At 44.7% G+C, this 288,358-nt stretch overlaps 2 protein-coding genes and 1 long non-coding RNA gene across 5 annotated transcripts; 2 read left to right on the top strand and 1 right to left on the bottom strand.

Moving 5' to 3' along the window:
• Window positions 1-121,157: 121,157 nt before the first annotated feature.
• On the top strand, window positions 121,158-132,630 carry ECRG4 (ECRG4 augurin precursor). The gene is made up of 4 exons (XM_027069390.2): window positions 121,158-121,584; window positions 126,141-126,188; window positions 128,198-128,355; window positions 132,247-132,630. The coding sequence occupies exons 1-4, from the start codon at window positions 121,506-121,508 to the stop codon at window positions 132,394-132,396; spliced, it is 435 nt and encodes a 144-aa protein (XP_026925191.2). The 5' UTR covers window positions 121,158-121,505; the 3' UTR covers window positions 132,397-132,630.
• Window positions 132,631-149,499: 16,869 nt separating this feature from the next.
• Window positions 149,500-245,296, bottom strand: UXS1 (UDP-glucuronate decarboxylase 1). 3 transcript variants are annotated; one of them, XM_027069391.2, is made up of 15 exons: window positions 245,087-245,296; window positions 215,716-215,743; window positions 214,380-214,443; window positions 213,259-213,302; window positions 208,175-208,235; window positions 197,262-197,442; window positions 183,434-183,538; window positions 180,341-180,400; window positions 177,416-177,537; window positions 166,933-167,052; window positions 159,512-159,555; window positions 155,898-155,958; window positions 152,689-152,746; window positions 150,677-150,780; window positions 149,500-150,319 (listed from the first exon to the last, which is right to left on the bottom strand). In XM_027069391.2, the coding sequence occupies exons 1-15, from the start codon at window positions 245,178-245,180 to the stop codon at window positions 150,188-150,190; spliced, it is 1,278 nt and encodes a 425-aa protein (XP_026925192.1). In that variant the 5' UTR covers window positions 245,181-245,296; the 3' UTR covers window positions 149,500-150,187. The 3 variants fall into 3 exon arrangements, with proteins under 3 accessions (XP_026925192.1, XP_026925193.1, XP_053056337.1); XM_027069392.2 differs by having other exon boundaries at window positions 214,380-214,428; XM_053200362.1 differs by lacking the exons at window positions 215,716-215,743; window positions 245,087-245,296 and adding an exon at window positions 214,074-214,169 and having other exon boundaries at window positions 214,380-214,428.
• On the top strand, window positions 171,110-174,372 carry LOC128311173 (uncharacterized). Its single transcript, XR_008289237.1, has 3 exons — window positions 171,110-171,752; window positions 172,683-172,796; window positions 172,910-174,372. It is a non-coding gene; the product is annotated as an uncharacterized LOC128311173 (long non-coding RNA).
• Window positions 245,297-288,358: the final 43,062 nt, after the last annotated feature.

Below are 288,358 nucleotides of genomic sequence, written 5' to 3'. Positions count from 1 at the left end.
AGCTTTAATGCACACACTTTGAGAATGGAGGTACTGATCATAGACTCTGCTGGAGTGTGGAGTTTTGATTAGGGTCTTTCAAATGCATCTATTCTATTCTATTCTATTCTTCTATTCCATTCCATTCCATTCCATCTATTCCATTCCATTCCATTCCATTCTTATTTATTTATTTATTTATTTTTATTTGTTTTGAAAGAGAGAGACAGAGAATGAGTGGGGGAGGGGTGGAGGGAGAGAGAATCTTAAGCAGGCTCTATGCCCAGTGCAGAGTCAGACAAGGGGCTCGATCTCACAGCTGTGAGATTATCACCTGGGCCGAAATCAAGAGTCAGACGCTCAACAGACTGAGCCACAAGGCGCCCCTCAAATGCATTTTAAATATTAATCAGGAGTAGGTTAAAACTATCATAGTGGAATATTCCAAAGTAAATGGTAAAGCAACACGGAAGTCCTTTCATATTCTGCTTGTAACCCTCACAACAATCCCATGAGATGGGCATCATTACCTCCATTCACAGGCTCTTGAGTTGAAGCAACTCACCCCAAGATAAGAGAGCTGGCAATTGATAGAGCAGAAGTGAAAAGACAGCTCTGCCTGACTCCAGGGCTCCTGTTCTTTTTATCACATCACACAGCTTCTCGGTGCCTGAATGTGCTGGCACAGAGAGACTGAACATCAGTGACCTCTAGGGACACGTGGCCTGTTGGACCGTACCTTGAAAACATGTCCCGAATCCAGCCGCTCCCCTCAAAGTCTTGGCCACCAGAGCCATCTGTCTCCTGTGCTCACACTGGAGCCTCCTACCTAATCTCTCCATCCCCCTACGATGTGTTTTCCCCCAGGAAATCAGGGGGATCTTTTAGAAGTGCAAACTAAATAAGGTGACTGCCCTCCCCCAAATCCTCTCATAGCTTCTCATCAAACTTAAAATATAATCCCAAATTCTCCCTGGGCTCCGAAGGTCACTGTGACCTGGTCCTTGGCCACTTCTTCCAACCTTATCACTATAGTTCCTCCCTCTTTGTTGTGCTTACCATAGCATCTGACTTGATGTTGTTCCTTCCTTCCTTCCTTCCTTCCTTCCTTCCTTCCTTCCTTCCTTCCTCCCTCTTTCTTTCTTTCTTTCTTTCTTTCTTTCTTTCTTTCTTTGAATTACAGTTGATCCACAATGTCACCTTAGATTCCACAAGTCTATACCACCTTATGCTATGCTCACAAGTAAAGCTGTCATCTGTCACCATACAATGCTGTTACAGTACCATTGACTATACTCCCTAGGCTGTGCCTTTCATCCCCGTGACTTATTGATTCCATAACTGGAAGCCTGTATCTCCTGCTCCCTTTCGTTCATTTTGCCCATCCCCTGCCCCTGACGTGCCGTTCTTGAACGCATTCCCTCTACTCCCACATCTGGCAGTATGTGGGCTTTCCTCCATATTCGCACTCTCCCACCATGACTGGCCTCTCTGCACTGTTCTCGTTTTAAAGATCCACTCCCGAGAGAAGCCTGTGCTGAAGTGGTACCCAACTTCATACCTTTGTAGATGTGTCTTTGCTTTACTTTGAATCACAGCACCTGTCACTGCCCGACACAGTACTGTATACTCGTTTATGGCAGAGAGTCGCTGTGGTCACTGTCTCCTCCCCGGGAAGGTAAGCATTTGTCTTTTTTGTCTGCTGCTTTGTCTCCAGTGCTTGGAGCACATGTCTGGTAAGTAGTAAAGTCCAGGAAAATTTTTTCCAACAAGTAACTACAAGAATGTGCGGCATCCCAGAAACGGTTACATCTGACAAACCTTGGTGTACAAATTGCAAATGATTGCAGGCCTTATTGTACGAACCTCTAACATTCAGTGGTGGGTATTTTTCATCCCCACCCACCTGTGGTTCTCCTCTCATTCCAGCCACCAGGAAGATTAAATGACTAGTTGGAACCAGCGATGAGTTTTGGCCAAGGAACTGAGAGCAGAAGTGACTTAAGTTACTTCCAGCCAAAGATTTTGATTCTCATTCAAAAACCTCCAGAGCTCTCTTTGCCATAGAGACCAAGCTTCCAGATGATGCAGGATTAAGATAGTGGGGCCTCTGTCAACCTAGGTCCCTGAATGACTGCTGGGCCAAGTCTCCCCATCAGCCCACTTCCGATGTGCACCACAGTGAAAAGCAAACTTTTTAAATGCTAAACCACTCAGATTTGGGGCTCAATTTTTTTTTACCACATTATCCCCTAAACCAACTTAACATATAATCCACACACATAAGACAGATGAAAAGAACAGTAACTGATAAAGTTCACAGTTTTCGCTTGGGGTCATCTGCTATAGCAATAAACTCCGGAGGGTATGGTGAGGTGATACATCCAGAATTGCCTTTCTTTCTTTTTTTTTTTTTAATTAATTTATTTTGAGAGAGAGAGAAAGAGAGAGAACGTGCAAGCAGAGGAGGAGCAGAGAGAGAGAAAGAGAGAGAGAGAGAAAGACTGCAAGCAGGCTGTCAGTGCAGAGCCCAACATGGGGCTGGATCTCACAAACTATGAGATCATGACCTGAGCCGAAACCAAGAGTCAGACATTTAACCAACTGAGCCACCTAGATGCCCCCAGAACTGCTTTTCTATTGAGAATACCAAGTTTGGGAGCATGGACCAGGGAGTCAAGTAAAATCTTCAAGTAAAATTACCCAGAAGACTAGCTTATGGAGGTGTATAACCTGGCTATCTGAGTCCAGGTCAAGAACAATAAACAATAAACCAGCTGGCATTCTCCATTGCACTGGCTAGTGTGATGTTACATCCAATGCAACCAACGTGAGATGGCTACTTCAGAGGCTGACCCTGTAGCCAGGTGGGACAGGAGGTATCAGGAGTCATTGAAGTGTCTTCCTGCATTTACAATAGCAGTAGGGACACTGGGCCTCATTGCTTATGGAAGCTACTGGACTTTAAGAAGGTCCTCTGCATAACAACTGGAAAGGAATATCATCAATCATAAAGGCCTCCTACTGTTCAGCTGTCCTTAGTTGTTTTTGTCCCTCCCCAGCCCCAACCCTGCCTGAAGATACCCATAAACTTGGGAGAACTTGATAGAATTAGGGATCATGGCCCTGAGTTGAGGCCAGTTCAGAAGAGATGCGTTATCCTACGTGAAATAATGGATCTAGCCAACAATCCCCAGTAGATGCTAGAACACTTAGATGAAGGATGAATGAGTAACTTCTTATTAGGTGAGGCAGGCTGACAGCCCATTGGTCAACACTGACATGACCAGTAGTGTAGTAACCTCTTCATAAGATGCGATGTGAAATACACAGCACCATCCACGAAGAATTCTGACGAAGAATTGAGTCAGAATCTAATCAGGCCCATTGCTCTACCCATTACTAGAAATGCAGGAGAAAGGGGGACACATGAAAAGATACCAGGAAGATGCAGTTAGCAAGATCTTGAATGTAAGAAATTCTGCATAACTAAGACGATTCATGCAAGTTCTTCATGAACCCAAGAACACCTGTGCCAGTCAAGGTGACCTGCTATGGCCGCCACTTCCATGCCTAAACTTGAGAGAGATGAGGTGTCTAAATCTCTCCCTCAAAGGGAACTCTAATCCCTGCACACCATATTCTCTCCTTCGCAGTGTCACCAGGCTTCATTCAATCCAGGACATCTATTGAACACCCACCATATGCCTGACTCATTTGTCAGTATTTATCAGTCTTCAGTAACACAGCTTTGAAGAATGGAAAAGTCTCTCTATAATCTGCACCACAGGGGACTGGCAATGTGAGTACATTTAGCAAGTACATTTTCTTTCTAACCATTTCTAGACCAATCCACAGGTCCCTCTGCCTGTTTTTTTCCCCGATGTCCATTTTGACCATGTCACTACCAACCTCAATCATCTCTTCTTTCACATAAACTCTGCTTCCTGGAGGAGCCCAGCTTCCATGAGTCAGCTCCACAAAAGAAATCACTTTATGAAAGAGAAGGAACTCTGCGGAGGGCTTTCATGATGAGAAAAATACCCACAACTGAGTCATTCAGAAACAGGCCAGCTATGCAGGAGAGCCCTTGGTTTCTCCTGTCTTCTCTGTCCCTGACACTTCCTGTTGTTACTGGAACCGGACATCAGGTAGAATTGGGCCAACCCAGTCCCCCCATGGCAAGCCTGCCTGTTGTGGACCTCAACGTGGTCCGAAATGTTCATGAGAACTTGGGACGTCTGAAAGGAGCACAGCCTCACCGCTGAGACTTTGTTCCAGTGTGTCAAGTTTTTAATGGTAACTGCCTTGCCTCAGTTAGAGGAGCCTAGAGAAATGTTACTCTGATTACCTGGCATCAGACCTGATTTCCGGGGCCAGCAGCTAGAAGGGACCTTGCTGTTTGCTTTTGAGCTGATCTCACATGTTCACTGCCAGCTGCTGGGGGAGCAACGGTATCAAAATGGCATCTGACACTAATTATCCTTGCACGCAGGGGATCACAGGCAAGGCATTCCTTTTTTTTTTTTTTTTTTTTTTTCTCATAGGAAAGAGCAAGGTTTACTTTAGCAATAGTCAGAGAACTGTTTTGGAAAGAATCTGACGCAGAGTGACGATTGCTGCCTGAGAGGGCAGGAGCCTCATTTTCTCAGCTGCTGCCATGAGGCCTGGCATGTTAATAACTCAAAGGAGGAAGTAGTGTAGTTCTTACTTTTCTGTTCTGCCAGCAGATTCTAGCCGAGTCCTGCTTGAGCTTTCACTGTAGGTGCTTTATGATTTTATCTGAATGCTGAAATGCTAGGTTGTTGGCACGTCGTTTGCCTCTTTTGGAGAGGCTGAATTGTTCTTGACTGTCTTTCCATAGCCGGGTTAGGAAGGTTGCATTAGTGGCTCTCATTCTTCAACCCTTTCTGCACCCAGATCTTTGACATGTGACTTTATAGTTTTCCCCCTAAAATGTAGAACATATTCCCCTCCCTTAACTTTGGCCATGGGACTTGCTTTAGCTGGTAGATTGAAACAGGGATAACAATGTGCCAATTCTGAACCTAGGCTTTAGGAGGCCTTGCTGTTTCCACTTGCTATCTTGTGCCTCTGCCTGGCCATGAGAAGCACTGTTTCTTTTGCCATCATCTCAGAATGAACATGCATGGAGCAGATCTGAGCCCAAACCTCAATGAGAAGCCATGTCGTGTTGGACTCATGGCTGGAAGCAGACTGGCCCAGCCAAACCCAGCCTAGATCAGCCAAGCCCCGGCCATCCTTAAGGTTCATGAGCTAATTAAATGCTGACTTCTGTATGCTGCGTGATGTGTGCTCGTTTGTTACGCAGCATTATTATAATCATAGTCTGCTGATCCATCCATGTTTGACAGTCTTCTGGAGAGTTGCAAACTTGAGGTGTAGTTAAGAGATCAGAGTTTATATTCTTAAACAACTCCGATACAGCTAACAAGGTATCTAAGTTATTGGGGCAAAAAAATAGGTGCTTTGAGAGCCAAACACCATTCGGAGTGGGAGATATCTCTATTCTCAAGGAGTTGTCTTTACCTATTTAGTCACAAACTAACAGCTCTGGAAGGATTTCTTCTTGATCCCATCTAGTGATGATTATGACAGAAAATGATCTCTATAGCTGGATATACATTGTAGGAAAGTTTGCTTAAAAATTAATGTGTTAAGGGGCGCCTCGGTGGCTCAGTCAGTTAAGTATCTGACGTTGGCTCAGGTCATGATCTCACAGTTTGTGAGTTCAAGTCTCACGTCAGGCTCTGTGCTGACAGCTCAGAGCCTGGAACCTGCTTTGGATTCTGTATCTCCCTCTCTCAGCCCCTCCCCTGCTCATGCTCTCTCTCTCTCTCTCAAAAATAAAATTAAAAAAATAAAAAAAAAATTAATGTGTTAAAAATGAGTAGATCAATACAATAAATTGTTGAAAAATATGTAACTCCTTCATTCATCCATCTAACAAGTATGAATTGAGAGGCTCTTCTGTTAGGCAGTAGAAATACAGCAAGGAACGAAGCAAGTCCTATTCTGGGGAAGACATTCTAGGAGAGTTGTACCACTTCTCAGCCAGCGCCCACTTTATCTTTATGCACACTGGCTAACCAGATTAAAAAAAAGAAACAAACAAAGAGCCATAGCCTGTGTTTGTAAATATACGCAAGCAGCCAAAATATAATAGGAACAGACCGTAAAATTGTGAGAGCCTGGTTCAAATGAAGGAAGCTTCATCAGTAGCAAATGTAAGTTTGTTTTTCTAAAACTAAGTTTTAATTATTACAAATCATATTTAAACTCCTGGACATATTTGTACCCTCTTTTTCACAGCAACATTATTCTTAAGAGCCAGAAGGTGGAAGTCACCCAAGTCTCCACGCATGGATGAATGGACAAGCAAAATGGGAGACAGACACACAAGGGAATATATTCAGCCTTACAAAGGAGTGGAATGCCGACACGAGCTACAACATGGATGAACCTTCAAAACATTACACTGAGCGAGGGGCATCTGGGTGACTTAGTCAGTTGGACGTCCAACTTCGCCCCAGGTCATGATCTCGCGGACTGTGAATTCAGACCCTGCGATGGGCTCTGTGCTGACAGCTCAGAGTCTGGAGCCTGCTTCAGATTCTGTGTCTCCCTCTCTCTCTGCCCCTGCCCTGTTCATGCTCTGGCTCTCTTTCTGTCAAAAATAAACATTTAAAAAAAATTTAAAAAATATAAAACATTACGCTGAGTGAAATCAGCTAGATACAGAGAACAAAATATCGTAGGGTTCCATTTAAATGAGGGACTCAGGGTAGTCAAGTTTCTAGAGGCAGAAAGTAAAACATGGTCACCAGGGGAGGGAGGAGGAGGAATGAGAGTTTTTAATGGCATAGAGTTTGAGTTTGGGAAGGTGAAAAAGCTCTGGAGAACATTACCTGTGTGGCAGCGATGGCTGTACGACCATGTGAATGTACTAGATACCCTGAGCTGTACACATAAAATCAATGAAGTGGTAAATTTCATGTTGTACATCTTATTGCAATTTAAAAAATAATATATTTACAATTTTAAAGGTAAATCACTAGGAAATTTTTTAAATGCTTTGAAATTAAATTGAAATCTTTTGAAATAACCCATCGATGAAAAGTTACCTGGGTAGTGGGAGAAAACCTTGATGTTCACCCGATAATTTTTTCAAACAATTCCATTAGCTCTGAAACCAAAAATTTTGAATTTCAGAAAAACATTGCCAGATAAGCAATGTAGGCCTAATTGGCTAAGAATAATTGTGGAGGAGGGGGAAAAGCAAAAACGGAAGCCTGGATTGCAAAGTCTCTGTGATGTTGAGGGGGCGGGGGGGGGGGGGGGGAAGAGGGGGCGCTAGACCTCTGGTTCTCAGTAGCATCATCTGTAAAGGGAGCAGCCAGTCCGAAGACTAAGGATTCTGCTTCTTTTTGGCAGAGGAAGGACCACCTCTGCTGACACTTGTAAAGCCATGTTTTGCTTCCAAGGTCAACGCCTGTCCTGGATCCTGTGGGCAGCAGGTCTTGCCTTCCCACAGTGTAAAAGCACTTTGCAGGTGTAGACGGTCACGACTCATTTCCTTTTGGTCTCGTGCCATCACTTTGGGCTTCACAGTTAACCTGCTGGTCTCTAAAGGGCCTGCCCCTCCATCAATAAATGATGAGTTTCAGGAAAAGGAAAGGCAACACTATAGCCATGCTTATTAGTACTTGCTTCATGGAGACAATAGTTCATCTATTTTCCAGAAAAAAAAGGAAAAACTATCTGTCAGGTATGGTGCCAAGGGTGTCAAGTCTTAAAGCTTTCTTTTTTTTGTCAGGGTAGAGGGGGGGAACAAGACGTTGTTGGCTTCTCTGTGCCGGAGGCAGCAACTTCTGTGTGCTTCTGGAAGGACGATACGTGGTCCGTGGAAAAGGAGATCGATGGCGTGGAGGGATCCCCGAGTTTCCAGATGGACAGCTTAATAATAGGTAGCTGGAAAGGTTTGTGCTGTGTCATGCTCCAGGCGTGTTGTGTGAAATGCTGGAACAAGGCAAGTCTTGGCCCGTCAGAAAACTGAACGCTTCCAAAGGTCAAAGAAAGATTTTCGAGGGGAAGCAAAAGCCTTGTTTGCCGAAAGGATGTGTGAAGGGCAACCTGAAAACACATTCAAGATAGATAGGTAGAGAGCGCAAGTGCCTCTGCTGAAGAGAGACTTTGCATGACCCACTTTTGTTTTGGAGTAAGCTTTCAAGAGATATTTCTCCATCCATGTTGCCTCGGTGTCTGCTGAGCAGTGCTCAAATTTCTAGAGAATGTTTAGTGCGTGTGCAAGTACGAGTAAGGGGTGTCAGACTAGCAGTTAACAATACAATGGTCTGTCATTACAAGTGTCCCAGCGCGGGTTCCCTGGGAGGCCCGCTCGGAGGTAGCGAATGGAACGCAGGACACTCTTGAGGGCATGTACGAGGATCAACAACTGTTGAAGGGAGGGGACAAAGGTCGAACTGCCACCCACCAGGAGCTTCTAGCAAGATGGCCCTTCACTGGGGGGGGATGGAGCTGGGCCAGACTATAGTATCTTCACATGAATCACTCACTGGGTGTGGGCCGCCTCTGAGAAGGAGGTGTGACCTTGGGCAAAGAGGCTGTCTCCAGGGAAAATGGGCCCCAAAGAGGGCTGACAGCCACGGGCAGTCTTCTGGCACCTGGGAGAATATGACCTTTCTTCCCGAAAGGGAATCTGAGCTTCATAGCACTGTGACTGAGAGGTGGGAGGGAGGGAGGGAAGGTTATGATAAGAAAGGGACGGAGAAAGGAAGGAGATGGTTGTATTAGGATGCATTATAGTGGTAGGAATAACCAGGTCATTTTATTTTTACTTCTTCATTTGCAAAGATTGTCTTTATTTTACAGAGCCATTGTGAGGATCAAATATATATGGAAGCCCTCAATAAATTGCACAAAGCTGGGCAGAGAAGTGTGTGATACTATCACGTAATGCACCAACAGTCAGGAAGCCACACTGGAAGTATTTGAAGAATTCAGCCTTTCAGTTCCCATGCCAGTGATTGCCAAACTCTCTCGAGCACCACAATCACCTGAGGAATGATTAAAACTCACATTTCCAGGGGGCACCTGGGCGGTTCATTCGGTTGAGGGTCCGCCTTCGGCTCGGGTTATGGTTTCACGATCGTAGGTTTGAGCCCCCTGCTCGCTGCTGTCAGCGCAGACCCCACTTTGGATCCTCTGTCCCCCTCTCTGTGACCCTGCCCTGCTTGCACTCTCTCTCTCTCTCAAAAAATCGACATTAAAACCAAAAACACAAACCCCCCCACACACAAATTTCCAGGCCTCCTCCAGAGCATCTGATGCAGCAAGTCTGGAGTGGAGCCTGAGAATTCATTCACATTTATAGATAGATGGATACTTTATTAGTATATATGCTACTGGTTCTGTCTCTCCGGAAAACCTCGACTAATATACTAATACACATCTCCATATGCCAATTCCCCTGGATGAACCAAAAGTCAGGCTGAAATGCCTCAGAGATGCATTTGTTCCTGGTTACGTTTTAGACAGTATAGAAACAAGTGTGCAGCCGTCATTAGAAACACAGGGACAGTCGTCGGAAGGACACGAGAGCCAGAATGGTTCTGATCTGAAGAGACAGCACAGAACAGTGATACTGTTGTGATTCTGATCCTCCTGGTATTCTGAGCTTTATCAAGGAAGAAATGATCTCAGGCCGGCTATGTGGCTATGCGGCGGGCTCCCAGCCCCAGGGACTAACAGCGTCAGAGAAGCACAGCCTTGGCCTCTATCAGTCCCTCCTCTGATGTCTGATCTTGCTTTCAAACCAACTTTCCTCCCTCTGACCTCCTCTCCTGAAGTCAACCCCTCTCCTTTTTATTGCCTTGCCTTTTCTCTACAATTAGCCTCATTTTGAGTCTTCAAACGGCGAAATGCCTCTTTGACCCCACTCGTGGTTCCTTGGCTGTATTGTTCTTTGACAAAAGCCTGAAACACCTGCCCTGGTGTCAATTACAGCCAAAGTCCCCTTGCCTCCAGCAGCGCCTGCTAATCCTATAATCCAGTGCCGATTTCTACAAGACTATACCCAGTTTTCACTGCTCCCAATTCCAAGTAGGTCAGGCAGCTGATGGTAGCTGATTAGAGGCTCCCAGGGACCCTACAGATCTGGAGGCCACAGGGCCTCTTGGAACTTCAGAGGCAACATCAGAATCAACATAGACTCCCGAAGATTGCTAATCTTGGTGGCGCTCGAAGCAATTTGAAGATAATGAGCCTCTGTCAATTTGAGAGGAAGACGACGTTTATATCGTAACACCCTCTGCTGAGCCATTTTGGGATACAGTAGGGCTTTCAGTCTTTCTATAAAAAGAAAGTTTAACAAAAATGCATTTCCAAATGGGAAAGTGCAGCCATTTGTTCCATGGGAGAGTAGAGTTTGTTTAGTGAAAGCCTTCTGGCCCAAACGAGAAGTGAGTTAACTAATGGAGTCTGACAGCCCACGTCTCAGTTCTTGGCGGGATGGAGGCAGCATCATGCCAGGAGTTCACGTGTGTGTAACACAGGGAGCTGGGGATTGGGATTGGAGTTCCAGTTCTTGTTGCCATGACTGTGACCTTGGCTTCTGGATATACCTGGTTAGGCAAGAAGACTTGTGTCTATGACACAAAAGGGATAATCTTTCCTCCTTCCTTCCAGCTCAGACGACGTGAGAGTGGATGAACTTCTAATGGCCCTTAGGGCTCACGGTTTAAGGTAGCCCAAGGTCATTGTCACCAAGCACAATGCTCACCCAGGGCCATGTCACTCTCCTCCTTAGTGGTCCCTGCTCCCTAGCAGTTGCGGGTGGCCTCTTGACTGGAGTCTGGTCAGGAGGGGGAGCCACAGCTGGTAGGAGCCTGGGTTTCTGTTTCTGCAGGGGTGCATGGAGCAGAGGACTGCCCTACCTTGATCCCCATTACCACCGCCCTGCATCCGACTGTGACTCATGTGAGAAAGAAAACTTGATTGTAATTAGGCCACTGCCCTGTGGAGGCCATGTGTTTCAGAAATTGCCTCCATGTACTAAATATTGAGATGATGGTGGGGCCTTGAGAATCAGGCAGATTTCACAGAGCAGGAGTTCTCAGCACCCGCCCAACCCTGTGGGGATGTACGGGGTAGGGTGGGGGGCAGGCTCAACAGATCTGCCTAGGGGAAGCCCAGATTCTTGACATTTGTTACTGCTTTCCAAACAAAACAAGCCTTAGAATGAAGAGCAATCTGGTTGAAAAGAAAAGTCACTTTAGGGCTATCTGGTTTCTTTAAGAGTTGATATCATTTTAAGAATATCCAAGTTTCTTTATCTTGGTTTGATCTCCTCCCAGAATCCAGTGATGGATACCCATTATCCTGATCAGCACCTCACCCACGGAAATTAATAATTCAAGTGGAATTCTGGCTTATCAGTTGGGCTCATTCTAGCTTCGTCTGCAGGAGGTGGCTTCCCCAGGGCCTCATCACATGACAGAACTCAGTGTGACAGGCTCAGCAAGGAGCCATGGCTCCCAACTTCTCCCCCAAAACTTCCCAACAGCTATTTGCCAGATGCCTTGTCCTTTTGAACACAGTACCCCACAGAGAGTAGACAGCTAAGAAGTATTTGTAAAAAAAAAAGAGAAGAAAGGGGCGCCTGGGTGGCTCAGTCGGTTAAGCGTTCGACTTCAGCTCAGGTCATGATCTCGCCGTTCCCAAGTTCGAGCCCCATGTTGGTTGGCCTCTGTGCTGACAGCTCAGAGTCTGGAGCCCGCTTTGGCTTCTGTGTCTCCCTCTCTTGCTCTCTGCCCTCCCCCATTCACGCTCTGTCTCTATCTCTCAAAAAGAAACATTAAACAAATTTTTTTTAAAAAGTAAGAGACGAAAGAAATAGAACAGAAGAAGAGAGGCGATGACAAAAGGGCAGAAGGAAAAGGAAGGGATGGAGACACAAACAATGGACAGACAGACAGAAGCTCAGAAGCTAAGACACCAGGACAGAACCCGCATTTCTGGATCTCCGCAGTGAAGATCTGCTGGGACCGGAGGCACAGATGGAGAATTCAGACAGGCCTCTGAGGCCTTGCTTTCATTTACAACGATAAAAAGGAGGATGCTGTTGGTGCTTTCGTACAAGTGCCCACTAAATATCGCTTCCTCTGAGGGAGCAGAGATGAGAAAACCCCTTTTCCTGCTTGAACGAAGCACGAGCTTCTTCCCGGTTCACAAGCATGGCATCCTGTCAGTCCTGTGCCTCCCAGCCCCGGGGAGCCCCCCCCCCCCCATGCCCAGCTCCCTCCTCCCACCCTGGCTCACCCACTTGGGGCAGCAGAGGAAAAGAGCAGAAGATTTGGATTCTGGCAGCTGAGCCCCGACCAGGCATAGCAAGAGATCCCTCCTAGATATTAACGATTATAACCGTTTGTCAAAATTCAACTCATAATTCGCCTCTAGAAGGTGGCCCTACTCGATCCCCGGCTTTGATTCACGCGATAGTTTATGTGAAAAGACCAAAATAATGGAAATATGAATATTCTCTGCCTTCTTTTTCCCCTTGCAGGCTTGCAGAAGGAAGCTGGCTTTCCCTGAGAGGAGTTTCCCACGGGGCCTGGGATATCTGGGCTTCGTTCTGTCCCAGACGGACCTGAGCACAAGTGTACTTCACGTATGATGACAGAGGGAAAGGAAAAGAGAGAAGGGAGGGCCGCCAGGAAAGGACTGTGAAGTCAGTTGCTGCTCTGCGGACCTGGAGTGTGATCCTTCTGGGAATTCTGGAAGAATATCCTATGTGGGGGGAGGATGCAGGGTCCTGACTGGGGTCTGCTGGCGAATTAATGGAGCCATCCGACATCCATAGTGGGGACCCCTCCCACTTCCTGCCTCTGCTTTGAAGGTAGGGCCCCCCCCCCCCCCCCCCCCCTGCGTGCACTGACACCTGTAAGGATGATGGACAGGGGCAGAGCCCGATGGCTTTGGCTACCGGAGGTTTTAAAGAAGGGAAGCGGTGGTCTCTCTGTCCTCCTCACGGAGGGTGACACACCCAAGTAACAGACATCAATTCTTCTGAAATAGCCTCTTGGCTCTAGCGCGTCCTTCTCCGCGTGATGTGCTGGAAGCCTGGACCCCGCGGGTAACTGCTTTCTAAGGGTTTCACCCCTCACGTCCTCGCCACACTGGAAGCGTGTATGCGGGGTGCTCTGAGCACACTGCTGTCTGCAGGTGCTTGTTGCCTGAGCCTGGTAGTCCCCACGGCCGGACTGCCAGCTTCTCAGAGACACAGCTACCATGCCACTTGCTCCTCCTGTGTCTCCCGACACTGCCTGGGACCGCTTATGTCTGCGTCCAGGAGAAGGAGAGGAGGTGAGCCATGAAAGAGGCCCCTGAAGTCAGGGAAAGGGCCTTCGGAGACCAGGCTCATGAAGAGCTTCTCACAGTCACTCATCGGCTGCATTGAATAAAGCTCTTCCTGCTTGCTGCTGGGGATGCAAATCAAGAGCACGTTTGGGGCTTCTGACCAGAATCCACTTCCCTTCCTGAGCAGAACTCCTTCTGAAACACCCCTCGGAGGCCTGGGACCGCAACGGCGCGTCCCGAGTGTCACCAGGAGGGTGCACACTGAGCTTGTCCCCTCCTGTTATGGAGTGTTTACTGGGCACCGCCGCTGAATAATCTCGGGCCTCTGTGCCGCGCTCAGGGACCCGACTTTTGATCAGATAGATAATGAGCCTGGCTGGATTGTGAGGCGGAAAGGCGTCACCCGCGTTGGGGCGCCGCATTGCCCTGGCGGGGCTGGCAGGGACCTCTGAGCAAGCTCCTTTTTGCGGGGGGAGGGCTCCGGTCGCCCCTGTGCCCTGGGAGAGTGATTTCCGCTCCCTTAATGGAAGGATCAGGCCAGTGTCTTTAGACAGCTTGGCTGCCTGGGGATAGAGATGTCGGCCGCATTACACCAGCTGCGTAAGCGCCACATAAATACCGACGCTATTCTAGATTGCCTATTAGAGGGAATGGCCAAGACCATGAAACCATTTGAAGTAAACGCAGATCGCCTGACACCCTGGCCTCTCTCCCCATCCTCTGATACCCCAGAGCTTTGTCCCTTAAAATGAACCCTGGCCCACAGCACAACAGGTAATCTGCCCTGAAAAGGAGCATATGCCCCCTGCCCAGTCTCTTTGCTGTGCCAATGCCTCCCGCCTACCTCCCCTAACCCTTTCCCTTCTATAGGACCAGAAGGGTGAGGGTAAGGAGAAGGGGAGCCTCTGGGACTTAAAACAGTGAAGGAAAACAAAAGTGAAGTGACGAAATAAGAGGGATACAGTGCGGTGTCCCCAAAGGACAGGGCTGTCACAGCTCGCCACTTCTCCTGACTGTGCAGGCTCTTCCAAAGCATCCCCGGGGTTTTGTAAAGATTTCCCCAAGTTTCTGGCTCTAATTCCATCTTCTGTTTTGATTTCCTACTGTACTTTCTCTACCCTCTCCCTGTGGACGGGCTTGGAGGGCAGGAGTCGTCATTTCTATTCCTGTATACCTTTCATAGCACAGAGAACAACTCTCAAATAGTCAAAAATATGATGCCATCCCAGTCTATTAAATCATTTATAAGGGAAAGATCTGCTAAATCATTAATAAGGGAGGACATATAATAACAATGCTGGTTCAGAAAGTAATTTAAGGAGTTGGGTGGGTACTTGCAGAAATTTTGAAAACCAGAATGCCGGCGTCAGATTGTTAGTTTAGATAGATCACTGGTTAATGTACTACAGGACAATTGAACAGTGGACAGACATCGACAAGTAATTTCATAGTGCCTGAGCTCTACTGGGTGCGTAGCCACAGCAAAAACAGGTTTGTGATCCTGGAGGCTCAGATACTCCTTGGGTAGGCCTGTTAATTGCCCCAGAGTGACGTTAAAAGAACACGGTGTCCCCATTCCTTAGTTCCATGTTTTAGATAATTTTTCTCGAGATCCGTGCTCACGAAGTACTTACAAATGGCCACACGAATGACACATAAATCTAATGTCATGTCTTGTAAGTCAACAAATCTTTTTCTATTTTCAATCCCCATGATCTGTTCAGGGTAGCTCTTAGACCCTTTGCCGGACTGTGGAAATTTGAACGAAGCCGTCCCATTGACAGGAGAGTGGATTTCCTATTGTGCAGTTAATGTATCTTAATAAAGTCCTGGGTCATATGTGTTGTCTGAAAACACACAGTGCTCATTGGTGTTATCCATGCTATGTGGATATCATGTCAGTAAAAGTTAAAGCGTGTTTAACGTCATCTCATGCAGGCCCAGGCTTTCCTCCCCTCCAGAACTCCTGGCTATTGAAAATTTTCCATATAACCGAAATATGAAATAGTGCTCGAACTATTAGCTTTTATTCAACTGTAAATTCACCCCGAGTCATTTCACATGGTTAACAGCTTATAAAAAGCAGTACACTTAAATCTAGGTCCCACGTATATAGTAAGGGCCAGCTCGATGACAACAAATGAGGAGGGTTTTTAATGTGACCATTGTTTAAAACATTTTGCTAAGTTGGGGTACCTGGGTGGCTCAGTCAGTGAAGCGTCCCACTCTTGATTTCAGCTGAGGTCAAGATCTCATGGTCCATGAGTTCAAGCCCCCTCGCAGAGCCTACTTGGGATTCTCTCTCCCCCTCCCTCTCTCTCTCTCTATTCCTCCCCTTCTCTATCTCTAAATAAATAAATAAATAAATACACACATAAAAAAAAAAAACCATTTGGCTAAGTTATTTTACTCCTCCCCCTTCCCCCTCCCTCAGCTCTATGCTAAGAGGCCTGAGGTTATCTCTGCTAAGGGCAGAATGAAGACCCCCCAAAACCACCCTCATTCAACCCTGCAGAATTCTGTGCATCTGTCCTTGGTGGTACCCTGTGCTGGTGGCGGCAGCATGGCTGAGCCCGTGGCTGCATAGCACTGTACCTGGAACCTCACTCCCGATGGCTTTCCCTTCCACTGAGCAAGGCGGCCAGGACCTGCTTGCTGCCTGGCCTCTGCACCCAATACCAAGGTGTCGTTTTCTTTCCCCCCACCTAGCCATTCTCTGTGACAACAGCTGGGCATCTTACAATTTAACCCGATTCTGACACTATCTATCTGGAGACAGCATCAGATCCCACAGGTTAAGGCCTCAGACCCACACGACTGCTCCCCACGTTCTTCAGATGCCAATGGCAAGTCTGGGGGTAGATCAGAGGCTATAGATCAGAGGCTGCGGTGACCCCCTCCTCAGGTTCAACAAACTCGATAGAGCAGCTCACAGAACTCAGAGAAACATCTTATTTACTAGATCACTGGCTTATCATAAAAGGATATAACTCTGGAACAGCCAGATGGAAGAGAAGCGTGGGGCAAGGTATTTGGGGAGTGGCATGGTGCTCTCTTGTTCTCCAAGCATACCACTCTGAATCTCCACCCAGAAGCTTTCCTGACTCCGCCCTTTTTGGGTTTTCTTACAGGGGCTTCATCACATAGGCACAACTGATTAAATCATGGGCTGCCGGTGATGAAATTTAATCTCCAGCCCCTCTCTGCTCCCTGAATGCTGCGTATGGAAGGGCAGGGTGGGGGCTAAACGTTCCAATCCTCTGATCGTGTGGTTGGCTCCCCTGACAACCTCCCCCCGCCCAACCCTAGGGGCGTTCCAAAGGTCGTTTCATTAACATATCAAAAGATTTTTCTGGCTTTCAGCGCAGGAGATCCTAAGGGATTTAGAAGTTGTGTGCCAGGACTGTGGACCGAGACCAAATATAGATTTCTTATTATAAATCACAATATCAACAGGGGCATAGACTTCTTTGAATATCTGTTGAACGTGAAGTCTGTGTTCCCTCCTTTAAACGCAGGCACACATACACCTGCCTACCCTTATCAATATAACTTGAAGAACTGACATCATGAAATCCTGTGAGAGACATTTGGAACCCAGTAAAAGCCCCTGCACTAAGAGTGACGGTTCCTTTTATGTGTTTGCAAACACATGAGACTTCCATGGTCAAAGAAATGCATCTACGAAGAATTTGGGACGCACATAAAGGCTGGAGACCTTCTCTGAGGGTAATTAGAAGACCTGTTACCTTGCTGGTGTGTGAGGCCATCTCTGGGAACCACTCTTCCCCATGATGGGGCAAGCTCTCGAGAACCTCTCTCGCTGGGGGAGCTATTGCACCAGCTAATGAGCCCTGTTTGTCCACCTGCTGTGTTTCCAGTCCACTGGTCTTCATCCCATCTCTAATCTGTGCACAGTGGACTCCCCTTCTGGCAGAGCCATTTACATTTGGGTGTGCGCATGCACGTGTGTGTGTGTGTGTGTGTGCGCACAAGCTTCCCTCCTGGGGATTGCTCTTTCTTTGCCAATGCATTGAACACAGTGGCTTCACCCAGTCCCTAGTGTGTGGGGACAACGTAAGCAGAGTCTCAGAACTAAGGGAATACTAGCTTAGCAGGAGTTTGAGCTGCTCCCATGTGCTGTGGAGAAAAGTCTGGATTGCTAGGTTAAGGCACTGCTGTGGAAGGCCTCCGATGCTGAACCATGTTCCTTAAGCCATGGAGGTAAAACCAAATATCATGTGTAAAGTGCATTACCATCCTCTCATCTATCCTGTATATTCGATTTTTATAGATTAGCCTTTGTGGCAGACAAAAATAGCCATTCTTCCCTTCGCTCAAAATAAAAAAATCCACATGATAGCCCAAACAGAAGACAATCCCAGCCTCCCTTGCCTTACACAAGGCCACATATGGATGTTTTAGCTAATCAGATGCAATCAGATGTGGGAATTACTTTAAGGTGGGGCCGCCATGTCACTCTTTCTTCCTAGACCTTGGCCAAAGTGGCTGGAGCTTAAGGATCAGGAGGACAGGGACAGGCCTGGGCATGACAGACAGATCCCTGACTAATATACAGAGCCACCAAACAGCTCCACTCCACCATGACCTCTCTTATGTGGAGGGGAAATCAACGTCTGGCACACGTAGGCCACACTTGCTCAGGATTCTTCATGACACGTGGCTCAAAGAAACCCTGTGTATGTAATTTCTCAGCCTCTCACCTGCTAAAACAATTTATTAGGTTTTAGATTCCTCAAGACATCTTTAAACATTTTGGGCTTCCTTTATTCTCTTTTTATTTTCTTGTCCACACGCACATTGAGGGTCAAGAAAGACCAACCCCGACCAAACGAGTGAACCCACAACTGTCCTTTGGTGCGTGATCACACTTCCCCTTATTAAGAAACATAGGAAAAAAAAAAAAAAAAAAGAAACGTAGAGTCTCCAAATGTGGCCCGCCAGATTGGAAGACACTTTCAAGTTCACGGACTTCCCTCTCTGCCCCCTTGTGCAAACATTTCCGGTCACATTACAGCTCTGCCCTTTCTTCCCTGTTTTCACTCCAGCCCCAATAAATACTTCTTTCACATCACCTGGAAAAATTTTGCTGCAAACAACTTAAGTCGTGTCCCTCCCTCCCTTCAGTCCCACCCAAAGGGTTGCCGGCTTCCAGAAAAATTTTCCTTTGGCAATGAAACAGAGAAAGGTCAACATTCAGTACACATCCCACATCCTGTATTTACAGTGTCCCAGCAAGGGACATGCTCTCTGAATGTGAGCAGTGGGCACTTGTGAGCCTTGTCCCAGCAAGGGACAGGCTCTCTGAATGTGAGCAGTGGGCTGGGAGGCCTTGGCACTTCAGAGCATCGTAGGCTAGAGCCCAGGGGTGTATGACTAGGCCCTTGAGCTGCTAGCATGGCTGGTGGGTGGATGGGGTGGAAAAACAGAGGGAAACAGTGGGGGGCAGCCGAGGCAAGGGGCCCCAGCCTCCTGGAGGGGTCAGGAACCCTGACAGGCAGGGGTCTTCACCAAGCAAAACTGAAACCAGGCCTCCTTAGCAGCTGCAAGCGCAGTTCAGGCGGACCACGTTATAGCTTTACTCTCCTACCTCAAGAATCCAAATAATTTCAGTTCAGCAGTGGACAGTCAGTGATGAGGGAGCAGAAGGTAAGCTGACAGTCCGAAAACATCCCCACCCCACCCTCTTCCCAGGTGGGGGTATGTGTGATATTCCCCGGGATACCCCAGGCTTCCCAAGAACAAAGGAAAGGGGAAAAACCAATGGCTAACTGATAGAGATCACAGACTTGCAGGACCTAAGTCTCCGTCACCCCTCCAAAGTGATGTGGGGAACAAAGGCAGAAGGAAATGGCAGATAGAACGAATTTCTTTCTAACCTGCAGCCCAGTGACAAATACTTGAGGCTGACAGAGTGAAACTTTTCTCCATGAACTCCCTACTGTCTTCATGCTAATGATTTGCTAGAGGGAAAACCACCTTAGCTTGACAATAGCTAGGCCTTCAGTATCCTGGGAGTCTTCTTTAACATATAAATATTTCACTGGAAACTTCCCCTGGACCTTACCTCTCCCAACTCCACTGTATCTAACCAGTCTCTCCTTGTGGTTCCGGGGTAGTTCTTCCTGCCCAGGGTCCCGTCCCCATGCTTCAATAAAACTACCTTTTTGCACCAAAGATGTCTTCCAAGAATTCTTTCTTGGCCACCAGCTTTGGACCCCATATACTTCCCTGTCACCCCCAAAACCTCATCAGTCAGCATCCTGCTTCACCCCCAACACGTTATCAACTTCAGCCGATACAACCACAGCCACTGCCCTCTGCAAGGCTCATGACAAGTTCACCACCAGCCGCCAAGCTACTGCATCAGGACGCTGCTGGCCTCTCCTCTGACCCTCGGCTTCCTCCTGTATGCTGACCATTCCACTTTGGGCTCCGGAGACAGCACAGAGCCTGGGTTTCCTCCTTCATGGGCACCCTTTTTTAGTCTTCGGTGCTGGCTCCCCCTTGGCTTTACTCCAAATGGGGAGAGCCTCCGGGCTGAAAGCAGCCCTATCATTTCCCTCTATCAGCTCTCTCTAAAAGAGTTCATTCAGCATCACAGGCTTTACAGGCCATGTATGCTAACGATCCCCTGGTTTCTATCGCCAAGCCAGACCCTCTCCCCTGAGCTCCAAGCCTGGATCCCTAAGTCGGGGTTCGATGTCTGCGCCTGTGCCCTCCATCATCCCAAACCTGCCGACGTTCCCTATTTCAGACCCTGATTCTCCCGTCCACCTGCTCGCCGTCCCCATGACTTAGGTGCCTCTGTCCTGTTAGTGCCGCTGTCCAAATCTCTTTCATCTGCTCACATCTCTTCCTTCGTCTCCTTCACTGCCAACCTCCTTAGTCGCCATCAAGTCCACTGGGCCTGTTACAATGACCTCATTAGTTTCCCTCCCATTTGCCATTCAGTCTCTTCTCCACGCGGTCTCCACTGCCATCTTTCTAAAATGTAATAGGCCCCACTGAAAGCCATTGGCAACTTCCCTTTGCTCTTGCTCTAAAATCAAACTCCTTACGACAGCTTCCAAAGCCCCCATCTTCCCCGTCACTTGGCTCCTGCCTTACCCTATGACCCCCTCCTCTGTCTGCCCTTCCTACCCTTTAGCCACTCTGACCTCCTTCCTGTCCCCCCACAATGCCAAGTGCTTTTCTATTTCTGGACATTACCCATGTATTCTCTCTGCAGCCCTCAACTCTCCATTCTCCATGTGACTAGTGTGCCCTTGGTCTTAGAGTCACATCCACCACTTAGAGAGCACCCCTTCCCCCCTACTTAAATGGACTAAAGCATCACCATTTTCTCTATCTTGTCACCGGATTTATTTCCTTCGCAGCCACTCACCACATCCTAGAAGTGTATTGTTTATGTATGTGGGTGTTTATTGTCTGCCTGTCCCCCATTTCTGCTCCCAGGAAGATGAAGGCTCCAGGAGGCAGGATGTGGCCCATGTCATCCAGCCCTGTGTTCCCAGCAAGCCCAGTGCCCAGCAGGGTGCCTGGCTCACGTGTATTTGCCGAATGAATGAAAGCCCAGGAGAGATACTTCTAAGGATAATTGATGAATTGGTCATTATGTGCCAACCTGTGCCCTCTAAATGGACCTCTTCCATGTACATTAGTTGCTCTCATCACCCCAAGGTCGGGTTTCCGATACCTATTTTAGAGTTTTGGAAACAGGCTCAGAGGTAAGCGACTTGCCTCGGGTCACTAGCTGTTTCTGGGCAGAGCCAGGGCTCTATCCCAGGTCTGTCAGGCTCTGCTGTCCCCACCGTCACCAGTGAGAATTTTAATGGAAACGCTACAACTGTTTTCAGTCTTGCTCATTGTTTAAAAACAGCTGGAGATTTAAGGCAAGGCCCTCACTCTGAGAAGTTCTTTCATTGCCTCTCTCCCAGAGAGGTAATTTCAGATTACTTCGACTGGTTCCAAAATCCTGAGCGGCCCTCAAGAAATATAAGAACAAATCTTTTCCTGAGCAGCATGCCGTCCGTCTCCAGTGGGCAAATGCTAATGGAGGACAGGTGGAGCGTCTGGGGGTCTGGAAACAACTTGAAAGCCAGTGCCAGGTTTCCTTCCTTCAGTGACACTAATCAGAGCTCACATGGGCCTAATGCTGACCAGATGGGGAAGCAGGAGGCTGGCGGACATGGCCAGCCCCGCCTGCCCGGCCCTGCCCGGTGAGGCTTACATGTTTGAGGTCCGAAAGAACAGGAATGGAAGGAGAATGATCTTCTCCCCTACAAACTTTGCAGAACTGAGCAAACGGGCAGATTCCTTGTCTCCTGTGCACAGACGGGCTTGGGACGACAACAGGTGGGGTCTCAGCAGAAGACCTCGCATTGTTTTTCTGAGGTCAGGCAGGGCCAAGCAGTGCCCTCTGTTACCCCAGGAGGAGGGGGAGAGGAGCAGCTCTCAGCCCCCATCGGCAGCGAGGACCAAGCAGCCTAATGACCAGCGGTCTAAGAGGGGAAATAACTGGTCTTCCAACCTGCAGATTCAAGAAAAGGGCTGCTTTGAGACCACAAGGCCCTCTTGGGTTCCCAGGGAGTAATCTGGTGGCTCCGTTTCCATGAGGTCAAAGGGCTTTGCCTGGCGAAGGTAAGCGGGAGCTACAAAAGCAGAGGAAACCCACCACCCATACATTCTCAGTGCTGGCAACAGGCTTTTAAGAACTCTTTGGTTAGGGGCGCCTGGGTGGTTCAGTCAGTTGAGTGTCTGACTTCAGCTTAGGTCATGATCTCATGGTTCTTGAGTTTGAGCCCCACATGGGCTCATTCCTGTCAGTGCAGAGCCTGCTCAGATCCTCTTTCCCCCTCTCTCTGCCCCTCCATCTCTCATACTCTCTCTCTCTCAAAAGTAAATAAAATATTTAAAAAATAAATGAAAAATAAAAATCCTTGGTGAAATAGAATATACAGAAATATGCACTTACGGTAAGTGTACACAGCTCAAAGGATTTCCAAAACATACCAGGGTTCATTCAGATCAAGAAACAAAATGTGCCAGCCTGCATGTAAGGAGAGCTGCCATTTTGCCAAAGAGAAAATCCCACAGGAAGGTAGATGGCTAATTTGAATATGTGAATTTCTAGCAACATGGTTGATGTAACCAGGAGTCTCACCATACATTGCCAATTAACTTAATAAGGAGAAATATTGAAACATCACATTTTAATTAAGCAATGTTTCCCCCTTTTGGGCTCTTCCATATCATGAAACAATAAAACTCAAATTCTTTGCTCAACTGTCTTTGGTCTCAAAGTCTTCGGTCAACTGATTATCAAAGGTTGAGGGTACCAAGAATACACACTGGGGAAAAGGTAGTCTCCTCAATTAGTGGTGTTTGGAAAATTGATACCCACATACAAAAGAATGAAATTACAGCCGTATCTTATACTTTATTTTATACACAAAAATGAACTCAAAATGGATTAAGGACTTACATGTAAGACCTGAAACTATAAAACTCTAACAAGGAAACATTAGGAAAGATCTCCTTGACATTAGGCTTGGTGGTGATTTCTTAGATATGACACCAAAACACAGGCAACAGTAGCAAAAATAGACAAGTGGAAGCACATCAAACTAAAAAGGTTCTGCACAGGAAAAAAAATCAACAAAACCAAACACAACCTATAGAATGGAAGAAAATATTTGCAAGCCATCTCACAAAGGGTTAATATCCAACATATACAGAGAACTCCCACAACTCAATAGCAAAAACAAAACAAAACAAAACAAAAACCAAAAACCAAAAAACAAAACAAACCCACCCAAAACAAAAACCAAATAAACAACAACAAAAAACCCTAAACAAAAACCAAAAGCCCTCAAATAACCAGATTGTAAAAATGGGCAAAGAAACTTAACAGATATTTCTCCAACAAGACCTACAAATGCCCAACATGTATATGAAAAGATGCTCAACATCACTAATCATCAAGGAAATACAAATCTAAACCACATTGTGATATTGCCTCACACCAGTTCGGATGGCAATTATTTAAGAAACAAACAAACAAGCAAAAGATGAGTGTTGGTGAGGATGTAGAGAAAAGGAACCCTTATACATTGTTAGTGGGAATGTAAACTGATGCAGACATTGAAGAAAACAGTATGAAGTTTCCTCAAACCATTAAGAATAGAGACCCCACATGATCAGCAATCCCACTTCTGAGTATATATTCAAAGGAATTGAAATCAGGATCTCAAAGAGATATTTGCACCCCTATGTTCACTGAAGCAGTATTCACAAGAGCCAAGACATGGAAGCAACCCAAATGTCCGTTGATGGATGAATGGACAAAGAAAAGGTGATGATATATTACACTGAATGTTATTCAGCCTTAAAAAACAAGAAGGAAATCCAGCCTTTTGCCTCAACATGGATGAACCTGGAGGACATTATGCTAAGTGAAATAAATCAGACACAGAAGGACAAATACTGTACGATCCTGAAATCTAAAAAAGTCAAAGGTAGAATGGTAGTGGCCAGGGGCTGGGTGTAGGGGAGAGGTGTGGGGAGGTGTCGGTCAAAGTGTACAAAGTTTCAGGTATACGAAATGAATAAGTTATAGACATCTACTGTACGGCAGAGTGCCATAGATAATAGTACTGTTTTGAATACTTAAACATTTACTGAGCAGGTAGATCTTATGTTAAGTATTCTTATCACATACGTGGACACACACACAATAAACAAAGAGGACAGGAAAAATCTTTTGGACGTGATGGGTATGTTTATGGCATGGACTGCAGTGGTGATGGTCTCGCAGATATATACAGTAAAACCTTGGTTTGTGAGCATAATTTGTTCTGGACACACGCTTGTCACCCAAAGCACTTGTATATCAAAGCAAATTTCCCCATAAGAAATAACGACACTCAGATGATTCGTTCCGCAACCCAAAAATATCCATATGAAAATGATTACAATACTGTAATATAATAAGGCAAATACAAAACATAAAGAAAAATAAACAAATTAACCTGTACTTATCTTTGAAAACCTTCGTGGCTGATGGGAGGGAGAAAAGAGAGAGAAGGGTTATTGTGTAGGATGACTTTCCCTATCATTGACAGAATCACTGCTATCTGTTAGCTCAGTGGAATCTTTTTATGGTGCAGTATTAACAGACTCTTGCCATATACTGTATTTAATGTAACTGGCAATAAGGCATCAGAAGAAAGGGTCTGTATCTGCAGGCAGCCTGATTCAGAATGAAGCAAAGCATTCGGAATCTTACTCGTGTATGGAAAAGCAAAGGACTGTCCATAGGTGCTTTGAAGTGACAAAAAATACACTAGTGCCCGTTGTGGGCACCTTCCAATGTTCTGAAAAACTCACTGATTCCTCCCAAACCCCGCAGCCTGAGATGGAGCATCCGGCATGGGAGACGATCACCCCAAATCCCGCAGCGAGAGAGAGAGAGAGAGAAAGAGAGAGAGAGAGAGAGACAGAGACAGAGAGAGACAGAGGGGAACCATTGGCTCAGTGGTGATCACGTGACGTTTGGTGTCACATACTACTCATATTGCAAGACATCACTCGTTTATCAACTTAAAATTTATTAGAAATGTTTGCTCGTCTTGTGGAACACTCGTAGAACACATTACTTGCAATTCAAGGTTTTTACTGTACTTATCTCCAAAATCATGGGGTTGTATACATTAAATACGGACAGTTTTTGTATGTCAATCATACCTAAATAAAGTGATTAAAAAGCAAAGTCTGTTTCCCACAGCCAAAAAAAAAAAAAAACCCCAAAAACAAAATGTTACCAGTACTTCCAGAATCCTGCCTATGTCCCTTCTGGTCACCAGGGCCCCTGGGGTAACCTCTCTCGTGACCTCTACACCACACCGTCATTTTACCTGTTTTTTGCAATTTACATAAATGCGACCACGCAGTGTGTATGCTTTTGTGCCTAGCTTTTTTCACATAATATTTTGTTTACGAATGCATTAGCTCATCTCGTTGCCCACAGATCTAGAACATTTGTTCTCATTAGACTACAGTATTCTACTGTGTGCACCTACCAGAGTGTGCTTATTGGAGATTTGGTTTTAATACACTTCTGATTAGTGTCACCTTCCAGGCTGAATGAAAATGAAATTTAGGTGACAGCAGCAACCTCTCTAAAGATGGGAGCGCTCTGGGATGCCTGGGTGGCTCAGGCAGTTAAGTTCCGACTCTTGATTTCATCTCAGGTCGTGATCGCACTGTTTATAAGTTTGAGCCCCGTGTAGGGCTCTGCGCTGACAGTACGGAGGCTGCTTGGGATTCTCTCTCTCCCTCTGTCTCTGTTCTTCCTGTCCTTGCTCTTTCTCTCTCTCAAAAAATAGATAAACTAAAACAAATAAACAAAAACAAAAACAAAATATATGGAGCTTTCCATATTAGAAATACTCGGTTTCATACAATGAATATTTAGGAATAATTTGTCCCCTCTCCTCCGTTAATCTATTTTATCCATATGTATTTGCAGAGCAATTTAGGTGACGATTGGCCTTCACCATGGAGTGTCCCCAAGAGGTGCTGGGTCAAGCCCGAGAAGGAGGAGTTTCTGCAACTGACAAGAACCATCATGGAATGTTATCATAGGTGAGCCAATTCCAATGACCTGGAATTAATAATATCTGCCCTTCCTCCTCCCAAGGCCACACTGAGGAAGACAAAGCAGATGTTACAAAGCTTATAACATGGTATGATAACAGTTTAACAAAAAAAGAGACCTGTGTATTATATACAGGCAAAAATAAAATAGAAGATACCATTATAGGTAGTGAGCTCATGAAGGAATTCATTTTCTTATTTTTACATCTTGAAAAGTCCATGTATTCAACATAAAACATGCCGGAGTTTTAATAAGAAATAACGTTATAAAGGTCAAATAATATTTACCGAGGAGCACCGCGATCTATAAATGGCAAAATAAATAAAGGACTTTATATACTGCCTCATTGACTCACAAGAAAGACTTTGTGGTGTTTTAAAAATAGAACTTTTTGTGCTGTAATCTAATTTGGCAACGCTTAGAGCAGAAACAGCCCCTGCTGAAAGATTAAATGAAAAATAAAGTGCTTCGCAGTTGAGGCTGCCAAGAGATAAAGGGAGTCCACGTTCCTCACATGACTTTTCTTAAACAAGCAGGTGGTTGCTGAGCACGAGGGTTACGTGGGTGAGGAGGGCCTGCCAAACTGTGCTTTTCCACCTCTCGCGGGGTTTTAGGTAAATACCTGTTTGTAGACACCATGGTAATTAGGGGGCAAAATGTCTCCCAAGCAAAGCAAGGAGTCAACAAGACTCAAGCCTTGGATGGAAGGCAAGACACCTAACAACCCTCCAAAAACAAATTCAGAACAAAGGAATAATCTCACTATCTAGGGCTGGGCAAGGCTAAGTCTCCATTGTCTGTTACTTGGAAAAATCAAGTAGAATCTGTAAAGAGAGGGGATTTTATTGGATTTGGGAGGGTATGATTTGGCATTTGAGACCAGTTTTTTTTTTTAAATATATATTTATTTTTGAGAGAGAGAGAGGCTCACACAAGCAGGGTAGGGGCAGAAAGAGAGAGGGAGACAAAATTCGAAGCAGGCTCCAGGCTCTGATCAGTCAAGAGAGCCTGAACCTTGAGATCATGACTTGAGTCGAAGCAGATACCCAACCCTCAACCAACCGAGCCACCCAGGTGCCCCTGAGGCCAGTTTTAAATGTAAGAGACACCTAATTATTTCTAAAGGTCGTTTGCTAATAACCCATTGTTTATATATTGTGGCCTGGAGCACAGCAGCATCTAAACCATGTGGGAGCTTGCTAGGAATAAAAATCTTGGGCCCCTACTTGCTACTCGGGACCCTACTGACTGAATCAGAATCTGTATTTCAATATGATCATAAGGAGATGCACTTTAAAATTTGAGACATCCTCAATAAAGAAATTTGGGGAAATAAGGAAAAACAAAGAGACAGTTTGGGTAGGTTTGCCTCCTGTTACCCCACCACCTCCCACACGCGCTGATCTCCTTACGTAGTCACATCCCACACTTGCACAATTTGATAGCTTGGTTTTCACTTCGTCATAAACACCTTTGAAAGGGCGGGCCTACGCCAGCCGACTCCATCTTGTTCTGTGTCCTTCACCTTGACCACACCTCCTCCCCTTGAGTAACCCCCCCCTCACCTGCCTAACAGGACTCGACCCTTCCCCAGGACCCTTCCCCAGCCAATCGGCTGAGGCCATAGCCATTACCTCACCAACTGCCCCCAGGCCCCAATAAAACCTTTGTCCTTTTGAAACTCGCTCTCTTTTCCCTGGTATCTCACCGCTATGTCGGTGCAGGTAGGGGACTGAGCTCGAGCTAGCTCGAATAAAGGCTCTTTGCTTTTGCATCGGACTCGGCTCCCTAGTGGTCTTTGGGGATCACGAATTCTGGGCATAACACTTCCTGTCTTATCACAACCTTTTTTTCCATAAACAGTTGCTAGATCTGCACAATAGTCCACCAGCAAATGTACTCTAGCTAATTCACTTCCATTTTTTTCTACTCACACTTGAGGGGCTTAAGTTTGTTTATAAGTAATTTCACAATCAATAAATTTGTGCCTAGCAATTTACCAATTTAGGGCTTTTGTTCCCCCCTGGGAGAGATTCCCAGAAAAGAATTTAGTAGTAAAGCTTTCCTCTTTATAATAAGACAGGTACTTTCTTATTATAAAAAGTTTTCCAAAATATGAAAACACAAATCTATGTATGTGATAAGTTTGCACAGAGCACTCCCCCCCACCACAGACACACACACACTTGTATGTAAAAACTAAAATCTGGGGGCACCTGGGTGGCTCAGTGGGTTGAACATCTGACTCTCGATTTTGGCTCAGATCATGGTCTCACGGTTAGTGACATCAAGCCCCGCATGGGGTTCTGTGCCAACAGGATGGATCCTGCTTGGGATTTTCTCTCTCCCTCTCTCTCTGCCCTTATCCTGCTCGTGCACACACTTTCTCTCTCTCTCTTTCTCTCTCTCAAAATAAATAAAAACCTGAGCTCTGAATAACGTTTGTCATCAAGTTAATCATATTGTATTGAGGTCAGTTTTCTGGTTTTGATGATCGTATTATAGTTACGTAAGATGTAACCACTGGGGGAATCTGGGGGAAGGACACACAGGATCTTTCTGCACTGTGTTTCCAACTTGCTGCGAGTCTGCAATTAATTCAAAATAAAACGTTAAAAAAAATATATGAGAGAGAGAGAAGAAAAAGAAGACCATGAAAGAATCACTCAAGCACAAACCCTGTTAATGTTTTGATATATTTCCTTTCAATCTTCTGTGCCAGAGCACAGTCTAGTAATTTTGTATAGTAATACAAAATACAAACTGGTTTCGAAGCCCTTGATCTATGCTGTGCTTGGTTAGGCATAGCTTTGGTGAGATCCATAATAACCGGCAAACAAGAACGGGTTCTGAGAGCTCCATATATGCTATGGTGCTTACAATGGATCACCTTCAGGAAAACATAAACTGTTCATCAACGTTGAAACTTTGTCTCTCACAACGTTTTTCTTCCCCGTCTTGGGCACCATTTCTATCTCTGCCTTATCTATGCACCTACTCTGTTTCTTAATTTGATTGCTATGAGGAGCCTGTGAAAATGTAGGTTTTGGGGGCCATCATTGTAATTTGGTTTCAGGAGGTGCACGCAGAAGGGAAAAACAATTTCTCTAGCCAAGTGCTCAGCTCTGGCTCTGGCTGCATTTGCAGAAAAGACACCAAAAAAAAAAAAAAAAATGACTGAGGTTGCAGTTAATTAATGCCCTGATTCCTAATGGGAAACACTTAAGTAAATAGCACTGGAGAACCCTTGAACTCCCCTTCAATTCCACACTCTGTGCACTCTCAGGGACCAGCCCCATCTCCATGACAACCAAGGAACTTTCTTTGAAACTCAGCTCAAATGGCGTCTATTGTGAGACACTAGCTCCAGTAAGCCTGGGGGCACAGGGATGCGCCCTATACTCCGTGCTCCCCTGTATCTGACCTGCTGCTCATGTTCTGTAATTTACCTGTGTGCATGTCTTTCTCCCCACTGGGCTGTGAATCCGAGATGTTGGGTATGGGCCCATTCTTCTTTGTTAAACACATTCTGTAGTACCGCACACGTTTGAGAGTATGTTCGCAACAAGTGTTTGTTGATGGAAGGAAGGAAGGAAGGAAGGAACAAATGGAGGGAAGGAGGGGTGGAGGAAGGTGGGTAAGAAGGAAGGAGGAAAGGATGGAAGGAAGGAGGGAAGAAAGGAAGGAAAGGAGGAATGGAGGGAAGGCAAACAGCTTCAAGGATATCATTGAACATGAAAGCAGCTCAAGTCACTGCCCCATCTCTCAGAATGCCTGCAACTTCCATGTGGATGTTAAGCACTTCGGCTCAGGTCATGATCTCACGGTTTGTGGGTTTGAGGCCCGCCTCGGGCACTGTGCTGACAGCTCAGAGCCCGCAGCCTGCTTCGGATTCTGTGTCTCCCTCTCTCTCTGCCCCTCCCCTGCTGGCACTCTGTCTCTGTCTCTCTCTCAAAAATAAACAAACATTAAAAAAAAAAAAGTCTTGGGGCGCCTGGGTGGCTCAGTCGGTTAAGCGTCCGACTTCAGCTCAGGTCACGATCTCGCGGTCGGTGAGTTCGAGCCCCGCGTCGGGCTCTGGGCTGATGGCTCGGAGCCTGGAGCCTGCTTCCTATTCTGTGTCTCCCTCTCTCTCTCTGCCCCTCCCCCGTTCATGCTCTGTCTCTCTCTGTCTCAAAAATAAATAAACGTTAAAAAAAAAAAAATTAAAAAAAAAAAAGTCTTTCCTGATTCTGCCCTTTGGGGCCTGTGAGTTCCTTCTTGATGGGTTGCAACATATAGTGAAATGTGGAGACAAGACTCAGGGCACATTCTGGCTTCAGCCATCTCCATGATCTTGGGCCAGGTACTTCAGCAATAGGACTGTCTTGCATCTAGAAAGGAGATGGGTGTACAGATCTTCCTGTTTCTTCAGCTCTAAGATTCATGGGTATCTTATCAGGCAGGTAGGGGTCAGAATCACAGAGGCATGATGATAAAGAAATTAGGGATGCTTTGTCCTGCTGTAAATTCAGGGTGTGGAGGGAGGCTGGGCTGTTTCAGGCTCACTTTGACTGACCTTGGTCCATTAGGATGAGAGGAAAGTAACCTCTTTAGTCAATTTTGCACGAGCCCTGCCATGCTGAAGACATGCTTAGATGTCTTCAGTCCATCCTAACACCAAGTAAAATTCTGAACAAACTGAAAAATCAACATCTCTTCTTAAATTCGTCACAAAAGCGAGATTTACCAGCAAACCAATGCCCCTGCCATTCCTTCTTGGATGGTTGGAAGCAGGTGCCCACCATGGCTTTTCATTGGAATGGCCTGAGGACCTTTTGAAAACACTGAGGTCTCCCTTTCACCCGAGAAATTCTGATTTAGCCTTCTTGGCAACGATGGCTCACCCACTAGGCACAGCACTTGGGGCGAACAAAATGTTTTCATTTTGTTTAAAATCAGAAGAAAACAATAAGCTTTTAGGTCAAAGAAAAGGTTTTAATACATAATGTTAACACATTTGTCTTTGTACCAATGCAGTAGTAAAATATAATTTTCAACATATTTTTAGAGGAAGGGGCCCACGAAAATCATATTATGGCCCTGGGCAGGGGTGCCCATGTGGCATCAGGAATTTTTAAACCTAGAATTAGGTGATTCTAATGTGCAGCCAGGGTTGAAAACCAATGGCTTAAAGGGTACTTGAGTGGCTTTCTACCCTTAAATATCTCCACCTGGCCTCCCAACCGCTTGCCAGAAATTTCAGTGTTAGAAAAATTGAAATTAATTTAGATTTATGGGTTTTCAATTAAACTGAAACTCTGTTTCTAGGAGTCCTCACTCAAATGGCTTTTTGAACGTGGCAATTACCAGCTTCGAGTAGACCATGAAAAGGCACATTTTGGTGCATGGATACAGGAAGGAGAGATTCTCCCGCTGAAACCACAGGCATGAAGTATCTCTGGGCGCCTGGGGGTGACTGGGGTCTGGAGGGGCTGGGAGGTGGGTGCTGACGGAGATGAGTCCGAACAGCTACCTGGACGGCAGGTGGGCCTTCCCGCATGTGTGGGGCCCAGGGATTTCCAAGTTCTTCCTGCTTCATACCTGATTTCATCTGACTTCACAATGACCCGAGGCAGAGCTGTCCTCATTACCCCGTTTACAAGATTGGTGCTGGCCATACATCACAATGGGTGTGTGCTCCAAACTGCTACGAGGCGGGGACCGCCCCCCATGGCATACAGGGTCCGGTCACCACTGTGATTTTGCTGACTCCAATCCTGAATCCTAGCGCTGGTGTTTGGGAGGAAACATTTTCTTAACCTGCGTCAGCTTTTTCAGGCCTGCCATTGAAAACTGCCATTACTTCCGTAACTGTGCAATGATGCCAGAGCGTCCGTATCTGAAATGCTCAGGGACAAGAGGCAACAGGTGACTTTTTGTCCTCCCTTTGGGAACAAGTTCTCCGGCTGTGTCTTGGGCCCCACTCCGGAGTACAGGACCACATTACTACCTGTTGGCTTCCTGAGAGGCCCAGAGAGTGTAGGCACTGACCACTGTCCACTCCTTCCCACTGCCCCCATAAAAGAGAAAAAAATAAGACAAAGGAAAGCATTTCTGTAGTCTCAAGATCTTGGTCCTCTCTCCTGGCAAGACTAAATTGGCTTGACTCCATTTGCCAGCATGGAAACTTTTACAGTGGATAGAACACGAAGAGAAAAACATACCTTTTTTTTTTTTTTAACTTAAGAAATGAGAAATAAACATTAAGAAATCAGTGCAAAGTATAAGGTTATTCAAATATCTTAGGGCCTCATTAAAGCAACACAAAACAAAATAAAATATATATATTTGGGTAAATCCCTGTCAAGAAGAGGGGGGGGAATGGTGGCATTATTTTAGAAGGAACCAAATGTAGTATTTTAGCCAGTAGAGATGTTATCTCATCAGTCTCTAACACAGTGGTCCCCACTTTATTTTGAACACAATTCCTATCATTCAAAATGTCTGAGCATGTAGCTCCATTATTTATTTAGGAAGTATACATAAATATTTCCACACAAATCTCTTATGCACACTATAAAACCCACAAAAACAGAAATAAAAAGGTGAGCTTAAAAATAAATATAACTAGGTGTTCTGATGTTCTTTCTCATGCCCTAGTGGAGAGTCTGGCACTTTCCCCAGGGTGCATGCTCCTCGCTTGGAAACCACAGCTCCAGACATAGAGACACAGAATGGTCTCGATGGGTCTACTGAGGACGGCCGCAACAGCTCTCTCACATCTTTGCTAGCAAGGTGGGAGATGTGGACGAACATTTAGCAGGAAGATATTGCTAGAAAAAGACAATTTCCAGTCCAGCAGGGAAGGAGCTTAGATGTCTTCACTCCATCCTAACACCAAGTAAAATTCTGAACAAACTGAAAAATCAACATCTCTTCTTAAATTCGTCACAAAAGCGAGATTGCCCAGCAAACCAATGCCCCAAAATTGGAGAGACAGACAGCCAGCTGCAGAGAATCACAGCTTATCAGAGCAAACATCCACAAGCAGAAACCTCCATGGGAACCAGCAATGCGGGAGAAAAACCTGTACTTTCACTGGGGAATGTCTGGAAACTCAGCGTGGCAGAGCCTGAGAGATCAAAAGTCCAAGGGGGGAGCCTGGGTGGCTCAATTGGTTAAGTGTCCAACTCTTGGTTTTGGCTCAGGTCATGATCTCATGGTTCTTGAGTTCGAGCCGCCCCCTCCCCCCCAACCCATTGGGCTCTGTGCTGACAGCACAGAGCCTGCTTGGGATTCTCTCTCTCCCTCTCTTTGCCCCTCCCCTGCTCACACTTGCTTTCACAAAATAAATAAATAAAATTTTTATTTTATTTAAATGTTTATTTATTTTTGAGAGATAGAGTGCAAGCCGAAGAAGAGGGAGCGCAAGCAGAGAGAGAGGGAGACACAGAATCTGATGCAGGCTCCAGGCTCTGAGCTGTCAGCACAGAGCCCGATGAGGGACTCAGACCCATGAACTGAGAGATCATGACCTGAGCCGAAGTCGGTCATGTAACCCCAGGCACCCCAATAGATAAACTTAAAAAACAAGTCCAAGGGGATCCAGAATAAGGGAGTCCCACACTTTGGTGAGTTTTACCTCCTGGAGCTCTACCAGATTGTCACAGTAAAGATCCAAGAAGCTTCCCCTCCTGCTTCTAGCAGGGGAAAAGGAACCATTTTGAAATCTAGAGCATTCTGTTCTTCCCAAAAGTCCTGGCCTCAAGAGAAACTAGTTAAAGAGAGCCTAACCTGCTGGGGTTTTATCAGAGCCTAACTGAGCTGGGAGACGGGAAATATCCAACTCCAGCCCCTGCCAGCCATCTTAGCCCACTTAAGAGGAGGCAGGGGACTAAGAAGCATTAATGAAGTTCACAGTTGAGGGGTACAGGCTCATCAAAAGACTGACACCTCATTGTAGAACTATAGAACATTTCCCCTTCCCCACACCCACCATGTTACTCAAGGTCTCTTTCCAGCAGGCCCTTACACCCAGTCCATCACACCTGCCTACCAACACAAAATTACAAGGCACACTTAAAGGCAATAAACTACCCCCCCAAAAACAAAAACAAAAAACAAAAAACAAAAACAAAACAAGCAAGCAAGCAAACAAACAAACAAACAACAGTTTGAAGAGACTGAAAAAGCATCAGAACCAGAGTCAGACACAACAGGGATGTTGGAATTATCAGACCAGGAATTTTTCAAAACTATCGTTAATATGCTAAGAGCTTTAATGGGAAAAATAGACAACGTGCAAGAACAGATAGAGAATGTAAGCAGAGAGATGGAAACTCTTAAGAGAGGCTCAAAAAGAAATAAATGCCAGAGATCAAAAATGCTGTAACAGAAATGAATGCTTTTGATGGGCTCATTTGTAGAGTGGACACAGCTCAGGAAAGAATTTCTAAACTTCAGGATATGACAATAGAAATTTCTAGACTGAAAAGCAAAGAGAAAAGGGACTGAAAAACACAGAAGACACTCTCCAAGGACTGTGGGATGACACAACAAGTATAACACACACACCATAATACCAGAAAGAGAAGAAATAGAAAAAATATTTGAAACAATTATGACTGAGAATTTCTCCAAATTAGTGTCAGGAGACAAACCACCAGCACTCAGAGAACAACAGGCAGGATAAAAGTCAAAAACAAAACAAAATAAAAACCATATAACCAGGCAAATCATCCTCAAACTTCAGAAAACCAAAGGTAAGGAGGGAAAAAAAAAATCTTAAAGAAAGCCAAAGGAAAAACCAAAGGTAAGAATTGTACCTGACTTCTCAGAAATCATGCAAGCAGGAAGAAAATGGAATGAAGTGTTTTAAGTTTTGAAAGAAAAAAAACCACCAACCTAAATTCTGTCTCCTGTGAAATTACCCTTCAAAAATGAAAGAGAAATAAAGACTTTCTCAGACAAAAATTGAGGGAATTTGTTGCCCGTAAGGCTTCCTTATTAAGGTGTTTGAGGGATGGAATATTCTGAAGCAGTTCCAACTACGTCTCTCTAATTTTACATTGCCCTAACTGGTTATAGTTTTTTGAAACCAATTCTTTTTGATAGCATGAAAATCAGTGGCTGATCAAAGGTGGAAGTGAACTAGCTGGATGTGCTTCCTGTTTGCTTATACCCAGAATTAAAGATGACAGAAAACTAACATTGATTTTTTGGGGGGAGGCACCATAGGCCTCCTCTGTCTGTGTCTTAGCTGGTTGAACAATGCACAGTAGGAGCGGCTATTTTCCCCGTGTTACAGACAAGGAAATGGAGGCGTCTTAGCAGGTGGTAGAGTCAGGATTTGAACCCGGAGGCAGACACTGCTATCTACCAAGAAGCAATTCAGCTGCAGCCCTTTCCAAGGAAATGCCATCCAGGTGGAGTTCTGACTCTCTTGCATTTTAGAGCAAGAGCAGAAAGAATGAAATAACCCCTTGGAGTCTGTGGGAAATAAAAATCCTCCTTGCTCACTGCTGTGGTCTGAATGTTTGTGTCCCCGGCAAATTCATAAGTTGAAGCCTAACCCCCAATGGGGCCTTTGAGAAGTGATGAGAGTGGGGGCCCCCATGAGTGGAATTAGTGCTCTTGTAAAAGAGATCCCATAGAGCTCCCTCACCCCTCCCACCGTGTGAAGAAACAGTGGGAAGATGGCCATCTGTCTTGGTCCATTTGTGCTGCTCTAACAAAATACTGCAGACTGGGTGGCTTATAAACCATAAGAATTGATCTCTCACAGTTCTGGAGGCTGGAAGTCTGAGACTGGGGTGACAGCATGGTCAGGTGAGGGCCCTCTTCGAGGGTGCAGACTTCTTGTTGTATCCAACAAGAATTGGGCATTGGGCATTGGGATTCTAACGCATGATTTTGGAGGAGGTGGGGGGACACAAATATTCAGACCATACCACCTCCATGAACCAGAAAGTGGGTTCTCACCAGGCACTGACTCTGCTGGCACCTTGATCTTGGACTTCTTGCCTCCAGAACTGTAAGAAAAAAATATTGTTTTACAAGCCACCCAGTCTAGGTATTTTTGGCATAGTAGCCTGAATGCACTAGGACATTCACCTTGTCACACCCTGGCTCAGGGGAGAGGCTGCTATGCAGGAGGCAGCAAAATAAATTGCCCATCCTCTCCCCCAGCCTGACCCCATCATCCAAGGCACAAGGCCATCCACCCTCCCTCCCCTGCCAAAGCCCAGGATGGGGGGCTATGGTGGGCAAGGAGGGACCAGGGTGTGTCCTTGGCTCATTCTGAGAACAGGGTGTTTTTGTTTTATTTTTAGGAGGAAAATGAAACTGAGGAAAGTTAGAACTTATGAGGCTTTAACATGGTTTGCATTAGGACTGATATTAGTACCCCCATGTTCAAATAAATGTCTTCTCTCCAGCGTCATGTCTGGTGACTTGTTCTATGCCAGACTTAAAAGCAGAAATCTTTCCCTAGTTTATTTGGCAGCAAAACCTGAGCTGAAATGATGTAAGGCTGTTTCTGGTTTCCATTGGCCCCATCGACTGTGAATATGCATACCTCTCACTGCAGCAATATTCATGGATGTGAAGACAGGCACTGCCCCTGCCCTGCCCCTGCCCCTGCCCCTGCCCCAGCAGGAGCCAGGGATGTTTTGTAATAGGCTAGAAGTGGCGACTATTCTTCTAAAAGCCACAACAGTTTAGATTCCATAAATATCAAGACTTTGGATAGGGACTGTGGACCTGGGTTAGGATGGGAAGGGAAGTGAAGGTTCATCAGAACCTGATATGCACAGAGCCGGCAATGGGCACATCCCCCATGTTCCCTATCTTCAGGTACCTCAAATCCTCATTTCACTCATAAGAAAACAAGTTCCAGGAGCTAATCACTGAGGAAAATTGAGGCCCCTGGGTAGGAAATGGGGTCTAGTTGACTCTTAAGTCCATTTCTGCCCCTCTAAATGGTGCTGCCTCCTCTCCACAGCAGTTTTTTAGTTGAGAAGATTGGGCTCTGAGAAGAACAGGGAATCTGCCCATGGAGTCTGCAGCAGAACCAGCTGGGAAGCTGGGTCCTAATGTGAAGTCCCCACTCCCTTCACTGAGCGGCATGTTCCCCCTGTTGGAGGTCTTCTCCCAAGATGTTGGCATGTCCTCTTTTCGATAAACCCTTGGATTCCTGGACATCCCAGATGTCCAGCAGGTAAAGTTACAAGATGACCTACGGTTTGAGTCCCCTAGGTTGTTATCCAGCCTTCATCCTGCACAGACCACCATGCCCTGACCAGACGAACATCAGCCTCTCTACTGACCACTGGGAAGAAATCAGAGCAGTGTGGAGTGAATGCCACACCGAAGAAAGGGAGTACCCAGATCGCAGAGTGTCTATATCAAGGCAAAGGGCCGTAGACAGGCTGCTCTTTCTCATCCTGGCATTGCACGGACAGCTGGAGATCCTGAGGCCCAGACTGGAACCCAGGGTTGCCTGCCACCTCCCTGCTTCCCATACACTTGGCCTCAATGGACAGCATTATAATTAACAAAGATGGTAATTGCAGGATTGTTTGTAATGACAACACACATACACAAAACACCTGAAACGATCCTTAGTGACCTTCAAAAGGTGACTGGGTAAATAAATCATGAGATATTCCTGCCTCTTTCTTCCCTTCTTTGCTTCCCTCTGTTCCAGCATCCAGGAACCCTAGTGTCAATCATTATCCCTTTCTTTGCACATACCTCCATCCCTTCGTCCCTCTCTCAGTTTGTCACACTCATCTGGAAAAATCCCAACCCTGGTTAAGTGTGACCCCTCACCTCCTCTGTATGACCCACATGGTTAGGTTCACCAGGCCCTGCTTCTGCCTTGCCCGCTATGGTCTTCTCACACAGCAGAACAGTGCCCTTTGAAGCATCACACCATGGGGTTCCTCTGCTCGCTATCTCCCAATGGCCCTCCATCTCTCCCAGAGTTAAGACCAGATATTCCCTTCCATTCCCACCACCCACCACCAGTCTGACCCTCTCTAGATTACCTTCCCTTCAGATATGTTCCTGTAACGGGAGCTTTGCACCTGCTGTTCCTGCTGCCGGGGACATTCACACGCTCTGCCCTCTCACTTCTGCCAGGTCTTTGCTCAAATGTCACTGTCTTGAGTGAGGCCCATCTCAATCATTCTATTTAAAACTGCAATCCTGGAGTGCCTGAGTGGCTCAGTCGGTTGAGCGTCCGACTTCAGCTCGGGTCATAATCTCACGGTTTGTGAGTTTGAGCCCCACGTCGGGCTCTGTGCTGGCAGCTCAGAGCCTGGAGTCTGCTTCAGACTCTGTCTCCCTCTCTCTGCTTCTCCCCTGCTCATGCTGTCTCTCTGTCTCTCTCAAGGAATTAATAAACATTAAAAAACCTTTTTTTTAACTTCAATCCTCTCCCACAATGACTCCCCTCATCCTCCTTCTGCTTTAATTTTTCCAGAACGCTTAACTCCTTCTAATATAGTATATAATTAGTCATGTATCTGGCTTGTTGTTTTCTCCCCATATAAGAATGTACGATCCATGATGTTCTCCCCACCCCCCATTATTATACCCCAGTATGCAGGGTAAATAAATATCTGCTAAATGAATATCTTTTTTTAAAATTACAGAAAAAAGGCTAGAATATTATACTCTTACTCCTGGTAAGAATGTGTACTTTATATATAAACTCACACTTTATATGTATACATGCATATGTATATACACATACATACATACTTACAGTAAGTTATATGCTGTGTGTGAGTAAAATTTAAATTCTTTTATAAACATGTAATACTTCTACTTCTATGACTTAAGAAATCTGAATAATAACAGAAATATTTTTAAAGGCTACCCTAGCTCCTTCATTCCCCACAGCGTTCTTGGGGACTCAGACAAAGAATCTATACTCCCTTTAAAAAAAAATTTTTTTTAATGTTTGTTTATTTTTGACAGAGAGAGAGACAGAGCATGAGCGGGGGAGGGGCTGAGAGAGAGGGAGCTTCACAGAATCGGAAGCAGGCTCTAGGCTCTGAGCTATCAGCACAGAGCCTGACGCGGGGCTCGAACTCACAGACCGCGAGATCATGACCTGAGCCGAAGTCAGACGCTCAACCGATGGAGCTCCCCATATACTCCTTGTATACGGGCTCCCTATATACTCCCCATATACTCCTTGTATATGGGCTCTCTTAATGGAGGCCCAGCCCCCATACAGGGCGTGACCTCCTACCTGCCCTGAGGCCAGAGAAGCTTGGGCTCCTTGACTGAAGGGTTTCACTTAGAAAGGGAGGTGACAGATGAAGTCTCCCGGCATGGCTAAGTCCCAGAAAGAAACCCTATGTTCTGTGGAGGACTGAACCAAGAACAGAACTTCTTCCCTCCTTGTGCTCTGGTAGACATCATGTGGTACATAATCCCGTGCACCTTGCATACAGGACTTTCATATTCACAAATTGAAAGTGCAAACTGTGCTATAACTATTGCTGTGTTACCTCCCAACAGCAAGCCAACACCAAATTAAATTCAAAAGCACAAGTCAGACCACAGGGTTGGAGTGTGCTTCTGTTTTGGGAGAAACACGGGGATTGATCTAATCTTCTTCTGTGAATTCCTCAGAGAGCATTGTTTGCCTCCACTAAGGTGGAGGACACAGATTATGGCTTTGTTTAACTGCTGAATTGTCACATTAAAATCATGTATACAGTGTTCACAGGAGGAAGTGGCCCAACGCCTTGATGGTAATAGTCTGAAACAAGCTTTGAACAGATTGAGAAAATGCTAGAGTCTGCCACAGTGGATTGCTGGGAAGAGTAGGTGTCAACAATTAGGATTGTCACCTGGCCCCCTATGATTCCTGCCTCTGGTAGTATCCTTGTGTGACTGCCTCCCACATTATACCAGGGCCGGTCCGTGTGACCACTAGAATATAGCGGAAGTGATGGCGTGTCACTACTAAGATGAGGTTGTAGAGGACAGTGAAGCTTCTGTCTTGGTCACACTGTCTCTCGAATTGCTGTCTCTCTGTTGGAAGCCAACTGCCAAGTCATGAGCAGCCCCTATGGTGAGGAACCGAAGCCTCCCATCAATTAGGACAGGATCCTGCAGCCCCACTCAAGCATTCAGACGACTGCAGTCCCAGCTGATGGCTTGCCTGTAACCCGATGAGAGATCCTCGGCCAGAACCACCCAGCTGAGCCACTTCCAGATTCCTCACCCCCCAGCAACCTTGTAGCATAATAAACATTTGTTATCTTCAGCTTCCATGTTTTGATAGTTAGACAACTAATTCAGACAATAGACAACGAATTCAGATTTTGGTGACTGGCAGAGCATTTCCATAACAAATACCTAAATCATGAAATGCAGTGGTGGTGGGCAGTGGTTGGGGGACTTTACAGAAAGCATTAATTAAAGACTAACTTGCTTTGAACAGAATGTTACTAGAATGTGAGTTTGAGGAGGCTGCTGGTGAGGGTTAGAAAAAAGTGAGGAAAATCGGATCAAATGTTGGAAGTTACGGGGATCTTTGTTATGCAGCAGCAGTATAACAGCAACACTATCGCTTGCAATGTGTAGGAGTTAGGAAATGTATTTAATATGCTGGGTGGTGGAACTAAGGAGAATGGAAGCTGCCACTTGCTTTCTTTGTGCTGCTTAGAGTAAAACATGAAAGAAGAGAAGATACATTGAGGGAAAAGGAGCCAAGGTTTGCTGTTTTTGAAGATTCCTAGACTCTCCAGATGGCAACTGATGCTGAAATTAAGACATGGCTTCTGAACAAAGATCAAATACAGGGCACTCTCATAAAAGCATATTCCAGAAATGAAAACAGTGTGTGACTCTAAAATCCTTTGTGAAGACTTCCGAAATATCAAAGGTGGTACCTTAGGGTACCATTCAATCAGGAAAAAGGCCCTCTAAAAATGTTAAGGATATGGTTCATGAACTCTCTCAGTCATACAATAGAGTTTTTAAGAAGCTTGAAAGGACTACTCCTCAGCAGAAATCCCAGGTAGAGAAGGGCTTACATTGAAGAGAATTATGGGTATGGTTTTCATGTAATGTAGCAAACCCCAATAAGATCCACATGAGACCCACAATGTTATAAGGTGAATTACACCCTTGGAAACATTCCAGCTTGGACTCACACAGTTCAAAATGAAAGAAGGTTCAAAATAAAAAGAAACCTCTGAACCCCCTAACTTCTAGAAGCAGAAGACGTTGAGAAAACTATTCATATTAAGTGTCATGCATTACCTGTTATGAAAAAGAAAAATAACTCAGAGGTTTAAACCAAGATGCCAGAAAGCAGAACCAAGAGCCCATGGAGCTATTTCTGGGTAGACATAGGACTAAGTCCTAATCCAGGAACCGCCAACATCTGCTTAATGGGATTTCAGAATTACTAGGACCAGTGGTTCCTTGGGACTCCCAGTTTTCCTCTTTGACCCAGAATGTCTAAAAAGCTTGCCTCTGCCTGTGCCCACAAATTTTGGGTGTGTAAGGGAAAGACAACTTGTATTTCTATGCCATGGGGTTCTTCTGCACTTGAACCTGATTTTGATGATGAGATTCTGGACTTTGAGCTGATGCTATAATGGGGTAAGATTTGGCAGAGGTGAGGTGGGGAAGAGGGATCTTTGGAGGAGGTGAGTGTATTTAACATGTGAGAGGGACACGAATCATTGGTGGCCAAGAGGGAGTCTGTGGTACCCAATCTCTAAGATGCCCCAGTGATCTCTGCCTCCTAGCAGTCTCCTCTCACACTGTGCCAGCGTCAGTCTGTATAACCAGGAAAATACAGCCAGAAATGCTGGCATGTTACTTCTGAGACCAGGTAATAAAAGATATTGAAGCTTCTGACTTGATTGTACCCATCCTCTGTCTCATCGTTCACTCACTGGGGGAAGCCAGTTGACATACCTATTGTGAGAAGCCATCTGGAGAGGTCCACGTGGTGAGGAACGGAGGCATTTGACCCTCAGTTACCTGAGTGAGTTTATAAGCGAACCATCTGGTCGCAGTCAAGCCTTCAGATGACTGTAGCCCCAGTCCAGAACTTTACTGTGACTCCACGAGAGGTCCAAAAACAGAACTTCCCAAGTATGGCACTCCCGAATTACTGACCCTCTCAAACTGCATGAGATAATAAGCGTCTTTAGCTACTCAGTTTTGGGGGGCAATCTGATATGTAGCAGTAATAACTAATGCTGTGGGCTGGTTATTAAGGCTCCTGCCTGGGAAAATGGAGGCACAGAGAAAAGAAACCTGGGTCTTTTCTCCCAAATGGAAAAAAAAGAAAACAGGGAAAGGAATACTCACAGTTCTGACTGAGAAAGAACACAGTTGTGAGAGGGAGGTGGTATCACTTTTCCACTAAGGGGAGCCAACTGTTGCTCAGAATTCAACAGAAATCTCTTTTCTTAGAAGAGCTGGTATCCTTTTAATTCTCCAAACATCCAGAAGCCAAACATCAGGAGAAATGCGAGCCTGGGGGACAACAATAAGTGAGAGGGATGTTAGTTATGACATGCTAGAAGGAGAGGTGGTGGGCTTTGGGGTCAGGAAGCCTCCTTCAGTCCCAGCTTCTCACTCACCGGCTCTGTCACACTCAATAGTCACATGGGCGCTCAGCCGCTTTGCTTGCCACTCTCATCAATTAGAACATCTATCCTGTGGATTGGCCTGAAGATAGATACCCAGGGGCACCTGGGTGGCTCAGTCGGTTGAGCGGCCAACTTCGGCTCAGGTCACGATCTCACGGTTCATGAGTTCGAGTCCCGTGTCAGGCTCTGTGCTGTCAGCTCGGAGCCTGGAGCCTGTTTCAGATTCTGTGTCTCCCTCTCTCTCTGCCCCTCCCCTGCTCTGTTGGGCTCTGTCTCTCTCTCCAAAATAAATAAACATTAAAAAAAAAAAAAGATAGACACCCAACTGCAGTCCCTCCTTCCCTGGCTGATGCACAGATTGAGGACATTTGATGTTAGCCACCCTATCACCACTCCCCCACCCCTGCCCCCTGCCCCTAACTAGCTTCCAATATTTCAGGAATATTTTTTTTCCCAGGTTTAGAAGTATTCATTTCTGGGGAGCACCTACCCACCAACCTGTAAACTCAATTGCAGGTCACACTCGGTGGCAGTTTAAATCATGCCTGGCACTTAGGAAGTTTTTATGTATTTGCTGAATGAATAAGTGGCTAAATATATGAATTGTTTAAACAAATGACTGACAATGTGCTTCAAGTACTGTGACTGGTTGTTTACTATGCCACCTAATTTAGATCCAGAGGGAATTGTCCATCAGATAAATTTCAGTTTTTATTCAGATTTAGCTGCTGGTGAGTATGGAAGTAGGGCTCAGAAGTCAGTTCTTTTGCTGTCTAAGGCAGTTCTCTTCATTGTGTAATAAGGAATTTGTCTGGTCTTTGTTCCTAGGAGGAAGCTTCTAGGCCCTTGGAATTTTCCAAGCCCTAACAGTAGTTTTGTTGTTCAGAGTGAGCTCCAGGGACCATGCCTGAGGTTCTGCTGAGATGACTCAGAACGGAAGGCTGGTCATGCCTGAAACAGCAACCAAGTGATTAGAGGGTTAGGGCTCTGAATGGGGTAATATCAGCCCAACCTCCAGGGAGGGGAGAGGGGCTGGAGACTGAGTTCAACCATGTGATCAATGATTTACTCAGTTGTGTCTCCTTAATGAAACCAGAATAAAAACTCTGGACACCGAAGCTCCATTAAGCTTCCTGGTTGGTAACCACACATGGATGTGCTGGGAGAGTCGTCCACCTTGATTCGATGAGGAGGGAACATGGAGGTTCCATATTTGGTATCCTTCCAGACCTCACCTCCAGGTGTCTTCTTTTGGCTGACCTTGACTTATATTTTTCATAATGAACTGAATTGTAAATATAGTGCTTCCCTGAGTTCTGTGAGTTGTTCTAGTGAATTATCAAGCCTGAGAGGGTCACAAGAACCCTCTGAATTTGTGGCCAGTTGGTCAGAAGCGTGAGTGACCCGAGAACTCCTTAACTTATGGCTGGTGCCTGAAGTAAAGGAGGTCTTCCTGGGGGCTGTGCTCTTCAACCTCTGCAGTCTGTGCTAACTTTGGTTGGTTAGTGTCAGAATTGTATTGCAGTATTGCATGCCTACTGTTTAGTAGGCATTTGGCTGCTCCATCATACTTTGCTTTGGAATGTATATATGAGCTATTAAAAAAAATAACTTTGTATAAACTATTTAAATAAGCTTGGATAGGTAGGCATGTATAAGCAATTTTGTGTATATATATATATATATATATATATGTATATTAGCTGCAATATTTGAAAGAAAAAGATGCTAATAGTGAATTTATCAGCAAATCCAAGGTTTCCAAAATGAAGGGTTATAGAAATTCAGCCAGTATAGCATTATAGATAAAGATGTGGACAAACTATTATCAACAATACATGATTATAAATGCATATTGGGATGTTAAAAATGCTAATTTAGAATTCTAGTAAGCTGATTTGCGCTTAATTAAATTTTACATTACTGGAATCCCTAAGCCGAAATTATTTTTCTCCAGCTTATGTGCTTATTATTTATTTGCTGTTATATTATTTCAACCCATTCAAAAAAATATTCACGAGGTTATCAAAGTTATGTAAGGTTTAAAATCACACACACACAAAAGTACAAATTAGTCATGATCCGTGGTAGGATGTTAACTTGGAGATTTGGAAATCCTTTATTCTATTCATTCTATCTAATATTCTCAGATGTGACAGGGCAGAGGACCCCTACAGAAAAGACTGGACTAAAACACAGGTACCTACTCTGTAGCCAAGGAGAACCTGGGCCCAGCAGCGGTTTAGCCTTCTCAAGGGTCCATGGCCCCAAGTTGGGTGACCCTGCCTTCCTTCACAGGGGAGATATAGGAACTCAGCCTTAGGTCTCTCAGTTCTTTGTGATTTATGGTGTCACCAGACAACGTCCCAACACCATAATTCATCTGTACCTGCTAGTCAAGAACACTGTCACATGGAAAGGGCTCAGATGACAGAATTAGCAAACATTATCTGACCCACATAGTATATTGCAGAGTTACTTCTGCAATTTGAATTTGCTTTTGCTCTTTAGTCACATGGCAAAGAACAAAAGGAATCTCTTCAAAGGGCCAGCAAGAAGTCTTTTTAGCTTCGTAAATAATTTGTCAATGAAACTACAGGTGGGAAAGATATATTTTGCCTCACTTGAGTGCCTTGGAAATTGAGAACTCGTGTGTATAGAGGCTTTGAACTCTCCAGGAGAGTGGGGGTGGGGGGAGTGAGAATGTCTCATTTCCAAGGCCCATTAGAGCAGAAAATGCAATCCCTCCTGGGCCCTCCATCTGTCAGGTAGGCTGGCTTTCACCCCTCTCGTTTCCTGCCTTCCTGCTGCCCTTGGCTCAGCATTCTCAAGTCCTTGCCCTCACCCTCTGTGCCCACCCTGCCAACTCCCCATCACCAGAGGATGACAATAAGTGAGCATGCCAGGTTCCTGGCCATGGCTGGGTTAGTGGTAGGTTCTCAGCAAGCTGTGCGGTCTTGCCCTAGGCTCAGGCTTTCTTGTGGAGAACTTCCTTCACCCTTCTCCCAGGTCACTCACTATGGTCACTTCAGGCACACTGAACACATTCATTGTCCTGTTTTCCCCCAGTTGCTCTGTACGTTCCTAGATTTAAGCTAGCCATACATTCCCACTGACTCTGAAACACACTTCCATTCTTCTTCTTGGTCTGATCACGTATTCCTAAGGGCAATGGGGTATTTTATGCGAGTGTGAGACACCCCTGATTGTTCATCAGTAGCTCTGATCAGTAGCACCAGAGGAGCCCATTTGTGGCAAGCCCTTGGAAAATAATACCCTTTTCTCCAAATTCCATGGTTTATTTTCTCAGAGAAATAAAGACTGATTCATCGTTGTACTTTTGTAAACAAAATAGTGTAAGCTGTTCGATTCATTTGCTCCAAAAATATTTTTGTGCCTTTTTTTTAGGGTCTCCTCCATGCTCAGCACCAGGAATGTGAAGATGAATAACTTCACTCTGTTCTCCAGGCCCTGGTGTGTCTCATGTGGAGGGAGAGGGGTCACTCGTGAAGCGCAAGGCGGCCAGGGTGGCCAAGGTTCAGGGAGCCTGACACCAGGGTGCTATGGGCACAAGGGTCACTTGTCAGTCTGAGGCAGGAGTCAGGAGTGAATTTCTGAAGGGTAAGAGGGAACTAGCTAAGAGAGAGGGCTGGAGGTATGGGGGACACATCAGGCAGAGTTCAAGGAAGTTCCAGTGGTGTGGGGAAGCAATGGTGTAGAGTGATAGGGGACTGTGGTGAGCTAGGACCAGACACCTAGGCAATAGCATGGCTGCTATGTGAGACAGGTTTGAATTGGAGTATTCTGGTGGAGCACTTGTGTTCCAGCAGGCCTGGGTGTCTCTACGTGTATCCTGGGGTAGGTGAACCTCCTCCTTCCTGTTCAACATTTCTTTGTCCCTTTGATCTCTTGCTTTTGCCCTCTCTTCTGAGAGGCATCTCCTATCCTCAGACCAGTGACTGGCTCCTCTGGTCCAACCTGCATGGCGACTCTGTACCAACACAGTCACTGTGCTGCCTGCCCTGCCCACCAGCCTCCTCTTAATAAACTTGTGAGCCCATGTTTTGGTGTCTCTTTCAAGATCCTCCTCAGTCGTGAGCCAACACATGAGAGAGCCAATCAATTAATTCACACTACTATACTGAAAACATATGTGACTTGAATGTATTGCATATCTTTCGAGAATTTTCATTTTCACAGTAGGACAAGGGTTGAACTAAAAAATGAATCTCCAGAGGTACAATTTCAGGAGAATATGGGCAAGCATTCACTCTCGTCCAAATTAAAACATAAAGGTGAAGACCACTTCTGTCTTTAACACTGTTCTGGACACATCCTAGGAGGGTTATACAACATTTTTTTTTAATTCATGGCACAATCCTTTTGGTTATTACATCTATTTTTTTTCTACCAGAAGGAGATGGCAGGAAAAATCTGTTTTGTTTTGTTTTGTTTTTGAGATTCCCAGCTAGTCTCTGGCTAATTAAGTGGTAACTGTACCAACAGTTATATTGTCCATACCCATTCTATAGAAAGTGCTCTGTGAGTCTCAGTATGGGACATGGGAAGAAGGCTAAAGAGAGATCCGCTTTCCTAAAGAAGGGTGCAAGAATTTTTGTTGAACACTTACCTGGGGTTCCTAGAAATGAGAAGGGGGAGGGGAGGTAAAGAAGGAACAGATCAGAGGGAGTCATCTCCCAAATTAACATGGAAGGAGCAACAGATGGAGACAAGGTCAAAGGTTCAGGCCCAGCTGTGGCCACAGGCACTAGGTGCTCTGGTAGGTCTGGGAGCAGCTGTGCCTGCAGTATGGCCTGGTGAGTTGAACAGGATGGCACATTTATGAGATATGTCAAGGGTGGCACCAGCTTCAGTAATATGTGAGTGATTTTCAGAGAAGAATGGGAACCTGCTAAAAGAGGATGGAAATTTATGGTCAATGCAATCTGGAAAATATATAAATCAACGCAGCATCATGAAGCCAAAATACTCCCTGGGGGCTTGGAACTAATCCTCTACACCTGGACACAAAGGTCTAGCCTATTACAGGTTATCCCTAGTATGTGGCATTCTAGCACCTGGAAGCCTTTATACAGTTCACACAGTTAACCGTAAACATCAGAAAGATTCTGAAATGTCTTCCAAATCAGTGGACAGCGAGAGACAGATTAAAGCACCAGGAAAACATGGACTTGTTCTGTGTTTTAAATTCTCTACTTTGAGACTTGTCAATGTTGAACTAACATTTGACTGCCTGATGTATCCTGAGCATTGCCCTGGGCTCTGTAAGGGCTGAGCTTGTCTTGTTATCCCCACCGCCTAGCACAGAGTGTGGACACTGTGTGTGCTCAATATTTAGACCCTTGACACCAACTAGAATGTGAAACATGTACTACATCCATACCTGTATGCCTTCCCTTTTCTAACAATCCGGTGGTCTTGGTATAGTCAGAGTTATGAAACTATCACTTTTAGACTATTTTCATCATCCCCAAAAGTAACTGTGTACCCATTAGGAGTCAATCCCCATTTCTCCCCAGTTTTCCCCCACCCAGCTGTAGGCAATGACTAACCTGCTTTGTGTCTCTATGGACTTGCCTATTCTGGAAATTTCATATAAATTTAATAATAGTGAGGGGCCAACATGGTGGAGAAGCAGGAGGATCCAAAGTTCCCTCGTCTCACAAAGCAGTGTTGAAACTATAGGCCTTTGAACTCTGAGAGTCCAGGAAGAAAAGAGACAGTTATTCTTCCAGGGACCCACAGGGACAACCTGACGGGCCATAGGGCTACTTCAATGAACAAATCAAAGCACATCTAGTGGAGGGTTCAAAACATCACTATGAGTAGGGAGATAAAGTAACCAAACTCACAACAAGAGAGAGCAAGTAACACTCTCCAAAAAACACCTCCTGAAGGGCCAGGCCCTGGACAGTGTATGACCCCTCTTTAATACAGTAGTGCTCACGGGTGCAGGACACATAACAAGCTTTTAAAACACATAAGGGACAGAAAACTAGCCAAAATGATGAAATGGAAGAATTCCCCTCAAAAGAAATTCCAGGAAGAAATGACAGCTAAAGAATTGTTCAAAAAAGATATAAACAATGTAACTGAACAAGAATTTAGAAAGTAGTCATAACATTAATTGTTGGACTTGGAAAAAGCATACAAGACAGCAGAGAATCTATTGCTGCAGAGATCAAGGAACTAAAAAATAGTCAAGATAAATTAAAAAATGCTGTAAATGAGGTGCAAAATATACTAGAGGCCGTGACAGCCAGAATTGAAGAGGCAGAGGGGAGAATAGGTGAAATAGAAGATAAAATTATGGAAAAAGATGAAGGTGAGAAAAAGAGAGATAAAAAAAATTCTGGATCACAAGGGAGACTTAGAGAACCAAGTGACTCAATGAAACTGAACAATATCCATATCATAGGATTTTCAGAAGAAAAAGAGACAGAAAAAGGGGCTGAAGGTGTACTTGGACAAATCATAGCTGAAAACTTCCCCAAACTGGGGAAGGAAACAGACATTGAAATACAGGAAGCACAGAGAACTCCCTTCAGATGTAACTTGAATTCACCTTCTGTATGACATAGTGAAACTGGCAAAACTGGATAAAGAGAGAATTCTGAAAGCAGCCAGGGATAAATGAGCATTAACCTACAAGGTTAGACACATAGGGTAGTAGCAGACCTATTTACTGAAACTTGGCAGGCCAGAAAGGAGTGGCAGGAAATTTTCAACGTGATAAATAGGAAAAATATGCAGCTAAGAATCCTTTATCCAGCAAGCCTGTCATTCAAAATAGAAGGAGAGATAAAGGTTTTCCCAAACAAATAAAGACTGAAGGAATGCATCACCACTAAACCAGCTCTACAAGAGATCCTAAGGGGGACTCTGTGAATATTGCAAAGACCACAAAGGACCAGAGAAATCACTACAAGCATGAAACCTACAGATAACATGACTCTAAACCCATATCTTTCTATGATAACACTGAATGTAAATGGACTAAATGCTCCAACCAAAAGACACAGGGTATCAGAATGGATAGAAAAACAAGACCCATCTATTTGATGTCTACAAGACACCCATTTTACATCTGAGGATACCTTCAGATTGGAAGTGAGAAGATGGAGAACCATCTATCATGCTACTGGAAGTCAAAAGACAGCTGGAGTAGCCATACTTATAACAGACAAACTAGATTTTAAACTAAAGACTCTAACAAGAGATGCAGAAAGGCATTATATAATAATTACGGGGTCTATCCATCAAAAGAGCTAACAATTATAAATGTTTATGCACCGAATTCAAAAGCACCCAAATATATAAAACAATTAATCACAAACTTAAGCAATCTTATTGATAAGAATGTGGTAATTGCAGGGGACTTTAATACTCCACTTACAACAATGGACAGATCATCTAGACAGAAAATCAATAAAGAAACAAGGGCCCTTAATGATACATTGGATTAGATGGACTTGACAGATATATTTAGAACTCTGCATCCCAAAACAACGGAATATACTTTCTTCTCGAGTGCACATGGAACATTCTCCAAGATAGATCACATACTGGTTCACAAAACAGCCCTCAATAAATACAAAAGAAGTGAGATAATACCATGCACACTTTCAGATCACAATGCTATGAAGTGTGAAATCAACCACAGGAAAAAGTTTGGAAAACCTCCAAATGCATGGAGGCTAAAGATCATCCTACTAATGAACAACTGGGTTAACCAGGCAATTAAAGAAGAAATTTAAACATGTATGGAAACAAATGAAAATGAAAACACAACAATCCAAACCCTTTGGGATGCAGCAAAGGTAGTCCTAGGAGGAAAATACGTTGCAATCCAGGCCTATTTCAAGAAACAAGAAAAACCCCCAATACAAAATCTAACAGCACACCTAAAGGAACTAGAAGCAGAACAACAAAGAAACCCCAAACCCAGCAGAAGAGGAGAAATAATAAAGATCAGAGCAGAAACAAACAATATAGAATCCAGAAAAACAGTAGAACAGATCAATGAAACTAAGAGTTGGTTTTTTGAAAAAAGAAACAAAATTGATTAACCCTAGCCAGACTTCTCAAAAAGAAAAGAGAGGAGACCCAAATAGATAAAATCACTACGAAAATGGATTTATCACAACAATCCCTCAGAAATACAAGCAATTATCAGAGAATACTATGAAAAATTATATGCCAACAAACTGGACATCCTAGAAGAAATGGACAAATTCCTAGACACCCACACACTACCAAAACTCAAACGGGAAGAAGTAGAAAAACTGAACTGACCCATAACTAATGAAGAAATTGAACAAGTTATCAAAAATCTCCCAACAAATAAGAGTCCTGGACCAGATGGCTTCCCTGGGGAATTCTGCCAGACATTTAGAGCAGAGTTAATACCTATCTTTCTCAAGCTGTTCCAAAAATTAGAAATGGAAGGAAAACTTCCATACTCATTCTATGAAGCCAGCATCACCTTGATTCCTAAACCAGAGAGAGATACCACAAAAAAGGAGAACTACAGGCCAATATCCCTGATGAACATAGATGCAAAAATTCTCAACAAGATACTAGCAAATTGAATTCAACAACATATAAAAAGAATTGTTCACCATGATCAAGTGGGATTCATTTCTGTGCTGCAGGGCTTGTTCAATACTCACAAATCAATCAATGTGACACATCACATTAATAGAAGAAAGGATAAGAACCATATGATCCCGTCAATAGATGCAGAAAAAGCATTTGACAAAATACAACATCCTCCTTAAATAAAAACCCTCAAGAAAGTTGGGATAGAAGGAACATACCTAAACATCATAAAAGTCATATGTGAAAAGCCCACATCTAATATCATTCTCAATGGGGAAAAACTGAGAGCTTTCCCCCTAAGATCAGGAACATGACAGAGATGTCCACTCTCACCACTGTTGTTTAACATAGTGTTGGAAGTCCTAGTGTCACCAATCAGATGACAAAATGAAATAAAAGGCATCAAAATTGGCAAAGAAAAAGTCAAACTTTCACTTTTCGCATACTCTACATGGAAAACCCAAAAGACTCTACCAAAAGACTCCTAGAACTGAGACATGAATTCAGTAAAGTTGCAGGGTACAAAATCAATGTACAGAAATCAGTTGTATTTTTATACACCAATAATAAACCAACAGAAAGAGAAATCAAGAAATCAATCCCAGGGGCGTCTGGGTGGCTTGGTTGGTTAAGTGTCCGACTTTGGCTCAGGTCACGATCTCATGGTCCGTGAATGTGAGCCCCGCGTCGGGCTCTGTGCTGACAGCTCAGAGCCTGGAGCCTGTTTCAGATTCTGTGTCTCCCTCTCTCTCTGCCCCTCCCCTGTTCATGCTCTGTCTCTCTCTGTCTCAAAAATAAATAAACATTAAAAAAAAAAAAAGAAATCAATCCCATTTACAATTGCACCAAGAACCGTAAAACACCTAGGAATAAACCTAACCAAAGATGTAAAAGACCTATATGCTGAAAACCACAGAAAGCTTATGAAGGAAATCGACAAAGACACAAAGAAATGGAAAAACATTCCATGCTCATGGATTGGAGGAATAAATATTGTTAAAACGTCAATACTACCCAAAGCAATCTACACATTCAATGCAATCCCAATCAAAATTGCACTGGCATTCTTCTTAAAGCTAGAACAAACAATCCTAAAATTTGGATGGGACCACAAAAGACCCCGAATAGCCAAAGTAATATTGAAGAAGAAAACCAAAGTGGAAGGCATCACAATCCCAGACTTTAGCCTCTACTACAAAGCTGTAATCATCAAGACAGTATGGTATTGGCACAAAAACTGACACATAGACCAATGGAATAGAATAGAGAATCCAGAATTGGACCCACAAATGTATGGCCAACTAATCTTTGACAAAGCAGGAAAGAGCATCCAAGGGAAAAAAGACAGTCTAACAAATGGTGCTGGGAGAACTGGACAGCAACATGCAGAAGAATGAAACTAGACTGCCTTCTTACACCATACACAAAAATAAACTCAAGATGCATGAAAGACCTAAATGTAAGACCGGATACCTTCAACACCCTAGAGGAGAAAGCAGGCGACAATCTCTTTGACCTCAGCCGCAGCAACTTCTTACTCGACACATCTCCAAAGGCAAGGGAACTAAAAGCAAAAATGAACAATTGGGACCTCATCAAGATAAAAAGCTTCTGAACTGCAAAGGAAACAATCAACAAAACTAAAAGGCAACCAATGGAATGGGAAAAGATATTTGCAAATGACATATCAGATAAAGGGCTAGCATCTAAAATCTATAAAGAACTTACCAAACCCAACACCCAAAAAACAAATAATCCAGTGAAGAAATGGGCACAAGACATGAATAGACACTTTTCCAAAGAAGACATCCCGATGGCCAACAGACACATGAAAAGATGCTTAATGTCACTCATCATCAGGGAAATACAAATCAAAGCCACACTGAGATACCACGTCACACTAGTCAGAGCAGCTAAAATGAACAAATCAGGAAACTACTGATGCTGGCAAGGATGTGGAGAGATGGAAACCCTCTTGCACTGTTGGTGGGAATGCAAACTGGTGCAGCCGCTCTGGAAAACAGTGCATTCTTCAAAAAATTAAAAATAGATCTACCTTATGACCCAGCAATAGCACTACTAGGAATTTATCCAAGGGATACAGGAGTGCTGATGCATAGGGGCACGTGTATCCCAATGTTTATAGCAGTGCTTTCAACAATAGCCAAATTATGGAAAGAGCCTAAATGTCCATCAACTGATGAATGGATAAAGAAGAGGTGTTTTATACATTTAATGGAATACTACTTGGCAATGAGAAAGAATGAAATCGTGCCATTTGCAGCAACATGGATGGAACTGGAAGGTAATATGCTGAGTGAAATAAGTCAGTCAGAGAAGTACAGATATCATATGTTTTCACTCATGTAGATCTTGAGAAACTTAATGGAAGGCCATGGGGAAAGGGAAGGGGAAAAAATAGATACAAACAGGCAAACCACAAGAGACTATTAAATACAGAAAACAAACTAAGGGTGAATGGGGGGGTGGGACAGAGGGAAAATGGGTAATGGGCATTGAGGAGGGTACTTGTTGTGATGAGCATTGGGTGTTGTATGTAAGCCAATGTGACAATAAATTATATAAACAAACAAACAATCATTTTAAAAACAAAAAAAAATAAATACAATAATAGCATATGTGGTCTCTTGTGACTGGCCTTTCACTTAGTATAATGTTGAATACATGAAATTTGAAAATTTCATTCATGTTGTAGCATGTATGGATCCTTCACTTCCTTTTACTGCTGAATAATATTTCACTGTGTGGATATACCACAGTTAGACCATTCATTGGTTTTGTTTGTTTTCAGTTTGTTATGATTCGTGCTGCTGTGAATGTTCATGTACAAGATTTTGTGTGAATACATGTTTTCATTCCCTTTGGGTATATTTGGGGATGGGAACAATTTGGGGAGTACAATTCCTGGATCATGGTGACTGTAGGTTTGACCTTTTCAGGAACAACCAGACTGTTTTCCAAAACGGCTGTAGCATTTCACAGCCTCGTTGGCAGTGTCTGAGGGCTCCAGTCTCCACACCCTTGCCAACACTTGTTGTCTGCCTTTTTGTTGATAGCCATCCAAGCAGGTGTGAAGTAGAATCTCTATGTGGTTTGGATTTGTATTTCTCTGATGGCTTATGATGTTGAGCATCTTTTCTTGGGCTTATTGGCTATTTCTGTATCTTCTGTATCTATTGTATAGATCTTCTGTATCTATTCATATCCTTTGCTCATTTTAAAAGTTGGGTTCTTTTTTTCTTTTTCTTTTTCTATTGTTTCTATCGTATTTTCTATTATTCTCCTTATCTGTGTTTTGTTGTTTCACTTATATGATGATACTCATTGAGCACAGAAGTTTTAAATTTTGAGAAACTCTAATGTATCTATTTTTTTTCTTTTGTAAATCATCCTTTTGGTGTCATATTGAGGAACATTATGCCTAACATGAGATCATGGAGATTTACTCCTATATTTTCTTCTGAAAGATTTATAGTTTTAGCTTTTACATTTAGGTTAATGATCCATTTTGATAATAATGACCCAATTTTTGTGTGTGAAATGAAAAAGTGTCCCAACAACATTTGTTTATATGTGGATATCCAGTTGTCCCTGTACCATTTGTTGAAAAGACTATGCTGTCCTTCTTGGATTGCTTTTGAATACTTCTTAAACATCAATAGATCATAAATATGCAAGTTCATTTCTGGACTCCTAACTCTATTCCTTGCTCAATACATCTGCCAATACCATTCAGTATTGATTATCATAGTTTGGTAGTAGGTTTTATAATCATTATGAGTCCTGTAATTCTTTTTTCAAGATTGCTTTGGCTATATAGGGTCCTTTGAATTTCTATATGAATTTTAGGTTTGGCTTGCCAATTTCTGCAAATAAGACAGCTAGGATTTTGATAGACAGTGCATTGAATCTGTACATCAATACAGGAATACTGCTATTTTAACAATATTAAATCCTCCAATCTATGAACATGGGATGTCCTTCTTGTATTTAAACTTTATTTTTTAACAATGTTTTGTCGTTTGCAGTATACAAATTTTGCTCATTTTTATTTAAATTTATTCCTAACTATTTTATTCTTTTTGATGCTATTATAGCTTGAATTGTTTTCATAATTTTATTTTTGGACTGGTAATTGCTAATACATAGAAATACAGTTAATTTTTGTGTACTCTCTACCTTGATGAACTCATTAGTTCTAACAGTTTATTACTCATGTCTTTTACAACTTCTACATAGAAGACTATTTCATCTGAAAATAAGGATAGTTTTACTTCTTCCTTCCCAATATAGATATGTCCATTTCCTTTTCTTGCTTATTTGCTGGGGCTTGAAATCCTAGTACAATACTGATTAGAAGTGGTGAGGGTGAACATCCCTTGCCTTATTCTCAACCTTAGGAAAGAGGTGTGGCTTTATTAAGTATGATGTTAGCTGTGGCTTTTGGAGATGCTCTGTATTAGGTTCAAGAGTTTCCCTTCAATTGCTGGCTTACTGAGAGTTTTTGTCATGAATGAGTATTGGATTTTGTCAGATATTTTTTTTGCATTTTTTAAAATTTTATTTTTTATTTTTTAAAATTTACATCCAAATTGGTTAGCATATAGTGAAACAATGATTTCAGGAGTCAACTCCTTAATGCCCCTTACCCATTTAGCCCATCCGCCCTCCCACAACCCCTCCAGCAACCCTCAGTTTGTTCTCCATATTTATGAGTCTCTTCTGTTTTGTCCCCCTCCCTGTTTTTTTTTATTATTTTTGTTTCCCTTCCTTATGTTCATCTGTTTGTCTCTTAAATTCCTCATATGAGTGAAGTCATATGATTTTTGTCTTTCTCTGACTAATTTCACTTAGGAGTAGCATAGAGTTCACATTAGGGTAGCATAATACCCTCTAGTTCCATCCACGTAGTTGCAAGAGGCAAGATTTCATTCTTTTTGATTGCCGAGTAATACTCCATCATATACATATATACCACATTTTCTTTATCCATTCATCCATCGAGGGACATTTGGGCTCTTTCCATACTTTAGCTATTGTTGATAGTGCTGCTATAAACATGGGGGTGCATGTGTCCCTTCAAAACAGCACACCTGTATTCCATGGATAAATGCCTAGTAGTGCAATTGCTGGGTCAAAGGGTAGTTCTTTTTTTAGTTTTTTGAGGAACCTCCACACCGTTTTCCAGAGTGGCTGCACCAGCTTGCATTGCCATCAACAATGCAAGAGAGATCCTCTTTCTCCGCATCCTCACCAACATCTGTTGTTGCCTGGGTTGTCAATGTTAGCCATTCTGACAGAGGTAAGGTGGTATCTCATTGTGGTTTTGATTTGTATTTCCTGGATGATGAGTGATGTTGAGCATTTTTTCATGTGTTGGTTGGCCACCTGGATGTCTTCCTTAGAGAAGTGTCTATTCATGTCTTTTGCCCATTTCTTCACTGGAGTATTTTTTTTTTTTTTTTTTGGATGTTGAGTTTGATAAGTTCTTTATAGATTTTGCATACTAATCCTTTATCTGATATGTCATTTGCAAATATCTTCTCCCATTCTGTCGGCTGCCTTTTAGTTTTGCTGATTGTTTCCTTTGCTGTGCAGAATCTTTTTATTTTGATGAGGTCTCAGTAGTTCATTTTTGCTTTTGTTTCCCTTGCCTCCAGAGACGTGTTGAGCAAGAAGTTGCTGTGGCCAAGATCAAAGAAATTTTTGCCTGCTTTGTCCTAGAGAATTTTGATGGCTAAGGAAATAAGTTCTTAATTAGGTACTGTCTGCATGTTTTGCATTTGTTTTGAATTATCATGCTTGTTCTTTAGCCTATTAATATGGTGTGTTACATTAATTAATTTTCAAATGTTAAACCAATTTTGCATTCCTGAGATGAACTCCACTTGATCATAGTGTATAACTTTTTGCATATGATGCTGAATTCAGCAACATATGAAGAAATTTTGAAAGAATCTTTCAACTTTATCCACAGGGAATAGGGTCTGTGGTTTGTCATGTCATTGTCTGTCTCTGATACCAAGTAATGCTGGTATTATAAAATGAGTTGGGAAATGTTCCCTCCTTCTGTATTTTTGAAAGAATTTGTGTAGGATTGGTATTATTTCTTTCTTAAATATTTGCTACAATTTATCAGTGAAGTCACTTGGATCTGGGCTTTCTTTGTGGGAAGATTTTTTTTTTAATTTTTTTTTTTAACCTTTATTTATTTTTGAGACAGAGAGAGACAGAGCATGACCAGGGGAGGGGCAGAGAGAGAGGGAGACACAGAATCTGAAACAGGCTCCAGGCTCTGAGCTGTCAGCCCAGAGCCCGACGCAGGGCTCGAACTCACGGACCACGAGATCGTGACCTGAGCTGAAGTCGGACGCACAACCGACTGAGCCACCCAGGTGCCCCTGTGGGAAGATTTTTAATTACTAATTCAACTCATTTCTTAATAGAAATCTATTCATTAAAAAATTTTGGTTTTAGTCACTTCTTTTATTTTGTGTCATTCTAGGAATTTTTCCTTTTTCATCAAAGTTGTCTAATATGTTAGCATCAAACTGTTCTTAATAATCTCTTATAATTCTTATAATTATTGTAGGGTCCGTAGTGCTGTCTCCTCTATCATGCTTGATTTTTGTCATTTGTGTCTCCTCTCTTTTTTCCTACTCAGTTGAACTCAGGGATTAGCAAACTATGCCACATGGTCCAAATCTGGCCTGTAACCTGTTTTGTGTTGCTCAGGAATTAAGAATGGTTTTTCCATTTTTAAAGAGTTGTAAAACAACAACAAAGAACATGCAACAGAGACCATACATGGTCTTCAAACCTTACAATATTTACTATCTGGCCCTTTAGTGAAAAAGTCTTCTAACTTCAGGCTGGTCAAATATGTCAATCTTTTCAAAGAACTGACTTTTAGTATCATTGATTTTTTTTCTATTCTTTTTCTGCTTTCTATTTCATTGATCTCTGTTTTGGTATTTATTTTCCCCATTATACTGATTTTAAAATTGATTTTCTCTTTTTTCCTATCTTCTTGAGTTCAAAGATCAGCTTATTGATTTTAGGTATTACTTCTTTCTGGATATAAGCATACAAGTCTAACGCTTCATTCAATAAAAGTTGATATGTTGTGTTTTCATTTTCATTCAATTCAGGGAATTTTCTAATATCCCTAGTAATTTACTTCTGGCCCATGCATTACTTTACAGTATATTGTTTTATTTCCAAATATTTGGGGATTAGGTTAAGGAGTGTCCCTTCTATTGCTGGTTTGGTGAGAGTCCTGTTTGTTATTGATTTCTAATTTAATATTCTTTTAATTGGAGAACACATTTTATATGATTTCAGTCCTTTTACGTTCCTTGAGACCACTTTATGGTTTAACATATCGTCTATCCTATGAAATGTTCCACATGCATTTAAGAGGAATATGTACATTTCTGTTGTTCAGTGGAACTATATACATGCTAGTTAGATCATTTTGGTTTACAGTCTTCTATACCCTTACTGATTTTTATGTTTAACTGTTGGATCAATTACTGAGAGGGGAGTAATGGAATCTCCAACCATAAATGTTGAATTGGTCTCTTATTTCAATTCATTTAGATTTTGTTTTATATAATTTCAGCCTCTGTTGTTAGATGCACATATATTTGTCATTATTTCTTCTTGATGTCTTGACTCTTTTATCACTAGGAAAATGTTCCTCTTTGTCTCTGGTAATTTACTTTTCTTAAGTTGAATTTTGTCAGATATTAAATAGCCTCTCCAGTTCTCTATGGTTATTTTTTCCATGGTACACTTTTTCTATCTTTTTATTTCAATCTATTTGTGTGTGTAAATATAAAACATGTCTCTTGAAGACAGCATATAACTGAAACTTCCTTTTTCTATCCATTCTGATAATCTGTCTTTTGGTGAGAGTATTTGGTCTATGCGTTTAATGTTTTAATGATGAAGTTGGATTTATACCTACCATACTGTCATTTATTTACTCTCTCTATAGCTTATATTAGTTATGCTCCTCTGCTTAATCAATCAAATAAAATTTTGTTAAAATAATATTAGATTTATAGCAAAGTTGCAAAGATAGTACCAAGCATCTGTTATCTTTTACAAATATTTGTAGGTGTACCATTTTAATTATTTTATTTTTACCTATATTTTTTGTTATTATTTATTTATTTATTTATTTTTAGTGGTTGTTCTTGGAATTGCAATAGGCATCTTCGATGTATCACAATCTCTTTTGGATTATACTAATTAATTTCAGTAATATATTGCAAGTTGGCTCCAGTATAACTCCATTTCTCCCCCCCCCTTTTTGCTATTATTATAATATAGATTGCATTTATGTATGTTATAAACTCAATAATACAGTGTTACAATTATTGCTTTGAGAAACCAAAAGAAATTAAGAAATTAAGTCTTACATTTGCCCACATATTTACCATTTCTGGTGTTCTCTAGGCATTCCTATGGATCCATTTCCTTTCATCATGAAGGATTTTCTTTTTTATTTCTTGTAGATCAGGTCTCAGTTTTTGCTTATTTGAGAATGTCTTTATTTTGCCCCATTTTTGAAGAAGAATTGCACTGCATATAGAATTCTTCACTGGTAGATGACTCTTAGCACTTTGGACATACACTTCTAAGGCTTCTGACCTGAACTGTTTCTACTGAGCAGACATTAATCTTTTCAAGGGTCCACTACGTGAGAGTTGTTTTCTTGTGCTGCTTTCAAAATTGATCAGTTTTCTCTTGCTTACAACTGAACGACTGAGTCTAGGTGGAAATTTCTTTGTGCTTTTCCTTTCTGTGGGTCTTTTTAGCACCTTGAATCTCCAGATTAATATAGTTATGTTTTCCTTTTTTTTTTTTTTTTTTTGAGAGAGAGAATGCACAAGCAGGGGAGAGGTGCAGAGGGAGAGAGAGAGAATCCCAAGCAGGCTCCATATTCAGCACAGAGCCCAATGCAGGGCTAGAACCCATCCATGACTTGAACTTGATCCATGACTTGATCATGACTTGAGCCAAAACCAAGAGTTGGATGCTCAACCAACAGATGCTTTGTACTCCAGATTAATGTTTTTAATTAATTTAATTTGTGAAGATCTCGGCAATTATTTTTTCTAAATTTTTTCTCTCTCCTCTCCTAGTATGCTTGCTTTTGACTTACAGATTGCTGAGGTTCACTTTTATTCAAACTTTTTTCTTCCTTTTTTTCACATTTCATACTTTCCATTGATCAGTCTCTGAATTCACTCACCTTTCTGCCATCTGAAATCTGCTATTGAGCCCACCTAGTGAGTTTTTCCATTTTGTTTTTCTCAACTTCAGAATTAACTTTTAATTCTTTTTTAAAAAATTTCTATTTCACTACTGTGATTCTCTATTGAGTCATTGTTGTATTTTCCTTTAAATTCTTTAAATATATTTATAATAGCTGCTTTGAAATCTTTGCTAAATCCAAAACCTGGGCCCCTTTGGAGTCACTTCATACTGCCCTTTTGTCTGAGTATGAGTCATACTTTCCTATTTTCTTTCCAGTCTGGTAAAGTTTCAAACTGAAACTGAATATATTAGGATACTATAGTGTAACAGTTCTAGATTCTCCTCTATTTTTCTTGGGGTTGTTATTGTTGTTCATCATTGCCTGGACTTAAACCCTGGAATCTGTCTCCCATGTGATACACAGTAGATGTCTCTACTGAGGTTTTTTTGTTTTTTTCTCATATTTTTTGCCTGTCTTTGCTAAGGGCTTCCCCTGTGTCTGCATAGCTCTCTGATTAACCAATGCTTTAGGCAGTGCTCAAACACCTCAAGTCCATAAGGCTTACATCCTCTGTCAGGGGACCTGTGTGTGGGTTGGAAAACGCACGATAAGAAGTAACTATATCGTGGGTCTCCCTGGACTTTCATTTTTTGTCAGGTCCTTGGGTCTTCCCCAAGGTGAATACTTTTCTAGTCACCCAGAGATATGTAAAGGGCTTATTTTAGCCCGCTTATGGCTCTCTCATTTCTAGAATTATCTTGTTAGACTTCTAGTTGGCCCACTGCTTGATCTAACAGCATCCTCAGTCTCGGGCTATCGACGCTGCAGGTTTTTTGTTGTTAAAGAGACCAGACCTGGACAGTAGTCAAAGTGGTACAACTAGACTGTATTCAGGAACAATTGCAATAGGGGAAATGGAACCTCAGTACAAAACTGGATTCAATTTCAAATACAGCAAGGACAAATGGAGATTTATAACAAAGGAGCAGGTGATGGGGATCAGTGAATGGAAAACTACTGAGGAGATATCAGTGGTAGGAGGAGTTCTTGCTTAACTGACCTAACAGAGTTCTTTCTGAAGGCAGGCCAGAGTGATCACACATCACTTGGGGGATGGTAGGGGATGGGGAATTTGACCAGATATTGAGAGTGAGGGAGTCTCACTAAACTGACTTAGCAGGACTTTTGTTAACATTGGGCTATGCAGGCTTGAGGACAAGACCCAATGGTGAAGCCTAGTTGAGAAAAGACCTTAGAGGAGCTTGACTAATATTGGTCAAGGACAGTCTTTGTCACCTTCTTCACTCCCATTTGAGTTCACCACTGTTTTGCCAACAAAATCCTGGGGGATTTTTACCCCAGCCCTTCACCCCCCAGGGTGTACAGCCTGACCCCAAAACTGCTATTTTTGCAGCCAGTCCTACACTGATCAACCTGCTATCCTTGCCAACCGAGCTGTGGGTGACAGACTATAGCAACTGCCCCAGTCAACAAAGCCACAGACTTTTGCTCAATACTCTAGCATTTTTTCAAGAATGTTTCTGAATTTGTTGTCTGCCTTTGTTTGAATTTCAGTACCCCCAGATTGTTATTTGGGACAATTCTGTCTAGCTTTTTTTTTTTTTAATATGAAATTTATTGTCAAATTGGTTTCCATACAACACCCAGTGCTCAATTCTGTCTAGTTTTATATGAGTTTTTCCAGAGAGGAATTGCCAACAGCTTCATGCCACCATAACTGGAGGTCCCTCAAAGGCTCTTGGTCAGCGTCTCTTACATATCAAAGTGCTTTGTGAATAACCAGGTAGACAATGCAGAAATCAGTGTTTTCAAACCTCTTTGGCAGGGGAACCTCCTCTTTTGTTTCAGGGGCACTCTGAAATATGTATGTGTGTAGTATTTTTTAAAGTGTAACATGCAGGGATGCCTGGGTGGCTCAGTCGGTTAAGCGTCCGACTTTGGCTCAGGTCATGATCTCACGTTTTGTGAGTTCAAGCCCCATATCCCTCTCTGCACTGACAGCTCAGAGCCTGGAGCCTGCTTCAGATTCCGCATCTCCGTCTCTCTCTGACCCTCCCCTATTGGCACTTTGTCTCTGTCTCTCTGTCTCTCTGTCTCTCTCTCACACACAAAATTGAATAAACATTTAAAAAACAAATTTAAAGTGTAATATGCGGAGGACTTACCCTCAGAGGCTGTTAAAACACAGATTCCTGGGCTCCTGCCTCAGAGATTCTGGTTTTGTAGATCTGGGAAGTGCATGTAAGGTTGTCTGAAGACACACACCTTGACCTTGGTTCTGCAGATTGCTCCAGTTCTCAAGGTCCCAGATCCTGTCCACAAAAGGCATTTACTTCCCACAGGATTTAAAGAGACTGATATGGAAGAGATGGTGTTATGTGTTCACCACATCTGTCTTCATATCCTTCCTTGATGGGAACACATAAAACTTGTAGTTGGGAGGGGCCATGTGTCTAGATCCGGTCAAAGGTTCATGCACAAAAGTGGTGAGTACATGCGTTCCCACCCATGGCAGTGAAACGTCTGCATGCTATCCTTTCATCTCCTACCTCTCCTTTGGTGGTGAGGGTGGGCTTTGGTGAAGATTGCAGAGCTACAACTTTAACAGTCTTGATACCTAAATTTCAGAGACAACAGCTGCGCTTGGACAATAAAGGACTTTTTAAGTGCTAAGCCATTGAGATTTGGAGTTGTTTGTTACCACGTCATGGCCCTAGCCTGGTCTGATTTAGGGTTATAGGAAGGGCAACGGTGAAATTACCTGCTGAAACAGTTCAAAGGATTGAGGGGGAAAAATTGCCATTAACGGGAAACCTACACTCTCAAAAATGAATGACTGGCAAACCCCAGTGTCATTTGATCAGGCTCCTTCCACATGAGGTAATATTCACAATCCACATGCCTTTCCTGGCAGTTGTTAAGGTCTGACCTTTTAAGTGGAAAACAATGTCTTAGACCTAATCTAAAGGACAGATATAATAAAATGTCAGTTAGCTAGAGCTCATCTATCCAGAAACTTCACTAGTAAAAATACTCTCAACAATCACAGTGAAAACAAGAATCTTTCTATTTTAATCTTCAGTTAACCAGCATATTTTGTTAACTAGAATCCACAGCCTAACCCCTGAGCCTTCTCAGTATTTGAGGTTATATATACAATGATTTCAACACTATGCAAACGCTAAGGAGGAAGAAAATTGATGGTGTACTTCGTAAGAGAAAAAGAATAAACAAAATTAGTAAAATTGCTTTCAGCAGGAAAATATTTAAAGTTCTCTATCTAGGAAAAACACCAGCTGAATTAAATGTAGCTGGATGTATTTTATCTTTAAACACTTCAGGAGTCATGGCTTTCTCATGTGTGCTCCCCACCACCTGCCTACCTCCACCCCGATTCAGCACCAGCCTGTTCTTCACCAACCCTCACCCCCACTCTCCTCCATCAGAGAAGAAACTATGGTAGCATGTGTGTCCTATCACTGAATTAATCATTGGAGAGCATGTTGATTTTAGCTTGGGGGAAATCAAAAGCCAGCTTACAGCTCATAGAAAATACTGTGAACCCATTTCATGAGGATAACAGATACACTGGGAAAGTGAAATTGTCAACCTTTCCTGTTTTGCCTTTATTAACTTTGACATTTGCATGAAAATTGAATCCCGGTTTCCTGGGGGCTCATCTGCTCCTGCAGCTTCCTCCTTACCTGAAGGCTTAATCCTCTGTTGGTGACATGATAATCGGGTCTCCAGCAAGCAATTATGATGTCACAAAGAGGCAATTATCACTTCAGGTGAGAAAATAAACAGCCCACGCAGATGATCCCTTGAAATCTTCTTGATTATCTTAATGCAATTTTTCCTTGTAAAGACTTAACTTCGTAGGAGAAAATGACTATACGCCCAGAAAAAGAACCAACAAGGCAATGGTAAATGTTAGTCCAGGTTCCCTAAATCCTTACTGGTTCTCAGAGTATCTTCTCCCTCCGTCTGATGTCCACTATGAAGTTTACTGACTGCCCACAGAGATCCATCTGTTGGAGCTAAAAGCTCCTCCTCTTTCAAAGCCAAATTGAACAAAAGTTGGAATGTCATAGAATAATACCATTAGTCAGGAAAACTTTAATTGTACAAAAATTAGACAATGTATATAAACAAAAAGAAGGCAATAAAAATTATCTAGAATCTTACCATCTGGAAAAAAACCACATTATTTTGATTCATCTCTTTTTTCTTCAGGGTGTTGGGGTGTATGTGTGTGCATGTGTGTGTGTGTGTGTGTGTGTGCGTGTGCATGGTTTGTTTTATAAGAATTAAATCAGAAAGTTGCTATCAGCTCTTTCATTTGACTATATTATCATGAATGCTTTTGTATTGCAGCATTATATATATATATAATATATATATATATATATATATATATATATATATATATATATAAAATGAGCAGCAGGCAAAAGTTTATTAGAGTATAAGATCAGAAAGTAAGAATAGTATGAAATCTCTCTTTACAGAGAAGAGGCATTTGAAAGTGATTGCCCTGTTGTATTATATTTTAAGTAAAGGAAACCAATAGTCTTAGTATAAGAAGCAATCTAGACAGACCATTTTTCTTTCTTTTTAAAATTTTTTTTTTATATTTACTTTTGAGAGAAAGAGAGAGAGACAGAGGCATGAGCAGGGGAGGGGCAGAGAGAGAGGGAGACACAGAATCTGAAGCAGGCTCCAGGCTCTGAACTGTCAGCACAGAGCCCGACATGGGGCTTGAACTCACAGACTGCAAGATCATGACCTGAGCTGAAGTTGGATGCTTAACTGACTGAGCCACCCAGGCGCCCCTAGATAGGCCATTTTTCAATGTGACTAAAGAGATGATGTTTGATTCTGGCCAACCAGAGCATTAAATTCACTTGGCGATCACTTGGTTGATGACTGGGCAATCAGGTAGACAGGTAGGCCAAGGCCATCTGCAAAGTACTTGTGGCTTAGGCCATTGAGGTCCCAACAGTACGCTCTGTTCACCAAATTGCTATGAGCCCCTGTCTTCCTTAAGTGTTCTCTTTTTCCAGTATGCAATAACACAATTGAATTGTCACCTGAAAAGGCTTCCATACATGATGACTTCCCTTTAGAATGCAAACATCATAAAGAAGGAAATCTCCGGGGCGCCTGGATGGCGCAGTCGGTTAAGCGTCCGACTTCAGCCAGGTCACGATCTCTCAGTCCGTGAGTTCGAGCCCCGCGTCAGGCTCTGGGCTGATGGCTCAGAGCCTGGAGCCTGTTTCCGATTCTGTGTCTCCCTCTCTCTCTGCCCCTCCCCCGTTCATGCTCTGTCTCTCTCTGTCCCAAAAATAAATAAAAATGTTGAAAAAAAAAAAAAAAGAAGGGAATCTCCTCTACAAAACTATCTATAGATACTCAAGAGCTAGTGCTAAAAAAATAGAGAATTTTGCCTTCAGGAAATCACCCCAGGACTCTTTCAGATCTCTTTGCCATCCTGAAGCTGCCTGACCCAGTAGGACTCTGACAGAGGGACAGTCAGTACTTGCCACGGTCAGATGACATGGAAAAGAACGGGGAGGAGAGAGGAGGCCACTCGGGTATGGTTTCCGAGAGAGTGAGGGGTAGAAAATTGGAGTGAAAAGCTGAACGAATAAGAGGCACTGGAATGGCTGCAGTAGGTGGAAGAACTGTAGGAGAAAGGAACTTTATAAAATTGCTGCAAAATAAATGGAATCCCTTTTGATATTCTTTGAAGGAAACGAGGAAAACCTGAAATTGGTTTTAATATAGTTCAATATAATATACTGGACTCAAAGTATTTCTTTGAATAATAATGCTGAGATGAGACTGGGCCACGTGGAGCCTTGGTGTCTATCTAGGTGTGTTGAGTGGAGAACTTAGCACATGCCTGTAATGGGTGTAATGGCTCGCATACAGCCTATTTCAACTCCTCTGGTTATTATTTGCTCACAATTCGATGATCTCTACTGGCCCCTGTCCTAGAACAAGGTCTTTTCGTTATTAATGAAACTCTTCCACAGGCATGGGTATTAATTAGGGTAGTCCAGGGGGTTATATCCCCAAACATAGTGATATAGTGTCTTAACGAAGTTTAAAGTTTATTTCTCTTTCACATATTTGTCAGGAGGGAGCTGGTCCAGAGATGCCTTGGAGGGGGAGGGGGGCAGTGCTCTGTTATCTTCAAAGTACAGATCTTATCTCTGGATCCAAGGCGGTTTCTTCAGCCCTTCCCATCACATGCACCTCTGAGCCAGCCGTAAGGAGAAAAGAGGAAGGGAAGAGAATACAGTACTTCTCTTATTTTAAAGGCACATCCTCTCTGCTTACTTCCTCGTTTCCAGAACTAGTCACATGGCCACACTGAGATGCAAGGCAGGCTGGGAAATGTTACCTTTAGTGTGTGACCAACTGGCCAGCTAGAACTTAATTGTTCTGGAAGAAGGGGCAGATAGCAGAGAGGTGACTATGCATCTTCTAGAGTCCTTTTCTTTTCTTTCTTTTTTTTAATTCTTTTTTAAATAAAATTTTTAATGTTTATTTATTTTTGAGAGAGAGAGAATAAAAGAGCATGAGTGGGGGGATGGGCAGGGAGAGAGGGAGACACAGAATCCGAAGCTGGGTCCAGGCTCTGAGCTCTCAGTGCAGAGCCTGACATGGGGTCCAAACTCACAAACTGTGAGATCATGACCTGAGCTAAAGCCTGACACTTAACTGACTGAGCCACCCAGGCACCCCTTCAGAATCCATTTCAAGTTCAACTTCTTCACAATGCCCTCCCCAACTATATCCCCACTGATCTCTCTCTGCTCTGAGTTCTTATTCATTCCACCCCCGACCCCCACCCCCAGCATATGTTCCTTCACTCTGGGTAACTCTCCCCTATTTCACATAGAGGGGTTTCATCCCTTAACCTCTGTCTTGTCAACTCTACCATAACTTGCATTAAAGGTTCTAAATGTAATTTATTGAATAATTGTCTCTTTCGGCTACCCCTCAGTACTTCGCACAGCACTTCGCACCAAAAGGCACTTGAAAGATACTTGTTGACTCAGACATTGAGGATATTAACAGAACCTCTACCAGAGTGTGAAGCGTTTTAAGGAAACTGAGTCGAAATCCATACGTAAATTTATGTAAGTGTGTTTTCCTTCTCTGACGTGACAACTTTTTGGATCCGTGAAGACAAGTTCTTTGGTTTTAGGGCATTCATTCCATGGCTCTGACTGTAATCGTTTTAGCACTGGGAATTATTTCTGGTGGCCAGACATTAAGAGACTAATCCAATTATGTTTCCAGATGTGACGATATGTACCCGCCCGTATCACGTTTGCCTTAGGTATTAGCCATTGATTTTTTTCGAATGAATTAACTCAGGCAGACATTTCTAACCTCAAGTTTTGTATTGTGGAGCCACAAGGGAATTATTTTTTACGTTCCTTTTATCCTTTAAAAGCAGAAGAAATATTTCGCTTTGATTTTTCAAATCTCCAGTGAAAGCCTGTTCTATATTTTGGAGGAGTTTCTGATTAATATATGTTATCTCTTTCTCTGTAATCCATTTGGGGTCATGGTGGTTTTGAGTTGGAGAATAATTGCCTCAAAAAAGGACCATTGGAGGTGAAATCCGTCCTGCATGCCAGGTCTAGTGTGCCAGCCAAGGCCTCATCTTGAGCAGACACAGGGGAGTGGAATCAACATTGGATACCCAAAACAACAGTTTAGTAATTTTAGTTACACCTTTACTGGGATGGGAAGCTTGGGAAAGTAACCTAATCTCCCTGAGCCTCAGTTTCCTCTCCTGTAAAATTCTGGTGGCAATATCTACCTTATTTCATGGGTTAAAATAAAGTAAAGTATGTGTAACCGGGTTGCCTGTTGGTTAAGCATCCGACCTCAGTTCAGGTCATGATCTTGTGGTTCGTGGATTCGAGCCCCATGTTGGGCTCTGTGTGGACAGTTCAGAGCCTGGATCCTGCTTCAGATTCCGTGTCTCCCTCTCTCTCTGCCCCTCCCCTGCTCGCACTCTGCCTCGCTCTCTCTCTCAAAAATAAATAAACATTAAAAAAAAAAAATTTAAAAAGTATGTGTAACCAGAACATAAACATAAAATGGTCCTGAATTTTCCAATCGCTACCCCTGAATTATGTGATATTGAATCCCTTTCTGCAACTAGGTCATACTCCTATTAATGACACCTTGAGAAGATTCTGTCATTTGAGGCTTACTTGCCATTATACAAATTTAGTTCAGTTTCAGGGTAACAGTTCCATCTTATATCTGATTCAAAACACTCTTCCTCTGGCACAAACATGACCTGTTTCTCCAGGACTAAGTGCAGGGTGGGGGTTGGGCTTTGTTCTTTCACTTCCTGGAAGGGGAGGGGAGAGGGCAGCCTGGCATGGCTCTGACATGGTCTGGAACTGTTTGCTGCTCCATATGGATGGTGTGTGTTTTCCTTGGAGGTGCTCCCCAGCTTCACTTGGTGCTCCCAGGACTCCCACAGGACTCCCTTGGCACCTGCCCTGGCTCACCTCCAATTCCCACTTCCGGTTGGACATCCCATCCTTGGCCACACCTGTGAGCTCACTCCATCTCCTGGCCCTCAGCCCTCTCTCCTTCTGAGTCTCTGGCCCTGGTGCCTCTTGTGTTTTACATCTCCTTCCCTTCGCAGTTAATTTGTCCTGTATAACCTGGGAGAGGAGAAATCTTTCTTACGGTACTTTAATAACCAGCAACTTATATAGCAAAAGTGGGATGTATTTAATGAGATAATTTTTTTTTTTTTAAGAAGAAACATCTTTCCGTGACCAGGAACACGGCAGGCAAATCCAAAAGAGAAATGACACGTGGAGGAAATACCGGCAATCTCAGACGAAGGGTTGTCTCTAATACGTAAGGGGGCTTCTAAACATGGAGGAGAAAAGACCTCCGGGTTTTTTGATCTCTAGAAAAGTAGGTCAGAGAAGGGAAACACAAATAAGCCTATAGAGTCACCATGCCTCCCTTACCATATTAACCAGATCCCAAAGCTGAGGACTATACTCTGAGAGCAGGGCTGTGGAAACACATGCTTATGGAAATGAAAGCTGACTGTAGCAATATCTAGTAAAATTCCCTACACGTTTGCCTTTTGTCCTGGAAACGCTACTTCCAGGGACCTATTCCAAAGATACACTGGCAACAATACACAAAAACACATATGCACAGGAATCTCACAGCAACATTCTCTGTGGCGGTCCCCTTTGGGGACTGTGGAGTACCATACAGCATTCGGAAGGACAAGGAAGATCTCGAGATGCTGCCATGCTATGACTTCCAGGAGATATATATATATATACATATATATATTTAAAGGCTTATTTCTTTACTTTGAGAGAGAGAGAGGGAAAGAGAGAGAGTGCGCCAGTGGGGAAGAGGCAGAGAGGGAGAAGAGGAGAATCCCAAGCAGGTTCTGCCTGTGAGCACAGAGCCTAACTTGGGACTCCATCCAGCGAACCCCGAGATCCTGACCTAAGTGGAAATCAAGAGTCATATCCTCAACCAACTGAGCCACCCAGGTGCCCCAGGACATATGATTAAATGAACAAAGCAAGTAGAGGAAAACAAATATAATATGCTGCCATTTACCTAAGAAAGGGGGGGGTATAAATATATTCTGATAACATGGGAGGGTAGATCGTATAATGCATAAACTGACTTGCCTTTAGCAGGACAGAGAGAAAAAAGAAGAAAAGGAGAGCACAAAGAAACTTGACTTATCTCAAAATATTTATATTTGATGAAAGAGACACAAATTAAAAAATCCAAGAAGTAAAAACTCAGTGATACTAATTTTGTATTTTTTCTTTAAAAAAAAAAGAGAGGAGAAACTTATTTCCCACGTCCTTCTAAAATCTGACTTTAACGAGGACACGGTAATTTATTACAGAGACAGCCACCATTGATTTACTAAGCCAAGCTTTGTTTCAGAAGGATCTCGCATGATGGGAGAACATTCAACATGGAGTCAGAAATCCTAGGTTCTGGGCCAGCTTCCAGCTTCCAGGAGGTGGAACCGTGTGATATTGCTGATGTTGGAGCCTTTGATCTGCCAACACGGCCGAGGATATGGCCCGATCTCATAGTTATTACTCTTGTGACCCTGGCTGAGCTGTGACCTCTGTCACCTCTCCCGAAAAACCCTGGGGAGTCCTGCCTGGCTCAAGCTGGTTGTAAGATCAAAGACAAGCCAGGCAACAGGAGTTTGGTGAGCTATTGTTATGGCCTACAAGGGAGGCTGTGGGGGTGCAATGAGAAGGTGTGAGTGCAGATCCTTTTATAGCTCCCTGCAGACAGTTCCAAAAATAAGGCTGAGCTCCATTCCCCAACGGTGCCAGGGCTGGAGGCATGTTCTAAATTAGACCAGTTGTGCAGACAGACCTCTTTGCACTGCTAATGTGCAATTAAAGGACATTCGCATGCAATGAAATTCTCGTTTTTTATTCAGTGCTGTTCAAGGAGGATCCTTTGTGTTGTATCGCCGATTGTAATACTTTTCTCCTCTTTAGAATGGCCCGTGCACTTCTCACGTTTGGGAAGCGCCAGCTGGACGATTTAGAGACTTCCTGACAGGCCACAACTTCAGCAGAGGTCGCTCTGGGCCCCCACATGGATGGGAAATTGCCTTTTGGGACCCTTGCCAGGCCCTCTGGGGAAACGGGAACAGCCCTTCTCAAGTGTAGGTTTGGCGGTTCAGTGGGCCAGGGGACCCAAAAGAAGCAAAGAGAAAGTCAGTCGCCTCACTTCACTTCCAAGTAAGGCCACGTTGTTTGTATTCGACTCGGTAAATTCGGAGCTACTGGTGAGATGCTTTTTGGAAGTGAGTGAGCCGTTTCAATTGGGCCATTTAGGACCCTGAATTACAGCTGACTGGAAATTAAAGCTTGTAAGTGCTGCCTGGAACCACAGGGAGCGGGGCGGGGGCCTAGTGGCCGCCTAGCACAGCTCCCAAATGTTTACAGTACTTGATAACGCTTGCTAGCATCAAGACAAGGGCAATAAAATGTGAATTAGATGGAGATGAATGTGCCACAGAGGCAGGAAGAAATCCTCAAGCAGATGTGTGTGGAAATTAATGGTGTGCTGATAACAAATCTTGATGCCCTGCACAGCAACCGTTCTGAGAAAAGGGCCCCTGACGACTGTTTGCTTTACTGATGGGGGGAGCCTCCTGGGCACGGCAGGAAAAAGCGGAGTGAGAACTTTTGGATTCAGTGCATGTGGTGCATATGAAGGAGCTCTTCCAGCTTGATGCAGGAGTACAATTTAATTGGTGCCATTAACAGCTCTTCTCTAGAAGATTCAATATTCGTTAAAAAAAAAAGTGTATTTTCTACTCCTCCTTCTGCTTCTGCTTCTTTGCTACCTGGCTCTTCCCTCATTTACTCCTTCCTCAGGAAAAGAACAAGGGTAACTTCAGTGGAGGAAGAATCATCGCATTCAGCCATAAGCACATGCTGCATAAGGACACAGTTCCCGAAGTCAGCTCCTGACCCTTAATCTGGGTCTGGACATTCAGAGCAATGTTTTAAAGGGCAGTTTTGCAGGCTTCACAACATGAAAGCATCCAGACCCTAAGGCTGGGTGCTCTGGAAGGCTCGTGATTGACTTTTAAAAAGCCTTATTTCGATGAAAGGTGAAGAAAATAAGATAAGAAAGATACCGCTTTGGTGATTGTGACCAAACTGGAAAGCTCAAAAGTGACACCAAAAGAGCAATTCTGTAAAGTTGAGTGCAGACTTCATGGTGGAAAATGCAGTGCAGTCAACCGCAAAGTATGGCTGAATTTGGCATCTGGAGAGCAGAGTTCAGTTTCTAGCTGGACCGCTCAGTAGCCGAGAAAATTTTGCAGGCCACCATTGGTGTGTGAGCGCTGTGAGGCTCACCTCATATTGTTCCTACTGTTGACCCAAGCAGCCATTTTACCAAGGAATCCTTGTTTTAATGCGGAATGATACTTAGAGACTGCGATATGGGATACCGACGGTGCTCACTGCTACTGGGGAATCATTGCTTCTAAACTCTTTTGATGGAAAAAGATAAGTAATATATTTTTTAAAATCATGAATGCATATTAATAGCTTCAATTCAAATAAACTCAACACCACAGAGTTCTTCCGCATTAATCTTCCATTCCACAGTTGGGCCTCCTTTCTTCCACGTGAAGATTCTGGAACATCACTATATTTACCCTATATTTGCTCTATTCTATGATTATACTCAAAATAATTCAGAATTGTTACATCAACACCACAAACTACAGAACTGCTAGGTCAAGATTTCCTTATAGATCTTTTGCCCGGAAAATAAGTCCCACAAAGAATGTTTGCTTAGAGTACTACATTCAGGTTATGTAAGCTGATTCTTTTTTCTGTGTGCTTATGTTACCGATTTGATATATATTATAATCATTTGTGTTTATCCAGCTTTAGAGCCCTTTAGAAAAATGTTGACTTAATATTATTTTTGAGTATGTAGACCATTTGTACAATTCAGAAGTCAAAACTGTGCAAAAAATAATACTCATTTCCATCCTTATTCATTACACTCTGATCTTATTTAATACCAAGTTTTATTGGTTTGTTTTAAACTTCCTGTGATCCTTTAAAAAAAACAACACAAGTAGAGACATGACTATTTGCTTACCTCTCCTTTTATACACAAATGACAGTATGTTATTTATATATTCTATCTTGCTTTTTTCACTTAATATATTTTAAAAATCATTTCCCATTGATTCAAACATGAAATGTGAGTCTCTAGCTTTCACTTTTTGCAGCTGGGTACATTCCCTTAATGCATCTCTACCTTAGCTTCTTCAACCAGTTCTTGAAGGGGGGACATTTAGGTCATTGCCAACATTTTGCTCTTATAAATAATCACATAATAAATAATCATCTAAATATGTTGTTTTGTGTTGGTAGAGGTGTATTCTCAGCATAGGTTTCTAGAGGTGGGGTTGCTTCAGTCAAAACGCAAATGCATATGGAGCTCTGTTAGACATTGCCAAATTTCCCTCCCTAGTGACTATCCTCTGTCCAGAATACATTAAAGTTGTGCCCTCACGGCCTCCCTAACAGAGTGTGTTGTACTTTTGCCTGTTTGTTGATCTGTCAGGTGAAAATGGTAACTCGGGATGGATTAACTTGCATATCTCTTATTGTGAGTGAAATTGATCTTCTTTCCTATGTTTAGAGGTCATTTATATGCATTTTTCATTTCAATTTTAGTGGATGTGCTGCCGAAGGGAGCGCTATGCTTTTTCTATGATTGTTCCTGTCTTTTGCTAAATTTCTATAGGATATTTGCTCTTGTTTTTCTTCCCTGTTTCTGAGAGCTCTTTATTTATTATGGAGATTAGTTTTCTATTTGTGATGGGTGTGACAAATAGTCTTCCCCCATTTCTTATCTGTCTTTTGACTTTGCTTACATTTTTTTTTATGTAGTCCGATTTATCACCAGGTTATAAAAGAATTTCTCTTTCACTTTTTAAATATTTAGATCTTTGATTTATTTGGGTTTTATCCTGTTGCTGAGTATGAAATAAGGATCAAACACTTTTTCCAGTGGTGCCTGGGTGATTCAGTCAGTTAAGCATCCATCTCTTGGTTTCAGCTCAGGCCATGATCTCACAGTTCATGGGTTTGAGCCCCACATCGGCTTCCACACTGACAGTGTGGAAACTGCTTGGATTCTCTCTCTCCCTCATTCTCTCTGCCTCTCCCCTGCTCACTCTCTCTGTCTCTCTCAAAGCAAATAAGCTTAAAAAATTAAAAAAAAAATTTCCAAACTGCTATCCAGTCATCCTAACAGAATATATTAAGAAGATCTAACTTGTGTAGAACTACCATATGATAGAGCAATTTTGCTTTTGTGTGTGTATACAAAGAAAACAAAATCATTATCTCGAAGAGACATCAGCACCTCTGTTCATTGCTGTATTATTTGCAATAGCCAAGCCATGCAAACAAACTGAGTGTTCATCAAAAGATAAGTGGATAAAGAAAATATCACACACACACACACACACACACACACACACACACAAGAATATTATGCAGCCTTAAAGAAAAGAAAGAAATCCTGCCATTGGTGATAACATAGATGGAACTTGAGGGCATTATGCTAAGTAAGTCAGGCAGAGAAAGACAAATACTATATTATCTCACTTACCTGTGGAATCTAAAAACAAACAACCAACGAAACAAAAAACAGGAGTGCCTGTGTGGCTCAGTTGGCTAAGCATCTGATGTAGGCTTGGGTAATGATATCACTGTTCATGAATTCGAGCCCAGCATCAGGCTCTATGCTGATACCTCAGAGCCTGGAGCCTGCTTGGGATTCTCTGTCTGCTTCTCTCTCTGCCCCTCACCCACTTACACTGTCTCAGTCTGTCTCGAAAATAAAGAAAGAAATAAAAACACTTACTAAAAATAAATAAATAAATAAACTTGTAGAAACAGATTAGTGGTTGCCAGAGGTGAGGGTGAGGGGTGGAGGGAATGGGTAAAGGTGATCAAAAGGTACAAACTCCCACTCATATGATAAATAAGTCCTGAGGATGTAATATACAGTATGGTGACCCTGTTAACAATACTGTATTGCATATTTAAAACTTACTAAGAGAATAGATCTGAAAAGCTTTCATCACAAGAAAAAATTTTAACTATCCGAGGTGATAGATGCTAACTAAATTTATTGTGGTAGTCATTTCTCAATATATACATATACCAAATTATTATGTCATATACCTGAAACATATACAATGTATATGTTAATTACATCTCAATAACACTGGGAAAAAGTTTTTTAAAAAATGGTGTCTCTTTTTTCCAGTGATTGCAGATGCCACATTTATCACATGGTGAATTTCCAAGTATACTTTAGTCTATTTCTGGACTTTGTGTTCTGTTCCCTTGCTCTATCTATTCATGTAGAGCATTCTGTTTTTATTTTAGAGACTTTATATAATGCTTAGATATCTGATAAGGCTAGTCCCTTGTAGGGAAGTTTTTATGGTGGCTGAAGAATTCCACTGGCATTTAGCAGGTAGGGGCCTGGAATGCTACATATTTTGCAAAGCACCGACTGTCCTGTGCAGTGACAAAGCACCTGGCATCTTGCACAACCTTCAGACAGTCACTGGATTTCATGTAGATGAAGATCTATTTCTAGTGATCTAAGCTTGGAAACTAGCTTTGATTCACATATAAACACAAGGTTTTTGCATGGTTTTAATGCACACTTTATTCCAGATTTTATAATTTTATTTTATTATGCATCATTAGGATTTCAGGAAAGTTATGTCACTGCTGGTGCTCACAAGTGTCTGAGTCACTAACATAACACTCCTGAATCACTTTGTACCAGTGGCTGCCATCTTTGGGGGAGTCTTTATTTAGATGCAGGTATCTGACTATTTCATCATATCTTTTAGTGGTGTTAATGCACAAACATTTACTATGAAAATACGTGTTTTTTTAAATCATAAATTATTTCCTTTTATTTCTTCCTTTTATGAATTTTTTGAATTATGTTGATTTTTAATAATTACATATATAGTAGCATATAAACTATGAATTTCATTTCAGGATACTTTATAAAGTATTTGTTATATATACAGAGGGTTTGGAGTCTTATCATGTTAGGAATCAAGCCTAGACCTGACTCCATCCCTGTTAGGCTGTTTGCCCGGGCATTCCTGCATACTGTGATTACTGCACGGGCCTTGGGAGAGGCTGGGGGGATGTTCGCAAACCCATAAGTAGTGCTGGAAGAAGAGCTCAGCATTTTCCTCTGATGTTGACACAATGGTTTCCTTTTTGGTAGCAGGAACAATGTATTATTCAGACCATGGTAGAAGACAGTAGAGATGAGAACAAAATTCATACCCCAATTGCATTTCCCTCCCCAAGGAAAGCACTGCTTTCAGTTTGGTGGGTGTTCTCCCAGACTTTTAATCTTTTAATATTTTCCATGCATGTCTTTGCAAATGTGTGTATTTGTGTAGGGGGTGTATGTTTGCAGAGAGGATGCTGTCTAGAATATGGCTCAAACGATATTCACTGAGCACCTTTATCTAGACACTAGATACTGAAAATACAAGCAGAGCATGGACCCTGACCTCAAGGAGCTTATAAGTGGGGCAAACCACCAACACCAGGTAGAAAGTGATGCATCAGAAGATACCAAGATACCAAATGCAAAGGGGAGTAGGAAAGAGAGATTAGAAGGCAGAAAGATAGTCCTTTTTTTTTTAATTTTTTTTTTAATGTTTATTTATTTTTGAGACAGAGAGGCAGAGCATGAATGGGGGAGGGTCAGAGAGAGAGGGAGACACAGAATTGGAAGCAGGCTCCAGGCTCTGAGCTGTCAGCACAGAGCCCGACGTGGGGCTCGAACTCACGGACTGTGAGATCATGACCTGAGCCGAAGTCGGCCGCTCAACCTACTGAGCCACCCAGGCACCCCAGAAAGATAGTCCTTTAAATGGTGACGCCTTACAAAGATATATCCACATTTTAATTCCTGGAACCTAATTCAGTGTGGCCCTATTTGGAAAAAAAAATATCTTAAAGATGTAATTAAGTTCAAGGGCATCTGGGTGGCTCAGTCGGTTAAGCATCCAACTCTTGATTTCAGCTCTGGTCATGATCTCATTATTCGTGAATTTGAGCCCCGCAGTCAGGTTCTGAGCTGATAGCACAGAGCCTGCTTGGGATTCTCTCTCTCTCTCTCTCTCTCTCTCTCTCTCTCTGTGCCCCTCCCCCACTGACTCTCAAAAATAAACAAACATTAAAAAAAAAAGATGTAATGAAGTTCAGGATCCTAAGGTAAAGAGATCATCCCAGATTATCTGGATGGGCCCTAAATCCAATGGCAAATGCTCTCATAAGAAACAGACAAGGAGAAGACAGACACAGAGAAGGCCATGTGAAGACAGAGGCAGAGATTGGAAAGGATGCAGACATTAACCAAGGAACTGCCAAAGACTGTCAGCAGCCCCCCAAACAAGGACAGACTTCCCCCAGAGAGCCTCCAGGGCTCCCCCAGAGCCCTATTGACACACTGATTTCAGGTGCTGGTCTCCAGGACTGTGAGAGAAAAGTTTTTGGTTGTTTTAAGCCACCTAGTGTGGGAATTTTTATAGCAGCCACAGGAAACTAAAATGACCAAATTGGTGTTTGTTTTGTTTTGCTTTTTAAATTTCTAAAACATACCTATCTAGAAAAGTGGCTGAAACATAAATGTACAGTTTAATAAAAAAAATTGTAATGTAAACACCATGCAACCATCACGAAAATCATAATGTAGAACAGTGCCAGGCCCCAAAGCCCCCACACAGCCCTGTCTTTTCCTTTCAATTCCCCTTGCCCCCTCCCATCTTTGGGGATAATCGTTCCCCCATGATCACATCAAATTTCATCACTATGTGTTTATTTCCAAGCAATATAATCTTGTTTTCACCTGCTTTGGAATTTACAGAGGAACACACAGCACTTCTTGTCTTTGTTTATTTCACACTAAGTTTGTGCAATTCATTGTGTTGGCCAGTGCAGTCATTTTCATAGTGGCATGAAATACCACCATGTGGATAAGCTGTGATTCATGATCCAGTCTACTTTTTCTGGATGTTGGGTTGCTTTCACGTTGGGGCAATTACACTCTTACACGAGTACCTGGGTGTTCATGTGCTTGAGTTTCCCTGAGGTATATACCCGAGTACAGTTTCTACGTTTGCCCGCGTTCGAGGACTATGAACCATGTTCATGACATTAGTTTGGTCAAACTGTTTTCTGAAGTGAAAGTGCCCATTTACCCACACTTTTGCCCCCCTTTTCATTAATCGCTGGTATTGCCAGACTTTAAAATTTTGGCCAATCTAGCAAGTGTCTAGTGGTATCTCACTGTGGTTTAAGTGTGAATTTCCCTTGTTACTAAGGGGTTTGATCCTTTTTTCATGTTTGTTGACTATTTGGATATTCTCTTTAATGGAATGCCTAATTACCCATTTTAATTGGATTATTTGCATTTCCTTATTCACTTGTGGGGGTTCTTTATATAATTTGAGTATGGTCTTTTTGGAGGTTGTGTTTCCTAGGAAATAGACCCTGAGAGAGAAGTGTGCTTGCAGGATATTTATTGGTGAGTGCTCTTAGTATTAACCCCTGTAGGAGATGAAGGAAGTAGAACCAGGCAAAAAGAAAAGTTGGGTTGTGGTGTGGTCACAACAACGGTTTCACCAGCCCCATGGAAGCACTGAAATCAGATGGCCTTGAAGAGTTGATAGAAGTTGGGGCAAGGTGGTGGCTGAGTTTTCACACCCATGCAGGGACCAATCATTGGATGAAGCTACCACTGGGAGAGTACCACTAGGTAAAGTTATGCTCTTCAGTTGAGGATGAGTCCTGAGGGTCTCAGCTGGGAGCTGTTGGCTGTAGATATTCCCAGCAGCCAGAAGAATGAGTTCTTCTGGCCTGAGACTGGGATGGGGTTGGGGAATGCAGGTGGCATACCACAGCATCAGACTATTACAGAGCCCTTCATCCTCTATATATGTTGAAACTTTGGTTTCCTATTCTGTATCTTACCTTCTCAGTCTCTAATGGCGGTACTATGGGCTGAATTGTGTTTATATTTTTCTCTTGGAAAAACTCTTCTTCTGCACGTGGCAAGCAATAGTGGAACCGGTCCTTGGATTCCAGGTATCTCGCTCCTTCTATTCTCTGTGTCTGGCTGAAGTCTGACATGAACGTCCATATTAAAATTTGTTAAATGGTTTCTTGGATCTGTCTTTGTATTGTGCTATGGGATGCATAATAACCCCCGAAATTTTATATTTTGAATTCCTAACCCTCGGCACCTCAGAACGTGACTATATTTGGAGATAGTGTCTTTAAAGAGGTGATTAGGTTAAAATCAGGTCAGAAGCTAATGCAATATGACTGGCGTCATATTGGGATGCATGGGTGGCTCAGTCAGTTACGTGTCTGACTTTTGAGTGCAGCTCAGGTCTTAATCTCAGGGTCGTGAATTCAAGCCCCGTGTTAGGCTCCCTGCTGGGTGTGGAGCCTACTTAAAAAAAAAAAAAAGAAGAGATTGAACAACCTGAGTGTCCATCAATAGATGAATGGATAAAGAAGCTGTGGTATACATACACACAATGGAATATTACTCAGCCATGAAAAAGAATGAAATCTTGTCATTTGTGACAACATGGATGGAGCTAGGGGGTATCACAAGTAAAATAAGTCAGACAGAGAAAGACAATAATTGTGTGATTTCACTTACATATGAAATCTAAAAAAAACAAAGCAAACAAACAAATGAAACAAAACAGAAACAGATGCACAGATACAGAAAACAATTTGGTGGTTGCCAGAGATGGGTTGGGGAAGGGTGACATAAGGGAAGAAGATTAAAAAGTACAAACTTCCAGTTATAAAACAAATGGGACCCAGGGATACAATGTACAGCATAGGGAATATAGTTAATAATATGTAATAACTTCATATGGCAGCAGAGGCTAGCCAGCTTTATTGTGATGATCACCTTGTAATGTATATAAGTGTCAAATCACTATGTTGTACATCCAAAACTAATATAATGCTGTGTGTCAACTGCTCTTCCATAAGAAAAAAATCTGAAGGAAAAAGGAGAGATTAGGATACAGGCATGCTCAGAAAAACAAAAAACAAAAAACAAAAAACAACAACTTGAAAACACAGGGAGAAGAGAGCTATTAACAAGCCAAAGAGAGAAATCTCAGAGGAAATCAACTTGGCTGACACCTTGACCTTGGACTTCTAGCCTGCAGAATTGTAAGAAAGTAAATTCCTGTGTAAGATGCCCTGTCTGTAGTACTTTGTTGGGGTAGCCTGAGCAAACTATATAGGCACTGTTTAAAAAAATAAACAAAAGTTTGTAATTTAATGTAATTGAAGTAATTGGACATATCAATTTGCTCCTTTATGCTTCCTATATTTTATTTAAAACACTGGTCCCTCCTCTAGGTTTAAGACACTAGCTTATGTTGTTTTCTAAAAGCTTTGGTTTTTTAGGAAGAGGAGGGAATTCATGGATCAGGTTGGAGGGACAATAAAAGAAGAGTATTCCAGGGAATGGAGTAGAAGCAGAAAAAAGAACAGGCAAAATTTCCCGTATGAGTTTACTGCTGCTACTGTAACAAATTATCACCAACTTCGTAGCTTAAACCAACACACATTTATTTTCCTAGGGATCTGGAGGTCAGATGTCTCAAATGGAGCTCAGTGAGCCAAAATCCAGGTGCTGGCAATGTTGTGTTCCTTCCAGAGGAGAATCTGTTTCCTTTCTTTAGAAACTTCTAGAAGCCACCTGCATTCCTTAGCTTGTGGGCCCTTCCTCCATCTTCAGGGCAGCAGAGTCAGACTGAGTCCTCTTCATACTGTCTCTTTCTGGTTCTTTCTCTTCTGACTCCCACTTTCATTTGTGAGGACACTTGTGATTATGTGGGGGTCACCCACATATCCGGGATAATGTCTCCAGTTCAAGGGCAGCTATTAGCAACCTGAATTTCTTCTGCAACCGTAATGCCACTTTGGCATGTAACCTAATATTTTCACAGGTTCTGGGGTTAGGATGTGGACATCTTTGGTGGCCATTATTCTGCCTACCTACCTTTGGCTTCCTACATTATATTGGCTAACAACTCTTGCTTCTTTTCTTGTGACCACCTCAGAGGAGCCAGGACACTTGTCCAGATGAAGTTTGGGTGTTCTCTGTGGGTCTGAGACAGTTTTCTGCTCATTATCAGCATTCTTGATGGGGCCTGAGAGCCCACAGTACTTAACAACTGGTGTTGGAAGAAAAATGGCTCCATCATCAAGGCTTTGAGACTATGTTTTAAAAAAAATTTTTATGTTTATTTATTTGTGTGTGAAAGAGACAGAGTGTGAGCGGGGGAGGGGCAGAGAGAATGGGAGACACAGAATCTGAAGCAGGCTCCAGGCTCCCAGCTGTCAGCACAGAGCCCGACGTGGGGCTCGGGACCACAGACCATGAGATGGTGACCTGAGCCGAAGTCAGACGCTTAACTGACTGAGCCACCCAGGTGCCCCAAGCTCCGAGACTATTTTTTGCCTCAACCACTATCTAGCAGCAAGCATGATACAGAAGCAGAGAGCTATTGTGTCCTCACCTGCATGTTAGGTTATTCTTTAAGTCAACTCAAGTCATTTGAGTTATAAATCTGTGAGTGCACATTTGGGATCGAACACGCTACAAGCAGCAAAATTAGCCAAAAATTGGAGAGTAGGTGGGAAACGGAGAAAAATAATTATAATTTTAAATGAAGAGGGGGCTGCTCTTTTCTTTCTGCAATTGAAACGTGGCTCTTTTCCTGACTCAGAATAAATAAGGCTTTCTATATTCTTCTACAAGGTAAAAGGCATATTTTAAAAATATATGAAGAGATATATGTTCCCTCCTGCCCTTCATCAACATAAGCAGCATGGAAGATGCCCCTCTGGTGCCATTTGTCCCGTTCCCCATGCTAGGCTGTTCTGTCACTACATGGCAGGTGTTTGCCTGAGGCCCCGGTTGCTCTGGCAGTGCCTTGGGGCCTGTGAAGCTTGGGGCTCCCAGGAGCACATAGCATATGGCCTCACTGAACATGTGGGGTGGAAAGAGAGCCCCATGATGAAGGTTGATTCATGGAGCCCAAATGGTGTTCGTAATGGTACTCCATTAAGCTCTTCTTACCCGGGGCTGTATTTCCAGGTGTATAGTTTCCTTTCTTTATTGTCTTTCTTTTCGAGGTGTGGGTTTGGGGGTGGAGAACACTCTGGGCGGGGAAGATCTTTCTCACTTGTTCAACCGTATTCTCTCCCTCTCTTTCTCCACCACCTCTGGCTATACAATAGATCTAAATCTGGCCTTTAACTTTGTGATAAACCACCAGTCACTGCTTTGAATCTTCTGAAATTGGAAATACTGAGCATATGTCTCCTTAGGTACCAGGGGAAAAGTATTTTCTTGTTCACAGAGATGTCACCTCTTTTTCTCTGTAAAATTCTGCCCTGAAGCAGACCTCATCTCTGGGCTTGAATAGAAATGTGACTCGAACGTAATAATGTGGTAGACATTTTTTTTTTTAAGCCAGTGAATATTGTCTCCTCCAGAATGGTCGGTCACTCTGAAGGGCTAAGCATGTATTCCAATGATCTCCTTTTGGGAAATTGGCTTTAGACCCTGCCTCACATTTTGGTGTGGGGTAATTCCCAGTATTAATGAATGTTCATCCTTGAGGAGTGTTGTAGTTTTGGAACAAACTGCAGGTTCTTCAGAGCCCTGTGACAAAGAGGTGAACAAGTATGATAGCACCATATTTATGATTAAAAATGAAGATATTACTCCAGTGACTTTCAAAGGAGGCTACACCCTGTGGGGGCAGATCTGAATCTTGGGCGGTGGGGGGGAGGATGCATATGCATTTACATACAGTGTTATCATTTTGTATCTGAAAAATGGAAAAACACCTATTTAAAACCTGAAATAATATTAAAGAAAGACATGAGATCTTTTAGATTTTTACAAAAGGGAATAATGTTTTAAATTTTTAAGAACTTGCTCTTAAATAATAGAGGAAATGTCCTTGTGTGTCTAGGAAGTGAGCTGTGAGCATGAGTTCCCTCAATGTCTCAAGGTCACGGTAGTGGTAGCTTAGTGGTGTAGCTGTCCTTACCTTGAAGGCCCATCTCAGAAGTATAAGTGCAGGTGCACAGTAAGTGCCAGAACGGCCCCCCATCCCATCACACTCAGGGCTGATCAGGACGCCCAGAAGCAGCAGGCTTAGTTCTATAGGGAATTTTAATGGGGTTCTTTCACCAACCTGAGAGCCTCTGGAGAAAGTCCATCTGTAATGGATAGGAATCTGGAAACCATTTAATCTGTGGAAAAACTGAAGGAATTGACATTCTGTATAGTCTGGAGAGGAGGCCAATGGGATACATGACAGCTGCCTTCACCTATTTGACAGGCTTAACATGAAGAAAAGCCTTTTGACTTATTCTATCTTCAGTGGGGCATTTTCTTTTCTTTTTTTTCTTTTCTTTTCTCTACTTCTTTCCTTTTCTTTCTTCCTTTCATCCTCTTTTCCTTCCTTCCTTCCTTCCTTCTTCCCTTTAACTTGATTTATTTAAAAAAAAGATTTAAGGCAACTTGTAATGATTCATATGATAAAACAAGAAAAAATAAATTTTCAGCATCTAGGTGATAAAATTAAGATACAGAGGGAATAAAGTTTGGGAACATATATAAAATAAAACTGTGATTAGTACACAAAGTGTGTTGAGAAGTAAGCTACAAACTCAGCTCTAATATTTTAAGACAGAGTTAGGTCAATGAAGTGAAGAGAGCTAGGCTTGTGAGTAAAACAAGCAGATATTTCCAAATGATCATTGTCCAGCAATGGGATGGGTTACCTTGGGTGTGCTGAAAGATGACAGAACCAGGCCTTGACTCCCCATTGTCACCCACATTGTGGAAGGGAATCCCATACTGGAAGGGAAGAGAAGCTGGATTCAATTAACTCAAATTCCACAAAAGTTGTTTATGACTTGATCTCATATTCTATACTTGCAGTCATAGCCAAGGCCAAGTGACCACATGTAGGTTACCTTAGTGGTCTCTGAAATAGGAAAGATTATTGTAGCTCTCCAAGCACTTTCCCAATTCCTTCCTGATGCCTGCAACCCCAAAGCCAAGTACTAGTTCCCTAATGAGACAGAAGGCTGAGAACACAAGACCTGGGGGTTTGCAACACACTTTGAAAAATTATGTCAAGTTTTAAATGATACAGAGCCTTTCCAAAGCGCAGAAGCCATGGAAATGGAAAAGGCAATAGAAGGAGCAACTTTCAGGGCTGATCCACTTTGAATTCCCAAGCCATCGGGAGATCTCTCACACCTGGTCATGAGGACCACGTTTTTACATGAGAAAATATGTGTTCAGTGTTTTGAGAGACCAAGGTATAACCTCCATGACATTTCTCTGGTTAGCGTACTATCTAGGGAGGCTAACTTGGTCATAAACAACTTCTAAATCTCTGTAGCTTAATACATATATTTTTGCTCATGTCCCAGCCAAAGAAGCAGACACAGCTCTCCTTATAGGAGTAACATGAACCTTGGTGCTTTCTATCTTCTTGAGCTGCCATTTTCCTTTTGCCTCCGAGTTTGCTACACAAGAGGAAAGAACGTATTGAGGATTGTGTGTGGCCTCACCTCTGTTCACACCTCTGTCACCCATTTCCTACCGTAAAAGAATTATTATCTCACCAGGTGGGTCCAGATTTCTTAGAAAAGCAGCTTTCCTGATTCACCACCAGGAGAAGGTATGACATGGAGGACAAGGTTGTGGGCAGGAGACTGTTAGCTTGGGTTCTCCGCCTGAAGCAGTGAGAGAAATGTAGCTTTGCTTCTGAAAAGGAAGACCTGTTGAAAGGAGCTAGTCAGATTTGGTGAGCCTGGGGCTTCATCAGGGCTGGGTGAAGGTAAATGACTGGTGAGGAGTGCTCAGTGGAGCTTCCTAAAGAATTTGAGAACATGAACGTCTCATGTTCACTTGAAGTTTGCTTGTCTAAACTGATGCAATGTAAGCAATCTCTCAAATCTTCAAATCTTTCAAATCTTCAAATCTTCAGCAGGGTTTATACACACAAAATTACCAGCATCCAACGGGGTTCCAAGATGTAAGCAACAGAAACACCTTCTGGCTAGGTGAGAAACAAGTGAATTCAGGATATGATATTAACTTTCTCAGAGAATCCCCAAGAGCCAGAGAACCAGATGGAGGCCATATAGTCAAGGGTTATGCCCCATATCACTCCCTGGGATGGTCTCCATGGAAACCACCCTGCAGGCATCTATGGGCACAGACACAAACACTTCTGAGGTGGGCCACAGGACACTGCCCTGGAACCCCATTACCACTCTCCCTGAAGTCTGTGGGTAGCTGCCACCACCTTAGACAGCATCTCTAGCTTCATATTCAGGGTTTTGCATGAGTTCATCTGGGATACTTGCCTTGGCCCAGCTGCAGAGAGGCTGGCAAAACAAATGAGCTTCAAAAGGTGTGAGAGGTCTCAAATCTAGGAAGGCTGAATCAAAATGAATGACAGGTGTCCACTTGGTGACTCTATTTGGAAAGTGAAGAAGACATTATATACATTTTTTGACTGGATCAATGGAGAACAGAGATGTGGGACCTTACAGTGTATGAACTGAGGAAGGAGGAGTAAATCCCCACATTGCCTCATCACCTGTTTTTCTTGCAGAAATCATGGGGAGGTTGTGGACATCCACAGATTGTAGAGTAAGGGGTTCATTCAACATACTCTAGCTTAGATCTCAAGGGGTAGATGGGCCCCAGATATTGTTATATGATCAGGCTCTTTCAGTAACAGAATGCCTTAAATCTTCCCTTTGAAAATAAAAACTACTTATTAAGGGAAAATTATTCCAAGCCATAGTCAGATAGGTAGCATATTCTGTGATCTTTGTATCAGAGTGTAGCATAACTGGCTGTGTCTCTATAGATAGGCAAGCCACTTAACCTTTCTGGGTTTCTGTTAAATGAAGGTACTTAAAGAGTACACACTTACTTGTCACACTGCTGGAGACTGGGAAGTCCAAGATCAAGGCACTACCAGATTTGCTGTCTGGTGAGAGCCAGTTCTTGGTTCATAGACAAGCTTCTTATTGTCTTCCCATGGCAGAGAGTAGAGAGCAGGAAGCAAGCTCTAGTGTCTCTTCTTATAAGGGCACTAATCCCTTTCGTGAGGGCCCCACTCTCATAATCTCATCATGGCCAGACTCTCTTATACCATTGCATTGGGAGTTAGGATTTTACCTTATGCATTTTGGAGGGACACTGACCTTCAGTCCTTACAATGACTTTTACATATATAAATACACACACATGCACACACACACACACACACACACACACACATTACCCTGATCAAGAGATATGGAATATTTTCTACATCCAGGGAATGTCTGTTGCCCTTTCCAGTCAATGTCTCCCCAAACTTAGCTACTACTATTCTGACTTACATCACCATAATTTAGGTTTGCCTGTTCTTGAACATATAAAATAGAATCATACCATGTAGGTTTTTGTATCTGGCTTCTTTCATACAACATGATACCCGGAGTCATCTTGGGTAAATTTTAAAAGCTGGAATTGATCATTTTGGAACAGAAAAAATTTCACTGGCTTTTCAAACAGATACATGGTACCACAATACCATAGTACCATGGTCCCCCTGGTACCAGAGAATGGGGAGATTTTTCTAGGTTGGCAAAGAGGACAATGACATCTCCTCAGAGATCTGTGATCTTGGTGTAGCTGCAGACTGTGATTCCAGTGCTGATTCCAGACTTCCAAAGATTTTATTAAGAAAAACAGTAAGGCGGGGCGCCTGGGTGGCTCAGTCGGTTGAGCGGCCGACTTTGGCTCAGGTCATGATCTCACGGTCCGTGAGTTCGAGCCCCGCGTCAGGCTCTGTGCTGACAGCTCGGAGCCTGGAGCCTGTTTCAGATTCTGTGTCTCCCTCTCTCTGACCCTCCCCCGTTCATGCTCTGTCTCTCTCTGTCTCAAAAATAAATAAAGGTTAAAAAAAAATTAAAAAAAAAAAGAAAAACAGTAAGGCAAGAAAGGAAGAAGAAGAGATAAGGGGTGGAGCAGACAAGAGAAAAGATAGGGGCTGCTGACTAGCTGCAGGAGTTTACTCTTCCTCTTCATTTTCTGGCATATAATGTTCCCTCAGAGATGAAGCACAGTTGTGTAAACAGATCTGTGCCTGTAATGTGAGGAAGAAGGGAGGAGAGCCAAGCAAAGCAGAGATTTCTGGAAAACAGGAAGAACTTGCCTGAAATAGAATAGCTCATGCCTTCATGATGGAGCTTCTTGAGAACTCATCAGGCGTTAAGTAAAAATCAGACGCAGTGCAAACAAAGCATGACTGGCACCATGCCATTTGCCCACGTGTGATGTCACTGTCCCTTGTCCTGGCCCCACATGCTCGGCAACTGTGCAGCAATGGGCTGAAGGAAGAACTGGACAGGCTGAGGACCTGATGCGTCACTGGATCATTAGCCAGCGAGGGGAGAGTGGTTGGCATCAGCATGAGCTGTATCTCCCAGTCCCCAACTGACCAGCTGTTCTCAGCAGAAAGGCATTTGTAACTTTCGGTAAACTACAGAGAGCATTGTAACTGTGAAGTATTTCGTGAGAGATGGGGGATGGGCTTTTTAACTCTTGGGTCTTTGTTCATGAACAAGCAGTCCCGTACACGGTGAAAATTCCACCCTTAAGCATTATCTCCTTGTGTAGCATAACAGATTTTTGCCTTTTTACCTGTATTTTTCTTAACTGTAAATTTTTAAGGGAGGGATTTAAAACTTTTTTTTTTGCTCTGACCAGAAGTGGTCCTGTGTTCCAGTCCATTCTCTGGTCACTTTATTTTCCTCTGATCAATATTCAGACACCCCTCAAACAAGCCAATGTTTCTGTCTACGTACCAACAAAGTCTCTTGAACTTGAATTCCTTTGAACAAATTTCCTGAACAGGGGCAGCTGAGGAATTGAGGACTGCTACTCTCCATCCATCCTTTTGGCCTTGCTGAAATCATATCTTTAAAAGCAATGTAAAATCCAGGGACACTGAAAATTATTCCATGCTCCAAATCAGTCATGTTCCAGCCTGAATTGACAAAAATGGAATATACAATGAGACACCAGTCCACACTTTTAGAATGGCCCAAATCCAAAAAAAAATCTGCCAATAATAATTTCTGGTAAGGATGTAGAGCAACAGGAATTCTCATTTACAGCTGGTGGAAATGCAAAATGGTAAAGTAACTTCGGAAGACAGTCGGACAGTTTGTACAAAGCTAGACATACTCTCACTGTAAGATCCGGAAGTTGCACCCCTGGGTATTTACCTTACTGATTTGAAAACTTACATGTACTCAAAACTCTGTACACAAATGTTTAGAGCAGGTTTATTCATAATTGTCAAAACCTGGAAGCACGCAAGATGTCCGTCAGTAAGTGAATGGATAAACAGATGGCAGCAAACCCAGACAATGGAATATTATTTAGAGATTAAAAGGGAATGGGCTGTCAATCCACACAACATGATGAATCTTAAATGCATTATGTTAAGTGAAAGACTAATCTGAAACGACTCTATACATCGTGGGTCCGTTTATATAACATCCCACCTTATCGAGGTGGGAAACAGATCAGTGATTGCCAGGAGCTTAGGAAGAGCTGAATAAGAAGGCTGAATAGGAAAAGTACTCAGGAGAAGCACATTTTAAGGCTGTGAAAATATTTTTGCATGACGCTGTACTGGTAGAGACAGGCCACAATGCATTTATCAAAATCCATAGGATCTTGCAGCAAAGAAAGTAAAATGACATGTATGTAAATTATAAAAAAAATCAGTGAGGAGGTCAGAGGATTGCAGGATACATTGCAGACTGAGAAAAGAATTTAACTGTGTTACAAATGTGTGACACAATCCTGCTGAAGAAAGTGGGGGAGGAGGTGTTGTCTTGGGTAACTTTGGGAATGAGTGGAGTCCACAAGACCAAAGACAGGAGAAACTGTATATCTGTACTGATTTCTAGTTGATGAAGTTGTTTCTTGCAACTTCTGATAGTTAACAATTCTGATAGTGCTGTGTAAGTGTACTTGGATTACAAGAATTAATGAAAGATGGTGGAAGATGGGAGCCGGGCTTCTCTGTGTTGGAGTGGGAGTTTACAGCTAAGAAAGGGGAAGCCTCAAATGAACTATGCAGTATTCCATGTGAGTTAGTACAGACATCTGTATGGACTCATGTTGAGCTTACTCTATATCGTTCCAATTTTAGTATATGTGCTGCCGAAGTGAGCACGAGCTTACTCTAGATACAGATGGATAAATGTAGAAACAATCCTGGATATGTGCACACACAGGCAAATGCACACTCACATATCTCCACACTCTGTCTGCTGAGAGGGTCTGGAAGCAATGACACTCCAGCATCAATGAGCACACCTTGTGCTCAGACCTTGGTTTCTAATACCGTGCTTCAATAAGAGGAACCAGGATCCTCTGAGAAGTGGCTGGAGACGAACCTTCAATGTCTTGTAGTGCCAGAAAATAAAGAAGAGTTTAAAAAACAAAATGATGGGGCTATGTCAAGAAAACACAGGAACCAACTGAAGGAATGATCAGGGCCAGAACAATTTTAGCAGCAAAATTACATCAGATTATAATCCAAAGCATAAAATAATATCCATGTGTCCACACTTACATAAACAAATGATTGTATAAATAAATAAGTGGGGGTGGGTAGACAGGTCTCCTGTGCAGAATTCCACATAATTTATGTAGAGACTCACCCTCTCAAGGAGGTGGAGCATAATTCCTGCTCTTAAGTGTGGGCTGTTCTTAGTGACTTCCTTCCAGAGGGCAGGCAGTAGGGAAGAGGTGGGGTGAAGTGGGAAGAACAACCTTACAGTGGCGAAGCCTGACAAACGCTACCTCAGCCAGGTAGTCAAGATCAGCACCGTTAGTGATGAGTCATGTTGATAGCTTGTACGCTTGACATGTTGTGACAAGAAAGATACGTCAGCTCTGTGGTTTTTCATCCCCACATCCCATGAACCCTCTCTAAGCATGAGAAAAACATCTCAGTTGTGAAACCTTCTACAAAATACCTGGTCCTTTCTCAAAACTGCAAAGGTCAAATACAAAGAAAGTCTGAGAATCTGTCACATTCTAGAGGAGCCTAAGGAGACTTGACAATTCACTGTGATGTGGCGTTCTCAGTGGGATCCTGGGATAGAAAAGGGACATTAGGTAAAAACTGAGGACATACGAATAAAGCATGGACTTAATAATAATAATGCATCACCGTTGGTTCATTAATCGTGACCAATCTACCACAGTAGGGTAAGATGTTAACAGGGAAGCTAGGTGTGAGGTATATGGCAACTGTCTATATTAGCTTTGCAACCAAACTCTAAAACCATTCTAAAATATAAAGTCTATTGAAAATAGAATGGATAGGGGCGCCTGGGTGGCTTGGTTGGTTAAGCATCCGACTTCGGCTCAGGTCATGATCTCACGGTCCGTGAGTTCGAGCCCTGCGTTGGGCTCTGTGCTGACAGCTCAGAGCCTCGAGCCTGTTTCAGATTCTGTGTCTCCCTCTCTCTCTGCCCCTCCCCTGTTCATGCTCTGTCTCTCTCTGTCTCAAAAATCAATAAACGTTAAAAAAATTAAAAAAAAAAAGAAAATAGAATGGATAAACATAGCTAATATTTATACTGAGGGGGCACCTGGGTGGCTCAGCTGATTAGGCATCCAACTCTTAATTTTGGCTCAGGTCATGATCTCCCAGTCATGAGATCAAGCCCCACATATGGCTCTGAGCTGAGCATGGAGCCTGCTCAAGATTCTCTCTCTTCCTCTGCCCCTTCCCAACCCATGCATATGCATGATCTCTCTCTCTCTTTCAAAAATTAAATAAAGAGATAAATGGATAAATAATTAAAATATCCTGAAGTAAAGAAAATTGTTGTTCACGAGAACTCTTCTAATTTTCATCAGAAATCTAACAACCTGTTTGAAATTGATGCTTTGATGATGCTTTTGCTGCTTTCAAACCAAGGGTGAGCTCCACGCTGCAAAGAAGCACAGGTGAACCCCCATACCTAGGTGTGAGGTAAGGGGAGGATGTGCTCCACACAAGGACATACTCTGTCCATGAGAGGGATCGAAGTAAGCAGGGGGAGAAAGGATTGTGGTCAGATGGACGGCAACAAGAAAATTGTGCTGAGGCATGAGAAAGCTTCCTTGGGCCCTAGGCCTTAAGTAAATTTTTTATTTTTTAATAGAAAATTGGTAGAACATCTGACTTTCATGTTGGGGTGAAGAGGAATGAGGGAAGTCCAAGCTTTTAAGCCATTTTAAGGTTCTCCGTGCAGATGAAGAATCTTTAGGAGGGCACTGGGTTAATTAGCTAGGCCTGGGATGGAGGGTTTCACGATGAGGGGCCCTAGACATCAAGGGGGCAGATGGGACTCCCCAGATGAATATCTGGATAGATATTGTTTTACATTGTTGACCCAAACTCAAAACTATCCCTTAATAATTAGACGATGTTGAATGTCTCTGAACACTGGAGGATTATTCACTAAGTTAAGAGCATCACTCTGAATCTCTCTCTCTCTCTCTCTCTCTCTCTCTCTCTCACACACACACACACACACACACACACACACACACACCATGGTCAGGCATTGGTAAATTTGTGAGAAAGTTAGTGTCATTTTTGGTTCTCCTTCCCCATCCTACCTGTTTTAATGTCATTCTCCCTTTACTGCCCCCTTAAACTCAATTTCTACAATATTTCTTACATCTTTAAATCATGAGCATCATACAGTCAATAGTTAAGTTCCAATGGCATCTGTCCTAAAAAAAAACAAAAAACAAAAAACAAAACCAGAAACAAAAAAAACAAGGAAAAGAATCAAATAAATTAATTTCTAATGCTTTTAGACTCTGTGGTTCTTAACTTGGATTGGGAAACATATTTTGGGTGAGCTTTTGGCATTAAAATTATACATTAGTGCAGTGATTCTCCGAGTGGGGTCCCTGGACCACTAGCACTGGCATCACCAGGGAACTTACTAGAAATGTTCGCTTTCAGGCCCCACTCCAGACCTGCTGAGTCAGCAGCTCAGCAATGGGCCCAGGGATCTGTGTCTTAACAAGGCCTCCAGGTGATTCTGATGTCAGCTGAAGTTTGAGAACCAGTGGTTTAGGGCCTCCCAATTCTTACCCACAAGGCCAAGTGGTAGAATGGCGGTCATGCACCATGAGCATCTCCATAATTTGACTGCGCAGATTAAAACACAAAATTCAACCGAGTAAAGCTGGGCTTGAGCTGGGCTTGAGCTGGGCCAAGAGAAACCTTCCTTCCTCCTGCCGGGGTGGTAATGGGATGCCTTCCTATTAAAGGTGCCAGGTAGTATCTTCCTGTTTAGGTAACTGATGATAAGCAGTGGGACATGAGAGCTCCCTCCACAGGACTTCCAGACTCCAGTTGAGGTTTTCAACATTAATTTTGACACACATTCGAATCACCTGGAAACTTTAAAAGACTACCCCAGAGGTTCTGAGCCATACATTATTCTTTAAAAAGCTCCCCAAGTGATTTTGACGTGCAGCAGAGCTGAGAACCACTGCCTTGGGATCCGAACTCAGGCCACATCCTACCCTTTCCCACCTTTCCGTCTGAGGACCCTGGCTTGGCCTTGAGATAACAGGAGCAAGCATCAGAATCCTCTGGAGGACTTATTAAACCACCCCACAGTTTCTGATTCAGGAGGTCTGGGATGGGATCTGAAATTTTGCATTTCTCAAACTGGGGCAGCCACTGTGGAAAACGGTATGGCGGTTCCTCAAAAAGTTAAAAATAGAACTACCTTATGATCCAGCAATCACACTACTGGGTATTTAAATGCAAGAACACTAATTCAAAGGCTACATGCACCCCGATATGTATATCAGCGTTATCTACCATAACCAAATTACAGAAAGAGCTCAAATGTCTCTCGACTGATGGATGAAGAACATGTGGCATATATACACAATGGAATATTACTCAGCCACAAAAAAGAATGAAATCTTGCCATTTGCAATGACATGGATGGAGCTAGAGTATATTATGCTAAGAGGAATAAGTCAGTCAGAGAAAGACAAATACCATGTGATGTCACTCATGTGTGTAATTTAAGAAACAAAACAAAGGAGCAAGGAAAAAAAAGGCATACCAGGAAACAAACTGATGGCTACTGAGGGGATGTGGGGGGTGTGTGAAACAGGTGATGGGAGTTAGGAGAGCACTTCTAGTGAGCACTGGGCGTTGTTCAGAAGTGTTTAATCACTGTATTGTATGCCCAAAACTAATATAGCACTGTATGTTTACTATACTGGAATTAAAATAAAAGAAAATAATAACCAGAAAAACCCAAAGTTTGCATTTCTAACAAGTTCCGAAGGGATGCTGATGCAGCTGGTCCTGGAACCACACTTGGAGAACCACTGGTCTAAGGTTCAGGCCTGAGTGCGTGACTGTCACCCCACTGCCAGCCTGCCCACCCTCCACATACACACAGAGCAACCAAGGTGGACCATCGGGTTGGATTGGCTTGAAATATGGCCTGTCCCTTCTCGCATCTCCACACGGGTTCCTCCCTCATCTCCTGCCTCCCACAGTGCACGTGCAGAATCACGGTCCCCCAAAATGTTTACATCCTGATGTCTGGATCCTGTGAATGTTCTCTTATTTGGCAAAAGAGACTTTGCAGAAGCGATTAAGTGAGGAATCTGGAGATGGGAGATCATTCTGAATCTACGCTGGGTCTATGTCCATCTATACTGGGTGGGCTCCAGTGTAATTGCACGGGTCCCTGGGGGAGGTTTGACCCAGAAGAGGATCAGGAGATGTGACAACAGAGGCAAGATGCTGTGGTGCTGGATTAGAAGACAGAGAATTGAACCATGAGCCAGGGAATTCATGGAATGCAGCTCCAGAAGCTATACAAGGCAAGGAAATGGATTCTCCCCTAGAGCCAATGGAGGGATCCTGGCCCTGCCGACATTGTGATTTTGAACCAGTAAAACTAATTTCAGGCTTCTGGCCTCCAGAACTGTAAGAAAATAAATGTGTGTTGAATTAAGTCACCGAGTTTGTGGTACTGTTACAGCAGCCATAGGAAATAATCTCTCTGCCTCTCTTTCTCTTGCTCTCTCTCTCTCTCTCTTACACACACACACACACACACACACACACACACACACACTGCACCAGGAGCAAGAAGCCACAGGAGGAATCAGAAATCACATATGGATGTGTTTTTGTAACACACTCTCTCTCCCCGCAACCCTGTGAGTAAGTAAGCAGGGAAGATATTAGCAGTGGGCCCATTTTACAGATGAGGAAGCAGCTGGGGCCACTGCCCCATTACTTGTGGGTAGGAGATCCAGGACTCATGCCTCGATGTTCGGACGCGAGTCCAGGGCTCTATCTCCTGATTTCTCAAGCTCTCCCCTCTGCTGGCTTAGCACATCCCAAAGTTAATCTCCTTCGCTGAGAACAACCTTTCCCTTCTGCTTGTCACCTGCCAGGAATTCCTCCCCGTGACCCGTTCACCTAGGCCATCGTGCATCACTCCATCAGTTGGCAAGACTCTGAAATGAGTGTTACGAAAACTCAGAAAGTGCTAGGACATCTGTTTGCAATCACTAGTTCCCAGGGAACCAGGCTGTCTGACACTGTGGCCACCCCTCTCTCAGCCAGGGCCTGAGGCATGATCTGAAGACATTTAGGAAAGGATTTGGGATGGAAGCAGAATACTGAACGAACATGGCCTTTCAGAAGACTTCACCGTTCAAGCGCAAGGGTTTTAAACACTTTCCCCCACCAGCCAGTCAATGTGTGCCCCATTCTCTCTAATTCAAGGGGCACCTCAAGAAGGGACAGCTTGTCATGGAGCAAGCAAGGTCATTTCCACAGGCCAGACACTCAGGCAGCACTAGCCTCAAATATTTGAAATAGGTTGTGTCATGGACGGGAAGGACGGGCGCTCCTCTATTGGGTGGGAGGGAGGAGGCAAACAGTGTGAGAGTAGAGGGTGTGTGTGATATTCTGGCTCCAGGGACGGGACTCACACAGACCCGCTGCATCCTGGAGGTGGGATCCTAGCAGTGCTTTGATCATGGCAGGCTCTGATGACAGGATAATTCTCACTAACAGCAGACCCGTCTGTGCCCTAGACTTCACATCTCTCCCTTCATGTGATCCCTTCATGTGATCCTCCAACAAACAAGTCTCATTTTGCAGATGAGGAAAAGGAGGCACGGAGTCGTTAAAAAACTTGGCAGAGCAGGGATTTGAAACCCACATGTCTGGGTGGCAGTCTGATATACACCAACACGTTCCTTTCTAGTGACATGCGGAGCCTTTTTTTCTCATCCGATCTTTTTCCTGTCTTCCCCTGAGAGCTGAGTTAGGAAATCTACAATCCCTGCCCTCACCCCACCTCCCCATGTCCCCACTTTTTTTTCTACAGGAAGCCAGTTAGTTGCCTCAGAGAAAAGAGCTGAGGCGTGGAGAGATGAAAGAACTCGCCAAAGACACACAACCATGTGAATTCTGACTGTTTGGCTCCGAGGCCCATACTTCTAGCCATTATTCTAAATCAGGGATAAAAATAGAGCCTAATATTTAGGGGGGTTGCTTTGTTTTTGTTTTATTTTAATGAAGAGAACGTATTCCAAGCGCTTTCCTTAATGACTGCCACCATACGCCCTCCGTAAACACCACCTAACACTAATACTACAACCAAGTACCAAATAACCCCAAACTGCCATGCTGAACACTGCTGTGTTTCCCCTGTCTTCTTTCTTTGCTATAGCTTGTCACTTATTGCTGCCTCCGATTTGTGCTCCTCCATTTTAATCTTGACTTTTACACAATTCAACGTGCTAATAGAAGAGATGCATTTTGCGTTGCCTGTCTGGGGCCATGTTTGTACCTGGTAACCCACTGCACCTCGGCCATAGCTGTTGGGACCAGGAGTTGACATCTGACCCAGCCCTAAATGAGCCTGAGCCAATCGGATTCTCTGTCTCCTGGGGAGTTTGGAATCGGGGATCTGAGACAGTGAGTGAAGATGGTTCTTGAACTGAAAGGTCTGGTGGAATTAGAGCTGACGTCAGCTCCTGGGTAAACCAAAGGCACTGTGATACCAGTGCTGGAGCAGCAGAGAAGCCACCACTCCAGCTAGAAGGTGGGTCCTTGGAAGATGCAGAAGAATGGGGCAGACAACGGCGGGGGGGGGGGGGGGGGGGAGGAAGAGAAGTCACGTGATTGCATCCAAGGTGAGGTAGTAACTTCCATCTTCAAAGTTCAAGTCCAGCCGGGGTGGGGGGGGGGGCGGGTAGCATGACTATATCTCCTGTCCCTGAATTTCTGAGAGATTGTCCAGAGTGATTTGTTTTTCGCGTGAACTCCTCTGCGTGGGTTTCTTTTCCTTGCAACACACCTGATATGAGCTATACTCTTCCTGCAGAGACAGCTGTTTGAGCTCTGATAGCTTTTGCATAGTTTGTAGCTCTTACTGTTGAGAGGATTACCTAGAGCAGTAGTCTGCAAAGAGGGGTCTGCAGACACCTGGGGATCCCTTAAATCCTTCCAGGGGATCTGCAAAGTTAACACTTTTCTCGTAACAATACTAAACGTGATGTTAAAAAAATCTTGAACGAGTAAAAGATCCATTGAAAGTACATATAGGGGCACCCGGGTGGCTCAGTCAGGTACACATCCAACTTTGTCTCAGGTCATGATCTCATGCTTCATGGGTTCGAGCCCCGCATCGGGCTCTGTGCTGACAGCTCAGCAGAACCTGGAGCCTGCTTCAGATTCTGTGTCTCCATCTCTCTCCACCCTCTCTCACTCACGCTCTGTCTCTCTGTCTCTGTTAAAAATGAATGAGCATTAAAAAAAACACACAAGACAGATCAATGCGTTTTTTTTAAAAGTTCTTCATGTTTGAATAAACATTTTTTTAAAAAGCACAAGATAGATCAATGCATCTAAAAGAATTTTTAATGCTTATTTTTGAGAGAGAACGGTGAGATCATGACCTGAGTCGAAGTTGGATGCTTAACCGACTGAACCACCTAGGCGCCCCAGATCAACGCATTTTTAATGGGACAGTAAGAAAAGTTTATTGATTCGATTTGCAATTTCTCATTACAGCTTACCTTTGAGAAGCTACTACTTCTGAGCTTTGGAGTAGTACCAAAGAAGAATGTCCACAATTATCCAAAAACGGGTATCTAAAATACTACTCCTTATTCCAATCACACATCAATCGAGGCTGGATTTTTTTCAGGCACTTCCACCAAAACAACATATTGCAACTGAGGGAATGCGGAAGACACGAGAACCCAGCTGTATTTCATTAAGTCAGGTATTACAGAGATTGGCAAAAATATAAAACAAGGCCATAAATATTATTTATGCTAACATGTAATGGGTTTATTGTGTTTTTTTATTGTAAAACATTTTTTAATGTTTATTTTTGAGAGAGAGAGAGAGAGAGAGAGAGAGCGCGTGCGCGTGCGTGCGCACAAGTGGGGGAGGGGCAGAAAGAGAGGGAGACAGATTCTGAAGCCGGCTTCAGGTCTGAGCTGTCAGCACAGAGCCTGACGCGGAACTTAAACTCATGAACCCTAAGATCATGACCTGAGCCGAAGTCGGACGCTCAACCAGCTGAGTCACCCAGGCGCCCCTATTGTTTTAAATACTTTAATAATACCTGTTTTCATTAACTTCAAATTTAGTAAATGTTAATAGATATACATAACCTACATAAACAAAGACTCCTTGAGTCTTTTGATAATTTTTAAGAATGTAAAGAGAGTTCAAGACCAAAAGGTTTGAGAATGACTAGTCCCACCCACCAACCATGTGGCTAAAGTGTACCTTCTGCAGCTTTCCTAAAAATCATCATCTAGTCTCAGCTCCATCTTTTCTTGGAATAGGAAGCTTGCTAATTGTCCAGTGGTCCCATTCCAGGTAATGGCCCGAAATCTATGTGCTTACAACCTTCACCCACTGGTCCCACTTCTAGCCTCAGCAATCATGCAACATCTTGCAGATGCCTCTGCCCAGCTAAGGCAGCCATCTGCCATCCCCCACCTTTTCCAGAGCAAATGCTTCATCCCTTGCTTTCTGACTCGGTTAGTGAATTCGTCATCCACACTTGGTCTTATTTGTGCCCATTCTAGTTTTCTACTGTCCCAAAGGTCTTTCTTTTTATTACTTCCAAGGTTAAGGGTATTTCTCACATGATTCATGTTTATATAAACCTGACTCCAGAATAATTGAGAGTTTCTAGAGTTATGTTTATCAGACTCAATAGCTAACTTACATGTTATAGGACTACTTTGTACACATCTTTGAGTATTTGTAAGCCGCCACTCCCATTTTTTTTTCTTTTTACTAACATGCTACAACTGTGGTGAACTCCTAGCTTGGTTTCCACATGGAGATAACTCTGCTAAAGCAATACTCCTGATCTCTTGTCCGTCCTTCGTTCTCTGCAGGGAAGGAGACTTACCCAGTCCCAAGTGAGGCAGGCTTGTGGCTTCTAGTGTTGCCCACTACAGGGTGGGTAAGTTCAACTTGGGGGTTCAGTATTTTTTTGAATTTTTAAAAAATGTTTATTCTTGAGAGAGAGAGACAGAGCATGAGCGAGGGAGGGGCAGAGATGGGGGGAGACACAGAATCTAAAGCAAGCTCCAGGCTCTGAGCTGTCAGCACAGCCCAATGCAGGGCTCGAATGCATGAACCATGAGATCATGACCTGGACCAACGTCAGATGCATAGCCAACTGAGCTACCCAGGCGCCTCAAGGGGTTCAGTATGAGCAAGCCCTTTGGCGCCAGCTCTACCCTCTTGCTCCAATCTAGTCTTTGTCTGTAACGGGGTGAAATTTTGATCTCCGTACGTCTGACTTCTGTGTCTCTCATTTGGTCCTATAACCAGACAGGGCAAAGGGTATTACTTATTGGTTTCCCTCAAATTCCAATACTTAAAAAAAAAAAAAAAAAACTAAACTAAACTAAATCAAAGGCTTTAATAAAACTAAGCCAGGTCTCTGAATTAGCAGTCTCTGAATGATCATACATTATTGGGATGTATGTGTTGGGAAACATTCTCTGGTATTGACCAGTATGGACTGCTGATAGACAACTTTGGACAGCAGTTAGGGAACGAGTTTTCACAAGAATGAGAGGAGCTGAAGAACAAGATGGATTTGGTGAATGTAGACTGTAAACATTACCCCAGGAGTAGAGGAGCAGGGGACGGAGACAAGGGATACCCCAGTCCATTGAGAACAGGGCATATGACACAGGGACTCCCATGTGTGTGGAGGATGCTGGAATTGAAGTCCTCTCTTTTATGACATTCAGTCTTACCTTCTTTACTCTGAAAGACTACCTTCTTTCCTTTTAAAATACTTAACTCAAAAAAAAAATTCCAACCCAGACACACTGCAAGGATAACCTGATGCATTCTTTTTTCCTTCTTTAACCCTTGTGATTCCCACGGAATCTCATATGCTGAGGCCCCGCCATCTAAGCTTGATGCAAGATGCTGACCTCAAAATAGCCTGTCCCTTGAACACAGAAGATAGAGGGCAGATTCATGAATAGTGGGCACTTTAATTTTTTTTTAATGTTTATTTATTTTTGCGAGAGAGCCAGAGAGAGAGAGAGAGAGAGAGATAGAAAGAGAAACACAGAGCATGAGCAGGGGAAGGGCAGAGAGAGAGGGAGACACAGAATCCGAAGCAGTCTCCAGGCTCTGAGCTGTCAGCACAGAGCCTGACGCGGGGCTTAAACCCATGAACCATGAGATCATGACCTGAGCTGAAGCCAGATGCTAAACCGACTGAGCCACTCAGGCGCCCCAGTAGCGGGCACTCTAAAAAGCATGAACATGTAAACTCAGCAGGTTGTCACTCGAGGTTAAAAAGACAAAAACAGAGGATGATGGGGACAAACCCTGTTGTATAAGAATCAAGTGAGGCAACAATGAGATGATGAAAGGTAGTTATGGCAACAATAATCACAAGTAAGTATTAAAGAAGATTATAAACAGGAGTCTGACCTTATACCATGAAATCCGTTATTCGTGTTTATCATTTGGGAGGCCGTGAATTGGGGGGGACTCTGTCAGTTACTTTTTTCAATTTATGCTGTCTTGAGTCTCACCAATTTCCCGGAAACCCTTGATAAACTTTTAGGTCATGGACTGTCAGATGTTAAAGAACGGATATAGCTCCAGCCGGGATTCCACGCAAAGCGCTAACGAAAGTTCTGTGAGTATTGGAGAGGCGCAGAGAGGCTCCCCAGCAGTCCTGCAACAACCCCAGTGAAGATTTACTGCCAGGAGAGGAGCGTCCTGACATTTGCCTCACTCTAGAATGGCAGAGAGCCAACGGCAATCTGACCTTTCAGAAGTCAGCAGTTGGCCTGAGGGAGGGGAGCCTCCTGGGACTTTACGAAGATTGGAATATGATTTAATAACCTCATTTATTAATGTCTCTCCATCCACATGCTCCTTCCCTTCTACCATTTCTTTCCAGGCCTCAGGAAAGTCTTAAAAATGTTTACTGTAATTCGGATTAGGTGCAAAAATATTTTAAAGTTTGCATTGCAGTATTTGAAAGCGCAATGATGTATGTAACAGTAGCAAGGGCGGGCTCGGTGTTGGCAGATCTGATGGTCATCTACTCGTGCCCACTACCTGGTGGGACTCCTGCCTCAGTCAGCCGGCAAAATTGTGCCACTTAACACATTTATGGTAGAAAGTAAATTACGGCATATATATTTTAATGTTTATTTATTTTTGAGAGAGAGAGAGACAGAGTATGAGTGGGAGAGGGGCAGAGAGAGAGAGAGACAGAATCAGAAGCAGGATCCAGGCTCTGAGCTGTCAGCACAGAACCCGATGTGGGGCTCAAACCCACGAACCGTGAGATCATGACCCGAGCCAAAGTCGGACGCTTATCCAACTGAGCCACCCAGGCACCCCGCATATATATTTTAAATGCCTTATGCAGGCTCATATGAGAGTCTCAGTTTTTTTTTTTTTTTAATTTTGCATCTGCATTCAGGAGTGACACTGGTGTATAGTTTTCTCTTCTCTTGTTGTCTTTGTCTGATTGTGATAGTAGGGTAATGCTGGCCTCATAGAATGAGTTAGGGAATATTCTTCTGCTTCCATGCTCTGAAAGATGGAAGTTTTTTCCTAACACAGCTTCATTCTACATGACTGAGTTCCCAAGATGGGGTTTGACATGTGATGGCACTAAGATTTAGCTTGTTTCCTTTTGGCATAATTCCCAATATTAGGTAATGTATTTTAAGGCACATTTGAAAGTATATAGTATGATAGAAATATTAGCTGTGGTTATTATGACAGTGTAAAGCAGATACACCAAACATCTGTTCAATTCCATTAAAGGTCAGCTTAGTCCGGTTATAGAATTCATTTGATCATCAGCAAGAAAGAGAGGATGAGGCGTTGGAAAAAGAAGAATTAAGGAAAGGAGGGAGGGCAGGAGAGAGAACAAAAGAGGGAGAATAAAAAAACTGAGACTCTCAGGGCGCCTGGGTGGCGCAGTCGGTTAAGCGTCCGACTTCAGCCAGGTCACAATCTCGCGGTCCAGGAGTTTGAGCCCCGCGTCGGGCTCTGGGCTGATGGCTCAGAGCCTGGAGCCTGTTTCAGATTCTGTGTCTCCCTCTCTCTGACCCTCCCCCGTTCATGCTCTGTCTCTCTCTGTCTCAAAAATAAATAAACGTTAAAAAAAAAATAAAAAAAAAAAGAAAATTAACATACAACACATATATTTTGATTTACCTGTATACATTCATCCTATTGCATTGATCTCTATGTTTATTCTTCTTTAAATGTCTATTTATTATTTATTTCTAGAGAAAGAGACAGAGAGAGAGAGAACATGAGCACAGAGCAGGGGAGGGAGGGACAGGGGGAGAGGAAGAGAGAGAATCCCAAGCAATTTCCACGCCGTTAACACAAAGCCCAGTGTGGGGCTCAATCCCATGAACTATGAGATCATGACCTGAGCTGAAATCAAGAATTGGTTGCTTAACCGACTGGGCCACCCAGGTGCCTCTATCTGTATGTTTATTCTTAATACCAATACCACTGTCTTGTTTGCGTAGATTCATAGTATTTCCTGAGCTCAGATACAACAGTCATCCAACTTCTTTCTGGTTTTTCCAAATTGTTTTGGTTATTCTGGATTGCTCACCTTACTTTATAAATTTTGGAATCTGCGTATCAATTTCTGGGTAAAAGTCTTCTGGGATTTTGACTGGAATGATGTTGACTCTATAGGTCACCACTTTGTAAAGAGTGTGAGGCTTTCCACAAGACACCTCCATTTCCCCCTTCCACTGTTTGTCCGTGTCTCTCAAACATTTTACTGCTACATATACTATAAGCCCCACAGTATTGTTATTTTCATGTTAAACTGACAATTTTCTTTTGAGGAAGAATTTTAAGAGAGAGAAAAATAATCTCACATCTATTCACATATCTTACCATTTCTGATGCTCTCCATTCCTTTTTAATGACCTGAATTTCCATCTGGTATCATTATGGTGTAAGTTTACAGAACCTCTTAAATTTTTTTTTTAAAGTAGGGGCACCTGGGTGGCTCCAATGGTTGGGCGAGGACTTCAGCTCAGGTCATGATCTCATGATCTGTGAGTTTAAGCCCCACGTGGGGCTCTGTGCTGACAGCTCAGAGCCTGGAGCTTGCTTTGTATCTGTGTCCCTCCCCCCCCGTCAACCTCTGCCTCTCCCCCACTGTGCTCTGCCTCTCTCTCTCTGTCTCTCAAAAATAAATAAATGTTAAAAAAATGTTAAAAATTTTTTTATTTAAAAAAATTTTTTTGAAGTATAAATCTACTGGCAATTAATTATCTCAGATTTATGTGGTTTTTGTTTGTTTGCTTGTTTTTTTTGGTGTCTTTTTTGTCTGAAGAAGTCCAATTTTCTTTCATTTTTGAAAGACTTTCTCTGGATTTGGGTTCTAGGTTGAGTGTTTCTTTTTTGCATTTTAATGATATCATACTGTCTTCTGGCTTGCATTGTTTCTTCTAAGAAGACAGTGATAATTTTTATCATTGTTTCTCTATACATGATATTACTTTTTACATTTGACTGTTTTTAAGATTTCTAGTTTATTACTGTAATTTTGGCGTGACTGGACCCATTTTTATTGGATGATTTTGTTTCTCTTGGTTATAGGTCACATTTTTCCTGTTTTCTTCCCTTCTCCAGTGACTTTGATATGATGTTGTGTTGCTGAGTGTCTGGATTTTGTTGTCTTCCTTTAAAGAGTGTTGAGTTCCATTGGGGCCAACAGTTAAGTTACTTGCAAATCATTTTAATAAAAGAATCTTCAAATACAGGCTTGTTTTTAATGTTGTTACTGTGGGCTAACAGTAATATTTAGTGGGCTTTATACTAGGTCTTAATTTATCTTCCTACCTGGCTTGACCCATCTGGGGTCACTATTGAGACCCCAAATATTCAATGAACTCTCTCCATTTTGGTTGTTCAGAACACAAGTGCCTTTAAACTCTGGGAAAAATTTGGGTGTTTTTCAGCTTATAATTCCCTGGTACCTCTCTGTAACACCCCGTGGAGTTTTACCTTCCATGTGCTTACTTAGTATTCAGCAAAAGACTCAAGGGGACCCCTAGGAAGAGCCTTAGGCTATTTCATTCCATAGCTCCTGCCTCTCCAGCACTCTGCCCTGGAAATTCTAAACACTTTGTTCTTGACAAACTGTAAACTGTCTCCTCATGTCAGTGAGATTACTGTCCTTTGTGTAGTTCCCCCCTTTCTGTTGTACAGTGTGAAAATTGCCTCCATAAAGAAAACCAGGGTAACTGTAGAGCTCCTTCGTTTATTTACTTTCTGGTGGGGATCACAGTCCTATGCTGGCTGTTGCTCAATGTCTGGAAATAATTGTCTCCCATACAGTGATCCATTTTCTAGTTATTTACAGCAAAAGAGTAAATCTGGTACAAGTTACTTTAATATACTTGGAGGTAGGGTCCCTATAACGTTTTTTAATGTAAGGCCCATGGCCTGAGAAGTCCCTGGAGTTCTAATGGTGTCATTCCAAAGACAGAAATATTTAACGTTCTGCCCTGTGCAAAGCTCTGTGATAGTCTCATGGGACATTAAGTTCTTGTGGTTTTGTTGTGATGGGCTGTAAACACATAAATGTGCAAAATGATTTCTTTGAGCATTTTAATTGCTTTAAGCTCCTTAGAACACAAATGGAGTAAACATCTCTATGTAGCAGGTCGAACCTGCTTCCCAACACTAGTGTAGAGTTCTAATTTTCATCACGTACGAGTTCTGTCATTAAGGTTCTTTTGTTGTTGTTTTGGGGGTTTGTGTGTGTGTGTGTAATGGAATTTTAATTGTGTGGCCATGCACTATCATTTCTACACTAAATCCCCATGATAACAAGTATTTGGCCACAGACTTCCATTCTACCCTCACCACATTTGGGCCCTTGCCCACAGAAACCAAGATTAAGATTTTTTTTTAATGTTTACTTTTGAGAGAGAGAGACAGAGTGCAAGCTGGGGAAGGGCAGAGAGAGAGGGAGACAGAATCTGAAGCAGGCTCCAGGCTCTGAGCTGTCAGCACAGAGCCTGACACGGGGCTCAAACCCATGAACCGTGAGATCATGACCTGAGCCGAAGTCGGACGCTTAACCAACTGAGCCACCCAGGCACCCGACAGCAGCCAAGTTTAAAGTGGTGGCCATGCTGTTTTGGTTCACTCCATAACTGAGGCTTTGATGGCCTGCATCTCACCACCCAGTGCTTATTTACTGATTATATTTCTGTCTTACATTTTTCCTCCCTTTGAGTTTCTGCTTCGGTTGTTTTGCTTTTTTGGTTGGTTGGCTTTTTTTTGGCTTTGTCTTGTGGCTCCTGATACTACCTTGTCTCATTGTGCTTTCTCTAGTTTAAAGCCGATAAGGTTTGGGCTGGCTGTATTTATTTACTCACGGATCTTTATCATGTGCGTCCATTTGTCCCAGTACCATCTCACCAGAGAAAAGAGAAGAGTGTGGGGCTCTCCTAACTATGTGTTCAAGCTTTCTTTCTCCCATGACATTCTTGCTTCTTGACCCTCTGGAAAGCAGAATCAGTGTCCCACTTCAACTAGGGCTTCTGCCCTCCCTGCACAACTTCTACCTGGGCCTGGGCATGCCCTTTCTGTCCAACCTTTCCCATCTCCTCGCCAGAAACACTGATCTATTCTCTATGCCCATTATTCTAAGACATGATCTCCCTGGAGAAAACCAGACTGATCTTAAAGAGTAATGACATGTGGCCCTCCTGCATATCTAGTTACTTACGACAAGGAGGGTCAGTGTCCAAGAAAACCCAGGAAAGGACTCTCGGTCAGCATTTCAGGAGGCATGGGTGTGAGCAGGCGTGAGTAAAGGAGTCATTTGGGGGTCTGCTCTTCATTGGAATTTCTCTGTTCCCTTCTTCATCCATGCCTCTTTCATTCGGTTACCAAATTCAGAGAATAATCAAGGCCACACAGTTTACCAAAACACAAGCGACTTCAGTGAGTGAGAGTAGTAACACTAATATTACATTTGAAAGCTCAAAGTCTAGTCCTGGAAGTGACCATCGTACCAACCTGGAGATGGCACCATTCTTGCTTGAATGGAGTTGATTATACCAGTTAACAAGCTTTAAATTCCCCATTTCTATAGGCAGGAAGATGGGGGGAGGGGCTTCTCTGTAACATAACCCAGATAACTGTCATAATTGATGTTTAAATCATCCCCCAACTCTTTGAATGTCTAACACTTTTGGGGAAACTGAAAGGCTTTGTCTCACTGGCAGTAATAATTGGATCTGCAGCAACAGAGGATGAATGACCAAAGTCATTCATACTTTAGTGGGCTGTTCACATTTTTGCCATCATCGGGGATTTTGATGAAAATGCACAAGCTGATCCAGAAAAAAAAAAATTTGCATCTAAGCTTTGTATAAATGACTGGTTTCAGTCAAATCTACAGTCCGTGGTATTTAATCAGAGTCCTTTGCATCAAAATATTTGACAATTAATCTTGGGCCAACTAAACATGCAGTTGATTTAGACAGCAGACTTCCATGGCAATGAAGCAGATTCTTTTTAGATAGAGCAGATCTTGGCCAATGTGTTTTTCTCTGAAATTTTGTTAAAGATTTTTATTTTAAGTCTCTCTCAATGCCAGAGGTAGGAGTGACTTACCGAGCTGCTCGGGGTTGTAAAGAAGCATTTATCCTTGGGAATTTTTCTTTTTCTTTTTATTCTTACAGAGTATATGGGTGCTTATGGCCTTTTTCATGTTGCGTGAAATATGACTTGCTTCATCAACAAATGTAAGAGACCAAATGCTTGTATAATCAATATGAGCTTCGTCTACGTGGGATCTTAGAGACAGAACTGCTAATTGCATTCAAGTCTGATCTTGAGCTCAGCAACACGGGTCTGTATATATGTGAGGGGCGGGATGGCAGTTGGCAGAAATGTGTACAGAGTGTGTTAATGCTAAAATTATACAAAGGACCCAGCCATTCAATGAGAGCCTCGTTGCTTCTTATTAATGGAAATGGATTCTCGTATTTTTCCTTGTCAGATTCCAGCATTGCTGGCTGTCTGCTATTCAAAGCATCTGAACCCTCTCAGATTCCAGCCTCTGTGGGTGTAAGACAGGAAATGCAAAGTGGTTTTGGCCCAAGCACAACAATGTGAACTCTTACAGAGTATGCCCTGTGGGGTGGCCTTTATTATTTTTATACTGTTTCAGATTAGGTGTTGAATCATGAGTAGCCTCTCTCTGTGAAAATTTTGGATATCAGTGCACTTTTGGTCTCAAGTGACAAAGTCCTAAAGTAAGGATGGGGATTTACTGGACTTGGAGTCTGCCCGACAAGGTCTCAGGTGACCATCTCTCCTGGACCCTTCCTCCACAACTTTATCTTTCCTGCACACCTCTTCCTCTATGTGACAGCCAACACAGCTACCAACAGTTCCAGGACTTTCCCTGACATGGATTCGAACACATTGAGTGATGCAGTCCACAGCACAGGTCCTAGTGTCCCAGGAAAGGTATTTGGATCAGCTGTCCACTCATGGGGTCTAGAGCTCAGGTCACCTAAGAAAGGGACACGTGTATCTCAAATGGGGGCAGGGAGTTTTGGGTAGAAGTGGATAGAAGGCTGAAGACTAGTGAGTGAGTTCTGGGCAGACAAGACCACCCTTTAGTACATGTGGCAAGGTGGGCATTTGTCCTCCTCTGGGCCCTGAGTCCAATTCTGAGTCCAATTCTGAGTCCAATTGATCACAGACTCAATATCATTCTGATAGGGTCATCATTGACTTGGTTTAAAACAACAAAAAACAGTGAGCAATGCTCCAAACCATCAACGACTTTCTCCAAGCATGGAAAGAGAAACAGTATTTTGTAGTCTTCGTTATGTGGTTCCCCACCACCCTCCAAAGCAAAGACATAGCAAAATGCATAATTAGACTAGACAGTATATTGAGAGCAAGGAGCATGCTGGATTCTCTAACTTATGTTGGAGCAGTGCCTTGGACACATGGACGCTCTATAAATGTTTCCTAAAATAAATTTTTGGAACAAATGTTCTACCAATATCAAGAGTAGGGAATCATAAGCAATTGCTGCGGACCCAGCGTCCATAGCAGAAATGTAAACAGGTGGCTACACACTGGGATGAAGACAGACTTAACGATGTTGCCCCTACAGATAATGGCAGCCTTCGCCCTGCTGAGGAACCAGTGCACTCAGACAGGCAACAGCCTGAGAGCATCCCTTGTGGGGCTGATTGCTGAAGACTTTGCATGTGAGTCTGGGAGCCCCGTGCCTCGGGCGTCAGCAGGAAGCCAGGCTGCGTTTGTGGCTTGACTTGCTGTGTGACTCTTGTATTTCACTCTGTTCCTTTGGTGTGAAGTTCTCATGGCTTTGCATTAAACGACACATCATCACAAAAGATAATTTTATTTATTTTATTTTTTTAAACGTTTACTTATTTTGAAGACAGAGAGAGACAGAGTGTGAGCAGGGGAGGGGCAGAGAGAGGGAGACACTGAATCTGAAGCAGGCTCCAGGTTCTGAGCTGTTAGCACAGAGCCCGATGCAGGGCTCAAACTCACAAACTGTGAGATAATGACCTGAGCTGAAGTTGGACACTCAACCGACTGAGCCACCCAGGCCCCCCACAAAAAAGAATCTTAAATTATAGTAAGATTGCTACCAAGGTCATGTGTCACTCTCATGCCGAAACTGACCATGTCCTGAAAACTGCCTGTTACATGTGTTGTATGGTTTCACACATTTAACAACTACTTCCATCAGCACAGAGATATGGACTTCTGTATTTGGCCAGAAGGTGCCACATGAGGCCTTCCCTGATGTGCCCCCACTCCCGCCCCCCTCTGTGTCCCTCCACATAACCCATCCTTCCTGCATGAAGCAGGCACGATCCCTCCCATTGTTTTCCCATCCTCCTGGCTGAATTATGCTTCCTTCGCGCACAGGTCTTCTCAAGCCCCCTGTGGCCTCTCCTTCCTTCTCATTGTCTATGTGTCCTTCCCAGGGCTCTGCCCCGCAGGTATCACTCGGGTGACTGGAGCTGGGGCATTGCTGAGTTCTGCGGTGGCTCTCGGATTAGCAGAGGGGGTTGTTTGGGCTCCCCGTGATCACTTAACAAACCACCCAGACTCAGTGATGGCACCGATGGAAACTCACGATTTCTTCCCACAATGGCCGTGGCCAGGGCTCTGCTGCTGGTCTCCCTTGGACTCAGTCACAGGGCTTCATTCGGCAGGGTGCGCAGCAGGGGCAGAAACAGCCACAACACTTCCATCCTCACGGGCTCCCTCTGGTAGGGCCCCCAGGCCTCTTGAGTGGTGGCTGGCTTCCCAGAGAGAAGAAAGGGAAGCTGCCACTTCCCTTAAGATCTGGGCTAGGAGGGCTCCCACCGTCACTTGCACTGGGTCCTGCTGATACGGATTGGCAAACCTTTTCTGTAATGGACCAACTAGTGAGTATTTCAGTTTTGAGGGCCATATGGCCTCTCTCAGAAAGACTCGACTCTGCCAATGTGGTGTGAAAGCAGCCAGAGACAACTCATGAATGAAAGAGCCCAGCTGTGTTCCAATAAAACTTTATTTACAGAAAAGAGCGGCAGGCTGGATTCGACCTGAGGGCTGATCCCTGCTATGGGTCACAGCAGTCCCAAGGCTGGCCCAATTTAAGGGGAGGAATGGCACACGCATAGAGGAAGGGACAAACCACCTCAGAGACGAGCTGCACAGCACGAGGCCCAGGGTCCCACCGGCCAGCTGGGGAAAGGCAAGGAGGTTGGTGAAACCCACCATGACGGGGAGGGATGAGCACGTGTGCTCATGAAGACAGTGTTGGGAAGGAGGAACAGCTGGCTTTCTGGCCTCCTCAGTAGCTTAGCCCCGACGGAAGGCAAGGGCACCACCACAAAGCCAGCATGTGCAGAGGCAGCTTCCTCCAGGGGAGCAGGGGCTGTGGCCTTCCCCAGCTTGTCACACTCAGAAATCCCACAGAAGATGAGTTCACCTGCCTACAGTGTTCTGCTGGCAACAATGGCATCCCTTTTCTTCTAAAGCAATAAAAACCAAGAAGACCAAAACTCATGTATTCCATTTATGAACTTATGTCAATATTGCTAATATTAGAACTAATCCTATTGAAGGAGAAGACTGTGGAAAGGAGCAGAAAATGAGGGAAGGGGAAAGTGACCTGCTGTGGCCACTCAGGGCAGGAGCAGGGGCGTGTGGAGAAGCTTCTGGTGAAAAGGGACATGGAAGATGGTGAGCCCTTGAAATACAAAGTATGTTATGCTTATCTTTCTGTCCAAGGCTTGTGGTCAACTAGACAGCACTGAAGCAATAGGGTTTGGTTCTACGAACCATAGTTGTCAACTAAAGAAGGGAAGTTAGTGGTTGGGAATGGAACGTTCATAGAGGGTGGGGACGGGTCCTCCCCGGGAGACGCGGGGACTCTGTGAATAGGGCTTTTGGTTCAGTCTGACAACAACCCTGGAGTGAAAGCAGTGACCTCCTGGAGGCAGTGCCCAGTAATCCTCAGAGGAAAACACCAGGATGTCAGCTGAGAATGCCGCAGAGAATGGAAAAAAGGGAGTCATCCTGACCAGCAGCATAAACATGGCCTCGTGCTGGTCAGCAAGGCAACTGATGCAGAGGAAGAGAGTGTCTGATGTCAATGACAGAGCTGAGAAGAGTCTGCTGGGCTCATGGGTTGGGTGTGGGGGAGAAGCTTCCCCCCCAGAAAGCCCTGCTACAAAAGAAAGAATGGACAGCACCCCAATGAGGGAAGAACTTTCTAATGATTTCAGTTTCTAAAATGGAAATGGCTTCTCTATGGAGTGGTGAGTCCCTACTATGTGACATATTGACAGAGAGGAGAGCCGGGCAGCCTGCTGCCCTGAGCAGGCTTCACGACATGGCCTACGAGAGCCCATTAAGCCCACTCACTTTCCTTCCAGGAGTTGATGTGCTTTTCTAAGAAATGGCCTCACTCTAAACTGTAAGCCCCTTAAAGACAGGGAGCCACTGGCTTTTTGTGTTCCTATCGCCAACACACTTTGCTATTCCCTATTTCCGTTTGATGAATGAACAGATGGCCTCACACACCCTCAGTATCACTATGGAGGTTAAAAAATGGAGCTAAACACACACTCCCATATGGCCCAGCAGCCATTGGCTGCCAAGGATTTACCCAAGAGAAATGAAAACGTTTCCACACAAAGAAGTGTACGTGAATGTTCATGGCGGCTTTATTCTAATGGCCCCCCCAAAATGGGAACAGCACAAATATTTATCTACTGGTGAAGCAATAAATATATAAATTGTGTCATATCCACACAGTGGAATCCTCATGAAAGGCATCAATAAAAAGGAACACCACCGATGCATGCAACATGGATGAATTAAAAAACAGCATGCTAAGTGAGAGGAGCCAGACACAGAGTGAGCACCGTATGGTTCCCTTTATGTGAATTCTAGAAAAGGCAAATCCGCAGTGGTAGAAAGTAGGTCAGTGGTTGCCAGAGGCCAGAGAGTGGGAGAAGGGAATGACTGCAAATGGGCACGAGGGAACGCTTTTTGGGTGCTGGAATATTCTGTCATGGTTAGCTGGTGGTTACGCAACCGTGTCCATTTGTCAAAACTCTTTGAATTATACACTTTAACTATGTGCACTTAGTTTATTGTACTTCAGCGATACCTCAAGAAAGTCATTAGGGAATGTGGATGTTCTTAGACTTGGTTTTCAGGGTTGGGGACAGTTGGGAAAAAAGTAGGAAAGTTCTATTCAAGTAACTCGGCAGGTTGAACAATAGAGAGTGCGGCTCCAATAAATTCTCTACTGCTTGGGCCCCAGGGCTGTGTTTCTGATGATTGGTGCCCAGGGCCTATCAGGGCAGAGAGAAGGATAACAGCGCTCCCCACCTAGTTGCAGTGGCCATCGTGTGGCTGTGCCCTGTGACTGTTGTCGCCTCTGCTGCCAGGACCCTCAAAGTAGAGACAGGACTAATAGAAAGGGACGCTGGGAATCACCTCCATGACAAACCCCTTCACTCCTAGACCTGGAGCCTCTCCAGCTACTCCACCCCTTCCTGCCCCACCAGGCGGCTCTCCAAGGATGGGGTTCACTCGCTAGGCAGTAAACAGTGAGTCAGGAGTACATATTCAAAGCCTGGAGGGTCTGACAAATGCAATATGAAAAGGACTTAAAAATATACCCCCCCCTCCCTCCAACACACATACATGGGGGGGGGGGGAAAAGAGAGCAAATACTAAGGCTCACAAAGCAAATACCTGAACTCTTTCAAACTCATACGTATGCTAAGACGATACAAACATCAAAGGGAAAAGGAAATTTCCTGTGTAAATATCTTGGGTGAGACAAGCTTCTTGAGCAGACTCTTAAGATGAAGAGGCATGTTTGGCAGAGAGGAAGGACCTCACCTCGGAACCAAGGGTTTGAAATAATGAACTCCTGAACAAAAAAAAAAAAAAGGCGGGGGGGAGAGAAAGAAAGAATGAACTCCACGTGACGGTGCTTTATAGACTTTCAATCACTCCTATAAGCCTTTATCACTCTTGTTTCTAGTAAGACACGTGTTGATTGTTTGGGTTCTGAGAGCTTTCAAACGGCTAGCAAAATGCAAGTCGGTCTGCTGTTCCTGTCACATTAGTGTTTACGCGCTGTTTCCCTGACTAGACCACCCCCCCTCCCCCCTCCCCCCCCCCCCCAGGACAGACTGGGCCTCACACTCTCTAGCACACAGCACCCAGCACTCTGGGCCATCCCCAGGATGCAAACGGATCAGAGAAATGGAAGAGTGCGGACTGAGTCAGGAAACTTGTGACGCTGGTGAGAACGACCAATGGCCCTCGCTCGGCGTCCTTATCTGTAAAAGGGAGGTTCTGTTCCTGCCACCCTGCGTCTGCTGCAAAGGACCAACCTGGAAGTCATCAAGTGGCATTTAAACTAGAGGCTTTGAGGGGCGCCTGGGTGGCTCAGTCAGTTAAGCGTCCAACTTTAGCTCAGGTCATGATCTCACGGTTCCTGAGTTCGAGCCCCGCATCGGGCTCTGGGCTGACAGCTCGGAGTCTGCAGCCTGCTTCGGATTCTCTGTCTCCCTCTCTCTCTCTCTCTGCCCCTACCCCTGCTCATGCTCTGTCTCTTTCTCTCTTAAAAATAAATAAATGTTAAAAAGAAAAAATTTAAACTAGAGGATTTGCATTACCTGGTCAGCCTGTTGTACCCATAGGTGCTGATGCCACTGGTGATGGATGATGTGCTCGGAAGGGGAGGTTGGCAGTGAGGCTTTCTCCCCTCAATGAATGGAGTCTTTTTTACTTTTAATACCATATCATAAATATTTTTATTTCACAGAGATCTTGGAGATACAGTGCCTTCACAGAAGGTACAAATCTCTCTGATGCTGACATGGGGGCTAATTTGAACTACATTTTCTCTCTGGCTCTGCATTTACAAGGCTAGCTTAAAATTCTGCGCTCAGTAATTAACAACATAAAGAGATAACAAAACGCAACACCACCAAAAAGAAAAGGAAATTAACAAGAGCAAAAATAATCAAGGAGTTCTGTGGACTGGATCGTGTGGGTGTTGCGTGTACTTACCCGTTGGAGCTCTAATCACTCGCCCCAAAGAGAGCTGAGTAGGGTTCTATCAGCAATGCTCCAAGATTTGCAGGAGCAACACCACGACATGATCCCTGTGCCACCACTTTGGGATTCAAGGTGCTTGTCAAAAGCTGAAGGCGCTGCTTTGAGTCATTTACAAAGGCAGAGATCACTCAGGCACTGATGGTGCCTGATGGTTCCTTTGGGCTCTGCCCCATCTGTGCCTGATGGCGGCATGACCTTGCTGGTTACGGGCTGACGAGAGCGCTGACTGGCGCCATAGGGCCTGGTTCAGGCAGCGGGCCTCTGGGCTTGGTCCTGGTGTCCAGGGCTGCCATCCGTCACCTCTGGAACTGCGAACACCTCCTATAAAACCCATACTTTGTGTCCAGTGTTTGACCTCACAGGTAGAAGGAATTTGGGAAATGTGTGCAGGTAGCTATGCTACCCTTCCACTATGCCAGCCTGGCCTGGGGCTTTGTGGTCTCCTTGGCTTTTGGAAGTTTTTGGTTAAAGTGCTGCATATTCGAAGCATGAGGAGGTTGGAAACTGGCCTCATTTCACACATTAATCTGCTTTAATAACATCACCTATGGCACAGAGGTCACTTAGGGATACAAATGCCGTTTTCTCAAGGCTCTGGCTGTCCCCGGGGCCCCTAGCTGGGGATTTACAAACTCACCTGCACTAAGGACCATTCTGCCTGTGGAGTCCCAGGCACCTCTTCGGGAGCCCTGCTTATGGATTCAGGAGCCCTGCTTACAGAGCTTTCAGTGAGCCAGAACTGTGCATAATAAGGACTTTGTGCTTCTCAATATTTTTTTAAATCAAAAGGAAACTTTCCCACTTTCCCTGCCTTTGGCTTCAGTTATTTGAAATGGCAAAAGGTATTAAAATTCCAACATGGAAATATGCTTAATAAACAGGAAAGGAGTTTTGAAGACCCACCACTGAGCCTGAAAGTTAACCCCGTGGTTGCCAGTACCCAGGTGTAGACAGTCTCTACGACTGGCACTTGACAGAGGTGTCTCTATGCAACGGCCCTTCCTTATTACTAGAACCATGCAGCTGCCGTGAGCTTTTGTTACGTGTAATGTAAGTTTTTCTGATGTCAAACTTAAAAAACAGAAACGTATGAGATGATCTTGTTTATATACAACCTGTGTAACTTCCAATTTGCTTTTAGAAGGCACCATTTATTCATTCATCAAATATTTACTGAGTGTTCAATTTTAGGGGCAATAATAAAAAATGAGAACAAACAGACTGGGGAGCTCAAAATCTTCAAATCCAATGGAGAGAAGAAGAATAAAGTACACAAATAAATCCAGGGTGAAATGGGGAAACATTAAGGGGGACACCAGGGTTATAGAAATTTGAAGGAAAATCTACTCCTGACCCAAAAGGAAGAAGGAGGAGAGCCCTCTTGGAGGATGTAGCATCTCAGGTTGACCTTGAATGCTGGGTGGCTATGGTGGGTTAGAAGGTCGACATTCTCCCATTGAGAAATGGCATCTTTGTCCCTCCCCCTGAAAATGGGTGAGTTCTGTGACTGTTTCGATCCATAGAATGTGGTGGCATAGATTCATGTCACTTTCTAAGCCAAGACCTTAAGATACTGGCTGCCCCGTCTTCTTGCCATTTGGAACAATTGGTCTTGGAATACTCTCTCTGGGAGCCATGAGTCCCCATTTAGGAACCATCCTGAGATCCTCATGCTGGAGAGACCAGGAAGCCACATGTAAGCACTTCAGGTGACAATCTCAGCTGAGTTAACCTTTCCAGATAATCCCACTAAGGCACCAGACGTGAGCATAGCTCTCTGGGACTCTCCAGTGCACACCTTCTACCAGTGGAGCACAGTCAAGTGAGCTCCATCCATATGGCATGGAGCAGAAGAACTGCCCAGCTGAGCCCTTACAGTGACAGGTGAGCAGAAGAGTAAGGTTTTGATTAGCAGAGACGAGGGCCCGATGGCATCCCAGAGAATGGATATATTGTAGGCAAACCCACAAAAGTGTATTCAAAAATTTGAGTTTTGGGGAAATTGAAAACTTACAGGAAGTATAAGGAACAAAATAACTATTATACATATTTAAAGGCTAAACAGAGAGTCTGAAGGTCATGTGAGAGTAGTCGAGAGAACTATATATTCTATAGTCAATGGGATGCCACTAAGATTCTATGTTTTTTTCAACTTTTGATTATGGGAATTTATAAATATACACAGAAAATAGTATAATGATCCTCTGTAGACATCATCACTGGGGCTCAAGCAATGTATAAGTGGTTTCTGAAGAGGAAAAGAATTATCAATATTGCCAGACATTTAAAAAAATTTTTTGAATCTTTATTTATTTTTGAGGTAGAGAGAGAGAGAGAGAGAGAGAGTGAGCAGGGGAGGAACAGAGAAAGGAGACACAGAATCTTAGGCAGGCTCTGGGCTCTGAGCTGTCAGCACAGAGCTGACGCGGGGCTCAAACCCACAAACTACGAGATCATGACCTGAGCCAAAGTTGGATGCTTAACCAACTGAGCCACTCAAATGCCCCGGTATTGCCAGACTTTTTTTCCTGAAATATTTTTAGGCAAATCCCATACATCATTTTACCCATAAATATTCCAGTGGGCAGTTCCAACAGTTAAGGGCTTTAAAAAGTAACTACAGGGGCAGCTGGGTGGCTTAGTCAGTTGAGCATCTGACTTTGGCTCACGTCATGATCTTGCAGTTCGCGAGTTCAAGCCCTGCATGTGGCTCTGTGCTGAGAGCTCAGAGCCTGGAGCCTGCTTTGGATTCTGTGTCAGCCTCTTCCTCTGCCCCTCCCCTGACCGCCTCTCTTTCTCTCTCAAAAATAAACATTAAAAAAATGTTTTTAAGTAACTATAAAACCATTTCGTACTTAAAAAAAAAGGAATGACCTTAATAAGAAACCCATTCTGTAATCAAATTTCTCCTATCAAATTTCTCGTATTGTGTTCTTATTCTCGGTTTGTTTGACTCAGAGTCACGCTGGATCCCACACAGCATTCGGTTGATTTGTCTCTAAGGCCTCTTGCAACAAATGGCAGTTACATGTCACATGCTGCCCTCTTTCCCATGCTGTTTCGTCCTGTAGAATTCCCTAGTGTGCCTTAGGCTTCTGGCTCCCCCACCAAGTGATGTCATTTAGCATGCTCTTCCAGACGCTTATTTCTTGTGAAGTAGGAGAAAGAGAAGGAGGAAGATGATCACTGTGGCATTTGGAGGTGGAGGACACAGCAGGGCTGTGTTTGAGGAGGTCAGTCTGAGGGTGCCTGAGTGGCTGGGTCAGTTAAGCACCCAACTCTTGATTACGGCTCACGTCATGATCTCGCAGTTAATGAGACTGAGCCCTGCATCAGGCTCCACGCTGACAGTGCAGAGCCTGCTTGGGATTCTCTCTCTCCATCTCTGTCTTAAAAAAATAAAAATAAAAATAAAAATAAAAGAGGTCAGTCCGGTAATGTGTGATATGAGATGTGGGGTGGATCAGGACCCAATGGTAATTAGGGTTCCTGGAACTCCTGGCCTCGGCTGCAGGGTGGGGACAGAACACACAGACACCTTGAGTGGAGAGGTCAAAGGGAAGTTCTGGTAAAGATAACCATTGCTTACATTTTTGAGGTTCTTACTACACACTGGGCTCTGTACATGTGACTTCCTGCTGTCAACATATAGATAATATTTCTTGAATCCTGCAGAACCAGAGAGGACACATGACTTAGGTACAAGGCTAGTACACAACACAGGAGGAACTAGAACCCAAAGCTTGCATTCTTAGCTGCTATACCAAATGGCAGAAATTAAGCCCCTGGGGATGTTATGGTACATGGTGGGCGGCAGGGGGGGGGGGGGGGAGGAATGTGTACAGTGGGGCAGTGAGGCCAGACAAGGACTGAGGGAAGCAGGTGAGGTTTGGCAGAGATCCCAGTGAGCTGAGTGTCTCTGAATGCATGTGAGCACTGCACACATCAGCATTCCCTAAGAGCCACTTCGAAAGAAAGAAAGAAAGAAAGAAAGAAAGAAAGAAAGAAAGAAAGAAAGAAAGAAAATGCAGATTCTGGGCACCTGGGTGGCTCAGTTGGTTAAGCGTCCTACTCTTGATTTCAGCTCAGGTCATGACCTCACAATTCATGGGATGGAATCCCACAGGGGGCTCCGTGCTGATGGCATGGAGCCTTCTTGGGATTCTCGCTCTCCCTCTTTCTCTGTCCCTTTACCGCTCATACTCTCTCTCTCTCTCTCTCTCTCTTTCAAAATAAATAAACTGGGTCCCACCCAAGACTGACTAGATTAGAATTCTCAGGAGTCTGACCCAGAAACGTGCATTAACAGGCACCTTGGGGGTTTTAGACCTAGCTTGAGAAACAGCAGAATAAAGAATGGCACCAGCTGTAGCAGAGGGAGAAAGAGGAGCCATGCACTTGAGATGACCAAGTTAAGTGAACAGGAAAAAAAAAGACTTTTCATAGTGCCTCATACGTAGCTGCTATTTCATACATACTTCTGAATAACCAGATGGAAAGGAACTTGATATCAACAACCGACATACTGTCTCCAGCTGAGCACCTGAGTCCAGCAGCCCCCTAGAAAGACAGAGTCCTTGGACAAATAGTCCAAACACTATTTGTGAAAAGGGCTCTTTACCTCGTAGGGAACATGGACACTCCCATCACACCTCGGAATCTCTTACTGAAGAAGCTGCCCCAACGGCCACTGGGGCCCAATCAAAGTTGACTTTCCTTCCCAGACCCCCCTCTACAGCTGAACTACTCTGTGTTTATATGGGAGAGACAAAAAAGTCTCACCTGGCAGGATCCAAGGCACCCTGGACCATGCATGAATGAACATGAACAAAGGACTCTGTGGGGTCGGTAGCTGAGAGAGCTGTGTGCTGTTTTATCAGTGCTGATAAGACCTTACCACCAGAGTGGAGTTGGATAAGAATATCGGAGCCAAAGACATTTCCCTCTGGAGTGTGGTCGAGGCAAAGGATGCCCAGTGAGCATTTTGAGACAAGAGAACAGAAATGAACTGAATTAAACTGGCACAGTCACGAATCTGAAGCTTTTAATACCTCTTTTACTAATTAGTATCTTCCTGTTGGTAACCATAAGTCTTTATTTTGAGGTTCCTTCCTTCCTTCCTTCCTTCCTTCCTTCCTTCCTTCCTTTCCTCCCTCCCTCTTTTCTTTCTTTCTTCTTTCTTCTTTCTTTCTTTCTTTCTTTCTTTCTTTCTTTCTTTCTTTCTTCTCTTTCTTTCTTTCTTTCTTTCCTTTCAAAATGAAAATGAAATACCAATGAAATATTTTTTCAAAGAAGATTGCCTCCAGGAACCTGGGTGGCTCAGTCAGATATGTGTCTGGATCTTGGTTTCGGCTCAGGTCATGATCTTAGCTGCTGCATCTTAGTTCATGAGTTCGAGCTCCTCACTGGGCTCTGGGCTGACAGTATGGAGCCTGCTTGGGATTCTCTCTCTCCCTCTCTCTCTCTGCCCCTTTCCCACTCTCTCTCTCTCTCTCAAAATAAATAAATTAACTAAAACAAAACAAAACAAAAACAAAGAGGATTGCTTCAAACCAAAGTATCATGGCACATTACTTATGGGGTGGGGATTGATGGGAAGGACCCCTGGAGGGTTGATAATGTTTATTGATCATGATGTCGTATATTTGATCTCCACACTTTTCTATATTGTTATATTTTCATTTTCCCTAAAGAGGCTGTCTCTATGATTGGCAGAGCTGAAGAAATCGGTCATAATTTTGGTGTGTAATATCCCACTTACCCGGGAACTATAAAATCTTTTGGAAACCATTTTTGTTTCTCAAGTAAACACGATCATGTTTATCTGTGTGGTTAGAAGGTATACACCGAGCTTCAGCCTACTCTCCTGGCAATGTCTTCTTACCACAGCCCTCCCCGTGAAAGATGCTGCTGTTCCCTGGTCCCCCAGGACGTTGGCTGGAGCAGCCTGGAGGTGGCACCTGAGTGAGCTCACCTCCATCCCTTCCCCGGGGAAAGGAATCAGAAGAAGGAATCTTCTTCTCACCTATGGCAATTACTTTAAAATACTTTTTTCTGTAGGATCCTTGATTTGCCCTACCAATTCTATATTAAAACAGTAATCAAGGTTGGGTGGTTTTTTTTTTTTAAATATAGGCTCATAAAAAATTAAGATTCAATATTCGCTGTGTCTTAAATGCTACCACTGTAAGAGCTGATTAAAGCAGACTTTTTTTTCCCCCTTAGGATCTCGGAATTAAGAAAAAAATAAAACCACTGCTCTGCATTTTCAGCTGAAAATGGGAAGGGATGGGTGAGGGAATGAAATGTAGGTCTGTATCCAAAAGACAGAAGAAGGAAACTGTCCAGAGATGTGACTGCTGTCCCTACTGGCTGCGGTAGCTCAGTTTTGATCAGACCCTAGTTAAGAGGAGAGAATTTAAATGTTATATTAGAAGCAAATTCCCTTGGAGATTTGGAATACAGGGGCACTGAGTGGGGGGGGGGGATGATTTCCACAAGAAAGGAAAGATTACAATGAACATCTTTAATGTATGTTCTAAGCCAAACAGAACACTGGCTTTTTATTTCCTTTGGTTTTCTTCCTGATAGTAAATTTCTCGTCCCTGCGCAAAAGTAACTACATCACCTTTGTTGTTGCTTTTTTCATCCTCCTTTTCCCCTAAGGGCTGTGAGCATTTCCCTGCCCGCCTTTCAGGCTCGCTCTGGCACCTTGGGAAGCCGGGACAGCACAAGGTTTTGTGATTCTCTGACACACTTCATGCTTTTTCTTTCTTCTGCAGGCCACTATCTGCCTTCTCTAGCTCAAAATTAACGTACTTCTTTCTCACTGCCTGCTGCGGAAATCCAACTGCGTTACATGGAGAGCGAATTCTATGGCGAGATAGTAGGCACTGACCAGGGAAAGGTATAAAAAGTGAGGAAGCAGGTAGAGAGGTAGTCCACGGAGGAGTTCAGAGCAGATCTTAGGTGGGAAGGGCCCCTGAAGGTAATTTCACATCATGGCCATTTTGTGAATGTAGGTGACCTGCTCGAAATCAGTTGCGACAACTTTGTTTTTGTTTTCCTTCCCCACTCAGTATTGCCTAGTATGTGTCCTCTGTGTTTGCACAGGCCTGGTACTGGGGTGGCACTTGTGGGGGTCGCTTCCGGGCCTCCCTTTAAGTCTTTCAAGCGCGCAGATTACAGGACGCATAAAGGGACCCATTTGTCCTGAGAACACCTACCACGTTCACCAGGTTCCCGGTTTCTGAAAGGCTTTTCTCTCAGAGTAGTTTGGGGGGCAAAGTTTTCCTGAACTGCAGTTCTGAACCCAGACTGTGGAATCTTTCAAAATATCACAAAACATAGCACCGCCAAAGGCATCTTTAAGTGCAGCGTCGGGGAATTAAGGAAATTCCAAAGGCCACTTTATAAGCCCAGGCAGGAGCCGGGCCCTGCGCCCTGGAGGGAGAGAGAAGGGGAGGAAGGGAAGTGTTCGCGCGGAGTGAAAAGGGGAAGAGCCAGCCGTCTCCCCCATCTTTTCCCCTGGCCCGGGGGTTCTCGGTGGCCCCAGCATCGCGTCTCCCACTGGCCTGGGAGGCGCCTCTGTGGAGCGGTGGCCGGGGAGGGGGGCTCGGTGGCTCTCCGAGCGGCCGCTTGGCCCCTGGCCCGTTGGCACGGCGCCCGCCCGACAGGTCCCGCCCCGGCTGGAATGTAGGGAGCGCCCGCCAGCCTGCGCCCCTGTCCTTGTGCGCCCAGCCCTCTCGTGCGACGGCTCTCCGGTGCGCGTCTCTCTCTTGCCCTCCCGCTGCAGCCATGGCCGCCTCCTCCGCGCGGCTCACTGTCCTGGCCATGACCGCGCTGGCGCTACTCCTGCTGCTGTGCCTGGGCCCAGGTATGTCGGCAGCGTCAGGGCGCCAGGGAGGGAGATGGGTGATGGGGTGAGGACCGAGGGACCGTGAGTCCCAGCAAGTGCCAATGGGTAATAGGGTTTTGCTCTGGCAGAAGTGGGAGTGGCGCGCTTCGGCAGGCGGATAGAGTACCAGGGCCAAGGGCAGGTTTCGGACAAGGGTGGTCACCTTGGGAAAGAGTGAGGGCCAAGGTCCCATGGAGGGGCAAGAAGTGATTTGACCCTAACTTAAGGGGCAGAGGGGTACTGGGAGCTTTAGGCAGTGGGGCCTTCTAGGACTGAGGGGAGCCAGAATGCATCATTATGGAGATGCCTTTCCAGACAATTCCCTAAGGAGGGCGGGGGAGGGAGGGGGGCACGCTTGGCAACCCAGTGAAGTTCCAGGTCTGCAAAACTGCAGGCAGGCCTCACAACCCAGACAGGGAAAATGCTCTTAAAGGAGAAATGCTTAACCTTCTGTGCTTCAGGGAGCCCTCAGGGAATCAGTTGAAAATTCCAGGTTCCTTGCCTATAAAAGGAGCATGTTCATACATACCCCCCAAGATGAAGCAGTTTGGTGGATGTGCAGGCATCTGAACCTTGGGAATCCACAGACCCCACCTTAGGGTTTTGTCCTGACAATACTACCTTCCACTTGAGGATCCTTTATGTGTCACTAGGGACCTCGTGCATGCGTGAGCCCTTTTGACACTCACATGTCTGCGAGGCATATTGTGATCTCAGATCTGCTCAGGGTACTGGGGCTGGAAGGCATGAAGTGCTGGCCCAAGACCCTGAGATGGGTGCTCTTCCCACCACAGAGTGGCCGGGCCCTGGCAATGACAATGGAAGACACCTTTGATGGCTCAGCTTCTGCACTTTGCTTTTTCAGAATAGGTGTAGAAAACCAAACTCCTGGTTGGGGGGGTGGGGGAGGTGGGGATGGGGGGAGGAAGCCTGCTGCAGGAGCCCTGAGGTCAGACAGAGCCCCTGGTCTCCAGAACAGCAGGGGACCTGTTCAAGTCAGGAAAACTGCTTCTAAGTTACAACCACAGGGGAGGCTCATCAATAATTTCTCATTACATGACTGATCCGCCCCGCCTCCTCTGTGCCTTCCATTTTCAGAAGCACATCTGAATAAAGCAAGTGAGCACCTGCTATAAACCTTCCCTCTTTAGACCTGTATTTTATTTCATTCATACCAAGAACGTAGTGAAAAGTGTCGGTTAAAATATTATCATCATTGAGCTGGAATGTGAAAGTTTTCATGACATAAAATGAAAATCCTCACATACATCAAGTCCCCAAGGTGGCTCCTTATGACACCTGAAAACGTTAAGTGGAGAAAATGATCATTGCTCCTTCTTGAGCAATTTATTAATAGTTAGCAACTTCAAAGGGACATCCTGCAATTCTGCATCTGCTGGGAGATCTAATGTCAGGCTGAATAAATTCAGGAGTGCCTATTATCACCATCTAGATACAGTGACTGATGATGTAGGAGTAAAAAAAAAAAATTCCATACTATTGGAAAAAATTCACAGCTATTCGGTTATTCTTTATTTTTTTCTTCAAACAAATTTAATGTGGTGTCCAATTATATGTATTAATATTTGTAGTTCAGGGTGTAGTAATTGGCACAGTGGCAACTATTAATAATTCATAATTTAGGATTTTTCCATGCCTTTCTGTTGTAGAGCTGAGGTCTGGTGAGGCTCTCATTTCTGGAACAGTAGTGACACACATTTGCTGCAAGAAATCGCAGCAGCAGGGCAGATGCCAACATCCAATGTCTATTTCAACATCAGGCCACATTTCACTCATTTACTGTCAAGTGCTTTTACAGAAGGCAAACAGATGGAGGGGCAATACTTAATTCTGTGTGTGCCACGCTGTTGTTAGAGATGGACGAATGTTAAGATATTAATGAATGCTAATAATGGTGCCAAGAAACAGACCTGTGTGCTTTGGCAAATGTGTTCATAGATTTCTCTATTGACTGTTAAGGTTGGATGATTCTTAAGGTACAGCCTTTAAAAGTAGCCCCATTCCAATCTAATTAAATAATCCCCTCTATAGGAGCACCGTCAAGTGCTCATCTCTGCTTATTTACTCTTGATGGGGAACCTCTTGGGGGCGACTCATCCCATCTCTGGGGGGCTGCCTAGGTATTGGAAACTTTATGACTTAATCTGTGTCCCACAGGTGTTTCTGGAAATCATTTGCTGACTCCTTTTCTCAAATCATATTCCACTGTATCAGTTAACATACCATATTAAATGTACACATTATAGGGGTGCCTGGGTGGCTCAGTTGGTTAAGCGTCCAACTTCAGCTCAGGTCATGATCTCGCAGTCCGTGAGTTCAAACCCTGCGTTGGGCTCTGTGCTGATAGCTCAGAGCCTGGAGCCTGCTTCGGATTCTGTGTCTTCCTCTCTCTCTGCCCCTCCCCGGCTCATGCTCTGTCTCTCAAAAATGATACATAAACGTTAAAAAAAGTTATTAAATGCACACATTGTAAATATCTGTAGGCAAATCATTTGAAGGTTTGGGAAAATTTTCACAAAGTTTGTATGTTTTTAGTGAAAGTTACCAGGAAGTCTTTATTAAGTAGTGCAACGAATTTTTTAATTTCTTTATTTATTTTGAGAGAGATAGAGGGAGCACACAGGGAGGGGCAGAGAGAAAATACCAAGCGGCCTCCCTGCTGTTAGCGCAGAGAGTGATATGGGGCTCAAACCCACGAAACGTGAGATCATGACCTGAGCCAAAATCAAGAGTCAGTCGCTTAACTGACGGAACCAGGCAGGTGCTCCTAGCAGTGCAATTAATTTTTATTTTTAATCCCTGTGCCCAATTTTGGAGTTGAGAGGATTGTTGGTGATAAATGTGTGATGTAAAAAAAAAATTCCCTGGTTCCTAGAGATTCTTGCCAACCACGCTCCCTGGCTGGCATACCTATTCTAAGGGCACTTGGGTAGCACTTAAATTCAGATGCCTACAGAGGGCTAGCTGGCAGGTGAAATGGCTCTTTATGGCCATGGGGTGGGCTGAGTGACTTGGGCACAGAGATGTTCCAATTCAAAGTTTGCAAACACTGCGTGCACTCATAAAACGCGTCTGCAGGAAAAGCTCAGCTGTGGGCAGCCAGTTGGTCACGGATGTGTTTTCTTCCCCCCGATTACATAGTAAATACTTTAAGCAGGGGTTCTTAGTCTTATTTGGGTCCCAGACACTTTGGAGAGTCTGGTAAAAGACATCGCTCCTATTCCCAGAAAACTGTACCTTCGCAGATGCAAACACGGGCCTTGGGGCCTGTCCACGGATGGGGCGGTTAAGGGCCTGCCTAGAAAGGTGGACATCACCACCTTCATCCTGGGGCCAGATCAGCTCCTTACACCTGAACATGCTATGTTCTGTTCACTACTTCTGAGGCTGGGTTTTTCTTCCAGGGGCTTTGGATATCCCTTCCAGGCACAAGCCTCGTACCTACATGTAGCACTTAAAGATCAGAGACGTCTATGGGTCCTCACACCTGCTCACCAAGCAGAGGAGGGTGTCCTACCAGACCAGTCATGTGATTTTCTGTTAAAATGTTTAGGCTGGTTAGAAATACTTTTAGAACTGAATAAACATGTCAGAAAATGGTATAGATAATGCCTAATTGAAAGAGGGTCCGGGCAACCTTACAAAACTGGGCTGGATTAAAAAAATTTTTTTGTTTAATGTTTATCTTTGAGAGAGAGAGAGAGAGACATAGAGTGTGAGTGGATGAGGCTCAGAGGGAGATACAGAATCTGAAGCTGGCTCCAGGCTCTGAGCTGTCAGTACAGAGCCTGGCTCAGGGCTCGAACCCACGAACCGTGAGATCATGACCTGAGCCAATGTCAGACACTTAACTGACTGAGCCACGCAGGTGCCCCTGGACTGGATGTTTAAAGAGCTGAAGTGCTTTCCTCGGCTTATGACAGTGAAACTTCATGGTGCTTGCCCGCCTTTGTCCTCACATGGCTGCCTTCTTTGTACCCCCTCCCCCTCCTCCAAAGATTCCAGCCATTGGACTTTAGGTTCCATCCATCCGACATGATATCACCTCCTTCACCGTTAACTGAGATCCTTGATTACATCTGCAAAATGCCCTATTTCCAAATAAGTAAACATTCAGTAGTTCTGGGTGGATATGAATTGGAGGGTGGGAGGCATTATTCCATTTACCATACCATGAAAAGGGAAAGTCTGCAGAAAGGTACATATGACAGACAACCGGCCATCATAATAAGACGCAAGGAGCTTGAAAGAATGATGTCACTTCTCCTAGGGAATATCTCAAATCGTTATGCCCTGGGTCAGCCATGGTCATTGTCACCAGTTTGAGCCGTGAGTAGCCTGAATTGTTTTTCCTTCATGACAGGGAAGGCAGCAAACATCAAATACTGTGATACCTCCAAGTTGCCAAGACAAGATAGGGGCACGCGGTGCTTTATTCCAACTCAGATTTTTGCACTTGAGAATGTAAAGGGTACAGTGCAACTCTGACATGATTTCTGTTTTCATTCCATTAGGTGGCGTAAGTGGGAATAAACTCAAGCTGATGCTTCAAAAGCAGGAAGGTAAGTATACCCCCCATGGATAATGGCTGCCTTCTTAATGGGGCGCAGTGAAAGGCAATGTTGAGTGTGCTCGCTGGGGTCTTGTATTTGGAAAATCAGAAGTGTTTACTCCTTAAAAGGCTGGCAGATCTGAAGGTCTTACTGTGTGTGTGTGTGTGTGTGTGTGTGTGTGTGTGTGGTATTTCATTGAATAAATATTATTGCCAGTAAATGTTTGAAAATTATTTTTCTGAAAGCTGTCGGTGTGGACTCAAAGATAAAAGAAACAGTGCTACTGTGTTAATTGAATGCTATTTATTTTAGAACCATGATACCCTGTAGAGCACGTATCTAAATTTAGAGCATATCCTTTAGAGCACATAAAACCTCCATTGGTGGAATAGACACAGAATGGTACTGTTGTAGTATTCTATATGCAATCAGCCCCCGGGGGCAGGGTTGAACAGAAAAACTGTTTGTCACTAACACCTGTTGTGAAAAATACTCCTCCAAGGAATGTGATAGATGGCCCCAAAATGTTGTCGAACCACAACAGGTTGGGAGCCATACAATAGGAGTTCCAGGCTCACCATAATCAGGTAGATCAGTTGGACCAATCATGTGGTCTTACGAAGGCCATCTTCCCTTGGAACTGTCATCTTTGCCTGTAAAATGAAGAATGTGTACATCTCTTAGAAATTTAGAAGTGTGACATTTCTGATGCGAACCTTTAATCCCTTATATTCCTTCCCCGCCCCAACTCTGCCCCAGTTAACGGGAGAGTCTGGCAGGCTGAAGCCTGCTCCCTGACAATGTGGGGCTCCCTGGTGCTATTCATATGCTTCCCAGTCAGCCCCCCAGAGATCCCCTGGATGCTGAGCCCTGGGGGTTCCCTTCAGGGGCAGGGGGCTTCTGAAGGGGCTCCCAGCATCTTCCCCAGCATTTCTAGCTGCCCGTGAGGCCCTGGCCCATCCCCTATCTCTGTGCTGGGCAGCCCGCTCCTCCAGGACACCTGGGGTGACAGAAGCTCTTGAAAGGCCACCCTGTCAGAGGTGGGAGCAAGCAGACCACTAAGATAATCACGAGTCCTGATGTACATCCTCAGCTTTTATTCAAGTCAAACCTAGAAACACATATTGAGCACCTGCTGTGTACAAAAGGGTGCAACAGGCCCTGAAGGAGATGGGGATGAGCAGGAAGTGAGGAAACAAATCCACTGATACTTATCCATGTGACCAAAGAACACATAGAACACTTCACTCCCATTATCCTGTGCAGCCTTCGTAACACCACCAAGATGGGGACCGTCAGCCCAGTTTTGTAGATGAGGGGACAGACAGCAGGGGAAGACCCAGTGGCAGAACTGTGTTCCCTGAGCACGTCCTGCAGAAGGGGAGCCTTCTGAACCATTGAGACCACAATGGGAAGATGTTGGGAGAAGCCACATGCTAAAGCAAGGGCCAGTACCTTTCGAGACTCGGTTGAACCATCGATGATCTGTGAGGCCCGCAGAGGGTGACCCCAGGTGGCCCTGTGTGCTCCAGCTCTCCGGGGTGAGAGCATGCCATGGTGCCAGGCTGGGCCACTCCGAGCTCATTGTTCTAGTTCTTTTTCCTTCCTGGTCACCTAATCAGGCACAGCGCTCTCTTGTTTGCACGTGCAAGGAACATACACCTTTATGGCCCTAGACATCTACTTGTTTCCTAAATGCCTAAGGGGTGGGCCACCAGCCCCTGCAAGTGGCCTGGGGTCTAGGCCCGGTGAGTGGCTGCAGGGAATGGGCTGCATTTCTTCTCTCCCCTGTGCGCCTTTATGTGACTGCACCCAAATGGAGAGCTTACTACCAAGGGGTGTGGAGACAGATGACGGGCAGCTGTATTTCATCACATGTGATGTAAGAATGCAGTTGAAAGTCAATACCATCTAATGCGGGGTGGGCTTGGGATGTGGGATGTTCGTTAGCGATTCACCCACGCTAAGAAGAGAAATCAATCTTTGTACTTTGGGGGGGTGGGGTATTGATATTTCAGCACCTGCTTCACCTAAGACGAAAGTGGCGGTGGACGAGAACAAGGCCAAAGACTTCTTAAACAGCCTGAAGCGCCAGAAACGGCAGCTGTGGGACCGGACTCGGCCAGAGGTTCAGCAGTGGTACCAGCAGTTCCTCTATATGGGTTTCGATGAAGCGGTGGGTATTCCTGGCCCCTGGAGGACTGGCTCCCTGCAGAGCAGCACCATGGGGACAGATGCTTGGCTTGGGCAAATGGCACAGAAAAGTAGTCTTCATAGTTCACTCCAAAAAGTAGGAGACCTCATTATCTGTCAAGTGCTACCCAGGCATTGGATAACATTACCATTGAGATGTAGGGACATCAGCTAGAATTTTCCATCACACTACGCCCAAAAGGGAGTCTCTCCCAACATGGTTGGGAAGTGGGGTTCCAGAGAAGCCACTGCCCAAAATGGCTGGGACCTAAATTCATCCAGAATCCGATTTCACTTATCTGTACAGTTTTGCCCAGGGGGTGTTTTTTTTTTTTTAATTTTTTTTTTTTTTAACATTTATTTACTTTTGAGAGACCCAGCACAAGCAGGGGAGGGGCAGAGAGAGAGGAAGACACAGAATCTGAAGCAGGCTCCAGGCTCTGAGCTGTCAGCACAGGGCTCAAACCCATAAGCCATGAGATCGTGATCCAAACCGAAATCGGATGCTTAACCGACTGAGGCACTCAAGTGTTTTTGAGTGCCTGGGTGTTTTTAAGATAATTTATAACCTCCCCAAAACATTTGCAGCTTTACCTCCAAAAAATGTCAGAGACAACAAGATTGATGCACAGACCCATGAGGATAATGGAAAGAGATGAAAAGTAACTTTTTATTGTATTTTTTATTTTTTAATGTTTATTTATATTTGAGAGAGAGAAAGAGAGAGAGAGCACAAGGGGGGGAGGAGCAGAGAGAGAAGGAAACAATCTGAAAGAGGCCCCGGGCTCTGAGCTGTCAGTGCAGAGCCAGACAGGGGGCTCAAACTCACAAACTATGAGATCATGACCTGAGCCAAAGGTGGACACTTAACCGACTGAACCACTCAGGCACCCCAAAAGTGAGTTTTAAAAAAATGTCTATTTATTTTGAGGAAGAAAGCATGAGGAGGGGAGGGGCACAGAGAAGGAGAGAGAGAAAGAATCCCTAGCAGGTTCCATGCTCAGCCCAGCTGGGGGCTCGATCCCATGACCGTGAGATCACGACCTGAGCCTAAATCAAGACTCAGACACTTAACCACCCAGGGGCCCCTGAAAAGTGGCTGTTAAAGAGAGGTGGTCTTTGCATGTGCTTTCAGGGAAATTTGGCAATGCATTTGCAGGAAAAGATGGCTCCGTTCCTGCGTCCAGGAGGTAGGTAGGTGAGTGGATGTATTCACGAAATCCAAGGAAAAGAATGTTGACAATCAGAGACTCCCAGCAGGAAACAGGTACAGGTGAGGTGGCAAGGGAGTTAAGGTCACGGATTCCACAGAAGCAAGTGTGCAGAGTGGCCAGCAGGAGCGCTGGACTGGAGGCTCTGCGGCGACATCGAGAACACTCGCCCTGCCCCCCAGCCGGAAAGCGTGCCCGGAAAGATGAAGGGTGACACCTCCAAGCCGGGGGAGCTGGAAGGGCTTTTCCAAATGGACCCAAGATTCGTACTGTGCACAGAGGGTGTCTGTATACAAAGCACCACAAATTGATGAAAAAAAATGAAACTCTTTAGAAGCCTTATTTTTAAAGGTTTCTTAGAAGGCAGTCATGTAATTGTATTACAATGTCTTTTCCATTCATGTATATATATATATATATATATATATATATATATATATATATATGTTCTCCGTGTGCAAAAGGCTGAACACATACATCCAGACTCTGTGCCAGGCAGGGGTCTAAGCACTTAATATGATGAACTTACTTACAGTCGCAAAACCCAAAAGACAGGTACTGTTACTTGTGTCCTTGTGTTTGGTTTGTTCCTTCCTTGGTATTCCATTTTCCAGTGGAGTTACTGGGGCTGAAGGCAGAATTAGGTAAGGGTCTGTAAGCACTGTCAAAGTGCACATTCCCGTGAGTCACGTGGGAGAGCACCAGTCTACCCGCATCCTCAGGAACACCTGGAATTCTCACTGAAAATTAAAAAAAAAAAAAAGTACTTATTTGAACATGAAAATGGCATGCCAGTTGTAGTAACTTGCATTTATTTCTTTGCTGCAGTCCATGAAAAAGTCTACTAAGCGTTTAACGTGGAGAGGGGTGCCTTGGTGGCTCAGTTGGTTGAGTGTCTGACTTCGGCTCAGGTCATGATCTCACAGTTCGTGAGTTCAAGCCCCATGTCGGTCTCTGTGCTGACAGCTCGGAGCCTGGAGCCTGCTTCGGATTCTGTGTCTCCCTCTCTCTCTGCCCCTCCCCTGCTTGTCCTCTGTCTCTCTCTCAAAAATAATAAATATTAAAAAAAATTTTAAAAAAAGAGTTTAACATGGAGAAATGGCTAAAATAATGACTGATGACAGAACCAGAATAAGGGTGAGGATCCATAAGATTATAACTAGCCACAGAAAAGACTGGAAGGCAATAACGTCAAAATGTCAGCTATGCTTGTCTTTGGCAATGGAGTTGTAATCCCCCTTTTTCTCTGCCCCACTCCCACATACCCATTTGTAAATATGAGTGTGCGTTATTTCTGTATTCATAAAATATTTTTTTTTTTTACTTTCTTGAAAACATCTTTTAAGCCAAAACCTTAAACAAGATTATAAAATGGGAAAAACTGGGGAACAAGATTATTACACTATGGGAAAAGCTGTAGTATTGTAGGGAAAGCAAATGTTCTCATTCTCATGCCAGAGCCAGAGGGGCGGAGTGGTGCCCATCAGCATGGCACAGGCTGACCCACCGCTCACCCCAGTGGGTGGCCACAGAGAACACCATCGTGGCCGAAGCCGGGCCTTCCAGCCTCAGGAGCGCTCAGATACGCATGTTCACTGGCAGTCTTATGGAATAGATGCTTGCAACCCAGCCACCGGAAAATTCCATCCATGAGGTGCAAAAGGGTGCCTGAGAACTTGCACTTTATAGCATCCCTAGAGGTGGGATGCACCGGCCACACTTTGAGAAAAATTGGACCCAAACTTCTGGATAGCCTGCAACCTCCCTAGGTCAGCCTTCCCTTGTCCCTGCCTTTTCAATCTCACACCAAATATCTCTCCGAGTCGTCACCATCCACATCTGTGAGCTTGCATCTACATTCACCTTGTACCTTCGTGAGCAACAAAGAATCTCTCTTTCCTCTGAGAGAGGCAGTGGTGTCAAAGACCAGCTACCCCAGTTATAAACCTGAAAGTTGTTCTACGCTTCTCAATCACTTCAGTTCTTCTTCCCCTTCTTCCTGCTAATTGCAGCTGCCTATTTTCATGTGTATCTCAGTAACTGTAGGCTTCGTGAAGGCAGGGAATCTGTCCTAACTTGCTTTGGGTGGCCCTCCGGTGCCGCGCATAGGGCTGACAGGCTGCGCCCAGTTAAGAAGTGTTCGTGGAACGAAGAAGGACAGCCGTGCAAGCTCTAACCTACACCACGGGTATAAAACGGTCACCGTTGCTACTGCGCACGGCTATCACATGCCCCGGTGGTGGTTGATTTAATTTACCAAGCGTCTACTCTGTGCACTCGAGTGGGCCAGGCACAGGACTGGACAGGGAGAGGAGGCAGTGTCTGTAAGATGAGTACAATCAGATGTGCACAGTGCCCGCGGGTCAGGCCAAGTTATTGCCGTCTTTGGGAGACGTCCATTTTATCTACTAGAAAAGAGAAAAATGTTTAAGTGTTGGGTACATTTAGAACTCACAGGACGGAGGTTTTCAAGGGCTTGGATCGGTACTCTTTAGCTGGCTGTACTCACCTCTGAGTACAGAGTACGATAACGAAGGGTGATTGTCATTTGGAGCTGTTAATCATTGAAGAAAAGCCACTAAGGAGAAAAGGCAGAGGGAAGATGTGGTCTAGGGGGAGTGGGTGTCCTTCAATCCGTTCTGTGTTGTGCTTTTTTTCTCCAGAAATTTGAAGATGACGTCACCTACTGGCTAAACAGAGGTCGGAATGGGGACGACTACTATGATTCTTACCAGCGTCACTATGACGAGGACTCTGCGATGAGCCCCTACGACTCCAGGCACGGACCCATCGGCAACTACCATGACTACTAACACCCCGTGCATGCGAACTGGCGCCGAAAGCGCCCCCCACCCCACCCCCTTCACTGCCTCGCACCACGTGGCTTCTGCTGGGCTTTATTCCAGCAGATCTTTTCTACCCCCTTTCTGCGACCAGGAAGGGTGAATTAAAACAAACAATATTAATGCTTTTTGATATTTCATGCAAGTACCTAACAACGCATTTCATTAAAAAATAGAAATAAAAGCATTTTGTTAAAAATGCAAGTCTCCGAATTCATTCGGGTGGATTTCAGTCCCTGGATTTTCCCTAAATTGAAGCCTCATCTGAGAGACAGCTCTCTGTTACCATCACCCTGCCAGGAATCCTCGCCACCACCGGGGCAGACCAGGCCACTGAGCAGGGCGGTCTTCCGTTTGTTAACATTTCTGCCCACGCTAAACCCAAGATATGGAACCAACAAGAAAATTTGGTCGAAAATTATTTAAGGCTACAGAACACGGCTTGGACTAATCATTCCACATGTGTGTGAGACTTTTCTGGGCCCCCAGGCCCTGAGCTAGAGCTGGGCCTGTTTAATATGATCACGCAGGAAATGAAGGGTAATAGAAAAAAGGCTGAAGTTTGGGTGAAGTCATGGCCTCATTTCTCTTAAAAGAATTAAAGCTTAGCCAATGAATTCAAGAACTATTTAAGAATATATTTCACTTCATATTTAAGCAACCAGAGTGAATGAGGGGTGCTTGGGTGGCTCCGTCCGTTAAGCCTCTGAGTCAGGCTCAGGTCATGATCTCTTGGTTAGTTGGTTCAAGGCCCCTGCAGGGCTCTGCACTGACAGCTCAGAGCCTGGAGCCTGCTTCAGATTCTGTGTCTCCCTCTCTCTCTCTCTCTGCCCCTCCCCTGCTTGTGCTCCCTCTCTCTCTCATTAAAAATAAGTAAATAAACAACCAGAGTGTGAATAAAAGAGAAAAGTGCTGTGGAGGTGAGGAGAGGGAAGAAGGAGGGAGATGGGGGCAGGATGGTGAGGTGAGGGGGTGCTGTCCGGAGACATTACTGATGGAGGGAATCTGGTCACAGCCTGTGTGATGACCTCTGTGCTGCGGCGGGCACTCAGAATGGCTCTTAGACTTTTGTGGGTCACAGACCCCTCTGACAGTCTAATGGAAGCTTTTCGTTCTTTCTCAGAAAAATGATAATTTTGTATATAGTCCCTGGACTACATCTCCATTCACAAACCATAACTAAAGATAAACAAACAACGGGCTTCAGGAGAGTGGTATATATGGGCACTCATAACACCCACATATAAATTTTGTTTTCATAACTTTATGTCTTCCTTTGGCATCCTTACAATTTTTTAAAAATTTGGTAAACTATTCATAACATAAAGTTTACCGTTTTTACCACTTTTAGGTGTATAGCTCAGGGGCATTAAGTGCTTTCACATTATTGGCAACCATCACCACACCCATCTCCAGAACATGTCCATCTTCCCGAACTGAAATTCTGTCCCCATTGAGCACTAACTCCCCATCCCCACTCCACCCCTCCACCCCTCCCTCCGCCGCCAGCTCCTGGCAACCCCCCATTGTCTTTTCTGTCTCCGAATATGGTGACTTTGGTACTTCACTGACATGGAATCATACAGTGTTCTTTTGTGTCTGGCTTATTTCACTTAGCATAATGTCATCAAAATTCATCCATGTTGTACCATGTGTCAGAATTTCCCTCCTATTTAAGGATAAACGATGTTCCAACGTATGTTTGTGCCCCATTTGATTTATCCATTCGTTAGTGGACAGATGCCTGGCTGGGTTGCTCCCCTCTTTTCTTTTGTCTGCTGTGCATGATGCCCATGCACATAGCTCTCGTGTGCCTGCTTTCAATTCTTTTGGGTGTATGCCCGGAAGTGGAATTATTGGATCATATGATAATTGTTTAATTTTTTGAGGGACTGCCATACATATTTTTCACAGTGGCTGTCCTGTTTTACATTCTCACCCTTTAAGCGTGTTTCTTCTTCTTGTCTACTATTAGGCTGGTTCAAACCCAGCACAATTAAAGAGGAGGGAGGGAAGGGTGATGGAGAGGCCATCTCAGCTTTGTTCCTGACCTTGCCATGCTTCTCCCTGCTTGCTGGATGATTTTGGTAGATGTCTATAAAATTAAGGAAATTTAAGGAAATGGAGTTTCCTATTTATCGTGCTGGCTTTAAAAGTATCCTAAGAAAAGTTCTAAATGTCACGAATGGATGTCAGATTCTATTTTCCTTATCTGTTGAGATGATATCACTTTTCCTTTTTAATCTATTAATTAATGTGGTGAATTCTGTTAACAAAATTCTAATATTAATCAATTGCATCCTTGGGGTGAAACCTAACTTGATCATGATTTCTTTTTATTTATTGTTGAATTCTGGTTGGATATATGTTCAGAATTCTTATATCCATGTTCATGAGGAAGGTTGGCCTTAGTGCTTTCTTCTGGATGTTTCTGTCAGTTTAGGTATCAAGGTTATTCTGCCCTCTTAAAATGAGCTGATTTCTTTCTTATTCTGTGTAGGAATGGAATGATTTGTTTCCTGAATGGTAGCATTCAGATAAAGCCATTTGAATTTGGTGTTTTCTTCATGGTAAAATTGCTTCCTATTGATTGCATTTTTTTTTTTTTACAGGTAAAACATTATTCTGACTTTATGTTTCTCCTTCGATCTGTTTTGTTAAATTCCATCTTTCTAGGTAGTCTCCCATTATATCAAAGTTCTGAAGTATTGAGAGTTGTTCTTAATATCCTTTTACTGCTTTTCTCTGTAGTATCTGTGGTTTTGTTATTTTGTTTTCATTTCCATTCCATTTGTGCCTTTTTAAAAAATGAACCGTCTTTTCAAGCATAAAGATTTTGCTTTGTTGATCTGTTCTTTTGTATGTTTCTCTACTTTGTGAATTTCTGTTCTCTTAATTTCCTTCCTTCTACATCTGTGGGACTTTGATTTATATTAGATCTCAGCTCTATTTTCAGCCTTATTTTTTTTGAAGGCATTTAATAGTTTCCTTCCAAGAACTGTATCCCATGAGTTTGATGTGAAAAGTTAAGAAAAGATGACATCATCTCATTTCAATTATATTTTCTCCTTTGACCCTTAAGTTGATTACAAGTGTTATTAAATTTCCAAGTGAATGGATTTTTCTAATTATCGTATTGGCTTTGTTTTCTAACTTAATTGCATTGTGGTAAACAATTGGAAAAAACTAAACAAAACAAAACAACTATGGTCAGATCCTGATCCTTGGAACTATACTGAGGCCAGCTGTATGGTCCAGTGTGTCAACCCCAGCACATGTTCTATGTGTGTCTTTTCCAGACATCGGATGAAATCAAGTCCATTAGCTCAAGCTGGGTAGTTGTACTCTTCACATTTTCTATTTTCTTACTGATTTTTTTTTTTTTTTGGTCTGTTTGATCCACGGATTACTGCCAAATGTGTTAATGTGTACTATGATGATGGATTCAAAACGGTTTTCCTTTAATTCTGTCATTCTGGCTTCATAGGAGGCTATACACAAATTTGCATGGTATCCACACATTTCAATGCATCTTCCTAGTGAATGGAATCATTGCTCATTATGCAGCAAATTTCTTATTTCTAGTAGTGCTTTTTGCCTGAATTCTCCTTTGATATTAAGATAACTATATTTGCCTCCCTTTGGTTACTAACTGCCTGGTATATCTTTTCCATAGTTCAGCCTTTTTCTGTGTGTGCTTTATGTGTGTCTTGTAAAGAATAAATAGCAGACATTTGTTTTGTTTTTAAAATATGGTGTGACTATTAAGGCCTTAACAGGAGAATGTAGTCCACATACTCTATTTTTAAGTTCATTCATTTATTCTGAGAGGGGGGAGGGGCAGAGTATGAGAGAGGCGGCAGTGGGGGGTGGGTGCCAGAGAGAGAGAGAGAGTGAGAGAATCCCAAGCAGGCTCCAAGCTATCAGAGCAGAGCTTGCTGCAGGGCTCGATCCTACAGACTCTGAGATAATAACCTGAGCTGAGCTAAGAGTCGGACACTTAACCAACTGAATCACCCAGGCGCCCCTATTTCACTTACTCTTAATGTGATGAGCAATTTGGTTTTATTTCTAACATCACAGTTTGGACTTCTGACTCATTCCATTTCATCTGTTCCCACATTCTTATTCCTCTTTTCTTGCCTTCCTTTGGACTGTTTTGTTTTCCTTGGTAGAGTCTTTTCCTTGTATTTCTTTTGAAGGTACGCACTGGCTCTGTTCTATTCGTGTTTGCTCTATTTAATGCATATTTGACAACACGACAGGCACTCGGTAGCCATATAGACTTCTCCTGGACAATACAAGGACCTTGCAAAACCTTATTCTCCAATCTCCTCTCCCAACTTCTGAGCGGCTGTAACTTGGCATTTTAAATTTAGCCTTCTTTATTTTCCCCACGGATTATCTTTGTTTCATATGTAGCCATTAATTTGTTTAGACTGTCACATAGTTATCTTGGTTCATTATTTCTCCTTGCAACTCAGACCACGTACCTGAGGTCATTTTCCTTCGATTTGGATTAAATCTTTCAGGATCCATTTAGTGAGGGTCATTGGGTGGTAAACTCTCAAGTTTGGCATTTTCCCCTGTTTCACCTGGTACAGAATTTTTGGTTATTCAATTAGTACTGTGAGATGATTCTTACTGTCTTATGGTTTCTACTGTTGACGTTACAAATTTTGCTACTTACCTATCACTTCTCTCTGAGTGACACTGTCCCTCCAAGGGTCTTTTATAGCTTACTTGTCTGCTATCTCCCACAGCTAGGTCTATATATATTTACACTGCTTATGGTGTGTTGGGCTTTTTAATCTGACAGTCAGCATCTTTAAACAAATATGGAAAATTCTCGCAATACTTCTTTGAATGTCACTTCTTCCCCATTCTATGATTTCTTACCAAAACGTTACTCAAGTATATAAACTTCACTTACATTTTCCCTTTCTGTTTCAAATATGCTTAGTTATGTCTCTTGTTACCTGCTCAGATTTTCAAGTTTCTCTTTTATTTCCTTTAACGTATGAAACTTCTTTTTATATTGTTTGTTCTCTCCAGTATCTGAAGAAGCCTTTGTGGATCTGTTACGACCCTGCCATCTATCCATTGTTTTTCACCCATAATGTCATCTCCTTGATTCCATGTAATGCCTAATTCCTGCTCATTTTATTTAGAGCTTTATTTGGTTGGGAAATATTTGATGCCTGATTTAAGCTGAATTCGTCCATGTGGCCCTTGCGTCTCCCTTTACGAGTGGCCTTGGGTGCAGAGGCAGGGACAGGTGGAGTCTTACCAAACAGGGACCACTGTAGATTAAATTCTCCACTTGTGGATTTATAGAGCACACGGGGACACCTTGGGGTTAAGATTTTCATGGATGCTCTCTCCCAACCTACCCATCCACCCCTACCCAGCTCTCTGAAAGAAAGCATCTTCACTGCCCGCTTCAGTGTGATGGGTTTATTTGTTTACCCATCCAGGTGGATTCCTTACTCTTGTATCATTAGGAGATAACACCTAGAAAGATTGCTTTTTATTATGATATTCAGCACTTTATTTGCCCTTATCAGAGATATATTTAGGTTATCTAATCTGTCATACTACTAGAAACAGAACTCCTACTTGGTCATTCACTTCATTTATATACATATATTACTTTTTGAGTTTTATTTATATTTGAGAAGGGGGGGCGGAGAGAGAGAGGGACAGAGGATCTGAAGCAGACTTCACATTGACAGCAGAGGGCTGATGTGGGGCTCAAACTCACAAACAGTGAGATCATGACCTGAGCCAAAGGGGGACACTTAACCGACTGAGCCACCCAGGTGTCCCCTATTTGGTCATTTACTTCATATCAGACGTTCCTCACTTTTTTGTGTGTGTCTAGGAATCTCTGAAGCATAATGCTTTTAGTAAGTAAAATATATAGGATTAAAAATGAAACCAATTATATTAAAAAAGTTACCAACACTTTAAATATTTATTTTGGGGAGAAAGCACAGCAGGGGAGGGGGACAGAGGACCTGGAGTGGGCCGTACAATGACAGGCTGACAGTAGTGAGTGTGATGTGGGGCTCGAACTCAAGAAACACGAGATCATGACCAGAGCTGAAGTCGGATGCTCAACCAACCAAGCCAGCCAGGTGCACCAAAATTTACCAACATTTTAAAAGACAAATTTGTGATATAGTAATAAGGGTGCTTCCTTGTGCTATGAGTAAGAAGATCTGGTGCCAGGTAGACAATCCAATTCCGAGTAGTGAAATTATTCTGAGATATTCATAACAAGTATAATGTGATGGCATATCTGATTTGTACGCACGACAAAGTCCCAGGTAAGAGCAAAGACTATTGCAGTTTGCTGCCTATACTTACAATTAAAGAAAAGTCTACATTTGAGTTGGGGAGAGTAAAAACAAAGAACGTAAGATCTTTCCCCATTCAAATTCATGAAACTGTTTATTAAAAGGTATTTCCAGGGGTGCCTGGGTTGCTCGGTCGGTTGGGCATCTGACTCTTGATTTCGGCTCAGGTCATGATCCTGGGGTCATGGCATCAAGCCCCACATTGGGGTCCACACTGAGCGTGGGGCTTGCTTAGGATTGTGTCTCTCACTCCCTCTGCCCCCTCCCCTGCTGGCATGTGCTCTCTCTCTCTCTCTCAAAAAAGAAAAAATTTTAAAAAAGGGGGTTTCCAGTCCAATTCCTGTAGTATATCCAGAGTGAAAGTTCCCAATTGTTCTTAGGTTAAAGGTGAAAATACATGAGTCATCCTAGGAGGTCTGGTCCCCGCCTCTCCCTTTAGCCTCCTCCTGTCACTCCCTCTTGCCCTGATTCAGCCACTCCAGCCTTTCCATCCTTTGAGTGTGCCACCGACTCCCTCCTTCTGGAAGGTTCTCTCTCCCTCTTTTGCCTGGGTAACTCCCAGACTGCCTTCAGTGTTCACTGTTGTCCTCTCCCCTCCCCAGTTCTTCCGGGTCAGCTTCCTCTCACAGGCTCTGCTACAGTGCTGAGATATAGCACCTTCCTAGAGAATATTGTCACATTATCTGATAAACCTCTTGGTCTCTGCTGGACTGGAAATGCCAGGACACACGGCATAACTATCTCTTGCTCACTCAAAGCCTCGCACAGAGCCCATCAGAGTAACTGTTCTTTAGTATGGGTTGGATTGAGCCTGACTGCATTTGGGAAGGGAAAAGTTGATCTAGTCTCATTTCTACAAATGGGGAAAATGGCCAGAAGGGCTGAAGGACAGACACCTCCTAAGATACAAAGTGAAACAGGAACAGAACAGGAATACAACTCAGATTTGGGGGTCCTTCCCATATCAGATGATCTCTCTCCTTCCTCCTCAGGACATGCACCACCCTACATTTGCTTATCCCCATGTCCCTACCCCCAATTTCCCCCATGGCAATGTCCACCTCCTTTCTCCAAGGTGTGCCTCATGGGCCTTTGGTTTTCTAAACCTGTTCTCAGACCGGAAATGGCGAACTAACTTTTTTCCCACTCGTCCAATGCCGGCTGCCTTCTGAGCAGAAGCTCACACGATCAAGGATGAGAACTTGAGGCCAGGCTGGGTGGGAAGCTTTTTCAAGCTTGGTCAGAGGCCCTTGGCCATGTGCTTTCCAAATCATACCACATAATTCTTTTCCAATCAAGAAATACGGTCTTCTTTTATGGATCAGAATTACTCTCCAGGATTTTATAAACCAATTATTTTCATATACAGCTTCAACAAAGGGGGATGGGGAATGCCGTTGTAAAAAGATACAAAGATTGGAAATGGAAGGATGACACATGCACAGACATTGCTCTCCTCCTCTTCCTCTGCCCCATGTTTTTAAACATTGAGTAGACAGCATCTGGGGGAATATGACCAGATCATCCCAGGAATCTATGCTAGGGATAAAATGCCCGGAGTGACTGGACTGCTCATTTTCAAACATCTGAAGAGCTGTCAAAAGAAACAAGTCTTTGTCTCGTTCTTGGAGAGCCCAAAGGGCACAACCAGAACCCAATTTCAGCTCAAAATTCCAAACGTAGAATGGGATGCTTCACGAGGTTAAGTGCTTCCAGCAGGGTGAGTGAACAGTTTGCCAAGATTGTTTACTGCAAATTCTGCGTTCGAAGATTAAAGTTCCTTGAAGTCTGAGATCCTGAAATACTCAGTGGTGATTCTCATACAACGGCAACTCACTTCTCCATCCCTGTGAAGAGATCTAGCACCTGATTCCTCTGAAACCCTGACTAAGCCTTTTTCTCTGATAAAACTAATAGTACATACACCTAAGGCGCATAGGCAAGACTAGATAATGGCAGACATGTTACAGCTAAAAGATTCACTCCATTCAGGCTACAGGCCACTCAATAAAGGCTCTAGTAGTCTGTGATCTACCCTGCCTCTACATCACAGTGTAGCAATGAGGGAAAAACAGGAAGATACCTCCAGGGAATCGGGATTTACAAAGAGCTGCGTCTTTCCCTTGAAAGTTCATTTCTTTTCTTGTAAATAAATACCTAGCTTCGCTAATGTAAGATGGCCTGGGGAGAGGGCAGACAAAAACAACAAGCGGCGCCACTGCTGTGACCACCAGCATTATGGAAAAGCCGAGAAGCAGCCCAAGAGGCAGATGTAGTTGCTCCGGGGGAAAAAAACCGTGTAGAGTGGACTCTGTTATAAAGGATGTGTGGTGGGCGCTGCCTGTAATTCATGGCTAGTTTTTTGTTGCTTTTAATTGAGCTCTTTCTCATCCTATTCCTTTCTGATTTCCAGTTTCTTTTCTTTTTGCTGAGAAACAAATCTTGTGAAAACAGACCAGCAAATGTGAAATAGAACATGGTAAGCATCTAACATTAAAGAAGCCCAAATGCTGATAAGAACGCTGATGAGTGGGTCTTTATTGCGCTGACGACAGATGAATTTTACCTCCTGCCATTTGACCTGTGGAGCTAGGAATGATGATTTTGACTAATTGTCCATCTATGATCTTTCCAGCTGGCCGCTGACTCAGACACGGTTCTGTTGTGGGAAGTATAAACACAATCATCATCATTTCCTCCTCCCATCTGTATATTACATCACTGCAACCTCACTATCACCTTTAAAGTAGGAAAATCGGGTGTTATCACCTTCACTTATTTTTTTTTTAATATCTTCAACGAGTTTTATTTCATTAATACTTGATTACTGAAATTCCCTTTTTAGCTACTGATCCTATTTAATCCTTTTCAATGCCTATCACATTTTCCTCCCTTTATTTAAAAGTAATCTTTCAGGGTGCCTGGGTGGCTCAGTCGGTTAAGTTTCCGACTTCAGCTCAGGTCATGATCTCGCGGTTTGAGCCCCGCGTCGGACTCTGGGCTGAGAGCTCGGAGTCTGGAGCCTGCTTTGGATTCTGTCTGTCACTCTCTCTCTGCCCCTCGCCTGCTCACACTCTCTCTCTCTCAAAAACTGGGGCACCTGGGTGGCTCAGTCGGTTGGGCGTCCAACTTCAGCTCAGGTCACGATCTCGCGGTCCCTGAGTTTGAGCCCCGCGTCGGGCTCTGGGCTGATGGCTCAGAGCCTGGAGCCTGCTTCCGATTCTGTGTCTTCTTCTCTCTCTGCCCCTCCCCTGTTCATGCTCTGTCTCAAAAATAAACGTTAAAAAAAAAAATTAAAAAAAAAAACACTGACTTCATAAAACAAATTGGGAAGTGTTCCTTCCTCTTCTAGTTGCTGAAAAAGATTGTGTAGAATCGATGTGACTTAAGTATTTGGTAGAATTCTCCAGTGAATCCTTCTGGGCCTGGAGATTTTTCAGGAGGCTAATTATGAATTCTATCTTATACGACTATTCAAGTAACAGATTCCATATTGGGTAAGTTGTGTTAGTTTGTGCTTTCCCAGGAATTGGTCTATTTCATCTAAGTTGTCAAATTTACATACTGACTTGTACCTAGTATTCCCATATATTCTCTTGATGTCTCCTAATTGGTGTGATTGGCCATTTTCGTTTAATGTAATTATCATATTAAGGCTTAAATCTGCCTTTTTGTTTTGTTTTGTTTTCTACTTGTTTCCTTTTTCCCATCTTCCTGTGGGTCACACATTCTTTTTTTTTTTTTTTTTACAACTCTATTTTTTCATTTGAGTATATCTCTTTCAGGAGTTGCTCTAGACATTACATTGTATGTACACACGACTTCTCAAAATCTACTTGCATCAACTTTCACCAGTTTGAGTAAAATATGGAAGGTTTTTACCTTCCAGCATTTATACACAATTGCCTTATTTCCTTTAAATTAATTGAAAACCACAAGAGTGTTATAATTTTTCCTTCAACCATCAAACATAATTTAGAAAACGTTAAGAGAAGGAAAACCTATTACATTTTCTCTTATTTTTGCTCTTTTCATGTTCTTCCCTCCTGCCTGATATCCCAAGTTTCCATCTTTTGTCATTTCCTTTTTGTTTAAAGAATTCTACTTTAGTCATGCTTTTAGGGTGGGTCTGCTGTGAAAACGTCTCATAGTTTTCCTTCAGAGGAGAATGTCTTACTTTCCCCTCCATTTCTGGAGGGCATTTTCACTGGATTGACAGTTCTTTTCTTCCAACACTTAGAAAATGTGCCACTTGTTCATGGGCTCGTGGTTTCTGATGAGAAATTCCCCGGTCATTCTGTTTTGCCCCCAGAGGCAATGTGTCTTGTCCCTTTGGCTGCCTTTGAGATTGTTTTACTTTGGCTTTAGGTTTTCAGTTTGACTATTACGTGTCTTGGCATGGACTTCTTTGGGTTTTCTTATTTGGGGTTCTCTTAGCATTTTGAATCTGTTGGCTTATGTTGCTTTGCCAACTTTAGGAAATTGTCAGTTCTTTTTCTTGGAGTATTTTTTTCAAAGTTCCATTTCCCTCTCCTCTCCTGGGACTCCAATGACATGACCGATTTTTTGGGATACTTCCATACATCTTTTTTTTTTTTTTTTTTGGTCTATTCTCTTTTTCAGACTGGGTAATTTCTACCGTTTCGTCTTCAAGTTCATGGCGTCTTCCCTTTGTCCTCTCCACTCTGCTCTTGAATCCATCCACAGAGCTTTTTATTTTCATTATTTTATTTTTCACTTCTACAAGTTCCATTTCATTCTTCATATCTCCTCTTTGCTGAGATTTTCCATTTTTCATGTTCCAAGCATGTTTGTAATTGCTTGCTGAAGTATTTTCTTGATGCCTGCTTTAAAATATTTATCAGATGGGGATGAGAGAGGTACAGCATCAGTAATATAGTCAATGGCATTGAAGTAGTGTCCATTGTACGGTGGCAGATGGTAGCTACACTTGTGACCATAGTGCGACATACAGAATTGCCAAATCACTATTTTGTACACTTCAAACTATGTAGCATTGTGTCAACTACAATTCAAAATAATTCACAGTAAACAAAAACTAAAGATACATAGAAGTTAAATATTTGCCAGATAACGCTAACATCTGTTGTCTTCTCTTATTCGGTTTGATCTTGGTTCTTGGGGTGACATGATTTTCCATGGACACCTGGTCAATATTCTGAGAGAAAACTCTGGGCCTTGGCAGGTCTCCTCTGATACTGCTCCTGTGAGTAAGAGGGAGCACTGCTCTTTACTACCTGGTGGGGGTGGAGGTCCAGGCTCCTCACTGGGTCTCCACGGATGACATTCAGGCCAGAAGGGGAAGGGGCACTTCATTACTGCTGCCCAAGTGGTCCCCACTGGGGTTGCTTTGTAACTACTGATCAAAGAGCTGAAAGTCCTGACTCGCCACAAGGCCTCTGACACCACCCCAGTGGCAACTGAAAGGGACACATCAATACTGCTGGGTGGAGGTGGAAGTCCATGACCCCCACGTGGTCTTACATCATACAGATGGGGTCATGACCAGCCATCAGAGATGCGAGTCCCATATCAGGCTGTCTAGTCCCTAGCTCCCACGAGGCCTTCCGGGATACCACCAGGGAGAGGTGTCGGGGTGGGGGGCTGGCTGAGGCATCTTGTCACAGCCAGGCAAGGGAAACTCCAGGCCCAACTTGGCCTTTAATGGCAGAAACAGGATTGGGCTACAATTTTCTCACGTGGTATTTGGCTGGAGTAGACCCATTATTGTTTGAAAGTTTTCTGCCTTACTAGGCTGCCCCTTTCCTGGTACATTTGTTACAGCGAACAGGTTTGAGGGGCTTTGACTGTGTCCACTGGCATTTCTGGCTTGTGGCTTCTCCATTCGGGGATGTATGAGGCAAGAAGAAAATCCAGGGAGCTCCCTACTTGTATTAGTTTCCTAGGGTCGTGTGGGGGGCCGGGCCCCAGTTCCAGGCTGAGACCGGGTGGAGCAACGGCTCCCTGTCGACTCAGCCAACCTGGTGGTTCCCCCTCCCATTCATGTGGGAGGCCGGGCCCCAGTGCCAGGCTGAGACCGGGTCGAGCAACGGTTCCCTGTTGACTCAGCCAACCCGGTGTTTCCCCCTCCCATTCCCCCACTTACAAGGGCATACGAAAGCCTTGTCAAGGCTGAGAAAGTTAATTCCTGAAGCTTGTGGTCTGCAGGTGTTGGCAATAATGCTACCTCCCTTTTTCTACCCCGAGTCAGATAGAAACAAACATGGGAACTGTGTTTTGCTAGCAATCTATCAACAAGGTCTTGTGACCAGTTCAGAAAGTTCACAAGGTACACAGAACTAAATGTTTTGGCTGGCAGTGATCATGTGAAACCTGTTTATTCTTAGAATGACCTGATCCATAAGAGTCTTATATTATAAAAGATTGTGTACAGCACAATAAAGCCGTCACTTGGGCCATCAGCCCAGGGGACCCTCCTGTTCCCAAACTTTCTTCTCTTTTTTTCTTGCATCCCCCTACCCTCAGGTCCCTGACCTCGGTGTTTGTCGCACCGGTCGCGACAGGGTCGCCATAACAAACACTGGACACTGGGGGCTTAAACAGCAGATACTTATTTTCTCACAGTTCTGGAGGCTGCAAGCCCAAGGGTAAGGTGTCAGTAGATTTGGTTTCTCATGAGGCCTCTCTCCTTAGCTTGCAGATGACTGCCTTCTGGCTGTGTCCTCATATGGTCTTTCCTGTGCACATGCACACAGATGTCTAAATTTCCTCCTCACAAGGTCATCAATCAGACTGGATTAGGGTCCATCCTAAAGATCTCCTTTTTAACATAATAATCTCTTTAAAGACTTTATCTCCTGCATTCTGAGGTCCTGGGGATTAGGGATTCAACATGTAAATTTTTGAAGGGACACAAGTCCACGCAAAACACCACTGTGACCTTCCTCAGGTCCTGAGGTATGCAGTTGTCTGCTTTCTTCTATCCATTTCCTAAGCCTTCCTATGTTTGATTTATATATAATGTCCAGAATTTTAAATTGTGCTCCCTGGGAAGAAAAGGGAAAGTCTTATCTACTCCATTCTTGGAAACAGAAGTCTCTTCCTTGCATTTTTCTTTATCTTCTTTTCTTTAAAAACTCACCTTCTGTGGCTGGTAAATGGTAAAGCCAGTGAATCTTCCGCCTCCTGCATCCCGGGTCTTTAGATCACATCACATTAGTTTCATTCCAAACGAAATATATCTTAACAAACACAGAAACACAAAATTCAAAGTGTACCCAGATAGCAAGACTTTCAAACACCGTTAAAAGTTCTTGCACGCGCCCACCGTGGAAGGAGCTTGCAAGTCACTCCTCCGTCCCAACCGCTAAGAAGCAAAACTGGAACCACCGCCAATTCTTCTCACATTCAACAGAGTAGTGAGGTCACAGGGCAAAGTGCTTTCCCCCAAACTGGAGACTGGAGAATATACAGAATCACAACTTTGCAGGAGAGCAAGCTCTGAGTGAACAAGGACCATGGGAGTGAAGTCTGAACTGTGACGCACAAACTACTGGAGGCTCAGTGTGGACAAGGCTTGGTTAAGAAGTCCAGGGGGAGCCGGTCACAGGGGGACCCATGGTTTTGTGTTTTTTCTCTAGCTCCACCTGGTTCTCTCGGCGAAGAGCGGAGAAACACTTCATGCTCCTGGTGTGCTCAGGAGAGAGGAAGGAACTGTTTGTGAAGTACACCAGAGTACCCAGTTGTCCCTAACAAGACCTGCCCTCGAGAGACACTAGTCAACCAGGGTAACCTGCTGGGGTTATCTCAGAGCCTAACTGACCTGGAGAACGGGAAATCATGCCGGCCCCCACTAGACACCTTCCCACCTAAAAGGAGAAAAAAAAAAAAGATTTTTGATAGTAAAACCTTCTTTTTTCCTTCCCTCAGCACAGCTGTAGGTAAAAAAATGACCCTGATTCCTAATGTGCCTAAGGTACAAATAGGACACAGTCAAGAATTTTTATTTTTTTTATTTAAAAAAAAAATTTTTTTTTTCAACGTTTATTTATTTTTGGGACAGAGAGAGACAGAGCATGAACGGGGGAGGGGCAGAGAGAGAGGGAGACACAGAATCGGAAACAGGCTCCAGGCTCTGAGCCATCAGCCCAGAGCCCGACGCGGGGCTCGAACTCCCGGACCGCGAGATCGTGACCTGGCTGAAGTCGGACGCTTAACCGACTGCGCCACCCAGGCGCCCCAAGAATTTTTAAAACAGAGGAAACAGGTGGGTCAATCTTGGTAATTAGGACAAAGCCCTACTAGTCTTTGAAGCAGTGCGTCCCTTCCTCCATATAGTATAGTAAACAGTTCTCAGGGCAATGCAGTTTTTCAACTCCCTATCAGATATAACGATCAACCACAGAAAGTCTAGGTAATACACAGAAATCACCTGTATATGCAAATTGAAACTCACAGCTCCTCTGCCCCAGGAAATCACTGAAAAGCTCCCCGATCTCCCCGTCTCCCTTATGAGGCTAAATGGTAAGTCACTCCATGGCCAGACCAGCATTTCACTCAATACAACTTTGGAATTGAGGATGAAGTCAAGCTCACCGTCCAGCCCAGAACCCTCAGAGAAGCAGCCCATGCAGCACCAATGTCGTGACTGAAGATGCCACCAGGGCTCACGGAGTGGTAACAGGCTGCTGCGAGAGTCTAACTGGGGACAGTGGGCCAGGATCAGTATCTAAGAGTGTGTAGCTGAAAACCAGTAAGTTTTGATTCTGTGATGTGCACCTTGCTTGAGCCCATTGTCACGGAAGGAAGAGGAGCTGTGCCCCAGCACTGATGCCCAGATCAGGAGCTGATCCTGACACGTAGGGGCATCATCACTACCCACACCCCTGTCCCTCTCCAGGCTCCCTCAATACCGCTTTCTTCTCTCTCTGGGACTTTCATATGCTCAATCCAAAGCTTACATTATTTCCCTGGATGCATGACCCTTTTCCTTAGGGGGAATCAGACATGATCCCTCATCCCCTTCGTTCTCGTTTCCTGAAAGTTTTTATGAAAATCATGGGACAGAAGTCAAAAGAATTCCAGAATTCTACACACAAGCAAATAACAAGGTAAGAGAATTGTGCACCCAAGGCTTTTGGGTACCCCCAAACTGTACTGCCCAGCTTAGGTCTACAGAAGTTCACTCCAGGTCTCTGTTTGCTCTTCATGTCTGGGATCATCGTTAGCGGCTCTCAAACCTCTCAGCTGTTCACCTCTGCCCAGGAAAAGGTGTATCCCACACTTCAGGCCAAAATAATGACAACTGACATAAGAAATCTTCCCTGAATCCTTTCTCCTTGACACATGGTCCATTCTAGCAATGATCCTCAGCTCCAGGAGTCTTCTGGGGATTAGCATGACAAATGAAACAGAACCACAGCTTCCTTAGCCTGGCCTCCAAGATTCGGTGGGAAAAACATGTCCAATTAAGAAAAAAAAAATCCCTACGTGCTTTTGAAGGGCAGGAGAGTCTGGCTTTCCAGGGTTAGCTGTGGAAACAAGCATTCTGCCTGCTCATGTAGAGCCACCTGGCTTGGAAAGTGCAGTCGCTCTAACTTCCTGCATTGTTCTTCCATTTGTTTTAAAAGGAATAACAACAAAAAAATCCTAATGCTAAACCTTGAAAGAATTCTTAAAAAAATTTTTTTTTATGTTTATTTTTGATAGAGCACAAGTGGGGGAGGGGCGGAGACAGAAGGAGACACAGAATCCAAAGCAGGCTCCAGGCTCTGAGCTGTCAGCACAGAGCCCGACGCGGGGCTTGAACCCACAAACCGCAAGATCATGACCTGAGCAGAAGCCAGATGCCCAAGCGACTGAGCCACTCAGGCACCCCCCCCCCAAATTTTTTCTAACGTTTATTTTTTGAGAGAGTGAGACAGAGTGTGAGCAGGGGAGGGGCAGAGAGAGACGGAGACACAGAATCTAAAGCAGGCTCGAGGCTCTGAGCTGTCAGCACAGAGCCTGACGTGGGGATTGAACTCATGAACCGTGAGATCATGACCTGAGCCAAAGTCGGTTGCTTAACCGAGTGAGCCACCCAGGTGCCGCAAAGCTTGAAAGAATTCTTAACAAAAGCAAAAGCTCTCAAAGTTTTCACTCAATGAGCCTCGCTTGCAGATTGTACAACAAAGAGCACTGCTTTTTCTCCATCTGGTCTGTGCTGCCCAGAGAAGGACACGTGCAGACTCAGACCCTGGGTGAACGCTGAGAGATCTCTCCATGCTGCAGTTAGCATGCTATGCACATTCAGCCCTGCTAGCTTAGCAGTTCTTAATATCCACTCATCAAATTACATGTACCAACCTGGTTGTTTTCAGATTTTTCCTCTAAATTCTGCAGTTTCTTCTTCTTTTACTTTGAGAGAGAGACAGACAGACAGAGAGAGGAAGGCCGAGTCGGGGAGGGGCATAGAGGGAGGGAGAGAATCCTGAGCAGCCTCCTTGCTGTCCGCACCGATCCCAACTCGGGGCTTGAACCCATGAACTGTGAGATCATGACCTGAGCTGAAATCGAGAGTTGGATGCTTAACCGACTGAGCCACCCTGGTGCCCCCCTACAGTATTTTTCTTAGCAATTCAATAATACACATGCAAAGCAGAAAGCCAATCTTTAGAACTACAAGTGGGTTTCAATATTTTATTAAAATAGCATATATTTAACCACCGTTAACCAAGAATACGTTAACTTTGTCCCCCCACCCCCACCCCAAATACGCAGCACAACACAGTAGTGATTTCGAATATCCTTGATCGTGATAACCAACAGAAGTATTTCAAAGTCCAGTTTGCAACTAAAAACGAGACCTTGGAAAAATTCTGAATTAAAAGAAACATAAAGCCCTCAAACAGAATTCTTTTATCTGCCTGAGGAATAAATGCCGGTGTGCCACCCAACTGACAACACTGCTTAAGTTCGCTTTTTTTTTTTCTTTATGCATAGTACAACATCTCATTTATAAGTACCCACTTTTATAAATAAAATTGGCATTTTCACCCCATTTAATGTTCCTTTTCAGCTTCACAAAGAAACCAGTAAATAAAACTGTCAACGACAGTCACAACATATGCTCTCGTAGCAAGATAAAAAACGTGAAAATACGCAAAGATGCATCTACGCTATTTTACATAAAAAGACAGATTTTAAAAAGTGCAAGGCAAAATTTGCAGTTTTTGGAGGGGAGTTTTTAGGCACATCCATTTCTTTAAAGCAAGCTTCAGAATGAAATTCCAGTTTGTTCTTCATGACACCTGTTTTAAGTCTTTCCTTTAAAAAAAAAAAAAAAGAAGAAGAAGAAGAAGAAGAAGAAGAAAAGAAAAAAAATACATCCCATCAAGTGTGAAACAGGGAGTCTCCCGTCCCAAGAAGTGAGGTTTTCAGTTATGGCGTGTCCGTCCTTTTTTTATCCTTGCGGGCTTTGGTTTGGGGATGTATTGATTATTTGCCTGGTACTCAAGTTCTTTGCGGAAGTAGTGGATAGCTTTGTTTAAACCTTCCTCCAGCGGGACCTGTTTAAAGAGAAAGAGAACAGGAGACAAAGTCACTGTCAAGAAACAGCCTACCTTCCTGGGGAAGCAGGAAGGAAGTGGTGACATGGGGTCTGCCCCCTGGAGGCACACTCACAGCACCGTGCCACCACCCTGGATGCTGCTTTCACGGATTCAGCCACGTGCGTGTGCAAGTTTACAAGAGCAGGCTGCATCGTGGGCTCCCATTTCCTCCCGTAACAGAAGACAACATATGAAAGGAGAAGCCATGTAATAGCCTGGAGAAAACCCTACATCTTGTCTGCCCAACCACGCCAGCGCCCAAGAAAACCACCACGGGCCTTTGTCAACAGGGCAGTGTCGGGCCCGCGCACTCACCACGGGCTCCCATGCCAGCATCATCTTCGCTTTTCTGATGTCAGGTTTTCTTTTCTGTGGGTCATCCTGGGCTTCGGAGAGAAACTGAATCTCACTTCCACTTCCTGAATTGTTGCAAAAAAAAGAAAGGTAAGAGAATCACAAACCACTCTGGGTGTGACTTCTGCTATACGCCTCAAAGCAAAATCCCATCTGTGCAGTGAATAAGGGAGCACATCGCAGAACACATTTCTCATGGAGTCACTGAGCCACGTGAGGAACTGTACCTCTGGTCCTACGAGAGCTTGGTGAGAGGTGGTTACTCTGCCTCCACAGGCCTGAGAGGAAGGACAGGGCCTGTTCTAGCTACCAGCTCCAGGGCAGACCAGCCACCATCAGCGAACATAGCAGGCATGCCCACAGGGTCTGACTCCGAAGTAAGTAAAAATGGTGAATGGGGAGTGTGGTCATCTGTGATGCCGATGGCGCCAGTGAGCCACATCTGAGGCATTCATGTGCCGCAGGAGCGCCTCGCTGGAATTGGGCCGGCTGTCAACTCGTTTAACCAAGTAGAGTGCAGGAGGAAAGACCATGGGCCAGTCCCGGGCTGATGCCTTATGGAAGACCTGACTATTTATTCACCTGCAGGTGTGAGCTCTGAGCCAACACATAAGCTGTTCAGCTGCCCTGCTGGGGAGATCACATGCAGAAGGACAGAGAACCTGGCTTGTCCCGCATCCTAGCAGGGCCCCTTCCCTGCTGGCCAGCAGAATGAAGCCACACCAGGGGCCATCAGCAAGACCTCCAGAAGAAACCCCCAGCGGAGGCCAGCCCCGATCACAGATTCGTGAACAAATAGGATGGTTGTTGTTTTAAGCCTCTGCAGTTTGGGCTGGTGTACTTACTACTCAGCCTTTCACAGAACCACAGAGGATCTTGTCAAAATGCAGATTCTTATCCAGAAGACATGGGTGGTGTGTGTGCTTCTCCACTTCTAACAAGTATCCCATGGGCCCCACTTGGGGTAGAGGTTCTGAATGGTCTAGATCCCAGACAAGCTGTTATCTGAGTACATCCCTTCCCTACCTGGGTAGAGATGGGCAGACCCAGAGTGGGAAGGCAGGGGGAATAGAGCTAGGGGAGGCAACTGGGGCTGTGAGATCCTGCAATTTACGTCTGAGGAAGGTCAGCTCCCGTCCTGTACAACTGTCTGGAGCTGATTAGAACATGCTGGTAGATGACAGCCCCATGCCAGGAAGGACAGCCCTGAAGAATCAGCACACCTAAGTGTGGGGTCTGAACAGGCAAGGCACTTCAGAACATCCTATGTTAGGCTTACCCCAGGTCTAACCATTCCAATCTAGTTGTGTCTTGACTCAAATTTCTCGATCAACTATGGAAAACAGACACCCCCTACGAGCCAGACTTCCCAGAGCTCCAGTAAGCGTGCCGAAGTGAGGACAGGCTTGCCCAGTGCACACTTGCAGCCCGAGGGCTGGCTGAAGAAACACGAGCTTCTTACAGCTTTTAGAGTACGCCCTTGACTGGGGCTACTCCCAGTGTCTACGCTGCCTCCAGTGGGTGATGGCCAGGTTGGCCAGAGCTGTAAAGAGCTTGAAATCGCCAACAGGTTCTGTCAGAAACATGCAAGCTGGTGTCGCTCCCTCTTGGACCTCCAAAATCCCCTTCTCGTCACTGTCAGTGATGACTGTTTGGACACCAAACAATCGTCACCTGTGCAGCGCTCCACCAGAACCGTGTCTTGAGCCCTGGGAACAAGCGCTTCCTCCTGCTCCACCCCGACCTGCTGACGCAGCTGTGACCACAACCCATCTCCTTTCCCACGCCCCTTCGTCTTTATCTTCCCATTACTTAATTAAAGAATCAGAAAACAATTAAGTGTTCCTGATAAAGTTCTGCTTTTTATCCAATTCAATTAGCTTGTATTAATTACACATTTTTTAGTCAAGGTGTTATTAACTGATAGCGTAAGTGCTGCCAATTTCACTCAGCACGGTGTTTGTCCTACTTACCAACAAGGTTTTTAATTAACTGAGCAAATTCTAGGATTGTGTGTTCTTCTGGGTTCCCCTAAGGAAGAAACGGTTGCTGATTAGAAGTGTAATCCCAACAGCAGAGATCTCTACCACTCAAACTGCATGTAGATCTTCAAAGCATCCACAGGCTAACTCTGGCATCTTAGAAAGTCACCAGGCTCCTGCCTCTTCCTGTTTCATCAGGTGCTTAACTGATCGGGATGCTGACTAATCCCTCCAGCAAAGTACTAAATTGTACCCAGTACTGCTTTTGTCCTCCAGACTTTCTGTTAACAAGAACACCCCTCAGCTAGGTCAAGAGCATCTAATAAGGACATACACGTTACCTGGCCTAGAAGACCAGGACAATTTCCGTATCTAACGTTACTATAACTGTGTTGTCACTTTGCATAAAAGTTTGGTGCTGCAAATTAGCTCTCCTAAGACAATATATTTCCCTCTGGATGCACTGTGTTAACAACTTCAGTAATAATGGATTTGCAAACTTGCACAAGGAAGCTGTAACAGAAATGAAATGCACTCACAGATGAGGGCTCTGGGCAAGCCAGAGGGAAAGACTCGATGTGGTTTATAAAGTGAGCTTGCTTTTGGGGGCTTTAAGGAAAATCATTTTCTCCTTTTTCTTCCCTCACACATGACAGCAGCCACTGTCCTTCTTCCTTTCCTATTCCTGCTACTATCTATCTATCTATCATCTACCTATCTATCTATCATCTACCTATCTATCTATCTATCTATCTATCTATCTATCTATCTATCTATCTATCTATCTATCTAGAGTGCACACGCACAAGCAGGGATGAGGGGTGGAGAGAGAGAGAGGGAGAGAGGGAGAGAATTCTAAGCAGGCTCTGTGCTGTCAGCGCAGAGTCCGACCCAGGGCTCGAACCCACAAACCATGAAATCATGACCTGAGCTGAAAGAGTTGGACACTTAACCAACTGAGCCACCCAGGTGCCCCCCAATTCTGCTACTTTTATTTGCCACCTCCTCTCCATCATAAGAGACCACCATCAAGTTTGGCAATTTCATATCCTAAATACGCTGAACTCCCAGCTTCCTGGTCTGGTCGAAGCTAGAAGGAAAGAGAGGCAGGAAGGGACCCTGGTCTTATATATGAGCACAAAGGAAGGACTAATTAGCAGAGTGGAGTGATAGGAACTTGGGAGGGAGGGGCCCTGTCTATGTCAGGACTACTGGCAGACATTTTTCAGACTTCAGGGAAGACAGGTTTCTATAAGAGATGGGAGTTCCCAAATGGCCCTGTGCAAAGCCACATAACCCCCAGAAAAAAAGGAGGAAGGAGCCGGGTATCTAAGACAAGATCGGTTACTTTAGGAGGGCGATAACTGACAACACATGCACATTTTAAAGGGTCTGGAGCAAAAACCCAGGATGAGGGTGGCATGGCCTTTAAAGTATCAGGTAAGCAAATGCTCAAAAGACACTGAGGCTCACAAGACGTGTCTCATTCTATTTTTAACTTCACATTTCTTCAAAAGTGCATGAAGGTAGCCCTACGTAGGCCCTTGCAGCAACTGGCCCCCATGATCGGTCAACAGCCAGACAAGGGAGTGACGACTCCATGTCTCCTATTTGGTCAGAATTCCCTCCAAACTCAGGGAGACAGGAATTCTACAGCTTGACTGCTGGTTACAAAGAAAAGTACAAGGAAAGGTTTTTGAGGGAAGTGGTTTCAAGAAATAAGCAGGCATGACCACTCCTGTGCAGGAAGCAGGAAGAGGTGGTTTGGGAGAAGCACCTGAAACAGACTCCAAGTCTTGTCAAGGTAAGGCCATGGCTCCAAAGAAGCTACTGTCAGGGGCCATAGGCAGAACATCTTGAATGATGGACAGTATACACTGGACAAGATGGAATGAGGGTGCCTGGGGGTGGTCAGTTGGTTAAGGTGTCCAACTTCGGCTCAGGTCATGATTTGACGGTTTATGGGTTCGAGCCCCATGTTGGGCTCTGTGCTGACAGCTCAGAGCCTGGAGCCTGCTTCAGATTTTGTATCTCCCTCTCTGCCCCTCCCCTGTGCGCGCGCTCTCTCTCTCTCTCTCTCTCTCTCTCTCAAAAATAAACATTGAAAAAAAATTAAACAAGATGGAATGAAGCCATTCAGAAGACAGTAAGCAAGAGGGTAGGGGGACTCCAGACATGAATATGAACTCTGGCTGAGAGCTGGGGAGGAGACTCAGAGGGTCTGACCTTGCCCTCCAAATCCTTGGAAAGCTACCACACTGTAGAGCCATTAGACTAGCTGTGAATGGCCCCCATGCTGGGAAGTAAGGCCAGTGGGTAGCTCACAGATACCAAGATTATAGTTCCAAATGTAAGGAAACTCTTCCTGCCAGTGAGAACTGGCCAGAGACAGAATGAAGTGCTCTGAAGGGAAGCACGTTCACCAAGCAGAAAACCGTGGGGCAAAACCACCTTCTGATCCCTCCAACAGAGAGACTCTGGGACCATGGGAAGCAATGAAGGAAGAAGCAACAAAGGTGCTCAGGGCAGTCAGTTGAACTACAGATGTGATCAGAAACTGGGAAACTTTAACAACTTCTGTGATCTCTCACTTAAAAATGTCTTACAGAGAGTAGATTTATTATGTCAAACAACGGAGAAAGGAATGCACACAAAAAAATGTCCATCTACAGCCACAAAGGCTGTCACACATTTTTAGACCCAGGCCATTCAGGATAACAGAGGTGGGTGAGTGTTGTTGTTGTTGTTTTATTAAAAAAAATTTTTTTAACATTTATTTTTGAGAAATAGAGTGTGAGCGGGAGAGGAGCAGACAGAGAGGGAGACACAGAATCTGAAGCAGGCTCTAGGCTCTGAGCTGTCATGACAGCACACAGCACGCCTCTGGGCTCGAACCCATAAACTGTCAGATCATGACCTGAGCCGAAGGCAGACGCTTAACTGACTGAGCCACCCAGGCGCCCCACGAAGGTGGGTGAGCGTTTATCATGCCATTCATCCATGCCTTGCAGACATTTTACTCCTTTGCAAACTCTTACTTTGTTTTGTGTTTATTTTTTCCTCTGTTATTCAGCAGGCAATACACACGTATGGCCTACGTGTGCTGCTGGGAAATAGCACAGCCTGCTGCCCTGCATGGTTTTATAAAAGCACGGAACTCTAACATGACCTGGGGGCACGGAAGGGGCGGACGTACTCACCAGGTTGACGGGGCTGCTGACGTTGCTGTTCATGAGAGCCACGAGGCCATTCACCAGATCGCTGGAAAAGACGGGAAGGCAGGGTCAGGCGTCGCCTGCTATAGTGCCCAGGTGCCCTGCAGACCCACCCCATCTCCCGGAAGAAAACCAAAACCCAAATGGAAAACCAACAGTCAAAAGCAAAATCCTGCAAATCAGCAGCGTTGAGAATGCTGTACTCATGGATGATGACATGATGTCTGGGATTCGCTGTCAGTGTGTGGGGGACAGACGGCTAAACAGGATGGAAGCTGACTGATGGGCCTACGTGCTCTACTTCTGTATATTTCTGGAACACTTCAACGATTAAGCGATAAAAATAAAATAGGAGTACACCCCAAAAGATGGTGTTTCTACAGCTTCTGATGAAAAGTCCATGTTTAATGTGAACCATGTAGCTGGTCCATGTGAAAAAGCAATGATTCAAAAAAAAAAATAAAAGACCCACTGAAATGAGAGCACTCCAGTATGTAATTCTCATACTGGCAAATCACAGATAAAGCCAAACAATGCAGGTTGAAATAAACCGGACCACTGCTGCCGCCCCTCAAACTTCACTTTGCCACCTCCCCCCGCCCCACCCCCCCAGACTCCTTGCATGGAACAGTCAGGGGATCTGGATGTTTCAGATGGATCGTGACCGACTGGGCCATGAAGGTGAAGAGAAGTAAGCAAACTTTCGCTTACCAAGGTTTGGTTCTTATTTTCAGAGGCTTTAAAGTGTGGCTCTGTTAAAAAAAAGTTACTTCGTAAAAATGACACCTCACTGTGGCACACAAGCACTTGTTCTACGTCTATTTTCATCGGCTGTGCTGCTCAGGAGATGTTTAAAGTTCTGCTCTGGTGATCCAAAGGCAGTCTATGTTGAAACCTTCCCCTCCTCCTCTGTCATTACCAGCAAGGAGCAGGTTGCCAGGGTCAATTTCCAAAAGAAAACCTGTTTTTGCTTTCCTTTTCATTGGGGAAAAAAAAAAAATCTGGGGGGTGGGATATTTAGCAAACTATTTTCTGAATTTTTGTCTCTGACGATTGAGTATTTTATGTGAACATGCCTCAAGTCCGTTCCACTCTCATAGGTCAAGCACAAATACAAGTAACTGCTGACTTTGGATGACTTTTCTAGAAACTGACAAAAAGTCACTTCATCATGATGGCAGTAATTGTATTACATCACAACACGTCTCTCATGGCATCGGCCACTACATAACTCGTAAGAAGACGTTAAAAGCTGCCATTCCGTAGCATCCACAATCATTTTTTGAACTGAAGTGGGGTGGGGAGGGAGGGCCCGCATTAAACGGGAAGGCAACGGACTCGTGCAGTCATCCTCGTGGCAGGGACACGCATCTTTTATGTAATAAGCTGGCAACTTTTAAGGTCAAAACTGCATAGATCACACTTTTAACCTGAAGCTCTTTGAAAGTGTCATTTTGACAAAGTGACTTAAAAAAAAAAAAAAAAAAAAAAAGCATGACTTTCTTGTGTGAATGAGGCCGTAACCTGACCGTGAAAACATCAGACCCAGTCATGCCAAGATGTGAATGTGTATGGTATGATCACCTGGACCTCAGAAACCATGAAATGTCGCTTCAGGGCAACTGTAGATTTTGGAAAGTTAACTTAGTACAGTAAGCACAGACTCAGACGTTGCACATTTTTAACTGCAAAGTAAACAAATTCTCAGTTTCTAAAAACAGCTTGGTAAAAATAGCAAAACTGTAAGTTATCTGCCTCAGCGGGGTCTTGAATAACAAAAATTGGAAGTCAGGAGAGCTGTTTGCCCGAGCTTGCTACAGCCATCGGAGCACACACCGTGGGCACGTTTGGTCCTGAGCTGGCATGGTGTCGGTATGTGCACCATTGAATTCTTAAAATATTTTAATCACTGGCGGAAGAGGTATGAGGCTATTTTAAATGAATTTTGTATCTGCTGCCTTTGAAATAATGAGCATGGCGAAAAAAATCCAGTTCTAACTGCTCTGTTACTGCACAGTCTCAATGACAGTTCACAAGCTGTCACCGCTGGAGACGTTTGGGGGCCACCGGTGAGGTGGCTCCAGGAAATGCCAGGAACTGCAGGACTCCCTCACAATGTGCACAGACTGGGGGTGGGCGAAGGCAGGTGGGATGAAAGTGTGTTATTAGGAAAGATGGTGCTCGATACCCAGAGGTCCAATTAAGATGGTCCGGATACAGAAATGTAGCATGATGAATTTTCTCTGAGCACATGGTTCCTGGGGTAAGTGCTTTGAAATGAAAACAATCCTGAAGGAGTGGCTGCTGCAAATTTCCTGGTTAAATCCTTCTTAAGAGTATCTGGGCAACAAAATGTACCAGTTATATTTTACTCCCAGGCTTTGTGTCCTGCTCGGCAAGACACTCAAGGCCAGGGAGGAAAAAAAAACAAAAAAAAAACACAAAGAAACAAAACCAACCACTGACCGTGATGTATGTTTATTCATAGCTTTCTTTTAGACTAAATGTGAAAATTAACAAATACTTTCGGGGGAAAAAAAAATCTATGGTAGTTGTTTTTATTTTTGTTTAAAAGACTTTTTTTTTTCCCTAGAAGTTCTATTTTTCAAAGAGACTTCCACCCAGGGCTCTCACATAATCAGACAAAAGTCTATGTGGTTGCTCTGGCCAAGATGGCCCAGACCTGTGCCCGCCACCTCCCCCACCCCCATCACCGCTGTAGCACCCCTGGGATGGCCTCGGGACACACCAGGAATAGCATTTTCCGAATGACAGGCATCCCAGGGTATTTGCATTGAAAAGTGAAAAATACAGGGTACCCAGATGCAGAGCTGGATTTTACGAGGGAGGATTTAGGATATCAGAAACTAATAAAGAACTCATAGTAACCATGTCATGTGGGAAAATATTTTGGTATATCCAACTGTTTATAAAGTACTCTCTTCCCAGAACCCAAGCTGCATTTTAAAATGTCACCAACTGAACTGACAAGAAAACTAGACATGTGAGGATTAACAAGAAAACGATAAAAATTACCACGTGAGACTATTCAACAAAGTTCTCAAATGTATTTTTTTCCGTTCCAGCATAAAATCTGACATGAGGACAGTCTACCTTATCTTTCCCTTAATGAGGACAGTCTCACCCGCCCCAGAAAGCCACATTTCAAATGGGTCTGATTTCAGCACCTGTAGGTTTGCTGGATGATTAAGGCCATCTCTCCAATTGGTGTGAACCGGAAATCAAGTCGCCCTCAGAACTGGGCAAGTTTCCCTATGAAACACTAGGTGGCAGTAAAAGATTAGCACATGAGTCATAAAAGTCTGGGACTTACTTGCAAAAAAAAAAATTAAAGATTTTAAACGTGGGGCTTGAACTCGCAACGCCGAGGTCAAGAGTCACATGCTCCACCAACAGACCCAGGCAGGCGCCCCTAGAATTTTAGCTTTTAAACAGAGAACCCCAAGGGCTTTCCATCTGAAAATTAAAACGGACTTTTAACCAAGCCACAACAGAGATGTGAAAATAATTAACGTATAAAACAGACACAGGCTGTTTGGGCCGCACCACCTCTGCCGGAAGCGGCCCAGCTGCCTTACCTGACGTACTGGAACGCTCTCGTCTGCGACCCGGATCCGTACACCTAGGAGGAAAGCAACAGTCAGGCTGCCCGAGAAAACCACACTGCAATGGGAAAACGGGGTTCCTGAGAACTCCAGGGGCACAGACTGACCTCAGAACTGACAGCGGAGGGGCAGTGATGCGACAACTCACTCTGTATTTCAAAATAATGCCCCAACACGAGAACGTGCACATACACACGTGTCAAGTCTGTCCCCCAGAGTCGGCAGCAGGAGTTGCTTCTACTGCGGTCTTGTGATGGGTCATGGATTACGTTGGGTTCTGGGGCCTCTGCGTCCAGCAGGGTGACGGACACACATAAGCAGTGAGCAGTACATGTAACAGTTCACCCCGACTGCCCATCAGAACAGCTGGTGCTCAGTCAGACCAGTCACAGAATCTCTGGGGAGGAGGCGGCAGGCACCTCGGTATGTTTGCAACCAGTTCCCCAGGCGATCCTAATGTGCAGCCAAGTTTGAGAACCACCCAGGAAACTCTGGATAGGAGACGGAGGTGGCGGGAGAGAAGAAGGGGAGGGCTTCAACGCTCCATTTGTGTCCCCTGCATATCGTCATGTCTCCGGGCCTTCACTCGGTTCCTTTCCTCCACCGCTACAGACCCCCTTGTCTAAACGTCCCCTCCTTGTGACACTTCTCTGGCTCGTTCTCCAGGCCAGAATGAACGACTCTGCCCTTGATGCTCAGCCATTCACACCGTTCCTCTAGACTCTCTCCGCCACTCACACCAGCTTCCTAGGCTGTGGGCTCCTGGGCACAGGCGCCGTGTCTGACTCACCCGTTCCCTGCTGTAGCACACACCACCCGTGCTCCACGAACACGTGCTCCACAAGTAACCTTGTAATAAGCTCTGAAGTTTATAACCGCTTAGAATGAAGAGATGGACACAGAAGGCTCTTTGAAGCACCCCCTACAGTCACAGAGAAGGAAGGAGCCACAGGGCTTTTGTTTGCCTGCTTGCGGTGGGAAGGTGGCAGCAGGGAGGACGAACCGCCTTCTGGGACAGCCTGATTTCCAAGCCGGAACAGAACAACACCGGCGCCTCCTGCCACAGGCCGCCTGATGCCAAAGAGGAGCCGGAGGCCAAGAGCCCCACAGTCCACACCAGCCTCCTGGCCTTGCTTCTCAACAGGGCTATGCAGGGCTCGGGCCGCCGGACTGGAGAAGCAAATGGGAAGGGACAGGTAAAGGGAGAAAAGCATGCCTGACAGGCACCTGCCTTTTTCTTTCTTTAAAAGGTTTATAGAAGGCTGCTTGTCTTACCTGAATAAACATTTGCATATACCAACATCAAAGGGGCATCAGATTGACCTACTGGGGCGAAGGCCCTCCCAGCGAGAAAAGCCCAGGGAACTGATTTAGGGAGCCTTCTGTCTACAAGACACAAAACATCGAAGAAAGAGGAGTGCACCTCTCAGAAGCAGACCCACCCTTTCCGGGCAGTTCTGCCTGAACCCAAAGCCTTGGTCTTGCTGGCCCTTCTGCTACATTTGGGCAAGTCAGAAAGGAAGCCTCGGGCCCAGTAAGTAGGAAGTAGAATTGGGAGTGGGGGAGAGCCATCCACTACTGCAATGCTGGCTCGTCCCCCTTGGAAATCCACCTCCACCCGAGGGGTCCTGCAGGTGTGACGCCCGTAGTATTTTTCGTACAACCTCATTACAGATGGGGTCATGGAAGCTCAGAGCGCTGCAGTGACCGGCATCCAGGAGAGCAAAGTCTACCCTGACTCCAAGTCCGGGGATCTTTTTCCTACCCCACCGCATCAGTAATTTCAGAACGGCCTGTAGCTTCAGCTGTCAGCGATGGCCTACCAGTTGGCACTGAACCCTTCTCCCATCTCATTATAATGTGATCCGATTTACACGACCCCCCTCAACCCGAGTGACCGCATCCTCGATGCATAGGTTTGCAGATGTGAAAGCTGTACTGTTGGTTGTCGGCCATGTACCTGCCGCTCCTGGCTTGCGGAGTCAACACGGAGGATGCAGACACTCCTCTCTGCCTGCACCTTCCCACTGCCCCTGGTCGGGTCCCTGCGACAGCGGGTCAGGTGGTCTGCTGCCACGTGCCGGCAACACGCACAGAAGCCCACTGCACGTGCAGAGCAGCAATGGCCTTCAACGTGCCTGGCTGCAGGCGTGGTCTCTACTCCCACGAGCCCTCCGTCCCCCTGACGGGACCCAGTGCCGCGGGCTGGCTGAGCCAGAGCCAGGGGCAGGTTAAGTGGGCTGCCAGCGTTAGGACTCTGAAGAATCACACCACACGCCTTCTCAACAATAGGAGTTAAGAGAATCGTGATGGTGACGGTCGCAAAACATCGTAAACCCAGAGGGAAAACTCAAGCAAGCTGCGTCTGTCGAGTGTTTCACACAGTGGCCTTGTTCAGAGGGCCCTCCCAGATGGGGCAGGGACGACCAGAGGCCAGGATGTCCTTAGGCACACCTCCCCAGCTGTAGGCACCTGAGTCGGCAGAGGCGGGGCTCAGTCTGTCTCCTTGAGACCCAGAGACAAAAGCCCCTCAGCAGCACCCCCACCGCAGACACCTTCCACTGAGGTCCCACTTGATGTCCAAGTGGGGTAGCAACTGGCCCTCGGAAAAGTCCCTGTTACAGAAGGAGGCAATGGGAGGACCCCTATGCCCAGGCTGTGGCAGGAATGCAAGGATCCCGGGGACCCCCACACACAACTCTCCTGGATCCTGTCGATGATCGACTTTGAAGATGTGCTCCAGTGTGTGCACTTAGTTCAAATGCACTGTGAGCGGTGCCCCCGGACCCTTCTTCCCTTGCATCCTTATAAAGTCCTATTGGATTTAAGTTTCTGTAGAGTATCGTATCCTTCATCTCTGCTTTGGTTTAAATCCATCTCCCTATATACATCCCCAGTATTTATTAATACGATGACCTTGAATTCCTGTGTGTACAATTCACTGTGTGCAACGTGAAGAAATAAAGAAAGGGTGCACGTGTGAGAGAGAAGATGCTATGTGCCCCTCTCCCCAGCAAATACACCCACCATGACCTCAGAGCACCCGGAGCCCTGCACACCCCCTGGCCCAACCATAAGGCACACCAGGGCAGGCACCGAATCTCACCCACAGTCCTGACAACAAGCAGATAAGCAACAAATGCTACAACATGAACAACCCAGGGCCTGGTGAGTATGGCACAGCTCCCACGTCTGCCTAGTTTTCCTCTACGAGAAGACAGCAGGGCTTTTAGCAGCTCTGGCTTCGCTTCATGGAATGAGAGAAGAGCAAGGAGATTCAGGGTCCTGCTCAGTCTGGTAACGAGGGCTATGTGCAGGTCAAAGCAGAATGGAGATTCAGGAATTCCCAAAAGGGAGAGGTAAGCCAGTGGGCACGGAGGCAGCCAAGAGGACAAGGAGCAGCACTACCAGGGAGCATCACAGGGGAGGGGGAGGAGCATACTGAACACTGCAGGGGAGCACCACAGGGGAGCACATTGGGGGAACGCAGCAAATGTGGGGGGGGCATGAGGAGCACTGTGGGGCGATGGGGGTCATGGGGAGGACAGCCAGGGAGCATGGGGAGCTCTATGTAGTGAGCATAGAGAGTAGCACAGGAAGCACTGCAGGGGAGCACAGAGAGCATGGTGGTCATGAGGAACACGCAGGAGTATAGCGAGCTCTGCAGGGGAGCACTAGGGGGAGCACCAAGAGCACCACAAGGAGCTTGTCAGAGAGGATAAGGAACACGGGGGGTGGTGGGCGAGGTATGAGAAACCCTGCGGGGCAGCATGGGGTGCATGCATCAGCCCAAACCCCACTGCTGTGCCTCGTGCCTCTGTCAACGAAGGCCCCAAATCAGAGAGCACTTCCGATACTACACTGTGGATACAAACAGTGTATAAATAAAATGCAGACTTTGGTCTCAGAAGTAGGGTTTCTCCAAAATTTCCCTTTAGAAAAACAGCAAGAGTTTTTAAAAGATACAGACTGTGACTCAAACCCCAATTCTTACACATCCAGAAAAAATCAATGTCATCTGCAAGTTGGAATAAATCACAGGAAGGTGGCAAGACAGAATTAAACCCCACTGTAAACGTGTGTATAGGTCACATGTGAGCGAGCAAGTGCTTAAACTGAATGAACTCAAGTCTCTTCAAAATAAACTTAATAAGCTAGCCCTCCTCAAACCATACTCAACTATTTTCTAAACTTTCTGAACTGGATTGCAGGATTTTCTGAGCTTCTGTGTGCTCAAGCTAGACAGAACAGAGCTTCTGTGCGTGACTCACAGAACTCAGCAAAATATTCCGAGTCACCCTAACAGAGGTCTATGACTCAAGGCGGGGACAGGTCCAAAGAATGGTATTTGCCCAGAGATAAGATAACAAAAGACTTCAGGGAAATAGCAGCTGGAAGGCGGGTGACCACAGTAACCCAGCTTGGAAAAGGGAAGGCAAGATACTAAGCTGCTACAAATGAGATCTTTAGTCTTAGAAAGAACTTGCTGGCAATGAACAGGAAGGGAAAGGATGGTTGTACCTCCTCATTAAGCAAAGTGTTCCCCAAGATGGGCTGGACAGAGAGTCATGACACATGACCTCCTCCTCCAAGACTTCTCCACAGAGCCATCTGACGAAAGAAGAGAGGCTATCTCAACGGGGCAGCAAAGGACGAAAAGTTTAGCGACTCCATCAAATCACTAAAGGGAAATAGAATGCTGTGGGACAGGAGGGACCAGACACTTCTGAAAAGCCTCCCTGAGGACTCCTGCCACCAGAGGCGCCTAGAAAAGATGGAACGCGGCGTGTTTTGGACTCATCGCAGTCCTGCTCGGCACCAGTCGTCCTGCTGCCGGGTCCCCGGCACAGAAGCTCTGGTGGCGAGGAGACAACACATGAGTTACCACCATCTGCCCACAATAGGTGCTTTCTTGGGCGGGCGAGGACTAGCTTCCCACCTGACACTTGGAGCACTGGCTGCAGCCCAGAAGGCAATCAGTCAAGAAGCTGTTTCTCAGAAAGCTTTTAACAGTTTGCTCTGCAAACAAAGCAGCTCTGATCTCGGGTGTGAAGATAGTCAGGGAGGGCAGTGGCTAAAAAAGCTCCGGGAGTGTCCCTGAGGGTGAGGAATTCTCAACCAAGCAGCTGGACTTGAGGGGTCCCCGTGCAGGAACCCGGGGGGCCCAAACAGCAGGCAGAAGGGGAACACGGAGGAGAGGAAGCTTAGCTTTCAGTAACACTGAGACCACTACTTCCAGAACAAGCCCCAGAGCCCTTGTGCTCATCACAAAGGCAAGCAGCCACTATAAACCCAATCGTTAGCTTGACCAGCACTCATCACACGCCTCCTGGGCACCAGGCACTCTTCTGGCAGCTGGGGACTCGGCCATGAATGAAACTAGTTCCCGATTCCAGAGCTGACACTCGAGAGGGGATTGGTGGCTGGAAAAATAATACTTCAGTCAGTGATCAGTGCAAGGAAAACAACAGAAAGCATGGTTAGGAGGGAAGAGTGGCAGGTGGGTGTCATTACATATAGAATGGTCCAGATGAGAGGATGATTGAACAGGGAGATGCCTGGAAGGAACGTGCTCCCTGGAAAGGTAGAAGCAAAAAGCTGGGGTTGCCGAGCAGCGGGGCAAAAAGCTGGGGTATGCAGGGAGGCCCGTGAATCACGCTCTCAGCAGGTGAAAGCTCTCGAGTTTCTACTTATCTTTAAAGGCTCCCCTGGCTGCTGGGCAGAGAGCCCCCGACAGGGAGAATGAGCAGCTGGAAGGCCAGGGCAATAAACTGGGAGTGTGTGGCATGAGGGCCAGGGGCACTGACAGAAGAGGCAGACGGGGCCGGATTCTGGATCTCTCTAGGGAAAGACCACCAGGCTGTGCCAATGGAGTAAGAAGGAGAGGAGCCAGGGTGTCCGCAGCATGGCCATCTGCAGGCCCCAAGGCTTGGAGCCAGCAGCTGGTAAGTGGGAGGGGGGAGCAGGTGTGTGGCACCCTGAGAAAGCGTTTGGATTCACCTCTCTCCCGCATGTGTGCAGCAAAAGTCACCCACAACCTATGTCTTGCCCTGGATCAGGGGGCACATCATCTTGTAACAGGCTCAGCGTTTTGTTCTGAATAGGCAGTGGTGTAGCCAACCTAGCCAAGAAGAAATAGGAGCACCACAGGGAACAGCAATCGAGAGCAGAGGCTCCGGCTCAGACTGGCAGCCGCTGTCCGGCCACATAAGCTTGGGCAATTCCTCTAACCTCCATGCTTCAGTCTTCCCAGCTGGACAGTGGACTAATAGAACCTGCGCCCCATACATCTGTCGTAAGCACTGAGTGACTTAATGGAGCTTCAGTCTCCTCATCTGGACAACAGGCTAATAGAATCTGCGTCCCCCACATCTGTTGTGAGCACTGAGTGACTTAATAGATGCAAACGTCACTGAATAGGAGACAGTAAATTTACTCTATTGAGAGACAGATGGATGGATACGTATGTACACAGAGCTGTAACATTCCCCCCGGAATCCACTCAGCTGATAAGCAAACCATCCTGCAGTTTTCAGAGTAACCAGACCCTTATCTACCTTGGATGTCCACCAAACACTGAGCCTGAAAGGACGCAGAGGCTACAGGGCCGGAAGATGTGAGGCAGACAGGAGGAGGAGGAGGAGGAGGAGGAGGAGGAGGAGGAGGAGGAGGAGGGATAAAGGAGGCAGGAGGGCAGAGGAGCAGGAAGAGGAGAGGAAGAGAGAACTGAGGATTGAGCAAAACCAAAGAAAACCATCTGAACTGAATCAGCAAACCCCACATAGAGCAGGCAAGAGCCACTCCTCCCCGAGGTGGTGACGGGGTGGTGGAGACTAGCTACCCATCCTGATGCCACAGGGGTGTCTGAGGGCATCAGGCCGCTGGTGCTCACCTGTACTCTACCCTTGAACCACTGACCCCAAACCACCAGGGTCCTGAAGCCTCCCAGGTTGAGTGCAACCAGCAGAGGGAGTATGGGCGTCACCATGACAACTGCCAAGACTTGCCCCAGGCACCTCACTTGGCAACCTGAGGGTCACTGAGGACACACACAGCCCTGGCTACAGCCGGAGGGCCAGAACAATGTTCAGAAAGGTGATTGCTGGCAGGCTGGTGCGGCCAGACATACCTCAGGGCCCGAGCAGCATGGACCAGGCTGTAGCCCGCACACTAGACTATCTGTGCGCCTGGAGAACAAGCCCACCAGGTTCTGCTGCTCCTCTTCTGGGTTCTAGCCCCGCGCCTTCCCTCCTCATCACTAAGGGCAGCAGGATGTGCCCCGCGCAAAGGGACAACTGCGGGGAAGTTATTCCCTGAACCAAGAAGCACTGCTCCTTTGTCACTTGCTGGCAGACTGCCAACTTTTTCTGCCCCCACCCGAGGCCCGCACAAACCGTGAGCGGCTCGCCCTGTAGCGCCTGCAGGATGAAGTTGCTGACGACCCGGCCGTCGTTCATGTGCATGCGTGGCCCAAAGGTGTTGAAGATCCTGGCCACCCGCACTTCCACGCCTTCCTGGAACAGCAGAAGAGGACGTGAGATGCAGTTCACTTCGTGCTTCTGGAGCCCAGCCCGTAAAGGAAGTCTGAAAATGTCTGGCTTTTTGCTCCCAGATGAGAGTGGTTTTCTGGTTTGGTCTACATGATGCATTCGTTAACAAATATGAGGACTGCACACAGTTATACCAAACTCAAATGTGTCCCCGATCCCACTATCAGGCCACTGGCATCAACCCTCTGCCAGAAAACCTGCGAGGTAGCTAAACAGTACATGGGGAAAACATGTTTGGAGAAAAAATTTTTCCCAGCAAATAAATATCTATTTCCCAAATAGGACCATGCCATGCATAGTCCTTCATAATCTTCTTCACACAGTGTTTCCTGCAGGTTTACTAGTCAATAGTGATTTAAATGTCAATGAATGTTTAATAGCTGATTTGAAGAAAAACAAGCAAATACTTTATCCTGGAAAAGAAGGGACATACGGGTATTCTTTTGAAGAGTCACGCTGTCTTACACTCCCAATCTGGTCCACTGGAAAACTTGTTTTAGTGAAAACCTAAAGACAATCTGGCACCCCCCGTAGGTTGGTATCTAAAAGACCTGGAAAGATACATGCCAACATTATTTAGAATGGCTGTCTCTACATGGTCGGATTACAGGTGCTCACTTTCCTCTACGTGTTTTTTAAATCTTTCTATTTTTGTTCCAATAAATATGTATTACTTCTTTTTTATAGTAAGAGAAATTTTTTTAATTTTATTTTTTATTTTTTAAAACATACATCCAAATTAGTTACCATATAGTGAAACAATGATTTCATGAGTAGATTCCCCATTTAGCCCATCCCCCTCCCACAACCCTTCTCATAACCCTCAGTTTGTTCTCCATATTTATGAGTCTCTTCTGTTTTGTTCCCCTCCCTGTTTTTATATTATTTTTGTTTCCCTTCCCTTACGTTCAACTGTTTTGTCTCTTAAAGTCCTCATATGAGCGAAGTCATATGATTTTTGTCTTTCTCTGATTAATTTCACTTAGCATAATACCCTCCAGTTCCATCCACGTAGTTGCAAATGGCAAGATTTCATTCTTTTTGATTGCCGAGTAATACTCCATTGTCTATAATATACCACATTTTTTAAACCATTCATCCATCGACGGACATTTGGGCACTTTCCATACTTTGGCTATTGTTGATAGTGCTGCTATAATCATGGGAAATATGTAGTACTTTTGTAATCAAGAAAAGTATATTTTCAAATCTATAATCAGGAAAGTTTTTTTTTAATGTTTTTATTGACTTTTGAGAGAGAGAGAGAGAAAGAGATGGGGGGGGGGAGAGAGAGAGAGAGAGAGAGAGAGAGAGAGAGAGAGAGAGAGAGAGCAAGCACGCATGAATGGGGGAGGGACACAGAGAGAGGGAGACACAGAATCTGAAGCAGGCTCCAGGCTCTGAGCTGTCAGCACAGAGTCTGATGCAGGGCTCGAACTCACAAGCGGTGAGATCATTACCTGAGCCGAAGTTGGATGCTTAACCAACTGAGCCACCCGGGTGCCCCCAGGAAAGTACATTTTTAAACCCCAAAAGGCTTCTCTAAACTATCTCAACGCAATTCTTAATTTCACAGGCTACTTTTTCATGAATCAAAAAGTTAAATGTTTTGGGGCGCCTGAGGGGCTCAGTTGTTTAAGTGTCCGACTCAATTTCTGCTCAGGTCATGCTCTCACTGTCAGTAGATTGAGCCCCATATCAGGCTCTGCACTGGATGTGCAGCCTGCTTCACATCTCCTCTGGCCCTCCCCTGTGCATGTGCTCATGTGTGCTCTCGCTCTCTCTCAAAAAAAAGTTAAATGTTTGCATTACACCTTGAATTAGTGGACTTCCACAGCATCTGTGTCTCTAATTTGTTTCACCCATTAGACTACAGACACGTATTTTCCAGGCGTCTGAGGACAGGCAGGATGGCAGCGTGAGGCCCAGGGGCTCATGTGCCCTCCAACTCCACTTGTTCTCACTGAGCTGCACTATATACTTTGGAGAGAACAGTACGTACCTCACAGGGGGATCATAAAAAGGAAGCCGGTCCTGCATAACCCTTGGCACGGGCCTGGCAGCCAAAAGCAGTAGCTGCTATTGTGTTTACTTGACCAGAAAGTTCTTATCTTTTCTAATTCTACTGCCTCAGATCTGGCACAGGCTAGGAGCCAATGGACCCTCAGCTAACCGGGCTGATTATGCACAGACTTCACCACCACTGGAATGACTGAGAGGTGATGAGCTACAGTGTCCCAAGGGCCCATGAGGTCTCCCTGTGGCTGGAACCACCTGGCTGGCCACCTCTGCTCATGGCAGCCTTATCTCTGTCCCAGTTGCTAGATAAACATTAGCAATTTTATGGGCACCAAGATGTGAAACAGTTGGGAAGCATGGATCCAGCAAACAGCTCACTTCTAGAAACCAGAAGGCTACATTTTTGCTAGGGCCTCCCAGCAATACATTATAATGCTCACATGAGCTACTCAGAGTTTTAGGATTAAGGTATGAGCTCTAATTCTAGGTCCATGAATAAATCATTCTTTTCTGTACTGAACTAACCAGAGAATATTTCCAAAATGGGGTGAGGGGGAGAAAGAAGCAGAGATGTTGACCTCAGTAGAAAAGAACTCAAAAAGTAGCCACTTGCATTTAATTGTTAAGATAAGGAAAGATCAGAAGTGGATGAATGTGACATTATTCTAGAAAAAGACTGGAAAAGCCTCAGCAAATTTACAAGAGCCAAACCCACGTGCCCAGCAGGGGGAAGCTCGTGGGCTATGTAAGGTCTGCAACAAATCAGATGCTTGCATCCTCTGGACTTTATCCTCTGGAACAACCTTCCAGAACAAGGCCTTATAAAAGCTGCGTTCTGAAGACATGAACTGACCAGGATGTAAAGGAGCCTATTCTTATGGTTTTCCCATTTGGGTTATAAACTTAGGTGCTACAGGACAATGCCTCTGGATAGGTGTGGTTACCAGGATAGCCACCTCACCTTTCTGAGAATTCCAGCTCTCAAACATGAAATCAATAGATCGCAAATGAAATCAACATAAACCCAAGGCTCATGCAACATAAGACCCGCTCTCCTCTCATGCAGTGGCTCTGAAGTTTGCATACTGCCTCCTCAGGACACAAAGGCCACCCCCATTCTGCCCGCACAGTCTAACAGCCCTCATCCCCTGTGATCCTGCAGGGCCCTTGCATGACAGGGTGGACAGTCAACATATACTGACATGGCTGCTTATGGTGGCAGCTTGGTGGGTGGACACGTACGCACCTTGGAGGAAGGTATAATTACTCCCCATCTCACACCTGAGGAAAGGACCAGTGTCTGACACAAAGCCTACTTCCCTGGGTGAAACCCCAGAAGGTGCCTACAGGCTGCAATGCCTCTTCGGGGAGACCCTCCTCTGAAGGACCAATGAGCAAACGCATGCACAAACTCCTAACTCATATTCAACCTTCCGTCTGCCAGGGACAGAGTCGTGGTGACTACCCTGCTGGTGCGTGACTTTCCACCATGGCATGTTGCAGGATCTCTGCACACGCACACCAGTGATCCGGAAAAGGAACTGCCGAGTCTTTCAGAATGGCTGGGTTTCACTGTGTCCGTGGTTTCGTCCTGGGTGGGGATCAGGAGTCATTCACTTAGGACTTCGAGCATCAGGAAGTTTTTATCAAGCATTAGGGTGACTCCTCCAAGTTTGAGACACAGCAACACAAAACAAGTGGAAACCTAAGAGAAGACAATGCTCGGGGTGCCACCCGAGTGAGCATATGTAAGCACACGCAGGTAAAGAACACGTGGCTTGCTTCGATAACTGGGCTTTGGAAACCGTGGCCAGGCTGCAGTAATACACAACCCCAGATGGTAAGCTGGCATCAGAAGGTCTCTTCCCCTATTTCTAGGGCCCAAGAAGGGTGAAGGGTTTGGTAGGCAGGCCTGACTGATCAACCAGTGGTAACTCAAGAGATACAGTGAGGGAACAAAGACTCCTTCCTCCCCAAATATCTCCAGAGGACAGAAATGCTGCCAGCAGGGATTAAATGAGCTCTCCCTCAAACGCTCTCTTTTAAAATGCAATCATTGCTTGGCAACTACTGTCGCCAGCTACTGAACAACACAGCATGATCACAGTCACTGTCTTCGCCGATGGCAGGTGCCGGAGGACAGAACACAGAAGCCCTGCTTCGGGAGAGCAGGTGCCGACCAAGAGCTGACCATCTGCCACCCACTCCGCGGTTGTGGGCAGCCTGCTCGGAAGGCAGGGATGGGGACAGAAGAAACAAGAAGTGCTCCTGGGTACGACGGGCCTGACTCTGTGATGCTTCCATAGTCCTCCTGACACCGCTGGGAGAAGTGCACTCACGTCCCCAAAGCAATAGGATCATGAGGCCCTGAACAGTGACCTGGGTAATCCCCTACGACCTCTCCTAAATGCATCCTGATGAGGTCTGCAGGCCGTGACAGAACACAGAGCAGTCTTGCCGTGCAGGGTTCTCCAAAGTGCTAAAAAGTTCCAATTCGCTCTCAGTGGTGGCGGAGGGAGGAGGACACACAAGGTCAGGGGCCACTAGCTACGTGTCTGCCTGGCAATCACCCTCAACAGCCCTGCTTTGGTCTTAACAATCAGCCCAGAGTGTTCGCTGTGCAGCGCGTGGTGAAGCCAGGAGGGGTAAGTACTACTCTGCCAGTTTCCGGCTGGGACTTGTGGGGTGTGGAGGGCCAGGTGCTCAGCGAGTAAGCCACGGAGCCAGGAGACAGGACAAGGCTGGCACTGGGCAACTCCAGGCCACAAGTCTTAACCCCTACGGGTGAATACTACCTTCAAATATTTGACTTATAAGCTGCTTGCTGAATATATATTTTTCAAACTAAAACATATATACCAACTATGTAATTTTTTAAAAGTACCCTGGGGTGCCTCAGTGGCTCAGTCGGTTAAGTGTCCGGCTTCAGCTCAGGTCATGATCTCACAGTTCATGAGTTCAAGCCCCACATCAGACTCTGTGCTGACAGCTCAGAGCCTGGAGCCTGCTTCAGATTCTGTGTCTCCCTCTCTTTCTGCCCCTCCCCCGCTCACATTCTGTGTGTGTCTCTCTCTCAAGAATAAATAAATATTTAAAAAAATTAAAACAAAAAAGTACCCTGATGTCAGAAAATAAAACAAAACCCAAAAGGCCACTGGACTAGATGATTTCTGAGTTTTCAGTCTTTCTGCTTGGCCAATCTATGGTTTTATGAATGGTGGCTTGTTTTGCAGACCCAGTCCTGTAGGTGGGCCACAGACCCCAGAGAGTCAGACTCACGTGGGGCCGTGAGCTCAAATGCGCACCAACCACTGACCACAGCGAGTGGACAAGTCCCCACATTTGAAGTCCCCAGATTCATCCAAGTGCACAAAGAACGCAGACCTTAATTCCTCCCTGACAAGTTCAAAGGACAGGTTTCCCCTGGGATCCAGAAGTAGAGCGTTTCTATGAAACCCTTCATAAGCTGGGATGACATAAAACAAAGAAGCAATTATCATGAATTTATATGGGAAAATTTTTGAGCGTTCCCGGACTCCAAAAGTAACCTCTCTTCGCCTTTTCTGATACCCAAGGACACACCTTGCTAACATGAACAGAATAAACCGAGACAAAGCCCAGATGGTCCCGGACACAGGTCAAGGCTCTGGCACCTGGCTCGATGCTGAGATGCTGTGTGTGGCTTCTGGGTAAGGCGCTCGGGGAGGGTGGGGGGGTGGGGGGAGGGCTCACAGCCTCTGTAACGGCTCGCTGAAAAACCAACCCTGAATGCTACTTTTGCCTTTCACGTGTTTTTGTAAAGGTGACGATCCTGTTTGGGTTCCATCTCATTCCACCCCCTGGAAGAAGACTCACAGGAGCTTCTCCTTCTGTAAAGGATGTGTTCTGAAACGTGTACGTGCGATAGATTTTTCTGGGAAGTCAGGTTCTATTTAGAATATGTTGGCATATTTCCGTACATGAAAACAAACTCAGGATTCTGAGAATCTTTTGGAAAAGGGAAAATCGTCCTTTAGATCTTTAGAAAAAGATCTCTAAAATCTTTAGACCAAGATTATTCATGCCTCTTTTCATCTTGATTATATTCTCCATCCTTATCCATTGGATTTATTCAGAGTAAGATACAACCACATACCATATGGGGTCTTCCCAATGAAGTGACAACTGACACTTCAGAGGAGATGTGTCATGTAAAAAAAAAAAAAGAGTTTAAGTTATTGAAATAACTAAGTAAAAATATGCCAAAGGATGACGGTTTATCCTTCTCTCTGGCCATTCTTTTTTCATCTGTTTCTAGACAGCATAAATTGTACACCTGATGCTTTCAATGTATCTTGCTATCTTGAAAGGCTGAATTTATAACTATAAACTGGCACAGTTCCTTGGTGGTTAACCTCACCGCTCTATCAGCAGCTGGTCATTCCAGAGCAATGCCGTGTGGACTGCCGGCCCGGGTGTCCTCACTGAGTGCGTGTGCTTCAGGGCAGCGCCGACGCCCGTGGACTCAGAGCTGCACCTCCTCTCGCCCAGGCAAGCTTCCTCACCCGCAATGCCCCACCGGAACCACCAGGAAAGGGCCAAGGAGCACGCGCTGCCGCCAGTGTGGGTCCTGACTCCACTTACAGGCGGGGGAGCTAAGAACAAGTTTTGTAGCCCAACTTCCCATCTGGAAAATGGGCCACCCACCCCTACCTCCAAGGCGTCATGAGAATGAGGGGATATTAAACAGACTATGCCTTACAGGCAGAGCCCTAACAGAGGCCAGCACACCGCAGGCCCTCATAGCCCACAGGGTCCGGCTGCTCTGCGCCACCCAGAACAGGCCTGCAGGGCAGCACCCCCAGAACTGCGGGGCACTGAACTGAGCACTTAGGGTCCACACGGCTACATCCACTAAGGAAGCACAAGCAGCAGCAAAGTCAGAGTTCTGAAAATCAGTCACTTGGGAGTGAGAACCCCAAAGATGGTCTGATTTGCCCAAGACCAGGCCACACCCTGAGGGGCCAACATTGACTCCCTCAGACCATGCCACACCCAGAGGAGCCAACCCCATATGGACAGGAAGTGTCCGACCTACTCTTTCTGAGAGCTAATGTAATAATCCCGAGTAAAAGATTTTACTTGGGTCCTAAACGTTTACATCCTTCACAGTCTTCACATGGCGGCATTTATTTTATTTGTTTTGTCCTTATTTTTATCTCTGGATGGGACTACGGGTAACAATTTTTCTTCCTTCCTGCTCATCTGTGTTTTCTTATTTTCTATTCCTGGCCCTGCATCCTGCCAGAGCAGGAACACAACACACTTTTCGACTGCAGGAAATGCACCAATGTTTCTCTCCTCCTCCTCAGCATGGATTCAGACTAAGGAGGGAGACAGAAGCCACAGGGGGCCCAGTTGTGGACCCATGGCTCTCCCTGCAAGGAAGCAGAGTTATTTGTAAGGCAAATAGTAGTGGGGTGAAGGTGGGAAGCCTATGCTGTGCCTTCTTCACAGGCCTCTCAGAACTCGGGCAAGGCCAGTGACCTCCGCCCCAGTGCACGGCCCTTGGCTGTGCTGTCCACACATCAAGAGGCATGACCTCTACTTGTCTGCTGTGCGGCCACCAGAATCAGACATGACCCTGCCACCCAGAGGCACGGCCACTCCCTGACCTAATGGCTACCCCACAGGAGCAGGAGCAGTGCTACGGCGTAAGGCGGTGGCATCACATCTGCTTACGAGTCCCAACTCGCCACAAGGGGCATGTGCTATTTCCAGATGACAGTGACTGTAACACTCACCCCAACACGAGTCCTTGGACAGGTGTGCCAAACAATGTGATGAGTCTGGACAAGTCTACAGGCCACTAGGTGCTGTCAGCCGAGACCCCAAGCTTCTCAAAAGCACAGAGCCTTTCTTCCACAAGGCATTCTCAGACCTAGTACCAGGACACAGTTTCCACAGGTAGAGCCCCTGGTGTTCCAGTGAGAAGCACACGATTAACTTGACCATGGATGTGACTCTTCCATCCACACAACACTCATCTGCTGGGGCCTTCGGTGTGTGAAGCACATCCCAGACATTCCACGGTAAAGGCATCATTCAAGTGAGGGACTGTCCTTCACCAGGACAGCCCCTGCAATGCAGGGACACCCTCTTGACAGGGCTCTTATCAGGGATACTTAGGCACAGACCAACTGTACACACGAGGGGCTTCTAATGGGAACATGAGTTTACAGTTTTCAGAGTAATGCTACTTGTGCCATTAACCTCCCAAGACCTCCGTGAGCAGAAACATAAATGCTGATAGATCCAGATTTATCTAGATGCTACATTCCCGATATCATGAGCCAGATGAATCGGATGCAATGGTAGTTTGTGTTTGAAATGAGTACCCTAGCTAGTGTGTGGATGTGTATCACAGTTCCTGGCATACAGTCGGTGCTCAATAAATGCTGGCTATATTATTACTATTACAATTACCATGAGCTCATACCTTGAGGAGATAGCTATTCCCTATAGACACTCCTTAGACTCACTGAATAAAAGTTCAATTAAAATGACCTATTTGCCCACCAGCTTTAACCTATCTAAAAATTCACTAAGAAACACCACAAGAATGAAAGCAAAAGAAAACAGTTGAGAAACACAAGTCTTCAAACTCTTTATACAATAAAATCGCAACACGTGCCCCTTAAGAACACAGGTTAGTTTTCTCAAGTACCAACATATCCAGACATTGTTCTCTGTACCTGGGAGGCCATCTTATGTACATTTTATTTTAATATTTATTTATTTTTGCGAGAGAGAGAGCCAGAGTGAGAGCAGGGGAGGGCAGAGACAGAGGGAGACACAGAATCTGAAAGACTCCAGGCTCTGAGCTGTCAGCACAGAGCCCGATGTGGGACTCAAACTCACAGACTGCGAGATCATGACCTGAGCCGAAGTCGGACACTTAACTGACTTAGCCACCCAGATGCCCTGGGAGGCAATCTTAAATTGCAGGGTCAAGGTATTCTGGACTCAAGAATGAGAAAGTTATGCCCTTTCTATAACTGATTAATGCTTCTCCTTTTTTAAAATAATTTTTTTAATGTTTATTTATTTTTGAGAGAGAGAGCATGAGCAGGGGAGGGGCAGAGACGGGGGGAGACAGAAGATCCGATAGAACAGAGCCCAGTGCAGGGCTTGAACTCACAAACTGTTGAGATCATGACCTGAGCCAAAGTCTGACGCTTCTGAAGACTGAGCCACCCAGGCATCCACTGATTAATGTTTCTTAAAATAAATGGATAACACAAGCCGATTGCCCAAAGTAGCTTAGAAAGCAATTAGTTTTGCTTCTGGCTGAGAAAAAAGACAGAATAAATAAATGCCCACATAGGCAGAGGTTATTTTATGGGTCTTTAATGTTGGTATTTCACTAAAAATATAAGGGAAAAAACCCCTCCTGACAACTCTCCTCTGAGAAAAAGAAAGATGCTCAGGGACACTCAGTGCCGGTCACATTGACAACACCTCTCCCCTCACTGCCATCTGAGGTCGCCTGCTGCTCCCAGGGACAGGCAATCAAGTCTCTAAGTCCTAGGAGTATGGGCCACACCATCTGACTGCAGTCCACAATGATTTATGCCCATATCCCTCCCTCTACTAGAGGGCATGTCTGGGGGGACCTCAGAAAGCTGGTCCAAGCTCAGGGACAGTGACCAAGGAAAGGATGGACTAGCCTGGGTCCTTGCCTGGAGGCAGAGCTGGGGTGGGAACCGAGGCCCTCCACCTCTTGGTCAGTGGGCTCTTTTGGCTACAGCATGTGGGTGACCAGATCTGCCCCATGACACCATCCATGGGAGAAACCTCCAGTACAGCAATGAATAATTAAGAAGGCAGGAAACAGTATGAAATAAATATAAACAACAATTCCTAAGAAAGTTCAAATTAAAGCAATAATGAATTCATTTGTAGACCTATTAAATAACTCAGAAGAAAAGTAAACAACAACAAAAATAAACTTCACTAATTTGAAGGCTTCAGGAAAACACGGGCACTTACTAACTGCTGATGGGCAATTAGGCAATAAAGAAATGTACCATTCATAGTCATGTAACAGCATTCCAAACCAAAGAATGTATCTCCAGGAAACTGTTTTTTAAAACGGACATACACGGGAAAAGCTGCTGATAATACTATTAATTTACAGTAGTGGGAAACTAAACTCTCCCAGTAGCCACTTAATCACGGCATTTCATTCCTGTATGGCGCTTTGCATTTGACGGGACAGGTGCTCCATGTGTCTACACCCCAACCCCCGCAGGATGCGGTCCGATACCTGCTTCATGTAGGCATAGCACATGGTCTCGGCAACGCGCTTCCCTTCATCGTAGCAGGCTCGGGGTCCTATTGGATTCACGTGGCCCCAGTAATCTTCACTCTGAGGGTGGACTTCAGGATCTGTGAGTGCAGGAAAGTGAGACCATGTGTTCATCAAGCTTGTATGCATCGTGAACAATGAATATTTACAATGCAAGAGACTGCTCTAGAAAGACCAGGGTAAACATTTACAAATGGAGAGACCCTGATCAATGTTGCACTGCCCATTCTCTAAGTTCCAGTGGGACAGGCTGGACAGTACTTTTACAGGGGAAGAAATAAAGTAAAAGACCAGGGTTCTCTCAACTGCAAGCCCCTCTCCCGTAAACTGTTCTTAACACTTAATTATACAAGCTATAATTAAATGTAATCTACGTGAAGGGATGTATGGTTCAACTTTATATTTATAAAATATGTAATTACAGCAAAGCCTGTACTTCTTGAAATAACTTCAGGAGCACCTCTGTGGAACACAAGGACTTCCCCACGTGCCAACAACCCTAGAACAAACTCGAAAGCCTCAATGAGACATTAGTACCCCGGTCTGTGTAGGTGGAAGGACGGAGCGTCCCTGAGGCAAATGACCGCTTGTTCCCTTAGCACACATTTTATATTTCCCAACTTTTGTTTTTCTGGTGTGTAAATCAATCACATTTTAAGATGTGCCAAAGGCACAGACCATTTAAAGAAACCTAGTAACAAATTCTTTTTTAACACAAGTGTATTTTGGGAATGTGGATACCTAATTTATATGGCACACTAGGAATTTTATACAGCCACAGCCAAAAAACCTGGACAGTGTACAGGAGCTCTGTGTTATAAATTCATCTTGTGCTTATCTTATAGCCAAAATCTGACTGCAGCTCATGGATACAGAGTCACGAATACACAGGTGCCCGAGTTGGCTGGCCCCCGTCGGAGACTGGTGCCCCCCACCCCTGCAGCGTGGCCGAATCCAGGGGCAGGTTCAGACCTCTCTATCCAGTGCTGTGGTTTAAAGTTCTCTTAAGAAGGGGGCATGTTTTTACTACAGGATGAGAGAAGAGGTCTATGGCAAATACCCCCTGAGAGAAGAAAACCAGCAACTTAATTTCACACAGATGTTAACAGATGATGGACATTAGGCCTTTTCTGGGAATTTCTGACAAGGGCCAGGCAAGCTAGACTCCAAAGAGACCATCATAAATTTGGCAAATGGTAAGAAAGAAGACCAGGCACACGCATGCATCTGTCCCTCAACCGGCACCCCTGGGCTGAAGTGTCCAGGGTGCCCAAGGTTCAAGACACCACTTTAAAAGTGCCCACTCTCTGTGATAAAAGTAAAGGTCTAGAGTCACAATTGATTTCCAATTAGTCTCCCCTTCTCAGCATTTTGTGAGGCTAACACACTAAGCACCCACTCCACAAAATGCCAGTTTCCTGCACTATTCAAACATCAGAGCAGACCAGTTACACCCTGATGTTACTTAAGAACCCTAAAAACTGATGACAAACTGTCATCAAATGTGCAGATAATAAATGAAGTGAGAGGAGGAAGAAGGCTGGACAGGGAAAAGATGTCACTCACTGTGCCCTTTTGGCCAGTATGAGGAGTACCTTTATATTTGAGACATTTAAAAAGATTCAGCCCTTTGAGGTGCACCTGGGTGGCTCAGTTGGTTAAGTGTCCTACTCTCGACCTTGCTCAGGTCATGATCTCACGGTTCATGGAATCAAGCCCCGCGTCAGACGCTGCACTGACAGTGTGGAGCCTCCTTCGGATTCTCTCTCTCCCCCTCTCTCTGACCCTCCCCTGTGTGCTCTCTCTCCAAATTAAAAAAAAAAAAAAAAAAAATCCAGCCCTCTCAACTGTGATATATAAAGCTCATCAGAGGAAGAGAAGGGGAATCATCCAATGACTTATAAAGGGAAACTGACCCCTTGTGAAGTCTTGCTATGGAAAGAAACAGGGAGGTGGAATGCAAACCCACTCAGCTGTCTGTTCTAAAAGCAATGAGGGGAACAGGTAGGGGGTGGACGCTTTTAACTGCCAAGATTTCGTTTTCACAGGGATTACAAAGAATAGAACTGCATTTAGTAGAACTCCTCTTTTTCTAGATTTTTTTTTCACTCAGTTCCCTTATTAAAAAAAAAAAAAAAAAGCATCTCTTCCTATTTTGCCCCTTCACTTCGTTTCTCTGTCCAAAACAGTAATGCGAAGTAGATAAGTTGCATGTCAGGGTCTAGCTTCTGCTGCTTCAACAATGCCATCCTCCACAACCCTGCACCCGTTGGTTTGGGGCTGAACCTGTACCCCTCATCCTGCTCCTAACCCAGGCTGGCTTAATAGGCCTGGAGGGGAGGTAAAGTTCTGCAGGTTGGCAAACAGGCTCATGGTTTTCTGGCATTCCCTACTTCAGGTTCTTCCAGAAGTCGTTATACAACAGGTGAGGCAATCAGTACATATCTCTTTGCCAAGCAAGCAAAAGCCAACCCCTGAGCTCTCGGTGGGTCAGGCTCACAGCACCCACTGCTCATACTGAAGAATAACGTGCTCCAGCTAACCTGGCCAAAAAATCCCTACTGCATGATTTCTGGGGTCCTTTCAGAGCCGAATGGGAAACACCCCTCTGTGGCTTTGTAAATGGCAGGGCCTCCTGGGCAAGGTGACATGAAGCAGTCGTCCAAGGGTGTTCTTCGGCGGTAGGAAAAGGGGTTTGTGCCTTTTCCGAGAGCAGACCACGGGTGGCTGACAGGTGGCCTCGCTGCTGGCTCGCGCACAAGCAGGGAGAGTAGGCTGGGCCGTCTTACACACAGAATCCTGCACTCATTTTTGATTCCTTCTTCACCTGAGACAGTCCCATGGGCCCAGAGCAAGCACGACTGGGGGAGCCCCACCACTCACCTCCATATACCTCCGAGGTGGAGGCCAGGAGCAGGCGAGCACCGACTCGTTTTGCCAGCCCTACAGAAAGCAAAGATACGATCAGGGAAGCTGACAACCTCAGGGAAACGAGGAAGTTACAGAAGCGCATGCATGTTTTTGTGGCCAGTTGATGCAGTTTTTTTAGTATTAATTGTATCTGATCATCTGTGCCCTGTGCACCATCCACTCATATTGTATCTACCTTGAAGCAAACAAACAAAAAACCAAAATAGAAGAACACAAACGAAACCTCAGAGGCACAGTATTTAGTTGGACACTTGTAGGTGCAGGTGCAGGGCACCATTTGGCAGGGCCAAATGGAGAATCTGTTAGTTTGGTGAGGTGTGGGTTCGGGGTTACTACCAGTAGGCAGAAGGCAAGGCCATTCGCACCTTCCCTTCCACCGTCCCTGTGACACGGCCCACCTGCCACTTCCTCGACGTGCCCCCTGGCATTCTGACTGTGCCAGAGCCAGCCCCCGCAGGCTGGGCCCCTCCACACCGCCCCCCCTCCCCCCCCCCCCGCCACCTCCTTCAAGGCTCAGCTGCAACAGCCCCTTCTCCAAAACAAGTCATGACATCCCTGTGTCGGGCTCTAAACACTTTCCTGCACAGACCCCTTGCAGGCAGAATGGACTAGAACACTGTGCTTGATGGGAGTCAGGTAGGTATGGAAAGTCTCCAGGCACTCACAAAGTCCCAATGTTCATCAGAGGCTCACGGCAGCTGTGCGCCAAAGAAGCCCATCGCCCTTCACTTAACCCAATGGCTCCCGAACGTACTCCCCCTCGGAGCCTTTGTGGACAGATGCCACCAGGTCGACAGGCTGGGGTGCCACACACCCAGTGCTGCACGCATGCCCGCCCACGGGGCAGAGGTCCAGCGAGGTGTCTGTAAAGTGCTAGGGCTGGGAGCTGGGTGTATGCACACAGCCTGCGGGCACTTCTGGAGGCAGCCAGGCGACACAGAAGGGCCCTGGCATGAGGGGCCCTGGGGTGTGGGTGTGGGAGCACCCAGGGGAGGAAAGCAGGGAGCCATGAAGATGCCCAAGAACAAGAGAGCAGGGCTGCCAAACAGGAAGGATCTGGAGATCATCTGTGCAAATGCCACAACGTGCTGGAACAAATAAATGCTAAAAAGGGACGTAGCAGCATCTGGAATTTATAGGCTAAGGCTACCAACACCACAGGTCTGTCTCTTTCACTCCTATTTCAGACCTCGGAAGTCTGCCGAGTGATCACTGTACCACATCACTGCATAGACGCAATGGTGGCAGTTTCAAAAGGAAGGACCCCAGGGTGTTGGGTGTTTTTTTGTTTTTTTTTTTGTAATACACTTTTGAGGTAACTGTAGAGTCAAATGTGGTCATACAGAGTCAACAGAGAGAGACCCTGCATAGCCTCTACTGAATTCCCCCCAACAGTAAAAGGCTGCAAAACCAGAGTACAATGTCCCAAGCAGGACACTGACATGGATACACTCAGGACCCAGAGCATCTCCATCATCGTGAGGACCCCTTGGCGGGGAGCCAGGGGAGCCCCACCTGTGTTGTTCTAGTGCCCAGATGTTTATGCAGAGACTGGACAAAGGGGTCTCATCTTGAAGAAACCGAGCACGGGCCCAGAGAAGTGGGGAGCCACAGAGAGGGAAGGGCCCCACCAGGAAGAGGCCGGGGGGGGGGGGTTCACTGCATCTTGTCTCAAGTGCAAAGCGATTATGACAGCACCTCTCTCCGTCTGGAATATGAAGTCCCTCTTAAGTCTTTGCGGCCGAGCGACCGTCCCCCACCTTCAGCTTTTGTCCCTGTCATTCCTGAAAGGAGTTTATCATTCCTTCAGGACTTCCAGGTCCAATCTCACCCATGGCCCACTAGTCCCTTCTGCCTGGAACTCTAACAGCATTTCACTGGCACCTCCCTTTGGGAACATTCCCTTCCTCCTTGGTGTCACTGGTGCCTGGGCCCATATATCGCCTTCTCCAGGAAACACCAAGTTCTCTGGCAAAAGACAGGACGGTGTCTGGGCACAGTGACTGCACAATGGCTGCTATCTTCTTAAACATCATGTGCTTGGTGGCTCCTCTGTTGTATCTCACTTGGGTACGAAGGAGGCGGCTGGGGCGGCAGAGGGAGTGTGGGGAGGGGTGGGAGCAGCAGGCAGCTCTACCAGTGTCTTACCTCTGAGCAGAAGGGAGACCCTGTTCTGTCTGGTGACCAGGGCAGGGGTTGTAACAAAGGGAACAAAGCCCCTTCGACACCAGGAAAATGAATCATCTATTTCTTGCAGAGCTGGACCCCTCAAACTGTTTAGTCTACGAGGACTGAAAACCAGTCTCCGGCATCCCTTTCGGTTCCTTGTCTCCATCCTTCCCTCGAATTACAATTTAGTGCTGCATTTCCCAAACCCATTTATAGAAGCTGTCTTAAATGTTACCATAATTAAATCCATTTTTCACTTGACATTTTAAAAAGTGGTTCCTTTTTCCCCACTTTGCAACTAATCAAAACTCCCAGTTTTTGAAACCTGTGTCAAACTTAAGATGCCTCTGATTTCAAGCATTCATAGGTACGCATTATCCACAGCTACCAATCTACGGCGTGTTGTTTGTAACACGCACCCGTGGCCCCCTTTGGTGAATCCGGCAGTTCAGCCTAGACTTGGGCACTCAGCTTGGACAACCCCATAAGGTTGGCTGGTTTTCCGCTCCTCCCAGGAGCACTCCTGAAACCCCCGTGTGTGCATTCTGCACCGACCTGGCCTTGGATCAGAGTCGCCAGTGCCTCTTCCAGCTCAGAGGCACACACACCATGTATCACAGGGTAAAGTGAAGGAAGGTGTCACACAGTCACAGTGACAGGTGGTCACTCTCAGGGGATTCAACTGTGGCAGTGCAGACTGGTTACTAGGATGGTGGTGTCCCCCATGACAACTCTGATGGCTCGTAAAGTCACTCCAGGGGTGAGGGAGGGGTCTAAAGTCCAAGACCAAGCTCTAACAGAACGTCGATGGCCTATGCCTGGGATTGCCTACAACATTCCCCAAAACAGCTGCGAAATAAGAGAAGGACAACTTACCTAGCATGTTTAACGTCCCGATCGTATTGGTCTTCAGCGTCTTGATGGGGTTATACATGTAGTTTGGAGGGGAGGCCGGAGAGGCCAGGTGGTATATCTGGTCAACTAAAGGAGACAAAAATGGAAGTTCGTGATTTCCACGGAAAACATTAAAAATATTCTGAATTCCTAAGAATCAGACCGTATGATACAGGCATTTCTGTAGCACTGAAATTCTAGTTGTTACTGTTTTACTCTTCATAAAAAGTAATTTGCTTTTGCAATTAGAAGAACTTTAAACAAAAATAGAAAGTCTAATTGTCTGCAACAAAAACACATGGGGGCCCAGTAATCTGGGCCTGTTCTCTAACGAGAGTCAATCTGATTCCAGAGTTGACTGTTTTCTGAGATCTGTCCCAGATACAGCATGCAAATCAGGAGGAAGACCAATTTTTCAGACACTGAATTAAACATGAACATCCAAAGCAAGCAAGGTTTTTAATTTGTAAAACCAATCTGACATAAAAGCACTAACGTACGGGAGGAAATAATCTTTTGCTTTGTTTTTGCAAATCTTGTGTACATAAAACCAGACCCTGAGATGACAGTTGGGGGGTAGTTTCTGTTTTTCATTGACTGATTATTTTTTAATTTTTGTTTTCATTGTTTATTTTTGAGACAGAGAGAGACAGCGTGAGCGGGGGAGGGAGAGAAAGAGAGGAAGACACAGAAGCAGAAGCAGGCTCCAGGCTCTGAGCTGTCAGCACAGAGCGTGACGCGGGGCTCAAACTCACCAGCCGTGAGATCATGACCTGAGCTGAAGTTGGACGCCCAACTGACTGAGCCACCCAGGTGCCCCCTCATTGACTGATTATTTATTGAGGATCTGCTTAGTGGCTCCCGAGCAAAAAGACACACTGGAAACTAACATTAATAATGAGACTTCACTCACTGAATGCCTATTTCGTGAAGGACACAGGACAAGGGTGGGGATACAATGACAAATCACCAGCTCTGGGGGATTCTGGCCTGATGAAGGAGACTGGGTAAGGGGGTCTTGCTTTGAGGCGGGCCTGGCTGTGCAGAGAGATGGGCCAGGAGCTCATTCCCAGCTGGGCTACTTGGGAGTGGGTGTGCTGCGTACCAGGGACGGGAAAGGGTGACGCTACAAGGCAAGAGTTTCTGCTGCGGCTCTGAAAGGTCTCAGTGAAAATGTGGTCCAGCTACAGCATGTGAGACTTTAAATACCAAGATAGAACCTGGATTTGCACTGACAATGAAGACCACTTAGTTCAGAGCAAGAGACATTCTGAGAACCTGGATTTTGGCACCAATCACTAAGCAGCTGATAGCACACTGTAATAATCACCATAATTTTGAGGGTAAAATACCATTATTCCTGTTTTACATAAGAGATTACAAAGCTTGCAGGTGAAGCAGCTAAATAATGACAACGCCAGGATTTGAACCCAGTTCCATTTTAATCCAAACCCAGAGCTTTTTGAGCATTATACGGTACTGCCATCACTAGAGTTGTAGTCGGAGGGTGGTTTTTACATCCACAAATGGTGAAATGACTGGGTTCTGCACGACTCCCCTGTGTACAGGCATTCACTGGAACATCCCCATCCCCAACCCTTGCTCTCTGCCACACAGCAGAGAGGCCCTTGGGAAGCAATGTCTCCCTGTCAAACAGCATGTATAGGAAAGCCATCCCTCCAGACAAAGTCTATTCTGTGCCACTGCACTTCAGCTCCAGGTGAAAGAAAATGTCACCACCATCACAGTGAGCCAAGGAATGGGGGATCTGAAACACCACAGCCAAAACGAATCCTCCTTGTACATGGCTTCAGCGCCCATTCAAGAGGGCCTGCAGGGACCTCCTTGGCCTCCCATCCTCTTCCTAACCAGGGACCACTGCTCTCTTTTTAGGTAATGGCACATTAGGGGCTAGGTTTTAGAAACCACAGGCAAACCGGCAAACTAGGAAAAACAGTTCCCATGGTGAATTCTCCAATGTAACTTTCTCAGAAAACATCCCCTCCCACCAAAAAATGCCTACCCTCCCCACCGACACTCACTCACCACCCATGCCCTCCTGAAAATCTCCTGTCGTGCCCGGATGGCATAGGAATCACCACAGTGCCTTCAGGGGCCGGGGCTATTTCCGAACACTCTTCTCACCCAGGGGTGAGAGCCCGATGACAGTTTATCTTCACACAAGGGGCAGAAATGAATGCCTCCACACAAGAGCATAATATTCTAGGCTGTGAGCTTGGTCTCTACTTAATTCATGCTAATTATCACAGTCTTTCAAGCCCAAGCACCTCTGGGAGGCTCAGTACACATGAGCCACCAAGACTAGGAGAAAGCCGAAGCCGGGTGTTTCTAACAGGAAGATAGTATCTTTGGGAAGGGGTTCTAGGTACTGCACAGGCTCATGTAAAAACCTGGTAAGTATATATTTTTCCAATACCATGACCATCCCTCAAGAAAGCAAAAACAACATGTAAAAGACTATAGGCCCCATCTTCTGGATTATTTACAAGGCTTCTTTTTTGCCAAGACTATTCCAGAAAACTTCTGATGTGGTTGCTTTAAAAAGTCTTAATTTTGGGGATGCCTGAGTGGCTCAGTCGCTTAAGTATCCAACTCATGATTTTGGCTCAGCTCATGATCTCATAGTTCATAAGTTTGAGCCCTGCATTGGGCTCTACGCTGACGGCATGGAGCCTGCTTGGGATTCTGTCTCCCTCCCTCTCTGTCTCTCCCCTGCTTGTTCTCTATCTCTCTCAAAATAAATAAAAAATTTAAAAAGTCTCAATTTTTTTTTAAAAGAAGATACTTCTGCAACACTATTATCAAAATCTCAATAGTGATTTTTGCAGATACAGAAAAAAAAAACATTCTGAAATTCATATGGAATTTCAAGGAACACTGACTAGCCAAAACAATTTTGAAAAAGAGGAACAAAATTGGAAGACTTACATTTCCTGATTTCAAAACAGTACAGAACTACACTAATCAAAGCAGTGTGTTACTGGCATAAAGACAGATGTATACACCAATGGAATAGAATACAAAGTCTAGAAATAAAGCCTTGTATACATAGTTCAGTGATCTTTGCTAAGAATACCAAGTCACTCAATGAAGAAAGGACAGTCTCTAACTGTCAGTTGGGAAAACTGAGTATCTACATGCAAAAGAATAAAATTTTATTCTTATCTTACACTATGTACAAAAGACCTAAATGTAACACCTAAAACAATAAAACTCTTAGAAGAAAACAGGGAGAAAGCTTCATGACATCATGGCAAAGATTTCTTGGATAGGACACAAAAAGCAAAGGCAACAGAAGCAAAAACAGAAAAATAGGAGTACATCAAACTTAAAAACTTTTCTGACAGAATCAAAGGACACAATTAACAGTAAAAAGGCAAACTATACAATGGAAGAAAATATTTACAAGCCATATATATGAAAAGGTGTTAATATCCAGAATATATAAAGAACTCTTAAAAATCAACAGAATCAAATAACTCAAAAAATGGCAAGGCACTTGTATGCCCAAAAATGATATACAAATGGCCAACAAGCATATGATAAGAGGTTCAACATCATTAATCATCACAGAAATGTAAATCAAAACTACAATGAGGTATCATTTCACACCCATTAGGATGGCTACTATTTAAAAAAAAACAAAACAAAACCAAAACAACAAGTGTTGTTGAGGATGTGGAGAGAATGGAACCCTTGTACACTTTGGCGGTGACAGAAAATGGTGCAGCCACTATGAAAACAGTGTGATGATTCCTCAAAGTCTTAAACACAGAAGTAATGTAAGAACAGGAATCCCACTTCTGGGTATACGCTCAAAAGAATTGAAAGCAGGGTCTCGAAGAGAAATTTATAAACCCATGCTCATAGCAGCACTCTTCACAATGGCCCCCAGTAGATGCAACCTAAGTATCCATAGATAGATGAACAGATAAACAGAATATAGTGTTAGCGTGCATGTGCACACACACACACACACACACACACACTGAAATATTATTCAACCTTAAAATTGAAAAAAATCCTGTCACATACTTACAACATAGATGTACTTTGAGTCGTCAAACTCAGAGATGCAAGGTAGAACAGTGATTACCAGGAGGAGCGTTACTGTTCAGTGGGTCCAGAGTTGCAGTTTTGCAGGTGAAAAAGTTCTGGAGAGCTGTCCTAACATAATATGTTTAACACTACAGACTGGTACACTTGAAATCAATGGTTCATATGGTAAAAAACAAAGTAAGATACTGATGAGCCGTAAAAGCAGATGAAGAGAGTATTAGTGGAAAAAGGGTATAACTTACTAAAGCTGAAGTCAAAATGAATAGTTTTTTGTGTACATATGTGTTCTCTTCCCTTTCTCTACTCTGGGAATATAAGAGCTAAAAATAAGGCTCATGAGCCACTGCCAGTCATTCAAGATTCTCAGTCAATCCTTGCTATGTATCTGTCACCCAGTGAAGCTTTCGAGTCAAAGATGCCTAGACCCCTGGCATCCAGGGGCAGACGTCTCAGGCAGGGAGACTCTGGACCTTTATAGACACAGATACTTTTAAAGCCACATTTGAAGACTACTAATTTAAAAGTAGAACCCACACTTTTGAAAGACCAATCTTTCTTTAAGAAAACACAAAACCTTTGAAAATGATTTATAGTCTGTTAATATGCAAGTTTGTTAGGAGTGTCTATCGAAATACGAGGAAAATCCTAGGATTGCTTTCTGACCCTCCCCCCTCCCCCAAGTTACTCGGAGTTGATAAATAGCTGAAAATAAGAAGCAAACAAAGATTTTACTGTGAGACCTGTAAGTTAACAAGACATGTCTCACAAAATGCCATCATTTTAAGGCAGTTTAGTCCTTTCCAGCTTACAGACAGGACCGGTAACAGCAGTCTGTTCGTGCTCACCTGCTTCAAAGCTCAAGAACACAGGTGTATGTAGCTGACCACTAACTCCACATTCAGGTACAGCATTTCCAATTATTTTTTTATTTTTTAGTTTATTTATTTATTTTGAGAGAGAGGGGGAGAGAGAGTGCAAACATGAGCAGGGGAGGGCAGGGAAAGAGGAAGAGAGAGAGAATCCCAAGCACGCTCTGCTCTCTCAGTGTAAAGCCTGGCACAGGGCTTATTCCCATGAACCACGAGATCATAACCAGAACCAAAAATCAAGAGTCAGGACACTTAACCGACTGAGCCGCCCAGAAGTCCTTGCATTTTCTCTTTATAAAACATCTCATCACACCCCACTGCCTCTCTCGGGGCAGAAGCAGGCCAGATCCACAAGGCAGTAAATCTGGCCAAACCTTCAGAGCTGAGTGCCACCCCAAAGAGCCTACTCGCGCGTGCCTGAACTGAGCTTGCGACCTCCGGATTTCTGCTCATGCAGGTGCAGCTGCCACATGCTCCCCAAAGACCGTGCAAATCGAGGGTACGGGTTGTGATCTCACAGAAGACATCATTCAGCACTGCTTTTACTCTTGAGGTGACAACCTATGCAGCGAAGAAAGGAAGGTCTCCAAAGCATCAAAGACCGCGGGAGAAAAGGGTGCCCTGAGAGCCCATCCCTTGTGAGTCTGACATCAAATAAAAGGTGCAAGCATTTCTAATCCGCTCCATCTCCTTTGCATATGCAGGATCCATACTTTCTCCTGCAAGGCTCAATTCAGATGTCAGTTTGTGTGGGGAGCCTTCTTGCGGGCCCTGGTCACAGATATCACTCTTACCACCGGCTGCCTGTGCCACTGGTTAATTACTGCGTTCTGCCTTGTCAAGTGCTTCCTACACATCCTGTTCACCAGATGAAAAGCTCACTGAGCACACGAAGCAATCCTTTTTCCTCCTTAGATCTCCACACAGCTTTGCTCTCTACAGCAGGGGGGCCGCCCTTGTTACCTATGAGCACACATGAAGGAAGATTCCTGGGCAGACCTAATGCATCAGAATGGCTAGACAGGCCTAGGAATCTGCCACGGAAAATAAATTCCCCTACATGGCGCCTTGGCCGGGGCCAATTTGGGAACGGTGCTCACTAAAAGTTAGCTGAGTGAAGAGACGAGCCATAGACTGGGGCCTTTTCATCCAAAAGACTATTCCATCTGCTAGCTCAGCCTCAGTGCAGCCTCTGTTACGCCTTGGAAAGGCTAGTAAGGTATGCCCTATAAAAACTATGTCACGACGCCTAAGTAGCAACACTGATGCACTGAAGAAGAACCTGAAATCCTATGAAAATTATTTCCAACAGCCCCTCCTTCCCATGAGAACGTGTTCTGCCTATAGCATTAATGACAGTAACTCTGGTTCCGGTCCTAAAAAGGACCACATGATGGAGGCTGTTGACTAATTATCCGGGTAAGGAATTATGAAGAGGAGAGTGGGGGGGGGGGGGGGGACTTTAGAACACGCATAACATAAATAATTGGAATGAGAGGTGCTATGAAAGTACTAAGTAATATTAATAATAACAGAACAGTAAAGTTAACCCTCACATCCCAGAGGGGGAGAAAAGCCCTCAAAAAAATGTCAACTGCCTTATCAAAAAGTACACCAAAAATGAGCGTGGCATTCAAAAATCTAAGTTCAGGGGAGGGAGAGGAAGAAACAAGTAGAAAGGCATGCCCTCTCATTTGCTGGAGCTGTGCCTCTGGGCTTGACCACCACGTGACCGTCCTGCGACCCTGTCACGTTTTCCAGGGCCATGTGCTGTAATCATGGAGAGAAAAATAGGAGCCTGAGAAATGAGCCCTAAAAGATTAGCTCAAATTAATGATCAAGGAAGGGAAACAGTAAAGCAAGCCAGTATTTTCCTTTTTCACAGAATTTCCTTAAATAGGTCCAAAACAGTATGCCTGCCAAAACACAGGACATTATTTTCATGCTGGGAAGAGGATGGGCCAGGGGAGGGTATGGCGGAGGCTCGTTCGGCCCCACCATGGATTCTGAAAATAATACTGCAACTACACGCACCACAAACGAACGTTTTATATGTTTTCAAGATGAATTTCACTGTGCCTGCAGTCCACGCAGATGATATATAAATATAGAAGGAATAAGGTGTAGAAATTGAATGACTCCAGAGAAACCCCAAATTGCTCAGGTTCCATGAAAAAAAAAACGAGTGTGCTCTCCTACCAAAGGGGAAATCCACATAAAAGCCTACTGAATGTTTACATCTCCTGGTGATTTATTTATTATTTATTTATTTTTTTTTGGCACAACTTCCCAGCATAGCCCAGTCCAACCGCCTCCCTGTGCCAGAGCCACACCTTACTTAACTGGTAAGGAGTTGCACCCTGCAGCTTTGGAAAAACTACAAAATAAAACAAAAGGTTGATTCTTGCTGTGAACTTGTGGGATTATTTAGCATACAGCAGAACCCCATCGTAAAGATACTCCTTACACGTTTTCTTTCCCTGCAGTCCAGGCTGGAGCCCTGCCACAAATACTACACAAGGCGTCCCTCTCTGCAACATGGAACAACGCGAGGCCTAACCCTTGTCCCCCAACACCAGTATTTACGATGGAAAACAGGATTTAAGAAGATACATAACGTTTCAGTGTAAAGACCAAATTTCTCTTGGCACAAAGAACTCAAACAGTGGGATTTTGCCTTCATTTCATATCAAATAATATTGACTTAATACGAAGGGAAGACTGTGTATGCCAGAGGTCTGGCTCAGCCCCAGGACCCAAAGTTATGGTCAGTGCTGCTGCCTGTCAATTTCCTGCAGCTGGCAGCCACCCGCACCTCCCCTGGAATCTCCTCCAAGTGCCAGGGGGTCACTGTGAAAACACCATGGTGAGAAAGCACCTATGATGCCAGAGATTCACTGCAGGATTTCCCCATGGCTCCAAGCTGAACAAAGCGGGGGATCTCGGATCTGCAGCCTCTACATTTTATGTTTACATTTGCAACAAACACTGAAAGAGAGAAAAAATTTTCTAAATTATAATTCAACAAAAATATTCTAATCAGAACAGCACTCCTCAAACACCTACGTCAACATGGACCCAGTGTCCTTGGCAAACACAGTTTCCATCACCTTTCTTGAACAATTCTGGGGGATCTGGGTGTGACAGTCCAGCCTCTCCTCCTGTCTTCCCTGTCTTGGTGCCCACCTCTCCTGGCCCTGCACAGGATCTCCACACCTGGGTACAAGGTGGGTAATAGGGTTCCACGCACTGGTTCCCTCACCTGCACATGAGGATAATAAATGCCTACCTCACCCGTATGTTGAAAGAATGAAATCTGTTAATTATACACAGTGATTAGAATAGTGCCTGGAACACAGTGAGTATTCATTAAGTGTTTGCAATTGTTATTTTCTGCTTTCATTGTTCTGGACCTCTTACTCACAGGTACTGCATGTTCCAGGACCGGGCTTCCCATGACGCAATGGACGTCTCTGTCGTTTTCTGTCCTCTACAGAAATGTTGGTTTCAAGGTTGCTGCTTGTACAGATGGCGGACAAGTAAACTGGAACAGCTTTTGGGAGGGGCCCAGGCTATATACATCAGGAGCCTGGACATGAGTCTAAGACAATGACAACAGTGACTTCGATGTGTATACAGGGCGGCTTTCTCAAGCAAGGTTCATAATGGCCCCATACTTGCAAACTTGCAGACACCCGAGACAACACCAATAAAACTACGTGAAATTCGCATGATGGGGAAGTGCTAATAAAATAACCTCCTGAACACACAGCTTAGTCTAGCCTGCCGCACACATGCTTAGAACGCTTACATTAGCCCACAGCTGGGCAAAGCCTACTTTGTAAAGAGCGTTGAATATTTCCTGTACCTTGTCGAATACCGTACTGAAAGCAAAAGCAGAGAGTGGTTGTCAGTGTACCAGTTGCTGACTCTCGTTATCAGTGGCTGACTAGGAGCTGTGGCCACTGCCACTGCCCGGCATCACAAGAGGACAGGACTGCATGTCCTCAGCCTGGGAAAAGATCCAGATTAAAACTCTGAAGCATGGTTTCCACTGGATGTGTACTGTTGACCACACCATCGTAGAGATGGAAAATCATTAAGTCGACCATCATTAAATCGGGGACCGTCTATACCTCCATCCTCCTTCAGCAGTGTCTGCTCCATTCTGAAAACCTTCCGGGGGTCAGTGCTCGGTTTCCTATGTGTCTTTAATCCTTGCCTGAACGGTCACAACGTTCTTTCTCTAGACATCCTCCCTTCTCACTGAGCCCATCCGTGGCCAACATCCGCCCAGCAGGCCTCCAGGCTGGAACAAGGGGGCTGTCCCAACGCTGCACCTCATTTTCACCATCTCCATGGCCTGGCATCTCCCTCGGAAAACCCAAACACAACCTGCTACCCACCAACTCTCGCTTCTCCGAAACTTCCCCATGTCCTAAATAGATGGCTGGAAGAAGAATTAACTTTGCTCCTTCCAGAGCTCAATACAGATTCACCTTCTGCAACTTAAATGGTAACATCTGGTAAAATCCAGAGTTCTTTTAAAGCAATATAAAACCAGATCAAGTTATTTCAGTGAGTATTACAATTCCTTCCAAAGAAGCTCTATCTCTTCTCTACAGTGCAGCCCAGACAATGCAGAGGCCTCTAACATAACCCCTGTGACAACAGCACCTCTGGTCTAAGTCAGTTTTACGGTTAATGACCACATAGCGGTCCCCAGATTCCGCGGTACCCCATTCCCAGCCCTGATGTGCATACCCCGCGTGTGTAGCAATCACTTTCTTCCTTCCCAATTCCACCACCACAATCTGAGTCCAGATGACAGTTACTTTCCCACAACAGTTACATGGCTAATGCCCCGGCTTCTGAAACATAATGGTTATACTTTGAAAATAACAAGAGGAGGAAAGCTGTGCCGAAGGGAAACTAATGAAGCTCCGCTAGGACACTGCCAAATTAAGTGACACCCCTGTGTGACACCCATTATAGTCCAAAATTTTGCCAGCTCCAGAGAAACAAACCAAAACAAATCCCATGTAATACTTTTGGAAGCTGAAGAGTGTTACTGCTATGGTGTAAATTTCAGATCAACTGGAATTTCTTTTATTAGGAAAAAGGTATGAAAAAATAGTTACGTATTAAATGCTGGGTGTACATACTTTGTAATACACTCTACCGCGCAAAGGAGGAGAATAATTTATGACATCAACAGGACATATTAACTCGTTCATCACTGCTAAAGGAACAGCGTACATTGGGGCACCTGGGTGGCTCAGTCAGTTAAGCATCCAACTCTTGGTTTTGGCTCAGGTCACGATTTCATGATCTCTCTTGGTTTCCTGAGTTCAAGCCCCCAATCAGGCTCTGCGTTGCCAGCTTGGGATTCTCTCCCTCACTTTCTGCCCCTCTCTCACTAGTGCTATCTCTGTCTCTCTCAAAATAAATAAATAAATTAAAAAAAAAAAACAACATCTGCATACATACTATACCAATGGTAACACCACTTCAGGTGAGTACAGGCTGTGAAATTCAATCTGAGGAAAATCTAAAGAGAAGTCTAAGTGAACTATAGCAGGTACTAGAAGCACGAGGCAATGATGGGGCACTCAAGGGTCCCCTAACTTATGCCCTCCTTTGTGTGAATGCAACACCGAGGAAAGGAGGCAAATCAAACTAAGTTCATCCGGTTAAATTCATGCTGTATCTGATTTAAGGCGGGGAAGGATTATTCCCTCTGAAACACACAACCGCACCCACACGCAGGACTGAACAGTGCCCATCTTCCCATAAGGGGCTTGGATTCAGGTGGGCACTGTGGGGGTAGAAGCAGTGAGATGGGGTGATCGGGGCAGGGGTGGGCAGACTGTCACGGGCATGGAAGACTCACGCTAAAGCTGGAGAAAGTGAAACACGGGCTTGGACTACGGAGGTGGAGAAACGTCTTCTGTTCTGCCACACTGGTGCCACTCCCACTGCCAGCAAAGGACAGAAAATGTCAACCCTTCTCGTGAGCCCACGTCGTGAGTTCACGCGTGTGTTCTCCACACAGAGTCTACTTCCAGAAGCAGAAGTGGCCTCGAATAGTTTTGGTGTCAAAGCCCAGAGGCAAAGCAAGTAATTTACTTACCAACATACCATTTTTACTAAGTTTTGGTTTCTCCGTAGTACTCAAATTATGTAATCCGTAGTTACACTTCACAAATGTTTACTCGCATGTGCAAAAAGGGAAAAGTAATAATAATAATAATAATAATAGCAGCTACTATTTGGGGAGCACTTACTGTGGGCCAGACCTTGTGCCAAGCCCTGTGGTTTTCTACTGATGCCCTAACAGGCTTAGAGGCTACAAAAATATCCATTTATCATCTACTGGGTCTGCAGGTCAGAAGCCAGGCACTGCGTGGCTCAGCTGGTTCTCTGCTCTGCCCTCACAGGCTGAAATCAGGGTATCAGCAGGGAGGGCTGCATTCCTGCCATCAGAGGGTGATTCAAGGTGTTGGCAAAACTCAGTTCCACGAGGCTGCAGCACTGAGGGCCCCATCTCCCTGATGGCTGTCGACTGGGAGCTCCCAGAGACTGCCCGTGGGCCCTGGCTCACAACGGCCGCTTTCGAAGCCAGAAGCGGTGGGTCAAGTCCTCCTCATACCTCGAATCTTCCGGATTTCTCTACTGCCTGTCTCTCTGAGGCATCCTTCTACCAGATCTCCCCAGCTGGCTTCTCCGCCTGCTGCTGCTGCTGCTTTTAAGAACTCGTGTGATTATGTGGGTCCACCCACATAATCCCAGGTAATCTCACTATTTTACAGCCAGCTGATTCATGGCCTCAATGCCAAGAGCAGGGCCTTTCACTGCAGCGTGTTGACTCCTGCACTTGGCAATTCTGCCTATCACATGCATGACCTCAGTTAACCCTCAGAGCACACCCATGATCAAGTCCAGGGGGAAAGTCAGCCAATTTATCTGTTACCTAAATCATCTGGTTCGCTTTACAAATTATAGCCTAACCCCCAAATAATCCCAGATAGATTAAATAATTAAATGTTTAAAAAGAAACAAAAATATCACACAAACCAAAAACGCCATGGCTAAATATTTCTCTATTCTTGGGACTCTTATAAGCATAAAATAAATAGAATAGCAAAGAGGAAAATAAACAGATGAGCCTAGAATTACAAAAATTAAAGGCAAAAGCCAGATCTGGGAAGAAGGGCAGGTGTTAAGTATATACCAGATGATTAACATCCCTATTATGAACTCACATAATAAACAAACATTTTTTAAAAAAGCAAAATAAACTGTTTAGATTTCTTTTCTGAATTAACATGTTAGAAAATCTAACTTTTTTTTCTTCTGTCACCAGGAAGTCGTGGGTTTTCTACCAAATTAGCAAACCATCTTGTTAGCAGTTTTGGAAGCTAATGCTGAACGTCACTCATGCGTTAGTGACACAGACCCCAACAAACAATGAAGGAAACGGATCAGCATTTGGCGTAATTCATAGTTGAACACTTGATTAAGGAAATAAAGTTCAGACAAAGACAGTTATAAGGAAATCCTGGAGAACTTTAAGGGCAGGAGTGAATAAAGCACGGTGTCCCCATACAATGATACTGCACAGCAATTACACTGGCTCTCCAAGATACTTTGCATTATGCAGACACGGGAAAATGTCCCCGACATGGTAATACTGAAAAGTAGAACGCTACACTACCCGCAGGAGGAGGAGGAGGGGCGGGTGACGAATGAGCTTCGGAGCCTGAAGCCCAAGGCTGAATTCTGGCTCTACCACTAATAGCCCTATGGCTTTGGGCAGGCCACGACCCGGTTCTGGTTTTCCATAAATAATCAAAACGGGACGACACCATTTACCTCTCAGGGCTCCGGTCGGATTTAAATGAGAATTAACAGCAGGTCTGCTGATTCTAGGAGGACTGCTAGCCAAGCACCTGCTGGGGGTTCTCTTCAGTACACCTCAGACAATCTTGAGAAATGTCTACCGGAGGCCCCCCATATCAGCCTCCTGTGGCCGTTGTCGTAACTGAAGTACCACGCACCAGGTGAACCGAAACACCAGAAATTTCTTTTCCCACAGATCTAGAAAACAAGGTGTTGGCAAGGCCACACTTCCCCCAAAGGTTCTAGGAGAGAATCCCTCCTTGCCTTTGAGGTGGTCCTCAGCCTGGGGCTGCATGGCTCCAATCTCTGCCTTGGTCTTCATGGACCTGCTCTTCTCCCCATGCGTCTGTGTCTTGTCCATTCTGTCTCCTATAAAGGCACTTGCCATTTTCCAATGGCACTTCCACACGTATATTTCCATATGGCCCACCCGGGTAATCCAGGCCGAGCTCATCTTGAGATCCTTAACTTGATCATGTCACCAAACATCCTTCCCCGACATAAGACCACACTCACAGGTTCCAGGGGTTAAGCCATACGTTTGGGGGGATCCATCCGGCCCACTGCCCCGCAAAGTTTGTGGAGTGGCAAAGTCAGATGTGGAATTTCACTACTATTGCCACATTCCACACCAGCTGGTGCCCCGCATGAAGCTACAAGTACTGTCACACGAGTGACAGCCACCGGACCTGCCATGCAGTGGGGAGGACTGTGCACTACACAAGCCCTCCTTGAAAGGGCCGCTATACCCAAAGCCAGGGGTGCTCGGAACGGCGAAGTCAAATATCCACGCTGCCGTAACTGTTCTCTCATCGCGGAAACTAGGATAGTGCCTTGTACCTGGTGAGACTACTTCAGAAAGAAGGCAGAGCCCAAACTCACTGTGGCCAGGCCGGTTGGCTGCTCTGGGGAGCAGCCCCACCACGCTCACCGCGCTGTTGACGTGCGCTTTCGCTCACCTTCGATGTAGAGTGGCTCCACCACGTCGTGGTTAATCAGCTCGAAGTTCTCATGGCCGATCCAGTGCTCCACATTCCTCTTCCTGCCAGTGAAGAAGTTGTCCACCACAGTCACCTCGTGGCCATCCATCATGAGCTTGTCCGTGAGGTGGGAGCCCACGAACCCCGCTCCTCCGGTTATCTGCACCAGGACGGGGTGCCCAAGGTCCCCAGAGAAAGCACAAGAGGACACGGTGACAACCAGCTTCAAGGGGATATGCCTTTGGTGCAGCCACAACTTAAAACTTGGGAGGAGAGCAAGGAAAGAGGACACTAATGGTTTCAGGGCAGCGTCCTCTCTCTTCCTCCAGAACGAGTCGTCCTACTACTGTCGATTTCTAAGCAGCCTAAAAACTTAAGCTACCAGTTTTTAGGTAAATATCAGTACAGAAAAGCAGCTACAAGTTTCCAAATGTCCCCTCTGACAGAGAATTTCACATTAAAAGGTTCTTATTTTATGCTGATGGGACAATGAACATCACTTGTGTAATTCTAACACTCCTGCAGAATTTCAGAATGTTTTAAAAAGTGATTAGAACATGCAGAGATTTGGTGAGCTACCAAATGATATGTTTTTTTTGTGTGTGTGTTTATTTATTTTGAGAGAGAGAGTGAGGAGAGGGGCACAGAGAGAGGGAGGGAGAGAGAGAATCCCAAGCAGGGTCTGCACTGTCAGCACAGAGCCCAACACGGGGCTTGATTTCACGAACCATGAGATCATGACCTGAGCTAAAATCAAGAGTTATCAGATGCTTAACTGACTGAGCCACCCAGGCACCTCTGTGGCTTTTAAACTGGACACAAAAAACTCATTAAAAAAAAAACTATTATCTTCCCAACTGCTTATGAGAACAAATGAATAAGCAATAGCTACTGTCTTCAGACCTAAACCCTAAGTGATTGAGGTCCACTGTTTGGTCAATGTCTGAGAGGGAGCACAAACACTGCGTGGGGTCCACCAACGGGCCTACAGGGACACGATGCAGCTGTGGGGGGCAGGGGGCCAGCAATGCCATCCTGCCAAAACCGGAAGAGGCAATTGTGATTGAAAAACACAGCTTGAGGTCATAGATACTTTATTCAAATTCAATGGTGTAAGTGGATGAGCCAGATAGAGCATGTACTGTATTTTGAGGAAAGAGTAGAAAGAACAAACTCAGAAAGCAGACTCGTGAAGTCAAACTATCTTCTCTGCCCTGTTCTGTTCTCCGCCCTGCCTTCTCTGTTCCCAACTGAAAGAATTAACAGAAGGAAAAAACCCACCAATTCTCTCACTGAAAAAAGCACAAAAGCCCCCAGGCCTATGGTTTTAAACCATTTAGTTTGCAACAAAGCCCTCTGTGATCGGACACGTAATTCCCATGTTGACCACGGGTGAGGACAAAGCTGCCTGGGGTGAAGAAGGTAGATTTGGGAGACGGTGCAGGGGAGAAATGCCAGCCACCAGCACCAACCAGACATTTACACTTGCTCTGATGAAAATCACAGACACAGCTGACCCTTGAACAACTAGGGTGTGAAGTGCACGGGTCCACTTGCATACAGATTTGTTTGATAAATACAGTACAGTACTATGAGTGTATTTTCTCTTCCTTATGATGTTCTTAATAACATTATGTTTTCCCTAATTTAAGAACAAAATACATAATACACATAACACGCAGGATAAGTGTTAATCGACTGTTTATGTTATGGAAAGGCGTCCAGTCAACAGCAAGCAAAAGGAGTCAAAAGTCACATGTGGATTTTCGACAGCCTGTGGGGGTGTCGGGGGTGGATGGTCGGCCCCTCTCGGCCCTGAGTTGCTCAAGGGTCAGCTGTATGATGGTTGAGAATGTGGATGGTTGAAAAATCCTGATGCTGAATAGCTTTCAATCAGTTGCGTTAATTTAAAAAAAAAAAAAAAATTATGTTTATTTACTTTTGAGAGAGAGAGAGAGAGAGACAGAGCACAAGCAGGGGAGGGGCAGAGAGAGAGGGAGACACAGAATCCGAAACAGGCTCCAGGCTCTGAGCTGTCAGCACAGAGCCCAATGTGGGACTCAAACCCATGGACTGCAAGATCCTGACCTGAGCCGAAGTTGGACATTTCACTGACTGAGCCACCCAGCCGCCCCACAGCTGCATTCATTCTTAGTGGAGAGCACCACTTCCTAAATCCTTTCTGCTTCTGAGGTAAGAAACAAACACCCAGAGGAACTGAATTTCTGACCAAGGTCCCCAGGTCATCAGTAATGACAGAATAAGCCCAGCCTTCCTAATTTCATATTCTTTCCACTACCTGTAGATTTGTCTGGTTCATGTTTTATCTTCAGCACCCCTGTATTTCACCTGTATACCTGAACAATGATTTGAAAAGAGAATTTTGGGGAAAGATAACTAAATTCCAAATCTCACTCACTATATGTGCTTAACTCAGGGGATGAAAATCCATTTTATTTTGCCTTCATTTCATTGCATTTTCCCAAGCTTCCCACTTAAGTTCATAAATCAGAAAAATTACATCTTTTTAAAAAGAAATTTAACCTCTTTTAATGTAACTCTATATCCATACACAAATGTTTCTTAAACTAAGACGTTCTGTACCATGCTAACTTTACCTCCGCACCTAAAATGACCTAGCGACGACTCAGCTAAGCAGAAATGCGCTGTACTAAATTATACACAATTGCCTCCAACATTTTACTAGTTTTAGTGGTGACATAAAATTGCTGGAAGCACCTTAGCCCTCCTTAAAATGCATTTGAACAGTTTTTTCTTGAATTCCTTTCTATAGAAAATACTTAAAGATTTATGTAACATAGCTGGCTCTCCCTAATCAATTTCAGTCCATTAGGCAAGCATTTCAAACAGAAACAAGACTGGCAGAGGCCCATCACTTACAAGCTTCCTCAGGAAAACTAACTACCAAACCCGGGCCTACCCTCCCAATAACTAGGAGGTAACATCGAAGAAGACAGTAGGAAGAAAGGACAGGAGACCTCTTATGCTGAAATTGACTGTGCTCCACGCAGCTTTGCAGGGCTCTGCAGTTAGCAGCTCATCTCCACTGCTTGTACTTCTGCTCTGGTGGGAGCTCACAGGCAGTGAAAAGTGGTCCTGTTCAAGGGTGGCATTCAAACTCATGCTGCTCAGTAAGTCAGCAAGAAGAATGCCTTTCTGAACAAACCTCTTCTCTGTGCTAAGGCTTCAACCATCACTGAAAAGGCTTTGGGTTTTAGCAACAACATGGCACCAGATGACTCTGAAATGTGGCTTAACCTATGAGCCAGCAGATGAGTGAAGAACACTCAGTCCATTTATTGTGGCTACATGTAAAGTGGCTCTCGGCATCAGCAGGGAGATCATCTCACGTGGAAATAATAATAACCCTTGCAAGGCTGTGCAGGGTTCATATACTAGTGTATGGTAATAAACATTCTGATCGCTCTGTCATGTGATAGCAGAGAGATCAGAAAAATTAACTCTTCTCTGCTGCTGAAGACATGGATGTATTTCTCAAGTCATGCTTAAATGCCTACACGTTTTTGATACGATAGAAATAACCCAAAAAGATGGGTGTACAAGTATAATAGACTTTAGAGTCTGCTCAGGGTGAGATGTATGTAAACCATCTAAAAAGGCACGAGGTCTTCTATAACTTCCAGAAGAGAAAGGCGATTATGTGGTATAAGTAGTTTAACAATGATTTAGGAGTATTACTTGGCTGTTTGGGACAAGTAGTCCTATAGCCTAAACAACGGGTAAAAGAACAGAAAAGCTTGTGCACCAACCACTTATATATCAAGGTCACAGATAAAGCATTTCCTACAGAATGGCACTGTGAGGTGCTCCACAGACCTGTCCCTCAGCAAAACCCTAACTGGGGAGGATCAATTTAAAAACCTAACCAGTTAAAAGTCTTTGGAAATTGTCCTAAGGGTATACATACAGCAGATGAAGAAACACTTATTCAAGAAAATCTACAAAAATTCAGTAAGAACAGTGAGAATCTGTGACACTTGAGCCATGGACCACTCCCTCCTTCCACCCTACACGCCCAGAGTTCAGAGTGGGTGAGTGTTAGATGTGGCCAAAACAACAGAGCTGGCAAAGGATCATGGTATCTCACCTGGAAGGGCAGGGCTCAGGCCTTTCTGATTCCCTCCAGCTGTGAGCTGCACAGGCTAAATTCCTAAGGTGTGAGCCAAGTGGTTAAGACCTTCCTCCTCCAGCTCCCACTCACAGGGCAGAAGCTCTACCTACCCCAGGCAGGGCAGGCGGTGAACGCATGAATAATGGGACCATGGTCACCCTTGCCCAAGCTCAGTCAAGGAGTGGATTCCATGTCCAGAGAGGCCAGGCGAGAAGACCACGGGTACTGCTCCTGCCTGCCCCCTGCTTGTAAGCAAGAATGTCACTCCCTCCTCCAGTTCCACAGCAGTGACTCAGAGATTTTTCCCCTGGGGACAGAGGCAGTCACTAAAAACACAGAGCTCCAAAGCTCCCACAGAGGTATAAACCAAGTTTGAAAGACAACGTGGGAAAGTTCAGGCATAAAGGTGATCTCAAACATAATGAATGGAGATTTGAAGTGGTAAGCAACAGAAAGGAGCCTGGTAGCTCTCTGGGAACAACAAGCTTGAGCACAGGCTGGCCAGTTTAGTACAGAGAACCAGGGAAAGACACACCTAAGAGCCCTCCTGGGCTTAACAATCGGCCTATAAATCTACCTCTGCAAAGGGGCCAGAATTTAACTGGATCCGACTGAGGAAAGATTTATAACACAAAGCACTGATTAAAGCATAGTTTGCTCAACTAGAGATTACTGGAGCCTAAAAGTTGGTGTTGATACCACACAAGGCAGACAGCTTAACAGAGAAATCAAGCTAAAAGATGGTCACCAAGAGCCCTGCTAGAACCACTGCCATCCCAGGGTGACTGTGTCCATCCCCAAGCCTGCAGCCTCTGAGCAGTGACCGTCAGAGCTTCACCCTCCAGGGAACGCACGTCACTGAAAGAGACCAGCCAAGATACTCAACAGATAAACAAACAGGCAAAAATGAAACAAGGCTTAGGGAAAGGGGAGAACAGTATCCAGAGTTGCTACAATATACTACCTAAAATACCCAGGTTTCTACAGAAAATGTTGAGACTGGCAAAGAAACAGGAATGTGTGACCCGGACACAGGGAACACCACCAGGCCCATCCGTGCGCGGGCCCAGCTACCACGTTTACCAGAGTCTTCAAATCAGCCATTATAAATAAGTTCACAGAATGGGAGGAAACCATGCTTTAAGAAGTAAATAAGGACTAAAAAGGGAAAAATTATAAAATAGAAACAAATGGAAATTTGGGGGTTGACAAATATAGGAAAATTCACTAGAGAGATTCAACAACTGACTGGATCTGGCAGAAGAAAGAATCAGCAAACCTGAAGATACATCAAGAGAGTTTATGCAACCTGAAGGGCAGAGAGAAAAACGAAAGTAAAGTGAATAGCCTCATCCCAGTCTGAGACGCCAATAAACTCACCAACAGGCATGTAAGGGGAGCACCAGAAAGGAAGAAAGAGAGGAACCGAAAAATTATTTGAAGAAATAATGGCTGAAAAGTTCTCCAATCCCATGAAACACATGAATCTATACATTCAAGAAGCTGAACAAACTCCAAGTAGGATAAATGCAAATATGAAGCATGAACCCATATCACACTAAAAACGCTGAAAATCAGAGACAAAGATTAAGTTTTGGAAGCAGTTGTACTGGGTTAAAATACTGTCCTACAAAAGTTATATCCTTCTTGGAATCTCAGCACAGGACCTTATTTGGAAGTTGGGTGATCGCAAGTGTCATCAGTTTGAGATAAAGTCATACTGGAGTAGAGTAAACCTTGAATCCAGTATGAGACACACAGGGAGAGCACCATGTGATGATGGAGGCCAAGACCGGGGAGATGTATCTACAAATCAAGGAATCAAGGACGGCAGCAACATGAGAAGCTAAGAGAAAGGCATAAAACAGATTTCCTCCTAGAAACTTCTGAGATAGCACGGCCCTGCCAATACCCTCACATTAGAATTCTAGCTTCCACTACTGGGAGAGATTCAATTTTGCTTGTTTTAAGCTACTGAGCTTGTAACTGTGACAGCAGCCTTTGGAAAGTAAACAGGAGACAAAGGAAAGGACTCAAGTACAAGGAAACCCCCAACATGATTAACAGCTGACTCTCCATCACAAATAATAGAGGAAGCAGTAGGGTCACCAACATATTCAATGTGCAGAGAGAAAACTGCCCGCCAAGAATTTTATGTACTACTAAAACTCCTAAAAATAAAAATAAATAAATAAACAAAAAATGAGAGTATTCATTGCTAGCAGCCCTGCCATTCAAGAAATACTAAAGGATGTTCTTCAGGCTGAAAGCAAATGATCCCAGAGAGCATTTCCCACAGAGGAAACAAAAGGGGGAAGGAACAAATAATTAGTAATTATAAAAGACAATGTAATTGCACTTTTTCCTTTCCACTCTTAATTGATTTAAAGACTAAATTGTACAGCACAACAGTGTGAATGTACTTAAAGCCACAGAACTATATACTTAAAATGGCTAAAATGTGGGGCACCTTGGGTGGCTCAGTAGGTTAAGCAGCTGACTCTTTGATTTCAGCTTGGGTCATGATCGCAGGCCCATGGGATCAAGCCCTGCAACAGGCTCTGTTCCAGTTGTGGAGCCTACTTAAGATTCTCTCTCTCCCTCTCTCTGTGCCCCTCCCCCCGCACTTGCAAGCATGCTTTCCCTCTCAAAAAAAAAATGGTGAAAATGAAAAAACGTGTTATGTATATTTTACCACCACCACAGCAAAACAATTGTAAAAAACAATAATGTGAATTACTGTATTACTTGCCCTGTAAAATATAGAAATCTATCTGACAACAGAATGAAGAGGGTAGGTGGGAGCCAAGTTGTATTGCAGTAAGGCAATGACACCAAAAGTTTACTCAAACCCACAGGAACAAATGAAGGAAACCAGACAAGGTAATTAAAAGGTTAATGTAACAAATTCTGCAAATGTCTCTTTACTCTCCTTCATTCACTCAGCTTATTTAAAACATATAAAACTATATAAATATAAAATAATTATAACAATGTATTATGGGGTTTGTAACATGAACTGAAGTAATACATAAAATGGATAGAAATAATATCACAAGGAGGGGAAAAGGTAGTAAACTACGTAGGAGTGGCAGGTCGACATCTCACTGGATCTGAAGTCTACATCTCAGGGTAAATCTGAAGTAGAGTATCATAAGTTAAGATGTACACGGTAAGCACTAGAGTCAGTAGTAACAATGAATTTTTAAAATACATAAAAAATAATTAAAGAAATTCAAATTACCCATAAGAAAACACTTACTTAATGCAAAAGAAAAGAATGGAAAATGAGAGAAACAAAGATATGAGGCATACAAGAAACACAAAGGAAAATGTGTCGTAACTCCAACCATGTCAGTAATAACATTAAGTGTGAATGGACTCAGCAAACACCCAAAAGGCAGAGATTGTCAAATGGGAGAAAAACAAAACAAAACAGGATCCAACTATATGAAGTCTTAAGGGAATACACTGAAGACCCAAAGATACAATGTGCTGAATGTAAAAAGATACAAAACACAGCATAGAAAAATAATAAGAAAGTTGGAGTGGCTTTGATGGTATCAGACAAAATAAACTTCAAAACAAAAAATGTTAAGAGATACAGAGGGGCATTCTATAATGATAAAATCCATCAAGTGAATGTAATAATTATAAACACTTATGTACCTAACAACAAAGACTCAGAATATACAAAGCAAAAGTTGAAAGAATTAAAGGAAGAAATAGAGATTTTAACAACTCCCAATAATAAACAGAACTACGCAGAAGATTAGCAAGGAAATAAAAAGACTTGAAAAACACTGAAAACCTGCTAGACCTAGACCTAACAGATATCTTTATCCGTAGAACACTCAACAACAACAGTCCTTTTAAGAGTATATGAGGGACGCTGGGCTGGCTCAGTGGGCAAAGCATGTAACTCTTGATTTCTGGATTGTGAGTTTGAGCCCCGACACTGGCTGTAGAGATTACTTAAAATCTTAAAAAGAAAAAAGAGTACATGAAATATTCTCCAGGACAGACCATATTTTAGGCCATAACACAAGCCTCAATAAATTTAAAAGGCAAGGATTTGAATCATACAAAGTTCTCTGACTCTAATGGAGTGAAATTAGATCTCAAAAACAAAGAAATCTGAGAAATGCACAAGTACACAGAATTTAAACAGCACACTCCTAGATAACTAATGGATCAAAGAATAAGTTACAAGGAAAATTAGAAAGTATTTTGAAATCGGTGAAACAAAGAAACAGCACTTAGGGTAGTCAGCTAAAGCAATGAAATTTCTAAAGAGATACAAACAACCACAACTAACTCAAGAAAAAATGGAAAATCTGAACAGGTCTATAGAAAGAGATTGAATTAAAAATGTTAAAAAAAAAAAAAATTAACAACAAAAAAGCCCAGATAACTTCTGTGGTGAAATTCACCAAACACTTCAATGAGAATTAATACCAAATATTCACAAAAGCATCTCAAAAAACAGAAGAGGAGGGAACATTTCTCTACCTATCCTATGAGGTCAGTATTACCCTAGTACCAAGACCAGCTAAAGACATCATAAAAAAAGGAAAATTACAGACCAAAATGTGTTACAAATACAGGCATAAAAATCCTCAACAAAATGCTAGCAAATGAAATCTACCAATATATAAAAAGGATCATACAGGGGCACCTGGGTTGCTTAGTCAGTTAAGTGACCGATTTCAGCTCAGGTCATGATCTCACCATTCGTGAGCTCGAGCCCCGCATCGGGCTCTTGTGCTGACAGCTCGGAGCCTGGAGCCTGCTTCGGATTCTGTGTTTCCCTCTCTCTCTGCCCCTTCCCAACTCATGCTCTGTCTCTCTCAGTCTCTCAAAAATAATAAATAGATGTTAAACATTAAAAAAAAAAAAGGATCAATACTCTGGTTTCTCTTCAGATCGAATAAAAAAAAAGGATCATACATTAACCAATTGAGATTTATCCCAGATATGCAAGATCAATTGCAAAATGAACAAACTAGGGGCAGAAGGGAATCTGGTCAACTTGATAAAAGACATCTATGACAAGCCCTCAGCTAACACCATATTTAATGGTGAAAGACAAAACTTTCCCCTAAGATGAGGAATAAGACAAGGATGTCTGCTCTTCCCACTTCTGTTCAACACTGTATTAAGGATTCTGGCCAAGACAATTAGGCAAGGAAGTGAAACAAAAAGTATTCATACTGATAAAGCAGAAGTTAAACCACCTATAACTGCAGACGGTAGGATCTTATACAATATATTGAAAAGTCCTCAGGAACCTGAAACTATTAGAATCCAATGATTTCAGCAATTTGCAGGATATGAGAAAATTCAAAAATCTACTATAGTTCTATTTACTTGCAATAAATACAAATTAGAAAAATGGAAAAAACAATTCCATTTATGCCAACATCAGAAAGTATAAAACACTTCATTCAGAATAAATTTAACATAAGAAGTGTGAAACTTATACTGTGAAAACTATAAACAAAAAGTATGTTAAAAGAAATTAATGAAGATGTGAATAAATAGAAAGCCTCCCCTCCCCACCGTTCTCAAGGATCCGGAAGACAATATTGTTAAGATAGCAATAATGCCCAAATTCATCTATAGATTCGATGCGGTCTGTATCAAAATCTCAGGTGGTTTCTTTGAAGAAACTGATGATTTAATTCTAAAATTCACCAGGCCTGTAAGGGATCCAGAGTGGGCAAAACTACCTTAAAAAAGAAGACAAAGTGGGGGGATTCACACTTCCCAATTTCAAAACTTAGTATAAACATACAGTAACCAAGACAGTAATACTGGCCTAAGGACAGACAGGATCAATGGAACGGAACTAAGAGTCCGGAAATAAATATTTTCACTATGGTCAGTTGGTTTTTGACAAGGGTACCAAGACAATTCAATGGGAGACGATTAGTCTTGTCAGCCAATGGCGTTAGGTATATACCCAAGAAAAAGGAAAAGCTAGGTCTTCACAAAAACTTAAATACACCTTTGGTTCACAGCAGCTTTATTCACAATGGCCTAAAGTAGAAACAACCCCAACTGTCCATCAATTGATAAATGGATAAACAAAATGTGGTACACCCATAATATGGAATGTTATCCAGCCACAGAAAGAAATGAAGTACTGATTTGTGCTGCAGCGTGGCTGAACCTTAGAAACATTACTCTGAGAAGTCAGATAGTAAAGACCACATAGTCTATCATTTCATTCACAGGAAACGTCCAAAACAAGCAAATCTATAGAGACAGAAAGTAGTTTCAGTGCTTGCCAGGAGCTGGGAGGAGGATGGCCGGCAATGGGGGTGGGTGGGGCTTCTTTCTGAAGTGATGAACACATTCTAGAAATACAATATGATGCTGTTGTGACTTTGTGAACACACTATACATCATACTCGGTATGGATGACCTACGGTATGTGAATTATACCTCTTTTTAAAAAAGCAAGTTTTGGGGCGCCTGGGTGGCTCAGTCGGTTAAGCGTCCAGCTCTTGATCTCAGCTCAGGTCATGATCTCACGGTTCATGGCATTGAGCCCCGTGTCAGACTCTGCGCCGACAGCATGGAGCCTGCTTGGGATTCTCTCTCTCCCTCTCTCCCTGCCCTTCCCCCCTTCTCTGTCTCCCTCTCTCTCTCAAAATAAATTAATAAACATTAACAACAACAAAAAAAGCAAGTGTCTGGATATTACAAATATTAATCAGATGTGCAAACTTACCAAAATTCTTTTACGGTCCTTTTCAGATAAAAATTTTACTGGCGGGTATTTCTGGGTGAAGCTGTAGAACGTGAAGAGATTAGAAAAGTCAAACATCTCCTGTGAAGATTTTCTCTAGTCCCAACAAAACAAAGGCTAGATTGTGGAATTATCGCTGTCAGCCCTTCTGGCCATTCCAAAGAGGCTACAGGAACCAAGCAACTCCCAGCTCGTTCGAATTCAAGAAATATGCAACCTGCTCCTTGGGCAGAATCAAGCTGAGGATCGCGAGTCCGTGCTTGAGAAGGGAACATCTGTCACTGCACAGGCTGTGAGGAGCCAGAGCTAAACAAAAAACACGGGAGGTGACAGCGTCCTCACAATGATGTCTGGGGGTCCGGAAGGAAGAAAGCAGCCTCGTGAAGTCACAGATCCAAAGCAGGAGATTGTGCCTTGCAAGGGTAAGAAACGAAAAAACGAAGCCTGTTCCCTTATTCTGGCCGATTTCACTATTGCATCATCTGTTTCTACACCAGTGCCCCCGGACAAGATGACTGGGCATCAGCACTTTCTGTCTCCCACAGTCCGCTCTGAACCCATCTTAAGTGTCACTTTACCCTTCCAATGCCTCTTGCCCCTGGTAAAGGTTCCATGGTCCCCAACCCACACTGATGTTTCGGGGCAGGGCAACGCAAGTGGCAGATAAAACATCAACCGAGAGCTGATAAATGCAGATTTGAAACATCCATTCTTGAAGTGGTTCAGTTAGGAACAAAAGTGCTTTAAGTAAGTTCAGAGAAATCAACTTTGCAGTCATTATTTTAATTGGAGAGGTGCCAGGGGCACTGTCTCATGCCCTCCACATCCCGAGCTGGGATACAGAATGCATTTCCTTAATGGTCGCTGAACTGAACAGAATATGACAGGTCATTAGACAGAAGACCTTGAAGCAAGTGTTTCTCATCTCTTGGAAGAGTGGAAACATGCTTAAATTGGAGCTTGGGGCAGGAGGGCTTTCTCTTACAATGCAGATGAATTCCCCTATTAAGAGCTTCCAGATTCTCAAAAGGTCAAGTTCCCCTTGCAGACTACAAAACCAGACACAGGCAGGTGGGAGCATCTGAGGGAACTGGTGACAATCTTGGGCTTCTCCCTTACTAGTTCTGTGACCCAGAGCAAGACCCCCAAGAGCTCTGTGCACATCAGGGCCTTCTGCTCCGTCCATGGTAACCACAGCACCTCCCCGAGAGGGCTGCCCTGGAACGGACTGTCTTTACCACAGGCCGCCACGGTGAGGGCCGAGTGAATGTTACAACGGCAGCCGTGGAACAGGGCAAGCTCCGCCTGCTAGAACACTGGCAGCCTTCAGGGAGCCTGACAGATGTCTTGTTGGCAAAGTGACACTTCTTGTCATTCCAAGTACTTCCTCTATCAGTCAGCTGGAGAGGGGCCAAGCAAACGACAGCACTGCCTGCATGCACCCCTCACATGGGCCCGATGTCCCCTCTCTTCTCTGAGCGCCCCACATCCACCGTTCAGCCTCAGTCCCAAATTCTGCAACCAGCCACGTGGTGCATCTGCATTGTCTCTCTCCTTCCAGGCCGACCCTCTGCCTACCTGCCCACTGTGGCCCACTTGTACTGGAAAGAAAACAGCAAACAGTTTTCTTACAGGAAATATACTTAAAAAATAAAACTGAAGCAAAAACATTAACTGCCTGACACAAGGTCACATGTGAAGTACAGACTGATAAACCTACTTCAAACAGTGTGTGCTAAAACTTAAAAAAAAAAAAAAAAAAAAGAAGACATTGGCTGGGCTTCTTGCTGTTTTTCTTCAACATGTAGCAACCAAGTTTCAGATTTCATATGTATGATCAAGTGATTAAAGTGTTGGAAAAATTCTCACAACCCTCATTTCTTCCTTTTAGAAGCCAGGCACACAAAGCCAGAAGCAAGAGCAGGGGAAAGCTCCTTCAGGGTCCTCCTCAGTCCGCACTTCACCCTGTTTGCCTTCCTGCAGCCACAGGTGACAGAGTTATGGGACTGCATGAGGGGACTGAGCGGCAACCCTGAGGTGGTCGTGTGAGGTGACTGCATGGCAACTCTGAGGTGACTGTGTGAGGTGACCCTATGGTAACTCTGTGACAGCATGAGGTGACTGTGTGGGAACTCTGAGGCAGTGACTCCGGGGGTGACCACATGGTAACCTGTGACTGCGTGAGGTGACTGCTTGGGAACTGTGAGGTCACCGCTTGAGGTGACTGCGTGGTAACTCTGTGGTGACAGTGTGAGGTGGTTCTGATGTGGTGCTAGCTGGGCCACTCCTTCAGCACATCATTCAGCCCTCCCCTGCTGTACTTGCCAAGCACTGAACAGGGTGGGCAAGGAAGAGGCATAGGCTTCTTTAAAGGCATGAAGTAGGTTAAAACCCTATGTAGTAGCATACTGGCTCACCATACATTCACTTGGGAACTTTTTAATGAGCACCGATTTTGTGCCACATGCTAAGGATACAGAAGCAAACAACATAGAGGGTCAAGGCCCTGCCCACATGAAGCCTGCAGTCGGCATTTGAGTATGAGAGAGACAAGCAAGCAAGGGAGGCAGAATGTAGCACGAATTGAATAATGGAACTTTTCTTACCCCCCAAAATTAATCCTTTAGAAATTATTCTATGCCATTCCAGACTCTACCCTTACTGTTCATTAAAGTAGCAGTAGTAAGAAGTGTTTTTACCTAGAATTTACGTTCTCATCATGACTTGCTATCTATTCACAGAAAATATAAAGATATGGAGATGAAATTAAACAAATGGCAGGCAATCAAACTCTTAAGAAATGGGAGGGGGGTGCTGTAAAGAAGAGAAAAAACTCACACAACCCACTTACTCAGGCTTCTCAAAGGGCACTGTCCCCATTTCTTTCCTTGTATGAATATAATCTTTACCTTTCAAAAATATCCTTAAATATCTCGGGGGCCACTTTGCCCCCAGGTGACAAGCACATCAACACAATGTAGTCCAGTTATATTCTTATCTTGCTCACGTCAAGATGGGTGTTTGATCATTCTTATCATATAAATCAGTCAAGAAAAATAAAACCCGACAGAGCTCCATCGATTTCTACCACAAAGTCTTGTCCATACTTGACTTTCTAACACACACAACAACTCGGGCTCATCTGTCGCCTGACTTGATCACCAAACTGGAGAACAGAACCAGTTGAGGATGAATAACTAGTAAAGCAGCCCCAAGAGGCAAATGCTTGACCTCTACACCCATCCTAAAGGGAGCTCTCACAGCTTGACAAGAATGAGTTACTGGTACTTTCTTCAAAATTACATTCATACTTGTGCTTCTCTTTCCTGTTTAAAAAGCACAAATATTGTCACAAAAGTATCAAAAGGAATCATAAAATTCTCCTATTTCAAGAGATCTTGTGTGTAAGCCATTGCTTTAGGGAAGTGTTATACAATTGATTCACTTTTCATAAATGAATATTACTCTCTAAAGAAAATAATCACTGGCGGGCCTTTTTTTTTTTTTTTTTTTTTTTTTTTTTGGCCAACATAAAACCTGGTTGGTTATTTCTTACCATAAGCAATTTTTTTTTAAGTTTCAACTAAAATCTCTCAAATTCTACCAGTCTTATTAAAGGTGGAATTTCTGGCTCCCATCCAGTGAAATGTTACTAGCAGCATAATTTCAGCCCAAATCACAGCAAGAAAAATTTAAAGAACAAATAACAACTTTGTATTACTAACTCAATCTGCTAAAAAATAACAACTTTTAGTACAGCAAGAGTTGAAATTAATAGTCTGTATGACTGCATATAAACTATCAATTGAGGACAAAGAAGAAAATGATGAACATATTTAGTTTGATGATTCTTCACCCTTATTTCTCTGCAATCATTTATCGCAGACACCGAAATCAAAGAAAAAATTGCTCTCCATTTCTTCTTTTATGAATCTGGGCTTGATAAAGGCTCATACAATACTGATACACATCATCCAAACCCATGCCAAGGTAAGGAAAAAAAAAATAACGTCAACTTTAATGAGGGTTTTCATTTTTCTGTTTTAAACCTCTAAAAACCCAACTGTTATGCTGGATGCACAGTTTTCCAGATAAACTCAAGGGAAAAGTTCCAGTGCCCCGAGCTCCAATGTTTTGGAGAGAGAGGGAATGTGGGTACAACAGAATTACACACAGCAGGAGGAGAGTCGGGGAAAACACCAAGACAAAGGGTGAGGAGCAACTTGCTCTGGAATCTGATTCAGGTAAGTTCCCACCATATTATACAATGCTTCCCTCCCAGCCACTTCACCTGGACTCAATTCTGGAAGCTTCCTGAGGTATGGTGACAAGCAAATAAGTGACCCCTAATTTCTTACAGTACTTACATATAGTACTGGGTTTTAGACCCTCCAGTTTTTTGGGTTTTTTTTTTCTTCTTTTGGAATTCCCTCAGATTAATCAGTATATGCTAGAAACCATCTGATCGCCTTGCATAACTTAAAAGAAGGTAAGGCCTAGCCTCAACTTGTATGCCACGAATTTTCAGGAACTGAGAAATTCACGGGGTTCAGAAAAGGAAGATTTCAACACACCTAGATCCTATCTTCTTCAAATGTTTGGAATATTTGAGTCTTATATTCAAATCAGGATTAAAAACCAAAACCAAAACATTTATGTGGTTATTTGTTTAGATATGAGAGTTTGTAGAAATCAAACTGACGGGATAACAGAGGAACGACTTTTAGTGTAGGATCTGTGTGGTTGAGCTTCAGGAAGACTCCTGAAACAATTAACTTTATTGAAATAAGTTTTTTTTCCTAGAGAGAATCCATAGCTTTCATCAGAAAGAGTTTGTAAAAAGCAAAATAAAGGAAGATAAAGCTTTAAAAACACTGCATCAAATTTGACAGTAAACATCTACCTTCTCACAGAAAAAAGTTCTTATGTTGAAAGCACCTAACACCTCTCATATTATAGAATTACATGGTTAAAAAAATAATGACAGAGGTGAGATGAGCTTATATCAGATGCTGACCTTCTAAAGTCAGTAAATAGAAGGATTTTCCTTAAAAACGTGCACATACCTTTTCTCCAAATCTCTGATTTTCTCTCTTAGTGGTTCAACAATCTAAAACAAAAATAACCAAAATTACTTTTGAAGCAAAGAGAGTTCTCCACCATCCCTCTTTGATGTTCCACACAGACATGATGTAACACAAATCAGATTTTAATTTCTTCTACTATCCACTTCCAGTTTGAAATTAAGTTAGATCACTTGAATCACATGTTAAGAATCGAGATGATAAACTGTATGTTGGAACTCTTACTCCAGAGACACTTAAGTCTCTCTCAGAAAATTAACTTTTTACTTTCCTTACTAATGAGCAAAGTGGTTGAGGCTCACAAAAAACAGACAGATCACCACCACCCGTTCTTTTTAGGAACTAAAGAATCCCCTAAACGTTGCCCTCCCCTAAAAGCTTAACCTCTTGTTTCTGCACATAATCGCCATGTCATCTGCTCAGCACATGAATGAATGGCAGGCTGTGAGCCGACCCACAATGCTGTGTTTTAACACAGGGAGCTCAATCCAAGGGCTTCTCCAGGACTGTGACATTTGGCTTCGAACCAAAATGAGGGACTCTCCATCCCCTCCCACAGCCCACGTCACACTAGCATACCTATATCTACAATTATTTGACTAAAAGCATAAGCGATTATTTTCAAACAGAAGGTGTATAAATCCACCAGAGGAGCTAGCTTTCTCAGAGGTGGGTGTGTAACTTCCCCCATCTGTGCATGTGGTAACCCTCTGTGTTCCCGGAGTCCCAGCATCTGAGTTGGGCTGGTTTTCCTTTCAACATCTGCTCTGGCACTTGCCTGCACCCCTGGTACACACCTCCCCCTCTCTAAGAAATTCTCGAAGGTCACTTGAGAAGTCGTAACAAACTTTTAAACCCATTTTGCCTCTGAGTAGGAATTCAGTACATCACACCTTGATAAAACAGACAAACGCTAACACAGGGATGCATCCAGAGCATAAGAGACAGAAAGGCTCCTCTAAATAAGGGTCAATTTTGGAGATGTTTTCCAAATCACGTATTAGCAGCAAGCTGCCACACTAAAGACAGCAGCACCAGCGAAGGAGCTGAAATTGACAAACATAACGAAAAAACCAGAAACAAATTACGGGAAAGGAACTAACCTCTTCAATCTTGCTCTCGATTTTGAGTTCACCGTTTTCCTGCATAGACCTGTTGAGTAGAAAGCTACAAAACTGAGATCCACTGAAAGGCTTGGCGACCTCAAGATTTATTTGTGAACAAAGTACAACATACACCAACGCCTGCAGACCACCTCGCCGCTCCCCTTCCCAAACATCGGTCCCGGGCTCCAGTTCCCTCCAGAAGGGGGTACACCAGAGGAACAGAAGACAGCGGAGGAGAGGAAACCTCAAGTTCATCTCACCCCCTCACCTCTACCGCAGAAGGGTTATTTCTATTCAACTAAAATAATCTCACTTGCATGTTACACCCAACGTGGGATTATAAATTAGAGGCAGGAAGCGTGTCTATAGGAGTCCAAGTCTCTCGGCTGGGTTTTCCTGGGGCTTTAATGCAAAATGGAGCTTTTCCAAGTGAAAAAACAGAGTTCCTTTAAATGGGATCTGAGCACCCCTCCTAGTCACACACAGAAAGAAGCCTTTGTCAGGAGATACTCATGACCTAGCGGTGGGAATCAGATCAACGCGGCCCCACCGGCCTTGCAAAATCTACTCAATATGAAAAGCCTGGTGGGGACACAGCAACCCTTTACCCTAGTGGCCTCCTGCAGGGACATTCAACTTCCAAACTCACCACGAGCACCACAACCGTGGCTGCGGCTCTTTTATTTTCACCACCAAGAAGTAGAGAGTGGAGCAAGTTTTGCTTCAAACGTAAAACTGTACTAGCAGTGCCAAATTTGTTTTTATGATGAACGCCTGTTATTATTATTTTTTTTTTTTAGAACATAAACACAAAGATTTTACTCTTCTGAGTGCCCCTCCCGCATTTATCATGAAGAACAAATAATGCACACTCAGTCGGAAGCCTCCCTGGGCCTAATCCTGAGGTAAACAGATGACCTCAGCCTTCACGGTCTGCTCCCAGGGCCAGGGGCCAGCCGTGGTTTCCCTAAGACAGCCTCTTTTTCAAAAGGCTTTGGAAAAGCGCGCCCCCTGTGTGCCTGCTTGAGCCACCCTGAAACACACCTTACATTTCAGCAGTGTAAAAGCTAGGGTCAGCCCCTTACTGCGTACCAAAGGTGGGAAGGGACCCTGAGGTGGGCAATGCAAGAGAGCCAACCAGTAAAAATGGGTAAGTAGCAAAATCAGATGTATTCCTCGCGAACGTAAGGAGAAAGACAAAGCTCAGGTGTGCGGATAGCAAAAAGACCCAGTTTCGTTCTTTAAATATTCTTCAATTAACCCATGACATGTAATGACTGAAATGCATCTACAAAACCCCACCAACAGCATCCAAGTTATTAAAAAGAGTTACCTCATGTTAACGAAGTTGCCCCAAACAGCTGTAAGGGAAAGAAGAAGAAAATAGGTCAATATTTAACTTCATGACATTCAAGGATTCCAACGAATAGAATTTTAATATTTAACCAGTATTTTCAAGTACACTAAGAAATCTGAATTACAGCTCACGAAGACAACAAAATGCACACTTTTAAAGGATTAAGTCCTACTAAAACGTAAGTGAAAAAGGATCCTATGCCTCTCTTTAATTCTGGAATACCTCTTGTGGGGTCTGGAGTTCAACTATGCTTGTGTTTGGATAAACACTATGTCCTCAACCTTTGTTTGAGGAAAAGCCAGGCAGGACAATCAAAGAACTGCAGGCCTGAAAGAGATCCCAGGGCTCGGTGCAACCTCTTTCTTTAAATCTCTATGAAACCAAAACCCAGAGAAGTTAAATAACGGGCCGAAGCCATGGCTTAACCTCACCTGGAAGTCCATCATCTCTCAGCACTTACCACGTCTCTCTCATATTCCAGTTTCCGGTCGGCTGGCCTGCCTCCTTGATCACAGACACCCAGAGGGTGGGTCATCATGTGTACACAGCTGGTGCCCAGTAAATGTGCACAAATCAGCCCCAGCTGCAACACTGACGTCCTGCCATGGCTGACTTTGAAACATACTACCAGACCACGAGCGCCCATGTGACATCACGGAACAGAGGATTACTTCATAAGGAAACCTTCTGCATGAATGAGTGGTTCTAATATTGTGTACGCATTCCTGCTTGTTTGTTTTATATTTTTATTTTATTTTTGAGACAGAGAGAGACAGAGCATGAACGGGGAAGGGTCAGAGACAGAGGGAGACACAGAATCTGAAACAGGCTCCAGGCTCTGAGCTGTCAGCACAGAGCCCGACGCGGGGCTCGAACTCACACACCGTGAGATCATGACCTGAGCCGAAGTCGGACGCTCAACCGACTGAGCCACCCAGGCGCCCCTACGCATTCCTCTTTGGCTCTTATGTAGTCACTCCCCAAATGGTGAACACCTCCTCAGGGCCAGGTGCTCTTACATGCTGGGGAAAGAGAGAGAGCAAAGACAAAGACCCTCCCCATCCCAGGGATGGTGATTCTGTGAGCTGGGAAAGGCATTAAGGTTAGTACCTACTCTGAGGCACCTTCTTATGGTCATCCTCCGGTACGTAGTAGGGTTTAACAAATATTTACAGAATAGGACTTAACTTCCCAAAATCACATTTCACTGATTACATAAAAGCACATTCCCCTCCGAAAGGAGGACGCAACTAATACATAAGACAGCAATAAATAACTAAAAGTGGCAAAAATGCAAGAAATGGGAGAAATTAAAATAAATCCATGCTACATTCCTTATTCATTAAAAAAAATAATGTTTTTTACCTTTGGACCATGTGATCTTACTTTTGAGTATTATCCTCAGGATACACATTTATACACAGGAAAGTCGCCTTCACAAATCATGGCTTTATTTATACTAAAAAGGGGGGAGGGAAATATCAAAATATCCTATAATGGGGGAACTGTTCTATAAATTATGATACAGCCATTCAATGAAATCGCAAAGCCATTAAATATCACTGTGACTTTTATCAAACAGAGAAGAAAATAAGTGTCGGCAAGCATGTGGAGAAAAGGGAACCATCACGTACTGTTGGTGGGAATGTAAAGTGGTGCAGCCACTACGGAAACCAGTAAGAGGTTCCTCAAAAAATTAAAAATAGAAATACCATATGATCTAGCAACTCCATTTCTGGGTATTCATCTCAAGGAAACAGAAACGCTAACTGGAAGAGATACGCATTCTCAGGTTCACTGCAGCATTACTGACAATAGCCAGGACACAGACACAACTCAAGTGTCCATCACTGGATGCGTGGAATATTATTCAGCCATAAAAAGAAACAAAAAAAAAAAAAAAAAGGAAATCCTGTCACTTGAGGTAACATGGATGGACTCTGAGGGCATTATGCTAAGTGAAATAAGTCAAAGACAAACACTGCATGATCTCACTTATACGTGGAATGTTAGAACAAAACAAGAAACCAAAGTTGATAGATACAGAGAATACATTACCAGTTGCCAGAGGTGAACATGTAGGTATTGGTGAAATGGGTGAAGGTAGTCAAAATAAAAAAGTCCGGGGGATGTCACTTAGAGCATGGTGACTACAGTTAATAATATAACATTGCATAAGTGAAAGTTGCTAAGAGTGAATCTTCAAAGTTCTCATCATACACACAGTGTAAGTATGTGATGTAATGGATGGTAACCAGAGCTACATAACATATATTATGTATTATGGGTATTTATATATAATATATATATAGTGTATATAGTGTATTTGTATATAGTATATATACATAAATACATATTATGTAATATGTACTAACACATTATATATTGTTATGTTACTAAATAATACTGTTACATGTCAATTATATCTCAATTAAAAATATAACTATGAAAATACATTGTAACATGGTAATGCAATTATGACCATTTCAGATGAGAAAATACACATGCAGTATGACTTCCACTACTAGGAACCACGTAGAATAAATAGACGGTCTGAAGATGCCAAAATATTGTTCAAATGGTGACATAATCGTTTATTTTTCCATGCATCTATGTTCTTTCCTACCTTGTTTTCTAAAAAAGGAGGGAAAAGATTTCCAAACCTTTGCTGAACTCTTTGCCCCCCACACCATGTGCCCCCCTTTCATGTGCCCCCCCCCCCACTACCATGAGGTGGCCCCCACCCAGAAGACCCAGGAACATCCGGGTCAGTGGTCAGCTTGGACACCCAGCATTGTGGACCAACCAGCAGTTGCCAAACCCCATGGATCCTGTTCTCCACTATGTATCTCAAATAAACACATCGTCTCATTTTGGCTTTAGGATTCTGCTGCTTGTCAGAATATGCCAGGAAGCAGTCCCTCTCTGGCTGTGGACCCTCAGGAGGGGGGAAATTAATTATCCATAACTTAAGATGCCTTCAGGATAGATAACGCCTTTGACAAATCATTCCATGGTTACTAGTTTATTCGGTTTCTTTTTAACCTTTTCTTGAGTGGGTTTAAAATGTCTCAGAGACATTTCTCAATCCTTCCATCATCCTTTGACTACCTCAGAGCACGTAAGGCTGCCCCCTCTCCTAGACATCTTCTCCCTACTTGAACTACAGACACCAGGGCTCTGAGGGCTCTCCCCTTCCCTACTGGTCCTGTATAAACACTCCTCCCGTGGTGGCAGGTGAGGACCCTGGGATCTGTCCTGAGGAATAATGCTCATGACCACATCGTTGCCACCCTTAATGAGGGGATAATAATGGCCATCATGGCTAATGCCCAAACCTATTCTTGTGGCTCAGACTTCTTCCATGGGCTCCCTGCACTTGGAAAAACCGCCTGCACTTCCCAGTTCACCCCCCGGAGTTTCATGAGCCCCATCTCCCCATCTCACCAATCAGACCTCCATGCCCACCCCCCCAAGCCCCGCCCACCACTTGCAGCTTCCACCCTCCCTAAAGCAGCTCCACCTGTGGTGGTCCCCTTGGCCAGAACGCCTCACCTGAGCATTCCGTTGTTGGGAAAGCTTCTTCAACCTCCCTCCCTGCTCCAGGGGACAGGAGGAGACCCTCCCTGTTGTCACAGCACCCACACTACACACCTCTTTTTAATAGGCGGTTTACAGGTGGGTTTCCCTGAACACCAAACACATGCAGCCAGCCACCAAATTAGTGGAATGGAGGAGGTAAGGAATGTTTTCACTTTATTATACTTATCCCTCGCTTAGTACTTTTATCTTCAGAAGTGTTATTACTAATTAATCTTTAAGATGTTTTTATGTCAAGTGTTTTTGGTCTCCTTTTAAATTCTCAACAGCTACACCACCTGCTTTGTTTTGAAGAACAAAAAGGACTCAGCACCCAGCTCAGACAAAAAACACACACAGCAGGCAGGGAAAGCTCCTGAATTACTGCAGACTCATTTCAAGGGGGGAAAACACAAGCAATTTCCAACAATTACAGAGCCTTGTTCCTGGTGTTCAGTGTAGACTGGCCTAGAACCTTGCACAGCATGGAGTTTAAAAGTTAAACATTGCTAAAAATTAATGTTGCTCTTAGAATTCTGCAACCTGCTTAAGTTAATCTGACCCACCTTACAGTGTCTCAAAAGGATCTCTGAGAATTACAAATAACCGTATTCTATTGATGTTTGGACTAAATGGAACTAAATTAAGTCAATTACATACCATATAAGGACTCAATATTAAGAAAGGTATTTTTTAAAAAAGATAATTATGGGGCACCTGGGTGGCTCAGTTGGTTGAGCATCCAACTCCTGATTTCGGCTCAGGTCATGATCCAGTCAGGGTTGGGCTCTGTGTTAATAGACTGGAGCCTGCTTGGGATTCTCTCTCTCTGCCCCTCCCCCAGTACTCTCGCGCGCTCTCTCTCTCTCTCAATAAATAAATAAACTTAAAAGGAAAAAAAGATAATCATTCGCCATCACTAACAAATGGCTTAACACCAAATTCCCTTACACTGCTTTCAAGATATTTTAATTTATTCTAATTTTTATTGCAAAAAATACTTTGCATGCCAACTGAGGCACACTGGTTTCACGATTCTTTTACTGTCTGTATCCAAATTTCATGCTATGCAAGGAAACCCTGTTCAAGAAAATCTATCACATAGAAATTTTCATTTAGGGCAAAAAAAATTGAGTGATTTTTAAGGGTATGATTAAAAATGAGTGTCTTCTCCACCAAAGAAAAAATTAAAATGCTAACTCAATGCTTCTGTGGTCTCTATTAATCTAACATGGTTTCTTAAATATTAATCAGGTATCACTTTTATTTATTTTTATTTATTTTTTTATTTTTTTAACATTTATTTATTCTTGAGACAGAGAGAGACAGAACATGAACATGGGAGGGGCAGAGAGAGAGGGAGACACAGAATCCGAAACAGGCTCCAGGCTCCGAGCTGTCAGCACAGAGCCCGACGCGGGGCTCGAACTCACGGGCTGCGAGATCACGACCTGAGCCAAAGTCAGACGCCCAACCGACCGAGCCACCCAGGCGCCCCAAGTATCACTTTCAGAATGTAATTTATCAATCTGCAATCTGTGGGTCTCCACTGAATTCCTGAATGAGTTTCAGGAAGTCTTGGGAAAATCCTAGAAAGTCCACACAAAACCACACATACAAAGCTTTCAAAACTCCCCAATAAAAGTTTGAAATTTCAGAGGTGCACTGGTTTTAGAATGTTTTAGAATGAGGATAGATTCTGAGTTCTTGAATGCCAGACTTTAGTGAAGGCACGGATTCTGCACCAGCAACCCTATTCCCCTGTTTTAAGTACTGCTGTTAACACTGGATCAAACCAAACTACCATTTCTGTTTCACACCTGTACATTTTCAATGGTTGAAATAGGCTTCTCAATGTTTTGTTGGGCATTCTGATCACCATTTTCACCTAGAAAGCACATGTATTTTTGCCCTAAGTCAGAGGCAGAAGAATGAATTAGGAAAGCTGCTCTCTGGCCCAGCTAATGGGCACAAACCTGTATGACACACAGTATACCCCATGTGCTGGCAGGCGAGGACAGCCAGACATGCTATAAACCAGCATGCCAGGGGCTCACCGACTCAGCTTGGTGATGTTAGGACAGTACAACCACACGGAGAACCCATGCAAGATTTGCCCTCTGTCTTCGATGTTTGCTAAAATCCTTTCTGGCTCATTCACCAGCCAGCCAGCCAACAAAATTGGTGCCTGCAGATACAGAGGGCTAAGACCCTGTGCATAACTTCACCTGTAGGCAACATACACATGATGGTCAGCGAGGACCAGAGGAGGAGGTAAGGCTCAGCTGGCAAGAAGCAGTAGGGTCCACCTGGAACCACAAGGGGAAACAGCTTGACCCCGTTCATGCAGGAAAAGGTGGAGCGCCAGCCACCCACAAAATGATGGGGAACCTGGATCATAAACAGTCCTTCAAAGACGGGGCAGTGGGAGGAAATGGCATGCCCACAAACTGCAGTAGGAGAGGACAGTCATCAGCATAAATGTAGGTCTCTTTTTAAAAATGCAAACATTTAGGGGCACCTGGGTGGCTCCGTCAGCTAAGTGTCCAACTCTTGATTTTGGTTCAGGTCACGATCTCACGATTTGTGAGATTGAGCCCCAAGTTGGGCTCTGAACTGACAGCATGGAGCCTGCTTGAAATTTTCTTTCTCCCTCTCTCTCAGCCCCTACCCTGCTTACTACGCTGTCTCTCAAAACAAATAAATAAACATTTTTTAAACATGCAAACATTTACATATTGAGCCCCTGCTAGAAGCCAAGCACTGTATGAGGTCTTGCAGCAAATGCTCCTAATCCATGGTGCCCTTTGGACTGAAAAGGTTCTGTGAGACCTAACAATGGTTAAGAATTAGCAGGGGGCAGGGAGAGAGTGGAGTGAGGGTCTGTCTTCTCTAGTCTCGAGGGATCAAATCTGGCTTCCCAGAGCCTGTGAGGCCCTACAGACCTCCTGAATCAGAATCTCTGCAGAGGAGCCTGGGCATTGCATTTTTTCAAGTGCCCGCTGGGGAAGGTAGAAAGCCCGGCCCTAAGGGATCTGGTGACCTGCCACAGCCACACCCCACCTTTGTCCACCTATCTGCTTATACAGTCCAGGCTCAAAACACTCTGGTCCCTCGTAATTTCTCCAACATGCCAAGGCTGCTTCTCCTGCCTCAGGGCCTTTGCACTTACTCTTCTCCCAAATGCCTCCTTAACTTGCCTCCTTCAGTTCATCTAGGTATTGGCTCAAGTTACCTCATCAGTGAGGTCTTCCTGACCAGCCTATTAATAGTGTCCCCCTTCTCTCCTCCCTCCCCATACTCAACCTGCTTTCTTTTTCTTCATTGCACTTATCATCAGACAATATACCCAATGTATCTATCTATATGTGCTTGTATGTTTCCAGCCCAGAAAATGGAAGCTCCGAGACAGCAAAGACTGTTTCATTCACTACTGTTCTCTAGGAAACTGAGATGCTTCCTCGTAATATTCAGCGCTCACTCAGTATTTGCTGAAAGAATGAAGGAAAAGCTCTCCCAAATGATTAGGAATCCCAGTTCTAAGGCAGGAGTCATCAGCAAACTTTTTCTGTAAAGGGGCAGAGAATAAATATTTCAGGCTTTGTGGGCCATAGGATCTCTGAGGCCACTACTCAACTCTGCCACTGTAGTGTGGGCAGAGTCATAGATAATTCACAAAAGCGTGACTGTGCTCCCACATGACTTCATTCAAGGACACGGAAATGTGAATTTCGTGTGTGATGAAATAGGATTCCTTTTTTTTTTTTCCTTTTCTTCAACCGTGTAAAAATTGTTGAAACTTTCTCAGCTCAAGGGTGGGCTAGATTTGGCTCACGGTGCATAGTTTATCGTTCTGTGCTCTACGAGAAGTAGAGGCTGCCATCGACCCAGTCCTGGGGAGCAGAAAGGGGACTAGAGGTCACCGAACTCTGAAGATGCGGGCTGCATACAGGCAGGGACATCTACTGGCCTGTGCAGGGGATGCCCTCGGAGGGGTGGGAGGGGGGCAATGCTAGCAGAAATACCCTGGGGAGGGAAAGATGAAGGTGTAGGGTCACGTGGGCCATGAGGGCTTTCCTGACAAGCTCCCCATGGGGATTTTCTGTTAATGAACCAAACGTGGGCACCCCTGGTTCCCCTTCCTAGCATTCCCAGACAGCGGGGCTCTGGTTAGTGGGCGACCAGCTCAGAGTGTGATGCAGGGCAGCTGTGTTCTGGCCTAACAGGAAGTAGGGGTGTGAGGGACAGATGGGTCTAGAATGGAGAGGACAGGAGGGGACAGGCGGTGTATCAGGGTGGGGGTGGTGAATGGGTGTTATCAGGAGACAGCTGGGGGAGGGGACCATGGTCTGGGATTAGCACATATTCCCTTGGATGCATCCTGTAGTGATCCAGGCTAAAGATGTCTACTAGGCAAGTAGAAACAGAGGCCTGGAGCTGGGAAGGCCAGCGCCAGCCAGAGGTGCAGGTAGGACACCTGCTTGTGACTCATATGTCAGAGGTTCAAAAGAACGTGGCACGGACTGCTGCATACAGCCAGGTGATGGCCACAGCCCTGGGGAATCTCGTGACAAGGCCAAGGCCTGTGACCAGGAAGCACAGCGATGCCAGTGTCACCGCCAGTGGCCCCCCACGGGCCTTTCTTGCTCACTGTTTCTAGTCACAAGGTCATGCTATTATCTCCATTTCACAGCTGAAGATAGGAGCCACGAGGAGTCTCATGGGACTTGCTCAAGGTCACAAGGCCAATGACAGCCCTCACTCCCCCAACACTTCCAAGTGTGAGGCCTCATTCCCAGGCCCCAGAGTCACCCCCATCTCTGGTGAAAAAAGACATCTTGATTTTTTTTTCTTGTCCTGTCCTCCAAGCTAATCCCCCAGCCTCAGCGGCCCTGTGTGTGGCGTGTGCTCCAACTAAAACTGAGTGACACTGAGGTCAGGAGTCCTAAGGAGGGCAACAAGCCCATGAGTGCTGAAGACGCTCCCTATTTCAGCAGAGTGTGCAGCTGTTCCCATCCCCGTCTGCTCAGGTCAAGGAAACTCTAATTTAGAGAAGCATTCAAATCAGAAGCCCTGTATAATACCAGGCACCTGGAGCTTGTGGAAAGTGAGTCTTACTGGCAGAGGAAGTTCCAGCCACGTTGACGTACATCAACACGGCTGCACGCATTCTGTGACTCTGTTTACTGTTCCTCTCAAGGTTTTCTGAGCGTGTTAACTACAACAGAACGCCTCGTCTGGGCTATGACTCACTTTGTGCCAAGTGCTCACTGCAAAGCTGTATGGTGTCATTGTGTTTTGTACACAGTGCCTCCCTGGCGGCACTGAAGACCTGTCCGAAAATTCTTGGACACGCCTCCTGTCAGGAGGTGGGGTGTGTGCGTCCCCGCCTTGAATCTGGTGTACTTGTGATCCTCTCCAGCACAGGGGAGGGCAGAGGTGATGCCATGTGGCTCTTGGAGCTGGTCGCAAACAGCGTGCCCTTCCGCTAAGTTTGCTGGCACGCCGGCTCTGGGGGCCCTGGGCCGCTGTGGAAGAGGCCCGATCACCCCGCTGGCAGACAGGTCACCTGCCGGGGCTAACAGCCAGTCCTAGCTGAGCCGATCCTCAGAGGCAAAGATGTGGCAGCAAAGAAACCTCCAGGAAGTAGATTCTCCAGCCCCAGCCGTTTGAGCCATTCCCACTGAAGTTCCGGAGAACTTCTGCATTTCCAGAAAACTTGTGCAGAGAACATCTGCATTTCAAATTCCTGACCCACTGCTTTATTACATAGCATACAAAACGGCTGCTATTTTATACCACTAAGTTTTGAAGTAACTGGTAAAGCAGTACAACATAAACGAAACAGACAGGTATGTCCCCAGCCCTTTCGTCTACCGATGAGGCAGACCTCGACTCAACCCAGGGTACAGGATTTAATTCCTCCCCACTTGACGTATCCCCTACCAAGTGCATGTGTACCCTTCCCCGCGTCCAAGCACAGCTTTGCACAGACTCGTCGCCTTGGTAAAACCCTGGATCAGGGCTACAGTCGTGAGGAATCCCTCCCTCCCCAACCACCCGGGCTGCCTGCCTCCGCCTGAACAAAACTTTAAATGTACTGAGGAAAGATGCATCCTTGCTCCCAGCCATGAGCCTCAACAATCCTAGTACCAGGAGACAGCAAATATCTGACTCCCCTTGGGTAGCCTTTGAAGCTTTTCAAACAAGAATACACATTACTTTTTCTTTCATGCATCACTCTCGTAAGAAGAAAAGTATGAACAGTGTTTAAATGGATTGGAAGGTTCAAATTAGGAGATCTTCTTCTGTTTTTAATTCTTCAAACAAGAAGCCACTGAATGGGGATCCTTGCTTTCTGCCTGACCTGAAGGAGCCTAGCTCCAAAGCCTGAACGCTGGGCAGCCAGCCAGGTCTGTCACTGTCCTAAGCAGTTACACAGGATGAAAACTGCCCCACAGGAAAAGGATACTTGGGGTGGCCGAGCAGACCCCAGTAACTGGCAGGCTTCACAGGCCTCACAGAGAGCACCTGCTTATTGGACCTCCCTGCGACACTAGCTCTCTTCTGGGCCCTCCCGGAGGCCAGGCTGCAGGGACAGCACCTTCTAGAGCCTGCCCTGTGTTCCCTGCATTCGAGGCTGGCAGGTCCCGAACTTGAGCTGTAAAACACTTGAAATGATTCTGACCTCCTCACACTTACCTAATAAAAGCGTACCAACGTTCCCATGGGAAAAAATTTTGTCCCAAGAAGTTCCTTTTTTTTACAAAGTGGTTAAAAGGCAAGAAAGCATGGGCTTTACACAGGACACCTGGTCCTCCAAAGAGTATTTACATGTTAAAAATGTCGATATTAAGTGAGAACAGAAACTTAGTAGAACCAATATTTTGTGCCTTTTAAAACTATACACATGTTTAAAACCAGCCACAAGCGTATTCACAGAATACGTTTCTATACTTTTCTATTAATTTCTACATCTTGCAAGAAGAAAGTGTGAAATATGTTTTTTTGGTCTGGAGAGGACATTGAGTTCCTTCTGTCCCTTCCAGGTAGGGCAGCATCACAGCCTGCAAAGCACAGGGTGATCTATTAAATTCTCCCAAACTGGTGAGAAAAACTTGAAATCCAAAACGATTGATTCAATGATCATCTCAAGAAACTACTATTCTGTTTTAAAAGCCCGGATAAGGGGCACCTGGGTGGCTCAATCAGTTAAGCTTCCATCTGTCTGACTTCAGCTCAGGTCATGATCTCGCAGTTCATGGGTTCCAGGCCCATGTTGGGCTGTGTGCTATCAGCTCAGAGCCCAGAGCCTGCTTCAGATTTTGTGTCTCCCTCTCTCTCTGCCCCTGCCTTGTGCTCGGTCTCTGTCTCTCAAAAATAAAATAAATGTAAAAAAAGAAAAAAAAAATTTTAAAGCCCGGATGAGAGAAACACTCGTCCATGGGGACTCTCCATAGGTGCGCAGGACAAATGGTTGTTTAGAACAGAGCTACACGAAGTGTGTCCCCAAGCAGTGGCAGGAGCATCATGTGGGGACTTGTCTGAAATGCCTAAGGCCCAATGAGGGCTTCACATCAGAAACTCTGGGGTGGGGCACAGCCACTGGGTTTTAACAAGGGCTCCAAGTGATGCCAGTTGCCCTACAATCTGAGCACCTCTGCAGGAAACGGCCTCCCTTTGATCTTCTCCCATGTTAACATTCTCAGACACCCCATGTTTTGTTAAGAGGACAAAAGAGTTGGGGCGCCTGGGTGGCTCAGTCGGTTAAGCATCCAACTTCAGCTCAGGTGACAATCTCACGGTTCACGAGTTCGAGCCGTGCATCGGGCTCTGTGCTGACAGCTCGGAGCCTGGAGCCTGCTTCGGATTCTGTGTCTCCCTCTCTCTGTCCCTCCCCTGTGCTTGCTGTCTCTCTCAAAAATAAATAAACATTAAAAAAAAAAAAGTCCTGAGCATGCGCTCTCTATGTATGTACATGCACACTGTAAAGGATGAAAAAGAAGTGCATACACACACACACACGCACATAGGTGTTCCAGAATTTCGGGGCACCTGGGTGGCTCAGTCAGTTAAGTGCCCAATTACTGATTTCAGCTCAGGTCATGATCTTGACATTCGTGAGTTCGAGCCCCACGTTAAGCTCCATGCGAGTAGAGTAGAGCCTGCTTGAGATTCTCTCTTTCTCTCTGCCCCACCCCTGATCTCTCTCTCAAAGTAAACAAACACACTTTAGAAAAGTTCCAGAATTTTTCACTGCCCCCCGCCATGTGAAGGAGGGTTCCACAGGGCACACCCTCCCCCACCCTAATGCCAGCCACACAGGATGCACGGCTCATCCCCAGTATCCTGGCCTTCACTCCTCCACCTGTCATAAATAGGCCAGCACGGTTCCGAACATACTCAAACCTCCCTAGGCTTCCTACCCCACTGAATGTCTTAGGGATTCTTACATCATATTTCCACTTCCCACTTAGGAAATAATCAGTGCCTTATAGATGGTCTGACGTCTCTGATAGAAACCAAGTTGTTAAGATAAAGTTTGTTTAGGAATGGGTCGCTAGGAGCTTGACCCAGCACACTTAGGGACAGAGCCTCTGTGTTACATTCACTGCACAGCCAAGTCCTGACATAATCACAGCATTTGACTTTCTCCCCAAAGGGGTTATTGCTCCCTCCCTTTGGTTCCCCCCATGCCCAGGAGGAGTGCCCTCACCAAATGCAAGCCAATCCCTGGGTTCTCTCTGCCTGTCCTCCTGGGCAGGACACCTGAGGGACCCTTCTGCAGCCCCCTCCAGCTTTACTCACCGCCCTTTCACGCTCTCCCCCGGCACAGTAACACTGAACCTTGATGTCTGAGTGCACTGTGCTTGCGCTGACTTCAAATCCTGGCCCTGTTCTTCCCCTTTTCACAGAGGCCCTCCCAACCCTCCACTTCTCTGGGTCAAGTGACTCTCTTCTGTCGTCTTTCTAAGCCCTATGTGGGCCTTACCATCCCTCAGATGCCCTCTCTGACCCTTTCTTGGTACCACTGCAGAGCTTTATACCTGCTTCTGTCTCTACCTCCTCACCAAGGTCACCGAGGTCAAGGCCCCTGTCCTGTCCATCCTATCACTCTGCGACATAAACAATGTAGCAGAATGAAAATTACAATCGAACTTCCACACACTGACCTTGAAAACCCAAGACAGTCTTTAAAGTAAAGCTTTAAGGGGCGCCTGGGTGGCTCAGTCGGTTGAGCGTCCAACTTCGGCTTAGGTCATGATCTCACACTTGGTGAGTTCAAGCGCTGTGTTGGGCTCTGGCCTGGAACCTGTTTCAGATTCTGTGTCTCCCTCTCTCTCTGCCCATCCCTCACTAGCACTGTGTCTCTTTCTCTCTCTCAAAAATCAATAAAAACATTAAAAAAAATAAAGCTTTAAAATTCCAAATATTGAGTTATCTGTAACAGGTGTCACTCTTATTCAAGAAAGCTGTAAGAACAAGAGTTTGAAAGGAAAGAACTCTCCCATTGAAAACTTCAGCCATGCAAAATTTTCCTTTAAATGAGGACAACCTATGATACATACATCTATCACTGAGATCTAGGCAACCATTTAGATTTTTGAATGAAATCTGTGTTAAAAGATTTTTTTCCATATATTAAATACAAAAGCAAATCACAGAAAATCCATAGTATAAAAACATTTACATTTCAAAAACACCTAAGTATATTTTATGAATACATAATGCACAGGAAACTATCTAGGTGATTCATACATACATCTAAATTGTCAACAGGTAACAGACAGGAAGGGAAACAGGGTTAGCTAGAAGGGGGAGGAGCAGGGAGAGGATCTTCCAAGTGCTTCCATACTTTTAGGATGTTAAAATTATGAATTAAAATAGACCCCCAAAGACACATATCAATGCCCTCTGCACCTTACTATCCAAACGGTAAGTTACCCTTAACCACTGAAAACCTTTCTTTCCTCCAGGTTCAATTCAGCTGGGTACTCAGAGGCAACAACCTATCAACAGAAAGATAACATGGTATTTACCATGATACTTGTAACAACTATGTGTCTATTTCTTGCAGCTGGAATTAAAATATGTTCTGTTCCCAAATCTTCACCTGAGAAAACCACTACTGCCTCCTCAGGAAACGAGGCAATAAATTTGTAAACTCGTTCCACTCAAACATATTCTCAAGGTTCTACTGCATGGTATTATATTCAATTAAGTAAACATTCAAAAACCGCTTAATCTGCACAAGACAGTAACATAAAATCTGGAGACACAGGTGCGAATAAGATAGAAAAATGCCAGACCACCCCAGAAAGCAAACATGCACTTGGATTCTTCAATCTTCGCCTAAGGCTACCAAATAAGGGCATCTCCTTAGTTTTCTGACAAAAAGAAGAAACAGATTAACTAAAGAAAAAGGAGAGCAACAAAGGGTGAATCCTTCCCAGTCCAGCCCAGCATCACTGCTATGGGCAGGAGAGATGAAAGCATGCCTTTACCATCCCTGTAACAGATCACAAAGCCTAAATCACAATCGCAGACCTCACTTCTCAGGATTCACCCTGAAACTGACCCAGAGTTCTTGCCCTCTGATCAATTACTACCCAGTGGGAACAGAAGTCCATAGAAAGCCTGCATTTCCAGACCCTAGCACAGAGCAGGCCACTCAATAAACATTTGCTGCCCAAGTAGATGATGAATCTGCTGAAAACTAACAAGCAACAGCTCGGCTTCCTTTTCAACTAACTTCCAATGAGCATCACTGGTTAGGTCTGATAGTAAGCTTGGTTGGATCTATTTTTAGATTGCCGAAGGCAAAGAAAGCCGGAAGAAAAGGTTTGTTTTCTTTGTTTGTTTGTTTTGTTTTTTGTTTTTTGTTTTTAAGTAGGTAGGAAGGAAAGGACAGTTCAGACTCTTCACCACAACTTCCAGATGGAGGAAGGAGCCTTCATGTGACCAAACCCAGAATGTGAAACTATGACAGAACACATAAAGGTGTAGTAACCGTTTTTAGAAAGTAGAACACTATGATTAAGAACAAGATGGAAAAAGAAAATGTGTATATGTAAGGATCAGTACAAAGCATGAAGGAGAAACTTTTTAAAAATGGAATATAACTTTGGGGGAAATTCTGCAGCTTGCTGTTAAAAGTTGCTGTGTCGAGGGGTGCCTGGGTGGCTCAGTAGGTTAAGCATCCGACTTTGGCTCAAGGTCATGATCTCACAGTTCGTGAGTTCGAGCCCCGCATGGGGCTCTGTGCTGACAGCTTAGAGCCTGGAGCCTGCTTCAAATTCTGTGTCTCCCTCCCTCTCTGCCCCTCCCCCACTAGTGCTCTGTCTCTCTCTCTCTCAAAAATAAACATTAAAAAAAAAAAAAAAACGTTGCTATGTAGGGGCACCTGGGTAACTCAGTCAGTTAATCATTCGACTCAGTTTCGGCTCAAGTCAAGATCTCACGGTTTGTGGGTTCAAGCCCCATGTTGGACTCTGTGCTGATAGCACGGAGCCTGCTTGGGATTCTCATTCTCTCTCTCTCTCTCTCCCTCTCTCTCTCTCTCTCTCTCTCTCTGTCTCTCTGGGCTCCTTCCTGGCTCATGCGTGCTCTCTCTCAAAATAAATAAATTTTTTTTTTTTTAAAGTTGCTGTCAATAATATGTGTGCTACTGGATCTTTATGTAAAATACTAAAGAGAAACTTGATAGACATAAATTCCACAAAAATAAAACCTACATGAAAAAAATTATAAAACTTTACTGAGGGCCAAAAAGAAAGATCTCATTGAAAATGAAGAGACATCACTCACTACCTGTATGTGGGAAGACATTTTACTATCCTAAAATTTGAAAGACTGATTTTATCATTGTACTTCATTCTGTTTTTCCACACTGAGTAAAGTACATTATTTTCCTATTTACGAATTATCTACTCTTATTTGTTTATTTATTTAGATTGGGGGCAGAGGGCAGGGGCAGAGAATCCCAAGCAGGCCTCAGCTGTCGGCACAGAGACCAACTCGGGGCTCTGGGGCTCGATCTCACAAACCGTGAGATCACAACCTGAGCAGAGACCAAGCGTCTGACGCCTAAGTGACCGAGCCACCCTGACGCCCCTTGAGGATGGTTTTAAGTTGGCCTTTTCATTTTGTATTTGAAGAGGTGGAGAAGGAAAGAAGGTGCGGGAGGGACTCAGGAGGGACATTTCAGACCACGGTGCCCACTGGAGTCATCTAGACCACAGCCACGTGTGCCACACCCATGACCAATGCAATGATTCCCCACTGGTAGGTGGCCATCCACAGGGACAGAAGCCCATGGAATGGCTGTGTCCATAGGTCACCCGAACAGGCCTGGAAAATGCCAGCCTTCTACCCACGGCGTTAGTCAGGAATAGCACAGCCCCGGAGAACATGAGGAAAGCCCTTGACTAACATGAGGAAAGAGGTATATGGGAGAAGCCAGATGAGGGGGTGAGTGTGGCGGGGGTGTCTGTGTGGGGCTAGGGGTGAGAGCTGGGAAAGAGGGAAAGAGACATGAGTAGGACAGGACAGACTGGGTGGGCGACTGGGGAGGAGGGTGGGAGAGGGGGTGAGGGGACAGGTGGGGAATGAGGAAGGGGGAGATGGAGAGGGAGAGAGGAAGCAGAAGGGAGTGGGCAGTGCAGGGAGTAGCAGGGACTGTAGGTGAGGTGGGTGTGTGAGAAAGGGGAGGTGCGAGTGTGGAAGGGGGGAGGGGAAGAATGGATAGGCAGACGAGGGGCAAGGGTGTTGGAGCCCAAGGCGTGAGGTGGGAAGGTGCCTTAGAAGCCTCAGGAATGTCCCGGTGCTCAGTGGTGGGGGACAGGGTAGGTGAGCCAGGCAGATGCAGGTACAAGACCCGCCACTCTGGCTCAGAAGGGCTGCGGGCCCTACAAACTCAGCACCCTGTCCTGGACAGGACGCTGCTGCTGGGACAGAGGAACAGGCCTTCCAACCACCCAAGCTGCATGGGCTTCAACGCAGACCAGCTGCCCAGCAGCCACCTGGACCCACAATGCTCATCAGCCAGGTTACAGTCGCAAAGAAGAGGGGGTGCTCCCACTGCAGGGCCAAACGGAGGACCAGAAGCCAGCCGATCACCCACCAGCAAGGACCAATGCCCAGGAGTGGGGTCCTCTACAAAACCTCCTGGCCCCTCCGCCTTGTAGGCACCCCACTGGGGCTGCTTCAGAGTAAAACATTGTTTCAGCACAAGTGTCTGTAAAAGTCTACACTGAAGCTAAGAAATGGGGTTCCTTCAGGTCCCTCTACACCATGATGGAGTATCAGGCTAAGTGCCGGGGCGGGTCATATAATCACCCTGTGTCTCATTTTCCCCACCTATAAAATGGGGAGATTATCCCCGCCTCCCTGCCAGACAGTAGCATTATCAAAGCAGGCCACTCCTCATGCTGCATTATAGCATGTGCACCAGGGGTGGGAGCAGGAAGTGGGGGGGGGGGGCTTTCATTACTTTGAGAGCCTGGGACAGGAATTATGTCTTTTAAATAATGAAGATGCACTGGGAATAAGGAGATCAAGGAATTAGAATAAGATTCTATCCAAAAACAAAACAAAACAAAAAAACTAAAAGGAAGAACAGACCTAAGATCCTTATGTGGAGAACCACTGTTCGTGGCCCTTATCATTCACAGCTAGTAACCATTTCCCAAGGATTGTCACTGCCCCGACAGTGTCAGATTAATGGGATTCTTTCATTTGACTCCAATGGAGCCATCCTAACCCTCAGTCTTCTGTTGCTGGTATAACATGGCCGTCTGCTCACATCTTTCAAAATAAATCAATGAAACTCAGATCACTTACATTACATATGTCAACAGAATTCTAAATTAGAAACAGCATGTCTGTTTTCAGAAAAACTATAAAAATGTTCAAAGATACTAACAATAAAATTCCAAGGTCTCACCACCCTAACAAAATTGTTTTCACTTTCCAAGACGTTCAGACCCTTTCTGAAAAAGACTATGATAAAGCAGTCCAAGCGTTTGCTACTGATACTTTACAGCACGTAACTTATTTTGGTTAGAAACATAGAAAGCTTAACCAGAAACTCAAACTAATGGATTAACTTGATGTTCACCCTTGCTCTTCAAAGGGGTTCCTCAGTCCACCCCCTGGGGAGCACCCACTTGCCCACTGTCACTGCCCTTCCTGAGCAAGGACAGTCCCTCCCCACAGGTCACTTTCTCACACCTACACCTGGAGACATCTTTTCTCCCAGGTGGCTCATCAACTGAAGCTATCATCTCTTTAAAGAAATTCTTTCAATTCCTCATAATGCTTTTTAAAAAGTACTACTACCTGGGGCGTCTGGGTGGCTCGATTGGTTGAGCATCAGACTTCTGCTCAGGTCATGATCTCGCAGCTCGTGAATTCGAGCCCCGCGTCAGGCTTTGTGCTGACAGCTCGGAGCCTGGAGCCTGCTTTGGATTCTGTGCCTCCCTCTCTCTCTGCCCCTCCCCCGCTCAAGCTTTGTCTCTGTCTCTCTCAAAAATAAATAAACATTAAAAAGTACTACTACCTGCAAGGTAGTTAAGAGAACATAGTATTCCAATTTTATAAGTGCATAAAAATGGAACAACAGGGTTAGGTGACTGTCTCCAAGCCAAACTATGAGCCTAACAAGAGCAAGTGAAACTACCCTTCTCTGTGGGAGGAATCACTCCTCCCACATGGATCTTTCAGGAACTCCTAAGACCCAAGACATCTGTAGAACATACAGCAAGGGGGGGGAAAGCGAAGCAGGCATTAATGTGGATTCAAGGCACATGGAGAATCTGGTAACAGGCCCTGCCTGTTAAACATCCATTCGTCAAAGCTCTTCGACATCACAACAACCACGCTCTGGGTTTCCTGGCTTACACAGCAGTACCACACAGCAGGCCTACAACCCACCAGCACATCTACACAAGGTCCGGGATGCACACAGCAGGCTGCGACATCCCGGCTAGACAGGCTGCCCCCAAACGCAAAACTGATTCCACGTGACCCTGCCCTAATGCCTGAAAATTCAGGGTATGTTCACCAAAATCTCTTATCTTCTTGCGCCATATGAATTTTGATCAAATGTTAACTCGTCTCACTGAATAAAGATGATGCTGGGGACAGACTTCAAGTGCTGCCTTTAAGGGCCTGAAGGACTCCTGCTCCTTGCACCCTATCTCCTCCAACGCCATGGTCATGCTGGCATCTTTGCCTTCAACCCTACCGTCCAAATCTTATCCTCCTCTAAGTAGCAACCCCTGGGCCTTGAGGGCATCTCCATTCCTTCATAGTCCCTGGTCTCATTTCTCTCAAGGAATACCTTGGCCAGTTTCTTAACAATGTAGGGAAAATAGAATGGTTGGAAACAAAGATTCCCAGGTCCAATCTGTTTCTGCCGTCAGAACACCTCTGACACCAAATGTGTGGATTTTTTTTTCCTCCACACTAACAACCTATTCTCCAACTCTCTGGACACTAACTGTATGGGTGTCCAACAATTCCAATTCATTCTGACACTAACAATCTAGAATTAAGACAGACCCCAGTTAGGGTCTCAATCCCACAAGACTGCCCCCACTTCAGATGGCAATCACATGTCCCTATCCTGATGAAGTGGCTATAAAGCAAGGGCTCCTATGACCCCATACTTGGGTTTGATCATTTGCTAGAATGGCTCCCAGAATTCAGGAAAACAGTTTACTTACGTGCACTGGTTCATTATAAAGGATACAACCCAGAAACAGCCACGTGAAACAGATGTACACGGCAAGGCAGGGTGACGGGACTGGAGCTCCCACAGCCTTCCAGTACCTCCTTGCATTCAACAACCGGGGAGTTCAACAAATCCCACTGTTCAAGTTTTTGTAGCGCTCTATCTCCAGCACCCCATTCTCTTCCTGGAGGATGCTGGGTGGGGCCGGAGTGCCAACCCTCTAAGCACATGGCCGGTCCTTCTCATGACTGGCCCACCATGGCTACCTAGGGACCACCCTAAGTCACCTCGTTGGCATCAACTCAGGTGTGATCAAAGAGAGGCTCTCATGAATAACAAAAGACACTCCCATCGCTCAGGAAATCCCAAGGGTTTTAGGCGCTTTGTGCCAAGAATAGGAGACAAAGACCAAATATACTTTCCTCCCTACCACACCAGGCATGAGAAAATAGTCGCCATTCACTTCACAGAGGACAGTTAACATATATAGAGAGAGATCTTGAGAGATCAGTGGAAAAGAAGGATGCCTGGCTGGCTCAGTCGGGGGAGGATGAGACTCTTGATCTCAGGGTCATGAGTTCAAGCCCCATGTTGGGTGTGAAGCCTACATAAATAAATAAGTGCAAAAGAGAACCAACAACTCAATAGAAAAATGAGCAAACCCATAAACAGTTCTCAGAAATATATATATATACACATATATATAAATGGTCCTTAAACATTTCAAAACCAGCTTCATGACACAATAAAAGAAATGCAAATTAAAACAAGGAGATGCCATTTTCAGGCTGGTGACAAGTCAAACGTTTGCCAGCAGCCTCGGCTGGGGAGGCTGAGAGGAGACGGCTGCTCACAACCCCTGGTGACAGCATGCACACATGTCTATTCACTGCAGCAGTATTTGCGACAGCAGCATTTTGGAAATAAACGCCTTCCATAGGAGACTGGTGCGTGCACACAGGAGTACTACGCAGCTGCACAACAGCACAGGGGGTGGCTGTGTGCCCCCACACGGAGCCCTCGCTCTCCAGGAAAGGGAGGCAAACAGTCTACACAGGATGCTACCCGCTCAGTAAAAACGGATAGCAAGGGCATGCATACACGTGGACTAAATGCTGACGTTGTAATAAGACAGGTAAAACAAACCAGAAGTGTGCAGAAGGCTCGAGATTGCCCCCAAATCATCCAATGTTTCATGTAGTTCGACTCAGAACCATGTACATGGCTGAAACACTTTAGTAAAAAGAAGAAAGTTTCAGCATTTAAAAAAAAATGATCACAAGTAGCTTCTGAACACAATACTCTAACTGCACATCCTCAGTAGGACATATTCTGAGGACAAAAAGAACTCCAAAGAAATCCTGAATTTCGCCAAGTTTGTTACTGGTAGTGGTACTGACGTAGCAATTCTGAAACTGTTCTGTCTGTATGGTAGTAGAGAGCTGATGACTTTTTTACTGATGCTAGAAATGAGATTTTCACAGTGGGAAAAAGGAGACAGCAATATGGAATGGGGGAAGGTAAAGAAGATAAAGTGTGCATGCTTCCCGGCTCCGTTCCCTACAAGCCCTGGGAGCAAGGACACCTCAATGGCAATGTGCACAACCAGGGCCCAGGCTCTGATTGCTAAACCACATTCTCCAGTGAGAGAAAGCAGGGATCCTTGGAGAAATGGCTAATTCCAGGACTGGGGCAGGGAAAGATGAGCCCAGAACATCTGGAGATCAAGGTAGTGCTCAAAGACTCTGAATCCACAGTGGTATTTTTTTTAAACAGGAGCGGTGAACTGATTGGTGACCCCCCAAAATATGTCCACATTCTAATCCCTAGAACCTTGACTATGACCTTACTTGGAAAAGGATGCTTTGCAGGTGTAATTAAGGATCTTGAGACCAAAAGATGACCCTAGATTATTCAGTTGGGCCCTAAATCCAGCACCATGTGTCCTCATAGGGGACCCAGGGGAGATGTGACAGCAAGAGGCGGCAACGTGACCACCCACAGAGGAAGATGGGAGGGATGCATCCATGCGCCAAAACATCTGGAGCCTCAACGGAGACTTCGGAGGGAGAGGAGCCTTGTCAGCACCTCGATTTCAGACGTCTGGCCTCTGAATGGTAAGAGAATAAATTTCTCTTGTTTGAAAACCACCTTGTTTGTGGCAACATTACAACAAGCACAGGAAATTACTACAGAAAGTGAGAGAAGATAGAGGGAGGCAAGTTCTTTTCAGAAGAATGCAAGTTAATAAACTCAAGAAAAGCAGGGGCGCCTGGATGGCTCAGTCAGTTAAGCATCCGACTCTGGCTCAGGTCAGATCTAACAGTTCGTGGGTTAGAGCCTTGCGCCGAGCCTCGCATCGGGCTTCAGCTCGGAGCCTGGAGCCTGCTTCAGATTCTGTGTATGTCTCTCTTTCTCTGCCCCTCCCCCGCTTGCGCGAGCTCCCTCTCTCTCTCTCTCTCAAAAATAAATAAACATTAAAAAATAAAATAAAAATAAACTCAAGAAAAGCAGCATTTTGGATTTCCCAGTGTGAAAACTGATCTAGGCGAGGACTGCCAATGGGCACTGAATGCACTCGCTGGACGAGAAGCCACTCGGTCTCTGAGAACCACCTCTGGGACTTTGTACCAGGAAAAGGCACCTTGCACCTTTAATATGAAGTGCGGCGATGGCCAACCCTTCCAGGCATCAAACGTGTCATCAACAGTGGGGCAACCCTGATAGAAGGCAAATCATCAAGCACGATTATAAAAATGTTCAGCTGACTTTAATTATAAGGAAGCAATCAGACAAATCACATCGCAGAATGTGAGATGTTTTACAGGACAACTGGCCTGGGCTTTTTTTTAAAGGTACATGTTATTAAAAAAAAAAAAAAAATTAGAGACGTAACAACCAAATGCAACATATAAACCTTAACTGATCCTAGAGTTAAAAAAAAAAAAAAAAAGGTGGGGGAGGGTGGGGAGCATCTGGGTGGCTCAGTCTGTTAAGCATCCGACTTCAGCTCAGGTCATGACCTCATGGTTCGTGAGTTCGAGCCCCACATCGGGCTCTGTGCTGACAGCTCAGAGCCTGGAGCCTGCTTCCGATTCTGTGTCTCCCTCTCTCTCTGCCTCCCCCCATCAAAAATGAATAAACATTAAGATTTTTTTTTTAAAGGCTATCAAAGACATTGATGGTACAACTGGGGGAAACTCAAACATGGACTGTCCACTAGACAGTATTATTTATGTTAATTTTTAGAGCATGTAATGGTGATGACATTATATAGAAGATGCCTTTAGTTCTAGGAGACCTATGTGAAAGTATTTAAAGGTGGGGTAACTTTCAAATATTTCAACACAAAGATGTACACGTTAAAACAGAGAAAAAGAACAAATGTGGAAACAAAGAACAGCTGGTAAATCTAGGCAGAGGAGTATTTGCCTGTTTGCTGAATTAGTCTTTCATTAGGAATAAGAGAAAACAGTTGTGTAAATTATTAAACTAAGATGCTGAGGGCTCAAAACAACTTTGAGGTGCCCCTCCCAACCCCCAAGGAATGGATTCCCAGGGTCTCAAGGATCCTGGGAACCTGCACTTCACAAGCGCTGGCTGAAGCTCATGCTCAGGTAAGTCTGGAACCAGCACCTGTACTATTTGCTTTGTCTTTTTCCCCCCTTTCCTCCCTGGAGGCAGCTGGCATCAGGATGCTGTCTAACTCCCTGTGTCTCCCTGGCAGCAGGCCGGTGGATGTTTACCGAGTGAATTCGAGGGACAGTCCCTAGTCACGCGGGGCTGATCAGATTAAGGGCAAAGCTGTTCTAACGAAAGCCCGAATCCGACAAGTTTGCAGTCTGTTTCCATAAATGCAAAGCAAACACACATAAACCGCGCTTTTATATGGTTTTCAGTGTTTTATTTCATAGCGTTTCTCTTCAGTGGGGTGCAAGCGACAGGACTGAAGGGTGCCACGGCTGCAGTGTCATTACCACAAGATCCTTGATATGCCAAAACTTAAATGAGGATGACAGGGTATCACAACTCTAGCTTTCAAGAGCTGAGGATGAAAGTAATGGCTCCTGAAATCACTACAGCAGAAAGGAGACTTCTTTTTCATTCTTGTTTAAGGTCTGGGCCTGGGGGGGTGGGAAGAGGGGAACACAATGCAGCTAGAAGGCATGAGGAGGATGATGAGGCAAAGTCAAGAGAACACCTGGGACAGACAGTGGGGAGGCCCAGCCGCACCCGGCAGAGTCAGGAATGGTCTTGCCTTGTGCCTCTGGAAATGGGGTGACAAGTCGACCGAGACAGGGGTTCTGGCTTTCAAATGTGTGCAAACAGCAGCATGACTGGCAGCTGTACTCCCCGCCCTGCAGCAGATGGGCAGTCCATTCTCTGGAAGGGGGTCTCAGACTGGGGAGCCCCAGGTCCACCTGGGACGATGATCACGGTACCGTTCAGACCTGAAGTCCTGTCCCCACGGGGGCTCCAGGATGCGGGCAGCCAGGCCTCCTCGTCCAGCAGACAGCTGGCAGAGCCTGGGCACCAGGGCTCAGAGGACAGACCTACAGCACTCTCTCAAATAGGAGTGGACAACCTAGGGCCACCAGAAGGCCAACGAAAGCCTCCAAGAAGAAAAGTGGGAAGGGACCAGGAGGGAAGAGATTCTTTAGTGAGAATGAAAAATAAACAAAACTACCATGAAAAGAATACAGCCATGAAATAAAGGCCACTGCTTTTGTTTGTTTCTGGTTTTTTTTAATCCAGAGAAAAAAGAACTCATATTAATGAAAAATGATAGCAAAAATAATTTTTTTAAAAAATCATTAGAAGCTTTAAAATGTAAAGTAGGGGCACCTGGGTGGCTCAGTCGGTTAAGCAACCAACCGTGGCTCAGGTCATGATCTCAAGGTCAGTGAGTTCGAGCCCTGTGTCTGTGCTGACAGCTCGGAGCCTGGAGTCTGCTTCGGATCCTGTGTCTCCCTCTCTCTGCCCTTCCCCCATTCATGCTCGCTCTCTCAAAAATAAATATTTAAAAAAATGTTTTTTTAAATATATAAAGCAGAAGTTTCTAGAAAGTAGAGCAAAACTTTTAAAGAGTGGACAGGCCGCCTGGGTGGCTCAGTTAGTTAAGTATCCGACTCTTGGTTTCAGTCATGATCTCACAGTTCGTGAGTTGGAGCCCTGCATCAGGCTCTGCACTGTCAATGCAGAGCCTGCTTGGGATTCTCTCTCTCCCTCTCTCTCTGACTCTCCTCCACTTGTACTCTCTCTCTCTCAAAATAAGTAAACTTAGGGGCGCCTGGGTGGCGCAGTCGGTTAAGCGTCCAACTTCAGCCAGGTCACGATCTTGCGGTTCGTGAGTTCGAGCCCCGCGTCAGGCTCTGGGCTGATGGCTCAGAGCCTGGAGCCTGTTTCCAATTCTGTGTCTCCCTCTCTCTCTGCCCCTCCCCCGTTCATGCTCTCTCTCTGTCCCAAAAATAAATAAAAACGTTGAAAAAAAAAATTAAAAAAAAAAAAAACCAAAATAAGTAAACTTAAAAAAAAATTTTTTTTAAGGGGAGACAATAGGAAATAAAAGGACTAGAGCAGGTAATACTACATCAGCATAAGATTCAGAGAGAGAAAACAGAGAATGAGGAGGTGAAACAAAGAATAATTTAAGAAAATCCCAGAACTGAAAAGTAAGAGTTTCTTGGGTTGCAAGGACACAGAGGACCCAGTGCATGGAGCACAGGTGCTATGTGCACCTCCCACATCAGGGGACAGGTGCGTCAGGGCAGGCTCTGCTGAGCTGCAGCAATGAGTGAGCCCAGACCCTATGAGGCTTAAAAACGAAGATGTATTATTCAAGTTTGTGTCACTCTAAGGAAGGGGTGGGGGTAGGAGGGTGGGGGTGGGCTCTTCACTGAGCACCATCACCTTGAATGATGTCAGTTATCAACCCAGAGGGGAGGAAACATGTTTATAACTAATCGCTGGGCCCAGAACTGAAGCAGGGCACCCCCCTCGGCTCCTGGGCATGCTGACTGCATGAGGCCACCAAGCTCTGGGAGAGAGGAAAGGCCAGGCAGCAGAGAGCTGGAAACGTGTGGTCTACAATGACCCTTGTGAGCAAAAAGAAGATCCTGACACCTTCCAGAAAGAAAACACAAGCCCCACAAAAGGCACTGACCTGAAACAACTGGTCTACGGTAGAAGCCAGAAAGTAATGCAATAATCCCTGAAGAGTTCTGAAGGAATCTTCGTCTAGAATTCTACATCATCAATCTACCAATTAAACGTGAAGACAAGACATTTATCACGTCTCAAAATTCTCCTCCAATGCACACTCAAGTGAAATAAGTGCGAAATAAGCAAGAAGAAGTCAGGGAATAAGACATCTGTAATGGGCAGAGCAGGTCTGAAGGCTGTGGGGGCCATTCTTCAGGAAGGTGCCCCATCAAGAGGTCCTGATGCTTCTGAACATCTTAGGGCAACTGACAAAACATGTGGAATTGAATCAGAAATAGTAGACAGAGAGGGGGAAAAAAAAGAAAGAAAGAAAAAGAAAAAGCCATTTATTAGCTCCAGCGAAAACAAAAGTCATGCACAACACAGCTCACTAACAAGAAGAACAGCATTTAGTCATACACATATACACTAAATGCTGATCTCAAAATTACACCACATCTACATGGGGGATGGTGAACACAGGGGAAGCAGGGAGGTAAAAAAAGAATCATCTTGCAAAGGATAAAGTCACTAGGTAATACCTACAAATGAAAAATCAACAAGCATATGATTCTATGGCACAAAGATAAACACCAAAAACAATCAGCTAAGGGAAGTGCTTGCCTCCCGGCAGGGGAAAAAGTGGCAGGGACTCTGTTTTGCCTAACAAACCCTGAAGACTCTATTTGACTTTTCAAACTCTGTGCATGTTAAAGAAACACTAAAGGTAATTCCACCTGAGCCTCTACCTGGGGAGCTACCTACCTAGTAGGTTGGCAAGATTTTCAATCAGACCTCTGAGCTCTTCAGTACTCCATGCATGGGCTGAAACACTGAAGATAGAAGCCCTGTTCTCAAGGACTGGGAATTTTACTGAGAAGAAAACACACGCATGGGAAAGACCTTTAGTGCAGTGCAAGGTGTCATGGGCTGACTCCCCTAGGCATGGTCCAGAAGAGTTCAGATGCACGAAGGGAGACTCCGGCCCAAGTAGGCAAAAAAACAGCCCTTTGAGAAAGATCCAAGTGCAATGAGAAAGACTGGCAGAACTTGAGAGAGGAGCAGACAGTGCACTTCCAGAAAGGGAACTGGCTAGCTGTGAGGCTGTGTTAAGTGGGAGTATGGACAGTTTTTTCAAAGAGATTTCACTCTTAACAGGGAGGGCAAGATTGTCGGTAAGACTCCCTGCTGACTTACATTCTCAGTATCCTTGGACACCACCTATCAGGAGCCCCGTAACGTTTTTCCAGCAGTGTCTCAGATGTACCATCCCTGCTCATTAGTAACACTGCTCCACCCTGTTCTTGAGCCCCTCATAACTAAAATCAGATTTTATAAGCTGGCACCAGGCCTCTCCCAAGCCGGCCAGCTCTTGGCCCCTGTCTGGTCAGCCTCATCACTGTACCATTTTCACGCTCCAAAAACACTATCTTTCTTTGCATTCCTACAGCCCTTGGCTGCCACAGGACCTCTGCACATGCTGGTCCTCCTGGAACACATTCCCCCCAAGCCTCCCTATTCTACACATCATTCAATTCTCAGCTCAAGCCTCAATTCTCACAGAAACAAATGTCCCTGATCACCCTAATTCAGGAGTCCCATGCATGATCTCTCATGCATTCCTTTCCTTTTCTCATGCATTCCTTTCCTTTATACCAGTTTGTAATTCAGCCCTCATCGAGGTGGTTATCTCATTCTTGGCCACCTTACCTTCTAGACCAGTGGTCCCCTGACCATAGCAACAACTTCCCAGGTGATGCTATTATAAATACACAACCCAGACCTACTCAATCAAAACCCTGAGGTGGGAGGCAAAAATCTGTGTTTTGAAAACCCTCCAGGTGATTCTGATATACTCCCCAGTTTGAGAACCACTGCTCTAGGCACCAAGATGGCACTTACTCAGTGTCCCCCAGCACCATGCACAGTAACAGACAAGGGAAAAGACTTGGCAGGATTTCCTGGTTGAATGAATGCTGAAAAACTTCCCAGGGCTCCCTAAATCTCCCTTTATTAATTCTAATCACGATGGAGCACCTGGGTGCCTCAGTTGGTTGAACGTCTGACTTCAGCTCAGGTCATGATCTAATGGTTCATGAGGTCGAGCCCTGCATGGGGCTCTGTGCTGACAGCTCCAGCTCAGAGCCTGGAGCCTGCTTCAGATTCTGTCTCTCCTTCTCTCTCTGCCCCTCCCCCACTCACATTCTGTCTCTCTCTCTCTCTCTCTCAAAAATAAAACATCAAAAAAAATTTAATTCTAAACACCTCTGTCCAACCTAGATCAACACTGAACCGTCTGCAGACCTGGGTTCTACCCCCAGCTCCCTGGCCTTTCTAGGTTCAAAACTTGGCTCTCTATAGCTTGTCATCTGTATAATCATCCATAAATGTTCCTAATTCCTCTTGGTCTAAATTTTCCCACCTCTAAAATGGGAATGACCATAGTATTTCCCAAGATTGTTGAGATAATTAAATAAGCCAATGAGACTCATGCCTGCACACATATGTAAACACTCAGCAAATTTAGGTGCTATTATTATTTCACAACAATAATTATGCAATTTTAAGTGATCTTTCCCCTGGGTCTCAGCTTTCTTGCTCAAGATTGACCACATTCACTTAAGAGCTCTTTCTCCCTTTCAAACTACTCCCATCTAACACCCAACCCGGCATGAAACTCTGCCTAGGATCCAAAAGTCCTGCTTGAGGTTTCTCTGCTCCACCTCCTGGAACAGCTGGGCTATGCTGGACAATCTGGGTCTTAATAACACATGTCCTCCTAGAGCTCAACTGAAGTCACTTTCCCAAGTCCCCTCTCATCTCGGGAACCAGATCTCGGTAATTCAACCAGTTAGCAGGTTGTTTCATTTAAGAGCATGTCTGTGCGGTGACTAGGATTCAAAGGGAGCTTACACTGTAAGCTATTTCTAGTCCAACTGTGGTCTTTGGTAAAGTATTAATAGCAACAATTATAATATATGCTCATCGAAAAGATCTTAACATAAAAGGGGGGGGGGGGGTTCTGCCTCTTAGAAAACACAGGGTCCACCACCTGCCTGCGAAGTGCCCCTCCTGCCCGGGTCTCAGGCAGAGGCCGGGAGTCAGGATAGACACGAGGACCTTACATAGCAAAGCACCGCCCCGGGTCTCCGGGAGCTGCGCCTTCCCACTGGGCCGATCCGCCGCGCCCCGGGGACCCTGCGCGCCCGGACATCTGGGCGCGGCCGAGGGCCGGCGGGGATCAGCAACACTTGGCTCCCCAATAGTTAAATGCTGAGTAATTTTCCTGCGGAGCAAACAGTCGGAGCGGGGGCTCTGCCAACGGCAACAGTATTTTTATCCTACTTAACCAACACGGCGGCGCGGCCACGACTGTCCCCAGGGTGTCCCCGCGCGGCACGCTCGGGAATCGCCTGCCGGACCCTCGCCGGCTGTCGGGACGACGTGGACGGGAGTCCCACGCGTCGGGGCGGGGGGACTGGGACACCGGGCTGGGGCCTCGGCTGGCGCCTCGGCCGTGCCGGGCCCGGCAGTCCCAGAGCTCCGGGGCAAGGACCCTCCGCCGGACCGCCAGGTCTCCGCGCCGGGGCCTAAGCGCTCGAGGGTTTGCGCCCAAGTTGGCCAGCTGCTTTGCCGCAAGAGCGGAGAAGGGGAAACGGGTCCTCGAAGCCCCCGAAAAGGAATGAAAGCAGGGAGCTTAGGTCCCGCCCGGTACGCGGCGGGAGACCGGGTAGCAGGGCCACCCTGCCCACAGCCCCCCGACCCCCGGCCCCGCTGCCGCGGCGTCCGGGAATGAATGGGGCTCCCCGCCGGCCGCGGGCGCGAACTCACAGGCTACGTAGGCGAGCAGCGCGATGCCCAACAGCAGCTTCATCCTCCTGCGGTTGACGGCAGACACGAGGCGCAATAGCGCCTTGCTCACCATACCCGGGAGCCGCGCCGGTCCAGGGCCCTTGCCGCGCGGGGGCCCGCCTGCTGCACAATGCGCGGCGGCGGGGACGGCGGCGGCGGCAGCGGCAGCGGCGGCAGCGGCCGGGGAGAGCCCCGCCTCCTGCCTCCGGCCCGCGCGGTCCCGCCCCCGCGTGCCGGGTTTCCTGCTGGCGGGGCCACCGCGCATGCGCCACTCCGCCCTCGCCCCGCCTCCTCCCTCGCCCTCCCAACACGCAGCCCCTCCGCCTGCTCTCCCCGCAGGCGCAATTGCGCCTCTGCTCAGTTTTCGAAGAATGTGGCCGCGAGCCGAAGGCGGGGCGGGCGCGGCGCATGCGTGTACCGGCGTGTTTTCCCCCTGCCGGAGTGCTGCTGGCGCGCTGTACCGAAGAGGTACGTCCCCGACCCGAGGGCGGGACCGCGGTCGCCAGTTTCCGAACCCGGCCCAGGGGGTGGCACGCTGTGGGCATTCATATGTGGCGATCAAAAGAAATATTTATGCTAAATTTGGCCATGTCTTTGAAGTTCTTTGAACGCCTTTTTCAGAAAGTTGACTAATTCTGTGGACTGTTGTGTTGACTTCGTTAGGAGCAGCAGCGAAAATTATTAATCCTCTAAACACTGCTAAAGTGAAAACCCGATGCCTTTTTTCTCTGCTGTGAACGACTGGGATGTCTTTCTTCTTAAAATATTTTGTTATTATTGTGAAAACGTAATGCTGGTGATATAGAATTAGGACAAACCGGGAAAAGGAAAGGGTGAAGCCGCGCTTTGTCTCTGCCTAGAGAAAAACGTGTCATCACATGTGTTTCATTCCAAGCTTTTTGTTGAGTGCATATACTGTAAAGTAGTTATGGAAGTGAATTGCAGTGGTGTACCGATTGCGTGTGTGGTGGCTGAATGTATTTTTTCCGTAGGCATTTATTGAATGCCTGCTGCAAACAAGGAGGTGTGTCAGAGGATACATGGACACCAGAAGCTCGTCATCGGAGCCACAGAAAGCTGGTCCCAGTAGAAAAGAAAAGATGGTACACATAGGTCTGTGATGCCTAGTCAAGTGAGACCCCAGAAAATGTTGGGGTACTGGCTAAAAGTGCTGATCAGCCACAGAGAGAAGTCAGAGGAGCCAGCAGCACCCCTGGAGTGCCAGGCCATTTTGCCAAAATCAAACACTTTGTGTTAGCTTTATTAGAAACCTCCAAGAAAAATAAACAAGTAGCAATAAATCAAAGCAGCAATATGTTACAGCCTTAACCTACACAGCCCAAATGCTGTGATTGTATGATTCTAAATGCAACCTCCCCCCAAACCTGGTCTCCCCAGTAACTTGCTGAGAATCACTGAATGGGAGGAAACATGCTGAGGGGTTTTGCCCTAGGAAGAGCCACCCTCCAATCATGCCGCCCACAAACGGAGTGGCCTAATTTCAAGAAGCCCCATCCCAGTCTCTGAAGTATCAAAGGAGGCTGCCAAGTGACATTTCCTTCGCTTCCTTTGGAGGCAGAGACAGCCCTGCCTTGGGAGCCAGAAGCCTAGGTTCCCACAGTGGCAGGGCTTCCAGAGCCCAGCTGTGAGCCTGAAACAAACCACTTTTTGCCTGTGAGGCTTAGTTTACCTCTCATTAACATTTTGGGTCTGGGTTAGTTCTATACTTGTTGCACAAAAGTGCCTAGAGCAGGTAGAGCTTTGGGCTTTTCTGATTCTAATATTTTTAGATTAAAGGTGAGGAGCAGGGATGTGAGAAAAGATTTTTGTCCTACTGGGAAAATCAGATTGAAGCTGTAAGCAGATTTCAAGCATATTCGGTTATCGGCAGGATGTCGTTGATAGGTATCTATCAATTCAGATGGGACAGAAATTGTGAAATACATGCTATTTCTGTACAACAGTGTGTAATTGCATTCCTAGTCGAGCGTCTCTTCTGCCACCATGCACCAATGCCAGTGCTCCATTGCTCCTGCCCCACTGGAGTAAATACATGGAAATGCCATCAGCAGCTGTAGGTAAAATTCTGCTGCTGTCGTTATTACCACCAAGAAGGCTGTTAGTGGCCCAGGATTCCGATTTCCAGCTCCACCAAAGCCAGAATTGGGGCGTAGGCAGTAGTACACGTTGTGCCCAGTGGAGGTGGGAAGGCACAGGGGGAAGGGGATGCCAGAGGCCCTCCAAGCTCATCAGGGAAACCGCGGGCTTAGGTCTGTCCTTCCCTGTGCTCCTCTTCTCTGTTTTCTCTGGTCTTTTTCCAACTGGCTCACCTCCACTTCCTCCAACAGGTCCGGGCTCACGTCCCCAACCCCTACCCCATCCTTGCTGTCAGTTACTTCATTCTTTCAATGGATATGTTAACAAGAATATTTTTGAGCAATTACTAGTTACAAGGGGTGATTAAAAACTGAATCATAATATGGCTCTTCTCCTAGAGTGCTAAAAATCCTAAGAAGGGTAGGAAACTGCACTTATTAAAGCTTCTACCACGTGCCAGGGACTGTTACGCGGGATGTTTTGACATGTTGCCTCATGTAATTTTTTTTTAAGTGTCTGTTTATTTTTGAGAGAGAGAGTGAAACGGTGTGTGCATGCACCACTGGTGGAAGAGCAGAGAGAGAGAGAGACAGAGAGAGAGAGAGCGAATTCCAAGCAGGCTCTGTGCTGTCAGCACAGAGCCCGCCGTGGGGCTTGAACTCATGAACTCTGAGATCATGACCTGAGCTGAAATCAAGAGTCAGAGACTCAACTGGCTGAGCCAACCAGGTACTCTGCTTCTTTTAACAGCTCTGTGGTATAGGGTCGCTGCTGCTGCTGCTGTGTTTAACAGAGGAGGGACTGAAACCCCCGGGGCTGGGATTTTAGCTCATGCCTTTGCGCTACTTAAGGATGCTTTTCTGCAGGAGGGTGAAGAGGTGTGCAGAAACAACTGTAATTCATGGTAGAAAGCGGTGAGTGCTGTGGGACAGACTCCATGGATGGCTAAGGAATTTCACAAGACAGAGACACTTGCTTCTGGGTACTGTGGTACACGCTCACCAAAGCGGAGTGGCCGCACCTCCAGTGGGAGCGTTTATACCATGGAAATGAGCAGTTGCTCTGAATCAGGGCTTCTTCTTTTTCTTTTTCTTTCTTTCTTTCTTTCTTTCTTTTTTTTTTTCCTTTTAACCCACACACTTCGGCTTCCAGGTGAGAATAGTGAGAGGAACATTTGGCAGAACAGGAGCTATGTGAGCAGAATTTGAAAGCATGGGGAAGATTTTTACTCACACATGTTGGGCAGGGGGTTCCCTCAGGAAATAGCAAGGGCGGGGACACTGGGGAAGGAAAGGATACCATAGGGCGTAGTGGGGATGCTTGTTTGGCTGGGGGAGCAGGGATTGCGGGGAGAAGGTATACATGTTGGAAAGGAAAGATTCTGGAAGGCCTTGAGGGTTGGTACAAACCAAGAGTCAGTCCGGTCCTGGTCAAGGTTCACTTTCTTTGCTAGCTACTTACCAGTTGCCTCAGTCTCCATCTGTGCTTGTTCTGCTGGGGCTGGGAGTCCATACACTGCATAATCCAGCTGCTGGTAGGTCCTGCCAGTGGGAGGCCCTGGTGGGAGACCAGCAGGACAAAGAGACATCTGCTTCTGGCTCTTCCAATGTGGCCATGGCTAGCGGTTGCCGGACATTGCTAGCATTTGCTAGCGAAGGTGGGTGATTCCGGACCCCAGCTGTCCCGAGCCAGGCAACATCTTGTCAGAGAATCAAGGCCTCTCTTCTGGGCTGCTCCAGGGCTGACCACCCGTGGGTATTCACTGCTTCTCATCTCTGGGTATCACTCCATTCTTTCTTGTTCTTTCAGAATTCCTCTCCTTTGTCTTCTTAGGCCTTCCAACAGCTTTGTAACTGATCTCCTGCATTAAAGTCTGTATGTTTGAAATACTTACAGTAGTTTTCCTGACTAGACCTTGGCTGATACATCTTCTGGTAAGATATTTGAGAAAGAAGAGTCCCAGCTTTACTCTGGAGTTGCCTGTCATGAAGCCTCTCCTCCATGCCACTCCAGCTGTGTCACAGGTCACTGCTGTTTTCCTTCACTGGAGTCCCTCCGTAAAGGACATTACGTCCATGGGTCTCAGAAGAGGGACAAATGGGAGGTAGGTCTCTGTACTCAATCTCTTTGTTTCCTGCCCCAGTGTCACATCAGAATGAATGAGTGTACTGTACCTTCCATCAGGCTTGGGGACACAGGAGGGTTTAATATGCCAGCCACCTAAATAGTCTGAAATTGTATATCTAACATTCCCATTCCTATGAGTCTGTAAAAAAATTTTTTTAATGTTTATTCATTTTTGAGAGGCGGAGAGAGTGTGAGCGGGGGAGGGATAGAGAGAGAGGGAGACACAGAATCTGAAGCAGGCTCCAGGCTCTGAGCTGTCAGCACAGAGCCCAACGCAGGGCTCAGACCCATGAACCATGAGATCATGACCTGAGCCGAAGTCAGCTGCTCAACCAACTAAGCCACCCAGGCCCCCCCCCCCCCCCGCCAATGAGTCTTTTTTTTTTGTAAAGTGTATTTACTTATTTTGAGAGAGAGAGAGAGCAAAGGCAGGGGAGGTCCAGAGAGAAGGAGAGACAGAATCCCAAGCAGGCTCTGCACCATCAGCACAGAGCCTAATGCAGGGCTCAAACTCACGAACTGTGAGATCACCACCTGAGCCAATATCAAGAGTCAGATGCCTAATCTACTGTGCCACTCAGGTACCACCCATCATGAGTCTTCTTTTTTTTTTTTTTTTTCATGAGTCTTCTTTAAAAAATAGACTCTATTTTTTAGAACAGCTTTAGACTTTAAAAAAAAAGAACAGCTCTAGACTTGAAGAAAAATTGAGAAGATAATACAGAAAGTCCCCATGCACCCATTTCCCCCTGTTGTTGATATCTTGAATTCCCATAGGATTTACGTCCCTTCACATCAGGGCTTCATACTGTCAACATGATTTGGGACTGCTGATGTTGGCCTTGACCGCCAGGCTTAGGTGTGTTTTTCTGGTTTCTCTACTCTGTAGCTACTCTTTGTCCCCTTTCCATTCTGTCCTCTTTGCAAGAAAGCCATTCTGCACAGCTCGCACATACAAAGCGGGGAGTCACAAGTCACCTCCTTGAGGGTATAGTATGTATTTGAATTATCTGGAACTCTTCCTGAAGGGACTTTTGTCTCTTCTACCCCATTCATAGACATCCAGTCATTTAATTATCCAATCCATCCTCCATGGGACTCGTGGCTGTTGATTTTGTACTTGGAGTTATAATGCCGTACAGCTTTGTTTGTTTCATTGCTCAAATTGTCCCAGCTTGGGTCACTAGAAGCTCTTTGAATTGGCTCCTCTGCACCTTTGATATACTCTCTTCATTGTAGTTACTTTGCGTTTGTTGGTTTAGTTTCCTGGGGCTACAAGTGCTCCAGGTTCGTCTTGTATACTTCCTGCCCCAGCCCCAGAATCAGCTATTTCTCCAAAGAGTCCTCGTTCCTTTTATTGGAGAATGATACTGGAAACCACCATCTGGGTGCTGGATGTGCTAGTACAGGAGTGTTGTTGTTTCCGGGCTTTCCTAGATGACAAAGCAAAGAACCGTGTGTGTGTTCACATGCACGTGGCGGTAAGCACTTCTGCAGGTAACAGTGTGTGTCACGCTGAGCATGCGTTTATCCTGATGTCCCCAACTCCGATCCATTGCCGTGCGGATCCTTCTACCCTCCTCCCTTACTTGGCTGCAACTTCCCACTCCATCAGTGAGAAACCTGGCCTCTGCCATCCACCATCCATTCGCTTCATTGTCTGATTCCAGTGCTCACGTACAGCAGCGTCACCCAAGAGTTCTTTGACTACTGCATCCCTGGGGATGGCCGTCTGTGCAGTCCTCTACCCCGTTCTCCCTCCCTACACACACACACACACACACACACACACACACACACACACACACTGGCGCACGCATGCGCCCCTTTCCCCTCCTCTCTCCTCTGCCCACCCCCAACCCCAGGCCCCCTGTCCCACCCCAACCCTGGAATTTCTATGCTGGGCGGTTTGTTTCCCCTGGGTTAGTCCATACCCTGCTGGCCTCCCCTTTTTATCTTTCTAAGCAAACACAGTTCCCTTTCTAAGAAATACTCTGGTGTCACCCTTAAAATACCTTCTTTTTTTTTTTTTAAGTTTATTTTGAGAGAGGGTGTGTGTGAGCAGGGGAGGGGCAGAGAGAGAGGGAGAGAGAATCCTAAGCAGGCCTCACACTGTCAGCATGGAGCCTGATGTAGGACTCGAACTCACAAACTGAGATCATGACCTGAGCCAAAATCAAGACTCAGACACTTAACCGACTGCGCCACCCAGGTGCCATGAAAATATCTTCTTAAGCTCGATCAGACTCCGGGTCTGGTCTGTGGCCTATAGACAGTGAGTGTGCTAGGCCGGCCCTGAGCAGCAGCTCCCGTCGTCAGGCTGGTCTCCTGGTGTCACAGGAGAGGCACCTGGCGTGGACGGCTGACACGACAGCCCAGGTGGACAGGAGCAGGAACACACTAGCAGTCATGGTGGAATGGGCATGGGGTCAAATTTGAGGGTTATTTCGAAAGTAGAACAGTGGAAGTTCTAGTTGATTGCAGAGGTCAAAGGGGAGAAAAATTAATCACATAAGACTCTCATGTCATATGCTGGGGTGACGGGTCTTCCTGAGGTGTTACTCAATGAAGACTGAAAGCATTTTTCCTCCAGGGGTTTGTATTTTAACGAGACTCCCGGTCTTGAATTCAGAATTGGCAAAGAGGTTTCAAATGCATGCCAATTGCAGCAGCAATGTTGCGGTTGCCCGAAGCAGGAGTTAGGAAGGGCTGCTGCATCCAGACATGGCAGGAAACGTGCTGTGATGTTAGTGACGCCTGCGTGACTGAGGAAGAGTGGGGCAGGGTCTCCCAGGCCTTTTTTGGTTGTTGTGGTTCTATCTGCAAGCTTCCTTCTAGTTCAGGGATTTTGTGGTTAATTTTACATACTACAAACTACCATTGGAGGAGATCATTTTGAGCAAAGCCTCTGTATCATATCCCGTAGGCATCATCCTTCCTTGTCTAGTCTAAAGACAGTCCTGTATTCCAGACTAAAATAACCAAGGAGCTGGAAGAGAGCCTGGTAACAATGAGTACCTTAAAACTGACCTAGGACTTTGGTCAGAGCATTGTGTTACAAGGCAACAGTGAAGTAATCAGTTGCCTTAGTGGGTTAGGTATTGGACAGTAAACCATGCTTTTCAGACCTTGTGATACTTTACATATTAAGGAAGAAAGCTTAAAATGAGAATTTTTAGGCACAAACAGTGGTCAGGAGAGAAAATTCTGTGTGTGCGTGTGTGCATGTGTACATGTGCACACGTGTAAGCAAACATCTGCATGGGATCTTCAGAAGCAGAGAATGCAAAATACAGCATTCTCATAGGAAGCAGAAAAAGGCTCTTCTTTCTCAATATGCCTTCCTCCTATCTGGCAGGAAGTTGTCATAGTAAATACATAAATCTATGTTTTCTATGATAGTATGCCTTTAATCAGTGTACAACCTGCACAACTGTATGTGGTATACATGGCCAGGAGTGGGGTGAGATGTAGTAGTGACACTGCAAGAAGGGGAGAAGATAGTAAGAAAATGGCTTCCCTGTAAGCATAAGAAGCCATGGAGTTATAACAACGAGACCTGCTCTGATGGGTTTTCTGGTGCACAACTAATGATAACTTAGTAAAGCACATCAAGCAAGCAAGCACCCGAGTCATGAAAAAACATACATGAAATAGTCTGCATCTTCACATCCTCCACGTCCACTTCACTGTCTGGGCCCACAGTCACTGACAGCAGCAGGGTAAGTTGGGATGCGATAGAATGGAATTAAGTCAAGTAGGGAGGAGGTAATCAGCCATGACAGCACCCTGTGCCTATAAAGTAATAAAACCCATAACACAGATGTGAAGATAATTCCACGGACATTTTGAGGAGGTGATAATTTTGAAGGACAACATATATTTAGACATACATTTAAAAAATCAGTTACTTTATGTTTCACTTCATATGCAGCTTCCTAATTGCTTTTAAATTACCGACATCAGGGAAAAGCAGAGACCTTGTGCAGGTAGCAGATCTCTGTCATCAAGGAGTGTCAGAACCAAGGTTGAGATGGGGGGATTTTCCAGGGTTAATGGGATAACAGTGAAGTGTTTGGGCAGAACAAAACCCAGAGTGGGAAGGCAGAAAAGGCAGAAGATTCAGTACAAGTAGATATCAGTTTATTCGTTTTAAAGATAGGTAAGCCTTCTTTCATATACAGGTTCAAGGTGACCCGTGAAGCAGTGATAAAATAGCAGCTCAAGAATTGCCAAAGGACTTCCTCCCTTCATATGCTGGAAGCAACTTGTCCTGAATGCTGGGTTGGCTTAAGGGAGATTTTCACTGGAACAGAAGAACCTCGAAAGAGATATCCCCAGGTGAATTTCTAAATAAAATTAACACTACCCAGGTGTTCAACAGCAGATGAATGGGTAAACAAAATGTGATGTATACACACAATGGAATATTATTCAGCCTTGACAAGGGAGGAAATTCTGACCCGTGCTACAACTTGGGGGAAGCTTGAGGACACTGTGCTAAGTAGTAAGTAAGCCAGACACAACAGGGCAAACACTAGGATTCCCCTAGTATGAGGAACCTGGAGTAGACACATTCATAGAGACGGAAGGTAGAGTAGTGGTTGCCGGAAACCAAAGGAGAGAACAGACAGTTACACTGAATGGGTACAGGGTCTTTAGGACAGGAAAGTTCTGAGAATGGATGGTGGTCATGTTTGCACAATAGGAATACGCTTAATGCCACCCAACTGTATGCTTACAAATGGTTAAACTGGTAAATTTCATGTGATGTGTGTTTTGCACAACAAAAAAAGAGGAACGCTGCTACTTTCACTGATAAAGTGATAAAGTGATTCTAACTTGATAAGAATCTGAACTTCATCAACTTGTAATTATGTAACAGATGTGTCACTCTTCTGGTTTGGTATTCTCTCCCGGTACCGTAAATGTATTCTTAACAATGAAAAAAAAAAATGACATTAAAATACCCACCGAAGCCCTTTCAAAGATGTCCATCAAAACCTCCCAAAGGAAATTCTTCTGAATTATTTCATCAAATAGAAGGGGTCGTTTACTCTGTGATTTGCTGAAATTAAAGCAATGCCATCCTACAAAGCAGCAAGGGCCTCGTAGAGTAGACTATAACATTTCGTATGCAATTTGCATGAACTCTCACTTAGAAGTTCAATTTCTTTGCCTCGATAACCTTTCTGAAGCTTTATAGAACTTTATAAAGGTACATGTGTCTGATTGCATTGTGGCCACTGTTGTGTAGTTCCCCGTCAGACCCTTCTTTGACCCTCACTACAACATCCTTTCTTTGAAAAAAAAAAAAAAAGAGGACATCTACCTTTGACTTACGCATGTTGTCCAAAAATAGTATGAGTCCTAGGCATTGGTGACAGCTTGTCACTCTCGAGGATTTTTTCTGATCCCCATACTCTTATGTCCCTCCTGCTGAGAAGAGGTGTGTATTTGTGCATGTTAGCGTGAGAAAGCATGGTAGCCTTCTTTGGCAATTTAGACTAACGTTTCATCTAACAGAGACCCCTGCATCACCCTGCCACAGGATGGCTAGTGGCCACACTGTAGGCGAGGATGGGAGGGCACAGTATTTAACATTTAAAGTCAAGTCATGATTTCAGATTCCAGTTCTGGCCCCATAACCCAAACTGGCTCTGGATATGGTACTTAGCCTCGGAGCCTCCATCTGTAAAATGGGTTGAATAACACCTTTCAGGGTTGCTCTGAGGATCGGAGACAATATATGTAAAGCCATACAGTGCCTGGCAGGGAATGGACACTCCATTAACACTGGTCACTGTTGCTTTTATCATTGATGTCCTTGTTAGAGTGTTTGCTCCCAACGGCGGACTCTTAAAACAATAAATATGCTTTGGCAAAAAGTGTGCTTTTTCAAAACTTTGATATTAATGCTGAATTTAGAGCGTCCATAATGAGCAATAGCATTATTGGTTGATTTCAGTAAAATCCTTCACATCTGGATTTGTTAACTCTTTGAACTTTTCTGGTAATTTTCTGGAGAGAAACTTCACATTCGCAGGGACAGAAATACCATACGGAAAATGTCGTATTAAGGCCTGCTGACAATTGCCTTCACTAAGTGAAGAAAAAGGAAATGTCTATTTTTAAATGTGTTGCATCGCCTTATCAGGATGATCACACACAGCAGATGTTGAAAACTACAGGTCGTGGACTTAGCAGTAGGTGCCATAAGGAAGTCAGTCACCAGGAGAAACGTCCCACGAACCCTCCTCATCCCTGCAGCAGTTTTCATCAGATTAGTGAAATGGAGCCTTCAAGTGTGGTGTTATTACTCTTACAGCTATGTCTCTCTTAGCATTTGAGAAGCAAATGTTTTTGCCCAATCTAAGGTTGCTGGCAAGTGATAAACTCAGCTGTACTGTTAGGACAGTTACAAGTGCAAATGACCAAATTCATCCTAGTCTTTCCCCTGAAGAAGGAGGCTGGAATTATTCACACAATCAAGGGAAGGACAATAGGAACTGGGGCCTTAGGGCCTAGAACTGGGAGCCCAATAAGTGTCTAACACACACACACACACACACACACACAGGCACACGCACATATGCACACACGCTCAAATTCTCTTATCCTGGATAAGACTGCCCCTAAAGACAGGAAACATGGTCCCCAGGAGTTCTAGGATTAGTGTACAGAATCAACAAGCTACAGCCTACTGACTACCTGCTTTTGGGTAGCCTACACGTCAAGAATGGTTTTACATTTTAAATGGTTAAAAACAATCAAAAAGAGAATGCTATTTTGTGACGGGAAAATTGTATCAAATGTACACTTCCGTGTCCATCAAGTTTTATTGGAGTGTTGGAACATAAACACACTCATTCATTTGGTCGCACTGGCACCACAAGGGCAGAGTTGAGTAAACACAAGACACCACGTATGACACTTGTCACTGTAAACACTACACATGGCAGTGACACTGAAACGTGACGGCGTTTCACTGCCGTAGATACCAGTAAATTACAGGGTCTTAAGTTTTATCACCAATGAGTACTCATTATGCCAAAATACAAAAGCAAAGAGAAAACTGGGCTTTGAATATCTGCCTTTAAGGCACAGGAGAATGTAGATTACTTTATTGCATTAGATGGCAAAGCATTTTTTTGTTATGCAATGACACTACAGCATGCTAACTGAATATGACATAGATTAGTGTTATCAGACTTAATGCTCACAGCAATATTCCCAATTCACAGGAAAGCAACAGTCAGAAAATTTAGAACATTTATTTTTCTCTCTTTCTTTTTTTTTTTTTTATGTTTTACTATTTACTTTAGAGAGACAGAGACAGAGTGCGAGCAGGGAGGGGGCAGAGAGAGAGGGAGACACAGAATCGGAGGCAGGCTCCAGGCGCTGAGCTGTCAGCACAGAGCGGCTCAAACTCACAAACTGCGAGACTGTAACCTGAACTGAAGTCAGATGCTTAACAGACCGGGCACCCAGGCGCCCCTAGAAAAATTAGAACCTTTAAAATAGGAAGTGTCATCACGCAGATTCCTGCACAAAAATGAAACGGGAAAATAAGGCTACAAAGTAAGTTTCCTAATAATTCATTTGTTAGCTAAGCGAGGACAGCCATTTACCAATGGTGAGTAAATTAAACCATGTTTTATTGCAGCAGCCAAGGAAATGTGTCCAGAAAAAATAAACTTATTTAAATATATTATCTTTTGGTGAGAAATAGTTCCTCTCAGATTTGAGGACTTTTTTTTTAAAGGTAAATGATTTCAAGTGGTTTTCCTTTGTCCTTGATGAATTAGCAAATGTTACTGAATGTGGTTCAGCTGTCCTTGTTTGCTTAAGAAATCAATGGTGAGCTTGAAGTAACCCAAGAATTAGCTCCTCTAGTGTGTGTGAAAGAGCTGAAGGTAAGAATATTTCCAAAGAGGCTGAGAACATGTGAATTGAGTACAACTTGAAGTGGAATCTCCTAAGATGTGTTATTCTGATGGTGATATAAATGTGTGTAAAGTAGAAAAACGGCTTAGTTGGAGAGATTTACAAAATTTGTGAAAACCTAAGGTGTTTAAAGCCTGTAGTTACTCATTGTATTATTTATCAGTAGATACTTGGTAGAAAATATTTAAACATAGTATGTGCTACTGAACAAATAGCATCAACAGTGGACTTCATTCACTCTAATGGGCTTACCCATTGTCAGTTTCATGCATTTGTTTTCTTTTTCTTTTTCTTTTTCTTTTTTTACCAAATAGAAGCTGCATATCCTGAATTGACCAACCACACAGCAGTTCAGTGGCTTGGCAATGGCAACGTTTTATTGCAATAGTTTCAGCTCAGGGCTTAGATTGAATTTCTGAACAAAAAGAACTGCACTTAACCCCGATTATCACACATGGAATAGCTCTCGAAATTAACTTCTGCTGCAGGCTTCATAATGTTTCTTAATGAATTCATCCTAAAACTAGAAGGCAAAACAACACTGTACGTGTTGTTTTAAACTGTGGTAAAGCCATTTCAATAGCAACTAACGTTTAAATCACATATAGCATCAAGCAGCTTTATACACTTCTCATGCTGTCAAAAGTTAAAATAAGAAATGATATCTCCATTCCCACACAAATTTGCAGACGATATATATATATATCCTTAGCTCAAACTGCAGTTCTAGTAGTGTTTATCAAATCTTGAGGCAAGCCAAAAGGAAAAGGAAATTTCCATATTGCAAAATCTATTGAACTGTGCAATTCAGGAGCTTCCCCTAACCTTCCATTGGGAGTGGTTCCTTTTATTTATTTATTTTTAAAATGTTTATTTATTTCTTTGAGAAAGAGAGAGAGCACAAGCAGGGGACGGGCAGAGAACGGGAGACAGAGGACCCGAAGAAGGCTCTGCGCTGACAGCAGAGAGCCCAACACAGGGCTCAAACCCACAGACCTTGAGATCATGACCTGAGCTGAAGTCAGACGCTTAACTGAGCCACCCAGGCACCCTGGTAGTGGTCCATTTTAAATGCAATGGCATGCTAAATACGATTATCAAAAGAATCACAGAATTGTAGCAGTGCTTTCCAAGGAATGAATATTCTCGGGGCGCCTGGGTGGCTCAGTCGGTTGAGCGTCCGACTTCAGCTCGGGTCCTGATCTCACGGTCTGTGAGTTCAAGCCCCGCGTCAGGCTCTGTGCTGACAGCTCGGAGCCTGGAGCCTGCTTCGGATTCTGTGTCTCCCTCTCTCTCTGCCCCTCCCCTGCTCTCACTCTTCTTTCTCTCTCTCAAAAATAAACATTAAAAAAATTTAAAAAAAAAAGGAATGAATATTCTTAATAAAATCATAGGCTCATGGGTTTATACCAGTATTTGGCCATACTTACCTGTATGGAAAGACATTTTCAATGATGAAATATATACTGTCTCAGTATTAGCGTATGAACATTTGTAAGTGATTATAATAAGAACACTAACATTGAACACCAAATTAGCAAAATCGTATCTCACAAAAAATAATTCTATTATTCTCATTAATAAACTTATTATGCAAAAGAGCACTCAATTATTATTACATTTTGAATTTTGTCAGTAAAATTCTTGTAGAAATGTGTTTTCTCTCTTACCATATAAGTACTTACACCATATCCTTATTTTGCCTCTTGTTTTGCAAAGTCTAAAATATTTGCTAGGTGGCTCCTTAAAGAAAAAGTCTGCCAACACTTGCCCAAGAAGAAAAGAGACTTTTACCTCTGATTCCACTTAGAAAAGTGAAGAATTAGGGGCGCTTGGGTGGCTCAGTCAGTTAAGCATCCGGCTTTGGCTCAGGTCGTGATCTCATGGTTCATGGATTCGAGCCCCGCATCGGGATCTGTGCTGATTGCTCAGAGCCTGGAGTCTTCTTGGGATTCTGTGTCTCCCTCTCCCTCTGCCCCTCCTTCACTTACATTTTGCCTCTCAAAAATGAATAAACATTTAAAAAAATATGAAAGAAGGAAAGAGGAAGAATGAGCCAAACTCTCATCATGATCTTATCCCTGAATCAAAAACTGTGGCCAATAAGATTATGATCTATGATTGGATGGGCCTGGGCCACTGGCCAGTCCCTGCAGCCAGAGGGATGACACAGAGCCCGAGCAGGGCCCATGTAACTGCAAGGTGGAATGACAAAAGAGAATGAGAAAAAGTCAGGAAAAATTGTCACTGGGTGATCTGAAAAGCAGTATGTTAGTTGAAAAGAGATAAAAAAGCAGACTAAGACCACATTACAAGTGGTGACATATATATTTTAGAAAGAAAAAAAAGTTAGACATTGCAAGTTTTAAAAAATGTTTTAAGTTTACTTATTTATTTTGAAAGAGATGGAGACAGCATGTGGGGGAGGGGCAGAGAGAGAGGGAGAGACAGAATCCCAAGCAGGCTCCGTGCTGCCAGCACAGAGCCTGACGCGGGGCTCTAACTCATGAAACTGTGAGATCATGACCTGAGCCTAAATCAAGAGTCAGATGCTTACCTGACTGAGCCACCCAGGTGCCCCTAGACACTGCAATTTTTTAAAAACTTCATTGGATTTTGATCTGATGAGAGCTAGAGTTGACACCATGAGGAATGTAACACAGAGGTGTGGAAAATACCGGATATGAGAGAGAAAACATGTGGAATCAAAATAAAAACACCCAAAAACAAAACAAAACAAAACAACCCATGGAATCAAGAATGAGAGATCCAACATGTGACTAAGAATCCAGAAGGAGACAATAGAGAGAAAGGGGTAGAAGCAGTGCTTGAAGAAATCGTGTCTTAAAATTTTTCAGAATGGAAAGAAATAAGTCCTCATATATTAACAAACACACAAACCCATACAGAGACCCTCCCCACCAGAGAAACTGCAAATACTCAAATTCAAAGAGAAACTTCTAGAAGCTAACAGAGGGAAAAGACATGTCAACAGTTTAAAAGACTAACAATTACGTTATGAGTAAGCATCTCAGTTACCAAAAATGGAAGCCAAAAGATAATGGGACAACTTAAAGTACTAAGGGAAAAGTAATGGTCAACTGTGAAGTCCTTACACAGTTAAAACATCATTCAAGAAGGAAGGTGAAATAAAGACATTTCTAACATCAAATACTGAGTTTCCTACTTACAGAAGGACACCAAGACTAGTCGAGAAAGAAGGATAAACAGCTGGGGTGGGAGGAAAGAACTCCTTTTATTTTGGACACTTTGAGATGTATACCACCCCCCCCCCCCGGAAAATGTCCAGTAGACAGATACAAATTTGAACTTGAGGCTCAGAAGCACTGAATAGAATGATGTCAAAACATTAACTTGCTCAGGGAGACAGACTGCAGTGAGAATAAAGGAAGGCTAATGACAGAGGAATAGAGAAAGCAGAGAGTGGACGTGCAAAAACCCAGAGAAGAGTGAGTGGTGAGGCAGCAATGTGGGATGCTACGTAAAAGACAAGAAGCATCAGGAGAAGATTTGGATTCAAAGCATTAAGTCTGTACTGGTAGGGTTATTCTTTAAGCCAGAATCCCATGCAATCTTCCTGTTTGTAGAGACCTCATGGGATTTTTTTTTTTCCCTGCTAAATGATCATTTGATTAAGTCAGGATCCAACCAGAAAAACAGCAACTACTCAAAATCTTTTTTTTTTCATTTTTTAATTTTTTTTTAAGAGAGAGAGCGCAAGCCTGGGAGGGGCAGCGGGACAGGGAGAGAGAGGCAATCCCAAGCCGACTCCATGCCCAGAGGGAAGCTACACATGGGGCTCTATCTCACAACTGTGAGATCATGACCTGAACTGAAATCAAGAGTCGGATGCCTAACCGACTGAGCCACCCAGGTGCCCCACCGTTCGAAATACTTTAAATGCAGAGAATGCCAAGGAATATAATAAAGGGAATTTGTTACAATGGTGACAGCTGAGATGGTGAAGCACTCCAGCGACTGGCACGGGCAAAAAATTACTGCCACCCTGCCTTCCCACAAAGGACTGAATGTTTGCGACCCAGTCTAAGGTACTTTACAATATAGCAGCCCAGACTGAGTAAGACACCCCCACTGTCTAGAGGGACAAAGGTGGGTTGCCAGTGTTTCCAGAGCACAGAAGCCAGGGTCACCAGCAGGTGCTATAAGCACCACGAGCCTGTTCAGTAGGAGCTGGAGCCACGGAGAAAACAGGTACCGCAGGAGCTGGGTCTGAGGTTTGAGCAGGAAAAGGGCTGAACACACACCCAGCTTCTCTCTTCTTGTTGCCTCTAGCCATCTGGCCTTGCCTCCTGGCTAACCAAGCTGGAGGCCGGCTGGTTGGGGCTCTGGGAAGTGCAGCCTGAGCCCCTGCGAGATACGGAACACAGCAGAGGAATGGCCAAAAATGGATCTGAGAGCAAAGAGGCCGGGTCTTGAACCTCGGGGCACTTTATCTGTTTTTCTTCCTTCTTCTCCCATTAACCTAATGCTGGTGGAACTGAACTCAGGCGATTGCACTGACTCACGTGATTCTCTGAGTTTAATCTTATGCTCTTTGCTTTGTTCTTTAAAACCCCTCACTATCCACAATGTCCAGCTGAAATGGCACCTCCACCATGAAGTTTTCTTGATCCCCTGGTTAACAGTCATCCCTGTCTGCACTGGATTTTCTCAGCATTTTATTATCTCTTCCGATAGACGGAGCTTCTTGAGGGTGGGGACCACATCTTGCCCATTTTCCTGTTTTCCGTGGTGTTTTGTTCATTATAGGCATTCAATGCAACCTCCTGTGGTGGTAGAATAAATGCAGGTAAGAAGCAATCATTTGTATGGATTGAAATGACCCCATGATCATGATCTCACGGTCCATGAGTTCAAGCCCCATGTCGGGCTCTGTGCTGACAGCTCAGAGCCTGAAGCCTTCTTCGGATTCTGTGTCTCCCTCTCTCTCTCTGCCCCTCGTCTGCTCACACTCTGTCTCTCTCTCAAAAATAAATAAACATTTAAAAAAATGTTTAAAAAAATGACCCCATGATTCAAAAATGAAACCAATGTGTGTTATAAGAGGGAGAGGGTATATACATGGAGACACCCTGATTATACTATGGCAGAGGAGAGACCATAATCTCTGTTGTTCCTGAGGACAATGGCTCCAGCCATTGGTGTCTTTATTTCTATTGTTACTCTCTCTCCATTGCTTGGTCTGTACTTTGCTACTTACTTCAATTCAAAGAGAAACTAATTGTGGTGATGATGGCCATGGTGATGTGGTAACAGTGTATTAAGATCTTATTTAGATTCTCAAGAACCACGGATCTAGCCAGAGGTTCTCAATTTGGTGGCACATCGGAATCCCCTGGGGCACTTACAAAAAATAGCACCCCTAGGGGCACCTGGATGGCTCAACTGGTTAAGCATCTGACTTGGGCTCAGATCACGATTTCACAGTTTGGGAGTTTGAGCCCCGCATCAGACTCTCGGCTGTCAGCATGGAGCTTGCTTTGGGTCCTCTGTCCCCTCTCTCTCTACCCCTCCCAGGCTTGCATTCTCTCTCTCAAAAAAGTAAAGAAACATTAAAAAAGAAAAAAAGCACCCCTACCTAGCCCCACAGAGATTTGGCCTGAGCTGATCTGGGTTAGGGCCTGATCATCACTTGCTGGTTCTAATGTGCACATCAAGCACTGAAATTTTGGACTCTTTTAAAGAAGGAACAAAATATATGTTCTCAAGCAGTTGTCTCGCTTTTTATGAGCAAGAGGTATGAGATCAAGGACTTTAGACAAATTACCTAGTGCTTGGTTTCCTCTTATTTTAAGTGGAATCAAGAATAGTACCTGCCACATAGTGTTGTTTTATGGATTAAATGAATTAACACGTGGAAAACACTTAGGAAAGTGGCGTATTATAAATGCTCAATAATACTGGATATTATTCCAAATCTTTGGTCTTTAAGAAAGCCATCAAATTCCTACTGGTGAGCAGGGTTTATTCTATTCTGTCATAAAATTGTTTCCACTTTTATACTCTTAAGTGTGTCATTGTGATGACCAAACAAGTTCATGTACCATCTATTCCCTAACATGCAGCAAAGGGTCTCTCCTTCCTCTAAAGCTTGCTCCTCATTAAAAAAAAAATCATCTTATACTTGCATTACGAAGATTCAGAAAATGAGATGCAATCTCAATTACTTTATTTTGAACATGTAAGCTCGAAAGGGACTTAAAAAATTCTAGTTTTGGGCGTTTCCAGAGGTTACCTAAGGAATCATTTATTGAAAAAAAAAAAAAAAAAGGAAGACATCTGGCAGAAGTTTAATAATGAGCCTGAGGGTATGACCTCAGCTTTCAACTACTGAATGTCATAGCACACAGGCTTTGTAAAGATCAGTTAAGAAAGGAATCGAGTAATTATTCAAATTACGGAGATCGTGAACAGGATAAACGAAAAATCAACTATCTAAGGACTCTAAGCCTGGAACTTCCACGCAGCAGGCTTTTATGGTGTAGCAACGAGCCTAGCAACTGTCTGTACGTAGGCTTTCCCCCCTTGAATGGCCAGCACGCTCCAAGGAGATCAAGGCCCTCCACCCAGACATTCCTTGTCACAAAAGAGACACTCTGGGGCGACCACCCCTTGAGCCCCTGACCTTGAGTGCCCAACAACAGGTTCTTCTACATGTTCTGCTTGATGGAATGTAGAGGAGGACAGGATCTGTACATTCTCAAGTCGTGATTAGCAGGGGCAATCAGGGTGTGCCTGCACAAACCAGCCTTTCAGCACGTACTATGAGAATGGGTATTTGTGATTTGGGCGGAACTTTCCATTGGCCGCGTAATACACTGTTCAAAAAGTTCTATATCTCAACTTAGTCAAGGGCTAAACGTTGCGGGCTCTAGAAAATGGTTTTAGAGCCTCAACGTTGGCTCTGGTAATGAGAGAGATGCTTATGTCAACACCACATAGTTTGAATAAAACTGAAGAAATAAGAGAGTGTGAAAATTAATATTTCTACATTTATGTATTAGTGAATATATTTTTGTAGCATGTATCACAGCGAAATTAATAAGTGAGAGAAGTATTACAGGGAAGCATCTGATCAAATCTATATTCACCCTGATCAAACTTCCATATTCTAGTGGTCTACAAAAGAAAACAAACAGTTCTGGGTAAATACTGAGAGCGTTGAGCACAGGACCTGGTTCTTAGTACGTGGTAATAAATGTTTTCTTGGTTTTGAATAGAAATCTTGCCTCATCAGACCCACAAACACCCTAGCAGAATGGACACCTGCTTTCTGCCTTTGTGACTCAGCATGGCCTTGTGGCTGCCCTTGGAGCAGGGGTCTTGCTCGTGAGGGCAGTAGTCTTGCACCTGTGAGTTAGAGCTTGCGGAGAAGAGAGGGAGGCGGTCAGGTTTGTACCAATCAGCAAGAAGCTAAGTGCCTGTGTGATCACCTCCATCAGATCGCCTCCCAGCAGCTGCCTGCAGGAAGAACTAGAAGAAAAACCAAAAAACCAAAAAGCGAGGAAGAGGGGGGTTTTGCCTCTCTTCCCCAGGCCCTCCTCCCACAGAGCTGAGGCCTGGTCTGAGCCACAGGTCTGACAGTGATGCCGAGCCCTGGGGTACACTTCTTGACCCCTGTGCCACTCCCTGTCCACATGTAGACCTGGCATGTGTGCGTCCTGCCCTAGCATCATCTCACCGTGGTCTCTCATCGTCGGAGTAAACAACGATCTTTGGATGATTGTTGAGGAGGTGGTATTGGGGGTAGCCACGCTCCACCTCCCCTCTGCTGCCAGCAAGTCCCTTATTGAAGGGGCCTGATGGGCTCTGGATTGAGCTTCCAGAAGCCAGTGTTGGCTGGGAAGCAGTCTGTTTCACTCGAGACGGTGAGGAGGCACCAAATACCCAAGGGACTGAACCGGGCAGAGAGCCAGCATAGCTGGGACACCCACAAGCTGGACAAGAAATCCAGGGATGGTCATGACCACAGGGAATAAATGGGAAGCTGGTAACACAGCCAGGGAGAGCCAGTCCCTTAAGTATGTATGTTATGGGGCGTGGGGGCCAGTTCTGGGGCTCTTGCTTCTGTCCCCTGCCGGTGTTTGAGGTTTGCTTTTATGGGGCAGACAGAGTCTGTTGGAGGGTGTGGGCTGAGTGAGGCACGTGAAGGAGTCAAGGACCTTGAAGGCTGTTTGCAGATATCAGATGACAGCGTTTTGGTCCCCCTCGCTGGCATGCCCTGGAGCATCAGAACAGAGGATTTCACTGGCAATCTGCCAAGTCCAAGTTTAGAAATAGATCACTCTGGCGTGACTAGTAATTTTTGAAGTGCTTAATTCCAAGCTTCTGTAGAACTTGGAAGATCTACAAGAAGAAAACACAAAGACCTGTGTGCCGAAGTATCTGTGAGTGAGGAATAGAGTAGAAAAAAAAAAAAAGAAGCTTTCTTCACTAATTCCTTAAGGCTTTCCCTCTTTTGTCCTTTTGCAAGAGGAAAGCGTGAACTGTCATTTGTGTATCTGGGTGGTAACATTGTCTCTCTGCTTGGGAGAGGTTTCTGATGAGTAGGCAATAAATTCTCATGGTTAATGGGCATGCCGGCTGTAGCTGTGGATGCTCTGTGAATACTTATCGACCAACTGACTTTAGGGAAGTGCATTAGGCGAATTACGTTTTTAATTTGTTATTTTGTGAAGTTTGCATTACCCATTAAAGAAGCTTATTTCTCTGGGGTGTGTTGAGTAATTAACTTCCCATCAGTGGAGAAAAAAAGCAGCCGTCAGATACACAACACCACGATTCACAAAGTCTGCTTTCGAAAATGGTTGTTATCAAGTTTAGAGGCAGACTCCTTGCCTTTTAAATCGTCACCTTCATCAGCTATAAATCTGTTCATTATTAGAAGTCCAATTAATTTTAAGCACTCCAATTATATGGTTACATACTGATACCAGACAATTTTAAGAGTGAAAATGCAAAAGGCTTGCAGAAAAAGTGTTAACAGCCCATGTTGGTTCTTCCTTTCCCAAGAGGAGAGGTGAAACCTGTTTGAGATGGAAAGGAAGGTTTTGAGGCTGTTTGGAAAAGATGGTCCAATACACAGATGCTTTAATTAGTGTGTAAATTGCAAATCAGTATTATCTATTATCCTTCATGTGGGAGGACAGCCTTATAAAGCATGCTCCTCAATTGGCATTGCATGATGTCCCCCTCTCTTCTTTCCTTTGGCCAGATGCAAATTATGCTCAGAATGGGCTAAGGAGAATGTGTTTCAGAACTTAATGTAGGCTCACCTAGAAACCATTTTGCCTTTTAAATTAAAAACAGTTATATCTCTGTCTTAAAAACAGAAAAGCTGTTGGGAGCCTTACTGTGCATAGGCCAACCCTTTCAACACTTTCCTCGGGATTACTTAGAAAGAACACTGCGGTTTTCTTTCGGGATAGCTCATCGTTTTAAAGCAATGTATAGCAATTCGATGAGCAAGCTGAAATCATACATTTGTTGGTGAACTGTTCAAAGTGCTGCATGAAAGGTCCCCAGTTGCCCACAATCATTTAAGAACTGGCACCAGCATTGCCTTCCAGTTGTTTCCTACTTAATATCCTAGATACAGTGGGGGATGCAGACAAAACAGCTTCTTCTCCAGGAATGTCTCATCTTATTGGACAGGCTCCATTGGAAAAAGCACAAAACCTCAACAAGAGGAAATTAATTCAGTGGAAACTAGGCATTTGAGACCTGGAAGGGGTCATCCTGAGTTATCCTGGAGAAGCCGTTAATCTGGAAGGATCAATCCTAAAAGTCTTTCCTCAGGAGATGAGTTTTGAGTTGGAATTTTAAAAATGACAGGACATGATCTGGCTGGAAGAAGGGGAAGAAGGTGGAGTCACCGTTAGAATGTGACACAAAGTTGTGCAGAGGTGGGGTGCACATTGGTTTTATTTTTCCTAGGATCTTTGTTTTAAAAACCCTGCATTCTAAAGGGTAAGGACAAAGGCAAATCATTTTAGACTTTGAAGCAAATATTTGAAACAATTGGAGTCTGGAAGTCATCACCTCCCTGGACGAATTTGGTGAACATGCTCAGTGGGCATCCCTCCGCTTTCTTCTGCACAGAGGCTGACGCTCCCAAGCATGTGTTCTGGCTCTTGATGGTTTGTCCCTCCCCATTTGTATTTTGGGGGCTCATAAAAATACCTTGTTCTGCAGTTTTGTTGCAACTGTTTTCTATGGATTTCTTATTTTGATTTTTAGGTTTGGGAAGATTTAAAACCTATACCGCTATGCTACTGCCGTGTTCCCAGGTCTGTCCCAAGTGTGTGTGTATGTGACTGTGTGTTCCAATGATTTTCTTAAAAAATGACTTTATTGAGCTATAATTTACATACCATAAAATTGACCTACTTAAAGTATACATAATTCGGTGGTTTTAGTACATTCACAGACACGTGTTACCATCACCACAGTCAATTTTAGAACATTTTCATCACCCCCAAAAGAAACCTCATATGCTTTAGCTACCATCCCCCTATTCCCTTCCCTTCATCCCTAGGCGTACACTAATCTACTTTCTGTCTCTGTAGCTTTCTCTGTTCGGGAGAAAATACATTTTTTTTTTATGTTTACTTATTTTTGACAGAGAGAGAGAGAGACAGCATGAGCAGGAAAGGGGCAGAGAGAGGGAGACACAGAGTCTGAAGCAGTCTCCAGGCTCTGAGCTGTCAGCACAGAGCCTGACAAGGGACTCGAACTCACGAACTGCAAGATCATGACCTGAGCCAAAGTTGGACGCTTAACCGACTGAGCCACCCAGGCGTCCCTTTACAGAGTTTTCATTGACTTCTGAGGATTTGCTTAGAATTAACCAACCAACCAATTGATCAGCCTACTTGTAATATAGAATGAAAGAAAACAATTTCACAAGGGAATATCTGTTTCAACTTGACACATTTTGTGTTAGGAATTCCAGCAGGCGAATTGCCCAAAATACATAGGAAAGCCATCAGAGTGTTTAGAGACGGGTATTGACTTATGTAATTTTAATTAAAGAAATATATTTTTTTCCTAAATTGTCCCATAAGATGATTTAGCCAAGGAGAAAATATAGTTACATCTTGGTACAGTTTCTATAGATTTGGATCAGACTCTTCTTACTTACTAAAGTCTTCTGAAGTTTCATTAGTGACTTGTCTTTGTTTGGACAATGAATCAAAATCAGATATTAAAAGCTTGTTGAGGGGCGCCTGGGTGGCTCAGTCGGTTAAGCGGCTGACTTCGGCTCAGGTCATGATCTCGCGGTCTGTGAGTTCGAGCCCCGCGTCGGGCTCTGTGCTGACAGCTCAGAGCCTGCAGCCTGTTTCGGATTCTGTGTCTCCTCTCTCTGACCCTCCCCTGTTCATGCCCTGTCTCTCCCTGTCTCAAAAATAAATAAAACGTTAAAAAAAAAATTAAAAAATGAAAGCTTGTTTATAAATCTCCATTTCCTCCATGTTGTGCCTGGTTCCTGCATTACACAATCAAATTATGTCTAGACAGAATATTAACGTTTATCCTGGCTTCCTTTGTCCCCTGTTGTGTCTAAGGTATGTGTGCATTGTTCGGACAAGATTCCACTGAAAATTGCATAAAGTCTCCACTTAGATGTGTTCCCTCAAATATCCAATTTTAACTAATGCTGTGAAAATTTCTTGGACACAAAGGTATCTAAGTATGAGAAAATAAATTGATTTCAGCATTCCTGCAGGTAGTCAAAACTTGGGGTGTTCTCTTTCTCTTACATAGAAAAATCAAAAAGACAATTTTAATCTGAGGTAAGGTGTTATAGTTTACAGCAGGAAAGAGGGGTACCGTGCCTTCATTAGAAGAGATCCACATTATTCTTCATGAATCTCCTATTCTGCATCCGCTAGAACTTGGAGAGTAGGACAAAATTTAGCAATTCTGTGGTCCCTTTTAATCTCTAATTTTTTTGTTTATTCATTTGTTTATTTTCTTAACTTATTGGGACTGCTTAGACTCATGTTGGCCTTTTAGTGTATTAATTGTGAAAGTCTATGTAAAAAAAAACAAGAAAACAAAAAAACAAACACAAAAACAAACACAAAAACCCAAATCACCACTAACCCGTGAATAGTTTCTGAGAGAAAACATGGCCTTCAGTTCTTTTCTTTTTCTCAGCTTTATTGTGGCATATTTGACATTGCATTTGTGTTATTAACCAAGAAGAAAGAAGTCAGAGCAGTGCAAACCTGCCGAGGACCAAGAAGAATGGTGGATAGGCCTTTCCTCCCTGCTCCCACCCCAGGGTGGGTTCCCCGAGAACCAGGGTCCACTGAATAAGGAAGAAGAGGTCAGCAAAGGACAGAGGTCAAGGAAGGAAGAAGGAAACAGAGCCTCTGGGTGGGCAGGTTCAACCTCTTAGCCCCTCATTCTCAATGGGGATGGCCACATGCCCCAATTCCAAACTCACACAAGAAACCAAGCATGAGTACACTTGGTTCTATCCCTGAGACCCCCCCTCTCTCTGATAATACCATGCTTCTAAACAGAAAAGTGTTAGACTTTGGCATAGCAGACCCGGGGTCAAATCCTGACCTTGCTGTTTAGGAGTCTGGCCTTGGGCAATTTACTGCATGTTCCTGGGCTTCAAAACCCAGCTCTTCTCTTCTTGAGAAGAGTACAAAACATATGTATCTGGAAGTGCCCAGTGCCCTAGTCATGGGACGCAGGAGGCTCTCGAGACAGGGAAGAGCAGCAGGACGTCTTTGTCCCATGTCTTGACCCACTTAGTTCCCACTGGACAGCACTGCCCCAAGCCTTAGATTGCCCAGCCAAGCGCTGGCACGCAAGGCAGACACCCACGCGATACGTGCTGAAGGGACACAGCTGTAAAACCAGCTGCTGGGTACAAAATGACCACCTAGTGGTGTTACCAGTCTGGTTATCCTGTGCCAGCCATGGCGCACCCAGCAGGCCTCACTGGTCAGCGACTTGCTCTGCTTTTGGGGATGGAGACACCACACCTTTCATCTATAAGGAATTCACACAACATGTTTGTGGATAGTGTTATGGATTGAGTTATGTCCCCCTCAAATTCCTATGTCCAAGCCCTAACCCTTAAAACCTCAGAATGTGGCTGTTTTGGAGACAGGACCTTTAAAAAAAATTTTTTTTTGATGTTTATTTATTTTTGAAGGAGAGAGAGACAGAGCGTGAGGGGGGAGGGGCAGAGAGAGAGGGAGACACAGAATTTGAAGCAGGCTCCAGGCTCTGAGCTGTCAGCACAGAGCCCGACGCAGGGCTGGAACCTGTAAACCAAGAGATCATGACCTGAGCTGAAGTCGGAAGCTTAGCTGACTGAGCCACCCAGGCGCCCCTGGAGACAGGACCTTTAAAGAGCTGACTAAGTCAAAATGAGGCCTTTGTTAACTCTAATTAATGCTATTACATATTATACTTGAAAATTGTTAAAAGAGTAGATTTTAAATGTTCTCACTGCACACACACACGCACACACAGGTAATTAATCATGTGAGGTGATGAAGGTGCTAACTAACCCTGTTATGGTAATTCCCCAACATATCAGTTTATCAAATCATCACATTGTACACCTTAAATTTACAGATTGTTACAGGTCAATTATATCTCAATAAAGCTAAAAAATAAATGAGGCCTTTAGGTGGGGACCTAATCCAACCCGACTGGTGTCCTTGTAAGAAGAGGAAATTTGGACACACAAAGACTAAGGATGTGCGTGCACCGAGGAAACACCATGTAAGGACACGACATGAAGGCAGCCATTGCGACCCCAGGAGAGAGGCTTCAGAAGAAACCAAACCTGCCAACACCTTCATCTCTAACTCTTAGTTTTCAGGACTGTGAGAAAATGAGAAAATTAACTTCTGTTGCTTAACACCCCCTGTGCTCCCCCCGCCCCCCCAGGCTGCAGCATTTTGTCGTGGTCGCCCTAGCAGACGAGTACTGATGTGCTTACGACATTCCGATGAGTCAAGTAATGCGATCCCGTGTTCACAAATAGAGAAACTAAGGTGTAGAGAGGTTATCTGAGGACCTTCCAATCACACAGATGACTAGAATTTGCATCCTCTGGCTCCAAATCCAATGCTCTTCCTTCAACATCAGATCTGTCTCCTCCACAAGGTGCACGTCTTTCTGAGCCCTTCCTTCCATCCTCTCATGAGAAAGTACAGGCACACTGGAGGAGGAAGAACTTTCCCTTTTTTTTTTTTTTTTAGTTTATTTATTTATTTTGAGAGAGAGAGACAGCACAAATGGGGGAGGGGAAGAGAGTGAGGGAGAGAGAGAATATCCCAAGCAGGCTCCGCACTGTCAGTTCACCGTCTGATGCGAGGCTCAGAGTCATGAGCCGTGAGATCATGACCTGAGCCCAAAACCAAGAGTCAGATCCTTAACTGACTGAGCCATCCAGGTGCCCCAAGGAAGAACCTTCCTAAGTCATATGTGATTTTTAAACAATCCTAGTGAGGGGCGCCTGGGTGGCTTGGTTGCTTAAGTGTCCGACTTCGGGACTTTGGCTCAGGTCATGATCTCACGGTCCATGAGTTCAAGCCCCGCATCGGGCTCTGTGCTGACCGCTCAGAGCCTGCAGCCTGTTTCAGATTCTGTGTCTCCCTCTGTCTCTGCCCCTCCCCTGTTCATGCTCTGTCTCTCTCTGTCTCAAAAATAAACGTTGAAAAAAAAATTTTTTTTTAAAATAAACAATCCTAGTGAAGGCAATGCTATCAGCACAGCAAATCGATCTCGATTTTTCACTGCTGTTTCTCTTTGCTTTGAAAATGAAAGAAGCCTTTAATTTTGGGACTGTCAGAAAGTTGGCAAGTGTTCAGTTCCCTAGAGTACTGTCAGAAATACACCAAATTGGAACCTCAAGCCCAAGACGGTCAGAAGACCTCTGACTCTCACTTTGAATGAAACATTTCATAGATTCATAGATTTTAGAGCTGGAAACATCAAGATTATGTGGACAAATGGGAAAGTGAGGCTGAGAAAGACTGTATGGGTTGCTCAATTACAGAATATTCTTCTAAGTTTGGAAGGGCTCAATGTCTCATCTCACAGACAATGGTAGGAAATTAAAGGCAGGGGTGGGGATGGCCGCGGCAGGCACAGTGTCAGCCATGAGAAGTGACAGTCTGACAGCAAAGGAGGGAAAGCCAAGCCAACCACCAGATTCAGCATTAGCCATGCCTCTCAGCCCAGGGCAGTAACTCTCAAGACATTCCTGTACTCACAGCTTAGTGAAATCATTAATGTTCATGATGACCTTTGGCCATCCAGAAAATTTAAATTATACTCTATTTACTCTGATTCCTAAGGCTGGGACTTACATGACATATTTTATGAATAACAACAACAATAATAATTAACATTTATGGGGCGCTATGTGTCAAGGTCTGTGCTAAATGCTTCATAGGGGTCATCTTATTTGAGAACTATTTCCATCCAAAATGGTTTTCATTAAAAATGTTTTGGTACTTCAAGTTGCAGTTGGTTGGAAAATTCACTAGCATGGAAAAACTCATTTGCTAAGGAGGATTCCATTACACGATGGCTTCTGTCCTCTGTGTGTGTGGAGACATGAAGTGGACACCTGAGGGTAATTCTGCTTCTGAACCAGTCTCCATGCAATTCCTAGTGCCACATGCTCTTCTGTCTTGCAGCTCATCTATGTCGCATGTGTCCTTCAGGAGCCACTGGAGTCTGACCTCCTTGAGGCAAACTCCTTCCACTGTTCCAGCCCTGAGACCTCTGCCGTCTCTGACCACGACAGCCCTCACTTCCTTTCCTGTTCACTTAGTTTCCATTATGTGTGATCTGACTTGGCCATTCGTCTTTTTACCCAGTTGGTGATAGCCCCTGATGGCAGCCCCAAGTCCCTCAAACAATCAGCATCTCGTGCTGTGAATACTCTGCCGGCTCTTTTGATGCTTGTTCCTGACAAAGATGATCGCTTGTGTCACAATCCGTCATTCGTTCATCCATCCTTTGAGGCCTTCAGTCTCTCATCAGCACAACGGAGATTATACTGCCTGCCTCAAGGGGGTTGTTGTGGGCATACCTGGAATAATGTGAAAACAGTTTTTTAACTTCAGCGTTGCTATATAAATGTTAATTACTTGTAGTGCATTTTGAGTAGGACGCGATCTCCTGAAATGTGGTATGCACATAGTTTTCCGGCAGCATGCCTGTTGTGGATGATTTCAGGGGGTTCTGCCCAGCCTGGGCCACAAGAAGGGCCCCACCTCCCTCCTCCAGATGTACAGAATGGACACTCGACACAGCCCTTTCTGGCCATGCTTCCTGATCCCCTGACTCAAGCTGGGCTACTCGGATTTTCTCCCTCGACTTCGGGATTGAGTTCTAGGAATACTCTCTTTCAGGTTCCTGATGTGGAAAGAACTGTAAACCCCAACTCACCTGTAGACAAGTCTACACTGGAATAGAGACAGTGGTTGTGCAGGAGTCACAGTGAGACCGACTTGGAATAAACAGCCGGGATAGGACCGCACCTGATCAGAGATAGAGAGGATGTCCTCAGTCCCCTTGCTGGTTCCTGGTTCCTCTTTTAGGAGGCCCGGGTGTTTGTCCTGCCACCAGGTTCTAGCACATGCTATGCTTCTAGATGTTACATACATTTTTGCCTAAGCTGTCTTGGGTGATTTTTTATTCTGTTTTTAACTACAAAAGTGTCAATTAAGGCAACCTATTGTGAGAGATACACATCCTCTATTTTCTAATTGAGCCAACTATTCTGAAAGAGCCATAAATTTCAGAGAAGTAATATTAGGCTAGTTTATGAGACACATGCCTTTTTATTTGTGAAGGTCCCCCGAAGGACTAAAAAGATGGTCACAATATGTTTTCCCAGAAATTTCTTTTCTGAGTTTGAAATGTCAAAGGGATGTATTTTGTTTTTCAAAACACACTTTTGCATTTCATAAGCACTAGTAATTAGTGCTTATAAATTACTGCAGCACAGGCCTGCTCCAACGAGCGGGTGGGGCAGGGACAAGTCCCACTCTGCTTTTCCCACCTCCAGGGCCAAAATCCACTTTGAGAGTTGATGCTCTTGACCTTTCTGTAAAGTTTGACACTTGTTGTCAAAGTTGTTGTTGTCATTCATTCAAGTCACTTATTCATATGGGGTGCCCTCGGTTGAACATGTTCATTTCATGCAGACAAATTATCTTTAAAAAAAATTTTTTTAACATTTATTTATTTTTGAGAGAGAGAGAGAGAGACAGAGCACAAGTGGGGGAGGGGCAGAGAGAGAGAGAGGAAGACACAGAATCCGAAGCAGGCTCCAGGCTCTGAGCCATCAGCACAGAGCCCAACGCGGGGCCCAAACCCACAAACCGTTGAGATCACGACCTGAGCCAAAGTCAAGTGCTCAACCGACTGAGCCTCCCAGGTGCCCCTTTTTTTTTTTTTTAAATCTCAATGGCTTTCCTTTGCTGACTTCTTAAACATAAGCTTCCTTAAGATTTATTTTCTTCTCTTTCTCTTATTTTTTTATTTTTATTTTTTGGTGTTGTTGTTGTTTGTTGGGACATGTCCCATGAAGACATGTCCCAGGTCTTCTGGGCATGTTCCCATGCCCATGAATTCGTACATGACCCACAGTGGCCTACTAACAGAAATCCAAGTTGTTTACCATGGCATTCGAGGCCCCCAGCCCTTCAGGATGGGACTTTTCTACTTTCCAACCATATTTTCTACTCCACACACCCGCTGCCCCTTGTGCTGGGTACACGCCTGCCCTGCCTGGAGCCTGCCAGCCATTGTCATGTCACGTTTGGCTCATCCTCTCTCCTCTTTGTGGCTTGGTTTCCCTCCTCTTTGCCCATTGAAACACGCTGGGAAGCCTCCCCAAACCTTCAGTGGGATTTAACTGTCCTCGCTCTGGCCTTCCACAATACCATGCTTGCACTACCGTTAGGACATTTGTTTCCTTGAGCCTGGCATCGGACCTGCACAATCTTTTTTCTTTCTTTCTTTCTTTTAATGTTTGTTTTTGAGAGAGAGAGAGAGAGAGAAAGAACACATACCCATAAGCGGGGGAGGGGCAGAGACAGAGGGAGACAGAATCCGAAGCAGGCTCCAGGCTCTGAGCGGTCAGCACAGAGCCCTATGCAGGGCTTGAACCACGACCCATGAGATCATGACCTGATGCTCAACCGACAGAGTCCCCCAGGCACCCCAGGGCGGCACATTCCGGTTGCCTTCCTCACCTGATGGCTTGTTCTTTCTTCGGAAGGGCCACATTTCTTGTTTCTCTCCTCCACTCACTGAATGGTGTTTTGCAAGTCGTAAGTGTTCAAGCGCTGGTTTGCACAGTCTGGGAGGCTGTTGAGTGCCTGGTGAAGAGAACCCGATCCTGACGGCATGTGACAGAGGACTGGAAACCAGCTCTATTCTGCACCCACGGGGCACAGATTTACCTTGGGCTCATCCCCCAAACCCTCCCCAGTTTTAACTTATACGTCTGTGAGGTGATAGTAATAACGCTTGTGTCATCGTTTATTGGTGAGGATTAAATGACGTAACAGAGGGTTTCGTATAGAGCCTGGCACATAAGCGATGCTCTATGTTAGCGTTTGTCGTAAATTAACCTAAATGGTTTGGGCATCATTGAAAACTAAATCCCAACGTATTTGTCCCCAAGGGAATTTGTAGAGAGAGAAAGGGCATTATTATTATTATTATTTTAAACCTTGCTGAGGGTTTTTGGGTGTTTATAGATTGGTTTTAAGCTTCGTTACGACTAGGGCTTTATTTTCCCAGCGTCTGTCAGAGATAATTCTTGTCCTGCTAATTTCCTCCTAGGCACTCTCACAGAGATTCTTAAACTTTGATGAGCATGAGGAGGCCCCTGGAGGGCGTGCAGCCAGCACAGATGGCTGGGTCTCACTGCAGCATTTCTGACTCAGTAGGTCTGAGAAGTGAGGGATGAGAATTTACATTTCTGACAGGTTCCCAGGTGATGCTGATGCTCCGGGTCCACGGACCCCACTTTGAGGACCACTGCACTGTGATGACTCAGCTCCCTAATCAAGGGTCTCATTTATAGACTTTTTCTCGGGTAGTCTTCTCTGGAAAACATGGATTGTAATTTCATACAGAAGAAAGACTAGCAGAAAATAGACGACCCTTTGAAGTCTAGACTTGACTGAATGATTGTGTTGATAATTGGCAGGTTATTAACTTGCCAGTCTCTAAAATCTTTAAATTATTCAAGTTGGCCTCTGGAGTGGAAATATTTCAATGTTACATTAGACAAGTGCTGACGTGGGAATTCTCAGGTTACAGGTTACTCTATCTCGGTGGCCTTGATGCAGCAACGTTGGCCAGGCTAGCAACACCTAAGGGTGCATCTTCCTGCTTTGGTGTTAGCAGCCCCTGCTGGGATGTGGCCCTAGCTTGGTCGATGATGTTGGTCCTTCTGTCCTTCTGGCGGGGAGTAACTTCCTCTCTTGTCAGTCGCAGAGGCGGATTGGGAGGGGAGACAGAACATGAGCCCGGAGAGATGGAACACACAGCCCTGCAGTCTATAAACAAGCCTCTCCTTCCAGCTGTGCTCTCTCTGGGATGGACACAGCAACCCAGAATGACAGAAGGTGCATGTCTTTGGGAACATGGGAGTTCTTAAATCTGAGATTACAATATTGTTATTTCTACAGGGTGCGTGTGTATGTGCGTGCGTGAGTGTGTGTGTGTGTGTGTGTGTGTGTGTGTGTGTGTTCAGGCATAGGGAGCAGACATCAGCTGGTTTAATGATCACAACAACCCTCTGCAAGAATATTCGCTGGTACCCTCATCTTGTAGACAAGAACATTCCTGTTGCTTGAAGAGTTTCAGTAATGTTCCTGAATCTCACAGTTGGTAAGAATCAAAACCAGGTTACAAGCCCGGATTGAACCCTCACTCAACTGACAGGTGATGGAGTTAGAGAAGCAATAGTGTCTTTTCTCTTGTTGCCTAGATAGCTAGTTGCTTCATTCATTGATTCATTCATTCATTCACTCATACACTGATTAAGCACATACCACACACAAATTATTATGTAATGTATTCTGAGGGGTAAGATGAGGTATGTCCCCAAAGATGTTAACCTTAATAGATTAGCCTAGTCTTTTTTTTTCCAAAAGAAAGTACTCATTTATTATTGAGGCAGCCTATTAATAGGAAGTATAAAAGCAAAAACAGTGAGTAAAACCAGTAAAAAAATAAACGGTAAAATCTGTTCAACTATTCGGAGTAGTGATTTTTTTCAGCTTGCTTTGGTAAGATCCTAGTGATGTTGAGGCTGCATAAATATTTGTGCTAGCACTTATTCAATCTCTTATAGACCATCTTGTTGTTCCTCCAGTGTCTCCTCTTGGAGTCGTACCTGATTTTGTTACCGAATTTCAATCAAATCAAATGAGAATGGATTAAAGTTAGCAACTAATCATAACATGACAGAATGGAAATATTAGCCATCACATTATCTAATAAAAGAACAACTAATAGAATATGGGCAGCTAAGAGGCTGGAGTAATGGCAAATTAAGATTTTAATATGATCTAGTGCTCCCACCATCAATAAATTTTATTACAAAGATGACCCATCGTCATAATTCAGGAAGTTGAGTAAGAACAGTTGTTATCAGGTAAGGTGCTTTTGGGATGCAAATAATCTTAAGTCAGTTGACTTAAAGCAAAGACACTGGGTGTCAAAAGTCCCTGGAAATCCAAAGAAGGGGCACGACACAGCAGTGGTCCTGGAATCTTATCAGGTATCAATTTCCTTCATTTTCTCTGCTGTGCTGCCCTCAGGTTGGCCCTTGTCTGAAGGCTGCATCCCAGCATGGCTTCAAGATGACCACAACTGTCCCAAGCATCACATCCAGACACAAGGTACGGTGGGAGGAGAGTCGCCGTCTTCCTTGGGGCTTTCTGAATGACTGAAGAAGACTTTTCCAAGATGTATCCTCAGCAGACTTCCCTTCAGGGCTCATTTGGCCGCTGCTAAACCAATTCCTGGTATGGGATTGCCAGGTTTGCCTTGGATCCGTCACAATGTACCTGAGTCTCAGAGCAAAATGGGGCTTCTGACGACCTGGAGGAGGGAAGTGGCCATTGTAGGTAATAAATGTGTCGGCCTAAATGTCAAGATGTTTAGACCAGCCTAAAGAGACACAGGGTAAGACATGTCTGGAGAACAGTCCTGAGGGTAAGCCCCCTGTGGATTTCTCACTTTCAATGAAAATAGCAAGCGAAGTATACTGCTTTTCAATGGCTCATAAATCACTACGATAGGCATTTACAATTGTCTGCATGCAGCTGTCAGCAGGCTATTAGCGATTCATTTGAATAGAGGCCCATCAATTTTCTGGGATCTATTTCTGCGCAAAGGAAAATAAAGACATGTTAATTAATGGGAACTATGGTCACATTTTCAGTAATTGTATTAGAAAACAATTTCTCCCAAGTGGAACTTCAATGTGGGGGCCTGTAAGAACTCTGGGAATTACATGTGATAACATGATTTAGGAGAAGGTGCAATGTTCCCAGGTTCGAACATTCTGTTTGGTAAAAAAGGACAGGCCCCTAGCTGGATGGCTTGTCATCACCTTGGCTTGGGCGCTGCCATGCCACCTGAGCTTGAGGCTCTGGGTTAGAATTGGCCCAAGAGAAAGACTCATGAGGTCTGGAAGGTGGAACACAGTAGGGACTCATTTGGTGAGTTGCTAGGGGCAGACGAAGCAGGTTTCCAGGCCTTTGCCCAAGTTCCACCTTCATGGTCACAGCAGCTATGCAGCTTTCTCCAGGGACCCCTGCTTTGTGGGTGTGGTGGGTTCCAGCTCTACCTTTACCTTTGGGCACTTAGGATAAGACTTTCCCTGTGGACTTCCCTGAACTTCAGTGGCTGCTTTCTGAGATCTTCTCTTCCAGCTCTTCCAACAGCCACAAAGCCCCGATTCTGTCTTAAATGCTTTGTGCTCAGAATGGCTACTGTTTTCCTCATCAAACCCTGACAGATCGAATTCTCCTGCCTTTTTCCAGATCCACCTCTCAACACACACACATGTACATACACACACACAGGCGCATAAACACACATCTTTAACAACTTTGTTTTCTGACTTCACAAATATCTCACATATATGGCATCTCAAAGCATTCATACACATGAGGTAGGTTTAGTATGCCATTCACATATTTAGCAACATTCTTTTTTTCCTTTCCTAGAGTTTGGATATGTTTTTGCAATAAGGGCATTACCTTTGTTATTTTTGAGAGTTCCATCGTATTCTGTCATATGGCTACAATGCAATTCGTTTAATAACCATTCCCATATTGATGAGCCCGTAGGCTGTTTCCAACATTTTGCCGCTATTCATAGCGCTGCAGTGAACATCCTGGTAAGGTTATCTCTGGTGCATGTCACATGTCTCTGTGGGTTAGACTCTAGGGGTGCAAATGACTGCTGCAGAACGCATTCCCATTGAATCTCCGATTTGGTATCTATCGCAAAATGCCCCCCGAAAGCTGTGGCCATTTTTAATCCCGTTGACGTAGCCTGATTACTAATGCCTATTTCCTGCACAGAAAGCCAAGACAACGGGCCACGTACTGCTTCTCATAACTCTACAGTCTTTTCAAATTCGTATTTGGCATCACTTTGTCTCTTCAACCTTCAAGGTAGATGTGAAACGAAGTGCCAAAGAGGTTGTGGAAAAAAAGTTTTTGAGGAATGTTATCCAGAGTGAAAATCCAGGTCTCTCAATGTGCAATCTTTAGGACTAAATCTGTCTTTTTAATTTGGCATGGCTCTCAGCCTGGGACTCTTTCAAGAAGGGATTTCAAAATAATTATTAGAAGCTTAATATTAAGCTGAACCACATCTAGACTCTAGTTTTGAGAATTATAATGGTCCAATGTCGATCATTTTGTATGATTCATCCTAGTGCCAAAGTCCAGGAAACACTGCACACATCAGTTTAACATCTATTGATGGACTTATTGTATGCTTATATATAAGGCATTATGTACAAGGCAGTATGTCGAATTCCAAGACAATATTAGGGATGATGTAAGGATAACATTAAGCTTAAGGAATCCACAATGATGAGAGTGGAGAGCAGTTTCTTGAGTCTTTGTGGTTTGATATCTGAGTTCTTCTTTTCTTTCTCCCAGGATCACAACCCTTTGAGGCAGACATTCAATCTGTCACTTCTTTTGTCCCAACTAAGAGGACGCCTTGCATATGGTAGGTGACACAAATAACTATTACAGAAAGTGGTTTTAAGCTTCTATTCTGATTGGAGACAGACAACATAAAAGTAAAAAGAGTAACATACCTGTCAGGAAGAGCCCCTCCTCGTCATAAGTATAATTTACCCCGTAAGTGCCAAGAGTAGACAAGAGACATGTTGGTTCAGAGCAAAAGAGTTTATTTTTTTAAGTCTATTCATTTATTTTGAGAGAGAGAGAGAGAGAGAGAGAGAGAGAGAGAGAGAGGCAGCACAAGCAGAAGAGGAGCAGGGAGAGAGGAAAAGAGAGAGGAGAGAATCCCAGGCAGGCTCTGCACTGTCAGCACGGAGCCCGATGTGGGGTTCAAACTCACAAACTGTGAGATCATGACCTGAGCTGAAGTCAAGAGTTAGACACATAACTGACTGAGCCACCCAGGTGCCCCAGAGCACGACAGTCTACTACCCATAGCACAGCAAATGGCAGAAGCATTAACACGCTTGTGCTAGTTCCCATTACCCCAGGGACCGTGAGTTGAGGCCATGCTGATGTTACATGTGCAACGGGCCACTCTGTGCCTGAATGAGGTGGGGCCAGGGGCTCAGCACCTTGCCAAGTGGGCAACCAAGAGGCCTGTTCCCCTTCTCCGAGGGAGGGAGCACTTACATAGGGGTCATGCCGTGGCTGCCTTGACCTACTTAGTTAATGCCTTTGAAGAAAATCAGACAAGTTGAAGATAGATAAATAGAAATGATGTAAACTGAGACACAAAAATTTAAAAAAACCCAACACAACAGTACAGAGAATCCTGAGAGGCAGCATCAGTAGGTCTAACGTGCATGTTATTGGAATCCCCAAAAGAGAACACAGAGAGGAAAGGGCAGAAGAAATATTTGAAGTAGCAATTGCTGCAGATTTCCCAAAGTTAATGATAGATACCAAACTATGTAACCAAAAGCTCCAAGAATACCAAGCAAAGTAAATAAAAAACAAAACAAAAAACCAACCACAAAATAAAGAAAAAACCTATGTGCCTAGGCATATCATTTAAAATTTCTCTCTCTCTCTCTCTCTCTCTCACACACACACACACACACATACACACATGGGATAGAGAAGATTCTGAAAGCAGTCAGAGAAAGAAATGGGGAATAAATAGAATTACAGTAGACGTCTTGTCAGAAGTTAAGTGAGCCAGAGACACCTTTAACAAGCTGAGAGAAAAAAAAGCTATCAACCCACAATTCTACATATACTGAAAATGTGTTCTAAAAATGAAGGAGAATAAAGACCTTTTCAGGCCAACAAAAAACTGAGAATACATGGTCAGCAGATTTACAATTCAAGAAATGTTAAAGGAAGTTCTTCAGACAAGAAGGAATATGACACCAGACCAAAACTTCTATCTACACAAAGAAATAAAGAACACTGGAAATGAAGTACATGAAGGTAAAATGTTTTCTTCTTTCTAATTGCCCTAAAAGAAATTTAGCTGTGTTTGTAGAGCAAAACTAGTGGGAACATATGATGTGTTTATAGAATATATAAAAGCAGAATGCATACCCACAGTAGCACAAAGGAGGGTACGGGAGGGGTTGGGAATACACTGTTGTAAAGTCTTTATGTTACATGGGAAGTGGTGTAATATTTGAAGGTAGACTCTGATTAATTAAAGATGCACATTGCAAACACTAAGGCAGCCACTACATTTTTAAAAACCAGGTATGTTCTTTCATCTTGACCACCAACTTGCTGTGCAGACAGGGGAAGACCCAGAAACTTCTGAGCCATGTGAGCCATAGCCACGGATGTGGGAGGCCAGGTAATGCTGGAGGCAGAGCGTCACCACAGGACCGATTTCGACAAATATCGCCCAGGGAAGGTTGGTGTCAGGGGTTACCACTTAAACAGGGCCCGAACTGTCAACCCTGATAATCTGCCAACGTTGGTCAGCAAGCAAATATGGGTAAACACTGCCAAAAGCAAGACTGTGACTCTCCCATCGTTGGTGTGGCGCATCCAGACTGCTACAAAGTTCTGGGGAAGGAAAAGTTCCCAAGGCAGCCTGTCAGGGTGAAGGCCAAATTCTTCAGCAGAAGAACTGAAGATGAGGGATGTGTGTTTGGGGTGGAGGGCTGTGACCTGGTGGCTTGAAACCCCATGGGAGGAGGTTCACTAAATGCTTTACAAGAAAACCAAAAACAAGTGTAAATAATAACTCAATAGTGGAAATAAAATGGGTGATTGAAAAGTTCAATTAACCGAAGAGACATCAGGAAAAAAGGGCAAAAGGGACAAATAGAAAACAAGTAGAAACATGACAGATTTTACTTCAAACTTATCAGTGGTCATATTGAATGTAAATGGTCGAAACACACCAATGAAAAGACTGTGAATATTAGATTGGATGAAAAAATGAGACTGAACTTTTTTTTTTTAATTTTTTTTTCAACGTTTTTTATTTATTTTTTTGGGGGACAGAGAGAGACAGAGCATGAACGGGGGAGGGGCAGAGAGAGAGGGAGACACAGAATCGGAAACAGTCTCCAGGCTCCGAGCCATCAGCCCAGAGCCTGACGCGGGGCTCGAACTCACGGACCTCGAGATCGTGACCTGGCGGGGCTCGAACTCACGGACCGCGAGATCGTGACCTGGCTGAAGTTGGACGCTTAACCGACTGCGCCACCCAGGCGCCCCTGAACTTTATGCAATCTACAAGAAACCCACTTGAAATATAAAGGTGTGATAGGTTGAAAGCAGGTTGAAAATGTATGCGGTGCAAACATTAATCTAAAGAAGGCTGGAGCAACTCTGTTAATATCAAAATAGACTTTGAAACTGGACGTATTATCGGGGTAAGGAGGGACAAGACTTGATGAAGCGGTCAGTTCTCCCAGAATATATAGGAATCTTGCAGGTGTATGCACTGAACGAGAGAGCTTCTAAACACGAAACGAAAACTGATAGAAAGGAAAGGAAAAGTGGGCAAATCCCCCATATGGTTGGGGACGACAACACTGCTCTCTCAGTAACCAAGAGAGCAAGTAGGAAAAAAATCAGTAGAAATAAAGAAGACATAAGCAACACCATAAATTAACTTGACCCGGTTGACATTTATGGAAAACACACACATTTATAGACCCTTACAGCAGAACACATATTTTTTTTCAAGTGCCACATGGAATGTTTACCAAGATCAGCCACATTCTGGGCCCTAAAACAAACCTTAATACATTTAAGAGAAAATTCCCTAACAGAAATTAAATATCATACTTATAAAAGACTTAAGAGTCAAAGAAGCCTCAAAAGAAATTTTAAATGTTTTGAATAAAAAGGAAACGAAAGGTCGTATATCATTTTCATGCTGTAGCTCACGCAGTGCTCATGGGACATTTGCAGCATGAAAGACTTATATTAGAGAAGAAGAAAGGTCTTGAACTGGTAATAAAACCTTCCACATCAAGAAACCAGAAAGAAGAAAGCAAGGTAAAGTCCAAACCAAGCAGAAATAAGAAACTGGTAAAGACAGAGACTAAAAATGACATTAAAAGCAGAAAAACAATGGAGAGAACAACAGAAATTGAAAGCTTTGCAAGAATAAGTAGCATTGATACAGAAGTGCAGACAAAACGGAAGATCCTCAAATCGGCAATGGAGTAGGGCTCGTCACTACAGGCACTAAAAAGTAATGACACTGTATGAACAATCCACCATGTCCATAAATACAACAGTGCCACAACATGAACGGTCATTGTCAAGTAGGCATAGAAATACACTAATCTGGTCTTCGAGTGTATCCTTGTGGTCCATTTGGTGTACAGACCACAACCTTCTCTGCTAGTTCAAGATGAAGATAATGAAGGCTGTGGTAGTTTCTTGAGATAGGGGCTTTGATTAGAATCTTTCAGCTTGCTCACTAACCATCCCTCCTTAGAACATGTATGCCTGATTAGAGTATTAATCCACATACACCCTCTACCAATGCACATATATATGATTGTTCAGATTGAAGGCATTATTTTTTCAAAAAAATTTTTAATGTTTATTTATTTCTCAGAGAAAGAGAGAGAAAGAGAAAGAGAGAGAGAGAGAGAGAGACAGAGAGAGACAGAGCATGAGTGGGGGAGGGGCAGAGAGAGGGAGACACAGAATCCGAAGCAGGCTCCAGGCTCTGAGCTGTCAGCACAGAGCCTGACTTGGGGCTCGAACTCCTGAGCTGCAAGATCATGACCTGAGCTGAAGTCGGGATGCTCAACTGACTGAGCAACCCAGGCGCCCCAGATTGAAGGCTTTAAAGTGTCATCATGGTATGTCAGAATGCCTCTCTTGGACACGGTGCTACAGAGAGCACATGTGGCCAAGGAGCTGGTTGACGTCCCCCAGTGCCTCCTCTGAGGCCACACCTTCCTCCAGTGGCTCATCGCCATGACTGAGTGCCTTGAGGATATTGAAGCAGATCTGGTCCTGACAGACATGGGGCTCCTTTATTGGCTGATGTTAGCTCAAGGACTCCCCAACAATCTTCTGCAAATGTCCTGCAGAGTAGTCTAGGACCCTTGCACCCCATCCTCTCTCCCTGGCTCCTTCAGGTGAGGGCAAGCTCTGTGTTGTGGTCTGATGGCTCTTCCAGCCTTTACCACTTCCCTCCCTACTTCTTTTTCACACAGGCATGTTCCCTAATAAAAGCCTTGCCTATTTCAGCCTGCCTTGATCCCTGCTTTTCAGAATATTCTGACTAACGCAATGTTACAGACTGGAAATCTTTATACAAGAGTTTATACAAGAGTTGCCTGAACTTGGTCATGATTTCCAAGGGGCACGCGGAAAAAAGTTTCCCAAAGGTGTTTCTTTATGGAGATCATTATTCCAATTACAAAGCAGATTCAGTGAAATGGTCAGACAGTGACAGAGGTGTGAATGGAGGTTGTCCTCGCCCCATATGCCAAGTTCACGTCATGTCGCTGCAGAATTACATGGCCAGCCCTAGGACCCGGGGGTGTTTGGAGTGGATGCATGGCACGTGAAGGGGGTGAGTAGCAAATTCATTCAGAAAAGCAGGAGAAGAGTTTGAAAAGTGCCCTTGTGGGTGGCGGTGGCAGCAGAGGTGGCGTCCGAGAACCTCCGTCCACCAGCAGCGAGGTTGTGCTGTGCTTCTTCACATCCACTCTCTGCCCTGGCCTGTCCACACTGCTCCCCCTGGGCTCCCTCGCCCTCTGACTTCAGTTGGACGCACAGGATCACGGCGGGTGGGGTGGGGTGTGTGTGGCATTTATTCTCCTGCTCCCTCTTGCCTCCCCACGGTTCTGTTCCTCTTCCTGCCTCACGGTGCCCCCTGCAGATAGCTCTCTCCATCTCCAATAGCTGCCCCTTGCAGGCTCAGGGGAGGTGACAGCTTCTTCTTACTGTTCCTACCCGGTGGGGGCTCCACCCTCTCTTCCTAGTTCTCTCGCCACCCAGCTCTCACCTCTGCAAATATTGCTTAAATCCTCCTCACTTAAATCCCTTGAATGTCCCACCTGTTTCCCGCTGGTCCTGGACCAGTGCAGATGTTAAGAAGGTTGACGGAATGAGAGTCGCAAAATACCACGGCCTGGGGAGCGCTGCGTGGGCGGGGAATTGCTTTGCTATCTTTCTACCAAATCACATTTCACAGACTGTTTCATATACAATCTGTGAGGTGGCGCCAGGAATTCACGGAAAGCCTGCCGCTCTGACAGGGCGTCACAAAGCTAGAGGGCATTACAAAGCCTAATTTACTCCAGACCCCGTGCTGTCTTGTTCACATCGCACTGCTTTAGAATTCTTGTCAATAGAAATAAAGGGCTTAATTCTTGATTTCTCTCCAGTAATGACATTTAACTGATATTTCACTTACTTCAAGCTTGCTTTTAAGGCATTTGGCTTCAACTGCTGGCTTCCTATAATTTTTCTTTTATCCTGTTTAAAAAATGTTTCCTGTGGTCCCTTTATTCCTTGCAGGGTTCCATTTGATCTAATATGCAGAGTATTCTTACTAACACAGCATCAAAATATTTGTACCAGCAATGTCCTGTGCCAGGTGACTTCTCTGTAAGAAATATTGCCTTTGTTGATTTTCTTGTAAAGGGCCGATCTGTTTGCAGCTATCTAACTCTGTTCGTGGGGACTGCACCGTTTCCCCAGATGAACATTTCAAAGAAAAGGAAATGCAAAGGAAATTAATTAATACTTGTACCAGATTAATGATCCCAGCACTGTTTGTAAACCAAATAAATCATTTAGTCACTTTAAAAGAGCCTTTAAGGGGCTCAGTGGGTTAAGCATCTGACTCTTGATTTTGGCCCAGGTCATAATCTCAAGGTTGTGGGATCAAGCCCCACACTGGGCTCCTCACTGAGTGTGGAATCTGCTTGAAATTCTCTCCTCTCTCTCTGCTCTCTCTCTCTCTCTCAAAATAAATAAACTTAAAAAAAAGAGCCTTTAATAACTTATTATTTATTTCTTCCTGTAACTTCCATCAATCAAACCATTAAAATGCAAAGAAATTGAAGTTTACTCTTCAACTGGAAATCTATAATTTAGTCATCAACAGGTAATTCTTGGTAGTGGTAACATGATTATAATGTGTATCCATTTGCTTGGTTAATCAGTAAGCCATCCTGTAACCCTAATGCATTTTTAGGGGCAAAGCAATTCATCTTAAAATTGGTTGCTAGTGCAACATTTCAGCAAATTCTTAATGACACCTGTAATTAGAGACTGGGGGGAAATTGTCTTAATCCTTAAAGCTTTAGGTAGTGAAGCAGGCACTTTCATTTCAAAGGCCTTTTCCAGTTTTCCTTGGAAAAGACTGTCAACGCAGCTGCTCTTTTGAATGGGTGTTCTGCGCCCTGCTATGGGATGTACGAGTCTTTTGGACTCTGTGGCATCTTGAGTTTCTTTTGCTTCTCTGGTTCAGTCCCCGTGGAAGAACCCCATGCTTGGTATCAGTTGACAACGGCCAAGTCTTGGGGAAAGTTTTGTTTTCAAAACCCTCCAGGGTGGTTGATAAAGGACAGTGGTGATTTTGCCCTCCGGAGGACATTTGGCAACGTCTAGAGACATTTTTGGTAAGCATGACTCAGAAGGGGTGCTAGTGGCATCTGTGAGCAGACACCAGAGCCATTGCTAAATACTCTACAGAGCGCAGGCTAGCTCCCACCACAAAGAATCTTCTGGTCCTGAGAGAAGCAACTGAGAACGATGGAGGGCTCTCTGCCTTTCTTGAAGACTGCAAGGGCCTCTCCGATCAACTCTGACGCAGCCATCTGAGGAAATGTCAGCAGCCAGACCTCAAGCCGGCACATGGAAACAACAGGTCTCACCAGCCTCTCCACTTCTGTCCTCCAGCAGGACAGACTGGGAGGTCCTCACTGATCTGGATCCCAGTCTCAGGAAAACTCAATGGTTTATCAGGTCAGGAAGCTACACGCTATAGGCTTTTTTTCTTTTAACATGTTCTGAAAGGTCAAAAGAGATATATTTTAAGCTTGACTAAAGTCAAGGAAATATTTCCTTTGGGTTTCTAAAAATTTTCCTTTCCTTCTTTTCTTCCTTTTTTTTTTTTTTTTTTCCCAAAACCTGCTTATTGACCTTCAGTGACTGCCATTGTCCATTGTGTTACAGATACAAAGAAAGCAGGCTGAATGGTGGGAATTTTTTTTTTTTTCCAAATAGGGAAATCCTTATCCCAAGATAACCCTCCACAGGCATTTAAAAATGTTTTTGACCACTGAACACATTGAAGTCATATAAA

This window comes from Acinonyx jubatus, chromosome A3 (genome assembly GCF_027475565.1).
Source record: "Acinonyx jubatus isolate Ajub_Pintada_27869175 chromosome A3, VMU_Ajub_asm_v1.0, whole genome shotgun sequence".
In the NCBI taxonomy this organism is placed as follows: domain Eukaryota; kingdom Metazoa; phylum Chordata; class Mammalia; order Carnivora; family Felidae; genus Acinonyx; species Acinonyx jubatus.
The sequence above is the reverse complement of the archived record's forward strand: the minus strand, read 5'-3'. Positions and strand labels throughout refer to the sequence as shown.

What these genes read in the sequence shown, in the direction of transcription:
- ECRG4 (XM_027069390.2), top strand. Translation starts at nt 121,506, where the DNA reads ATGGCCGCCTCCTCCGCGCGGCTCACTGTCCTGGCCATGACCGCGCTG. An exon ending in GCTGCTGTGCCTGGGCCCAG is followed by an intron (nt 121,585 to 126,140) that starts GTATGTCGGCAG and finishes TCATTCCATTAG; the next exon opens with GTGGCGTAAGTGGGAATAAA. An exon ending in GATGCTTCAAAAGCAGGAAG is followed by an intron (nt 126,189 to 128,197) that starts GTAAGTATACCC and finishes TTGATATTTCAG; the next exon opens with CACCTGCTTCACCTAAGACG.
- UXS1 (XM_027069391.2), bottom strand. Translation starts at nt 245,180, where the DNA reads ATGGTGAGCAAGGCGCTATTGCGCCTCGTGTCTGCCGTCAACCGCAGG. An exon ending in AGAGCGTTCCAGTACGTCAG is followed by an intron (nt 155,959 to 159,511) that starts GTAAGGCAGCTG and finishes CGTCTTTTCCAG; the next exon opens with CGATCTGGTGAATGGCCTCG. An exon ending in TCAGCAGCCCCGTCAACCTG is followed by an intron (nt 152,747 to 155,897) that starts GTGAGTACGTCC and finishes TTTCTTCCTTAG; the next exon opens with GGGAACCCAGAAGAACACAC.